Here is a 259,355-nt window from a genome sequence, read left to right on the forward strand (position 1 = left end):
CCACCAGAAGCCTGGCCTTGGCCTCCACCCTCAGACTCCCCCTCCTCCCTCGACCTCCTCCTTCCAGCCTCCCTTCTGGGGTCTCTGCCCACTCCCAGCCTGCTTTCTGTTATGCCGGGGAGGGGGACAGGCATTTATGGAGCACCTGCTGGATGTACCTGAAATGCCTCCGTGCCCTCCTGACACCCTCTTGTCTCCCCTGTCCCTTCCTCTGTGCCCTCTGCTTGTTCTTCCTGGGCTTCTGGCTCCCTTCCTTGGAAAAGATGGGCATTTATTAAGTTCCTAGTGTTTGCCAGGCAATTTCCATACACTGTCTCTGCACCTTATACTTTTTGCTCTCCTGTCCCTTCCACCCTGTTTCCTTTCCCTTCTTCCTGATCTGCCTGGTCTCTCCTCCAAGGAAATGGGCATTTATTGAGCACCTACTGTGTACCAGGGAATTTACAAACCCTGTCTCCTCTCTTATTATATACACCCTTTTCTCCCCCAATTCTTTTCTTCCTTCTCTATTCATTTCCTCTCCTTTCTGACTCTGCTCCCTCCTAGGGGAGGGAATGAACATATATTGAGGACCTACTGTGTGCCAGGCAGTTTACACACCATCTCACCCTTCCTCACACCGTCTTCCTCCCCTGTCTCTCCTCTGTCCTCTCCTTGTCTTTCTGGGCTCTCTGCTCTCTGCCAAGGCAAGGAACACACATTTATTGAGTACCTATGGTATACCAAGCAATTGCTTGTGCTTTCTCTACTCTCCTCTCACCCTCTCATCTCCGCTGACCTGTGGTCTCTGCTGTCCTCTGCTTCTTTCTGCTCTCTGTCAGGAGAGGAACTGGGCATTTATAGAGCACCTATTGTGTGCCTGGTAATTTCCTTCCACTCCCCCTCCCCCTCGATTCTCCCTGTTCCTTCATCTCTGACTTCTTATGTTCTGCTCTGTCTCCCCTTTCTTGGGGGAAGAAAACAAGCAATTATGGAGCACCTACTGTATGCCAGGCAATTAACACCCCACCTCATCTTCTCTTGCCTCTTTCTCCCTGCCCCGCTCATTCTGCCAGCTTCTCCCTTCCTGTGTTCTCTGCGCCTTCCTCGGGGAAGGGAACAAGCATTAACTGAGCACCTCTATGTGCCCCATGATTTGCCGGAACTGCCTCCTCTGACATCGCCTCCTCCCTTCTGCTCCATCCTATTGCCTCCTCGGCCAGCCTTCCTCTCACCAGTGTCTTCCGCTTCCTCTTGTTTGCCTTCTCTTCCAAGGAAGACAGTGGGCATTCACTGAGCACCTCCTGTGTGTCTCACCCACACACTCGCATGGTCTTTTCCTCATTTCCTCTCTTCTCCCTGGTTCCTGCTCTCCTCCAGCTTCTCCCCTTCCTCTCTGCCCTGCCAGCTCTCTCCTGGGGGAGGAACTAGGCATGTACTGAGCGCCTGCTGTGTGCTACTCCTCCTATCAGCTGTCTGTCCCGGCTTGCCTCATAGGCCCTGCGCTCCCTTCTCTCTCCCTCTCTGCTTGCTTTCCTCCTCCTGGCTGCCTCCTCTGCTCGCTGCCAGGAAGGGGGACGGGCATTTATTAAGTGCCTATTGTATGCCCACTGCTTTACCGACACTGTCTCCTTCCATCACAGCTTCTCCTGTTCATCCTCTCTGCTGGAGTTTCCCCTCCCCGCTCCTTTTCTGCCTGCCTTCTTTCTCCCGGGAAGAGAACCAACACTTAAGAGCACCAGCCATATGCCTAGCTATTTCCACCCCTGGCCCTCCCTCCTTTGGCTGTCTTTCCTCCCGTTTTTCCTCTGTGGTGGTTTCTTCACTTCCTCTCTGACTTGGCTCCTCTCTCCTGAAGAAGGGAATGAATGGGCATTGATTGAGCACCAGCTGTGTGCCAGGCTCTTCATAAGCCCAGCGTCCCCTCCTCACACTCTCTCCTTCCCCCTCTCCCTTCCTCTCTACCGCCTCTTCTCTCCCTTCCTGCTCTCCGCGTTCTCCACCAGGAAAGGGTAGGGGCACTAATTAAGCACCAGCTGCGTGCTGGGCAATTCACACATGCTGCTGCCTCTCCTTAGACCCTGTGTTCTCCCCTGCCCCCTCCTCTCCTTCTTCTCTCTCTTCTCTGCAGCGGAAGCTCTCAATTTTTCCAGACGGAAGGGATGTAGGCAGCGATCTCAGCCGCCACGGCTGTAGAAGGGGCCCATCATCTTCCCCGCATGGTGCTGGGCACCGCGAGCTGATGACCCACTGGGGCTCCATTTGGATTTCCTCACTGGGGAAAAAAAATGCCGATCACAATAGCCACTCCCTAGGGCGGGGGAGGGAGGGGTGACTGAAGGAGACCAGGAGGGAAAGTAGGATAGACTGTGCTAGAACAGTGCCCACGGGAGGAGGGGGCGCCGATTCTGCTTCTGGCCGTTGAGTCCTGAGTTGTCGCCCTCGTGGCCCCCTCCCCCACCTCCCTGCGCGCTCTGCTCCGCCCCCGCCCCCGAGAAGCAGCTGAGGAAACTGAGGCTCAGGCGGGGAAGAGACTCGCCCGCCACTCGGCCCCGTGTCTCCCCCCCTCTGTGAGCCTCGCCCCCTCTCTCCCCCATTCTCGGGATCGCTCCCTGATTCCCAGTCTCTCTCTCTCACTAGCTCTTTCTCCCCGCCCTCCCGTTTTCTGGATCTCGTTCTCTCTGCATCTCTCGCTCCATCCTTTTTCTCTTTCTCTCCTGCTCCTCTGTCTCACACACACTTCCTCTGCCTCTGCCCCATCGGTTTCTCTCGACGCACACACGGTCCTCCCCGAAAGGACTTCCCTCACACTGTGTTGTCGTTTCCTTCGCTCACACCTTCTTGCTCAGGTCCTTTTCATTCTTTCTTCGTGCTGCTGCTCCTCTTCCTCCTCCTCCCCCTTCTGACCTGTCTCTACCTTCTGTCCGTTTGTCCGTCTCTCCACACCCACCCGCCCCCAGGTCTCCTTCCCCTCACCCTTGTCTTTCACCCCGATCCTCAGTTTCTTCCTCTTTAATTCGCACACACACACGCTCCCCCCCCCCTCCATTTCTCTTCCTTAAACCGCGCTCCTCTCCTTCCTTCACACCTTCCTCCGCCCCAGCCCCGGCTTGACTCCCCTGCGCTGTCACTCCCAGCCTTTCTGGAAGCCCTTCTGCTTTTCCCGCTGCCTTTGCCCCGCCCCCCGCTCCTGGCTCCCACCCCCGATGGGGATGGGGCGCGGAGTCCCCAGTCCTGGGCTTCCCGCTCTGGGCTCTCGGCTTCGCCCTCCGCTCCCCCTTCCTCGGCTGCTGCTGTGTCTCCCCTCGCTCCCCTTGTCCCCGTCACCTCGTTTCCATTCCTCACGTTCACCTCTCACGCCAGCCTCTCCTGCAACTCCGGCTCCTCCCATCTCCCCCCACAGGGGCTCCTATTTCCTTCCCTTCCTAGCTTCACTCTCTCTGTTTTCCTGGTATCTTCTCTCCATTGGCTTTTTACTCCAGACTCTCTCCTCCGCCGTCTACTCCCCCCTCCCCGCCTCCCTTCCCTGGCGTGAGGGGCCAACCGCCCCCTCAGCCCTCACCGCATCCCTCGTCTCCGTCTCTCACGTTCTCTTTCTCCCACACCTGTTCCCATATACCTGGGGTTTGCAGCGTCTCCCTCTCCCCGCTCCTGTCCCCCATCCCGTCCTTGCTCGACTCCCACAACTGGGGAGGCCCCTGCGGTAACCAACGGGGGCGGGGACAGCTGCGTCCCCGCGCCGGTGGTATTTTTATCCTGTCTCGGAACAGACGGTCCTGTGATTAATGTTTCACAGTTTACGGAATTCATTTCATGTCCTGCCAGGTCCTGGGCCCATCAGCTGCACGTTTTCGCCGTCTGCAGCTCATCATTAACTGGGACACGGGGACACTGTCCCGTGACTTGGCGCGTTATCACTCGAGAGGGGGCAAACCTTCCCTTCCCTCCTCTGTCTCCCTGTTTCTCTCTCTCTCCCCCTTCTCCTTTCTGAGCCCCGTTCCTTCTCTCCCCTCTTTATTCACCTGGCTCTTTCCTGTCACACCTTCGGCTTTGTTCTGTTTTCCCTGCTGTCACTCTTTTCTCTCCCTCAGTCACCAAATGCCCTCGCGGTGGTCACCCGGGTGTCGAGGAGGGAGACTGTGCCCTGTGGGCCGGGCTGGGATCTGAGGGGCCGCCGCCCACCCCTCCCGGCGTCTCCGGGCCTCGTGCTGCGGCCTAGTCTTGCCTGACTTTCCACTTTCCTCATTTCCTCCGTGTTCCCCGGTCCCTTCTGTCCACCACGTGCCTCCCCGCTGGCCTCCCTCCATCCTCTCCTCAGCCTGGACCTCCCCCTCCCTCCGCCCCTCCCCGTGGCCTCCAAGGGTGCGTGTGTGTGACACTGGCGGGACCCCTCTTTCCCCTGCTTTGGTGTCTGCGCCTCTCTCTCCCTTTCCCTCCTCCTCTCTCCCCGCTCCCTCCATCCTTTTCTCTCTCCTTTCCTCCTCTCCCACTCTCTCTGCCTCTCTCTCCGTGCCGCCTCTCACACCTGTTCTCTTACACACATGTATACACACACTCACTCATTCTCTTCTCATCTTCTTTTTACCGTCTCCCCTCCATCCTTTTCTCTCTCCCTCGGTCTCCCCTCCCCTCCTCTCCCGGCTCCTCGTCTCTTCCTCTTTCCTCCCTGGCTCCCTGGGAATCTCCCCAGGGCTCACACCCGTTCTCTCTCCGCTTGCTTCTCTCCCGTCTCCTCCCCTCCCTCTCGGGTCTGTCTCCTGAGCGGTTCTCTCCCCACTTCGCCCCATCTCTTCTCTCCTCCAGCCTCCCTGTCTCCCTCTTTTCTTTCTCCCCCTCCTGCATCTCTGCCCATGGCTTTCTCTCCTGTCTCCCTTCTACTTTCTGTCTTGTTTCCTCCTCTGCCTCTCACCGTTTTTCTACTTGCTCCCTTTCTCCTCCCCACTCCAGTTCGCCCCTTTTTTCTCTCGTCTTTCAAAACCACTTGCCTCTTCCTCTCCTCCTTCCCCTCCTCGGGTCTCAATGCCGCCTCCTCCCTCTTCCTTCCGTTTCCTCTTCCGTCTTCTCATTCTCCTGCTCCTCCCTTCTGTGCCCCTGGCCGCCCCGTCTCTCCTCTCCCCTCCCTCTGTTCCTTTCCTCTCCCCTCCCTCTGTTCCTTTCCTCTCCCCTCTTTCCTTCTTCCTCCTCCTTTCTCTCCGACCCTCTCCCTTCTCGTCCCCGCCCCGTCCCTCCCCACACCTGTCTTTTCCTTGTTTCTCCTCTCTCTGCCCCCTTCTCTCGGGGCCTCCCTCTGTCTCTGTTCCTCCCATTTCTCTGCCTATTCTCCCCTCTGAGTGGCCCCCTCTCTCCTCCTTCTATTTGCCCTGCCCTTCCTCTCCCCTCCTCACGTCCGTCCCTTCTCTCTCCTCTCCTCGCTGAATCTTTCCTTCTCCTCATCCCTCCTCTTTCTCGCTCTCCAGTTTCTCTTTTTCTAGCCCCACGCACCTTCTTTCAGTCTCTCTCCTTTCCTTCCTCTCCCCTCCCAATCTGTCGTCTCATCTCCTCTTTCTCTCTGTGCCTCGGGAGGCCCCTGCCCTGCCCAGCACCCCCTCCCCCGTGCGTCGCCCTGAGGGCTCCAGGGGCTCGTCTCTCCCTTTCCCTCTCCTGCCCTTGGGGCTCTGAGGTTTCCAGGTTCTGCGCGCAGATGGCAGAGTCGACCCCGGGAGCCCAGGGCCGGGCTGTCAAGCCACAGTCCCCGAGGTGGAAGGACCTTTGTGACACCCATTTTCTCTCTTTTTCTGTCTGCCCTGGACTCTGGACATCTGCCTGGAGGGATCAAGTCTGCCCCAGGTGCAGGAAGGACGAAGCGAAGAACAGGCTCAGAGGCGGGGAGCAAGCTGCCTAAAGACTCACAGCGCGTAAGTGGCGGGGCCAGGACAGGCTGGGCCGCCCTACAGTTGGCTGGGAATCTGCTCCTTCCTGACTCTGCTGAGCCCTGGACTCCGGCCTGAGCTTGGTGAGAAGGGGGCTGCCGCCTTTCTGCTCTGTTCCCCTTCCCAACCCTCCACCAACTTCTCTTCCTCAGGCAGCGTGAAGCACAGCAGCGGTGGGGAGGACCTCACACGACCCCACTTCACAGATGAGAAAATAGGCACCTGGTGTTCCTGAGGACCAGCATCTGCTAAGACAGAGACTTCATGGGAACCCCAACCTTCCCAAAGGATCGACAGTGCCCCCTCTAGGGCCCTTCTCTCCGCTGAGACGGACCACACGGGTCAGCATGATGCCTGACCTCCCGCAGTACCGCCTGAGAGGCATTCTCAGACTGGGTGTCATCTTCCATCGCCACCTACTGGCAAAGGACAAAACTGCAACCCAGCTCTAATAAACACTGGGAATGACCCCGACAAAAAAGGACAGTGCCAGGGGGTGGCAGAGGGGCTGGGGGAGAGGAGAGGGAGAATTTGCAAAATTCTGTAAAAATTAAAAACTTTACTCCTAACCAATACATAAACATCATACTCAGCAAGCTTCTTGGTATGCCAACTTAAATCTCCAGACTTCATGGGTGTTTTCAAGTCATGCTATGGGCAGGTTCTCTCCTGCACTGCCATGGAAATGCACATGTCGCTGCTTTGGGAAATGAAGGAGAGTGGGATCTGGTTTACACAATTTGCTGAGGAGCCTATTTCTAGGAATTAGGCCAAACTGAGTTTGTTTCGTCTGCAATGACCTTGCTGAATGGAAGCTGGGTGCAAGCAAAGGTGAATGGCTGACAGCCAGAGAGACCCCAGCCACTGGCCCCTGACCCTCACCTGGAGTCTCTCTGATGGGCTAAATAAAGAAACCTCTAGAATTGTTTCCAGAAGCTACCTGCTACAATGCACAATTTGGGGGTGGCAAAGATTCTTTAAAAATACTAAAATTAGCCTTATATATTTTAAAAGACTGCTTGTCAAACAACTCTGTTTTAAATACGCCCAAATGACAATATGAAAGCCCAGGCTGGGAGAGGCGAAGTTTCCTCAGTGCCAGGGAACAGGTGACATTTTGTGGGGCAGAGAAGGGCATCCAAGAGGTGAGGCAGGAAATTGGGGAGGGGGGCATTCCTTTCACTGAGCATTTACCTTGCAGGTGCTCCCCTGTCTTAGACCAGAGGTCAGGAGGCTAGGGTCAGGGAGCAGGAGGGGGAGAGTGAGGGCTGAACTCAGTGGGGACAGAGAGGAAGGAATGTGGCAGGAAGAGGAGGGATGGGGCTGTGGAGGGGTGGAGAGGGGGAGAACGGTGCCTGCAGCCTGGCCCGGTGGCATCTAACTGAATCATTAATTGAGGCTGGGGGTGGTAATTCATGAGGCCGAGGAGGAGGAAGAGATCAGAAACCAATGGGCCTCAAAGGCCAGGCTGAGGGGCTGGGACTTTGCCCTGACGGCACTGGGGAGCCATGGGAGGGCTGGGAGCAGCGGAGTGGGGGCAGCGCTGGTGTCAGAAAGCCCTCCATGAGGGGGATGGAGTGGAGGGGGCACACGGGAGGCCAGGGAGGAAGTACAGGTGGGAGAGGACGAGGCCAAGGCTGGCGCCACGGGGGCAGAGATGAAAGGACAAGGCCGGGAGGAACAGTGGGTAGGGCAGACCAGCACTCTGGTCTGTGAGGCCGGGTAGCTGGAGGCACCACTCACGGGATAAGGATTCCTGGGTGGCACCAACTTCCCCGGTGGTCCCTGAGGCACATCCTGGGGAAGGAGCCTTAGGTCAGGAGAACCTGGAGGGGAGTCTGGGCTGGAGACGGGCTTGGGAGCCACCAGGGAGGAGGGGCTGTTCAGAACCTCCAGTGTGGATGGGGGGCAGTGAGACCCTCCCCCAGGAGGTCCCCAGCCGGGGGTGTGTCCTGCAGACACAGACACACGTGTGAGGAATAATGCAGGTACACAGGGATTCCTGCAGCATTGCTTGAAACCCAAAGGTAAGACTCCACGCTCCCAATGCAGGGGGCCTGGGTTCGATTCCTGGTCAGGGAACTAGATCCCACATGCTGCAACTAAGAGCTCGAATGCCACAACTACGCATCCCGCATGTGCAACTAAGACTCGGCACGGCCAAATAAATAATAAATAAAAATAATGTAATCAGATTGACAAAGACCTCAAACCTCGAGCCACTAAAAAATAACAAAATGGGGACTTCCCTGGTGGTGCAATGGTTAAGAATCCGCCTGCCAATGCAGGGGACATGGGTTTGACCCCTGGTCTGGGAAAATCCCACATGCCGCAAAACAACTAAGCCCATGCGCCACAACTTCTAAGCATGCGCTCTAGAGCGCACGAGCCACAACTACTGAGCCTGCGTGCTGCAACTAATGAAGCCTGCACAACTAGAGCCCATGCTCCACAACAAGAGAGGCCACCGCAATGAGAAGCCCACTCAGCACAATGAAGAGTAGCCCCTGCTGGCCGTAACTAGAGAAAGCCTGTGTGCAGCAACAAAGACCCAATGCAGCCAAAAATAAGATAAATAAAATAAATTAATTAAAAAAAAATACCAAGGCAATGTGAATCAGCGGGAGGCTTTGGGGCTCTCAGGCCGCTTGCCACTGTGCAGAGGGGCGTGGCTGGCGCCCCAGGGAGTGGGCTCTGAGCTCCCATGGGGCTGCAGGGAAGAGGTGCAGCAGGATCAGAGTCCAAGGGCATCAGAGGACAGAGGTGGCACGTGGAGGTCTCAGCAATATCAGATGAATCACGAGAGGAATTCAAAAACACAAATACTGCCACGGAGCAAAGGACAAGAAGAGTTCTCAGAAAATGCCAATAGTGCTGCCACGCTCCACGGTCACGTGTGCATTTAGGTCACGTGTGCATTTAGGTCACGTGTGCATTTCGTTGGAAAGTCAGTTGGAGGAGGGCGGGCTGAATGAGCTCAACGTCCCTTTCTGGTGGCACACGAAGGACGAGGCCACTCTCTGGGCAAGGACAGAACTGCAGAAGATACGGCGCAGGAGGAAAGTGGCAAGCACGGGACAGTGTACAACCTCGAACGTGTTACTTTTGCTACAAAGAGGGGGAAAGAACACACGTTCCTGTTTGTTGGTGCCCGCACAGACACTCCGGGAGGGAAAACAAATGGACTAAAATGATCAAGTGATCAGGGAGACAAGACTCCACTGCACACCTTCCTCGGCTGTTTTCCCTGTTCACAAAACATCTCTAATCTGCCTTGGTAGTCTACTTCAGGTCATGAGTCTGCGGGAAGTCATGCAAACTCACATCAGAGGCAGATCAACGACAGACCCGCGATGTCGCACTATTTATAACCACATAAAGCAGGAGGCAAGCTGAACGTTGAACGTTTGGGGGACCGTTTAATAATCTGCTACCCAGACACCGTGGAGCCTGACGCAGCCGTTACCATGACAATGGCAGCCATTTTTTGGTGTTTCTGAATAACACACACAGTGACCAGGGGAATTCAGCAGCGCTGGTACATCCTGACTGCCTCTCAGCCAAGTCAACAGTTGCACTGGCTGCTGCAAGTTGTAACTTTCCAAAATGTTTACCTATTTCAATATGTTGCTTTGTCAATGTTTTTAAATAGACGAAAGGAGAAGGAGATATAGATAGCAAGGACCCAGCAAAGTCCCAGGGAAGATACCCAGGCCAGGAAAGGGATTCTATTTACATCATCTGGCCCCTGACTCCACTAAATGTTTGTTTTGACTTTCAACATCACTTCTTCAAGCCCAGAAGCCTATGGAGGGCCTGGCATCCTGATGGCAGGAATTCTCAACTCCCACTCAGAGCCGTGGGCAGATATAGACCAAAACAGGGGACAGGGCTGCACGGAGGGATGGAAAAGGGGGCGCCCGTGGCCAGCCCCCCCCTGCTCTGTGCCAGCTCTGGGCTGCGAAGAGCCCAGGGTGCCCTCAAGGGCAGACAGACAGGAGGCTGGTGTCCCAATCCAGTGTCAGACAAGTTAGGGGTATCATCTAACCTGGCCAGGCAGAGCGAGAAGACCACAACAAAGGCACAGAGGCTGGAGAGAACTAGGCATGTTCCCAAACTGCAGGGCCTCAGGGGGTGGAGTGGGGGGAACCAGAAGTGAGGTCAGAGCTGGACCAGGAGCTTGGGCTCTACCCTGTGGCAAAGGGAAGCCTCTGGGGCTACAGCGGGGCCACAGGGGAGGGCGGGGTGCAGCAGGGCCCAGAACCCACCGCCCTTCCGCCACCAGTAACGCCAAGGCCCAGAGGGAAGGGACTCCTGGGGAGGGGGCGCTCTCCTACCCTCATGCGATGGGGAGACAGGAGGGGCCGGCAAATCCTTCCTGTGATGACCAAGGACACGAGCACGCTGGGCAGGAAGGGCGTCCGCTGAGCGAAAGAGGACGGGGCACTCACGGGCCCTGGGCCCCTCACCGGCCACCACCTCCGCCGCCACCGCCGCCCCCGCCCTGGCCCCCGGCGTCCGGTGCTCCCGACATCATGAGGAACAGGACCACGGGAATGATGTACATCCACTGTGAGCCAGACAGGATGGCAGAAGGACAGACGGACAAACAGGGAGACAGAGAGAAGAGAGGGGAGAATGAGCAGTGTCCGGGCCAGGGTGGGGAGGCGGGGGCCGGCGTGAGGGGAGGCAGTGAGGGAAGGGGGCCCAGGTCCCCTACTCCACTACGGGTTGGGGAAGGGCTGGCGGGGTGCAGGGGCGGGGGAGGCGGGAGGGGGCTCAGTCCTCACTCAGGCCTCGTGCGGTGACGGTGCGAGCCCGGGGGCAGCAGGACGCAGGGCTGTGAGCAACACGGCCCCCCCCAGGATGAGGTGCCACTGAGGAGGGAGGGGGGCGCAGGTCAGGGCCAGTGGCGGCTGTGGCATCCCGCGGCCATGAGGGAGGGCAGAGCCGGGAGTGGGCAAGCTCTCGGCCTCTCTGGGCCTCAGTTTCCCCGCAGCCCGGCTCTCCTGACATCTCCTGACATCAGGGGCTCCCGGCACACTAACCAAGGCCCCATGGACACGGCGCCCAGCACAGTCAGGCTCAGCAGCCTCCGACCTGAGGCCCCAAGGGCCCAGCCACACTGGCTTCCACTGCCCCCTGCCCCTGCCTGGGGGGGGGACCACCTCCTGCAGCCCCAGCGCCGCCAGCGCCCCCAGAGCCGCCAGCGCCCCCGGCGCCAAGGGCCCCCGGAGCCGCCAGCGCCTCCGGCGCCAAGGGCCCTGGGCCTCAAGAGCTGCCCCAGCAGCAGCACAGGCTCACCCTCAGCTGCCGGCTCCCGGCCTCCCGGGCACCACCCGGCACAGCCCCTCCACCCACCCCCCTGGCCCGGCTGGCGGAGCCCACCCGCTCCCTCCTTTCCAAACCTCCCGTTCCTTCGAGGGCTCTGCCGGGTGCCCCCCACGCCCCAGCCTCCCAGCCTGGGTCAGGCCTCATCCTCTCCCCGAGACCTTGGTCCCAGCCTCCTCCGAGCTCGGACCCCGCCCCTCCCGTGACCACACCCTCCTCACCGCACTCCCTCCCGACAGGCAAGGCCGACACTGCCCCCAGCCCAGGCACCCGAGGGGCTGTCCCCAGTCCCCCTCACTGCCCAGCTCCGGGCCGGCCATTTGCGGAGACCGGATGCCCCGTGAGCACCACCACAGGCTGACAGTGGCAGGGGCAGGGGCAGGGGCTCCGGCCAGGGGCCAGGAGGACGTGCACAGAGACGCCGGGGGAGCCAAGCAGGCCCGACATACAGGAGGCCCAGAGGAGGGCCGTGGGCGAGGGGAGCAGGGCAGAGGGGGGCTCAGCATGGGAGGGGGCGAGCCGGGGGGGAAGCGGCCGGGGGCGGGCAGAACCCTACTCACATATTTCGCGAAAAAGGACTTCTGCTCCTGGGGGTTCTTGGCTTTCTGGGCCTGCTCCATCTCCAAGCGCTCGATGAAGGCTGCCGTCTCGGGCCTGGGGGGTGGGGGTAGAAGGAGGAGAGGGGATGAGGGCCCGGGAGACCCCGCGGCAGCCTGGGAGGGGCGGGGCCGGAGTGAGAGGCAGCGGAAGGCCGGCCAGCCGGGGACAGGGCTGGCTCTGCCCGCCGCCCCGCAGCCGCTCCTCACCCTGGCGCCGGGACCGGCGGCTGCAGCTGCACTGAGGTGTTGAACAGCTCCAGGTCCACGTCCTCCACCTCGTGGCCCCGGCAGCCTCCAGGGTACGTCACCACCGACACCCCCACCACGTTGCCGGCCACGTCCACGTGGAGGGTCAGCTGGTCCGAGAGGTGCGACTCTACCAGGGAGCACTGGGGGAGGAGGGGGGCGGTGAGAGGAGGGAGGCCAGCAGGGGCTGCTGCCCAGGCCTCGCAGCAGGCCAGCCCCCCCACCAAGCCTCCTTCCCCACCCCACAGGGCCCCCGAAGCATCTTTCAAAGCCCTCCATGGCCCCCTGCCCACCTCCGGCAGAAGCAACGGCCTCCCCAGGGCCCACCAACTGGATTGTCCCCCTCCAGCCCGGGAGACCCTTGAGGGCAAGGCCAGGTCCTTAAATGCTGGGGCATTTAAGAACCCAGGCTAGAGCGGGTGGGCAAAGCAAGGATGGGGGCTGACCTCATCACCGACTCACCGCGGGGACAAAGGAGGAGACGTAGCCACCGGCTTCTGGGCCGTCAGGGGCCCCAGGCCGCCGTGGAATCCGGACACGGTACAGGCCATTCAGTGCGGCCACATCCTGCAGGGCGGAGAGGAGAGGGTGGCGGTGAGAGGCACAGTGCCCAGCCCCCACCTGGTCTGGACACCCACTGGGCCCACAGCCAGGAGGGCCCTTCCCCAGTCTCGCCCAGCCAGCATCCCCCACTCCCTGGCCCGGCCAAGCCCAAGACTCCTCCCACTGGGTGCCCCACCCGGGGGGAGACCACCACGAGGAGAGCAGAGGCCAGCCCAGCGACAGAGTAGGTCCCGAGGACACTTCCCGCAGGTCTGGGTCCAGCCCCACACCCGGACTCCCCGGTTATATGAGCAGCTAGTTCTCTCTGTGGGCAACTGTGACAGGAATCACGCGGGCACCACGCAGGAAGGCTGGCCAGGGCGGGCCTCAGCCTGATCTCTCCCACAGCGCTGGCACCCACAGGCCCACAGCCGCCCAGAATAAAGCCTGCGTCCCCAGCTTCCCTTGCAGCTCCAACTGGCCAAAGGGACGGAGTGGAAGTGGATTGTGGCAGCTTTCTCGAGCTTTCCCCCAGAGCCGGCTGTTCCCTCTGGCCCTCCTTCTTCCCTTCCTCTACCTTGCTGCCTGGAACCTCCCCCCCCGCACCCCCCCAGCTCCACACCATCCCTAGGGAGGACCCAGGCGGACCTGAGGGGAACCCAGCCCTTGAGGAGGCCACAAAGCAGAGCGACAGGAGAGGTAACGTTCTCCTGCTTAACCATGGCTACCGTGGGAATCCCTTTCTCCTCACAAGCAAATCTTGCACTAAGTGTGAAGCATCGTGGCTGAATCTAGAAGAGCGAGAGGAGCTGACCGTACGAAAACTGTGGGGAAGAGGGAGTGCTGCGCAGAGGAAACAGCTCGGGCAGAGGCCCCGAAGTACGCGTGCTGTGCTCTGAGGCACGTGCCCCCAGCCCCAGCAGAGCCGGGGGTCCCGTCCTCACCCGGAGCTGGCCCCGCTCCTCCTCGCTGAGCTGCCGCTGCGACAAAGACAAAGTGCCATCTTGCTGGTTCCAGAGCAGCGAGCCCCGCTTCCGGAAGTGGGCACTGTCATCTGTGTGGGAGCCTGGACGTCAGCCTTCGCAGTGACCAGGTCGCTTCCCCATCCCAAGCCCCCATTTTCCCACTTAAAAACTGGGGACAGCCCCACGTGTCTCTGAAGCCCTGCCTCTGCCTTGCCAGGTGACCCAGAGTCGCTCACGTGACTTAAGTGGGCCTCAGTTTCCCCAGCTGCGGAATACAGGGGCTGCAGAGCTCAGGAGCTCCCAACCACCAGGCTTTCTTGGGCAGATGCCAGGGTCTGACTGGGGAGGTCTGCAGAGGGTCCGAGCTTCAGTGTTTAAAACAGGTGCCCCCAGAGCTTGGGGCCTCAGACTCGATTATGAACCCCTGGGCCACACTGACATCTATGCTCTGGGAGTCTGGAGGCCTGAAATGCGGCAGTTTAAGCTGGGCTTTAGAAAAGGTCCCACCTCTGCCATTCGCTTGTCTGGTATCTCTCTGCACCTCAGTTTCCTCTTCTGGAAAATGGGGTTATCCCTAACACCTCCTATTCTGCTTGACTATGCTGAGGATATCTGAGTTAATACAGATGTTTGAGATAATACATCTAACCACTAGGGCAGGGCATGGGGTAATTGGTCAGTCTGCTCTGAGGTTATTACTGCCATACTGACCTTTCTGAAACTGGCATTTGTCTTACAGGTATGGGAGTATTCAAAGACAGAGCTTCTGTTCTCCGCCGCCTCCCACCTCCCCAGTGTAATGCAAACACACTCCCAAGTGCAAAGCTATAAGTGAATGGATGGCATGTCCCACGCTGAGTGGCACCCGAGTTCCTGACACAGGGCACTGGGTAAGTGTCCAGGTCAGGACGTTGCTGGACTCACCGATCTCAAATGAGTGCTCCAGCAGCAGCCCCACGGCGCCGCAGCTCTCGCCCTCTCGACCTTCTGCCCCCACCTGCAGGTCGGATAGAGATAGAGAGGGCCCCAGGTAATGACCATCAGAGCCCTCAGTCCGGCAGGATCCGCGGACCCCAGGACAGACAGACCTACAGGCTGCGTCAGGAGCCTTATTTTCATACCCATATCCAAACACTGACGCTTGCCCACTATTCCACCGTGAACCGCCCATTTCATGAAAATTCATGATCTGCACGGGCTAGAGAAAACCCGAGCCTGCAAACCAGCGGAACCTCGTTTCCAAGGCAACTATCTCCAGGTCACTTTCGCACCTAGCATCATAACTATTCATGAGTTAAAGGGCATCCTTCCCAAGCTAATATCCAAGTGACCTCGTTTTCACCTTCACAGCCCCAATAGCCACGATGCCGCCCGAGTTCCATCCCTCTCAAGCACATTCCAGATTCCATGCCTTCCTTTTCTCCAACTCTCCACATCTCTCCTAACTCTGCATCCTCCTCTCTACGCCCTCAAGCCTGCGCTACCTCGTTCCAGATTTTAATCCGCGAGCTCAAGATCCCGCCCTCCTCATGCATATTCGGGAGGCGGAACTCCTCCGAGAGCCCCCCCCCCCCGACGCCTCTTTAATTTTAGCCACCCCGACGTCTGATGTGCCAGGATTCCACCCGGGCCACACCTCCTCAAACATATTCATGACTGCGGATCCCTAGCGTCCTAACGTTAAGGAAGTTCTTGCCCCAAACTTCTCTTTCGGTGCAGCCTCGTTTTCACCGCACCCAACGCCCAGGTGCCAAAGTCCCATCCCAAAATGGGATTAGGGATCCCCTTAGGCCCATCCATAAGAAAAACTAAGGCCCAGGGCTTCCCTGGTGGCGCAGTGGTTGAGAATCTGCCTGCCAATGCAGGGGACACGGGTTCGAGCCCTGGTCTGGGAAGATCCCACATGCCGCGGAGCAACTAGGCCCGTGAGCCACAACTGCTGAGCCTGCGCGTCTGGAGCCTGTGCTCCGCAACAAGAGAGGCCGCGATAGTGAGAGGCCCGCGCACCGCGATGAAGAGTGGCCCCCGCTTGCCGCAACTAGAGAAGGCCCTCGCACAGAAACGAAGACCCAACACAGCCAAAAATAAATAATAAATAAAAATAAATAAATTTTTTAAAAAAACAAAAAAAAAACCCACTAAGGCCCAGAGAGGGGATGGCAAAATCCCATAAGGAGCACCGCCTCCTTATGCATATTCACGAGCTAGAGCCTTCCTAACTATCCTCTCGCTTTCTCCCAGTTGTGCGGCCTCATGCGTGCGCAGAACTGCAGCCTCGCTTTCCACGGTTCTTTTACCTCGTCTTCCCTCTCGGTCCTGCGCAACTTCGTTCCCACCTTAACCGACCTAAAGGCCCGAGACCCACGATTTCCGTCAACCCCGCCCTATGTGCACAGTGAATAAGCACTCACCCCCCGCACAGCGGCCCCGGGCCGGCAACCACTACCCCGCGCCCGGCTGGGGGCTGCTGCCGCCATCAGCAAGAGCAGGAGCAGCCGAGTCGCCCCAGCGCCGGGCGCGACCATTTCGGCCCCGTCCCACCAGCCAAGGGGCTGGAGTGAGCCGGGCGCCGCGGAGCACGCCGGGAGGAACGGCCCACATCCTGTCGCCCGTGCGCCTGCGCCGGCTCTTTGCGTCTGCGCACTAGCGCCCGCCCGCTACCAGGGCCTGACGTCACGGGGCGGGCGCCGCTCCATCCGGGCCTCCGGGCACCGCCCCTTGGATGACGCCACAATCGCGGACGTCTCCTCCGTGACGCAGTTAAACCCGGTCCGTCGCGTTGTGACGTCACAGAGCCCCGGGGCCCCGCCCCCCCATTTTCTCTGTGGGCGCCTCCCTCCGCTCCCCACAAGGGGCGGGACGTTGCGATGAAACGGGGGCACAAGCATAATTCGGCCCTTGGTGGAGCAGGTGAGGCGGGACCAGGTGGGATGGCAGGTGAGAGGCGGAGCCGGGCCTGGAGGGGTTGGACCAGGTGAGGGAACCAGGTGAGGGATGGAGCCTGCGATACGGAGACCGGTAGCCGGGAACCCTCTACCCTCAGCGCGGGGCTGACCCGGGGACCTTGGCCCAGCCTCCTGGAACTGACCTGCGAACTTTGCCGCCCATGTAGAACGCCCCCTGGTTCCAGCCTGTCCCACGCGCCAGCCGGGACGGCTCCAACGCCATCTCCTGAGCGGCGAGTTCGACCAGCTGCGGGATTTACCCATCTTTGAGAGCAACTTCGTGCAGGTGTGGAGCCCCAGGGCCCTCCGAGCCCAAGCCTGAGCCCCGGCCTCCTGACTTGGGGAACCTCTGTTCGCCCTATCTGATCACTCCCCCTAATGCCCATCTCCTGAAATTCCTGCTTCCCTATGAACCCTGGCCTTTGATTCCCTCGGTCCATTTACCCTGACTTCATACCCATATGACTCTTGACCTTTGACCCCAGGATCTCTGATCCCCATCTTGCTGGTTAACTAACTTGGTTCCTGATCCTTAACCCTACCAAAATTCCTGATTCCTCCCCAATCCCGCCCCCCATCTATCTGGCTTCTAACCTCTGACCCCCGGCCCCAGGTGACCCGGTTGGGAGAAGTTGCCAACAAGGTCACCATGGGGGTGGCAGCCTCCAGTCCTGCTCTGGAACTCCCAGACCTGTTGCTTCTGGCGGGCCCTGCCAAGGAGAACGGACGCCTGCAGCTCTTCGGGTGACTGCCCCCACCCCAGCCTAGACCTCCTTCCTCCCCAGCTCTGGGCATCCTAGGCCCCCTGCAGCACCTCCTTTCACCCACACGACCTCCAGGGCCAGGAGCCATGAATGGCTGCTAGCCTCTGGGCTACTGTCCACCCAAGAGAACAAGGACGGGGCCATCCACAGGGGCCAGGAATCAGGGATAGACAGACGTGAGGGGGACTGTCCTCAGCTACACCCTGGCAGGGATCAGGAGAATGACCATTTATGCAGCACTTACTGCATGCCAGGCGTCCCCTTGACCATGCACATCATCTCTTCCCTGACCTCCTACTGTCATATGGTGGGGCCCCTTAGGCCCCTCCATAAGAAAAACTGAGGCCCAGAGAGGGGAGCTACTTGCCCTGGGTCCCACAGTGGGTCAGGGGTGGCCTGGGATCAGAACCTTGGGCTCCTCAGGATTGCTGACCTCACGATTCTGGAGCTCCTGGGCCACACTCCACACTGCCCCTTCAGGTCTTTGGTTTTTTCATTGAAAAAGTAATGCAAATACACTCCAAGGTACAAAACACACATAGCACAAAATACACCTTTCTTCCATCCTAGGCTCCTGTCTCCAACTCCAGCTGCAAATACCAAGACATTTACAGGCATAGAGTATATTTCCAGAAACATTCTGCTGGTGGCTTTCAGTTTTTTGGCTACATCTCACAGTTAATGAAAGAAAGGGGGATGGGGGAAGGGAGGTAAGGAAGGAAGGATGGAGTCACATTGTCACATACACACACACGCACGCACGCACACAATCCTTTGTCTGCAATTTTGGATGTAACTCATTTGGTGGTAGAATCTGATTCTGACCTGAACAAACTTGATGCCACTTACAGCCTTTATTTATCCCCCCAAATAAGTTTAAAACATCTCACAAAGCAGTATTCTGATGCCGGAACCTTGTACTGGGACATTCTCTACCATCTTGCTTTTCTTTTCAATGCTAATTGTATCCCACCGTATGAGTCACAACCTGCAGTTGGAAGGATGCTAAGGATGGTGCTGAGAGGGGGGCTTTGACCCTCATCATCTCCTTCAGCACTCTCCCCTCCCAGCCCCAGAGAAAACATACCATCGAAGTAAAATCATTGAACTTGCTCTGCCAACTCAGCCTCAAGACACATCCCCCGGCCCCTCACTTCTAACCAGCTTCCAGCCCTGAGTGATTCTGTGCCAGTGCACACAGATCCAATTTTGGACACACACAATTCAACAAACTCCGTCCCCTTGGACACCTAGCTTGCATCCGGCGTCTTGCTGTGATGATGTAATAGGGAATGTCCTTGAACGAATGGCTGCCTTCAGACGGCCTGGTTTCAAATCCTGGCTTCACCTCTTCTTCACTGTCTTTGGCCAAGTTTCCTACCCGTCTGGGCCTCAGTTTCCTCATCGGCAACATGAGGATAAGAGGAGAGCCCACCTTCCAGGGCTGTCAGGGGATAAACTAAGTAAATGTCTGTAAAACTCTTGGAACAGCACCTGGCACAGAGTATGCGCTCTGGAAATGTCAGCTGTTATTCTTCCATTTGGGGAACATACTAATAGATCGAGTTGCCTACTGAGGGAGTCTGATGTGTCCTGTGCCTTGGGGTGACAACCAGTGTGGCAGGCAAGGGACATCCATGTGCTCAGCTGCGAGGGTGTCTGTAAGACCAGTTTCTAGAGGTAGTCTTGCAGGGCCTGAGGGAGGTGGTATGTGGCTACCCAGTGTTGTTAAGAACATGGGTAAGACTTGGGTTCAAATCCCTGCTGTGTGATCTGTGCCAAGTTACGCATCCTGTCTGGATTGTTTCCTCCACTGCCTTGTTGGACCTTGAATCAGGCTGGGGGCCTGAGCATTCACTCAGCACTGACCATGGGTCAGCTCTGGGTACTACGGAAGGAGCACTGAATAAAATTGGACCAAAAATCTCTGCCCTCAAGCTCACCTTCTACTAGGAAAGCAGACAGATGTCAATTTGTCCAGTGGGTGAGGTCTGTGGAGACAGATGGGGCATGGGGGTGGGCATGGGGAGGTCTGCAAGGGCGAATGTGGTTGTATATAGGCTGGAGGTTGTAAACAGATCTTCTCTAAGAGAGGAAGGGGCCAAGCTATGGGGATGGCTGGGGGATGACAGAGGGAACGGCCTGTGCAAAGGTCCTGCGGTAGGACCAATATGGGACAGTGAGACCAGTATGGCTGGAGCCGAGTAAGCGAGGAGAGTGGGTGGGAGGGGAGGGCAGAGAGGGAACAAAGGGGGCAGATCAGATCCCGCAGGGCCTTGTAGTCAAGGCGAGGACTCTGCTTTTACTCTGAGCCACGGGAGGGATTTGAGCTAACGCGGGTGTTGATTGGCGCCCTCTGGCGGCCGCATGGGAACAGACTGGGCTGAAGGCGGGAAATTACGGTGGCTGGACGGCGGGGGTCGGGGGCGGCTGGTGGAGGGACTTAGAAATCATCGGACTGTGACTGCATTTTAACGGTGGAGCCATCAGGATTTGGTAGGATTGGCTAAGAATGTGAAAAAGTCGACCCCCACGGTTTCTGACTGAGCAAGTGGGAGGATGTAGTTAAGATGGGGAAGACGGAGAGGAGCAGCTTCGGGGCTGGGGGAAGGTCAGGAATTTGGCTGTTGGACATTTTATGTGTCCGATGTCGATCCAACATACAAATGGAAATTTCAAGTAAGCAGCAATATGAGTTTCGCGTTTAGGAGGGAGGACCAGCGGGAGACACGGATGGGCTCTGTGTATGGAAGAAAATTGGGGATGGATAAAATGCAAGAGGCAGAGAAAGTGGAAAAGTATCCTTCCGGGCGGGGAGAGGGGCGCTGGGGTGGGCGCTGCGGAGCCGGGGAGGATCAGACGCTGAGGCTGCCCTTCCCGCCCGCCAGGCTGTTCCCCTTGCAGTTCGTCCAGCTCTTCGTCCACGACGAAAGCCGCTGGCAACTCAAGGTCAAGTTCCACACCGGCCGCGCCTTCTACCTGCAGCTACGGGCCCCGCCGGAGACCCGCGACCGCGAGTTCGGCCAGTGGGTGCGGCTGCTCTACCGCCTGCGCTTCCATTCGGCCCAGGGAGCCGTACCTTTCACGCAGGAGTACTCGGCGCTGGAGGACGACGAGGAGGAAGACGAGGACGAGGATCTGACCGAGCAGGAGGAAGTGAGCGGAGGAGGTGAGCGGAGGAGGGCGGGGCTGCAAGGAGGGGGGAGAGGGACATGGGCGGGGCTGGGGGCGGGACCCCTGGGTCTGAGGGAGGAAGGGGGCTGGGGGCCTGTGCTCCTGGGTCTGAGAGAGGAGGGGCTGGGGACCTGGACCCCAGGGTCTGAGGGAAGAGGGGTCGGGGACCTGGACCCCTGGGTCTGAGGGAGGAGAGGCCGGGGCCCTGGACCCCTGGGTCTGAGGGGGGAGGGGCCGGGGGCCTGGACCCCTGGGTCTGAGGGAGGAGGGGTCGGGGACCTGGACCCCTGGACCTGAGGGAGGAGGGGCCGGGGGCCTGGACTCCTGGGTCTGAGGGAGGAGGGCCTGGGACCTGGATGCCTGTGTCTGAGAGTAGAGGTGACCAGGAGCCCAGACTCCTAAGTCCTGACAGGGTGTGGCATCTGTACCCAGAGGGCAGGTGGCTCTCAAAAGCAGGGCAAGGTCTGCAGGACCTTGGCGCCCCAGCAAAGGTGGTGATGGTTTCCTAACTGGGCATCCCCCCACCCCAGCCTCGCTCCCCTTGACCTAGCATGGTGGGATCTGGGGAGGGAGTGCCCAGGCCCTGAAGGAGTGGGGTCAGCCAGACAAGATGCCAGTTCCGTGTAAGGCCTGGGGAGGGGAAATGTCCCAGTCCTTGAAGGTGGGGACACTGGAACCTATGGGGCCTCTTCCTCTTGAGACACCCTGCTCCCCAGGCCTTCCCAGGAAGTACAAAGTGCCCACTCACCCACCCCCAAACGGCAGATACATCCGCAGTCAAGGCCTCTGAGACAAACTCTCTCTTGTACCCAGCTTCAAGCCATGGAAGCCAGACTGGACCCACAGACCTCTGAACTCTGGGGACTCTGATTCCTCCAACATTCTTTTGAGGTCACTAAAAGACCAGAGATCAAAGTGTACCCTACCTCGGGGCCGGACAGATGAATTATTAAAGTTAATAAAGATTGGCCACTTAAGAACCAACAACCCGGTCACGAGCAGTTTCCCCATCGTCACCGATTCAACATGGCAGAAATAGCTCTTCCAGTGAGACTGCCCCAGCGCAGTCTTCTGTTCATGGTGTCTGGCTCCTCGGGCCACCACCGAGGCCCAGCGCCCACCATTCCATCATGGCTACCTCACTAGAGTAGCCCTCCCCAGTCTGGCCTTTGGTTCTTCTTTGCCCGCTGCATCTGGCCCCTGCAGCCAGCCCACCTCCTCCCCACTCACAGTAGCTCGTCTAACAGGGCTGCCTCCACAGAGTGTCAGGTCCACCCGTGATTTTGTAGTTGCCACGGCAACGTGGTAGCCTCGCTAAAGTAGCTGTTCCCAGATGGTGGCCTCAATGTGGTCTGTTTCATCAGGGCTGCCTCATCGTGGTTGCCATTCCAACCTAGCTGTCCCCATCACCCAGCCCCAGGTGACTAAGCCCTACAGGAGGAGGAAGGCGTGGCTACAGACTCAAGAAGGACAGACATATGGGAGTCCAAGACAAGACTATGATCTTCTCATTGATAACTCGGGAAAGGGAAACATGTTGGGGGAGGTCCGGGTTAGGAGTCAGCAGCCAATTATCTTGGCAGGTGGAAGAGAGAGCTTCACTGCGGCACTGTCGGGGGAAAACAGAAAAGGGTGGTAAAAATGCTTGTCCCACAACCACCCGCCCCTGCCCCCGGCCCTCCGCCCGCTGGATTCGCTTGACCAGCGTGGGGAGCAGGTTTTCCCTTCATCACCTAGCTCGGCACCTGGTCAACCCAACTCCATAGAGCCCTGATTCCTGTAGTTTTGAACCCAAAACTGGGACGTTCTGATTACGGAGCAGCTGCTGGAGACCAGCCGTCACTGGAATCCTGAAGTAGGGATATTTCTGAGCGGATTCAATGGTTGATGAGGGGGGCGGCAGAACCCTAGGAATCATCAGTAGGTCGGCCTGGCAGGTCAGGGCTTCAGAATGAGAGGGAGTGCTCCCTCTGGACGCTTTGCTAAGGGTCTGCAGCCCCTTCTGTCTACTGGGCCGTCATCAGAGCCAGGGAGGGACTCTGGAAGCCCCTATGAACGTCAGTCGCCTCTGAGGGACTTGGTTAGCGGCCTCCCCACGAGTCTTGGCTGGTGGATGCTTGTTGGACTGAAGCCCAAGGCGGCGGATGCAAGGAAGAGCATTCTGGGTAGAGGGAAAAGCATGTGCAAAGTCCCAGGAGCAGGAGAAGGCACAACCAGTTTGTCCAACCGCCAAGTGCTCGGTGTGGCTGGAAAATGGGGGCGCTTGAGGCTGGAGAGGGGCTGGGGGTGGCAAAGGCAGGACCATGACCCCAGGAGGAAGGGTTCCGGGGCTGCCGGGGAGCCCTGGGAGGGCTGTGAGCAGGTCAACTGTGGATATGGGCCAGGCACCCTCTAGGGCCAGGAGGTGGAACCAGAGAGAGAGACTGGAGGCCCTGAGGCCCGAGAGGAGGCTGGGGCAGAATTCAGGAAGGAGGACAGATGAGGCTGGGGCAGAATTCAGGAAGGAGGACAGATGAGGCTGGGGCTGTGGGGCAGAGAGGTGGGGACAGGAGGGGGACAGGGACAGGCTTTGGAGGGGGCTCATTTTTCGGGGCTCCCACAACCCCCGTCCTCTGCCGCTACCCATGTTGGTTTCAGTGCTGTGCCACACACCTCCCCAGGCACACTGGAAGCCTTAGCGATCATTTGCTAAGTTCTTCTCGCCCTCATCCACCTCTTATTTGTCCTTCAGCTCCTTTGGAAAACCTCAGACTCCTGCCCAGGCCGGGTCAGGCTCTCCCCTTCCCCCACCCCTACAATACCCTGTGCTGCCTTCCCTCCCCCACGTGTCGCCCTGAAACGTCCTGCTGGGGTCTGAATCGGCTTCCCAATCATACTCGCAGAGGGCGCGGGTCTGCCTAGGCTCCGGTCTCAGCCTGCTCAGCCCCGGCCTCCCGTTAGCTTGGTAAAGGGAGTGGGTGAGGGTCGGGCAGGCGCAGCACTGGGGCCCGCCCCGTGCTCACTTCGGACTTCCAGCTTGCACTCGGCCAGGGCCTCCCCCAGCTCGTTGACGGCCCGACACGTGTAAGTCCCCGAGTCGAAGGAGGACGGGCGGCGGATGTTCAGCGTCAGGACCCCCAGGTAGTTGTTCATCAGGTACTTGGGATCTCCGCTGATTTCCACATTGTTCTTCATCCAGACCACCTTGGGCTGTTGAGGAGAGTGGGAGAGGAAGCCATGTGACAGAGGGTCCCCTGGGAGATGGCAGAATGGGCCTTGGGAGGCAGATTTGGGTTCTCCTTTTGGTTGTGCCACCTCCTAATTTTGACTGGCTGACCTTGGATGAGTCGCTTCTCCTCTCTGACCCTCAGTCTCCTCTTCGGTAAGAGGAAGAGCCCGCTTCTTGTGGCGGCCCATAGGGCCCTGCACGATTTGGCCCCATTACTCCTCTGCCCTCACTTCCCACTCCCTCCTTCCATCTGCTGCACCCACACGGACTGCCTTACTGTCCCTCAGACACAGGCAGGCTCCCACCTCAGGACCTCGGCACTGGCTCCTGCCTCTTCCAAACTGCTCTTCCCTCCTCTTTTCACCTAACTAGTGCGTGCCTATCTTTCCGGTCTCAGTTCCCCTGTCACTTCCCGGGTCCTAGACTGGAACAGGAATGCCCACGTTACACTCTCACAACTGCCTGCATTTCCCTAGCACACTCACCACCCTTTATAATTTTATAGTCATTTGTGTGACTTCGGATGAATGGCGGTCTCCCCCAACAGACGGGAACTCCTTGTTCAAATCACCAGCCCATAGAAAGCCTCTGAAAACGTGTGTTGAATGAATGAATGCATGATGTAAATAAATGAAGCGAATGAATGAACTGAATAAATGAATGGATTGGTAGGGAAATAAATGAGCGGAATGAATGAATGGATGGAGTTAGTGAATAAAGCAGTAGACAGCGGTGATGGTGGAAGTGAAGGAAAGAATCCACGGGATGCCTACAGGAGCTGACGCTAAAAATTGGCAAAATGTGTCAAAAGGGCCAGGCAGTCAATATTTTAGGCTTTTTGGGCTCTGTGGTCTCTGCGTCATGGACCACACGCAAACCATTAACGTGAAAGCAAAATAACAAAAAAGAAAAAGAAAAAAACGTTTTAAAAATTATTTATCCCCTTGTGGTCCAGTGGTTAGGACTCGGCAGTTTCACTGCCAGGGCCCGGGTTCAATCCCTGGTCGGAGAACTAAGATCCCACAAGCCACGTGGCACAGCCAAAAAAAAAAAATCTTAGAGAAACCGGTGGCAGGCGGATTTGGCCCGAGGGCTGCAGTTCGCCAGCCGCTGGTCTACGTGGGTCCTTGGAGTTCAAGGTTGCAAGTGTCCACATTCCCAGACAGCAGTCTGGAAACCAGATAGGGCAGGAAGATGCCAAGGAGCCCTGCAGGTTTAGACCCCCTCCGCCCCAAAGGTTTCTGTTTTTGAGGGAAGTCAGAGTGTAGTGAGCTGAGACTTGGGCTCTGGTTAGAGCAGAGAGACAGGAAGTGGGTTAAAAGTGAGCAAATCCCACGAGCAGAGAGAGAACTCAGGGAGGAAGAGCCCGTGTGGCGGGCAGGCAATGGGGCTTCACCTTGGTGAAGATTTCCCTACAGGGTTACACATTACACACACTGCGCGCGCGCACACACACACGCGCACACACACACACACGGCACCTTCGGGTAGCCTCTGACGGCGCAGTTGAGAGCTGTAGCGTAACCAGCCACGACTACCCGGTCAGGTAGAGGCGTCAGGAACTTGGGAGGCGTTCGGAAGTCATGCTCCTTGTACTTAGGCATTTTGAAGGTGGCACCTGGGGGAGGGGTGACACACCTGTAAGGGGACAGATCCTGACTGTCCCCGGACCACCTCTCCTCCAGCACCAGGTGCCATCAACTTTGAGTCCAGGGAGGGAGACTGTATATAAAATAGATAACCAACAAGGACCTACTGTATAGCACAGGGAACTCTACTCAATATTCTGTAATAACCTATATGGGAAAAGAATCTGAAAAAGAATGGATATATGTATATGTATAACTAAATTACTTTGCTGTACACCTGAAACTAACACAACATTGTAAATCAACTATACTCCAATAAAAAAAAGTTAAAAAAACCGAGAGAGAGGGGGCACTGGGGCTGGCCCCCTCGGAGCGGTGGCAGTGGCCATACCTGTCTTGAGGATCCAGGCCGTGTTCTTGGAGACGCCAGGCAAGTCACTGAGCCCACAGATGTTCTCGCTGTAAACTCGGAAATAGTATTCGTTGCCCATGATGAGGTCTGACACGGTGCAGGAGGTTTGCCGGTTGTGTTCGTAGACGTTGAACCACTCCTACGGCATGGGGGATGGGGAGGGGCCGGGAGAGTCAGGGACACGGACCCAAGCAGGCGCCTCGCTCATAAAACCCACCGTTCCCCAGCAGCTCTGTTCACAATGGCCGGAAGGTGGGAACAACCCAGGTGCCCATCAGTGGATGAATGGACAAGCAAAACGTGGTCCATTCAAACCAGGGACTGGTAGGGGAATTCCCTGGCGGTCCAGTGGTTAGGACTCCACGCTTCCACTGCAGGGGGCACAGGTTCGATCCCTGGTAGGGGAAATAAGATCCTGCAAGCCGCACTGCGCAGCCAAAAACAAAAATCAAACAAAAAACCAGGGCCTAGCACTCAGCCGTGAAAAGGGCTGAAGCACGGATACCTGCTACAATGTGGATGAACCTGGAAAACATGGTGCTGAGTGAAAGGAGCCAGACACAAAAGGCCACATAGTGTGTGACTGTATCCGTAAGAAATGTCCAGGAGGGCCAATCCACAGGGCCAGGAAGCAGATGGGGGGTCGCCAGGGACGGGGTGGGAGGGAAAGGGCAGTGGCTGCTTCATGGACGAGGGGTTTCCTTTTGAGGTGATGAAAATGTCTTGGAACTAAATAGGGTGTTGCACAACACTGGGAAGGTGTGAAATGCCACTTGAAAATGGTTAATGCTAAATTTGGCTAGATGAATTTTACCTCAATAAAAAAGAAAGAAAAAGAAAACCTAGGGCTTCCCTGGTGGCGCAGTGGTTGAGAATCTGCCTGCCAATGCAGGGGACACGGGTTCAAGCCCTGGTCTGGGAAGATCCCACATGCCGCGTAGCAACTAAGCCCGTCAGCCACAACTACTGAGCCTGCGCTCCGCAACAAGAGAGGCCGCGATAGTGAGAGGCCCGCGCACCGCGATGAAGAGTGGCCCCCGCTTGCCGCAATTAGAGAAAGCCCTCGCACAGAAATGAAGACCCAACACACCCAAAAATAAATAAATAAATAAATAAAAATTAAAAATAAAATAAAACCTATTAAAGAGCTCCCTGGTGGCCTAGGGATTAGGATTCCAGGCTTTCACTACTGGGCCCGGGTTCAATCCCTGGTCGGGGAAATGAGATCCCTCAAGCCGCCTGGCACCGCCAAAAAAAAAGAAAAAAAATCTATTATGCACCAAATCTCAGTCAAAAGGCTTTCCTCCCTGTCCCGGCCCATTCTCCCACATTTCCCGGTGCCTCAGTTTCCCCAGCTGGGAAATGGGAACAACACACCTGCTCTGACAATCTGGCCAGCTTTTCTCCCCGCAAGCCCACTCCAGCCCGGGCCCCGCTGGTCTCTCACCATGGTTTTCTTGTCGGCTTTCTGGATGAAATACCCGGTGACCTCACTGTTGCCGTCATCCTTGGGGGGTTTCCACTCCACCAGTGCGTTGCTGCCCCACACCTCCTTCACCATCACCTTCTCCGGTGGCCCTGCCTTTTCTGGAAGATGGGGGGCGTGTTGTAAGTCACCCCAAGCATCCCTCAACGTCCAGTGCCTCACCTCCTCTCCCCTGTCCATCCCCACACCCTCTGATCTCTCTTAGGCTTTTTCCCACTCCACTTTCCTCCCCTTCTGCCCCACGGCCACCTCACACCCTCCCCGGCTCCAGTCTCTCCACTTTCCCCTGTCCTGGGTCCTCCTCATCTCCTCCCATCTCCTCCCCTCCCCCCTCATCGCCGCCTCCTCCATCCCCTCCCGGCCTGCGGGCCGCGCACCCACGACCCGGATGTGGATGGTGGCCGTGTCCTTCATGTTCTCGATCTGCACGCTGAGCTCGTACTCCCCGGAGTCTGAGCGGGCAGCCTGGCGCACGAAGAACACTGTGTCCAAGTCGCTGGTGCGCACGTGCACGCGGGAGGTGTCTATGGGCGCCCCGCCCTTCGTCCACACCACATGCGGCCTCGGCTTTCCCTGTGCGGGGAGGCGGGGAGGGCGGCGAGGTTAGCCCGGGTCTCGCCCGCAGAAGCTGACCCCTCACCCCTGCCCCACCCCCCGACCCCAGCTCGACGCACCTGGAAGGGAATGACGAGGTTAATTTGCTCCCCCACTTTGCGGATGTAAGTCTGGCGGAGGTGGCGGGGCAGCCGGATCTTGGGTTGCTCTGAGGGCACAAACCCAGGGAGGGGCTCAGCGCCGGGCCGAGGAACTCGTCGGAGGGACAGACAGACCAGGGGCGATGAGGTTGTCGCGGGAGGCCCTAATGATGACACCAACTTGGTCTTTAGGAGAGCAGAGTCGGGGGTCAGGAGTCCTCACCCACAATCTCCTGGATGGTGACCGGCTGGGCCAGGGTGGCCGGCTGGCTGCGCCCGGCGATGTTGACCCCAACGACGCGGAAGGTGATTCTGGCTCCCGTGGGGAGGTTCTTGACAGTGAAGCCACAGCGCTCCACCAGCTCCGTGTTAGCAGGGATCCACTCGTCAGCTACGAGAGAGGAGCGAGGCTGGGGACCTTCCTTCAAGACCTTCCTAGGTGCCCCTCCGTTTGTGTCCTTTCAGCGCCTAGGGCCCCACCGCAATGAATAGCTGCAACGGACATTTCTTGAGCATTTCTTATGACCAGGTTGGTGCTAATTAATGTTGGCTCATTAACTCCTGCCTCCATTCTGTTATCCCCATTTTAGAGACGAGGAAACTGAGGCTCAGAGAGGGTAAGGGATTGGGGGTGGTAGTTACAGACAGCTCCTCGGATTTCCTGCTTGAAAATGAGTGCTTTTCCATCGTGGTTTTATTGCCATGGGTTGGTGAACCAATGTGAGTCAGACCAACAATCAACAGGGTGAACTCTAACAAAAGTATAATAGGTTCTGAAAGACAGATTGGGGAGGGGTGGGCAAGGGTAGGAACTGGGTAAAGAGCGCTGGGAAGAGAAAAGGAAGAAATTGACCAGAGCCCACCCGTCCATCATTTACATGCATCCCCAAATTCTGTCATCACTGTATCCCGTCAAAATGGAAACTGTTTTCGCCATTTTTAGATGAGGAAACTGAGGCTTAGAGGCTTGCCCAAGGTCACACAGTTACAAAGTGAAGGGACAGGATTGGAACCCACACCTGTCTGACTTAAAGCCTGGGATACAGTGTCAAAATGATCTTGTCTGTCTCCCCAGTGAGAGGACCATGTCGGAGATATCCCCAGAGCCGGGGCACTGGGCCTGGCATGGAGTCAGTGCTCAATATGTGTTTGTTCCGTGGAGGACTGAGAGTGGGATGTGTGGAAATATGGATAGGTGGATGGACAGACAGATGGAGAAACAATGCATAATTAGACGGTTGGATGGTCATATAGGCAAACGGATGGATGGAAAGAAGGGAGGGAGGGAAGAAACGCAGTGGTGAAGCGATAGATACATAGATGAAAACAATGTTACTGGATGGATGGATAGTTAAATGATCCAAAGAATTTTCAGATGGATAGAGAGATGGTTGGATGGATGACTGGGTGGGCAACTGGAAAAAAAGAAGGAAAGAAGGGAGGGAGGGAGAAATAAGAGGTGAAAAAGAAGGAAGGAAAAGAAGGAAGGAAGGAAGGAAGGAAGGAGGAAGGAAGGAAGGAAGGAAGGAAGGAAGGAAGGAAGGAAGGAAGGAAGGAAGGAAGGAAGGAAGGAAGGATACATGGATGGAAGGATGGATGGATGGATGGATGAAAGATTGGTTGGATGGTTAGATGAATGGATAACTAGACAGAACAGAGGAGGAGCAAAGTCGGTAGTAGATAAATACTTGGATGGATGGAGAAAAAGGTATCACTGTATGGAGGATGGGTGTAGGGGAGGGAGGAAGGGAGCGGGGAGGGAGAGAGGGAGGGAGAGAGGACAAGCTGGTCACTGGGGGCCTGGCTTGACCCATCCCATCCCAGGGATTCAGGCAAGCGCAGACAGAAGGGCAGTTCGCTATGGCAGAGATCTGTCCCTGCACTGCCCTATTTGCAGTCCTCTGGACCAGACACCCACTGGGACTCTGTGTGTGCCACTGCCCCCCAGCAGGCCAGACGGGGTAACTCACAGCCCTCCACGCAGTACTCCACCAGGTACCCATCGATGCCACCTGCCCCAATCCTATCTGGGGGCCGCCACTTGAGGGTGGTGGTGGTGTCTGTCACGTTCTCCACTGTCAGGTGCTGGGGTTCACTTGTGGGCGCTGTAAGAATCCACGGAAAGGGGAGGTGGGGTAAATGAGGGCTCAGGGGTCAGAGCTGGAGTCACTGGTCAGGAAAGGGATCAATATGGTGGGCCAAAGGTCAGGGAGCAAGGATGTGGTATCACGGGTCATTAAAACAAGATTTCAAGGAATCGTGAGGTCTCCAAGGGCAGGGATAGGTGTCTGTGTGGTAGGTCAGAGGTCAATGACATATTCGGGGGACAGCATGGAGTCTAGGATCATAGAGGTCGGTGGCTGTTGTACGGGGTCAGGAAGAGGTCAGGAGGATGCGTGGGGCTGGGGGGTCAATGTCTTGAGTTGTTGGATGAGAGGGGACAGAAGTCAGCGGAGTCAAGGGAGTAAAGGCCAGGGTGTAGGGTTAGAGATCAGTGAAGGGCAGGCCATGGGTCAGAGGTGGACGGGGACTCGGTGAGGGTGCAGAGAGGAATCACCAATAGGCAAGAAGGGCTTGGTGTTGACGCTGGGCTGGGAGACCCCAATGGCGTTGACAGCAAAGACCCGCATCTCGTAGAGGATGCCCTCGATCATATTGGTGGACTCATAGGTGGTCTCCGGGAAGACCTCGAAGTTCAGCTTCATCCAGTGCTGAGAGCCCTTCTTCTTCCGCTCCAGGAGGTACCCTGGAGGCCCCCGCAAGTGGAGAGAAGTGGGAAGTCATGGGGAGGCCTGGGGTCCCAGGTCAGTTGGGGCAGTCAAAGGCACATCAAAAGGTCACATGACTCAGAGAGGTCTGAGGCCATGAATCTTGAGTTGATCTCAGGGTCACAGAGCAGTCAGAGGTCACCCGTCATGGGGTCAGGGATCAAGAAGGGCCACAGGTCATGAATCAGGGCATAAGGAGTCACAGAAAATCCTAGGCTGTTAGCCAAAGTGAGGATTCCCAGGTTGCTGGGGAGTGAAGAATGCTAGGGAAGGCAAAAGGGACTGTGAGATATTGAAGACGGAAAACCGAGTTTCTGAGGGTGGTCATTGAGGATGCTAAGGGCTCTTGGAGGTCAAGGAGAAGTCAGGGGACAGAGGAGGTCAGAGGTCATGAGCACCGTGGCACACGGGCACTCACCGGTGACCGGCTGTCCCCCGTCATACTTGGGTGGCTCCCAGACTAGGGTGGCCCAGTCTTCTCCAACCGATGTGACATGCACAGCCTCCGGGGGGTCTGGGACATCTGGGGAAGGGGAGGCAGGGTGGTCAGAGGGCACCTCATGGCCTCGGGGAACCACCCGCTGGCTCAGCCCCCTTGCTCCCCTCTGCTCACCCACAACCTGCAAGAAGATGGAGGCCATGTCCTCGCCGACGGGGTTGGTGACCTTGATGGTGTAGTGGCCCTGGTCAGCTCGTTCCGCGCTCTCAATCACGAAGCTGCTGGTGTCTGCCCGCTTCTCGATGCGGACCCTGCCCTCGGTGCCTGAGAACACCTGAGCACAGCCCACCAGATGGCCTTTTTCTACCCCTCTCAAAAGCCAGACCGGCCTCCACCCCTCCCCTGCCCGACAGTCTCCAATGGCTCCCCGTGACCACACGACGCACAGGCTGTGGACCCAGCACAAGAGGACCTGCTGGGTCTGCCCGCAGCCTCATCACCCCCTGCCACTGCCCTCCTTGCCTTCCAGACACCACCCTTCATTAAAAACACCAGCCTGTCTCATCCCCAAGATTTTGCAAAGCTGATCCCCAGGGCATGCAATGCCCTGACCCACTTCTCTATCTGCTATACCGTTACCCATCCTTTAGAACCCACCCAGAAGTCGCCTCCTCTGGAAAGCACTCCTGGATGCCCTCAGCTGAAAGTGACAGCCCACTTTGTCTGCTATGACAGAATCCTCATAGCTTCTGGTACCTCCCTTTCTCTCAGCCCTGATCACCCTGAACTGTGACTGTTTGGGCACGTGTCTGCCTCTCTCCAAAAGAGAAGGCTCCAGGAAGGCAGGGGCTGCATCTGATTCATGGCTGTATCCTCAATGCCTATGCAAGAGCCTGACATACAGGAAACATCAGGGGGTGTTTGCTGAGTGAAGGAATGAATGAAGATTGAGTCAAGTCTATCCGTTTTACAGAAGAGGAAACTGAAGCCCAGAGGAGAGAAGAAAAACTGAACTGTTCCAGGGCCTGGACCATACAAGATGAAAATATTTGTTGGATGGATGGATGGATAAGTGGATTGATTCATGGATAAATGGACAAATGGATTAATTACTGGATGAATTCATTAATCAATCAATGAACTGATGAATGGAAAGATGGTTAGATGGATGAATTGATGGATGGCTGGATTGATTGACTGATTGATTGATTAATGGGTTAATGGATGGATGGATGAATGGACGGAGGGCTCATCATGTGCTAGGCCAGAACCATGTGATGAACAAATATAATCTCCAACACTCAAAACAACCCTCTGAAGAAGGAATCAGATTCCTTATTTTACAGACAATGAAACTGAAGCTCAGAGAGGGAAACCAGCTTGCCTGAAGTCACCCAGCAGAGCTGAGAGGGCGAAGTCAGGGCACAGGGGAAGCTCCACATACCTCGTCCTCCTTCATCCAGGTGGCGACAGGAGGGGGCTCCCCTGTGATGGACACGTCCAGCCTCAGCTTGTTTCCAGCCACGACCACAACTGAATTTTCTGAGGTCTTCCCCGAGAAGTCTAGGTGGATCTTTGGTGGCTCTGGTGGCAGAGGAGAGATTCTGGGGAACTTGGGAGTGGGCAGCTGGGCCCTCCCAATCCCCTCCAGAGGATCTCCTGAGAAGCTGGGTTCCAACAGCCACAGAGAACCAGCGGTCCAGGTCCCCTGCCCCTTCGCCCTCAGACCCAGGAGTCCAGGCCCCCAGCCCCCTCCTCCCTCAGACCCAGGATCCAGGCCCCCAGCCCCTCCTCCCTCAGACCCAGGAGTCCAGGCCCCCAGCCCCTCCTCCCTCAGACCCAGGAGTCCAGGCCCCCAGCCCCCTCTTCCCTCAGAACCAGGAGTCCAGGCCCCCAGCCTAAGGACCACAGCAGCCTCTGGTCCTTACCTTGCTTGGGGACGTACTCCACCGTGATTTCTGGAGGACAAAGAAGACTGATGGTTAGGTCTATGGGGCCCCTTATCCCACCCTCACACCCCATCACCCTGGGACCTGGGGGGTTGGGAGGTGGATTCAGGCCCATGACTGTCCCTCCTCCCACAAGCACCTGCTGTCACCCCCAGCGTACAGTTAGGGAAACTTAATCCTGAAGGGGGTTGGGGTCTGGGAGGGTGGATGCTGTGGCACCCAGGGGGAGAACAAGGAGGTGTCCTCACCCAGGAATTTGAGTTTGGCCGAGAGGGACAGGGCAGAGCCGTCGGGCACAAATGTGTAGTCTCCCTCATCCTCAGGGTGGACATCGTCAATCACCAGTCTGTGGAACCTAAGGGGAGTGGGGGGGTGCAGGGCAAAGGTCAGGCCGGGTCGCCCTGGGGACCACCACGGAGAAACACGCTCCTCAATGCGGTCCCCGTGCTCAATGCAATGCTAGTGCCTGGGCTCACATCTCGCTCTGCCCCTTACTAGCTGTGTGGCCTTGGGCAAGTCACTTAACCTCTCTGTGCCTCCGTTTCTTCACCTATAAAATAGAGGTAATGTTCACAATCTACAAGGGGGTTGTTGCAAGGCATTTAGAAGACTCCCTGGCACCTGGTAAGTGCCCTGTAAAGCATTAAGATTAGTTCTCGGCATTATTGACACCATCAGCAGGCAGGGGCCTTACACAGAACCCAGAAAAAGTCTACGTCTGCCAAGAGCTATTATCAGGAAATCCACGGGGGCACGATGTTCTGCTGGCATCACAGTGGTTCTCGGCATTCTGCAGATTACCAGGTGTTTATCTCAGGTGTCCATGTACTACGCTTGGAATTCCAGCCCCGTTTCCCTAGCTAGGTGGCCTCCCCGCCAAAGTTGACTCTTTGCAAATATAGTCACAAGTTTCCCGTCCTGTAGCCGTGACCCTTGCAAAGAGACCTTGCCGCCTGTGACCTCCTTTGCCCCATAGGATATAGTGGAAGTGACACTGGGACAGCACTCAGCCCAGCCCTCAGAGGCCCTCTTTGCTTCTGCTCTCTCTCGGGACACCTGTGTCGGCCACATGAATATGCCAGGACCGGCCTCCTGGGGAATGAGGCGTCCCACGGACCAGAGTGGAGGCAGCCCAGGTGACCCAGATGAGGGCCTGAGGGAGCCCAGGAAGATGGCCATCTGAGATCAGCCAGCCTCCAACCAACCCTGAGACTCACAGTGAAATAAACCCTTGTGTTTTATTGTTGTTGTTTGTTTTGTTTTTTCCCAGTCCTGCATGGTTTGTGGGATCTTAGTTCCCCGACCAGGGATTGAACCCAGGCCATGGCAGTGAGAACAGAGTCCTAACCACTGGACCGCCAGGGAATTCCCTAAACCCTTGTTCTTTTAAACCACAGAGTCTGCAGACCACGTCCGCAGTCCACTCCGTACCTCCCGACGTGGGTTATGGTGATCCTCTTGCTGGGCCGCACCTCGACCCCATTCTTGTACCACTTGCCCGTGACCTTCTCATCGGACACCTCACACTTGAACACGGCCTGTTCTGAGGCCTTCACCGTCACATCTGCGATGTCCTGCAGGACCTCCAGCTGTTTCTCTGGATGGGGAGGGAAGGAGAGGGGGCCATCAAACTGCAGTCAGTCCACAAAGATTGGCGAACACCCATTATGGGCCAAGCAGTGTCCCAGGTTCTGGGATTCTGGCCGTGAAACAACCCAGAAACAATCTGCGGGCCTCGTGAGCTCACGTTCTAGTGGGGAGACAGGCAGTGAATGGGAAACACATAAACCAATAACTAGAGGGAGTGATGAGGCCTGAGGGATGGCAGGGAGGCCGCAGAAGGCTCCCAGGTAGAGGGCACAGCATGTGCAAAGGCCCTGCAGAGGAAAGCAGGCTTGTTGGTTTGGGAAACAGCCAGCAGGCTGGTGCGGAGTGAGCAAGGCAGATGTGGGAGATGGCACAGGCAGGACACATCCCATGGGCCACGGAGAGCACTTTGCATTGACTCTGAGTGAGGTGGAAACCGCTGGAGGGTGTTGGGAACATGGCTGGGGTCTGACTTACACTTCTTTTTATTTTAGTTTTTTAAATAAAAAAATGCACTTGTATGGCTTAAAAATAAAATGATAAGAGGATGTAGATATAGAGCGGGAAATCTCTCACCCAACCACTTCCAATCGCACCAGTCTCGATCCCTTCTCCAAAGACACTATAGCCAGTTCATAGCCAGAAAAGCAAAGGCGTACATACAGTTCATTCCCTTCTTTCTTTCTCTTTCTTCCTTCCTTCCTCCCTCTTCTTTCCTTCCTTCCTTCCTTCCTTTCTTTCTTTCCTTCTTTCCTTCCGTCCTCCCTCCCTCCTTCCCTTGCTTCCTCTCTTTCCCCTCCATACAAATAGTGGCATATTTGCTTCTTCACCTAACAATATATCTTGGAAACCCTTCCAAATCACTAACTAAAAATTGTCCTTTTTTATGGCTACAGAGGGAACTACCATCATTTATCTGGCCTATCAATGACTCGGGCTTTTTTTTTTTTTTTTTTTTTTTTTTACTTTTTATACTGAAAATATTACAGACTCACAGGAGTTTGTAAAAATAGTACATAGAAAAAAAAAGGGGGGGAAATAGCATGTAGAGTCCCATGTACCCTTCACCCAGCTCCCCCAATGGTGACATCTCTCGTAACTGTAGTCCACTATCCAAACCAGGAAACCGACATGGGTCCAGTCCTGTGAACTAGACCACAGAATGTGTTCAGTTTTCACCATCTGACATTTTGCAAGGATCACTCTGGCTGGAGTCAGGGTTGAGGCACAAGTGTAGAAATAGAGAGAGCAGTGAAGAGACTATTGCATCAGTTCAGGGTATGAGGGGGATGGAGACCTGGGCCAGGTGAGGGCAATGGAGGTGGAGAGAAGTGGTGAGATTCAGGATATCCTTTGAAGGTGGAGCCACCGGGATTTGCTGGTGAATCAAATGTAGGGTATGAGGCAAAGAAGGAGTCAGGGACAGCTCCAAGATTTGGGGCTTGGGCAACTTCGAGCGGCGTGTTGAAGCATGTGCAGTGCAGCTCCCTGCCCCACCGGGAGGCCCCCTACCTTCCACGATGAGCTCCGCCTCACACTGGCCGCCGTTGGTCATGACCTGGTAGTGACCACTATCCTCCAGGGTCACATCCGAGTAGATGAGGATGTGACGCTTCCCATCCTTCTTTAAGCGGTACATGGCCTTGAAGGAATCCTCCCGCGTCAGTTCCACGCCATCTTTCATCCTGGGTGGAGGGGACAGGAAGGGGAGAAGTGAGGGGCCCGCTTAGGCCGGAGTCTGGATGTCAGAGGTGAGTGAGGGGCCAGACAGACGGTCCTGAGCAGGAACCAGGGGTCAGAAGGGAGATCACGAAAAGGAGGAGAGACAAAGGTTGACAGAGGCGTCTAGAATGGATGGATCACAGGTGGGGATTGGGGAGAGAAAGAGGAAGAAGAGGTCACAGGCCACAGGTCTCAGTTGGAGGTCAGGAGACACAAAAAAGGGTCATGGGGAGAGGTCAGAACATGGAGGACGTTCGGGGTCACAGAGAGATGTCAAATATTGTGGCCTCAGTAAATGGTGCTTCCCTGCTTGGGCCAGTCTTCCCACTTCACTTCTACCTCCTCGTCATTCAAACCTCAACTCAATCATCACCTCCTCCAGGAAGCTTTCCCTGACCTCCTGAGTCCTTTTCTCCTATTAAAAAGTGGTTATAGCATCAGTTATTGCTCCTCTGCAATATCAATACTTGTCAAAATAGAACTTTGATATTTATTTGTGTGATGACTTTATTAATGCCTGTTTCCGTTTTCAACACACACACACACACACACACACACACACACACACACACTCCGCCCCAGCAGTTTGCCAGATCATAAACTCCACAAGGGCAGGTGCCATGTTAATATATATTCTCTCCATTTTCTCTCTAATACATAGAAGAGTGCCACCACACTACAGGTGCTCAATAAACACTTGTTGGATGGGGGAATAGATGTAAGAATGGACGAATGGATGGGTAGATGGGTGAGTGGGTGGACGAGTGGGTGGATGGATGGATGAATCAATGGGATGGGTGGGGAGATGATGGATGGATGGATGGGGGGCTGGGGAGATGGATGGTTGGATACATGAATGAATGGTCAAAGGATGGATAATTGGTTGAATGGGTGAATAAATAACTTAAAGAATCAGAAATAGCAGGGATCAGGAAAAAGACCTGGAAGAGGATGGGATGGGGAGAGGTCAGAAGTTTCAGAAAGAGGTCATGGGTGAAGATCAGGATTTATAGAGAAAGACTGAGGTCTCCTGGAAACTACCAGTTAAAGGTCTGAAATCTTCAAGAGAGGTCCTGGGGCTTCCCTGGTGGCTCAGTGGTTAAGAGTCCGCCTGCCAATGCAGGTGACACGGGCTCGAGTCCTGGTCCTGGAAGATCCCATATGCCGCGGAGCAACTAAGCCCATGCACCACAACTACTGAGCCTGTGCCCCACAACTACTGAAGCCCGCGGGCCTAGAGCCCGTGCTCCGTGACAAGAGAAGCCAGGGCAGTGAGAAACCCACGCACTGCAAGGAAGAGTAGCCCCTCCTCGCCACAACTAGAGAAAGCCCGCGCACAGCAACGAAGACCCAATGCAGCCAAAAATAAATTAGTAAAATTAAATTAAAAAAAAAAAAAAGTGAGAGGTCCTAAAGATCAAGGCTGAGGTAAAGACGCTGTGGGCATCTGTATGGAGATCAGGGGTCAAAAGTCACTTACCACATGACTTGGGCACCCTCTTCTGACACCTCCACTGCCATTTCTACCCGGTCGCCCACAAACACCTGCTGGTCCTCGAGGGGTGTGATAATCAAGACTGGGGGTTCTGTGGGGTGCGGGGCGACAGGAGGTCAGTAGTTTCAGGATCCCCTCCAGAGCCCCACTCCCCAAGCTCACGCCCAAATCCCGGCCTCACCTCTGACGAAGACCTCAGTGAAACACTTCTCATCTTTGACGACGACCTCATAAGCAGCATCGTCCGCCAGTGTACACTTGTTGATGGTGAGAATTCGCTTCTTACCAACATTCTCAAACACGTGCCTGATGCAAAAGTCTCAGCTCAAGCCAGGGCATGGAGGAGATTCTGCCTCCACCCATCTATCCTCAGGACAAGCCACTCCCTCTCAGAGACAAATTGTGTGGGAGGAGATCGATGGTCCAATTTCTAGTATTTAAGTAACCACAGCGGAAATACTAACCGTCCGCCCATATCCGTCTTCTTCCATTTAGCAGTGACACACAGCTACCCACCTAGAGAACTACATTTCCCAGCCTCCTTTGCGGCTGGGCGGGCCGCACCACTGAGCTTGGACCAACGGAACGTCAATGGATGTGATGGCATAACTGCTAGGTCATCTCTAATTTTGCGGTGCTTGTTCTAGACTTCTCTCCTTCCAGCTTCCTGTCTGATAGACACAGATGTGCCCATGACCCGCTTCAATCATGCAGATGAGGACAACACCACAAGAAATGGTGTAGCCAAAAAATATGGAACCTGCGTCTAGCTCAATCCGCCAGAAATATCTTTCTCTATAAATTAATATGTTCTAGGGACTCTTTGTTACAGCAACTTAACCTGTATCTTAATTAACATAATTTTTATCTTATCCAAAATGCTCGTGATGAGAAATTTAGAAAACACAGCCAAGGGGAAAATAATAAAAATAGAACCCATCCATAATTGTATCACCAAGAGATAACAGCTACAAATATTTTGGCCTCTCTCTTTCCAATCCTTTTATATCTAATCTATATGTAGATTAACATTTTGTGAAGCAGAGATAAGCACTATGCTTCTGCACATAACACTAATCTTGAACAGCTTCCCATGTTAGTATAAATTTTAGAATATCTTTTTTAGTGACTGCACAGCACCTTAACATGGAATTGTATGTTTTGGTTATTTGACTTTTTGCTACAGCAGCAAATGCTCCAGTGAACGTCCTTGCAGCTAAATATGCATAACCATGATCATGCCCTTACAATAAATACCTAGACTTGCACAATCTAAAGGTTTTGGGGGGACTTCCCTGGTGGTCCAGCGGGTAAGACTCCGCTGTCCCAACGCAGGGGGCCTGGGTTCGATCCCTGGTCGGGGAACTAGATCCCGCATGCCGCAACTAAGACCTGGCACAGCCAAAATGAAATATTTTAAAAATAAATAAAGGCTTTTGAATACACTGCCCTTTTAGAGATTTGCCGATTTACATTCCCACCAATAACATGTGGACCTATTTCCCTATGTCTTCTCCAGCTCCAGGTTTTATCCTTTTTGGCGGGGGGGGGCTGCACCCTGGCATGAGGCATTTATCATTTTGTAAAGTTTTTGCCCATCTGGAGAGCAGAAAGACCGTTGGTGGGTTTTTTTGTTTGTTTGTTAATATTTATTTTATTTATTTATTTGGCTGCGCCGGGTCTTAGCTGTGGCATGCGGGATTTTTAGTTGCAGCATGTGGGATCTTTAGTTGTGGCATTCGGGATCTTAGTTCCCTGACCGGGGATCGAACCCGGGCCTCCTGCATTGGGAGCGCAGAGTCTTAACCACTGGGCCACCAGGGAAGTCCCAAGACCGTTGTTTTGAATTGTGTTATTATTATTGGTGGTGGTGGTTGTGTTTGCAAGGTTGAATATGTACTTAGTGAATTAGCTATTGGGTTTCTTCTAACTGAATTCCTGTTCTTCATCGCCTTTGTCTATTTTTCTACCGAGGTATTTGCACTTTTCATATGGATGAGGGAGCGCCCTTCCTGGGTTAAGAGTGGCCAGCCTTATTTCTGGACTCCCTCTCTGGGACTTGGATACCCCCCCAACCCGGGGACTGCCCCTCTCACATACTTGTTACTTGGTTTGATTTCCTGGCCGTTCTTGAACCACTTGAGGGGAAGGTCTGGGTTGCTAATCTCTACCACCAACTTGATCTTGTTGCCTCTGTCCACTTGGTAGGCTGGATCCAGCTTCTTCGTGAAGGCTGGAGATTGAGGGATGCAAGAGGGATGGAGCTGAGAGGTTCTCACTGCCTTGAGCTGTCAAGTCTCCCTCCCCAGACCACCAAGGTCAGAGAGCTTCCTATGAACTTGGAGGCCCCTGAGAACTGGCATCTCTATTACTCCTCAGATTAGGACCTCCAAAAGATAAGTCCAGGGTTCAAACATCAGATACCTACGATGCTGGAGTCCCTATGGGCAGGGCCCATCTCCCCTCAGACCAGCACTGACCTGAACCCTTCTTGACCTCGACCTTGGCCTTCTTGAGCCGCTTCAGCATGCCCCGGAGGTCAGTGATGCCATACTGGAAGGCAATCCTCTCATACTCGCTCTTCTTTGCCCCTTTCAGGAGCTCCCAAATCTCAGGCGGGATGCCTAGATCATCGTCATCTTTCTTCTTTTTCTTCTCCTCCTCAACCACCTGCCTGAAGGTGGGGAGAACAGGCCGGGGCCACCAGAGAGTGAGGCGGTGAGGGTCTCCCTCTGCCTTCTCCACCCACTTGCTGTGTCACTTTCTCTCTCTGGGTCTGTTAATCCTTATCCTGTCCCACCTGAACCATTGCCCCAGCCTCCTCCCTGGCCTCCTGACCTCATCTCATCCCTTCCGCTCCAGTTGGTTCCCCACTTGGACCCAGAGGGCTATTTCTGCCCCCACATCAGATGCCATCCCTTCCCTGCTCAAAACTCCTCCATAGCTCCCCATTGCCCTCAGGAGGAAACCCCAGCAACTCAGCCTCGAAATCACAACCTCACCCTCTGTCCCATCAAACTCCCACCACTATCCAAACCACGCTACTTGCCTTTTCCTGAGCACTCTGGGCTCGCTCCTGCATCCCAGCCTTTGCACAACGTCTTTCCCTGCCTGGACGACCTATCTCCACCTGCTCTTCAATCCTACAGATGCTAGTACCGAAGTTCCCTCCTCCACGAGGCACCCCCTGTCCTGCCAGCAACATCAGTTGCCCTCACTCTGAGCTCTCACAAGGCCCTCGTGGGACCTTCTCTCTGACCACACTAAACCGTCTTGGTCTGTGTCTGTGTCGGCTGGACCAGACCCATCTTCCCAAGGCAATAAGTGACTCAATGTCAGGGAACCAGTCAAACTTCTCCCTGTCCCCTGATCAGGGCCTGGTAGGCGGGAGGCCTCAGAAGATGTTTGATGAGTGAGAGAGAGTGAATCTCTGGAAAGAAGGAAGGAAGGGAAGGGAACAAAAGAACGATAGATGAGTGGGTGAATTTGGGGGACATATGAATATCTGGATTGATGTACAGAGCATTAGGTGGGGAACTGGTAAATGGGTGGAGGGGTCCATGGATGGCTAAGCTGATGGATGAATGGGTCAATGGATGGGTGGGTTGGTAGGGGATGGGTGGCGTTAAGATAGGTGGATGGGTTGATGGAGGATGGCTGGGTAAGTGGGTGGATTGATGAGTTGGTGGCAGATGGTTGGGTGAGCACAGTTGGGTGAATATATTGATGGAAGATGCCTGGGAAGATGGTTGGCTGGGTAAAGACAAACAGATGAATGTATTAGTAAATGGAGTTGTTGGGGATTTGGTTATGGGGATAGTTGAGTGAGTAGAAGGATGGATCCGTGGACCAGCAGATAATGAATAACTGAGTGACTGGACAAGCATCATGTAGAATAATATAAATTTGCCAATATTCAATCATTTTTTACCTACAGAATAGCAATTTCATATAGATGAGTCTAACAGAGAGCTATCTGGGAGGATGGGTGTGCCATTGAAGAGGTGAACAGTTGACAGAGGAATGCCTGGCTAGATGGGGAGGTGGATGAGTAGATGGGTGGGATGTTGGACTCAGTTGAAAGAGAGATACAGGTGCAGATGGATACACAGGTGGGAAGGTGGATGCATGGTAGACAGATGGCTGGTGGAAAGGTGGATAGATGGGTGCTTCAATAGATGGGGAAGTGGATGATGCAGTAGGTGGGTGAAGGATGAATGAATGGGTGAATGAATGGGTGGCTGAGTGTAATGGCCGATGCATGGATGGACAAGTGGGAAGAGGGGGGTAGATGAATGGATATGTGGGCAGATGGATGGGCGGTGGGCAGGTAGGTAGATGGGTAGATCCGTAGATGGATAAATAGGTAGCTGGTTGCCTGAATAGATGAGTGGGCAGACTGATGAGTGGGTGGGTTGATTAGTAGATGGATAAATAGTAGCTGGGTAGATCCGTAGATGGATAAATAGGTAGCTGGTTGCCTGAATAGATGAGTGGGCAGACTGATGAGTGGGTGGGTTGATTAGTAGATGGATAAATAGTAGCTGGTTGGATGGATGGATGAGTGGACAGCCAAGTGGATGGATGGATGGATGGTTGGTTGGGGGAACAGGCGGATGAGTGGGTGAATTGGAGCCTGAGTGGACAGGAAAGTGGATTTGAGGGTGATGGGTTAAAGGGTGGGTAGGTAGGAGAATTGATGGGCAGACTGTTGGTTGGGTGGGGCTGTGGGTAGGGGTGTGGGTGAATGGGCGGATGGGTGAATGGACAGGTGGCTGGATGGGCAAGGAATGGGTAGATGGAGGGGAGGTAGAGTCCCAGGATGGCAGTGGGGAAGCAACGGGGGGCAGGGGGGCCTCACCCACCATCCTTCTCCTCCTTGAGCCCCCACCTCCCCTTTCTGTGCCAGGCGGGGGGGGGGTACTCACCTCTTCTTCAACAGGCTGCTGAAATCCAGCTCACCTTTGCCTTCCGGTGTCCTTTCACCCCTGTGGCCATTGAGAGGGAGTGTGAACCCCAAGGAGGTCCCGACCCTCAGACTCACCCTGGGTCCCCACTCCTTGCCCTCCCTGATCCTCCCCTTCTCCCACAGCTGCCCCTCCCAAGGGACACCCTCCCACGGTCCTTGGCACCAGGACATACTCCTGCCCCTCCCCAGGGTCCAGGGTCACTTACGAACGCTTGAAGCTTTCTAGAGTCTGCCCAGCGGCGTCCTGATGGGGCGCTGGGGAGAGGCAATGGGGGAAGGGAAGGTGAGCTCGGAGACAAGGCCTGATCTAAGACCAAGGGCGCCCACCCCGGGCCTGCACAACCTCCCCCAGACCCCTTTTCCTCCATCTCTTGGGCCAGCACACCCTCTCACTTGGGCCTGGACACCCTCTGCTTGTGGACGCATTTCCCTGGCTGCCATGCACCACCCTCTCTCAGCGGCCTGTATCCCCCTCACACCTGGACCGGCTGGCCCTTCTGCCCGGGGCTGGGCAACCTCATTCCCTGTGCCCTCCATGTTTAAGTCCCCACACATCCTGGTCTGCAGATGCCCCAAAACCTGTACACCCTCAGAGTTCCATACACATGCTCCCAAATCTGTGTAACCTCCCATCCATCCTGTATACCCTCACCCTAAACCTGTCCACCCTTAGACCCCCCTGAAATAAACAGGAGACAATACAATGGAAATTATACTTTAAAAAACAAAAAACAAAAAAAAACCTGGGACACCCTCACTTCCCGAGCCCTTACTGACACTTTCTCAAGCTTGTACACTGTGACCCTGGAATCTACATAACTCACCTCCCAAGCTCCACGTGAACACCCCCAAACCCTGAACCTTTTCACCCCCAAATCTACACCTCCTCACCCTCTAAGCCGGTAGACTGTCTCCCCAATTTTGAAGAACCTGAGCCCTGCCTCTCTGCTCCATCTTCCGAAAACCTGTGCCCGCCTTATCCCCACATCAGTACACTCTCCCAACACCTGGCTGACAGATCCATCCCCCCAACCAGACCCAAGACCCCTGGCCCCCACCCCCGCCAGCGTACCCTCCACATCAATTTTGAAGGTACAGCTGTCGCAGATGTCCTTGGCTTTGACCTCGAGGCGGTAATCCCCGCGGTCACCCAGTACCACCTTCCCGATGTGCAGCTCCAAGGCGTATACCTGGGGGCCAGGCCAGGGGTATGGGTGCACATGACCGACCCCCAGTGCCACCCCACCTCCCCCAGAGCCCACCTCACAACTCTCTCTGAGTGCCCCCAGGAAGGGCCAGCTGTCTCTTCCCATGCCTGGACAATCTTGACCTCTGGGGGCCTGCGTCCCTGACCCTGAGAGCTCTCTGGGCACGCACACGCCGTGCCCAAGTGCACCCTGCCCTGGCCCAAACATTCTTCCCTCCTGCCCGGCACAACCTCTACCAAGGAGCTCCACACGACCTCCAGCCCTGGCCCACAAGCCCTCGAGTCCCCACAGGGTCCTCACATTGCTGGCAGGGTCGTGGGACTCCTTGAAGGAGAATCGGGCCCCACTCTTGCTGACCAGCTCCAGCCACTTCCCCTTGAACCACTTGATGGTTGGTTTGTCCGGCAGCTCTTTCCCGTTCAACTTGGCCAAGATCACGGCATCCTTTCCTGGGTAGGGGTGGAGGGGTGGGAGGGAATGGCCAGGCAGGAGTCATAAGACTCCACAGAGAGGACTGGGAAGCCGGGAGACCCCAGCCCCGCCTCCCTCAGACCCAGGAGCCCGGCCCCCCACCCGATCCTCCCCGAGGCACCCCTCACCAGCCTCCACCGACACAGAGTCTGGTTTCTTCAGGAAAATGCCGGTGGGCTCCTCAGTGGTGGGAGACTGGTCCTCAGGTGGGGCTTCTGCTCAGGAGACAGGATTAGGGGGTCTAAGGCCGGCCAGGGAGGGGGCGGCAGGCCACTTTGGGGGCGGGGTTGAGAGCGAATGAGGGACCCTCTGCTCAGCAGTCAAAGACCTTGGGGGCACAGTGGCTTCTCCTGACCTGGGAGAGATCACGCGTCATCCAGGTAGCTGCGTGACCAGGTTCCCCGCCCCTTTGGGCCTCAGTTTCCCCATCTGTGAACCGGATGGTCTGAAATGGGGCTTTGGGGTAGGAGAGGGTAGACTGGGGCGTTCAGAGCTGGGCAGGACTTGGTGATGAACCAGCCAGTTGCTGGGGGCTTGAAGGCCAGGCTGAGGGGCTAGGCTCTGTCCCGGAGGCACTGGGGAGCCAGGGAGGGCGGTCAGCACTGGAGCTGTGGGGACGGTGGACTAAAGGAGAGAGAGCGGGAAGGTGCAGAGGGGCCGGGGTGGGGGGGGCTGGGGGATAAGGTGCCAGGTTCTGCCCGACCCTCTGGAACACCATCTCACCTTTGGGGGGCTCTGCAAGAGCCTCTTGAGGTGGCGCTTCCTTGGGAGCCGGTTTGGTGGCATCTTTGTCTGCGGGGGCACCTTTGGCCGCTGTGAGGCAGGAGATGTTCACAGTTGAGCACCACGTGCTCAGCGTTCTCCTCTTCCAGAACCCAGGAATGCATGTCCCTGGGCCCCTCCTCCTTCAGAATCTGGAGTCCAGCAGTCCAGGTGTAAATTTATCTCTAATCCCAGAGTTTGTGAGATCCGGTTTCTCCTTGCCCCAGGCAGGCCATGCCCCATCTACCCAGGCCACCAGCCTCTGACCTTTTAGGACTTGGTGGTATAATTAGCTCTTCCCCTGGGCTGGAAACTGGATACTCGTGCTGACCACAGCATCTTTCGCCCGCCCTGCCTGCTGGCGCCTGGCCCGCTGGGGCCCCAGCTGCAGCGAGGGGCTGGACCACCATCCCTCAGCCTGGCTGGTCTGGTGCCAGTGGACTGGACCCCCCGGGAGGAGGGGTCCTCCCTGGGGGCTTGTGCCTCCTCTGTTCACTGCCTCATAGAGAGAAAGCCCCATCCCCATATAAAGAAATGCCTCCAGTCCCATTCAAAGAAGGGCCCCAAAACTACACATAAAGAAAGGCTCTCCAGCCTCTATATGGAGAAGGTCCCCTAATTCCTACACGGGGAAGCCCCAATTCCCATTGAAATGAGGTCCCCTCAACCTTGTACAGAGAAGTCTCTCCTCACCACACAGAGAGGAACCTCTAATATCTAGGCACACAAGGACCTCACTCCCCTGCCGCGAAAGGCCCCAATCCTCACTCAGAGAAGAGACCCCAGTCTCTTCCCAGAAGACCCCATCCCCAAATGTAGAGGACCCCAAACGCCCTGCAAAGACTCTGCAGTCTACAACCACAGGACTCCCATCCTCAACGAGAAAAAAGGGACACAAATCCATAATCAGAGAATCTCCATCTGCACCCAGAGATAACCCCCCAACTCCCTACAGAGAAAGGAACCCCTACCACCCCACAGGGAAGGGGAACCCCCCTCCCACCTAACACAAGTATGGGACCCTCCCATCCCACACAAGGAAGGGAGCTCCTCCCCACACAGAGAAGTCACCCCATTCTCCCAACCCCACAGAGGGAGAAGCCCCCAAACCCCATTCAGAAAACAGAATCGCATCTCCACATAGGGAGGAAGTCCCCAAATCCACCTGGTTTTTCCTCAGGCATGTCGGCGGATCTGCTCCCTCTCCTCTGACCGCAGCTGCGTCCCGATGGGCCTCAGGGAGGACAGGTGGGCCCCCGGGGGAGCCCTTTAAGGAGTCCAGAGACTCCCAGGAGGCCCTGGGAGGCATCAAACGCGCCTCCCCACCCTCCCCTGCAGCCCCACATTCCGCCCGTGTGTTCTAAAGGGCGAGAAATAACAGCTGGACAAGGAGAGATGGCTGAATGCCAGGTCCCCAGGGAGGAGGGGCTGGGGTTCCGACACCTGGGTCCGAGGCAGGACGTGCCGGAGGCGGGGGACTCCTGGGTCTGAGGGAAGGGGGCCTGGGGGCCTGGACTCCTGGGTCCAGGTGCAGAAGGGACGTGGAGTCCAAATTTTTGGGTCCCAGAGAAAGAAGGATGAGGGCCTGGACTCTTGGGTCCTAGGCGGAGGGACAGTAAAGGACTGGGGTCTGAAGTGGGTGAGGGCTCTGAGCCAGAACTCCCGGCATGGGGGTTGAGGATGGTGGGGAAGACAGGGTCTAGAAAGCCATTCTTAGTATCTGCAAGTCAGGAGTTTTCGGGAAACCAGAGCCGGGAGGGAGGGTCCGGTTTCCCAGGGTAGGCAGGATGGCCGCGGGGGAGGCGGGGGGGAGGTCTCTGTGCCCGCAGGGAGGGCACTGAGGGTCGGGGACTCCGGAGTCCCACCCCCGGGCGTGGGCATACATGATGGCTTGGGGCCCCGGCCGCCTGGGACCCCGGATTGGCCGCGGCCCCTCCTGGGACCGCGCCCTGCGGGCTCCCCGCGATGGTTCCCGGAGCGGGCGCGGCGGGCACCGGAGGCGGGGGAGGGGGCGGGTGCGCCAGCTGGGGCGGGTGGGGAGACCGGGAAGGCCCTGGAGGGCTGCCCAGACATTGGCGCCCTTCCCGGCAGGGGTGCCTGTGGCTTTCCGAATGGGGGTAGTGGTGGCCGGACGCCGGGTGGGGGGAGGTGAAGGAGATGAGGGGATTGCGGGAGGAGAGGGTCTCCAGGACTCCAGGTGTTTCGGAGAGGAGGGCGAGGTGGGTGTGGCTCGGGGTTAAGGCGCAGGATGGGCGGGGAAGTAACTCCGGGTGGAGGACCCGGTGTCATTGACGACAAGTCCCTCACCGTTTTCTTCCTGCCCATCGCCACCATCACCCCCCCCCCCCACCATTCTTTTCCAAAACCCCCTAAGAGCCGGAAAATTCCCCGCCTCCACGGAGAGCGGAGCCAACCCGAAGGCAGTCTCCTTGTGACGTCATGGGTTGCCAGGCAGACTGCTGCGCGGCGCCTGCGGGCCCAGCCGGCTGGTGGAGCGCCTGGAGAGCCGAGAGCCTCGCTCGCTACCCGCGGGCTGTATCCAGCGAGAGTGGGACAGAGAGCCGGAGGAGGGCAGAAATTCAGAAAGGGGGGAACAAGACCCAGACGGAAAGGGAATCAGGAAGAGGGTGGGGAAGAACTCCAATCGTCAAGAAGAGACGGAGACAAAAACTGAATCGAACCACCAGTGCCTGCATCTCAAGCCCTGACCGCGGCCTTCAAGACTCGGCCTGGTCTGGCTCTAACTGCCTCTTGCATCTCCTCTCTTATCTCCCCCCTCGCCGTCCCAGTGTCTCTGAGGGCCAGCAGGCCCGTATTGATGGACAGCTTTGCGGTCCCTGACAAGGGGTCCTAGACGGTCTGTCTACCTTGATTTATTTTATTTTATTCCACACTTGGGGTGATGATGATAGTTTTCGTGAAAGGTACCTCATTTGCAAGAGGAGGCCCTCCCAAAAGACATTTCGTCCCTGGCACCGCCCCAGGGAGGGGGGTGTGCTGTCCTCCTGAGGGCAGGTCGCAGCCTGGGCTCTGCTACCAGCCGCTGTGTGCCCGCCTCAAGGACCTCTTCCCTCTCTGGGTCCTTGATGCTCCTTCCTCGTCTTCCTTCTGGCCACCAGTGGGCGGATGGGCGGATTTCAGGAGATGTATCAAAGGCTTGACAGGGCTGCAAGGGACTTCCGAGATCTTCCTCCTCCTCCTCTCCCCTTTCACAGAAGGGCCAAACTGGCCCAGAAGCAGCAAGTCTTTCACCCTAGATCCCCCAGCCACCCAGGCTCAAGGACTTGGGACTCTGGCTTCTTAGCCCACAACCTCTGACACCCCCTGAGGGTTCCAATCAGAGCTCCCACAGTTCATCCAAGCTTCTGCTCAGGCTGGATTCACACGAGAATGGTTGGCGCGAACGGACAACTGAGAGAAGCCACCGGGGTATGACAGCCAGGGGCGATGAGGACTTGAGCAGATTGGAAAACAGATTCCCCATTAGAAGCGGCCACCACCCTGCTCCAGCCTCTCCACACCGAAAAGCTGGCCCACTGTTGCTGGACTGTGCAAAGTCTCTGGTTAGAACTGACATGGGGAGGGCTGCCACGGTCATCCAGAAATCAGTTGAGTGGCCAGAATTGATCCCCAGCATGGCCCTAGGGAGGGCATTACAGGAGGGGGAGGGTCCCCAGGAGAACTCGGAGCTGTTGGTGGGGTCCCCAAAAGGGCATACCAGATGAGGATCCCAGAGGGGCCTCAGATGTGATTGGAGGATTCCAGACAAACAAGGGCATCGCAGAGGTGGCCCAGATACAACAAGGTTCACTGAGGTCCGCCCTCCAGACCTGACAAGGGTGTTTTCAGACATGACAAAAGGATCCCAGAGGCACCGTAGATGTGATCGGAGAATTCCAGACATAAACAAGTGATAGCAGGGTGGTTCCAGAGAATTAGGGGGTCTCAAAAATGACAAAGGGATCTGGGGGGACAGACAGAATGAAAGTCACAGATGGGCACAGAGACATGTATGCAAAGGGTTCCCAGAGGGACCCAGACATAACTAGATCTCAGATGGGACAGGAGGGACTCAGACATGAGAAGGGGATCCCAGAAAGACCCTGGACAGGGCTTAGGGGTGCTGGCAGAGTCCCCCTCTTGGTGTGATGATCTGTAGGCTCACCCTCCCCTAGATGAGATTGAGAGATCGCAGACACACAAGGGATCTCAGACATCACAAGGGGATCCCAGAAAAGCTCTTGGGATTCTGGAAGCACTGCTCTGCCCCGCCCCTCCACACAGACACATAAGTATAGTCGTCTCTGGGTCCTTCGACCCAAGACATGAAGATCTTGGGGCCCGTGGACATGACAAGGGAATCCCAAAGAGGCCCCAGACATGACTGGGGGGATCCCAGAAGGACCCTGGGCAGGGCTTAGGGATTGTGGCAGCGCCCCGCCCCCACAGCCAGGGTGGGGGATCCGTGGGTCCTATGACCTAGGGTGTGGGGACGCCCACGTGACACAGGCGTGGAGCCCCTGAGAGCCCCCGAGAGGCCGCCCCGGGCTCAGGCCCGGCGGGCGGCGGGCAGCAGCGCACTATCAAACTGGTAGGTGAGCTTGCGCTTGACCTTGCGGATCTCGCCGGTCTTGGCGTAGTTGCGCAGGGCGCGCGCCAGCTTCTGGTAGGTCATGCGTTTGCGGTTGCCCTTCTGCTGGCCCCAGCGGCGCGCCAGGAGCTCCTTATGCTTCGAGGAGAACTGGAAGACCCCGGCGCCCGGCTCCACCCACCACACGCACTCGCGCATGTCTCCGCGCGTCAGCAGCCCCAGCAGGAACTGGTACAGGCGCAGCTTCTTGCGGGCCCCTGCGGCGGGTGCGGGGCGTGTTAGCTGGAGCTTCCTCCGGGCCGCGCCCCACCCCCTCCCCGCTTCACCCCGCCCCGGAACCGCGAAGCCTCTGTCTCCCCATCAAGAGAATTGGGGTGACGAAGGTGGCTGCTAGGTACACCTGCCTGTCTCTGTCTGTGCCACACCCCCATCCGGGGCAAGTTGCTCCCCTTTCCTGAAGGTGTCACCCCAGAACCCCCATCTCTCATCCCTGCTTTATTTTTCAGGATGTGTGTCTGTCCTGTGTCTGCTTGGTGGCCAGCACATATCTGTTGAGTGCATGGATGAATCTGTGAAATGGGTTGGCAATGCTCCTCAAAGGCTTATGACAGAGCTGACTTGTGGTGAAGAGATCTGGAGTGGGTTTGAATGTGGCCATTTCTTCAGCTCCGGGTCTCTCAGCGTGTCAGTTCCATGGGGACTGGGATCCTGGGAGAGGCCAAGGGGTCTGACTCCCGGGCTCCTATAAGCAGCAAGGGCCCCACAGAGTTGGGGGGTTCACAGCAGGCATTGGATACAAGAACCCCACCTCTGCCATTTTCCAGCTGTGTGACGTTGGGGTGGTGACTTAACCTCTCTGAGCTGGTGTTTCCTCAGCTATAAATGTGTGTGTGTTTTTACAGATCTTTCTGAAGTGCGTAGTACCAGGTGCTGCGCTAGGCACTGAACAATTATGAGCTCATTTAATCTTCATCATAACCACACGAGATAGGGATGATAATAACAATGCCCATTTTACAGATGGGAAACTGAGGCCCAGACAGGGAAAGTAACTAATAATTCCAACTTCCAGGGGTTGTGAGTAATGGAGGTCGGGCACAGGGACAGAAGCAGGGGTTGAATAATAGATGGGAGTTGATATTGTGATGATTTCTTTTGCTATTGTGTCCATAATGATGGTGAAGATTTATTGAGTGCCAAACTCTGTGCCAAACACTGCTATCTCATTGACACGTATGATCCCCCCTAATCCTCCCAACCACCAGCAATAGACACTATTACTGTCATCCCCACTGTACAGAGAGGAGACCAAGGCACAGAGAGGTAGAGACAGTTGCCCAAGGCAACACAGCCAGCAGATGGCAGATGTGGGAACTGCCCTTAGCGCTGGAGTATATATAGTAGTCGCTTGGGAAGACACGGTTCCTTTAACCTCCCACCCCCATCTCCAGCTGGAGTCCCTCCCACCCCACTTGCACCCACATACCTGCCTCAGATCCCCTCCCCTCGGGGCCAGCCATGAGGGCCTCATCCGACTCGCTGTCCGAGACCTCCAGGGCGGGACTGTCCAGCAGGAGGTCCTCTTCCTCTGACAGCACGGGGCTGGGGTATGGGGCGTACGCCAGGGGGCCCAGGGTCTGTGGAAGGTCAGGGTTACCTGTAGTCCCAGGGGGAGGCCCCCCTTCTCTCACTCCCTCTGCTTTCGTCCCTTGGCTTCTTCCTGGCCCCTGGCCGTGGCCCTCCCTGCTCTGCTTACAGCCTGCACTCTGGCCTCGGTTCAGGTCTCCATGGCGTGGCCAGGGGATGCCCAGGCCACCTCCATGACAGCCTGCTCCACACAGATAATGGCCTTTGGTGCTGCCCCTGACCCACGTTTGTGCCTCTGTTGGCTCGATGGTGCAATGGAGTAATAATGCTGCTTAACCTTACAGGGTCGTCACAGGGATGAAGGGGTTCCTGTGTGCACAGGTTTTGATGCAGTGCCTGGCACCTAGGAAACCTCAATCAAATGATGGGGATTTTCATGGTCACCCTGCCCCCTCACCTGGCTTGTGAAGTCCTCCATGGGGTATGCTGGGAAACCAGGCCCCGGGGCCTCCAGGCTGGGGGCCGGGTCCAGGTTCCCCACAGGGCTGTAGGTTGAGGGTCCGTAACAGAGCTGGACACCCTGGGTGTGGCCGAAGGTGGCCACAGCCGGGTCAAAGGTTTCATAGGAGGCGGCTGGGACAGCTGGACTGAGGCCGTAGCTCCATAGATCTGGGGGGAAGGGCGCTGAATCAGAAGCTGAGAGGTCTGGCCTCGGCCCCCTCCCCCTTGAAGCCCCTGCACTGGCACAGAGGGGCCATTGTGGGCTGTGCAAATCTCTGACCCCAGGATTTGCATGGGCAAGCGGGTGAGTGGGAGAGGAAAGGGGAGGAGGTCTGGAGGCCTGGGCTAACCTTGTCCTGCTGTGCCAGGTGACAGCCTCCCCTGGGCCTCAGCTCTCCCATCTGTAAAATGGGCCCAAGGGACAGGTGGGGAGGGTGCTGGGCCAGGGTCACTCACCAGGAGCCCCGTCTGAGTCAGGGTAGCTGGAGTGCTTGCAGCTGTCCAGGTCATAGAAGACCCCATCTGGGTACTGGCAGGGGTTGGGAAAGAAAAGGGGTCAACCCAGGCTGCAGGGACACCCCACCCCTCCCTGGACCAGCGGGGAGACTATGACAGGCTGGGAGAGGGAGAGAAAGAGAGACACAGAGACTAGGCACCAGAGACAGGGGCAAAGAGAGGGACATTCAGAGATACAGAGTTGGGAGATAGATACAACACAGCAGAAACACACAAAGGCCCAGACCCAGACGCGCGCGCACACACACACACACACACACACACACACACACACACACACAGAATGAGAGACACAGGCAGGGACACATAGAAAGAGACCAGGGTCTCGCAAAGGGACACAGCAGCCAGCTCCCACTAAGACTGTGGGCTCTCAGGAAGCCCAGCACCTCACCGATACACGGTTGTGACATTGTAGCAGCTGGGGAAGGTGTAGATGAATTCCCCCAGTCTTGCCTGCCTGGGGGAGGGGGAGGGGGAGGGGGCTGAAGGGTGAGAGGCACAGAAGTGTTTTTAACAGAGGCAAAGATGCTCTCCATGCTTTTTTTATCCACCTCCATATCACTCCGATTCATCCCAAGAGTCATGTTGCTTTAGCAATTAAAGTCTAAAACTAGATATAGGCCATCCTGATAAACCAGTGATCTCACTGCAAGGTATTTACCCATGAGCACTGAAAACGTATGTCTACGAAACAGCCTTGTTCAAGAATAATCAGCACAGCTTTAGTAACAGCCCCCAAACGGGAAACAGCCCAAGTGCCCAGAGACAGGAGAATGGACACACAAACTGTGGTGCGTTCCTAGGACGGAGTACTATACAGCAAGGAAAAAGGACCAACGTCTGACACACACTTGATGTCGCGTGAGGAAACCAGACCCAAAAGGGGTCACCCTGTGTGATTCACTTTATATAAAGCTCAAAACCAAGCAAAACTAATCCGTGGTGGAAAATATCAGAGGGGTGTATTGATTGGGAAGGGACGTGAGGGAATCTTCCGGAGTGATGGTAATGTTCTATATCGCAGTCTGGTTCGTGGTTACACAGGTGTGTGCCTAAGTTAAAACCTCATTGAGCTGTACACAAGATTTGTCTCTTTCTTGACTTGTCAGGCAAACCTCAATTTTTTTTTTTTAAAGCAAAACTCTTCAAGTTGGAGGAGGGTGGGATGTGCTGGCGAAGGGGCACCCACAGGGGTTTCTTTCCAGCACGTGAGTGGGGTTTTATTTCTTGGACTGAGCTGTGGGTTTGTGGGGGTGGGGTATAGTATTCTGCGTGTCTGAAATAGTCCAGACTCAATTTTTTAAAATACGAAGTAAAGCAGAGAAGAAGGAATAAGTAGATTTACTAAATGTGGGATGGACGGAGGAAGGGACACAAAGTCAAAGACACAAAGACCCACCCCTCCCCATTCGAGGAAGTGGACCAGAGTCTGAGAGAAAGAAAGAGATGTTAGAAAAACATCTGTGATGGGGTGGGTGGGAAGGGGGACCTTGGAGATACCGAGGAAAAGTCAGAAAGCCAAAGGGACAGGAAGGAGTGGAGGGGGAAACTGAGGCAGGGAGGTCTCGATGGGCCACGTGGGTCCCCCCACCCCTCCCTGACCCCCAGGGCCCCAACTCACCAGACAGCTGAAGTGTGGCCCGTCAAGCCTGGAGGGGGAGAGACACAGGGGCATGTCAGGGGAGTCTTCAGCCTCCTGAGTCTCGAAGTGGTTGGGCAGATGGGGGATAGGCGGCTGCAGCTGTGACCACCACAGCTCGTTCACTGCTGCGTGTCTCTGTGTGAGACCAGCCCCACCACACTCACCCCCACCAGGACAGGAAGTGGGGGGCGGGGGCCAGGCAAATGTTTCCCCCTCCCCCGGCATTTGCATAGACAGAGGCTGGGCGGGGGCAGGGAAAGTGAGGGAGAGAAAGTCCCCGGAGAGATGTGGGCGCCCGAGGGCGGGTGGGGGTGGGGAGGGGGCCTTGGTGAGCGAGTCGGTTAAATGGGTCCATCTTGGACCGGAGGAGAGAGATGGACAGATGGACGTCGGGGTGGAGATGGAAAAACACAGAAGAGGCTCAGCAGAGGGGAGAGGAGAGGAGGGAAGGGAGAAAGGTGTGGAGAGACAATTCACATGGCATGGGATGTAGGAAGTATTTATTAAGCCCCACAGATAGATGGGGTGGGGGACAGATGGGGAGACAGAAGGAGAGATGAGACAAACTGGAGAGACGGAGAAAGACACAGAGACAGAGAGGGAGCAAGAGGCAGAGAACAGAGACCCAGAAATAGAAAAGATGTGCTAAGCAGCAGAGTGAACAGACCCAGTGAGTGAGTCGGGGATGCAGTGAGACTCCGAAGGAGACGGGGACAGACACAGAGATGGAGGGCCACTTGGGAGAGGACAGCAGGGCAGAGAGAAGCAAGCATCCCAAGGAAAAGAGATCTTTGGGGTCCAGGGGAGACAGGGATGGGACGCAGGAAGGAATCGAGGTGGCAGAGGAAAGAGATCCAGGAGGGGCAAGAGACAGTGTGGACCACCCTCCCCTCCCACCCACCTGCCCCCCGGGTGGGGCAGAGACCACCACCCCTGGGGCAGGCCCGGCAGAGGGGTCAAAGGTGAGGTGCAGGGCAGGGGTCCTGAGTACCAGTTTCGGGTGGCCCCCACTTACTGTGCAGCCTCTAGGGTGAGCATGGTGGTGCTGGGCTGGGCTTGCTGCTGCCTGCAGACACCACCCCTATTTATACCTTGGCCCAGCCCCCTGGGGGGGGCAGGGGTGCCGGCCGCTGTGAGCTCAGCCCTCCTCGAAAATCCCCTCAGGGAGGGAGTCAGGGGAGGGGGCTGGATTGCACAACCCCTTGGTCACGTGGCAGGGAGGGTGGGCCCAGGGTCTGTCTGGATTTGGGGATCCCCAGGGTTGGGATGGGGGGATTGACCCTAAGGAGTGGAGATGGGAGAGGAGCCAGATTTGGGGGGACCCTGAAAAAGTAAAGGAGGGGTCAAGGGGTCCTGTGGGCAGGGGGAGGCTCTGGACCCAGCACCAGAGGGGAGCGGGTGGCTGGGCGCTGGGGGCATGCAGAGACCACCGGCGGACGAGAGCACTGGGGTGTGTCAGAGGTGGGGGGGTGTCAGAGGTGGGGGGGGGCCCGGGCTCTCAGAGTAGACGTGGGTTGGGCTGGGGTCCCTGAGAAAAACCCAGGCCCGAAGCCGGTGGGGACCCCAAGGTGGAAACATTGTGGGTGTGTGACATGGGAGGGGGGTCCCCCTGGTCGTTCCGGGGAGAGGGAGCCTCCAAGCCAGGGGCTGCCCCAGGCCTGGAGGAAACAGGTCAGCACCTGGAGGGCGGGGCAGCCGGGCCAGAGGAGCTTGTGCCCATAGATGCTCTGCTCACTGGGGCCTCGAGGGAGGGCTCGTGGGGGTGGGGGCGAGACCCGGCCCAGGGATCTTGCAGGGAGGGTGAAGGAGTCCGGTGAGGGCCTCCTGGGGGTCAGCGGATCCCACTGAGTGGAGCTAACCCATCTGGGCCAGAGCTTACGACAGTGGACCACGACCCCCCAGGGACCACAAAGCACCAGGTAACAAAAGGCCTGAACTTTATTAATTCTCCGCCCATCCCACGCCACAAGGCCCTTGTGGGAAGTCGGCCGAGGTCAGAGGTCACCAGGCCTCGGGGCCGGGGGGCCCGAAGCGCCTCAGAAGCTGCTCCTGGTCCTCCAGGTCCTTCCGCACCTTCTTGCGCATGTAGAAGATGGGGCAGTCCCGGCTGCGGGTGAGGACGGGGGTCAGGGCCACTGCCGCTGCCCGGGGCACACCAGAGTCCCGTTGCCCAGCCCAGTGGTGGGGCAGGGGCCGTTCCCAGGACTTTGGCCCCTGTATGCTGCCCACCCAACCCCCCTCCCACGATGGGCTGTTTGCTCAGCGGGCATGGGGGGAGCCGATAACAGCGGGTGCTCGCTCAGGCGCTGGGCCACCAGCCGTATATCACCTGGCGCCTGGCGTGGGAACCCGCCCCGCCCACCCGTTCCCTGGGGAAAGGCTGGCCCCGCCTTGGCAGAGGGGGCCAGGACCGTGTGTGTGCGCGTGTGTGTGTGTGTGTGTGTGTGTGTGTGTCTCCATTTCCCGGGCAGATACTGGGTGCCCAGCGCTCCCCACTCAGCGGCCCCCAACCCCACCCCAAGAAGGCTGGGATGGGCACTGGCCCGTTTTGCAGGCCAGGACACCAAGGGTCGGCGATGCGGGGGGCGCCAAAGCCTGAGAGCCCGGAGCCAGGGCTTTGGTCCATAGGCCTCGGCAGCTCAGAGGAACCTGGGCAGTCCAGCGCTGGGGCCCAACAGGCGTGCCCACCTGGTGCAGATGACGTCCTCGTGCAAGCTGCCCTGACAGCGCTGGCACTGGGTCCAGAGGCGCGAGAAGCGCTCCTCCAGGGCGTTCAGGTGGGACACCTGGGGATGGAAGGGCTGAGTGGGCGGCCCTGTGCACCCCCAGCTGCCCCTCCCCGCCTCCCCTGACCCCTCACCTCCTTCTGATACAGCTCCGACCCCCGGGCTTCGCAGAACTTGCACACGGCTCCTGGGGTGGGGGAGGGGGCAGGTCAGCCTGGGCCGCCCCACCCCTGCCCCTTCCCCGCCCGCTGCCCATCCCGGCTTCTGAAAGTCCCCATCGATGAGAGAACAAGGGAGCAAGTGTGTGGAGAAAACTCCCTGGGGAACTCCCGGGGCGGGGGGCCCAGGACCCTCGTGGGGCTGCCTGCAGACAGGAGCCTCCCACCCAGGGGCCGGAGCCTATCCAGGTAGCCATGCCAGCTCGTGGGGTCGGTGCCGGGGACCTTGGGTGATGGCAGAGGTGGGAGGGCCGGGGGAACGGGGTCGGGGTCGGGGACGGTGCTCACCCTGGTGGCTGAGGACAGTGCGGCAGCCGATGCAGCAGTTTTGGCGTTTGGCGAAGGCCAGGAGGCCGCCCACCTTGCCCGTGAGCACTGTCTTGCAGCGCGTGTGGTCCCCGCCTGCGTGTGAAGGCAGGCGGTGGGCCAGGTGCCCTCCCCCGACCCCCACCCCGGTACCCCCGCCTGCCCCCCGGCCGTACGCAGCAGCACGGCCTCGGCTCGGCCCTCGCCCAGGATGGGCTCGAAGATGCGCAGGAGAGGCTTGGCGAGCTGCTGCTCCAGGTAGTACTGCGTGTCGATGGGCAAGCTGTGCTCCAGCACGAAGAGGGGGTCCTGCGGGCAGAGCAGCCGGTGTGGTCTCACCACACACACAGGGGCCCGGGAAGGGATGAGGGGCTGCGGTCCCTGCCAGGCAGGGGGGCAGGGGCTGTGGTCAACAGCGGGCAGCCAGGGTGAAGGGCACTGTGAACTGCCGTGGGTCTTCCAGTCATGAGTGGGGGCAATGGTGGTGGGCAGTCACTGGGCCCAGACTGGGATGGGGTCAGAGGTCATGGGGGTCCCTGGCCACGGGCCCTGTGATCCATGCTAGGGTCCACAGGTAGGAGCCCTCAGGTCACCAGGGAAGGGTCAGAGTTCACGGTGGGGACAGGAGATGTGAAGGTGGATGTGAGCTGGAGCTGAAGATTGGAAGCCAAGATAAGAGGCAGTGGGACAGGAACTGGGGACTGACGAAAGGGTGGTGGGGGTCAGAGGTCACTGGACATCCAGGTAGGATGGGGGAGGAGGGTATGAATCCAAGAGAATTATAAGTTGGAGAGCCAGGATCAAGGAGCCAGTAAGAGACACAGAAACAGAGGTGGCGAGACAGACACTCTCGCTCTGTGCAGTGAGGCTAGGCCCCCTTCTGCAGGATGGAGCCAGGAGGAGTCAGAATAAGGGGGGGTGGGGTGGGGGCCTCTCCAGAGGGTACCGGGAGGCCCGGGAGCAAAGCATCACGGAGCCAACTCCCCGGGGTGTGTTGCGGGGCGGTTCTCAAGGCCCCGTGGGGCCTGCGGAGAGAAACACCCTCCCCGCCAGGCCTGGAAAGCAGAAGTGAGAGCAGAGGAGAGCTGGGCGGGAGCGGGCAGCCCAGGTGGGCCTGACCTCGGACTTCATGTAGGCGGCCACGCCCTTGGCGGCACTGATGATCACGTAGGGGACACGGTCGCCCAGGCTGGGCGCGCTCCCGGGGTCCCGCTTCCTCATCCTGCGGGGAGACCGAGGCGGCGGGCCGGGTGAGGGCAGGTGGGATGGTGGGGGCAGGCTGGGGGGTAGGAAGTGGTGGGCCCAGCTGGCGGGAGAGGGGCTATTTCTGGCCGGTCCCGCCCCCTCCCGCGCTGGGCGGACCTCTCGGCCAGCTCCACATGGGCCTGCTTGCCCGCGTAGTCTGCGGCTGCGCGGGTCAGCTCCTTGGTGATGACCAGCTGGGAGATGTCGATGCGGTTACACAGCAGGTCGGAGATGACGTCCTGCGCATGCGCCACGGCGCCCTCGGGGTCTCTGCAGGGGGGCGGACGGACGGACGGGCGTCACCGGTGGCTGCGGCCGCCCGGCTAGCACCTCCACTGCCCTGAGGCTGGGGGACCGGGATGCGCTCCAGGGACGGGGAGGGGCCCTGCCCGGCCGCAGGCTGCCAAGTGGCAGAGGCAGGGCCGGAACCCGCAGCTGTCCGACCCCACACTCTTTCCACAGCTCCGCCACCGACGAAGGGCTGGGCCTGACACCTGTGTCCCCAAGGGAGGAGGGGCTGGGGGCCGGGCTCCAGGTCCGGGTGAGGGTTCCACACACCGGTCGATAAGCAGGCGGCGCAGAGAGGCGGTGACGAGGTTGGCCACTAGGGGGCAGTTGTCCCTGCGCACGGCCTCCAGGCCCTTGCAGTCCATGCGGTCATGGGCGTCGGACCGGGAGGAGAAGAGCAGGCCCGCATACCGCTTCTTGCTGATGAGCAGGTACGGGAAGTAGACCTGGGGGGAACCCGCGGCTGAGACCCCCTGAGGCTGTGGGGGCCAGTGCCCCATCCTGAGGCTTCCCCAGAAACAGACAGGGCCAGACAGGGATGGTCCCTGGGACCCAGGATTGAGACACGGGAAGATGGACCCCAAGACCCCAGCACCTCAGCTCAGGGGGACACCCTCAGCATTCCAGGGACCCCAAGTTGGAAATGGGCTGGGATAAAGCTAGACCCTAAAACCCGAGATCCAGACACTGGGGTGAAGTCTGGAGAGCCCCAAACGGGGGCCTGAAACAGACCTGAGGCAGACGGGGGAGACCAGGCAGCACCCCCGCAAAGAGAGGAGACTAAGGGCAGGGAGTGAGCCCTGGGGCAGGGACCTCCCCAAATGGACAGGCTCCAAATCTGAGAGGTGTACCCCAAGGCCTGACCCCAGCTTTGAACGCGGGGGATGAATCCGGCGTGAGGGCTCCCAGACCCAAGCCTGTCGCACGCTGGGAGGCAGGGAGCACCGGGCAGCGGTGCCTCGATCCAGGAGTTGCCCCGTCAGGGCCGCTGCTGCACAGGACAGCCCCTGAAAACACCTGAAAACCAGAGACGCTCCGAGACCGACGGGGTCTTTAGGAAACAGACACCGTTCTGCGTAGCAAAGCCCAAGGCTTTTGGGTTTCCAAAACCAAGGTCCCCAAACTCAGGAGGATCCAGGCAACATAATACCTCAAAACTGGGGCTTACGAAAAAAATTTTTAAGTAAATAAATTTTAAAAAAATAAGGGACTTCGCTGGCAGTCCTGTGGTTAAGACTCCACGCTTCCACAGCAGGGGGTGCGGGTTTGATCCCTGGTTGGGGAACTAAGATCCTGCATGCCACACAGCACGGCCAAAAAAATTTTTTTAAATAAATAAATGAAACTGGGGCTGATGAACTCAAAGAATAGGATACCCAGGGCACCCAGATCAGCGCACCTCGAAATGGAGACATAAGCAACAATGGGCGTTCCTGGATGCTGACGCAGTAGGAGAACCCTACCCAAACGCACTCAAACTTTGCAGGCACCCTGAGAATCAGAGACCCCCCGAAAACTGGCAAGACCCACGTCTGCCCACTCCAAGCGCTGGGGGGCCCCCACTTACTTTCTCAAACTCTAGCCGGATGGGCGAGGGGAAGTGGCCAGACACCCAGTCCGCAGCCTCCCGTCCCAGGGCCATGGCCTCAGCCACAGAGGAGACGCCAAATCGGCACATTACAGAGTCAGTGTCACCATACACCACCTGGGGAGGGGCACGTGTGACCCAGAGGGTTGAGGAGATGCTGGCGGCCCCTGCACTTCCCACACCAGCCCCAGGCCTGTCTCAGGCCAGCAGTGGGCAGGCAGGAAGCCCCTGACCTTGGCATTGGCACTGTAGCTGTTCTCCACCGTGTACTTGGACTCCACGAGCTGCTTCGTTTTCTCAATCATCTGGCGCCCGAACCCAGTGACGCTCTGTCAGAGAGAGAATCAGGCAGAGTGAGGGCCCAGGGGCCGTCCCCAGGGAACACGGGCTTAGGGTCCCACCTCTGCTGCTTTCTGCAGGTGTGAGTATGGGTGAGCCACTGCCCCTCTGGGCCTCAGTTTCCAAATCTGCAAAATGCGGCTACTGAGCTGCTCCTTAATGGTCTGTTGGAAGTAGGTCCCTGGCCCAGAGCTCTGGGCACAGAGGAGGAACTGACCGCAGCAAATAGTGGTGGAAAGGCTGGAGCCAGAAGAGGCCATCAGCTCAGTGTTTCTCTCCACAGAGGTGCTGAGAGTCTGCAGACACTGCAGGCAGCTCTCCGTGGTGCAAGGCTACCGACATTCCTGGTCCCATCCCCCTATCCTTGGGCAATCAGAAATGTCCCCCCAAAGGTAGGGTGCTATGCCAGGGCCATGGAAAGACCATTCCTTTCCAAATAAGGAAACTGAAGCTGGGGGAGGAGAAGGGACGCACTAAGGAGAAACAGGCGTGACTCTTCTGTTTTTGTTTGGATCCACCCAGAAAACCTTTGTCTTTACCTAGAGCATTGAGGCCACTTATGTTTAGTGTAATTACTGATTATATCTGAGCTTAAATCTACCATCCAACTAACTGTCTTCTATTTGTCCCACCTGTTCTATGTTCCTTTTTCTTTCTAACTTCTTTCTGGAAGGACTCAGTATTTTTTTTTTTTTATTATTCCACTCTGCTGCCCCCATAAGCTTGAGAGACAGAAATAGGGAAAGAGGCTAAGAAACAGAGACATAACAGAGACTGAGGGAAGGGGCTGAGAGGGAAATGACAGAGAGACAAGGCCAGGAAGCAGCAGCCGCTACGAGGAAGCCCCAGGGGAAGCAAAGCCACACCCTCCTGCCTGGCCTCCCCTGGGGGCTGGAACCTGACAGCCAAACATCCACTTCTTTCCACCAAGGAGGATGGGAGATGCCCCCAGAGATTATGAAGGGCCAGTCAGAGCAGTAAGGGTGGCCTACTGTAAGAGATTAACCTCGCCCAAAGAGAGGCCTGGCTCTTGGCTGGCTCCTAGGAGGGAACCTCTAAGCCAGGGGTCCCCAACCCCCGGGCCATGAACCAGTACCGTCCGTGGCCTGTTAGAAACCAGGCCGCACAGCAGGAGGCAGGCGAGCAAGTAAAGCCTCATCTGTATTTACAGCTGCTCCCCCGTTGCTCCCATTACTGCCTGAGCTCCGCCTCCTGTCAGGTCAGCAGTGGCATTAGATTCACACAGGAGCACGAACCCTACTGTGAACTGTGCGTGTGAGGGACCTAGCTTGAGCGCTCCTTGTGAGAATCTAATGCCTGATGATCTGAGGTGGAGCTGAGGCGGTGAAGCTAGCGCTGGGGAGTGGCTGCAAATACAGATTATCATTAACAGAGAGGTTTGACTGCACAGAGACCATGATAAATCAGTTGCCTGCAGACTCATATCAAAACCCTATCAGTGAGTGGCAAGTGAAAACAAGCTCAGGGCTCCCACTGATTCTGCATTACGGTGAGTTGCATAATTATTTCATTATATATTCCAATGTAATAATAATAGAAATAAAGTGAACAATAAATGTAATACACTTGAATCATCCCCAAACCATCCCCCCCCAACCCCAGGTCCATGGAAAAATTGTCTTCCACGAAACCGGTCCCTGGTGCCAAAAAGGTTGGGCACCACTGCTCTAAGCCCTTGGCGTGTCCTGCCTGACAAGTGTCTTTGTTCATCTGGGACCTTGGGTCACATCAGGTGATCTGTGCTAACATGATTTACGGTGGGGCCCTGGGCCACATGGTATCCAGCTTGACGTCTGGAGGGACTGGAGACTGAGTATCTAAGGTCAGTCACGTGGCGCTCCATGCACCTGACCCCCAATAAAAACCCAGGACACCAAGGCTCAGGGGAGCTTCCCCAATGGGCAGTACCGTGTGTATGGTCACACATCAGTGCCGGGAGGAATAACTGCTGTCTGCAGGACTACCCTGGGGAAGGCAACTGGAAGCTTCCACCTGGTCTCCCCTGGACTCTGCCCCACGTGCCTTGCCCTTGGCTGGTTTTAATCCCTAGCCTTTCACTGTAATAAATCATAACCATGAGTATAACAGCTTTTCTGAGTTCTCGGAATCCTTTTAGTGAACCACTGGATCTGAGGATGGGCTCGGGGGCCCCTGAACTGTAAGTGGGTGTGTGTGTGCACAGGCCCCTCCCAGCATAAGGCCCACCCACTGCCAGTGCTTCCAAGTGTTCCACCCACAGCCATGTGAGGACTGACACAATGTTCATGAAGGGAGCTCCCTGTGGCTGGAGGTAACCAAGTCTGGAATGTGCAGGGACCCCAACCCCAGGGGAAGGGGCTAGACAGAAGACCTCTCTAAGAATCTCTCAGGCCATGAGCTGAGGCACTGATCCCAGCGTGGCAGAGCCTCAGACTCGGGCGCTCTGTGGTCGTGCCGTGGGTCTGTTTTTCTGTCTGAACAGCAGAGTACACAGGCCTAGGGTGCTGCTGTGGCGGGGAGGGAGGTAGCGGGCTTTCATGCCCACATTCCCTCAGAGCAGAGCACTGCCCTAGCCCCGGCCAAGCATCCTCACTGGGACGGGACGGGGGACCCTCGTGCCTGTTCCAACCGTGACCGAGAACACACCGCGCATCAACTGCCAGAGCCTGACTGTGCTGTTGGGTGACCCCCCAGCCCCGCCCCAGCCCCCCGATAGAGACACGGCCCTGTTCTCCTGTCAGGAGGAGGGAGGGAACTTGCTCTCTGCTCCCCCACCCTCATGCGGACCAGGGGAGGAGGTGGGCTGGGGTGGAGACTGCCAGGGACATAGGGGCTGTCAGGTGACTGTGTGACAGGTAGAAAGAATGAGCTAAACTGCTTCCCTCCCTCAGTCCCTCGGCCTCTGCCTCCCCCGCCCCACCCCACCCCAGCCCTCCCGGAATTTATTTGTCCACAGAGTGCCAACTGCTTTCCCAAACACATTTACTGCTGTCACCATCTGTGTCCCCGTGAGGCTGGGCACCAGGGGAGGAACTCTCATCCACTGTGTCACCTGCTGGACCCACAGAGCACAAGGCCCAACCTACAGTGAACGGTCAGCAAGTATTTGCTGAACCAACAAATTAACCAATCGCACAAGCATCCACTCTCCAAAAGGTCGGCGGGTTGGGGCGATCTGGGCCCTGACCTCTACTATACTGAGCCCTGGTTCTCCCCAAGGGGTGGTTGTCTGTCCCCTACCTGCCGCGGTGCACTCACCTGTGAGATTTCCAGGCACGGCAGCTTGCCCACCTGGGCACCAGTGAAGCCGTACACAGAGTTGGCGCTCACTTTCAGCGCCAGCTGCCGCCCGTCCAAGACCTGCCGCCGTAGGGGGTCTGTCTCCTTGGCCAGCTCGGCCTTGGCCCTGGGAGGAGAAGGAGGAGGGGGAAGCAAAGACCATTCAGGTGGCATCTCAGGCCTCAGGGGCAGATAAGAGGCCCGGGCCTGGGCATTGGTCAGGGTGCCTTTCTAGAAAGGGGTGCCACACACATTTGTGCAGGTTGCACACTGCACAGAGGTGCCCAGCAGAGGGGCTGGAGGGAGCTGCCTGCAGGGGGTGGCTTGTTCTAACTCCGGCACAGCTGCAGCTAAGGGCACCCATGACGGACAGGGATTGCCAGGCCGCCTCAGCAAGGCTGAGCTCTGAGCCGGGGCGGGCGGGGCGGGGGTGGGCGGCCAGGCTCAAGGGCCCACCTCTTCCGGGCGCTGAGCAGGTTCTCCAGGATCTGGGGCAGCAGCCCCTTCCGCACCGTCGTCTTCACAAACTCGTCCCCCGTGGGCGTCTTGATAAACTGATCCTCGGTCAGGCTGGGCCGAAGACGGTGGGGGTGATGCCTGGCCTCCCCAGCTCCTCCTCCTCCATCCCGTCTCAGGGTCCCCCCACCCCTTGCCAGTCCCCTCCCCTCCCCACTAGCTCTGGATCCCCAGCCCCAGCCCGCCTGAGGCCGGCCCCTGGGCGGTCTCGGGGTACACGTGGCGAGGGGGGCCGCCATACCCCAGTTTCTGGGCAGCCCCGGGCCGCAGGAGCGTGGTGTAGCACAGGTTGTGGGCCATCATGATGGACGGGTACAGCGAGGAGAAGTCCAGGGTGGTGATCGGAACATCATAGTACCTGGGGGGCAGGGAGGAGTCAGGGCGGGGAGACCCCCTGTCCCCACCAACCCCGCCACCGGGCCTTACCCTTTCAGGGGCTCGATGACCGTGGCCCCCGTGTAGTCCTCGCCGCCCTCCGTCTTCACCACGGGCATCAGCAGCCCCTGCCGCATGGCCTGGGAGGGGAGAAGGTGGGAACTGTGGGTGGGCGTGGGCAGGGCCCCTCAGCGGGGAGCGTGGTGGCCGGGGCCTGCCCTGGGCTCTGCCCGCTGACCTGCCGCAGCAGCTGGGACACGACCTTGACCTGCTGGCCGCGGCTGAGCAGGTAGCTGAGGGGCACGCCGGTGACGCGCGCCATCTCCATGGCGTTCACCAGCACCATGAGGCGCTCCAGCAGCCGCAGGGGCAGGAAGGCGTCCTTGAGACAGTACACGGCCAGGCGGCGGCGTGTCTGGTCGTTCCCGTTCTGGGGACGGGGGCGGGGATTAGGGGCCAGGGAGGCGACAGCGTGGGAGGGAGGAGGAAAGGAGGGCACAATCTGAGGACCCAGTGCGGCCCAGAGGTCGGGGCAGGGAAGCGGAACAAAGGTCGCCATGCCAGAGGTCGCGGGAGTGGGTAGGGACAGGGGTCCCATCTGCGGGGCGAGATCAGAGGTCGAAGGTAGGAGCTAAAGGGGAAGGTCAGGAGAACAGGCGGGGGGCGGATGTCCCAGGCCGGGAAGGCAAATGGGCGCCGAGGGCCGGGGTCGGGAGGGTGGGGGGAGAGGAGGGGCAGCGGGCAGCGGGGCGGGCAGCGGTGCGGGCGGGTGGCGGGCACCTGCAGGTCGGTGATGATGCTGTGCTGCACGTCCTCCTTCTGCTCGCCCAGGAAGTGGAAGCTCACGGCGTTGAGCGTGTAGGACCGCAGCTTGTACTCGCGCAGCAGCACCTGCAGTGAGCGGCAGCGGGTGGGCGGCGGCCCGGGGAAGCGGCCCCGTGAGGGCGGCCCCCGCCCGGCCCGGCCGTACCTGCAGCATGTCCATCTGCACGCGGCCCACCATGCTGACCACCTTGCTGTCCCGCCGGCCGGTCTGCCTGGACTGGAAGGACGAATCCCGGATGCCGGAGCGGAGGCCGGACACGCGGCCCAGGAAGGGGAAGGTCTGCACCTGGGGGCACAGCACGTGGGAGGGCGGGGGCTGTGGCGGCGGGATCCGCAGGGCCGAGACCCACGACACCCCCTGCGGTGCCACCCTCTCTTCCTGCTGGGAGCCCCGCGGGCAGGGGCAGCTCTGGGGCAGAAGGACCCTCTGCGGCTGGGCAGGCACGGATGGGAGGCTGGGACAGGGAGAATCAGGGGCCCGAGGGCTGCTGGCGTGAAGGACAGTGCCCAGGGGCTGGGGCGCAGCACCTCTGGCTGCAGGAGCTGGAGGAGGAGCAGACTTGGGGACGGTGCTGAGCTTGACGGGGAAGCAGCGGGTGCTCGGGGTGGGAGGCCTGGGGGACGGCCAGGCGGGAACGCGAGCAGGGCACGGTGTGGAGCGCCAGGTCTGCACTGGCGACGGTGAGTGAGCAGGGGCCAGGCGTGGAGGAGAGGCCTGAGCTGGGCTGGGAGCAACGAGGCTGGGGGTGGAGGGCAAGGGAAGGGAGCGGAGGCCGGAGTATAGACGCCAGGCTGACAGGGGTGGGCTTCTCCCTGGAGCTGCTGGGGGCCTTAAAGTGTGCTTGTTTGCTTTTTCCATTATGAAACTGGCCAAACATAGAGAAAAGGAAGAAAATAATACAATATACTCCGTTAGGAGTTGAATTGGGTCCCCCCAAAAGATGTGGAAGTCCTAACTCCTGTACCTCAAAATGTGACCTCATTTGGAAATTGGGTCTTTGCAGGTGAGCAAGTTGAGGTCATTAGGGTGGCCCTAATCCAATATGACTGTGTCCTTAGAAAAAGGGGACATTGGAGCACAGAGACATGCACAGACGGGAGAGACAGGGAGAGTGCCATGTATACTCCAGCAATGTCTGAGGCAACCGGAAGCTAGGAGAGAGGCCTCAGAAGGAACCAACCCTGGGACACCTTGACTGGCCTTCCAGCCTCCAGTTCCAGCCTCCAGACTGAGAGACGACACACAACCGCGGGGCTTTGTTACGGCAGCCCCTGCAAGCTCATACGCCCCGCTCCGGCCCACACCAGATTCAAGCATCAAGGTTTTGCCACCTACTTCAAGGACACCCCCTTTTTTCCTTATTTTTTGTTGACATATTTTAAAGCCCGAAGAATAAGGCACTGTACCCCTGCCCGCTTCAGTCTGCCCCTCCAAATACACGAGCCTTTTCTTACTTAACCACGAATGCTTCCTCGCCTCTGCAAAAGCCACAGAAACCTTCTGGGCTTTGAACGGGGCAGGGACGGGGCCAGAGCCGGGGTTTCGGGGAGGCCTGTGGAGCTGCTGGGCAGCTGCCCACACCCTGAGCCCTCAGTGGGGTGTCTGAGGGCAGCCCCATGCCCCCACCCGCCTGCCACACCTTGAGGATCTGGGCCCGGGAGATGAGGTACGGAAGGTCGAAGTTCTGGATGTTGTAGCCAGTGATCACGTCGGGGTCCATGATGCGGACGAAGGTGGACCAGGCCTGAGGCAGGAGCACACCGGGTCACCCAGGCTGTCATCCTGGTCAACCCCCTGCCATGGAGCCTCCCCACTCCTGGAATGTTCTGGAAGCCCCCAAGAGCAGCCCAAGAGCCCTCCCACCCGTGGAAGAAAGACTGGGAAGGTGCTTCTGAAAATAACGAATCCAGAGGGGAAACGGCTCAGAAAACGGCCTCGCGCCTGGGAGGTGCAGTGTGGGGGGCTGAGGAAAATGGGGGTTGGGGGGCATGGAACAAGAGCCACCTGGAGCAGGTCCTCCTCCCGCTCGTAGCTCTGCACCTTGGCGCCCAGGATGGGGGCGCAGGGCCGTAGGGTGAGCGCCAGGCGCAGGAAGGGCTCTGGCTCGCCCCAGCGCAGGCCTAGCGAGCAGATCTGGATCACGGGGTCCCGCTCAGGCTCCGGAAAGATGCCTGCAAGGGGAGGGAGGAGGGGGAGGCGGGGGCCTGACCCCTGATGCTCCCTCGTGGCACAACGGGTGGGTGCACCTCTAAATCTCACCTGGCCCACCCACTCCTTTCTGTCCCCACCGCCTGCAGACCCTGCACAATCCACCCTGGCTCCCCCACTGCCTGCAGCTCCCGGCCCTCTTCCCCATCCCTCACAGACAGGGCCGGTCCTGCCCCAGCGCCTCTGCACGTGCCACTCTCTCTGCAGGGAATGCTCTCCCCGCCCCACTCCCCGGCCCCTCCCTCTTCACAAAGCTTAGTCCCTCGCCCGCCCGAGGCCTCCCCTGCCCACCTGTCTGAAGCAGCCCTGTCTGTCTCCATCACCTTCCTCCTTTGTGTTGCGAGTCTTTTAATAACCTGTCTGCTTGTGGGTCTACTCCCTTCTCCCTGAGTGAGCTTAAGAAGTGCAGGGACTCCCGGGGCGAGACTGGCATATCACTAACATCCGGAAGGAGGGAGGGAGGACCCCCAGGCCGCGGGGACACACCTTTGCGGCCAGCGCACTCGATATCAAAGCTGAGTACCCGCAGAGGTGCGATTCGCTGCCACTGCCCTTCTGGCGGGTGACTGACCACATCCGACCACAGCACGTCCGCCTCCAGCTGACACAGTGTGGCCTGTGGGGACGAGGTGGGTGAGCGTCTGCAGGGTCCCGGCTCTGCGCCCCCCACCCCACCCCGGGGACCCACGCACCTTCCCCTCCGGCCTCAGGACGTATTTCCCAGCCGGGAGCTCCAGCCAGTTGCAGCCGACGATGTCCGTGTCCACCATGAAGCTGCAGGGGGATGAGGGTCAGTGGGCAGAGGCTGGCTGGGGGGGTGAGGGGAAGGAGGCGAAGGCTGGAGAAGCGAGGCGGGGGCCATACCGGATCTCAAAGTCAACGTTGGCCTCATAGGGCGCGAAGCTGGGGGTGCCCAGGCCGGCCACGCGGATGCCCTGCTCCAGGACGCGGCGGGCGGGAGCCACGAGGCGGGGCAGCGCCAGGGTAATGCGCAGAAACGGGGAGGGGCCGTGCCCGTGGTACCCAAACATGCCTGCAGACAGAGCGGGTTGGCACCGGCCTGGAGGGACCCCCACCCACCTGGTCCCTGGGGCAGCACTCACTCTGCCGGGAGCACAGCTCCGTGGCCAGCACGGCCAGCCCCGTGAGCTCCTTGCCCCCGCGCTGGTCCCGGCTGATGGCCGCGTTCAGCTCCCGCTGCAGGTCGCTCAGGTGCTCAGGCCCAAACCCTGGGTGTGGGAGGGCAGGTCAGAAGTGCAGGGGGCCTCCAGGCGGTAGGGGCGAGGAGGGGTCTTCTGGGTCGGGGCCACTCACCGGGGGGTGCCGGGGTGTAGAAGTAGGGCGCAAAGCCGTGGATGTGGCAGCAGACAGAGACGCCCTCGTCGGTGACCCCGAAGGCGCGGATCACCGGCACAGAGTCCTGGGATGGCGGGGGCACCCCAGGCAGGGGCCGTGCCGGGCCTGGGGGCGTCACAGGGTAAGGCAGGGGCTGCTCTCTCGGACACCTCAAAGGTGTGCCTGCCTCCCTCCTGGTTTACGTGTCCACCCTTGTCCTCCTTACAGTCCTTTTCCCACTGCACAGCTAGAGGGGGCACCCAACCCATGACGCGAGGCCCAGCACCGCCACCCTCCTCGATGCGCCTCGGTAACCCTCGCCACCATCTCACGTTCCGCTTCCTTTTTTTTTCTCCTGGCCGCTCCACGCGGCTTGTGGGATCTTAGCTCCCCGACCAGGAACCGAACCTGAGCCCTCGGCAGCGAAAGCACAGAGTCCTAACCACTGGACCGCCAGGGAATTCCCTCCACTTCCTTTCTTATTCTGCCTCTCCTTCTAGAACGTGAGCCTCTGAGCACAGAGACCTGGTCTGCCTGGAACAGGGCCTGCCTCAGTGCAGACACTCATTTGTTCCCGACTAACTGGGTGGACGAATGGATACCACGCCACACGCCTCTCCCCTCTGCGAGGAGCCAGCTCCTTCAGGCCTCATTTAGAAGATGCCCCCCTCCTCCAGGATGCCCCCACCCCAGCCCTGTCCCTCCCTCTCGCAGCCCTGGTCACCTGGGCGGGGACTATCTGTGTCCATCTCCTCCCACAGAGCCAGAGGGGCTGACCTGACCCAGCCTCCACCCGGGAGCCCAGGGCCCCTCCTCCCACCCGCCAGGCCTCTGTCCCCCAAACTCACCCACGTAATGATCGATTTCCAACTGCTGGAAGATGAGGGGCTCCGTCTGGGGGTCCAGGCTGGGTGGGGAGGGCCGAAGCCACCGGGCATCTACGGCTGTCGGGGAGAGCTGCCCTGGACGGGGGAGAGGGAAGCAGGGCTCCATGGAGCTGTGGTCCTGCTTCGGAAATCAGTACTCACTGCCTTCCCAGCCCTGCCAGTGAGCCCTCAGGTGGCATCAGATTCGTGAAAAGAAAGTCAGGTGGAGGTCGTGGTCTGGATCAGGCTGGAAACTCGAGAGAGACTGAGGAGTCAAGGGTCAAAGGTAGACTGGAAGTGACAGGAAACAGAGGTGGCCTACTGACATGGGGTCAAAGGTCAGCCCCTTGTGGAGCTCAAAGTGAGCCAGGGGCTGGCAGTTAGAGGTTACAGGTCAGCTCCACGGTTCAGAGGCATGACAGGTGTGGGGTGCAAGGGGCTCCTGCTCTAGGTCTCACCGTCTGCAGCCCCCTCCAGGGCCGACTGCAGCTCCTCCTCCTCCTGTTCCTGCAGCCTGTGCTCTGCCTCCATCTCCTCCATCAGCGCCAGATCCTCCTCGAACTGCGATGGCCGATATGCCTCATCCTCATCCCAGAGGCTCCCACGGGCCCGCTTTGGGGGCACCCCAGGCCCTGGGCCTGGTCGCCGCTTACCATCCATCCTGTGGGGCAAGTTGGAGCGGGGTGAGGGTGTCCATCCTCTCCATGGCCTCCCATGCACCCACCATGACCGTGAGCTTTTTAAAATCTCCAGAGTGGGGAATTCCCTGGGTCCAATGGTTAGGACTCCGTGCTTTCACTGCTGAGGGTGCAGGTTCGATCCCTGGTTGGGGAACTAAGATTCCACAAGCCGTGTGGCACAGCCAGAAAATAACTAAATATAAATCAATCAATCAATCTCCAGAGTGCCTGAAGAGTAACATGACTCTCCATCCCCCACAAACACTCTCCCCACCCCAACCCCCCCCCACAGGCTCAGGGGGTGATGGCACCTTCCAGATGCTCAACAATCATCAGCAATGCCAGTTCAGTTTAGCCCTTTCCTCACATGGTCAAGCCCCCACATAATTTTTGTCCTCGTTTGCTTGCCCCTTGCCAACCCCTTGGCACCAGCCCTGTGCACCCTCCACCCTCTCTCATCACAGACTTGGTCCTCAGATCATCCCTTTCCTTCCCATAAGCCCCTGTCCTCAATGCCCTCGCCTGCCCCTCTCCCCATTGGCCCAGGCCTTCCTTCTACAAATGGCTGGGAAGCGCCTCCTTCAGGCCTGTAATTTGAAATTATTAAAAATGAAAATTTTTAAATTAATTATTTATTTAGAAAAATAAGTTTTAAAAAAGTACACTTCTCCCAGCATCAGGCCAGGACGGAGGGAATTATGAGAACTAAGAGCAGACCCAGACCTGGCTGGGAGAGAGTGGGGGAGGGGACAGGTCAGCTGCCCTAGGTTCAAGTGAACACCTCTGGATCTTATAACTATCCCCCCACATCCAGTCTCCCCTTAGTCCTTTTTGCAACAGACCCCTTGCCTTGGAGCTGCCACAGCCAGCCCAGCCTGAGACTACAGTTCCCAAGGTGCATTGCAAAGGGTTGTCACATGATCGTGTTCTTTCTCATGGAATGGGGGTGAATGTGAGGTGTATAGCTTCTGGGACAGCCTGAAAAGAAAGCCTGCCTTCCAGCCTTTTCCCCCTTCCCCATGGCTGGAGCGTGGATGTGGCGGCAGTGAGCCAACCTTGACCACGGGGACAAGGACAACACTGAAGGGAATGCAGAGCTCCAAGATGGAAGGAACCTGGGCCCTTGACAACCTTCTGGAGCAGAGCTGCCTACCTTTGGATGGTTATGGGGAGACATAAACTTGTATCTTGCCTGGGCTACTGTGCCTTGGTGTTTCTTTGTTATAGCAGCTTAGCCTAGACCTTAACAAACACAGCACGGAAAAATTCTGAGCTGACTGGGGATATGTTTTGGCAAATGTTGGTGGTATACAATGGTACACTTCTCAGCATTAAAAAGGAGGTGGCCGCTGATATACTCACAGGATGACCGAATTTCAAATAGATAGTTAGTGGGAAGCAGCCACACAGCACAGGGAGATCAGCTCGGTGCTTTGTGACCACTGAGAGGGGTGGGATAGGGAGGGTGGGAGGGAGATGCAACAGGGAAGGGAAGAGATATGGGGATATATGCATATGTATAGCTGATTCACTTTGTTATTAGCAGAAAGTAACACACCACTGTAAAGCAATTATACTCCAATAAAGATGTTACCAAAAAAAATGCATAAAAGAAGCCAGACACATGAGTACATGCTGGGGAAATGGGGAGTAACTTTTGGGGTGATGAAAATGTTCTGAAACTAGACAGACAGAGGTGATGGCTGCAGAAAATTGTAAATGCACTAAATGCCACTGACTACACACTTTAAAATGGTTAATTTCACCTCAATTTAAGAAAACAGAGTATATATTGTATGAAGCCATTTACACAAAGTTATAGAATAGACTAAGCTCATCTATGGTACTAGAAACCAGGCTGCTTCTGCGGTGGGAGAGATTGACTGGGAAGGGGCATGAGGTTGTTTTGTGGTGTGATGGAAATGTGCCGTACATCCAACTGTACACTTCAGACCTGTGCATTTCACCATATGTAAACTGCACCTCAAGTAAAAGCAATAAAAGTGGGGAGGCTGCAATTACACATCTAGGGGTTTATGCTACAGATACACTATCACATAATGAAAACCTGCATTTACAAGGTTATTTCCGGCAGCATTGTTTGCAGTCACAAAAGACTGGAAACCACCTAAATGTCCTCCCCTGGGGGACTGTTTAAATAAGTTACATGAATTCCGTTCCATGGAATATTATGCAGCTCTATAAAGGAATGAGGAAGCTTTCTATGTACTGAGACAGAGGACTCTCAAAGACCCATTGTTAGGTAGAGAAAGCAAAGTGCAGAATGTTGTACATAAGAGAACTTTTGTATATATATATATATATATATATTAAAAAAAGGTGTCTAAGAAAATGAAGAAAATGTTTATCCTGATTCTCATCATTAGGAAACAATCAAACCAAAGACAAGACTGGCCTGCAAGATGGAATCTTCAAAAAATGTCAAAGTCACGAAGAGGGGAAAAAGGGCCAGGAAACTGTTTTAGATTAAAGGAGAGACTACGTAGTCATGACAACTAAATGCAAGGTCAGATCTTGGATTAAAAAAACAAAAATAGCTCTGAAGGGTATCACTGGAACAACTGGGCAAACTGAATAAGGACTGCCTATGAGATAACAGTATCGCCTCATGGTAAATGGCCTGATTATAGTTATCCTGTAGTATCATGATGACTACAACTTGCAAGTAGTTCAGCCAAAAAAAAAAAAAAGAGGCAGCACATTCACAACTGGCAAATCCAGGCAAAGGTTCATGGGTGTTAATTGTTCTTGTCTTGGGACTTCTCTGCAGGCTTGGAATTTTTCAAAATTAAAAGTTGGAGGGAAACACATAAAATAAAAATAACATTTTCACAAGGTGGGTGGGAGAATATATCTAAAGATGTTGGCTTTTCATGCATAGTTCTGGCAGGATGGGTAATAAACTGGCAACACTGGTTCCCTGGGGGGCTGGGGTGAGAAGACAGTTTGACCAAGAGCTAATTCATATACCATATGATTCACGCATTTCAAGTGTATAGTTTAACGGTTTTTAGTATATTCAGACTTGTGCAACCATGACCACCGTCCATTTTAGAACACCTTCAACGCCCCAAAAAGAGACCCTCTGGAGTCAGCCCATCCCCCTCCTCCCCCTCCCCAAAAGCACCACTGACCCACTTTGTCGAGATGGATTTGCCTGTTCTGGGCATTTCCTAGAAACGGAATCTCGTGTCTGGCTTCTTTCACTGTGAATGATGTTGTCAAGGTCCACCCACATAGCACGATCAGTGCTTCGTTCCTTTTAATGCCTGAATATTTCCCCACCACGTCGCTATCTCACATTGTGTTCATCCACGAGGGTTGTTTGCACCTTTGGGCTCTTGTGAACAGTGCTGCTATGACCGTGCAAACGCGGGTTTTGTATAAGGAGAAAGAATCTGAACCAGCTCTCCTTTTGTGCCCTCTGAAGTAACTGTGAGAGATGCAGAGTCAGGACCTTGGGGAGAAACCCGGGTGAAGCAGAGGAAGCGGAGCGGTTTCCAGGAGCCTGGAGGAGTGGCCAGACCTGGCCTGGCAGAGGGAGGTAGAAGGGGGCCGAATGGCAGCCCTGGGTCACTGGGCTGTGGCCAGGGACTACGATGGGAGGGCAGCTGTCACCGGAGCAAAATCTAGGGTCCTGGACTAGTTCCCTATCCCAGGCGCTGCCCCTAGTGCAGTCAGGCGAGGCAGCATTAGAAGGAAGAAGGCCCCTGGGTGTCCCCCCTCAGGGGCCCCGGCGCAGAGCAGGAGCTTGGCAAATGCTGTGAGCTTCTCCCTTTCTCGACGCTTCAGTAGCAAATACTGAACAGCGAGCGAATCCAGCAATAACACACAACGACGAGTGTCTGCTTCGGGCCAGACACCAGTTTCTCTGTGACACTCACTCCCTCGAGGCTGTCATCCCATCCCACCCAACCTCACGGCTTTAAATGCCACCTCTACGCTTTTGTGTCTCTGGCCCAGATTTCAGCCCGGGCTCCAGACTGACAGATCCAACTGCCCACTGTGAGCATGTGCCTTCAGGCACCCCAGACTCCAAAGCCGGGCTCCTGATCTCCCCACAACCCTGCTCCTTGCACCACACCATCTCCGCCGATTCAGTAAGCGGCAGCTCCCATCACGCCAACAGCCTTGGAGTCACCCCAACTTCTCTTCCCCCCAGACCACACGCTCACTCCATCTGCAAATCCCATCAGCTCTGCCTTCCAACGGACAGGAGTCCCACCGCTTCTCGGCCTCCCAGTCTGGTCCCTCTGGCTCCCTGAAATGGTTGGCCTCTTTATTTTGTGCATTGCTGTTTGTCTGGCTCCCCCTGCTGGAAAGTGAGCTCCTAGTGGGCAGGGATGCAGTTTCCTTCACTGAAGTATCACGGGTGTCAATAACAGCGTTTGGCCCATAGAGGGCGCTCAAGAAATATCTGTTGGGACTTCCCCGGCGGTCCAGCGGTTAAGACTCTGCACTTCCAAGGCAGGGGGCGCGGGTTCCATCCCTGGTCAGGGAACTAAGATCCCACATTCCCTACCACAAGGCCAAAAAAAAAAAAAAAAAAAGGTGCTTCCTGCCATCAGCATCCTCAGACCTCCCCTATCCCCCAAACTACTGCAACAGCTCTGATTCCTGACCTCTCCCAGCCGAACCAGCTTATAAAGCCTCCTCCCCCACACCTGGGGAATTTGTCTTCAGGGCTCCCATTCCCCTGTGAAAGAATTAAAAAAATTAAAATAAAACGACTATGATAAAAAAAAAAAAGAAATATCTGTTCAATGAATGAATAGCCTCTTCCGCCACCCCACCTCCATCTCCGTCCTTGCACCCTGCCCCCTCAGTGTTCTCCACTCAGGAGCCAAAGGGATCCCATACTAGTGTGTCAGATCATCCATTCCCTGCTCTGCTCGGACGCTGCGCCTGGCTCTCATCTCATGCACAGTTAAAAGCAAAGCCCTCATCTTGGCCCACAAGACCCTGCACAACTGCACCCCGCCCTTCACGGACACCACCTCCGCCCTCTTTCCCTTGCTCACCCCAGCCACTTGCCTCCTCTCTGTTCCTTCAACACTCCAGGCTTGGTCCTATCCCAGGACCTCTGCACAAGCTGTTCCCGCTGCTCTGCAAATGCTCTTTCCCAGATCTTACCACGGCTCCCTCCTCCCCTCCTTCGGGTCTTTGCTCGGATGTCCCCTACTCAGTGAGGCCTGTTTAAAAATACAGCCCCCTGCCCCATCCCGATACTCTCTAACCCCTTCCCCTGCTTTACTTTTCTTGCTGGCCTTTGTCGCTGTCTGGTGCACTGTACCAGGTCTCAAGAGTTCTCAAAGCGTGGTGCCCTGGACCTGCAGCATGAGCTTCTGGTGGGAACCTGTCTGAACGCTGACTGTCAGGCCCCATTCCAGGCCTACTGAACCAGGGCCTCTGGGGGCGGGGCCCAGCAACCTGTATATCGAGCCCTCCAGGGACTCTGACGCTGCTCAAGTCTGAGCACCACTGCTTATTCATTTTGTTTACTGTCTGTTCCCCACTAGGAGAATGGAAACGCTGTGAGAGCAGGGATTGCATCTTTGTCTCCTGCTATATCTCATGTCCCCAGGAGAGTGCCTGGGACTGAGTACGTGCCCAATAAATATTTTCCGAATGCAGAAGGAAGGAAGGAAGGAAGGAACTCACTCACAGAATTTTCACCAAAACTTCTGAGGGTGGTGCTGCTATTAACCCTCCAACACAATGACTGGAACTGAGGCCCAGAGAGGTGAAGCCACCTGCCCAAGGCGGCACAGCTAGCTCAGAGGGGCAGAGCCAGGGTTCAAACCCAGGCAGGCTGGCTCCAGAGCCCCACCGGAAACCAGCGCTCCAGACTGCGGCCTCCAGGTGTGCCAGGAGAGGTATGGGGGTGAACTGCCCTCTGCCCAGCTGGGGAGACAGAATGAGGACCGGTTCATCAGCTTGCTCACCCCCGCATCCTGGCTCACGCACACCTGCTGAGGGATTGATCAAATAATGACAGATGGACCTACTCACTCTTGCCCCCCAGAAAACGACACACTTTTCATCTTTGGTCTTGTCCCGCCTCTGAGCCTCTCTGATTCCCGCTGCCCTTGTCACAGGCTGGGGACCATGTGGGCTTGTGTCTGACTCCCTCACCAGACAGAGAACCTTCGAGAGTAGGGCAGGGCTGATGCTTCCCTGGGTCCCCAGCATTATCCAGCATGGAACGTGGTCTTGGGAAGTATCTGCTGGACGAAATCCTCCTTTTTCTTGGCCACCTAACTCTCTGCATCCTTCGAGACTCGGCTCCGGTTCAGCTCCTCCACGCTCATCAGCTGCCCCTTGGGGTTCTCACAGTGCCTTGGAGCACTTCCGTTACGAGCCGCGATGGCTTTGGGCTGGGAGGCCCTCAAAAACAGGGGTCAGGGGCTCACTCCAGTCTGGGTCCCTAGCAGCACCCAGCACGGTGCCTGGAATGCAGGTCACTTCAAGTTGTGTCAGTTTAGACTCCTCTCCAGTGTCACCGACTCCACAAGTCTGCACTGAGCCCTGGCCTTCTTCTCTTGGCTCCCAAAGACTAGCACTACCTCTTTATAGCTCAGAGCGCTCTGGCTTGAGGTTTCCTGTCCTTCCCCAAGCCAAACTGAATTATCACTGGCTCCCCAGTGCCTAACAAAGGCCCTGCCACACGAGCAGCTGGCTGAAGGAATGAAGAGAGGGAACAGCATTGCAGGAGGAGGGAAGGGCACGGCAAAGGCCCTGAATGGGACAGGAACCTAAGGGGCCTGGGTGGGGAAGTGCAGGAAGCAGGGGGAGAAAAGGCAACAAGAGGTTCCTGGCGTGGGTGTGGCCATGAACCTGAGACACTGACATCACCCTGCCCACTCACTCCACCTAAGCTCTGCCCTCAGGGTGGCACCCCCAAACGTGTTCCCCCTCAGCCTTCTCTCTCCAGCCTGCTGTTCAAACCGCAAACCGCAGTAATCTTGGGCTCCCCTTTCCTACCCTATCCCATCGTGCGGGCTCAGACCCCAAACACAACCTACGCCTGATGGATTCTCACCACCTGCACTGCAGATGGAGCCACCTACGGTCCCCTCCTGCCTCCTAACTGGCCTCCCTCCTTCCACTCTTGCTCCTGCCACAATCCTATCTTCAGTCAGCCGCCAGGGACTTTTTTTTAAAACGCAGGTAAGAGTCACGTTGCTGGGATGTTTAAAACCTCCCCCGGCTCCCTATCGAACCTAGAATAAAAGCTAACCGCACACCGAGATTTACAAGGCCCTGCAGGATCTGGTTCTCTATCCCGTCTCCAGCCTCACCTGTTCCCTCCAGCTACAAGCACTCCAAGTTCCTTCCTCCTTCGAGGCTTTTGCCCTGGATGATCCCCCTGCCCGGATCGTTCTTTACGTGGCCGACTTCTCTCTCAAATGTCACTTCCCCAGAGAGACGATTCCTGATCACCCTCGTTAAAGAAGCAGGCTACTCTGTTTTACTTCACTTGGGATAACGTATCACAGGCTTGAAAGCATTGCTTTATCGTTTATACTTATTACTTGTCTACTGTCTGTCTCCCCCTGAGACAGGGACCTTTTCTGACCTGTTCCGGTTGTAGCGCCTGCTTCTAGAACAGTGCCTGGCACAGAATACTCAATATTTAGTGAATAAAAAATGACGCTATGCCCCCACGTGCACCATTCAGTCCCCAATGCATCCGGAACCGGTCGCCCCAAGGATCCTCCAGGGTGAGTCCACGGAGCCCAGCGCAAGCGCCCCCCGCATGCCGAAGGGGCGCCCCACCCTCTTCATCTTCCCGCGCGTCCCCGTGCACGCGCCCACAACAGGCCCCTGCCCCTCTTCCGCGCGCCCCCAAGCCAAGGGGATTCCTCTCGCCGTCACGCCCCACGCGACCCCTCACAACCCTCTCTCAGACCCATGTGCCCGGCTCCTCAAGCCCCCTTCCCTGCCAGGCCGAACCGCCTGCAATTTCCCTTCTCCCATAACTCACCCGCTTCAAACGGCGTTTCCCGCCACAGCCCACGCCGCCGTGACCCCTGACTCCGGCGCGCGCAGGCCCAGAGTAGAGGCACGCCGAGCCGGGCCACGCCCCTACCGCCCGAATAGGGGAAAGCCACGCCCTATTTCCCCCGCCTCTGGAGCACAGGCCACGCCCCCTCTTTCGGACGCAGGCTGTAGTCTAGTCCCCTTGCTGACGAACCCTCGCCGAACCACGCCCCTTATGACGTATGCGGCTCAAAGCCACGCCCCGTCCTTGCTGAAGCGTCGCTACCCAGTGTTATCTGAGCGCGCGCAGCGGTCGTGGGCACTGGCTGTCACCACGACTCCGCCAGTTCTAAGGTGCTAGGCGCGCCTCCTCTGCTTCCCCACCTGCCTCCTGGCCGAGGCCTTGCTCGGTAGGACCACCTGGGCACTGTTCATTCTTGAGCTCGCGCAGCCTGACCTTTTCCCTCTCCGTGGAGGCTGGCCGGTTCGCGCTCAGATCCTGGCCTGGTCGGTCCTCCTGTCTCACAGCCACAGTTTCCCCATCTGTAAACTGGACTCAGCGCAGGGCGGGCACACCTGTAAGGCGAGGGGCACACTGCTTGGGTTGGGACCGTCTCTTGTAACTACTCTCACTTCCGCTGTTCCCTCTCCCCCTTTAAAAAAAACATAATGTTTTTCAGTACCCAACCCATCCCTCCAAGCAACACCCTCTTCACCCTCGACCAGGACTGTCCATCCAGCTCACCTCGGTGTCCCCTCAAGGCACGGCGCAAGAGAAGGAGACATTAGGAGAACTCCACTGCCCTTCCTTACTTTGAACTCATCTGGGCCTTTTGTGAGGCCTTGCCGGACTTGCTCTTCCAGCTCCCACATTGCCCCGTGCTGACCCCATTAAAGCCCCTATTCCCTTACCTTCTAGCAGCCCTTGCTCAGCCCCCCATTACCCTGACCAGCCCTGACTGGTAGACAACTCCAAGGAGGGACTTGATCTTTTTATTTATTTATTGTTTTATTTTATTTTTTAAATTTAATTTTATTTTTGGCCGTGCTGCCCAGCTTGCGAGATCTTAGTTACCCGACCAGAAATCGAACACGGCCCCCGGAAATGAAAGCGCAGAGTCCTAACCACTGGACCGCCAGGGAATTCCCTAATATATATTTTAGAGGTTACTTTCCATTTACAGTTATTACAAAATATTGGCTATATTCCCCGTGTTGTACAACACATCCTTGAGCCTATCTTACACCCAATAGTTTTCACCTCCCACTCTCCCACCCCTGTTGCCCCTCCCCCCTACCGGTAACCACTAGCTTGTTCTCTTTATCTGTGAGTCTGCTTCTTTTTGTTACATTCACTAGTTTGTTGTATCCAGATTCCACATACAAGTAATATACAGTATTTGCCTTTCTCTCATTTCACTTAGCATAATGCCCTCCAAGTCCACCCAGGTTGCTGCAAATAGCAAACTTTCATTCTTTTATGGCTGAGTAGTATCCCATTGTGTATATATACGCCACATCTTCTTTATCCATTCATCTGATGGACACTTAGGTTGCTTCCATATCTTGGTAATTTAAATCATACTGCTGTGAACACTGAGGTGCATGTATCTTTTCGAAGTAGTGTTTTTGTTCTTTTTGGATATATACCCAGGAGTGGGATTGCTGCATCCTGTGATAACAGTTCTAGTTTTAGTTTTGCTTTTGGTTTTGTTTTTGTTTGGCCGAGCCGCGTGGCTTGTGGGATCTTAGTTCCTCGACCAGGGATTGAACCCGGGCCCTCAGAGTCCTAACCACTGGACCACCAGGGAATTCCCCTAGTTTCAGTTTTTTGAGAAACCTCCATACTGTTTTCCACGGTGGCTGCAAGGAGAGACTTTATCTTGTTCACTGATGTTTCCAGTGCCTAATATTGTATTTGGCACATAGTAAATACTCCACACATTTTTTAAATTAATTTATTTTATTTTTAGCTGCGTTGGGTGTTCATTGCTGTATGCGGGCTTCTTCCAGTTGCAGCCAGCAGTGGCTACTCTTCATTGCAGTGCGTGGGCTTCTCACTGTGGTGGCTTCTCTTGTTGCGGAGCACAGGCTCTAGGCACATGGGCTTCAGTAGTTGTGGCTCGCAGGCTCAGTAGTTATGGCGTGCGGGCTCTACAGCGCAGGCTCAGTAGTTGTGGTGCACGGGCTTAATTGTTCTGTGGCATGTGGGATCTTCCCAGACCAGGGTTCGAACCCGTGTCCCCTGCACTGGCAGGCGGATTCTTAACCACTGCGCCACCAGGGAAGTCCCAAAATGCTTCACACATTTTTGCTGAATGAATGACATCTGTGACCCCAGGATGGCCAGCACAGTGCCTGGCCCACAAGAGACTTCAGCCAATACTTGATTGAATGAAAGCCCCTTCTCCTCATCCACTTAAACCCTCCTTGTCCTTCAGGAGCGGGCTCCAACCACCGGGAGGTGACCGGGAGGTTGTCAGGGGCCTCTCCTGGGCACCCACAGCGCCTAGTCACATCACCCTGAACCCTTCCCAGCTCAACACCAGGTCCATGGGGGCTGGTGTCCACGAAGACCCGGGCAGCCCCTCCCCACCTCAGACTCACTCTGGCTCAGGGCAGGTTTCTATTCATACTTTATTTTCCTGTTTTTGTTTTTTTTAGTTTTTATTAAATAAAAGGAGCAGAGGGAGGGGGGCCTGTGTCTCTCGGGCTCTGGGGGAGCCACAGGCCCTCCCCTGCCTCCCAAGGTGCTCTGCGTGGTAGGCTTGAGGTGTAAGCTGGGCGGGGAGGGCAGCTGGGCGTGCTGGGAGAGGTCGGGATCTGTGACCCACCTACCCCTCCCAGGAAGACTCAGTGGGCGGGGAGAGAGGCTCCCGGGCCCCGACTGGGGCTCATCCTGAGGGCTGAGGGCTGGCGGGGCCAGGGCCTGAGCTCCAAGCCATAGGGCGGGACCCCAGGCCCAGCCCGGCCCCTCCCCACCCCAGTGTTCATTCACTGGAGGGTGCAGGGCGGTGGGGCGGGGTGGCCGGGCCCCTCATTCGTGGACGTCCCAGATCTCGGAGAGCAAAGGCGGCAGCTTCTTGTCCTGGAGCCGCAGGGCGAAGACCTGCTCCGAGTGCACGGAGCTGAGCGTGCGCAGGCTCACGAGCTTCATCAGCATGCGGGGGAAACGCAGCTGGTCCTGCGGGCGGCACGGGAGGGAGTGGGCGCGGGCCAGCCCCCTCAGACCACCGGGAGGGCCCCTCCGTGGGTCGAGCCAGGAGAGACAGCGTGGCGCCCCGTGCATGGGCCAGGCCTGGCTCCTTGTGGAGGGGACAGGGGCTTGAGGACACACTCTCGCTGAGAGGACGCTGAGCAGAGCTCAGAGTGCTGTTGGGTGGTGCCGGGGGCGGCGACAGAGCCGGGCTGGGACTAGGCAGCCGGCCCCTGGCCCCAGGCTGACCCCACACGGTCTGGACTTCCTGCCCCTCCCCAAACCGGAGGGGCTGGGCTCTGGCACCTGTGGCCTCTTGATGCGGGTGTAGGACAGCAGCGCGTCCACGTAGGGCTGCTGCAGCGCCTCGACTCGGCTCGGCTCCTGCACGTTGGGCCGGTCGGCCGAGAAGATGTTGATGGCGATGAGGAGGGCGTACTCAGCATCGTCCAGGCCCAGGCGCCTCATGGCCCGCGAGAACTCGAAGATGGGGTTGATGAATTCCACCTGCAGGCCTGCGGAGGCGGGAGGCCCGGCCCGATGAACCGCCCCGACCCTGAAACCGGCCCCCATGCCTGGCCGCTGGCGCTGCCCACCTTCAGCAGGAGGAGGGAGACAGCAGCAGGTAGAGAGTGCTGGTCACCCTGTAACCCCACTGCCGGTCAGGGTGCCTGGCACGTGGTAGGTGTGCCATACCTCTCGCCCGAATGAAGGAACGAGTAATGGGCGTGAACACTTAACTCAGAGTTTTCTGCCACCCCACCACCCCCTTCACTTCCTTCCTGCCTTCCCCGGTTCCTCTCCTTGGGAAAACGAAAGAAGTTTAATCCTCGGTCACATTATGTCACCCCCTGCGGTGGCTTCGCCTGCTCTCGGAGTGAAGGCCAAACTCATTCCCAGGCGTGACTCATTCATTCATCAAACTGGATTGAGCACCTACTACATGCCAGGCCCCAGGGTAGAGATGTTTACAAGACAAAGCCCCCTGCTCCCATGGAACTTACCTTTGGGGCTTGAGGGGACAGATAGTAGACGAATATGTAAGCAAACTATCCACCCTGTGAGATGATTCTGAGTTCTATGGATCAAGGTAACACAGGGAAGGGTAATCGGGGCCCACGAAAATCGTGTCAACATCTTAGACAAGATGGTCACCGTAGGGTGACATTGCATGAAGGCCTCCCTCACTGCAGAGTGTCTGACCCCAAGGAGGGGAGGGAGCAAGTGACCAGGATGTGTGAGTGTTCCAGGTAGGGCACCACCCGTCTGTTTTGCCTGGAACTAGACTTCCTGGGCCCTGAGACTTTTAGTATTAAAGCTGGGAAGGTTGGGAAGGTCCCAGGCAAACTGGGACGAGTTGGTCACCCTAGTTCTGGACAGAGGGACCAGCAAGTACAAAAGCCCTGAGGCGGGAGCACATTTGGTGGGTTCCAGTAAGAGGGAGGCCAGTGTGGCTGGAGGAGAGTGAGTGAGAGGAGAGGGTGGGAGATGAGGGCTGAGAGGGAGGGGGCCACACCCTGCAGGGCCTGTGGGCCAGGTGAGGACTTCGGCTTTTCTCCCAGTGAGATGGGAGCCATGGACAATTCTGAGCACAGGAGGGACATGAGCTAACTTGGTTGTTAACTGGATTCTTCTGATGACTGTGTGAACAAACACACTGGGTTGGGGTGGAGGTAGAAGCCCAGTGAGGGGCCCCTGCAATGTTCCAGGGAAAACCCACTGAGGTCCAGACGGCGGTAATGGCAAAGGATGCGGGGGATGTGATGTGGACCAACCCCCTCTCCAGCCCCATCGCCGTGCTCCAAGCCTCCTTGTGGTTCCTTAAAACCGCCCGGCTCTTCCCCACCTCAGGACCTTTGCACATGCTGAGCTCCCCGCCAGAAACACTCCCCCACAACCCAGTGCTCCCCTGCCAAGCTTATACTCAAAGGGTTACTGGGACTGTCCTGGGTGTTGGAAGGGCCAGGTGTTAAAAGGAAGATGAGGTTAGGAGCAGATGTCCAGGAGTATAGAGAGGTGCCCCAGGGAGAGATAATGGGAGAGAACAAGACTCACTGAGAAAGCCCAGAGGCCGAGGGAGCGAGGCCTTTGCACGTGCATTCCCTGGTGGCTAATGCTACTCCTCACCTCCCTTTTCCTAGGTGATCTTTCTCACTCCTCTAGCCTCAGTTCAACTACGCTTCCTCCAGAAGGCCATCGCCTAGGTTACATCCCCAAGGAAGTGCTCTTGGAGGGCAGGGACCAGGGCTGCCCTGTACGGTTGGGGAGGTTGCACATTTCCTGATGGACTGAGATCCAGCCTCCCTCATGTGAGACGAGGCTTGAGGAGGAGAGAGTGTCTTTTCTTAATTCTTACCAAGATGCCCTATGTGACAGCAGAGACCCCTCTGTTTCATCCTGCGCTATGTCCCACTGTGCAGAGTTGGTGCTCAATAAACGTGCTCTTGTCTCACTGCAAGGTGGGCTCAACCCTCACCCCACTTGGGAGATAAAGAAACAGCGGCTCAGACAGGGATGAGAGGGCCCCGCGTCTCCCAGCCAGCAGGGACCCAGCAGAGGCGCCACTTGTGCCCCCACCGCCCAGCCTGCACTTGGCCTTACCTGCGCGGTGGAAGTCATCCTTGCTGTAGGTGAAGTCCTTCAGGAACGTGATGCACTCGGTCTCGTGGTTGTAGCGTCTGGCTGTCTCCAGCAGCATGATCTGAAAGCGGTGGGGAGAGGGATGGGCAGGGGTTTGAGGAGCCCTGTGACCCTTTAGCCATCGTCCTTCCTCTCCTGGCCTGAATGGGGGGCCTGATCTTGCCGGGATCATCCCTCACCTCCCCCCACCCCCGCCCCGCCGTTCTCACGGCCACACAGACTGCGGTCAGCGTGTTGGACACTCCGAGCTCTCTCCCTCCTCCAGGTTCGGCACCCCCAGCCTCCTCCACTCAGGACACTCTCCCCAGGTGGTTAGGAGGCATGGGGCAGAGCTCTTTGTTTTGTTTACTACCACGCACCCAGCACTTGGAATAGGGCGCAGCATACACTAGGCACTCAATGCTTATTCATTACCATTGCTTGGTTCAAATGTCAACTCCCTAAATAAGCCTTTTCAGCACATTCCCTAAAGTGTATCCCTCCAGCCCAATCCTCAATTATTCTCAGCCTTAGGCCTGTTTCCTTTCTCTCCTTGCCTCGTGGGAGGCTCTGATGACTTGTTTAATATTTTGATCTTCTCCTGTAGAATACCATCCCCACCAAGGCAAGGACCGGAGTCTGGCTTGTCACTATGCTCCCAGCATCTGTCCTGGGGCTTATCTCTGGGGTTCCTTGAGGGCAGGATGGAAGGGCCTCCCTGAGGCTGGGCGGGCCGGCCATTACCTCAATGGTAGACGCCTTCAGGAGGGCGATCTGGTCCTCGCGACCCAGCTGCAGGAAGCCAGGCACCTGCTTGGCGAAGTCCACGATCTCCTGGACTGAGATGATGGCCAGCTCCGTGAAGTGGGCGAAACGCTGCTGGCGAGCATCACGGGACTGAGGGTCTGCGCCCAAGGGCCAGGGCTGGGGACGTGGGGGGCCAGGTTACTCTCAGGACTTCTCCCATAAGCCCAAGGCTATGGGGGCCCCTTGAGGCAAAGCCTACACCCTCAGAGGCCCCCGTCTCAAAGCCCCTGCCCTCTGGAGCCTCATTCTCTCCCCGTGCCCTAGACTGCGGCCCTGTCAGCTTGAGCCTCCTGGGCCCGTCGCCCCTAAAGGCTGCGGAAGGGGCCGTACCGTGACTTTAGGCTGGTCAGAGAAGGAGCGTTTATTGCACTGCAGCTGGGCAGCCACCAACTGCTGGATCATTAGTTCCTGAGCGGCTGTTAACTGGACACCCTCGCCTTCCCCGGAGCCCTGGCCACCCCCGTCAGACCCTCCAGGGGAGGCCCCAGGCCCAGAGGCTGAGCTGCTGCCGACTCCCAGCCCTGTGGGTGACGACTGCTGCTGCTGCTTCCAAATCTTCTTCTTCCGAATCTGTTCTTTGGAGAGGACGCCTGTTGGGGAGACACAGGCCTCAGTAGAGGCCCCAGGCCTGGGCAGGGGCCAGGCTGGCACTGCTCCCTCCCCGGCACTCACACTGCTCCCGCATCCCAGCCTCCTTGCATTTTCGCAGCCGGCATTGCTGGCACTTGCGCCGCATGAAGGCATCCATCTGGCAGGTTCCACCGCCCCGGCAGGCGTAGCGCCCGGCCCCACCTCGGATCACACTTCGCCTGAAGAAGCCCTTGCAGCCTTCGCAGCTGAGCACGTTGTAGTGGAAGCCAGAGGCCGTGTCCCCGCACACCTGGCACAGCTCATCGCCCAGCATCTTTGGAGCCGGGCCCTTCTTTCGCTTGCGCTCCGGCTCCTCTGCTGTGTCTAGGATGACTGGTGTTGGTGGACAGAAGCCATGAGAGACAGAGCCACAGAGATAAACGGCAGCCAGAGGGACAGGTCCATGAGAGATCGGAGGCAAAGAGTCAGAGTGTGGAGAGTGATCCAGGGAGATGGCAATTCACAGGGAAAGATGTGTATGTCAGTGAATCCCAAAGAATGGGTCAAAATAAGAGATGTCAAGGACTAACAGAAGAAAAAAATCAACAAGAAACTGGGGCTGCCCATCCCCATTTCTGATCTTTCTCCCTTTCTAGATCCCTCCCTAAGCCTCCATACCAACTCCCAGCCCATGTCCCTGGACCCCGTCTCACCCACGACGGAAGCTGAGTTGGCCCCATCAGTGCCTGGGACATCAGGATCAGCCCCTGGGCACGGCTCAGAGCCATCCTCCTTTCCATCAGGTGAAGAAGAGGGGGTGCTAGGGCCATTTCCTGGGAGAGGGAGGCACAGTGAGTTTCTCCTGACAATAATCTGCAGGCGGGGGGATGGCTGGGTTGGGAAAGGGGTCACTCACCAGGCAAGGGGGTGTCCAGGGAACTCGTGGTGGGGGTGGACATGGTGGGGTCACGGAGCAGCCTGCAGAATACAGGGGGACTGAGAGCCTTGCGGGGCCAGGGAGGGTCAGGTTAGGCCAGCCACAGGTTTTCATGGGGCTACCTCTCTTTCCTCCATCTCTCAGACTCTTCCCCTACTGCATACACACTCTAATCCCAGTCTCTGCCAGTCTACATACCCTCCCATCCAGTTCCAATAGGGCCTGCCCCCTTCTGCTCCAGGACAGCCTTCAGGTGGGTCTCAAGCCCCTCCCTCCTCTAGACTCTGCCCCTCCTTTAGGCTCCCTCCACTCCAGATCCCGCCCACCGGCTTCTTCCAGATACTGTCCCTTCTGCTTCAAGTGCTCCGCCCTCACTTCCTCGCCCAACCTCTGCCGAGGAAGCACCCCTACCTCTCATTCTGACCCCATCTCCTCCTCTTATGCTCCGCCCACATATCGTTTCTTTCTAGGTCCTTCCCCATCCCTTCCAGGTCCCGCCCCACCTCCTCCCATCATACTCCGCCCCCACACCTCTCTCCAGGTCCCGCCCCTCTCCGAACACCAGTGAGGGGCGGGGCTCATGGCTGCGCGCGAGGGTCTCGTGGGCGGCCTCTCGTGGGGGTCCCCTACTCCCGTTGCCCTGGAAACAGCCGGGGGCGGCGCGAGCTATGGAGGGGAGACGGTGGAAGGAGAGAAAAGGGCTGAGCCAAGCAGCGCGGGGAACATCGGGAAGCCCCAGGCCCAGGGGTCCTCCCGCGTCTCCCCACACTCGAGTGCACCTGCTTGCGTACCCTTGGTCCGCTTCTCTTCCTCCTCCTCTGTAGCCACTGGCACGCCGCCGCGACTCGGGTCCCCTCAAAACTAACTTCGCCACTTCTTCCGGCAACCCCACCGTGCGTCACTTCCGGGAGTGGGCGGGGAGTCAGGGTGACGGAATTCCGGTCGCTCTAGGGCTAGCCTAACCAGCTGCCCCGCACGGAAGTCGTATACCCGCCGGAAGCTTACCTTTCCGTATAGCTCCACTGAGGGCTGGCGGAAGAGTTCCGCACCCATTCAATCAATCGTTGGGCAAGAGGGCGACATGGCAAGTCCCAAACCTTCCCGCCCCGGCCTGCGTGGCTTTAAACTCTGCCCTGTGCTTCTCTGGGCTTGCGGGTCAAAGATTTACTCTGCATCATCTCCACGACTACAGATCCTTTTCGCACACGGCTGATTAAAAGCATGTTTGTCCTTTTTTGGTTGTTATAAGTTTTCTGATTTTGGAGCTGCGCTGCTTATTGGTTTTAAATAAGTTAAATTACAAACCTAGACCTAGAAAAAACCTGGAAAAAATATATTTTAAAAATAATTTGGTGATAGGAAGAATTATTTTAAAAAGTAACCTTCCTCTACGAAAAAGATAAAAATAATAGCTTTTAAAGAAAACTCGGGAATCCCTGGAGGTCCAGTGGTTAGGACGGACCCGCGTTCAATCCCTGACAACCCCATATCCTCGTGCCGCTCTCACCTTCTGAGATGGCCCACACTCTGTCTGTGGAGCGTGCTTCTCTCTAAATAAATCCACTTCTTACTATCACTTTGTCTCTCACTGAATTCTTTCTGCGATGAGACATTAAGAACCTGAGCTTCATTAAGTCCTGAGACCAGGTGTGTGATCTCCATTAAAAGACCTTGGGTTCAAGTCCCAATCTAGGTTTTGGCTGGGTTTGAGTCCTGGCCTGTGGGTTCAAGTGCCAATCTGAGTAACACAGTTTCAGAAGTATAATAGTATCTCATGATACTATACCCAGATAATAGTATCTCATGCATATTTCCTGAGTTTTTCAGATGCTAAGAACCACCACCAAACGTAAGAAATTAACTACTTGATGATCATAGCCCCCAGATCTACTGGCACCTAAGGATTGATAGTGTTAACTGCCCTGTTACCTCAACATCAATCAAGCAGAGAGCTATGCACGAGCTGATCACATACCCTGATGTCGCCCCTCCCTCAACTTGCCTTTAAAAATGAGGGGGGAGGGATAGATTGGGAGTTTGGGATTGACATGTACACACTACTATTTAAAATAGATAACCAACAAGGACCTACTGTATAGCACAGGGAACTCTGCTCAATATTCTGTAATCACCTAAATGGGAAAAGAATTTGAAAAAGAATAGATATATGTATATGTATAACTGAATCACTTTGCTGTACACCTGAAAATAACACAACGTTGTTAATCAACTATACTCCAATATAAGATTTTAAAACTCTTTAAATACTCTGCTGAAACCCTTTGGGGAGTTCAGGGTTGGAACATGAGCCACCTGTTCTTGCATTACCCTGCAATAAACATTTCTCTGCTCCAAACTCCCATGTTTTGGTTTGTTTGGCCTCACTGTGGTCTGTGGGTTCGGGGGTAACAGCTAATCTGTAATAAAATGATATTTACATCAACAAAGGTTGGTGACAGAAAAGATATGGCAGCCAAATCTTACTTCAAAATATAGAATTACCGTGAATTTGAAAGCTACAGTGCAGTCTGACACAGGAACACTATATCATCAACTCAGATGCCTCTGGCAGTGTTGTAGTGGGTGATGCGATTTTTCCAAAATTATGACCAAGTCTTTTTTTGTTTGTTTAGTTGTTTTTTATTTTTATTTTTATTTTTCATTTTGGCAGCACAGCTTGTGGGATCTCAGTTTCCCAACCAGGGATTGAACCCTGGGTCACAGCAGTGAAAGAGCTGAATCCTAACCACTAGACCACCAGGGAAATCCCCTGACCAACTCTTAATAAACTTATCAATAAGACAAGGTAGGAATACTTTTGGCTTGTTCTAAAACAGGCAAAGAAGGCCAGAATGGCTGGAGCTGTGTGGGGTGGGATGAAGATACAAGATAAGATCATAGAGGGAACACAGATCCAATCATGAGGACCTGTGGGCTAAATGTGTTCAACACTGGCTGAGAATTCACAAAAAACGGTCCCTTGCCCAGGGTGACACAAATGGACTACATTTCCCACCTGCCCTTGCAGCTAGGTGTGATCACGTGACTCTGTTCTGGCCAGTGGAACTCCAGCAAAAGTAGTAAGTGCAGTGACCGAAAGCCAGGCCTGGAGGCTGACTCCAAGGTGTCTGGAGCTTCAACCCACGCCCGCCCCCCGACCCCCCACCCCCGAGTACAGCCTGCACCGCAGTTTTTCCCCTCTGTAAAATGTGGAGAATAATCCCTCTTTTACAATGTTGCTGGATGATTAAGTAAAATGGTAGGTTGAAAAGTCTAGTAGGGACTTCCCTGGCGGTCCAGTGGTTAAGACTCCAGCGCATCCACTGCAGGGGGCGTAGGTCCCATCCCTGGTCGGAGAACTAAGATTCCGCATGCCACGCGGCGCAGCCAAAAAAGTTAAAATTAAAATTTAAAAAAAAAAGTTTTAACCAATATTCTTATTTTTTGTAATGAGCCTAACTTGCTGGTTAGATTAAAATGCTATTTTCTTTTCTCTTTTAACTTTAAAAAAAATATTTATTTATTTACTTATTTTGGCTGCGCAGGGTCTTTGAGGCAGCACGCAGGGATAGTTGCAGCATGTGGGATCTATTTCCCGACCAGGGATGGAACCCGGGCTCCCTGAATTGGGAGTGAGGAGTCTTACCCATTGGACCACCAGGGAAGTCCCCTAAATGCTATTTTCTAATGCTGCATAAGTGCAGTACGTACGCAATTGAGCCCAAATAAAATTACCGTTTACGTTTTCATCAAAGGGTGAACAAGCTCATGAAGACAGTTGAAATGTAATTTATGATTATGTAAATTAAGCTACCTTCAGGACGCTAATATGTAGATAAAGGAGACTTTCATTATTGTGAAGCAATATGTCATTAACCTTGAAAATTATATACAATTGTCACAAACATTCCTTAAAAAGTAAAAAAAAAAAAAAAAAAAAAGGACAATCTCCAAAAAGAAAAAAAGAAAGAAAGAAAAGAAGAATCTAGTAACTCTTTATCCAGTCGAATCTTGAGGCTTGATTGTTCTGAGTCTGGAGAAAGGTGTCAGGCCTGAGACTTACCTCGAGGGCTCCTACTCTGGTGTTGGAGGTCGACCCTGTTACAAACCACTATTTGATAGAATAGGGGTGATCTAGGTCTCGTTTGCTGACTGTGTTCCGAAGACATCTCCCAGCTACCTTAGGTAGGGGGCAGTCAGAGAGGAATAACTTACCTGATTTCTTTGTGTCGCATTTCAGGCAATGGGAAACACAGGGACAAAAGCAGGCAGGCTTGAAAGAGACCCATGTGTTCCAGGATTTCAGCTCAAGAAACCAGGGAGGGAAGTAAAGTTTAAAAACTAAATTTTTTTCAGAAAAAAATGCTGCCTTGGGGAAGGTGCTTAATAAATACTTGTTGGATCTCAGTAAATTAAGTTGAATTAAGAGACTGGTTCACAACTACAAGAAAGGTGATCAAATATTATTGTCAATGTAAAAACGATGAGTGTAGAGTCAACCATTTTTGTAGCGTGTATACTAATTTTTAAAAACATTTTCGGGAAATTTATGTGGAAAAACAAATGAAACTGTATTATCAGAATTCATGTAAAATAGACTGATCAGAAAATATTTTTCAAAAAGAAAATATTTTCCCCTGTACTGAATAGAGAATAATCAGAAGGCTTTACGTTTCTAGCTGTTAGGAGTATAATTCCTAGAGTTTGACTAAATCATAAACTAGAACTCTTTAAAGAAAAGAAAGAAAAGACACTGATTGGGGGAGGTGGGGGTGGGGAAAGAGCGGATCTTGGCTGAGAAAATAGGCCCATACCACCACCGTGTGAGCATTTACGGATTTGCAGGCAAGACCTTTCAGAAACCACTTAATCTTAGAGAGTAAGAATTGGGGCCGGGAACTTCCCTGGTGGTCCAGTGGGTAAGACTCCTTGCTTCCACTGCAGGGGGCACGGGTTCGATCCCTGGTCGGGGAACTAAGATCCAGCATGCCGCGCAGCACGGCCAAAAAAAAAAAAAAAAAAAGAATTGGGGCCGGAAGATGCAAAATCCGGGTTGGGGGGGGACTCTGAGGGGGGACTCTGAGGTGTCAAGACTGAGTATTCCGGGCTTCCCTGGTGGCGCAGTGGTTAAGAATCCGCCTGCCAATGCAGGGGTCCACGGGTTCGAGTCCTGGTCCGGGAAGATCCCACATGCCGCGGAGCAACTAAGCCCGTGCGCCACAACTACTGAGCCTGCACTCTAGAGCCCGTGAGCCACAACTACTGAAGCCCGCGCGCCTAGAGCCCGTGCTCCGCAACAAGAGAAGCCACCGCAGTGAGAAGCCCGCGCACCACAACGAAGAGTAGCCCCCGCTCTCCGCAACTAGAGAAAGCCCGCGTGCAGCAACGAAGACCCAACACAGCCATAAATAAATAAATAAATAAAGTTTAAAAGAAAAGAAAAGGAAAAAAGACTGAGTATTCCAACAGCTGAGACAGAGGAGGGGGAGATGTGGGGAGAGTTACTGTAGAGAAACTGGCCCTCCATCTGCTGTGTCAGGGAAATCCCTCAGTGCAACCAGTGCTCAAAGTGGGTTGTTAAAAATATTTATTGACCCTTTGCAAGATGCCAGGCGCTGTCCTAGGTGCTGAGGACAGAGTGGCAAGTGAAACAGACCAAGATACCTGCCTTTGTGGGGATCAGATTCTAATGGGGACACAAATGTTAAACATAATAAGTAAATTAACAGTATAGAAAGTATTACTGGGACTTCCCTGGTGGCGCAGTGGTTGAGAGTCCGCCTGCCAATGCAGGGGACACAGGTTTGAGCCCTGGTCCGAGAAGACCCCACATGCCGTGGAGCAACTAAGCCCGTGCGCCACAACTACTGAGCCTGCACTCTAGAGCCCGCGAACCACAACTACTAAGCCCGCGGGCCACAACTACTGAAGACCGCGCGCCTAGAGCCCGAGCTCCGCAACAAGAGAAGCCACCGCACTGAGAAGCCTGCGCACCGCAACGATAAGTAGCCCCTGCTCACAGCAACTAGAGAAAGCCCGCTCGCAGCAATGAAGACCCAACGCAGCCAAAAATAAATAAATAAATTAATTAATTAAAAAGTATCACTGATTCTAAGAAGCACGTGGTTTACTACTGATGACATTAATTATGTCGTGTTAATTTCAGTAAAATGAAATGTTAGAAGATGTCAAGTGCTATGGAGAAAAAATAGATCAGGGTAAAGGAGATTGGAAATTCCGGGGGAGGATGGTTGACATATTCAATAGGGTAGACAGGGTAGACTTCACTAAGAAGGTGGCATTTAAGCAAAGATTTGAAGGAGGAGAGGGAGTGAGTAATGTTTTCTGGAGGGAAAACACTTGGACAGAACAGCCTGTGCAAAGGCCCTGAGGCAGGAGTATATGTCTGGGATGTTTGAGGAACAGCCAGGAGTGAAGGAGGGGGAGTGAGAAGAGATGATGTCAGGGAGGGGACGCGGCCTAATCATATAGGGCCTTTCAATTCCGTAATGCCGTTGGTACCTCTGATCCTTTGATCCTACCCTTTTTTTCCTGTTTCCTTCATCTCTCATGTCCTCCCTTCCTTAGGCTGCATAGATTCTATGGTCAACCACCATAATCGTGCCCTTGCACAAATAACATTAACGCCCTTACTCTTTCTCCCTCAGTCATACTTGCCTGGCAAAACCCCAACTCTGGTTAAAATGAACTCGCTGCCTCTGTGTGCCTGCTCTCACCCAGCTGAGCTTGTGGGTGGACACACTTCAGATGTGTGACTGCAAACACTCAGAACCAAACTGCAAGGCTGCCACAGTTTTCTTCTCCAGTCCCTAAGAAATCATTTTCTCATCTTCTTTCTCTAAACCTCTAGCAGCCCTCGCCCTTTTCGTTCTCACTTCTTCTTTTGCTGAAAAAAATAGAAGCAATCAGAAAGAAACTTCCCCATGCTTGCCTTAGGGACACTACTAGCTCACCTTCAGAGGTACACTGCTGCCCCTCCCATGACCATGTTTGGACAATCTGTAAGAAGCCAACCCCTCCACTTAGGCACTGAATCCCTTCTCCTCTCCCTGTTCAAAACTTTCCCTCTTGCAATGTTTCCTTCTCTCTCTTGCATCATTATTTGTGCAACGCTTAAGCCTTTGTTCCTTTAGGATTCCTCTTCACTGAATGCCCGCACTTCTCCGTGGCGCTGCTGAGGATGCTTCCTGAAACTTGGGGGTCCTAGGCCCTCCCTCTTTGTAACTCCACCCTGAAGATCACTTTCCTCCAGCATCTACCTAAGGGACTTTCCTGCTACAACATCCTAAAGGACACCCAAGTTCAAGAGGCGGGGCCCCAACCATTTTGAAAGCGGATCTTCTGGCTTTACTGAAGCCTTCAGATGATGGCAGCCTCAGCTGACATCTGTCTGCAACCCTATGAGCCAGAACTGCATGGTCAAACTACTTTCGATTTTTTAACACAGAAAGCCCCCCCCCAAATAATAATAAATGATTATTTCTGTCTTAAACCACTCAGTTTGGGGGTGATTTTTACACAGCATTAACTAACTAGTACACTCTCCCAAGTTTGCTTTTCTCTAGGGCTACCCAGTCCTTGTAAATGGAAATAACATTAACACAGTTGTAATAATGTAAATGAATTGTTTTTCTGGCAGATTCTTGGGCTCCGTCTCAGGCCTTTGGAATCAGAATCTCTGAGGGTGGTACCCAGAAATCTAGGGCACTTTTAAACTGGGTTTTCAGGTGCTCCTCAATATTTGAGAAACTTAATTATGGAAAAGGGGGCAGACAGAGAGACACTGCAAATTATTTCTATGCTTTTTCAATGGTGGTAGGGCTATGGACTTTTTGTGTGTGTGTTTCAGTATTTTCCAAATAAAACAATAGGAATCGGGGTCCTGACACTTTGGCAGTCCCACTTAATATGGGGCAGAAGACGTCTAGTCTGACCCTCTCTTCCTTCCTTCCCCCAGACCTTTCACAAACGCCCCACCCATACATTTGTTTGCCCCAGAAAACTCTTGTGGTTAATGAGTCACAGAAAAAATGAAGTGAAAGCTATAAGTAAAAGCGACAATAGCTAAAGAATGGGTAAGGGAGGGGCGCAGGAGACTCTCCACCACCACCGAAGTCCGGAGTGAGGCACGCCAATACTTCCGGCGACCCTACCAAAATATTTGGCACATTCCTCCCAAAATACCACCCATCACTCCCACATCACCCACCAAGAAACTTCGTGTCTTAGTCACCTCTCAAACCTGGAAGTGGGCAGTGAACAGGGCGCAGTCTCCGGGGAAAGAAAACGGAGCCGCAGGACGCCTGGGTCCACACGGGCCCCCAGAGATGTCTCCGCCACCGCTGCTGCTGCTGCTACTACCGTTGCTGACCATGCAGCCCACTGGGGCCACGTTGATCCGGTAATGGGGACCCCCACCACCCCAAAACCTGGGACGGACTCTCTCCCTCTTACCCTTCAAGTCTGGGGCTCCCCAGTTCAGCGACCCCCAAACCTGACACCCCAGGATCCATGATTCCTATCTTTTTGGGTTCCCAGATCTCCAAATTAGGCTCTCACCCCTGAGGGGTGCACCCTGTTATCTCCTAAGACCCAAGCCCTTTGAGTCTAAGGTCCTGCACCCTGAGACCCTTGGTTGGGGACCGTCCCAATCTTCTCAGTACACATTTTTGGGAGAACTCTGCTGATCCCACCCTGAGCTTTGATGATCTGATACTGAGATCTCCAGACCTGTGACACCCGTCTTCCAACAGATCTTGGAGACCCAGATCTGTGACATTTAAATTGAGACTCCCCCAGATTCACATCTTCCAAATTGTTGAGGTCTCAAGAAGTCCAGTTTTGGGTACTCCTATGACCTCCCCCCCACCTCTGGTGCCTCCCCCAATCTCTCCCTTCCTCTCCTCTCTTCTCTCCACTCCCTGGAACTCTTGATGGGGGGAGGGGGGGTCTACTTTTCCAGGAAACACTTTTTCCCCACTTCACATTCTTAAGCCTCTTAAAGACTAAGTCATGGGCGGTGGCCGCAAAGATGTGGGGGGCAGGGCCCCAAGGAGAAACTACAGGCAGGTACAAAAAGATTACTGCACATGATGTTTGCTAACCTACTTTTTGAACCTAAGAGGTCATAGCCACTTCCCAGGTCAATGGAAAGAGCAATGATTCTCTGAGTTGACTCAGGACCACCAACATCGGCTTGAGCAGGCCCCAGGAACTTGTTAGAAATGCAGGTCCTCAGGCTCCATCCTAGACCTACTCAATCAGAAACGAGCAGTTCTAGGGACTTCCCAGGTGGTCCAGTGTTTAAGACTCTGAACTCCCAATGCAGGGGGCATGGGTTTGATCCCTGGTCGGGTAACTCAGATCCTGCATGATGCATGGTGTGGCCAAAAAAGAAAAGAAAAAGAAAAAAAGAAACGAGCAGTTCTAAATTTTAACTAGCCCTCTAGGTCAGGGATTGGCAAAACACTCGGCTCAAGAGCCAAATCCAGCCTGTCACCTGTTTTTGCAAATACAGTTTAATGGAATTCAGCCATGTTCATTTTTTACATGTCGCCTATGGCTGCGTTTGTGCTATATTGACAGAATGAGTAGTTGCAGCAGAGATGGATGGCCTGCAAAACCTTTACAAAAAAACTTTTCCCATCACCCCTGCTCTAGGTGATTCTGCTTCAAAACAACTTTGCAAAACCACTGGCGTAGAGAGCTACTTTCCCCTTTTTAGTGGTTGAATGGATTCCATTCTAGGCATCTTTTATAGCAGAGCTGAGATGTTCCCAGCGTTGGCCATTGCGTGCACAACAGTTTTCAGAATTAGGTACATGCTCATAAACACATCTTTGTGCACTTGTCTAATGATCTCCTATAGATGAAATTCCCAGAATTAAAACTAATTGGCTTAAAAGCTGCACTCCCAATTTTGACTCATGATGTTACCAAACTATACTCCAGAAAGTTTGTATCAATCTACACCTCCTAACCTCCTAGCCAACAGTGAGTATTGGTAATTCTGTGCCAATCTGCAGGGGGAAAAGAAAAAAAAGAAAGAAAGAAAATGAAAAGGTCTCTCACTCTTGTTATTCCCATTTCTTTGATAACTATTGGGGTTGAACATTTTTCCATGTGTTTAGAAGTTGTACTTCTTTTGAAAATTACCTGCTTATTTCTTTTGACCATTTTCCTACTTAATGTCAAGAACTGTAAAGTTAATTTGCCACAGTTTCACGGCTGCTGGTGGAAGACACAAGATTCCCAGGTGTGAGGCAAAGGACAATTTAGTACTCCCGGCAATAGTCGTAGCCAGTTTTGCGCCCGATTTCTGAGCCTCGGTTCCCACAGGGTGAAAGGAACGGAGTCAGGTGATATGTGCACAAGCGGTGAGGTGCATTACAGCAGGGGAACCCCAGGCTTGAATCTTTTATAATGGATCATACGCCGGCCTGCCCTTTGCTCCAGAGAGAGACACTCTCTCTCTTCCAAGCCTGTTCACTAAACAAAATCCTTGAAAAGACACTCTGGACATAGTCAGTCTGTGTCTCTGCAGAAATATAAGACTCATGAATAAGTGCTTCCCAGCACAGGGTTGCTTATCTTATTCTTATTTATTTGTAGAAGCTCTTTGCATTTTAGAGATACTAACTCTTGGACATACAACTTGTAATTATTTCCACTAGACTTTTTTCTCTTTTAACTTTGTATGTTGGGGGAAGGGTGTACAGAAGTTTAAAATTTTAGAGACAGCCTTATCAATATTTCTCCCATGATTTCTGATCTTCCCATCTTTTCTGAGAAAAGCCCTCCTTTTGCTAGAGTTATTAAACACTTTACTTCCAGTGCTCTTATAATTTTACACTGCACATTAAGTGTGATGTACATTTGATATATCTGGAACATATTTTACTGTAAAAAGTAAAATTGGGATTTGGTGCTTACATTTTTCCCCCAGCGCTGGAAGTATGTAAGGGCTTTTGCAAAGGCTAGTTTTATGTTGGGGTTTTTGGCATTTTTAAAAGTTTGTTTTATTGAAGTATAGTTGATTTACAATGTTGTGTTAATTTCCGCTGTACAGCAAAGTGATTCAGATATATATGCTATATACATATTCGTTTCCATTATGGTTTATCACAGGATATTGAATACAGTTCCCTGTGCTATGCAGTAGGGCCTTGTTGTTTATCCATTCTATTGATATATACATAATAGTCTGCATCTGCTAATCCAAAACTCCCCATCCATCCCTCCGCCACCGCAGCCCCCCAACCCCGGCATATGTTAGGGTTTTTGGAAAACTTTGTGTATGTCCATTCCAGAATGGCTTACTTTACATAATTTGGAAGGTCTTTTATTGAAACGTTTTGGGGAAAGTCTGTTTGGAATGGTGCACTCTTGTAGAGTCTTTGGGGAAATCTGTCAATGTGGTTTGGTAGGTGTTTGGTAGGGTTTCTGGTAATGACTATTACTATAGGGCCATGGAGATGCTTACATTGTCGTTATATCCTATTTGGGGAAGTCTGTTATAGAGGATGTCCAGAAAAGGTAGCTCCTTAGCTGTTGGTATCTCCTTCCCTCACAGGACCCCACTTTGCAGAGTCTACACTGGACTCAGGGCCCTGAACCCACTGAGGGGATGGGATAAGCCAGCAGAGCCCCCCAGGTTGGGGGCTCCATCCCCTGGGGACAAGGACTTCTTTGTGCCTCTCTCCAACTACATGAACGTGAGTCACAGCCCCACACAGCCCCCCGCTGTCCCCAACCTTCCTGCCCTTGGTCAAGCTCTTCATCCAGGACCTCTCCTGTTTTGCCATCAGGTCCAGTATTATGGGGAAATTGGGCTGGGAACGCCCCCACAAAACTTCTCTGTCGTCTTTGACACTGGTTCCTCCAATCTCTGGGTCCCGTCCGTGAGATGCCACTTCTTCAGTCTGCCCTGCTGTGAGCTGTCACGGGGGAGAATAAGGCTGAATGGGGGTAAAGGGAGAAGGGGGGCTGGGCCCGGTCTTCCCAAGGGTTTTTGGGGACCTGTTCTCTTCCAACGCATCCTCACAGGTGAGTTGGCCGGAGAGGCAGGAGGCACTGGGGAGACCTCTCTCCCCCAGTGACAGCTCCCTCACCTTCTGACCTAGGGGTCCACCACCGCTTCAACTCCAAAGCCTCCAGCTCCTTCCGGCCCAATGGGACCAAGTTTGCCATTCAATACGGAACTGGCCGCCTAGACGGCATCCTGAGTGAGGACAAGCTGACTGTGCGTGACCTTGGCCCCGGGAAGGCTTGAGCCTGGGAGAAGCCCATCTCTAAGATTATCTGGTTTAGGGAGGGGCTTGAAGAGGCGGGGCCTCCTGGGTAAACGGATGGGGCTTTTGATTTTCGAGGCAGGGCTTCCTGGGGAAGAGGGCGGGGCTTCCCAGGCAGGGGCGGGCCTTCTCAAGTTGCGAGGCAAGGCTTCCTAGGCAGTTGGAGTTGTTTACAGATGTCCCCAGACCTGGGATTCATGCCTTGGTTTGGGAGACTTCAGAGACATGTAGGTAATGTCCTCCCGGAAGTAACTTACTCCATTTGAATCTACCCCAGATTGGGGGAATCACAGGTGCATCGGTGATTTTTGGGGAGGCTCTGTGGGAGCCCAGCCTGGTCTTCACATTTGCCCACTTCGATGGGGTATTGGGCCTCGGTTTTCCCGTTCTGGCTGTGGGAGGAGTTCGGCCCCCGCTGGATAGACTGGTGGACCAGGGGCTTCTGGATAAGCCTGTCTTCTCCTTCTACCTCAACAGGTAATGGCGGAGGGTCTACCTTCCTCTGAGTCCTAGCCCCAAGAAGGAAGTTCTGCCCTCCTTCAGGAAGTCCCTTGCCCAATAAAGGAAGTCCCATTCTCCATTCAGGAAGTCACCGCCCCAATATAAGAAACACATGAACCCTATTCATAAGTTCCACTCACTAAGCAACACCTTAAGACCTACTAAAGAAACACCATCATTTAAAACGTTCCATGTTTCAATCTCAAACCAGGAAATTCCATGCCCTACCCAATCAAATACTGAATTTAAGAACCCCATCTTCACCATAAAGAAATCCCAATTCCATTTGAGAACACACGTCAGAAGTCAGGAATTGCCCATTTTAATCTAAGAAGTTACACCTACCTTCTAGGAAGCTTTAAACTTATGCTCAGAAAGCCCAAGCTGTCATCCAGGTAGTATCCAGGCAGGAAGTTCTATGTCCCTTCAGTTATCCGGACGTCCAACCCAGGAAGTCCCACCCACCTCTTTTTCCTTTTTTTTTTTTTTTGCTGCAACTTGTGCCCCCTGCAGTGGAAGGGCGGAGTCCTAACCACTGGACAGCCAGGGAATCCCCCCACCCACCTCTTAGTAGATCTTGACCTTCCACACTTCCAGGAAGTGCCCGCCCCCACCCCCCCTTCCTATCACTCTCAGCCAACTGAGGAAGTCTAATTCCCCGGAAGTTCTAGACATGCAATTCAGAAAGTCTCATCATCCGCTCGGGGAGACTGACTCCTCACAATCACACCTTCCAGAGCCAATTCAGAAACCTCAATGCTCCACTCCCTGCAAAAGTTCTACCTTCTACAGTCAAATCAAGAAGTCCTATGCCCACTTCAGGAAGCTCCCAAGACCCTAAAATCCTAACCTCCACCAAGAAAAGCCCCATTTCTCTTCACTTCTTGCCTTGCTTCCAGTCCCAACATCAAGGCCCTGCCTGCATCCCACTATCCCACCTAGAACCCAGACACCACCCCATTGGCAGAAGTCCCTCCCTTGGCCACTCCTGGGGCTGGCAGGAGAAATGCCCATGACACATACAGCTGTCTGCCTCTGCAGGGACCCTGAGGCAGCTGATGGCGGAGAGCTGGTCCTGGGTGGCTCGGACCCAGCACACTACATCCCACCCCTCACCTTTGTGCCAGTCACGATCCCTGCCTACTGGCAGATCCACATGGAGCGGTGAGGAACCTGGCCTCCTAGGTCTGGGAGGAGTGGGCTAGAGCCTCAAATCCAGTGTCCTGGGGTGAAGGGAGCCGAGGACCCAGACTCCTAGGTCTGATGGAGGAGGGATTGTGGGCCGGGACTCCTGGCTCTGCAGGAGGAGGGGGCTGGGGGCCTGGCCTCCTAGGATGCTGGCTCTAATGACTGCCTCCTTCTGCCTCACAGTGTGGAGGTTGGCACAGGGCTGACTCTTTGTGCCCGGGGCTGTGCTGCCATTCTGGACACAGGCACGTCCCTCATCACGGGACCCACTGAGGAGATCCGGGCCCTGCAGGCAGCCACTGGGGGAGTGCCCCTGCTAATGGGGGAGGTAAGGACCTGGTGTCTGGTGGGTGTGGGCTGGGGAGGCTAATAGGGATTTAATCGTGGACATTGGGCAGGATGCTCCAGCCTGCGGGTGGGAATCGCATGGCTAAGAGGTATGCACGGGCTGAAAGCGCTGGACCTTGTGAGTGAGAGGCCGGGGGTTAGTGAGAGGAAGCAAGGACACCTCCCAAGTGTCTACTCTAAGTGACTCCGGGAACAGGACCGGATGAGAGTGAGTAAACTTATAATTAGTATAAGACTAATTACATACACCTATAGGCCCAGTATGGCCCGTGGGCCACCAGTTTTTGATTTTCAATTAGAGGAAAAGAGGTTTTGATCAAATGGGAGCCTAGGGGAAGTGGCAACAACTATATAGGAGTAAGGGAAAAGCCAATAAGGCTACAGAAGACAGCAGAGCCTGACCACACAAGGCCCTGAATACCTAGCTGCCCAAAATGGACATTTCCCTGTTGCACTGGGGAGCCACGGAAAGAATTTGAGCAGAGAAGGAATCCCTCGTCTCTACTTGCTCCTCTTTGCCCTCAGTACCTCATCCAGTGCTCGAAAATCCCAACGCTCCCCCCAGTCTCCTTCCTCCTTGGCGGGGTCTGGTTTAACCTCACGGCCCAGGACTACGTCATCCAGGTAGGTGGCAGTCACAATGACGTCAGAGTGACGCGTTGAGAGGGTGGGGCTGGGAGTGAGACATCACTAGGGCCAAGCAGGGACCACATAAACATTTCTAGTGCCCACGGTAGTGGGCGGGGCGAAGCTCTGGCTCCTAGGAAGACGGAACACCGGTGGGCGTGACACGACCCCTGTGATCCGTCTTGTCGCCTTGTAGATTGCTCGGGGTGGCGTCCGTCTCTGCTTGTCAGGCTTCCAGGCTCTGGACATGCCTCCGCCCGCAGGGCCCCTCTGGATCCTCGGCGATGTCTTCTTGCGCAGCTACGTGGCCGTCTTCGACCGTGGCGACAGGAAAAGCGGGGCGCGAGTGGGGCTTGCGCGCGCTCGAGCTCGTGGAGCAGGACAGTGAAGGGGTGGGCTTGCGCAGCCGCAGTTCTCCGGTTGAGGCCCTGGTTACGCGCATGCGCACCCCCCGATACTCAGTAAAAATCCACTATTTCTATTAAACTTACCTGGGTCTCTTCCTTTTTTTTTTTTAAGCGCGTGATTTTTTTCAGAAAAAAGTTAGTGTCCGGCTCTCTGGAGTTGAGAAAGAAAGGAAGGAGAAAGGTATTACTCCTCTCCAAGGTGCACACTGGTGCGAGGGTCCTATACTACGAAGCCCATGAAGCCCCTCGCCTACACTGCCTCTCCCCAAAGGTACTCCACGCCGCGGAGCATCACGGACGTTGTAGTCTAGGCGGTGTTAACGTCCTGACGGGGGCGGGCGCAGCCACAACACGCGTGGGAGGCGACAGGTCGCGACGGCAGCGACAGGTGGCAGTGGGGGGTGGCTGAAATCGTAAAGGGTTTTCCAACCCTTGTTCTAAGGGGAGGGGATACCATTCCCGCACACTTAATCTGTTCTTCTTCTCTACCCTTGGGATTCCGGGACCCCTGGGTACGCCACAAAGGCGGGGCTTGAAGCCCCCGGGTTGGGGGGAGCTGAGCTGCCCCTCCTCCGGCGATGATGTCACTACCCTCCTCCGCAGCCTCTCGCTGCCCAGAGCTGCGGGGTTGGGTCACCCCTCCCCCCATCGCCAGTCCCGGATTCCCCCATCCCCGCCCCGCCTCGACTTGGGGTGAGTACGGGGGAGGGGGAGAAGGCACAGGGTCCGGGGGCGGTAAGACAGCCCAAATCCCAGTTTTGGAGGCGGGGGACTCGGGAGAGGAGGACTTAAAGGTTACAGCGGAGAGGTAATTGGAGGGTCTCGGGAGACCAAGGATCGTAGGCAGAGAGTCCCCACATTTTCAGCTTTAGTGCCTGGAAGATCGTCTTTCCTGGATTTAGAACTGATAGGAATGGGGGCGGAGGAACAAGGAAGGGGTCTTGGAAGTCAGGAAGGGGAAGACCCTTCCCCAATTCCAGGGCTTTGGGGAATGGGGGAGGGAGAGTTAGGAGGGGGCGCCAAGGATGACTGAGGTGAGAGTCTGGGGCTTTCAGGAATTTTGTGCCTTGAAGGCCTGAGAAGGGATAGACTGGGAAGGAGGAGGAAAGGGGAAAGGGTCTGAAGACGTGAACAGACATTGACCTCCCCTCCCCTGGTGTCCGTCGCCAAAAATCGAGTCCACGTCCCTCTGGTCTGTTTGCTGAGCTGGGTGTCCCATAACCCAAGCCCTCATTATGCCTCCAGAAGCCTCCCCTATGGGTGGAGAATTCAGGCTCACAAATCCCCGCATACCCTGGTGGGGCCTGGAGAGGGCCATGTGGGAGTGACGGCATCCAAATTTCCCAGGGCTTGATGGAGTCCAGATCATCCTTGACCGAGCCTCTTCCCCCCATCCCACGATCTCTAATCCCGAGTCTCATTCCCTATTCTCCCCTATTCCAGCCTCCTCGCTCCTTCCTCCCCCCCATCCCTGCCTTCCCCCCTTCCCTCTGCCCCAGCCCGCACCTTCTCCCACATCTTCTGACCTCCGCAAAAACGCTGGTTTGGTAACTTGATCCCGTGCCTGGCTGCTATCAAAGGCAGAGGAGAAAAGTAGAGTTGGGTGGGGTGGGGGGAGGGTATAAGGGAGGATGGCTGACTTAGTTCCTTACCCTAGCCCTTACTCCCAGCTCCTAGTGCCTACCCAACCCCGGCCCCAGCATCCACCCCCACGCCCCACCTGCCTAGAAGCCTCACTCAACCCAAGCCCATTCCCTCACCTCAGGATTCACTGCTTCTGCCTGGGGATACACCAGAATCCGGGGCAGAGAAGAGTAGGAAGCCCCGATGTCTTTTCTCTACCCTCCTGGGTCCCACGGGGGCTTGAGGACTGCCTGAGAACAGTGGATCAGGGGGAAGTGGGGGAACCCAGGTCTAGGGGTGGGGGGAGTTGAGGTAAACTACCTCCCTGGTCCGCAGGACGGGCCCCACTTCTGCAACTCTCTGCAGTGACGCAGCCTCGAGTCCTGGCCAGGTTGAGGATTAGAGACGGTGATGCGGTGGGAGCCTGAGAGAAAGGGACAGAAATCCAGAGGGAGGGACCGAGACTGAAGGACAGCAGGACAGAGCCCCAAAGAAGTGGGGACAGAGACCCAGAAAAAGGGGGACAGGGATTCAGAAAGGGGTGAAAGAGGCACGGGGTGGGGGTGGGGGATAGAGGCCCAGGGAAGGGAAAGAAAGAAAAAGGACAGAAAGAGAAAAGGCAGTGATAGAGGGGGAAAAGAGACGGAGGAGGGGAAAAAGACACGGGGAAGGAGGTAGTCAAAGAAGAAGAGCTAGGGGGACAGAGACCCAGATGGATGGGCAGAGACCAGAGAGAGGAGGGAGCCGACCCTGGGGTGTGGGGGGGGTGAGTGGAGGACAGAGACACAAAGAGGAGGGGCAGAGACTGGAGAGAACGGAGACCCAGAGAGAGGCAAATCCGAGAAAAAGGTACAGAGGTCAAGATAAAGAGACTGGGGGTGGGGAGATCGAGACACAGTCGGGGGAGAGGAGACTGAGGCTTAGAGAGAACAGGGGCAAGACTCAGAAGGAGGGGGACAGATTCAGAGAACAATGGGACAGAGAACCAGAGGGAGCGCAGAGAGTAAGGAGGGGCCAGAGCCTCAAAGGAGTGAGGGCAGAGACGGGGGGGACAAATATTCAGAAAAGGGGAGAAAAAGAGACACTAAGAGGCACAGAAGCGGGAGGGGGGGTGGAGAGGGAGGCGATACCAACCAGCCGCCGTACCTGCAGAGGGAGGCAGCGGGCCGGGAACAGTGCAGACCTGGGACGCCCGCAGCCCCTGACCCGCCCACTTCCCTCCCACAGGCACAGCCTCCTGCCGCCGCAGCCCCAGCCGCAGCCGCTAGCCCCGCCCCAGCCCCCGCGCCTGCGCTCTACCACCGGGGGTCCAGTCCAGCCCAGGGGGCGGGGCCTGACCGGCTCCGGGGCGGTCCGCCTAGTTCTGGCCACGTCCACCATTGGCCCCGCCCCAACTTTCTGTCCTCCCACCAGGACTCTCTGAAACCTAATCCCGCCCAATTTCCTATTGGCCCCGCCTATTGCCTCAGCCTAGACTGTTTCCCGGCCTTTTGGTTTCTCCCCTCCGCCTCTTAAGGCTCTCTCCTTACCAGTTCTCATCCATCCCTTGGTTCTGCTGGCTGCAGTCCGCCGTTATCTAGACCTCGTCCACTTTCCCTCACCTCGTTCCACCTTCTAAGGCCCTGCTGACCCTTAGAACTGTCTCCCAGGTTCTCTGGCCCCCAAGACTTCCCGTTCTAGGTCCCACCGCTCCGTCCAACCCGGTAGCTTTGTACTCTGCAGATCTCACCTTTTCCTTAGCCATTCTCTACACTCTTAGCCCTGCCCCGCCCCCACCTAGCCTGGTTGCTTTCAAATCCCTTAAAGCCCCGCTCCTCCCTTAGTCTTGCCTTTCCACAGCCCATTCAAGACGGTTTTTACCATTCGTGGATCCCACCCACCTCCCGCAGTCTCTCCGCATCCTTCCTGACATTCTCCCGGCCCAGCGCCGGCTAATCGGGCCGAGTTTGCAGCTCCGACCCTGCCCCTTCTTTACCTCGCCTTCTCCCTTAGTCCTAGCCAGAAGCTCTCAGGTTTCCAGGCCTCGCCCCTTTCCGCCCCTTCTCACTGGGTCTCAGTCCCTGTTCCCCTTGCCGTGTCCCCTTTCAGTCCAGTCTAGTGCCACTCTCCATTACCAGTTCCCGCCCCTCATTCAGTCCCGCCCCCTCACTCTCCCAGCCCAATTAGGACTGTTTCTAATTTCTGTGGCGCTGCCTCTTAAGATCCTCTCTGCCCCGTCCAATCAATGTTAGGAGCTCAACCCGGCAGTCTCCATCTGCCCCACTTCACCGGGTATTGCTTGCCGGCTCTTTAGGTCCGTCTCTATGCAATCCAGACGGCCGCCCCGATTGTGGCCCTGCCCCTGACTCCGCCAGTCACGGACAGTCAGACCCCTTTAAATAGCTCGGACTTGTCCCATTCCTCTGCCCGACCCGCTCCTGTTTTTAGTTCAATCAGATCTCTTATATTTAGCCCCGCCTCCTCTGTTCTCCCAGTGCTGCTAAACCAGGCAACTTTAGCCTCCCATCCCGCCTTAACACCTCGCTCGGCCCCGCCCCTTATCTCAGAAAGACCCAATCGGTGTGTTCCATCTGCGGCCCCGCCCCGACCAGCTAGGCGGAGTTGGAGTCCGGGCCCTTCTCGCAGCTTTAGCCCCGCCCCCACCTCTTCCCAGGCCAATCAGTTCGGCTTCTCCCTCCCTGCGGCCCCGCCCCCTCCCTCCATCACCTCCTCTCACCCAATCACATCTCTCTCCCCTGCGGCCCCGCCCCCTGAGACCCCGCCCCTCCCTCTCCGCCCCCCAGCCAATGCTGAGCTCAGTCTGCGTCTCATCCTTCCGCGGGCGCCAGGGGTCCAGCAAACAGCAGCCGGTGCCGCCGCCGCCGCAGCCGTCCGAGTCCCCGCTGCCGCTGCCCCCGCCGCCACCGCCACCGCCACCGCCGCTGCTGCAGCAGCAGCAGCAGCCTGCGCAGCCCGGCCCCGCCGCGTCCCCGGCGGGCCCCCCGGCACCCCGCGGGCCCGGGGGCCGGCGCGCCGAGCCATGCCCCGGGCTGCCGGCGGCGGCCATGGGGCGGCACGGCGGCGGCGGTGGCGACAGTGGCAAGATCGTGATCAACGTGGGCGGCGTGCGCCATGAGACGTACCGCTCGACGCTGCGCACCCTGCCGGGGACGCGGCTGGCCGGCTTGACGGAGCCCGAGGCGGCGGCGCGCTTCGACTACGACCCGGGCGCCGACGAGTTCTTCTTTGACCGGCATCCGGGTGTCTTCGCCTACGTGCTCAACTACTACCGCACTGGCAAGCTGCACTGCCCGGCTGACGTGTGCGGGCCGCTCTTCGAGGAGGAGCTCGGCTTTTGGGGCATCGACGAGACCGACGTGGAGGCCTGCTGCTGGATGACCTACCGGCAGCACCGGGACGCCGAGGAAGCGCTCGACTCCTTCGAGGCACCCGACCCCTCGGGCGCCGCCAACGCTGCCAACGCCGCGGGCGCCCATGACGCGGGCCTGGACGACGAGGCGGGCGCGGGCGGCGGCGGCCTGGACGGCGCGGGCGGCGAGCTCAAGCGCCTCTGCTTCCAGGACGCTGGCGGCGGCGCCGGGGGCCCGCCAGGGGGCGCGGGCGGCGCGGGCGGCACGTGGTGGCGCCGCTGGCAGCCCCGCGTGTGGGCGCTCTTCGAGGACCCCTACTCGTCGCGGGCCGCCAGGGTGAGCGTGCTCTCGGAGCCCCCATCCCCCTCCCCTCTCCTGGAGCTCCCAGACCCTCAGAAACGCCCCATCCTCGCCCTTAATCCCTAGCCCTTCCCAGCCCTTCCTGGTCTCTCGGCCTCCCAGCCTCTCAGTCTCCCGTACTCTGAACACACCCCCCTCTCCCGGCCATCCCCAGATCCTCAGAAGATCTCTCTGCAGCCTTCAGAATACTCCAGACCTCTCTAAACCCCACCCTGCTTATCTAGGCCATCGTAGGCCCTTAGAAACTTCCTTTCCGACCATGAATCTCTTAAACACACCCCCTGAACAACCCCACATCTGCCTTTCCTGGACCCCTCCTGAGACCCTCAGAAGACATTTCCTCAACCCTGAGTCTTCCTAGCCCCTTTTAACCTCTTCTCACCTCTCTTGGCCACCCCTCAGACCCTCAAAAGACCCTTGTCCAGCCCTCAGTTTCTTGGACCTCCTTAGGTCCTCAGAAGACATCTCTTCCTAACCCTCAAAGTGTCCCAGGCCCTGTGAACACTGTCTCCACCCCCAGCAGACCCTCTGAAGCCTGCTCTCTAGCTTCCAGCCTTCAGTCCTGCAGGCTCTCCCAACACCTCTGATTCTCCTTCTGACTGTCTCCACATCCCCTCCCTCTCTCCAAGTTTGAGTCTCCTGGTTATCTTTGAACCCCCCCTGCTTATTCTGCCCTTAAAGTCTCAGAATAGTTCCCACCCCAATCTCAGAGTCCCCTGGTCTCCTCTGAACCTCCAAACCACTTGCTCTGGCTAGGATACTTCCCCCTCACTGCAACAGAGTCTTGGGGCATCTTCTCTCCTGGGACCCTGCTGCCCCCTCTGTGTTCACATCCCTTCCTACATCTTCCACACCAACTCCCCTCCCGAGGATTTCCCTATACAGCTCCAGACTTCCCCCAAGGCTTTCACACTCCTCCTCAATGTCTCCAGAAGAGTCCTGAGCCCCCATGATATGCCCTTCCTCTCCAGAACTTCCCATATGCCCTCCAGAATAGCTTCTCTCTCATCCACAGATTCTCCCAGCTTCTTCCTTCATCGTTTAAACTGCATAGCCCACTCTCTATCTCTGGGACACCCTCTCCCCACCCTCAGCTTCCCAGCCTCTTTCCTAGTGGGTAAATGACTTTCCTTCCTGCTCCAGAACTTTACCTAATCTCAATCCTTGGGACCCTCCTCAAGTTATCAGCCCCAAAGCTTCCTCCTCAAAATAGCTCCCAGGTCTCTCTGACCTACCTTGGTATCTTTCCACCTGACCCCCCTCCCCAAGCCCTGCTCACTTCCCCTTTCCTAACGCCCCCCCCCCCACTACCCATTCCAAAGCACAGGACTGGGCCTCTCAGACCCCCCTCCGCCTCCCGCTAAGTGAACCAAAGAGCCCACACTCCAGCCTTCTCCTCTCTCCAGTCTTATCTCTCTCAAAATTCCATATTTCCCCCAAGGCTCTCTTCGTCTCCCCCCCCAAAAAACTTTCCTCAAACATCTGTAACTTCCCAGGCTAAGTAGCTACCCTTCCCCCTGGTTCTCATTTGAACCTCTTCCTCCTCTTAACTTCCTCCCTGTGTTGGAGGAGAGGACAGTTCAAGATGGGGGGTGGGGAATTAGAGAGAGGAGGGAAAGAGGAGAGACTCCAGGCCCCGTTCTAGCCTCCTGGGGACCCAAACACCCGGAGGAGGCGGTCCGGCACCCTCCCCCCACCGTGCCGCGTCCTGGGCCGGGAAGGACGCGGAGGACCCGCAGTGCCGCATTTGCACCGGGGGAGGGAGCGAGGGGGAGGGGGGCCGGAGGCACCGCATAAAGTTTGGTCCCCGGGAAGCGCTGAGTTGGCAAGATTTGGGGTTGGGTGGGGGGAGGTGGGGGAGAGGAGGTGCAGAAAGGACGTGGCCCTATATGCCCCCTCAGGCCTCTGAGCGGCACCCTCTCCCATGGCCTGGGGAGCCCTTCCCTCTTGTGACCCCATTGAAGGGTTCTGAGGTGAAACTAGGGGTCTGGGACAGCTACGGGGGACAGTCATTTACTTTACAGATGTGTTTTGAGTGTCCACGTAGTGCCAAGCATCTTCTAGCCGCCAAATGAGAGTTTGAGAGTTGAGAGTTGAGGCCAATGCAAAGTGGAGGGTCCGGCTCTACCTCCCCCTCACTCCTCTCCCCATAATCTCCCCTTTCCTTCTTACAGGGACTCCATGCCCTCCTACCCCTTCTGCTTTTGAAGCATTTCTGGACAAGGGGGTCCTGACGCTGTCCAGCTTCTAAGCTCCGCACTGCGACGGGTGCCCACCTTTCTTTCTGTGTCCCGGGAGGGAAGGAGTTAATCAAGCTCCTGGCCTGTGGCCTCCCGCTGTGAAGCGGCACTGCGGCTGCGCACTGCCTGCTCGGCCACGGCCTGGAATGGGTTAAGACAGCGCTCAGGCCTTGCGGCTGCGCACTGCAGTGGGGGGAGCTGTCCGTGGTGCTGCCCCCCGCGCGCCCCGCCCCCTGGCCCGTCCGGCCCGCCCCCACTGCGGTGCCGCAACCTGCGCCCTGCGTCCGGCTCGGAGGGGGGCGGGGGAGCACCAGGCATGCGCTCTGCGGAGGCCTCTGGCCTCTTAAACCACTGCGGAGAAACGAAGAGGGGGGCGGGGCAGAGGGCCAGAGTTGAGCCCCTAGCCCACCCCAAGATCTAGGGTCATCTCTGAGGCGGACTCTGGCCCGCCTCTCGGCTCTGCACTTCAGATTAAAGTCAAGGTCTCCCAAGCCCGGACCTTGCCCCCCATCCCGTGGAGGAAAGAGAGTGCAGAGAGGGACAGTGCTGGCCCGGGAGCCAACGCTGGCTCTCCTCTCTTTGCACCCCAGGCCCTCTCTCCTCTACCCATCTGATTAAAGGCTCCTCTGCCTCAAAGCCCATCCCCTTCCTTCTCTAAGGACTAACCCCACTCCTTCGACCTCCCTTCTACATATCTGATAAAGCCAACTACAATTTCTAGGGGCCTTCTCCAAGATCTTGACCCTGTCTCTTCTCAAGGCCTTCATCAAAACCCACACCACTGGGCTCAGGACACTGGTCCTTCCCCATCTTGAAATGAACCAGGCACCCCCGCCCCCATATCTCTGAACCTCTCACAAGCCCCTTCACCTCTCCTTGGACCTAGCCCTGCCCTCTCCCCTTCCCCTATGTTCAAGCCCCTGACATTCCCTTCCTTTCCAGAGCCTTAAACCCCACCCCTATCATCTTCCCTTTTTGCAGTCTTGACCCTTCACTTCCTTCTTCCTTCAGGGACCTAACACCCCTCCTCCCCTCTGTGGGTCCAACTCTGCGCTGTTCTCTCTGGGTGAGGGCCTCACCCAGCCTTCTCCCTTTTCTGAGACCCAGTCATTAGCATCAAGGTCCTTAAACACCGGCACCTATCTGAGGCCTCAACCTTGGCTCCCTTTAACTGATGCCCCAACACCCTAATAACAGCTCAAGCCTTACTAAGTTCCAAACACTAGACCAAGCACTGGTTTTGGAGTCAGGCCCTTTGTATACTTATCTAATGTAATCCTTACAACAATCCTGTAAAAAATTTGAGGTTCAGAAAGCTTAATCTCCTTGCCCAATTAGGCAGGGAAAAAGCTGGATTCAAACCCAGGCTTTCTTACTCTTAACCACCTCCTGGTTCTGCCTCCGACCCACCTTCTCCCCTTCGCCTTCCCTCAGCTCCAAGCTAAGCCCCAAAGCCTCTGAGACACAGGATGTATGATCTTAGCCTCCCTACCCACATCCCCCAGCAGAATGCTTGGACCCTGCCAGGGACCCCCTGAGATATGACACAGGGAACAGGAAGGGGGGGGGGATGGTCTAGGAGACAGAGCAAGGAGCCAGAAATCACTGTTTCCAGGAAAGAAGTGGCCCATCTGCTGCTGCTGCTGGGGCCAGCTCTTCTCCCGAGCTGGGGGAGAGCTGCCTCTGATCCTTTTGCAAGATTTAGAGAGAACAGGATGCAAGAAGTGATGGAGGCATTGGGGTTGGGACACCTGGGTTTCCCTGGAGTTTGTGTCTGGGAAAGGGGCCACTGGGAGGGTCTCAGGGAGATGGCTAATTGACCAGATGCCTGGGTCACCTTTTGCCCTCTCTCTCCTGTCTTGCCCCGCAGTATGTGGCCTTCGCCTCCCTCTTCTTCATCCTCATCTCCATCACCACCTTCTGCCTGGAGACCCACGAGGGTTTCATCCACATCAGCAACAAGACAGTGACGCAGGCCTCCCCGATCCCTGGGGCTCCGCCGGAGAACATCACCAATGTGGAGGTGGAGACGGAGCCCTTCCTGACCTACGTGGAGGGTGTGTGCGTCGTCTGGTTCACCTTTGAGTTTCTCATGCGCATCACCTTCTGCCCAGACAAGGTGGAATTTCTCAAGAGCAGCCTCAACATCATCGACTGTGTGGCCATCCTGCCCTTCTATCTGGAGGTGGGGCTCTCGGGCCTCAGTTCCAAGGCCGCCAAAGATGTGCTGGGCTTCCTGCGGGTGGTCCGCTTTGTCCGGATCCTGCGCATCTTCAAGCTCACGCGGCACTTCGTGGGGCTGCGCGTGCTGGGCCACACTCTCCGCGCCAGCACCAATGAGTTCCTGCTGCTTATCATCTTCCTGGCGCTCGGTGTGCTCATCTTCGCCACTATGATCTACTATGCTGAGCGCATTGGCGCTGACCCCGATGACATCCTGGGCTCCAACCACACCTACTTCAAGAACATCCCCATCGGCTTCTGGTGGGCCGTGGTCACCATGACAACCCTGGGCTACGGAGACATGTACCCCAAGACGTGGTCAGGGATGCTGGTGGGGGCGCTGTGTGCCCTGGCTGGGGTGCTCACCATCGCCATGCCCGTGCCCGTCATTGTCAACAACTTTGGCATGTACTATTCGCTGGCCATGGCCAAACAGAAGCTGCCCAAGAAGAAGAATAAACATATCCCCCGGCCCCCGCAGCCCGGCTCGCCCAACTATTGCAAGCCCGACCCACCGCCACCGCCCCCGCCCCATCCTCACCACAGCAGCGGCAGCATCAGCCCTCCACCACCCATCACCCCGCCCTCCATGGGGGTGACTGTGGCAGGGGCCTACCCACCAGGGCCCCACACGCACCCCGGGCTGCTCAGGGGGGGAGCGGGTGGGCTCGGGATCATGGGGCTGCCTCCTCTGCCTGCCCCAGGGGAGCCTTGCCCGTTGGCTCAGGAGGAAGTGATTGAGATCAACCGGGCAGGTGAGGAGGGGGCGCGAGGGGTGGAGGTGGGGGGCGCAGGCAGAGGTGGGGAGGTTGTGAGGGGGGCAGGAGGTAGTTGCTGAGACTCCAGAGAGATGGGGTGGTCAGCAACAGAGACGGAAGAGAGGAAAGTGAATAGCAATTGCCGAGGCCAGAGAAGAGGCACGGAAATAGACAGTGATGGAGAAACAGAGATTTTGTGTGAAAGAGAGTTTTGGGGAGAGACAGACTTACAGCCAGGGTATTCAGTGGAACCAGGGGGGCGGGGGGCAGAGTGATCAGCCATATGGTGAGAGGGACTCAGAGAAGGAGAGATGGGGGGCGGTTCAGAGCACAGGGAGAGAGTCTCACATGGGAATCAAGGGCCAGAGACAGAGGCCAGGGGGCTGTTGCAGTGTCTGATGAAGGAGGTGAGGGGAGAGGAAAGTTGACTGAGCCTGTGCTCATCTCTCCCCCCAGGGGAGTCTGTGTCTCAGAGGCAGTGACGGGGGCATCAGTCCCGGGGAAGGGAGAGGCTGGGGGGCCCCACCCCCATGCCTTAAGTAGGTCAAGAAAGGGAGCTGGGCCGCCCGGCCCCCATCTTGCTCCCTCAGCCGCTGACCCAGTTTCACACCAATTAAAAATAGCTAAAGTCAGAGCCTGGGGGACCCCCACCTCCCCCCTCCCTCATCTGTCACCTTCCCAACGCCTCCCACTGTGCCCTTGCCAGCGTCCAACACCCCTCCCTAAACTACCACCTCCCAGCCCCCTGCATCCCTCCCAGCCATCCCTCCAAACCTATCCCAAACCATGCACCCTACCCCAGCTGTGCCCTATTCGGTCCACTTCAACCAACCGTCCCACCCTCCACTCTGTCTCAGCCTCCTTCCCAGCACCCAGTTCACTTCCCAACTACTTCCCCCGTCCCTGTCCCTCCAAACACCCGACACCCTACCTCAGTCCTGCCCTTCTCAGCACCCAACACCCCGCCTGACCCCCACTTCCTAGCCTTCAATGCCCTTCCCTACCCTGTTGTCCTTCCCGACACTCAACACCCTCCCCACCCATGACCCGCTCCCCCAACCCACCAGCCACACCCCCTAACAACCTGCACCTCCATCACCTCTCCTTGCTGACCTTGCCCTCTCCGTGAGTTCCCACACCTCACTCTCTCCTTTGTGTCTCTGTCTGACCCTCGGGACACAGATCCCCGCCCCAACGGGGACCCTGCAGCAGCTGCGCTTGCCCACGAGGACTGCCCGGCTATTGACCAGCCCGCCATGTCACCAGAAGACAAGAGCCCCATCACCCCCGGGAGCCGGGGCCGCTACAGCCGGGACCGAGCCTGCTTCCTTCTCACTGACTATGCCCCTTCCCCTGATGGCTCCATCCGGAAAGGTGAGGTGCCCTCCACTGGCCCCCTGGGACCCTCCCTCTCCTCCCCTCCCCCAGGGGAGGGGAGAGAGGGAGATGAGGGAGGAGGTGCTGGACTTCCCTTCCCCCATCTCTTGGCCCCAAATTCCCTCCCTCTTAGACGCCCTCCCCCAAATTTCCTCACCACTGACCCTTCACCTGTCTTTATTCCATCTCCATGTCCCCCCCCCGACCCTCTGGCCTCTTCCCCCACCCCCAGCCACTGGTGCTCCCCCACTGCCCCCCCAAGACTGGCGTAAGCCAGGCCCCCCAAGCTTCTTGCCCGACCTCAACGCCAACGCTGCAGCCTGGATATCCCCCTAGTGGACGAACCCCCTCCCCCCAGGGTAAGTAGCCCCCACCCTCTGAACCCCCTCCCTCCCGACTAACCCATCTGAGAACATGCAGCCCCCATTGACCGAGACTCCTGTCCCCTAACTCCGAACAGCTCCATCCGATTAACCCCCAGCCCTGACACTGGCCCCGCACTCACCTGCCCAGGACCTGTGGTGCCCCTCACTAACCCCTAGAACTAAGCCCCACCCTCCCCACCATGTGCCTGACCTCCCTCCCCGCCCTTACGACTGACCCCCATTCTCAGCCCCATCCACATCTCTCTCCCTGCCTCCCCCCTTGGTTTTGCTTTTGTTTATTTAATCAAGAAAATGGGGTACACACCCAGGACATTCTTCTGGGTGCAGGTTGGGGTGAGAAAGACTCAGCCACTCATCCAGTCACTTGTGGATTGGCCAGCACTTACAAAGCACACACAGGCTCCCGGCGCAGTGCTAGGCCCAGGGGATTCAACAGTGAGCAATCCAACCACACCCCTGCCCTCCACGAGCTCTCAGTTTGGGGCAGAGGCAGACACAGACCTAGAACTGAGGCCAAAAAGCAGAGCTGGGCTGAGGAGCCTCGTCCCGGGATCTGGGGAGGGGCGGGTCTGCTCTGGGACTTTGTGAGGATGCACCGGAGTGGGGAGACTGAAGGTCAGGAGGCTGGGGAGGAGGCTGGGATGAGGGTCCAGGGGGAGAGGACAAAGCCTGAGCCGGGGTCAGGGCTATGCGGGTGGAGAAGAAGGAAAGAGACAGAGAGAGTCGGGGGGCCAGGGGTCAAGAGGGCAGGGTCAGGACTGGCCAGTTGGGGAGGTGAGGGAGATAGAGTGAGGAGACAGTAGATGAATTATTCAGCAAACATAACGAAGCACTTTCCACGTGCCAGGAATCTAACATATATTCTGTAATCCTCACAACAACCCCAGCTAACCCCTAACTTCATTCATTCATTCATTCATTCATGCATGCAGCAACTAATGATTGAGGGTAGAATTCCAGGCACTGGAGATTTAGCAGGGCACAAAGCAAGAATCTGCCATCACAGAGTTGCTACTCTAGAGCCTGGGTCAACATACTACAGCCACGGGCCAAATGTGTCCACCAGCTGTTTTGTAAATAAAGATTTATTGGAACACAGCCACTGTCTACAACCGCAGACTGGAATAGTTTCGACCGAGATGGTATGGCCCACAGAGCCCCGAAAATATTGACCATCTGGCCCTTTACAGCGAATGTCTGCCACTCCATGACTGGAGGAAGCAGAGAACAAACAAAAGGATAATTACTCTGGCCAGGTCAGATAAGGGGTCTGTGAGGGTCTTTCTGAGAAGGTGACATGAAACTTGAAAGCTGAAAAAGCTCCAGCCAGGCAGAAGAAACAGCAAGTGAAAAGGCCCTGAGGTGCTGCCTGAGGTGCTGAGGTGGGATGAGCTTGGTCTGTTAAAGGAACAGGGAGGAGGGAAGTGTGGCTGGAGCTGAGTGGCCTAGGGGAGAGGGGAGGAGTCTGGGGGGGAAGGTATTTTTGGCCATGATGAGAGGCTGGATTTGATCTTAAAAATGATGGGAGGCCACCTGAAAGCATTTGAGCCATCGCTTATTCATTCAACACATGCCTGTGGAATCTCCCTACGCAATACAGAGATACATCCTAAAGAATCCCTACCTGCAGCCTAAGGAGATGCCACAGCAGGACTTAGGGAGCCTCCAAGGACAGCCGCATCTAAACGCCCTTGTTTTCCAGAAGTTCAGGGAGGTCCATGGCCAACCCCCAGCCACAGAGCAGATGGGGGACAAGAACCCAGGCTTCTGGGCTCCTAGTCCAGAGGGGGCTGTCTGGCTCTTCTTGTTCCATCCCCGGACTTCTCCTTGTTGCAACCCGCCCCCCACCTCCATCATTCTCCACTTTCATCTCATTACCAACCCCCTGCCTCCCTGCTCCCATCTCACCCCTCCCCCTGCTTGCACCCAGTCCTGTTACCCACCTCCCTTTGTTCCCCACCCCCAGGTCTGGATGGGCCCCTATGGAATTGAGGGGCAGGGGGAGGGGGGAGGATTCGGGAATGTGGGTGAGGGAGGACTGGGGGGGCAGTTGGGGAGAGTTCTCTGCTTCTCTTGCCTCGGATGCCAAAATCCATTCATTGAACTCAAATTATGGCTGGAGCTGATGGGGCTGACTGAACTCCCTCCCCCAAGGTCCTGGATCCCTCCCCCTTCCACGCGCCTCCCTTCCTCTCTATAACCTTCCCCTCCAGGACCCACCCTCCACTATTCCCCCCCAACCAAGATCCTTCCTCCTGACCTGACCCTCACCCACCCCATGACCCCTCCGTTCTCCGTCTCCCCTCACCAACCACCTGATTCCCGCACCTGACCTGCGCTCCCCCGTCCTCCCCAGCCCTCCCCCTCCTTTCTTCCTTCATCCTCCCCTTCCCCCTCAGCCACCTCGGAAGCTCCTTCCATATTTGATGTCTCTGGCCGCCCCCATTTCACTGCTCCCCTCCCCCGGAAAACACCAGAGAGGAGGAAGAGATCTCGGCTTTTCTCCGTCCCCCCAACAGTGAGGCTGTGTTGGGGGGTTCCCCCTGGCCACCCTCCCCCCCCCCGTGACTCTGTGTATTTCTGTCCCCAGCTCTTGTCACCGCCTGAGACCTCGCGAGACCCTCGGTCCCCCTCTGCCCCTTTCCCCCAGGTTAGCAATTGGGAATGGCTGGGAGGGGGTGTCCCCAAGATACTGGGCTTCCAACCTCCCCCAGGCCCTCTCTCCGACAGTCAGGATGCCCTCGTCAAGACAGACCCCTTGGTACTGCCTAGCAAAGCCCTAGAAGAGCCCAGACACTGGCAGAACTCTTCACACATTCCTAAGTTTTCAAGAAACCCCACATGTGCCCCTAAGCCTTAGATCCCTTTGACTATCAAGACATTGTCAGGACCCTCCCATCAGAAGGTTCTCGTTTAAAGGCTTCTTGACCCTTTAAAGATACCCCATTACAGCCTTCAGCTGAGTCTTGCCCTCATCAGACTGCTCTTGGACGTGTCCTCCCGCACCAGCCCCGCCCCGCCCGGGGAGGGGGCGCTGCCAGCTTGCACCCCATTCAGCCCCTCACAGCGTCCCCACCCGCCTGTCCTCGTTCCTCTACATCTAGGTTAGCCCCCTACCCCCTGCGGCCCCACGCATTCCCTCCCAAGGCCTCTCCACCGGCTGCTCCCCCACTGGCATTCCACCCACGCTCCCTCCCCACGCCCGTGCTGCCCACCATCTGCCTCGCTGCCCCCCACCTTTTGCCTCAGATGAGGGGGCCAACAGGGGGGAGGGGCGTTGAGGGGGGCCGCGGCGGGGGTCGGGTGGGGGAGGCTCGGTGGCTGCCACCTGCCTCCTAACCCTGAGTCTCTCCCCCTCCCCATGTCTGAACCTTTCTCCTCGATGCCGATTGACTGTCCAATTTGTTCACTTCTCTCTCTCTCCGTCTCCTTGGTCCGCCTCTGTCCATCTCTCCGTCTCTTGCCATCTGTCACTCTGTGTCTTGGTGTCTGTCTCTCTGTCTCTTATCCTGTCTCCCTCACCGTCTCTGTCGCCTGCCTTCTCTCTCTGACTCGCCCTCTCCATCTCTTCCTGTTTCTTGCCTCTTCCTGTCTGTCTGCTCTCTTTCTCCATCTCATTTCCCTTCTGTTTCCCTCCTGCTTCTCTCTGTCTTGGGGTCCCTCTGTCTGTTGGACCCTCCCCCTGCACCCCTATCTCCTTGCTTCCTCCCCGTGTTTCTGCCCTTCGCCCCCCCCCCCCACCACCACCAGGTTACGAGAAATCCCGCAGCCTGAGCAGCATCGCGGGCCTGAGCGGGGTGTCCCTGCGCCTCGCCCCCCTTGCCACTCCCCCTGGCTCTCCCAGGGCCGCCCGCCGCGCTCCCCCAACCCTGCCCTCCATCCTCTAGCGCTCCCCTCCCCCCCGTGGGGGGACTCGGGGGTGACAGGGAAGGTCAAAGGAGCTGGGGGTGGGGGGTGGGGGAAAGGGTTAAAAAAAAAAAATCAAACAGTCATTAATAATATGCAACCGAGACGATGCCAGCAGACACCCCCGGGCCCCTCACCTCCACCTGAGCCCCCAGGATGGAGGTGGGGAGGAGCCAAAGGCCATTCCCCCAACTCTTCGCCCCTCCTGAAAAAAAGCCTTCTCAGGTCTCCATGAGCCATAGGAACCCCCCCACCCCCCACAATCGACTCGTGTAAATACGTCCAAATTATACCAATTACATTTTGGGGCGCCTCCCCTCTACTCTGCATGCCTCCCCCAAACTGGATCCCCGCCCTCTCCAACTCCACCTCAGCAATAAGCCGCCAGGGGCTGCATGCCGCGTGCGAGGGAAGGGGCATTCTGGGAAGCGGGTGGGGACCTCCATGGGGGTTGGGCTGGCCTTTAAGCTACCGGAGGGTCTCCTAGCCTCCTACCCTTCAGCCCAGGAGGGCAACCCACCACCAAAAAAAAAAAAAAAAATTAGCAGCAACGTGGGGGAAGGAGGAACAGTCACCCAAGCCAAAAACCGGAGCTGAGCTCAGACGGTAGAAGCGGAGGCACGGGGGGAGGGGGGGGGGCTGAGGACAGCTGCTCCCTCAGCCTTCAGGAGCGTCCCTCTGGTGAATTTCACTCTTTCATCCTCCTCCCCCACCCCCCACCCCACGCCCAGGGATGGATCTGCTCGCCTCTATTGCTGCGTGGACTCAGACCTCCCATCCCGGTATTCCTGGGATGCTCTGGCCGTAGCACACAAGCTACCCCAACACCCCCTCCAGATTCCCATCACATGAGGCCTGCCCCCAGAATTCCTGAGACTGAGTCTGGCATCCCGCATCCTCCAAATCCCCACACGCTCCTGGGACTTAACCTCTGCACACAGATGCTGTCCGCACCGCCCCACCCACCCACCCCGGCCCAAGCCCCACCACCCACTCATTCTCTGAGCTGCATCCCAGCACCTCAAACCTCCAAGACTTGATCCAGCCTTTCAGCTCACTTTCAGCCTTTGGGATGCTCCAAATCCTTCCCACACTCTGGACATTTCCTGGACACCCCTAAATCTGACATCAGACATCCTCCTCAGGTTCCCCTGACGCTAGAATTGTCAAGATAGGCTCAACCTGTCTGCAATTCCAGGGAACCCGACCTTCCCGGGGCAGCCCCCTTCTCATGCCTAACCCTGCCCCTCCAAGAGCCCCTTTCTTTAAATGGTGCCCCAAAGGCACCTTCTTCATAGACGCCAATGTTTCCCAGAGGGTCATATTTGTACCCCTGGCGATGTGCTAAGGTTTTAGGCAGTACAAGGACAAACACTTATTTTTAAAGTTTTGTCTTTCCTGGCATTTCGCACATAAGCCGGTTAAGTCCAGATATTGCTGCTTGGCCAGGACACCGTTTATTTAGGTTAGAGGTGTTTACATTTAAAATGTAGAGGCTGTTCCCTAGTGGAGGGACGCTGGAATATCAGAAGCTTGGGAAACCACATATCCCCCTGGGCTGGGATCCCAGCTCGCCCTTCCCCGGCGTTTTTCAACCCCCCATGTTCGCGGGTGCAAAATCATTTCTCATACCCCATCCTGGCTCAAGAAGGATGCGCTACCTACCCCAAGCCCAGGGACCACACCGGTCCCAGAATCCTTAAGGGACTCCCCCTTTTGTAGCTGGGGGCCCATGGAATTAGCAACCTCCCTCCCTCAGCTCCCACAGCCTCAGGAACCCCCCACCCCCCGCCCGAGGATTGGTGGTGGTGGGGTCACTGAGCACGACTCTTGATGCAACGATTCCTATGCAAGGGGCATTTTTGAGTCCCCCCATCCTTCCCTTGGACCCTAAACCCTGGCGAACCAGGGGTGAGGGGTGGGGCGGGTTCTGGCGGGAGCGGGGTGGGGCGGGGCAAAGGGCTAAGGGCTTTAAACACCAGGGTATGGGGTTGGAGAGTGATTATATTGCCAAAGGGTTTAACTTCTTAAAGCAAAACAAAACCCCAGATACCCCTGACCCTCACGGAAGCCGAACGGTGCAGGGAAACGGGGTGAGGATTTTTCTAAAGGGTACGGACCTCTTCCCAACGTCTCCCCCCTGCTCGCCAATCTGCCACACGTACCCAGCTTTTTAGTTCAGCTTTTAAAAATAGTCACAATCATTATAAACCTCTACACACGTTATTCTCATTCCCCATCCCCCAACTCAACAGTGTGGGATTCGGGGAGGGAGAGAGAGAGAGCTAAAGGGACAACTTCCTAGTCCCGACTCCCCTTTTCCCCCCGGCCGCCAGGGTGCCTGCAACTACACGCATGCGCTGCATGACGCGCTCCCCACACGCATGTCGCGCCCCTCCTGCGCTCCGGGAACGCACGGACACGGGGCGGGGGCGGGGTGATTGGGGAAGGAATGAACGGCGGGGGGTCTTTCTGAATACAGCGGCTCCTCCCCAACACACACACACACACAGCAATAAGTTTCTCTCACTCAAAAGTGGGCGGGGCGGGCCTGGCCTGTTGTTGGGGTGGGGGGGAGTGGCAAGGGGGCGCTCTCAGGGATGGGGGAGGGTGCCCGGAGTCAGTCTGGGGAGGGGAGGTCTGCAAATCGTCCAACTCTGGTGCTAATGGCGGGTCTTCTCAGCCCACCCCCAGGGCAGGGAGGGAGGGGTCGGCACGGCCCCTCCCCCAAGCCTCCCCCACGCCCACCCTGGGTGCATGAACCGCCCGTTGCAGAAGCTGCCGCATGTCACCCCCCCCAAATAAAAAGTGTCATGCCCCCTTCCCACCCACTCTCTCACTCGCCACCAAAATAAAAGTTTCCTTTTCATTTAAAAGTTTCATCCTCTTTGTCTCCAGAGAAGATCTCCTGATGGGGCTCGGGGCTCTGGGGGCAGACAGAAGGTTGGGACAGAAGAGCAGGGGTCGTACTAAGATGGCAAGGGCCTGCACTTTGAGGGTCCAGACATCCCCCTCATCGCCGGCTCTCACCTTGTGATTTTGGCGGGGGCAAGTACCTGCTTCAGTTTCCCTGATGGTAAAAATGGGGATCCGCACCCCTAACTGGAAAGTCTGTGAGGGCACCTGGGTCATGTGAGCTCCTGGGTCATGTGCCGGTGACTAGTCCCCAGAAAAGGAGTGTGGGCTCAGGTGTTACCCACTCTGAAGCCAGACTGGGTTCAATTTCTTAGTAGCTGTGTGTCCTTGGGCAAGTCTCTCAACTCCTCTGGGCTTGTTTCCACCACTCTAAAAGGGCGAGCGGGGGTGATCTATTAATTCAGCAAACATACTAAGGCCAACTATGTGCCAGGCACTGTTCTAGACACTGGAAGGCAATGAAATCCCTGCCTCTAAGGGTTGTGCTGAGGGTTGAGACTAATGTCCCAGGTTTAGCTCAGCTAAACAAATAGTACTCAGCAAACAGCTCAACAGTCACTACTATCATTGCTTTGCAAAGACTTGAGGGTCAACTAGAGTGCAGCACCCCTTCTGCCACTCGCTGACGGAGAGGCTTGGAGCAAGGGACCCTGGAGCCCTGAGCCTCAGTTTCCCATCCGTATAATGCAGAGGATACTTTGGAGGAAGGTTGGGTGAGGGGAAAATGAGTTCTTTCACATTAAATGCTGGGTACACGTGAGGTCCCCCAACACTGGCCAGTTGGATTAGAACCATCAGGCTGCCCCCCTCCACCCGCTGCCCCTTGCCATGCTGTCCCCCCACCCCTGCAGGAACACATACAGCCCCCGAGGGGTCCAGTCGGGGTTGGAGTTTATTTCTGCCAGAATCTGGAGTCTGGGAGGGTATGGGGGGGCCTCCTCCAACTCCCATGGGAAACTCCAACTGAACTGTGACCACACAAGAGCAACCAGAAGGGAGCATGGGGGGAGGGGGAATGAGTGAGGTCCCCTTATCTTGCCCCTCTGCAAGGGTCAAAGGCTGGTGGTGGCCTGGGGCTCAGGGTGCTGTTGCTCAGAAGTTCCGGGGTCAGTGGCTAAGTGGAGAAAGACACGGAGAGAGAGGGAAAGAGGGAGCGGGAGGGGGAAGGGGGAGACTTAAGGGGGAGGGGGAGGAGAGAGAAGGAGGGGGAAGGGGCGTGGGGAGCCCTGGCTGAGGAGGGCAGGGGAGCCATGCTCCCTTCCTAATATAGATCATTCATAACTGAAGGAAGGATTTGGAGCTGGATGGGACCCCAGCTTGCCAACTACACCCGAATTTCTCCCAAGCGAGAGCACCCCAGTCCTTTCCTCCCTGCTTGCCCGCTCCTCTGTGTTTAGGGGTTCACGGGAAGTCTCAGGGGACCCCCCGCCCCCCCGTGGGGTTGATGAGTGCTGTCATGCCAGAGGGTGGCACCATTTCCAAAGTGCAAGAAGCCAGAGGGTTGTTCGTGGGACAGGCACCAAGGGGGCCAGGGAGGGAGGGCCCGGTGGCTGCGGGCAGGGTAGGGTCACTGCGGTGGGGCTGCAGGGGACCCTTCGGGCTCCGCGGGCAGTGGCCCAGACCCTGGCTCCGCCTCCTCCGCCGCCGCCTCCTCGTCGGACACCACGCCCTCCTCCAGTCGGAAGACCTGGCGCACTGAGCGGGTGGTGAAGGTGAGGGGGCCGCGTCTGCGGGGAGGAGAGACCAGGGGGCAGAGAGAAAAGTGAGCGATAGGGAGGTATGGAGAGACAGAATAAAATGGGGAGGGCGGCACAGAGAGATGAGGGGACAGCGAGATACTGGGGTTTATGGAGCGAGGCTGCGCACGTGCGGGGTGGCCTTACCGAAGCCGGTTCCTCAGAGTGTTCAGCTCCCGGTTCATGGACTCGGAGGCCTCTGTGACGTCCTCCAGCTCGTGTTGCAGCCTCCGGCGGACCGCCTGGGCCCGGGACGCCTCCTCCTCGGCCTCCTCCAGCTGCCGCTTCAGCTGCTTCACTCGAAGGTTCCCCTTCTCCAGCTTGGCGTGAGCAGGGGGGCCGGGTCATTTCTCTGGGTGCTACCCTCACCCAGCGCTCCCCACAGCTCATCCCTCCTACACCCTGACTCTGTCCTGTGCCCTGCCATCTATTCATGCTTTGTTCTTCTCTCCTAGATCCTCTCACCAGCCTCCACCTCAGATTCAAATGTGAGGCCATCCCCCACTCGGCCTCAGAGGGATCTTTCTATGCTCAGGGCCGACCCTGCCCCTTCCCTGCTCAAAGTCCTCCGTGATTCCCCAGTACCCCTGGGACAAGGTCTCAGCCCCTCAGCCTGGCATTCCAGGCCCTGCAGGGTCTTCTTCCCATAAACACACTGATCAGACCATCTTCACTGAGACCTCCCCAGACCCTGCCATCTCTCTCTCCATGGAGGGGACATACATAACCTGCCTCCTGCCAACTCCTCTGACCTCATTTCTTATCATTCAACACCCCCCACCCACCAACCCCATTCTTCTCTCAAGCAATACTGGTCTGCTTTTTTGCTTGGAACTCACCAAGCTCATTTCCATACCCCAGGGTCTTTGCATCTGCTGTTCCCTCTTCCTGGCTCTTTCTCACCCTTCAGTATCAATTCAAATGTCACTTCCTTAGAGGTCTTGCTGACACCCCCCAATCTAGGGGGGATTCCCCAGTCCTCTGTGTCCCCCTCTCTCTTCATTCTCTTTTTTCTTCATAGCCCCTGTCACAATCTGTAATTATCTTTGCTTGTTTATAGGTCTATGGTATCTTTCTTTTCCTACGTTGAAAATGTGAGCTCTTTGAGAGCAGAGTCCTCTGAGTCATTCACAGCCACATCTCCAGTGCCTTGCACAGTGCCTGGCACATAGAGGGTGCTCCAGTTGTTTTGTGAGATGAATGGTGAATAAAACACAGCTGAGCTTTTAAGGGCACAGCAACTAGACTCAGTCACATTTGAGCCTGGGGTGGAAGCTGGCAAGAGGATCTGATCCAGGCTCTCTCTATGGACTGTGTGACTCTGGGGCAAATCATATCCCCTTTTAAAGTTTCCATTTTCTCGCCTGTGAAATGGAGCTGATGAGAGAACGTAAGCATGTATTTTTTAAAAAGCAGGTAGCATAGTACTTGGGACACAGTAACTGCTCAATAAATAATTAAGAAAACAGACTCTGCAGCCAGAGTGCTGGAGTGTGAACTCTGGCTCTATCTCTTACTAAATAAATAATTGTGAGCAAGTTAATTCACCGTTCTGTCTCAGTTTTCTCACCAAAATTAGAGGGAAAATAATAGTTTAACCTACCTCATAGAGTTCGGATAAGAATTAAGTGTACTACAGGTTATGTCTTTAGCATAGTGCCTGGCTCGTAGAAAGCACTCAGTAAACAGCAGGTGTTGTTATTTTAGCTGTGGCCTAGCCTCTGGGTAGGGTTTAACTTCTTCCCTCTCCCTGGCTGTCTAAGGTCCCCACCAGGGCCTTTCCTAGATTCCAGAATTTACGGATCACAAAGTCACTGATTCCAGCTCTCTACTGATGCACCAAGCCCCAGGATGGTGTCTGCACTCAGTTCCAGTCCAGCACCCACACGTTCTCTTGTGATGGGAACTCACTGCCTCCAGAGATGGCATGTGCTACTTCTCTGTCAGTGGTCCCCCCGCCACTCCCAGTGCACCTCAATAACATCAGCTGCTCACCTGGTCCCGGAGCTGGTCAGCCACCCTCCGCTCCTCCTCCACCTGGAGCACCACCTCTTTAAGCCTCTTCTCAGCCCTGCGTACCAGCTTGCCAGAGAGGATGCGCTCCCTATGGAGAGGTATGAACAGGAGAATCAGGAGAGCTGCTCACCTGGGGCTCAGTCCCCCAAGCCTCGTCCAGTGGCTACCTGTTCTCAGAGTGGCCTCTGCCCTCTTTTCCACCCACAACTGGCTCCCACAGTCTACTCAGGCCAGACACTGGTACCCAGGCTCCCACCAGGGAACCTAGTCCTTAGCTTCTAGTAAGATGCCTGAAGGTCCTAAAAGTGTCTCCATGTCTATACCAGTTTTCCATATCCCACTCAGTCTCTCATATTCAACTGTATTCCCCCACCACCCCGCCCCCAGTCTTCCTCCTCTCAGGGGACTGACCCACTGACCACCAGTCCCTAAGTCAGACCACCAGGCATTGTCCTCACCCCTTCTCTCTCCTTTGCCCCACCCCCAGCCTGTTAGTAACCAAACCCTGTCCCATTGCCCCCTGGACTCTGTCTTGTCCCCTCCTCAGCCTCACAGCCCTAGCCCCCAGTTCAGGACTCATCATCTCCCACCTGACCTTCCCTCTACGTAGCCTGGAATTCTCTCTCAATTTCTTTCTCTAGCTTTCTGTGTTTGTGGAACAGTCTGGAAGCCCAAAGCTCCATCTCCAACCATCTCTGTTGTCTTCTCCCCTTCTCACTCACACACTTTCCCTGGACAAGCTCAGCTGTGCCCCAGGTTTCTACAACCATCAACAGCCTGGTGTCTGCTAAATCTGTCTCCTGAGCTCCAGCCTGGTTCAGCCCCCTGCCTCAGCTATCCACCAGACCCTGCACACCCTGCATTGGGCTCAATGCCTTCTCCCAAACCTACTCCTCCTCCTAATCCCCCATGATCCGCCTAGATACGCAGGTCAGACACCTGGGGCCATCCTTACCTCGTCTCTCCCCTCCAATCCTTTCCCTCCCGTCTCCTTAATTTCCCCATCCCCACGGTCCCTGCTCATCCACACCTGGGTGAAGTCCATGTGATGGGGCCCCTTGCAATGGGCAGTGCTTGGCAGCCATGACTGGACATTCCCTTAAATCTGAGCCAGCCACATGACTTGCTTTTTTTTTTTTTTTTTTTTGGCCGTGCCATGTGCGGCATGCAGGATCTTAGTTCCCACAACAGGGATCAAACCCATGCCCCCTGCAGTGGAAGTGCGGAGGAGCCCTAACCACTGGACCACCGGGGGATTCCCTACATGACTTGCTTTAGTAACAGGATGTGGCAGAAGTGACATTGTACCAGTTCCAAATCTAGACCCCAAGAAGCCCTCACTCTTGGAAACTTCACTTTGTCATGTGAACAATCCTGGGCCAGCCTGGAGCAGAGACAAGTTAGCCTAGTTGTCCCAGGCCAGGCTGGAGACATACGAGAGCCCAGCCAAGATCAGCAAATCCATCTAGCTGACTTTCAGCTGAGCAAAGATGCACGAGTGAGGCCCACCAAGCTCAGATCAGCAGAACTTACCAGCCATCCCAAAGACTCATGAGCAATAATAAAAAATTGTTGTTTTAAGCCACTTAAATTTTAAGGTGGTTTGTTATGCAGCTAGAGCTAACTGCTACATTAGTGTTTAAATTATATAGTGGGAATGCAGTTACTTGTAGCACAAAACATCCTAAATGATATAGGAAATCATCAACCATTAATATTATGATGCCTTTTGGATGTTTCTAAACCATGTGCTTGTAACACAGCTCCCCTTCATCTCATTGACCAGAATGTGAGGGTTGCCCTCCAGCTGTGCCCTCCTCTCCCACCTACCTGCTCTCCTGCTCCAGCTGCTCCTCAGCCTGGGCCAGCTTAGACTCAAGGGCAGCGATGATCATCTTCTGGCGGGCCCGGGCCCCAGCGTCTTCCTCACCCAGGCGTCCCCGGAGCTCCTGGACCTGCCGCTCCAACTGCTGCCGCCCGCTCTCTGCCTTGGCTGAGAAACTGCGCTCAGCTGACAACTCTGTGGTCAGTGTTTCCACCTGCAGCAGTGGGAAAGGCAGGACTGTCATGGTGGAGTCTCAGAGGGAAGGTGGGAGGTAAATGCAGGCACCTCCCACAACTAAGTGAGTTGATGATTGTTAAATAAATAGCACAGAACCTGGTATATACTAAATACTCAACAAATGGTAGCGTGTATTTTTCTCCAATTGGCTTATCAGCCAACAGCAATGCCAGCCCTGGGTTTTAATCTTTTAGATAGGTTTTTGCTATTTTAATAAGCCCACAAGACTATCTAAACTTGTTTAAACGCTATAACTTCTACCTTTGACTGTGAATGAGTCTATTCCAAGGGTTATCACACTTTTGTTCGCACTAGGCTCATCTGGGGAGCTTGTTAAAAAATTGTGGACTGCAGGGTCCCCCCGCTCCAGAGATTCTGATTCAGCAGGTCTGGAATGGGGTCCATGAATCTGCATTTTCAACAAGCATCTCAGGTGGTTTTGAAACGAATGATATGCAGGACCGTTTTGAGAAATGCCAGCTCAATGAACAGGAGCTACTACATTGCGAATGTGTAAACATACCTCTAATAATAGTGCCTGTTTATTTATTCAGCTCATACTCTCAGTGAGGTCCTATGCCGGGGACACAGAAATTAGTCAGATCCAGTCTGATTCATACTTTACTTCATTTCACCCTCAAAGGAAGACATCGACGTGGTGATTAGCATATGCTTTTTTTTTTTAAAAAACCTTTTTTGGAAAATAAAACCGTGATATAGAAAAAGTAAAAAACAGATCAAATATATGGCTTACTGGGTTAATAAAAGGCAGACACCATTGTCGCCCCTGCCCAGGTCAAGAAACAGAACTTTACGCACCCATCCTAATAACAACCTCTTCCTTTTCCTCCAAATAGTATGTCATCCTGACTTTGGGGGTGATCACTTCCTTGCTCTTATTATTACTCAAAGATGCATCCCTAGATCCTATAGTTGAATCCTGCCCATTAAAAGAAAAAAAAAACAAAAAAAACTTGTATGGACTTCCGTAGTGGTCCAGTGCTTTAAGACTTCACCTTCCAATGCAGGGTGTGTGGGTTCGATCCCTGGTCAGGGAGCTTAGATCCCACATGCCTCACAGCCAAAAAACCAAAACATAAAATATAAAACAGAAGCAATATTGTAACAAATTCAATAAAGACTTTTAAAATGGTCCACATCAAAAAAATCTTTAAGGGACCTCCCTGGTGGTCCAGTGGTAAAGAATCCGCCTTCCAATGCAGGGGACACGGGTTCGATCCCTGGTTGGGAGATCCCACACGCCGCAGGGCAATTAAGCCCATGCACCACAACTACTGAGCTCAAGCGCCTCAACTAGAGAGCCCACGTGCCACAAACTACAGAGCCCATGCACCCTGGAGCCTGCGCACCACAACTAGAGAAGAGAAAACCCACATGCCACAACTAGAGAGAAGCCCGCGCGCTGCAACGAAAGATCCCACATGCCTCAACTAAGACCTGACGCAGCCAAATAAAAATAAATAAAAGTTTAAAAAATAAAAAAATCTTAAAAAAAATTTGTATATGACTTTTAAGTCTCTTTTAATCTACAGTTCCCTACTCCATCCCTTTTATTTCCTTACAATTTATCTGTTGAAGAACCTGGGCTGTCTGGCCTACAGAGTTTCTCTGCATCTGTGTTTTCCTGATTACACATTCACGGTCTAATTCAGCATGCTTCTCTGTTCGGTTTCCTTCAAATAGGCAGTTCGGTCCAGGGAATTAATTCTTTTTCTCTATGAGTTTTCAAGGTAATGAAATGGTTCCATATCATTTTATGAAGGTGACTCTATCGTGTTGAACAGCCGTCCACCAAGAACTCATGCCATCTGAAACCTCAGAACGTGACCTTATTTGGAAAGACAGTCTTTGGAGGTGTAATTTGTTAAATGAAGATGAGGTCATACTGGATTGGGGTAGGCCCAAAATCCAATACGACTGGTGTCTTTACAAGAGAAGGAGGCACAGACACATAAAGAAGACACAGGGAAGGCCGTGTGAAGATAGAGGCAGAGATTGGGCTCATGCATCTACAAGCCAAGGATTGCTGGCAACCACCAGCAGCTGGGAGAGAGGCCTGGAACAGATGCTCCCTCAGAAGGAATCAATCTGATGACACCTTGATTTTGGACTTCTAGCCTCCAGAACTGTGAGAGAATAAATTACTGTTGCTTTAAGCCACCCAGTTTGTGGCAATTTGTTACAGCAGCCTCAGTAAATCAATACAGTGACTAATTAGTATTTTTAAAAATATCGTTGTGAACTCGTGTATTTAAACAGATTTGATGGATTTAAAGCAGTGCGATTCTGACCCTTGTTGAAGCTCAAGTTGCTCCCTTTGGGGCCAGTGGGAGCCTTTCCAGGTTGACTTCTAAGTGTTTTTGAGATAACAAGGGTGTGTTATGGACTGAATGTTTGTGTCCCCTCCAAATTCATACGTTGAAGCCCTAATCCCCATGTGATGGTACCTGGAGATGAGGCCTTTGGGAGGTAATTAGGATTAGCTGAGAAATGTGAGGGTGGGGCCTCTATGATGGCATTAGTGCCCTTGTAAGGAGATACCAGAGAGCTTGCTCTCTCTCTACCCCCACATGCACAAAAAGTCGAGGCCAGTGAGTGCATGACGAGATGACAGCCACATATAAGCCAAGAGAAGAGGCCTCAGAATGAAACCTATCTTACTGGCACCATGATCTTGGACTTCACAGTCTCTAGAACTGTGAGAAATAAATTTCTCTTATTGAAGCTGCCCAGTTTATGGTATTTTGTTATGGCAGCCTGAGCAGACTAAGGCATGGTATGACAAGATGGTCCAGGCTACTCTGATTCGTTTCCTGATTCAGATCTGGAACGAGCCATTTCTTTTTTTTTAAAAAAAGCCCCATTTTCTTTTAGTGGGGGAAATGGTATTTCTAGACCACGATTTATATACTAGGGATGTTCATTGCTATTGGGTTGGTTATTGTTTAGAGGCCTTTTCGGTGGACAGAGATAGGATGGATCTATATAAATTACCCCAAAAGTTCACATGAATACATCCAAGTCAAATTTGGGACTAGAGGGTTTTTGTGGGGTTTTTTTTGTTTTGTTTTGGCTGTGCCACACAGCTGTGGAATCTTAATTCCCCAACCAGGGACTGAACTCAGGCCACAGCAGTGAAAGCCCGGAATCCTAACTACTAGGCCACCAGGGAACTCCCTATTTGTTTGTTTTTAACTTAGCCTGTTCTCCATGACATCTATATCTTGGTTCTCACATGCTGATGATCCTCAGATTATGAACACAGGTAGAGATGATAGAATTAGAATTATCCATCCTTAATCATTTACTTTATCCCACACTATACACATAATATTACTATTACCAATATAATTACTGAATATAGTAATAAAAATTTTTTTTGCATATTTGCCCATTCTCTCCATTTAAAAAATAGTTGTGATATAAATAACTGAACATTTAGCCAATTATCCTTCTTACTCCTTTTTAGCCTTCACTTAGTTGTAGAACTATGGGCAGACTGTATGCTCGTTACTCTCTTGAGCTGATGTCTCTCTAGTGACCCTGATCATCTGCACCTGGATTTCCAGGGCAGTGGTTCTGACTCCTCATACCTCAGAACCACTTGAAGGGCTTGTTAAAACACAGATTCCTGGCTTTCCCCACCTCCAGCATTCCTCATTCATTTGTTCCTCATTCACTTGGTTGGGGCCCCAGAACTTGCATTTCCAACAAGTTTCCAGGTGAGGCTGATACTGCTGGTCTCGGGGCCACACTTTGAGGACTGCTGCTCTCCTAGATTCTTCAGGAAGGGCTCCTGGGAATAACAGTCCCTGAGTTCTTGCACGCTGACAACTTGTTTATATCCTTTATACATGAAAGTAAGTTTTATATCTTATAGATAACCAACAAGGACCTACTGTATTGCACATGGAACTATACTCAATATCCTGTAATGGAATATAATCTTAAAAAGAATATATATACATATATATAACTGAATCACTTTGCTGTACACCTGAAACTAACACAACATTGTAAATCAACTATACTAAAAAAACAAACAAACATATATCTGCACATAAAAAAAAAAAGAAAGAAAAGAAACTAAGTCTTGCTTGATACAAAATCCTTGGCTCAAATTTTCTTTGAGTATCATAACTGTATCCCTCCATTTTCTCCCAGCATAAAGTCTCGCTGTGAAAAATCTGATGACAATCTAATTTTCTTTTTCTTATATATCACTTGTTCATTTTTTCCTGGATGGCTAAAGAATTTTTTCCCCCTCTTATAAGTCCAAGAGTTTTTATTAGAATCTGTCATGGTATGAGTTAGTATGGGTCAATATCTTCAGGTACACAGTGGCTACAAACTTTTCTGTTTCAGGAGTTTTCTTGCATTATGTTTTTTGGTTATTTGCTCTGACCCCTTGCTTTGATTTTCTTCTTTGGGGGCTCCTATTATCCATATGTTGGATCTTCTCTGCCTGTCTTCAATATTTGCCATTTTCTTATGAATTCCTTTTTGTGTCTTTTAAAAGTTTTATTTTGGGGACTTTGCTGCTGGCGCAGTGGTTAAGAATCCGCCTGCCAATGCAGGCGACACAGGTTTGATCCCTGGTCCAGGAAGATCCCACATGCCACAGAGCAACTAAGCCCGTGTGCCACAACGACTGAGCCCGCGTGCCACAGCTACTGAAGCCTGCGCACCTAGAGCCTGTGCTCCACAACAAGACAAGCCACTGCAATGAGAAGATGAGAAGTCCGCACACCACGACAAAGAGTAGCCCCCACTCGATGCAACTAGAGAAAGCCTGTGCGCAGCAGCGAAGACCCAATGCAGCCAAAAATAAATAAATAGGAAATAGGTTTAAAAAAAAAGTTTTATTTTGATTTTTTTTTAAAAGGTTCTCCTTTTCACCAACAGCCAAAGATGTGGGCTGGGCTAAGTCACATCATTCTTTATATGACTGTAGTATCCTACGGGCTCTCCACTAGGCATGTACTGGCTTATTTATTTCATTTATAATGAGCACTCAGTACTGTTTTAGGCACTGGGGATAGAGCAGTGAAAACTAAGACAGAGGCCCTATGCTCAAGGTGCTTACACTCTGTTGGGAAGATGGACCACAGACAAATAAGTAAATATATAATAGAATGCCAGGCAGTGGTAAGTGATATGAAGAGATTAAAGCAGAGAGAATGGAGAGAAATTATGGGAGGGAGGGTGGCTGTTTCACACAGGGTGGTCAGGGAAGGCTGTTTTGAGGGAGTGAGACGTGTGATGGTTTGGGAGAAGGGCTTTCCAAGAGGAGGAAACAGCAAGTGCAAAGGCCCTGAGGTAGGAATAAACTAGGCATAGTCAAGGAATAGTGAGGAGGCTGGTGTGGCTGAAGCAAAGTGAACTAGGGGAAAAAGGGTTAGAGATAACTAAGGTCTGAATTAGCCAGGGACCAGAGTGTGGGGCCTTGTTGGTGACTGAGATTTTACTCTGAGTGAGATGGGCGTGCATCATCATGGTGTTTGACTGCTTCTCCTACTGGTCTAGGGGCTCCCCAAGGGCTGAGCTGGGTTCTTAACTCTTCTCTGAGTCCCCAGCATGAGAGGTCTCAAAATGTATCTTTTAAAATGAATGAAATAATATAGATGTAGGTCTCTCTCTGGAAATCTCATCCCTCTATTGTCTGCTTGGCAAACTCTTAACTTCCTACAAGACCTCTTAAGGCATCACCTCTATCAGGAAGTCTTCCTTGACAGCCCCCAGCCTCCAGGCTGGATACTGATCCAGTCTCCTCTACATTCTCACAGTGTCTTGTGCTTCCTCCATTTTCATTTGCATTTCTGTATTGGGATAGGCTGTTTCCTCCATCAGACTAGGATGTCCTTAAGGGCAGAGACTGGGAATGATCCATCTCTAGGTCCCTAGCACCACCCAGAATAGGATATGGACCTCCAGAAGCCTCATAAAATATTTATAAATAAATATACAAATGAAATATGCTTTTGTCTGTCTGCCTAGCTCCTATGTATGCTTTAAAACCCCAGCCAAGTGCCCCTTCTTGCAAATGCCTCTCTCTTGCAGAGAGTTCTCTCCCTCTTGCTACTGGGCCCTGGATACTTACATTATCACACATGTCACTCTATAATGTCACGGTGTAACTCCCTGTCTGTTTCCCCAGGGAACTCTGCAGGATAGAGACCCCACATAATTTATCCCTGAATCCAGCCTTTGAGAAGCTTCAGAAATACAAGTGAATGAATGCATCAATGTCTCCCTCCACCTTGAGAACTCCTATTCAACCTTCAAAACCCAACTCAAATATTCCCTTTTCCTATGTCTGTTGAATAAGAGAACTGAAGGTGTTATGGCCCCAGGTCAGCAAGGACCCAGGCTGGCAGCGGGTGACCCAGCTGTGCTCACCTGCAGAAGCAGCTTGCGGTAGCGGTCATTGAGCAGCTCTGCATTGCTCTGCTCCTCCTCCAGCTCCTCTTCCATTTGCCCCAGGCGCCCCTCCAGCTGACGCTTCTCATCCAGAATGGCAGCCCTAGGGAGAACGGGCACAGGGGGCGGTGAGAGGGCAGGATGGCCAGAGGAGGGCGCCCTGCCCCACATTACCAGGGACCACTCACTTGCTAAGGCTGCCATTGGCCACCTCATCTGCCATTTCATCCCGCTCCTGCTGGGCCTGCCGCCGGGCACGGTCTGAGGCGGCCAGTTCCTGTGATGAGTGAGAGAGGGGGTGGTCAGCTGTGGTGAGGGGAGGCTGTCTGGGCACTGGTCTCCCTGCCCCTCACACCTCAATTCTCTTGGCCTTTTTTTCACTGCACTTGAACATGCTGCCCCTGGATAACCTTGGAATGAACTTCAGTCCATAGGCAGATGTCTCCTAAATCCGTCTCCGGAGCCCCTGGTCCGTGTCCACCTCTTGCTGTCCCTCAAGGCCCCTCATCCTCATGGCCTCCTCACTGAGCCCACTATCTCCTTTCAAGCCAGGTCCTCCTCCAGTCTCCCCCGGTCATTGGGCCAGACCCCCTCGACTCCTCTGCCCCATTACCACCCATAGCCCTGTCTGTCCTGCCCTTTTACTCTGCCCTGGTCCCTCCTCTGCGTCCCACAGCTCTGGCTCAGGCTTCACCCTCCCTCCCCAGCCTCCCAGCCTCCATTCTCCCCCTAGTCCATGCCCCACACCGCCCCAGAGAGGACCTTGCGGCTGCGCTCAGGACCCTCTCTGGGCTCCCAAGCTTCCCCCAGGCCCCGCCCACCCTGCCTTCCCCCGCGGCCCCGCCCATCCTGGCATCACCTCCTGCAGCCGCAGCACTTCCGCCTCCAGCCCCTTGAGGCGCTTCTCACTCTCCCGGTTCTGGGCAAAGATCTCCTCCCGGGAGCTGCGCGACTCCTCCACCTCCCGCCACAGCTCCTTCATCTGGGCCTGGGAGGAAGTGAGCGAGTGAGCGGACCCAGCCTGATCGTGACTCACGGGGACGCCCCCTACCCTCGCATCAGCCCGGTGGGGGGTCCCCGTGAGCAAGCAGAGCACTGCGGACCTGGGCTTCTGCACCCCGCCCCCAGCCGCTGGCTGTGTGACCTTGGGCCAGCCCCTTCCCATCTCTGGGCCTCACCTCTTTAAAAAAGAAGCACATATAAATTAAAGTAAGCCTAAAATGGGGATAATATTTGGGCTCTGCAGTAATAATAGGGATGGGAAACACCGGTCACCTACCTTGGGCCAGGCTCTATTCTACAGACACACTGACTCCTTCAATCCTCACAACTCCAGTTGGTGGGGACTATTTTCCTCCCCAGTTTACAGATGGAAAAACTGAAGCACAGCGAGGTTCAGCAACGTGCTCAGGATGGTAAGTGGCAGAGCCAGGACCTGAACCCAGGCTGTCTGGCCCTGGAGTTCACCCTTTTAGCCACTTGGATACCTGGCCACGTTATTGATGTTTGGTTGATTGGCCGCGCCAGGTAGCATGCGGAATCTTAGTTCGCAGACCAGGGATCGAACCCGCGCCCCCTGCCGTGGAAGCGCGGAGTCGAAACCACTGGACGGCGAGGAAAGTCCCAAGCTACCTGGGACACATTATTAAGAGTGCGTACGGATGACGGTAAAAGGGTTTTTCTCCTCAACGGTGCTTAAAATAAAGAAAAATAAAACACAAACGAAATGTCCATCGCCGTTAAAAAAAAAATCCCCGCTCTATATCTTTACAGTGGTGTAGCGAGTGATTGTTGACACCGTGAGGACAGCGGGCAGGCTTGGTGGTAGAAGGACAATTACCATCACTGTTACTAATATTATTATTATCTGCTTGATAATAATAGGTTTTCAGTGTAGGGGTTTTTGCTCAGTGATGACATGGTTTATAATTTTTACTTTTGGGGAGGAATCTTCATACACCAGCGCTGCCCAACAGAAATACACTGCAAGGACAAACGTTCTTTAACATTTTCTAGTAACTACATTAAAAAGGTAAAAGGAAATAGGTAAAACTAGTCTGAACACTATATTTTATGTAGCCTAATATATCCAAAATATTATTATTTCCATTTATAATCAGTGTAAAAATTATTGAGATATTTTACTTTATGAAGTCTTCTGAATCTAGCATGTAACTTGGATTTTGGACCCACCCACCTTTTTTTTTTTGGCCTTGCCAGGTAGCTTGTGGGATCTTAGTTCCCCAACCAGGGATGGAACCTGGGCCCTCAGCAGTGAGAGCAGAGTCCTAACCGCTGGACCGCCAGGAATTTCCCTTTTTTTTTTTTTTCCCCTGCCACATTTTAGATGCCCAGTAGCCACATGGGGCTGGTACCCTCTGTATTGGACAGGCCAGGTTTATACTTAAAAAAAAAAAATAGAGACTTCCATGGTGGTGCAGTGATAAGAATCTGCCTGCCAATGCAGGGGACACGGGTTTGAGCCCTGGTCCGGGAAGATCCCGCATGCTGAGGAACAACTAAGCCCATGAGCCACAACTACTGAGCCTGTGCTCTAGAGCCCGCGCGCCACAACTACTGAGCCTGCGTGCCTAGAACCCATGCTCCCCAACGAGAGAAGCCAACGCAATGAGAAGCCCCCGTACTGCAACGAAGAGCAGCCCCCGCTTGCGGCAACTAGAGAAAGCCCGGGCGCAGCAACTAAGACCCAATGCAGCCAAATAAATAAATAAATTTGTATTAAAACAATAGACTTTACTTTTTAGAGCAGTTTTAGGTTCCCAGCAGTTTTGGGCAGAAGGTACAGAGATTTCCCACACAGCCCCTACCCTCACACATGCACAGTCTCCCCCATTATTAACATCCCCCACCAGAGTGGGACCTACCTTGATGGTAGGTATCAATGATGAACCTACCTTGACACGTCACCATCCAAAAAAAATTCTTTTTAAACAACCATGTATAAGTTTCATAATGGGGCTGCGGGGGGGAACCCTAAGGTATTTCCACTTCAAAAATGAAATACAATGAGGAAATTGCACTTAAACATTACGCATTTTAAATAAAGGAAATAAAGAACAGAAAAAGAACCCAATGAGCCTTTGGGGCATGGATGTTTATAAAGCTGTTGCCTACGCTGGGTGCAGCTCCAGGGATCGAGGGGGCGGGGCCCCACCTGGTTTTGGAGCCGGCGGGAGGTGGGGCCCTCCCGGGTCCGAAGCTTAAGCTCCACCCCTTACCTGCATCTTGCGAAGCTGCTTCACCGCCTCCTCCTTGCCCTGTCCGGTGGCCACGGTCTGGGCCTTCAGCTCCTCCAGCTCGGCCTCCAGTTTCTTGCGGGCGGCCACGGCCAGAGCACGCTGCTTGCGTTCCTCGTCGCGTTCCACCTCTGCATCCCTCAGCTGGGAGGGGGGAGGCCGGGAGGGGCGGGCTCAGGGGACGGGAGGCCCAGGTTCCCTCTACATGCTAGTGACATAGAGTCTACCCTCCAGCCCCGGCCCAGCCTCCAGCCCCATTCCTCCTGCCCCTTGCCTCTCTCCACCACCGAACTCCATCATCCTCTCCGACCCCACAGCCCCAGCTCAGGCCTCATCCTCCCCCCTTGCCCCAGCTTCCTCTCTGCTCCCATCTTTCCCCGCCAGCCCATTCCCGATGGCTCCAGAAGGGTCCTTCTACAATCAGAGCTGACGCTGCCCCTCCCCTGCTCATGGCCCTCCTGTGGCTCCCCAGTGCCCCCAGGACAAAGTTTTGGATGAGCCCATGACTGGATCAGTGGAGCCAGGCGAGATCAAAAAAATACCCAGAGACACCCCGGCCCCCCAGCCTTGGATCACGTCTTCATCTCTCTCTCGGGGCCTCCCAGCTCCAGTCTCCCCCCCTCCAGTCCGCTGCCCACATGGCCCCAGAGGGGTCTTTCTGACACTCAGAGCTGACCCGCCCCTCCCAGGCTCAGCACACATCCCCTAGTGGAGAGCCTTGCCCACTGCAGACCATAGGAAATTCCTCCACTGAATGAATACTGAATGAATGAATGAATGAATGGTGCAGAGAGAGAGAGAGAGAGATGGAATGAATGAGGAAGCAGGTGAAGGAGTAAATGAATTCGGGAGGAAGGTCGTGGATGAAGTGGGGTGCAGATGAGCTGGTCAATGAATGAGTAAATGAGTGCCTGGGTAGGTTGTGGGTGTGGAGGGGTAGATAGCGGAGTGACTGGGGGGAGAGGAGGTTGATTGGAAGGGGGTACTGGGTGCATGGAGGGGAAGTCAGATGCAGAGTTGGTTATGTAGAAGTGCCGGTTGGTGGGGAGGCTGTGTATGGGCGGCTGGGTGGCTCAGTAGATGGGGTGGTAGCTGGGTGGAGGGTTTTGGCGGATGGAGGGTGTCTGAATGGGTCAACAGGATGTGCGTGTGGGTTCATGGGTCATGATGGGTGAGTGGGTTGGGGAACAGGAGGCGGGCTGGCTAGCAGGAGGGACTTGGGTAGAAACACCGAGTAGCAGGTGGGTGGGTGAGACTTCCGGCCTCTCTTGCTGCCTGTAAGCACCAGGGCATCCCCCGCTGGACGGGCATTCCCCGCCGGACGGGCACCCTGCCTGTACCTGCTTGGCCAGCTGCCGCCGCCTCTCCTCACCAGCTTCGTCTCGGCCCTGCAGGTCCCGCTCGTGCTGCGCCTTGAGGGCCTGCACGGTCACTTCCAGGCGCAGCTTGGCATCCTCAGCCGCCGTCAGCTCATCCTCCAGCTCCGTCACTTGTGTTCGCAGGTCGTTGGCTGCCTGTTCAGCCACCCGGCAGGCTCGCTCCAGCTCGTGCACCTGGAGGGGAGGGAGAGTGAGCGCTGGGGCACCTGGGTCACCTGGGTCACCGAGGAGTGGGGAGGCCAGGACCCGAGATCTATCCTAGGCTAGAGGGGAGGGAAGCTTTGACAGACGAGGGGGAGGCAGCAAGTTGACGTGCCCATCCTGGTTCATTCATTCATTCACACGTTCACCATTTCCTGAGCACCTACTTACTATGTGTCTCATTCTGGATCATCCTAGAACATATTTTATTAATAACCTATGCACCATAATTCTATTATCTGAAGCTCCTGAGAGTCCAATTCCAGTGTTTGTTAGGTCGGCTGACTCTCACTCATGGTGGATTATTTCCTCGTAGGTTTTGTGATCTTTTTCTTTTTGGCTGGGACCTGCGCAGCTTGCATGATCTTAGTTCCCCGACCGAGTATTGAACCGGGGCCCTGACAGTGAAAGCTCATAGTCCTAACCACTGGACCCCCAGGGAATTCCTGGTTCTGTGATTGGTTTGTGAGCTCACTTCGTTGTGGCTTCATCTTCAGGAATACCGTGTGGAGATGGGTTGAAGGCACGTAGCTCCAGAGTTAGCAGTGTTGGTTTCTGCCAGACTCCCCAGGATATTACCAACCCACTAGCGACTACTATTTTTTTCTCAGCATGGGGCTTTCCAGACCTTTCAGGGAGGTGTAAATGAAAACCCCAAATATCCCGTGAAAGCAGACCTGGGCTTATGAATTCTCAGACACCCCCCCACGGCCTCTCCTTAATTGTTACCTCCTCAGAGAGGCATCCCCTGACCTGTCAGGGCCTCCCTGTTACCCATGCTCCTGGCACTGTGTCGCTCTCTGACTCAGCCCTAGTCACAGTGGTCCTTTACCATGTGCTTATGTGTCTTTTTGGGCAACACCCACCTCCCACGTTGGCCTGTGAGCTCCACAGGGCAGGGACTATATCTGCTTATCACCCCTGCCTAATGACCCTCATGAAAATGCTGGTCAGTGACAGTATCTACTTTCAGTGCTTAGAAGGGTCCAACTGGTCCCCCTTTTATTTGGCACCTGCCAATCAACTTGGTTGACTTGAAGGACTCAAACTTCTCCCATCAACATCCTACTTCCCACAAAGGCCTTTGGAGTCACTATATATAACTTAACACTTTTCCCAAAGGACAGACCTTAGCAGTTTGAGCATGCGTTGGATTATCCTTGGGGCTGCAGGCCAAGGGTGTGTCATGGGGATGGGGGTTCTTTCCAGGCCTGGCTAAAAGCTCCATTGGATTAATGCCAGAGCATGCGGAGAAAATAAAGCCCTCAGCCATCGCACCCCTGGCAATAAGGAAGGATGCTGGGGTTGTGTCTGCCCAGGGACCCAACTAAACACGCATTCCATCAGTGCCTCCCGTCACTAGCCAGGTGGCTTGTGGCCCTGGGCCTGTTCTGGTTGATGCTCCACAAGTATATTTATCGGGCAAATGAAAGAAGGATGGTGTGGAGGGTGTCTCAGACCTTTCAGAAGGCTGGGAGGCTGGGATACTGGCTGGGTGAGCGGGGACTGGGAACTGGCCTGGGAGACCCCCTCACAGGCCCTGGAGGGATGTATGAGCTGGGGGAAGACAGAGACCTGGTAGGGGAGCCTGTGTGTGCTCAGTGGAGTTGGGGGGTGGCAAGGCGGGGTGTCTTCACAGTGTGTGTGTGTGTGTGTGTGTGTGTGTGTGTGTGTGTGTGTGTGTGTGTGTGTGTGGTATGTATGTATGCGATGTGTATGTGTATAATGTGCGTGTGGTGTGTGCAGTATGTATGTATGTGGTGTGTGTATGTATGTGTGTGTATGTGTGTGGTATATGTGTGGTGTGTGTGTGGTATGTGTGTATGCGACGTGTATGTGTATAATGTGCATGTGGTGTGTGCAGTATGTATGTATGTGGTGTGTGTATGCATGTGTGTGTATGTGCATATGTGTGTATGTGTGTGTGTGGTATATGTGTGGTGTGTGTGTGGTATGTATATATGCGATGTGCATATGTATAATGAGCGTGTGGTGTGTGTATGTATATGTGTGTATGTGCATATGTGTGTGTGTGGTATATGTGTGGTGTGTGTGTGGTATGTATGTATGTGATGTGCATATCTATAATGTGCGTGTGGTGTGTGCAGTATGTATGTATGTGGTGTATGTATATGTGCATATGTGTGTATATGTGTGTGTTGTATGTGTGTGTGGTATATGTGTGGTGTGTGTGTGGTATGTATGTATGCGATATGTATATGTATAATGCGCGTGTGGTGTGTGCAGTATGTATGTGGTGTATGTATATGTGTGTGTGCATGTGTGTGTGGTATATGTGTGTGTGTGTGTGGTATGTATGTATGCGATGTGCATATCTATAATGCGCGTGTGGTGTGTGCAGTATGTATGTATGTGGTGTGTGTATGTATATGTGCGTATGTGCATATATGTGTGTGTTGTGTGTTTGCGCGCGTGCACATCCGCATGTTTGTGGAGTGGTTCTCAGGCTGTATGTTGTGGCAAATTTTCTTCACTTTCTTTTTTCTTTCTTTCTCTCTGAGTCACATACACACAAGACGAGTGGTTCTCATGCCCTGTGTGTACACATGAGCAAGTGTGCTTAATGGAAGATTCGCCTCACATTTCACGAACACACAGGTGAATATGTATGTTTCGTAAGCAGCTCTCATGTTCAGCGTGTGAACATATATGTTTGCTGGAAGATTCTCCTCATGTTCTGTGCGCGTGAACATGCACGTTGATGACTGGCTCTCCTTACTTTCTGTGTGTGTTGTGTGCACGCGCCTGCTTGGTAGAAGATTCTCCTCACGTTCTGCGTGTGTGCAAGAACACGTACGTCTGGTACATGAACATGGGACTTGGATGCTGGTTCCCTTCGCCCTCTGTGTGGGAGAGCACACACATGTGCGTGTGTCCCCCAGCGTGACGGGTGTGTGCTGCTGCCACGCGCGTGTCCCCGGACGGGGGGCTGCTCACACTCTTGCCGACGTCATCCTTGCTGCTGAGCAGCGCCTCCAGCTCGGCCCGCAGCGCCCGGTTCTGCCGCTCCAGCTCCTCCCGCGCCTCCTGCTCCTCCTCCAGCGCCCGCGTCAGTGACAGCGCCCGGGCCTCGCGCTCCCGGCCCTCCGCCTCGACCCGCTCGCGTTCCTCCACCGCCCGAAGGACGGCTGCCTTCTCCTCCGCCAGGAGCTTCCGGGGTGAGGGAGATGGGGTGGGGGAGACAGGTTAGCTGAAAGGAATGTGCAAGGGGATGGGGAAGAGAGAGCAGCCAAGGGCAGAGACAGACAGACAGAAAGACAGAGGCAGAGACACAAGAGGGACGTAGAGGGATTAAAGTCGCAGCCGTGTCCCAAACCAGCTCAACTCTTCAATGGATCACACTGTTGGTGGGAATGTAAATTGGTGCAGCCACTATGGAGAACAGTATGGAGGGTCCTTAAAAAACTAAAAACAGAGTCACCATATGATCCTGCAATCCCACTCCTGGGCACATATCCAGAGAAAACTACTATATGAAAAGATACATGCACCCCTATGTTCACAGCAGCACTGTTCACAACAGCCAAGACATGGAAGCAACCTAAATGTCCATCGACAGATGAATGGATAAAGAAGATGTGGTACATATATACAATGGAATACTACTCAGCCATAAAAAGGAACGAAATAATGCCATTTGCAGCAACATGGATGGACCTAGAGATTATCGCACTAAGTGAAATAAGTCAGACAAAGACAAATATCATATGATATCGTTTATATGTGGAATCTAAAAAAATGATACAAATGAACTTATTTACAAAACAGAAACAGATCCACAGACATAGAAAACAAACTTACAGTTACTAAAGGGGAAAAGGGGGGAGGGATAAATTTGGAATTCGGGATTAACAGATACATGCTATTATGTATAAAATAGTTAACCAGCAAGGACCTACTGTACAGCACAGGGAACTATACTCAATATCTTGTAATAACCTAAATGGAAAATTATGTGAAAAAGAATGTGTATATGTGTATATATATACATATACACACACACACATATACATATATATATATATATACACACACACACACACACATATCTGAATCACTTTGCTGTACACCTGAAACTAACACAACATTGTAAATCAACTATACCTCAATTTTTAAAAATTAAATGAAAGGAAATTTTGAGTAGAAAAAAAAAAACCTCTTAAATGGATCAACTGATCAGCCCCTCATTCTAGATAAACAACTGAGGAAATGGTGTTCCTTTCTTCCTCTTGGGGTAATGGTAGGAACAAAATACATAAATTTTTAAAATGTACTTCAACCTTCACTGTTTTTTAAGACACAGCAATTGACAAACAATGAAACTTACAAGACATGCAAAAAAGGAAGAGAATGGGACTCACAGTCAAGAGAAAAATCAGTCCATGGAAACAGACCCACAGATGACCTAGATACTGGGATTATCACACAAGCACTTTGACTGTGTTAAGTAAGTTTCAGGACAAGATGGATACAATGGGTGAAGAGGCAGGGTTATTGCAGGAGGGATTTGAAACTGTAAAACAGAACCAAAGAAAAATGCCAGAACTTCAAAATACAATATCTGAAATAAAAAAGTCACTGGATGAAATTGAGAGCAGAATGGAGACACATCAGAAGAATCAGTATACTTGAAAACAGGTCAATAGAGATGATCTAAACAGAGCAAAGAAAAAATATTGCAAAAAAAAACTTAGCAGAGCTTTAATAACCTGTGAGACTGTATCAAGCAATCAAACATACATGTATTTGGAGTCCCAGAGGAAAGGTTCAAAAAAAAAGGAGAGGAAGAAGTAAAATTGTCTTTAATCACAGAAAACATAATTCTAGAAAATCCAATGGAATCTATAAAACACCTACTAGCACCAAAATGTGAGTTTAGCTAGATCGTAGGATACAAGATCAATATACAAAGTTGATTACACTTCCATATTCTAGCAATCAGAAATTAAATAAAAATATTCAAAATAGCATCAAAAATGAAATACGTGGAAATAAATCTGACAAAGATGTGAAAGATGGGCACTGAAAACTATAAAACATTTCTGAGATTAAATTAAAGAAGATCTAAATAAATGGACATATATACCATGTTCCTGGGCCAGAAAACTCAGTATCATGAAGATGTCAATTTTTCCCAAACTGTTCTATAGATTCAAAACAATCTCAAACCAAGGAGATTTTTTTTGCTGTAGAAATTGACAAATTGATTGTAAAATATTGAATACACGTGGGAATGCAAAGGACCAAGAAGAGGTAAAATAACTTTGAAAAAGAAGAAAAAATTGGAGAACTAATGCTATCTGATTTTCAATATCTATGCAAAGCAAGTCAGTGGAGAGTCTTTTCAACAAATAGTGTTTGAACAACTGGATATCCACATACATATAAAATTAACTTAGAGCTATGATAGCACCGTACATAAAAATTAACTCAAAATGGATCATAGAAAATTAAAAGAAAAATGGACCATAGACCTAAAGGTAAAACCTAAAACTAGACAACTTTTAGAAAAAATCTCATAGAAGGAAACCACTGTGACCTTAAGTTAGACAAAGATTTCTCAGACACAACACCAAAAGCATAATCCATAGAATAAAAACTTCAAACACTGGACCTCATCAAAACAAAAACTTCTGCTCTTTGAAAGTCTGTACTAAGAGAATGAAAAGACAAGCCACAGACTGGATGAAAATATTTGCCAAGCAATATATCTAATAAAGAACTCATTCAGAATATATAAAGAACTTTTGAAATTCAATGATAAGAAGAGAAACAGGGGCTTCCCTGGTGGCGCAGTGGTTGAGAATCTGCCTGCCAATGCAGGGAACACGGGTTCGAGCCCTGGTCTGGGAGGATCCCACATGCCGCGGAGCAACTAGACCCGTGAGCCACAAGTACTGAGCCTGCGCGTTTGGAGCCTGTGCTCCACAACAAGAGAGGCCGCGATAATGAGAGGCCCGCGCACCGCGATGAAGAGTGGCCCCCACTTGCCGCAACTAGAGAAAGCCCTCGCGTGAAACGAAGACCCAACACAGCCAAAAATAAATAAATTTAAAAAAAAAAAAAAAAAAGAAGAGAAACAATCCTTTTTAAAAAAAAAAAAAAAGGCAAAAGATTTGAACAGGGACTTCACCAAAGAAGATGTATGGATGGTAAATAAGCACATAAAAAGATGCTCAACATCATTGTTTATTAGGGAAATGTGAATTAAAACCACTATATCTATTGGAAAGGTTAAAGTTTTATTCATGACAGTCAAAAACTAGAAAGAGCAACTCAAATGTTCTTTTCAAAATGTGGTCTATAAAGGAATAATAATCAGCAGTTAAAAAAAAAAGGAATGAATTATTAATGCATGCAAAAACATGGATGAGGGACTTCCCTGGTGACACAGTGGTTAAGAATCCGCCCGCCAATGAGGGGACATGGATTCGAGCCCTGGTCCGGGAAGATCCCACATGCCGCGGAGCAATTAAGCCCGTGCACCACAACTACTGAGCCTGCGCTCCACAGCCTGCGAGCCACAACTACTGAGCCCACGCGCCTAGAGCCCGTGCTCCGCAACAAGAGAAGCCACTGCACTGCAACAAAGAGTAGCCCCTGCTCGCCGCAACTAGAGAAAGCCCACGCGCAGCAATGAACAAACACAGCCAAAAATAATAAATAAATAAAATAAATAAATTTATTTAAAAAATGGATGAATCTCAGAGTAATTTTTCCAAGTGAAAGAAGCCAGTCAAAAATGAGATTTATATAAAAATAATTTATATAAAACTCTAGGAGATACAAAAAAAATAATTATTTAAAAAATTTTTGATGATCTATGGAATGGTATTAAGCAGTCAAACACACATGTATTTGGAGTCTGAGAAGAAGAGGAAAGAGAGAGAGAATGGGGCAGAAAAATATTTGAAGAAATAATGGCTGAAGATTTCCACATCTGATCAAAAATACCACCCCAAAGCTGTAGGAAGCTTGGCAAGGATAAATACAAAAACCCACAGCTGGATATCATAGTCAAACTGCTAAAAACCAAAGAGAAAGAGAAAAAATTTAAACCAGCTAGAAAACCACATCACACTACCTGCAAGGAAACAATGCTTTGAATGACCACTAACTTTTCATCTGAAACAATGGAGGCCACAGATCATGGAATGATCTCTTTGAAGTGTGGAAAGAATAAAACCGTTTACCTGGAATTCAACAGTCAGTGAAAATACCCTTCAAAAATGAAGGCAAAATAAGGACTCTCACATTTTGCAGATGAAGAAATTGAGGCACAGAGAGGTCGGGCAATTTGCCCAAGCCACACAGCCAGAAAGGGCCTCAGCTGAGATTTGAACCTCGGGGTTGCCTGATCTTAATGCTCTGGGGTTCTGAGAATTTTATTCCATCCTCAGATTGCCAGCCGCTTAATATTATGCCCATCTCCTAGATGGGCAAACTGAGGCTGAAATGGGAGAAGCAGCTTGCCTGAGGTCCACAGGGAGTCAGCAGGAGAAGCAAGATGTGTTATTTCATTTCATCTTCCTAGTACCTTCTGGTGTACCTTCAGGACTCTTTTGGGAGCAAAAGTGGGTACCACCAATAATTATTTTGGGGCAAGACATAAGCCAGGATGGATGGGTGTCCTATTTTACAGAGGCTCAGAGGGAAGAGGCATCTGGCCCTAAGGTCCTCCCAAGTTCACAGCTGAGCTGTGGCATCACATGTTACTGATTGCTCACAATGACCATGGGCAGCGTGATCAGTGTCCCGCTTTCCCAGGTGGGTAACCCGAGGTGCCTCACCTGGTCGAACTTGCGTTGCTTCTTCTCCAGCGCGCTGACGAGCTGCCGCTGCTGCTCCAGGTCCACCGTGGCATCGTCCAGCTCTTGCTGCAGCCGCCGGCGGCCCCGCTCCAGCCGCTCCACCACTTCTGTCTTTTCTGCCAGGCGCTGGGTCAGGGCCTCAACCTCTCGGGCGGCCCGGCGCCGTGCCTCCTCCCCTGCCTCCAGTGCCCCTGCCTCCTCTTCCTGGCGCCGCCGCCACTCTGAGAGCTGGGGTGGGGGAGGAGAGAGAGGGAGGGTGTCACTCATGGCTGCGATCCAGGTGTGAGTTGGTGGGGCCCCATTTCCCAGATGAGGAGACTGAGGCCTGAAGGGGGAAATAATTCACTCCATTGGGCACTTCTGCCTCATGAGTAGGGATGAGGTTATGAGTTCTATGAGCCCCAGCTCCTCCAGGAGATTAAAATGGCTCCCACCAAGGCCCAGAAGATGAATCAGACCTGGGCTCTGTCCTGGGGAATCCCCAGTCTGGTGGGGGAGACAGAACATCACAGCCAGGGTGATGGAGGCTAAGGTAGAAGAAGTATGAGACCCATGGGAGTCCACAGGAGGGGTTCAAAAATCTATTTAGAACATTCAAGAGAGAATTCCTGGAGGAGGGGGCATTTGTGATGGATCTTGAAGTATGCATAGGAGCTTTCCAGTTAAAGAAGGATATTTGCAAGCATACATTCATCACTCATTCATTCAACAGGCATTTCTCAAGGCCTCCTATACGTCAGGCTCTATGTTGGCCTATGCTGGGGATCCAGATCTAACTCTGATGGGGTCCCACTTTCAAGGTGCTCCCAGTCTGCTGGGGGGACTCATGGGCAAAGACAGTTCCAGCCAGGGTGATTGGAGTGGGGAAAAAGGAGAAAGAAGGGTTGTGGGAGCTCAGAGCCGAGTGGTCAGGGTTTTCCCAGAACAGGAGAGGCTGATGCCAAGTCCTGAAAAATGAAAAGCGTGTTCCCAAGTGAAGTGAGGAAAGAGATGAGAGATGAATACAGCTAAACATGAAGGAAGGACCAGAGAGTGCAGGGCCTCTGACACCCAGCTGAGAGGCATGGGTTTTGTCCGGGGGGAGCTGGGGAGCCATGGGAGGTCTGTGAGCTAGGGAAGGGCAGGGTCAACTCAGGGTGTAGAAAGACCATGTGAAGTATGAGCTGGAAGGGGAGAGACTAGGGGCAGGGAGGTTTGAAGGGAGGCTGAGAGGAGGATCCAGGTGTCTGGGGCTGTGGGGACAGAGAGTAGGGAATGAAACAGAGAGTTGGGGATAGGAGCGATGGGGGTCTGCACCTACAGGCTCTGGGGCTGAGGGAGAGACAGAGGCGAGTATGGCTTGCCGGGGCCTGGCCTATGACGTGCTGGGCAATGGGGCCACCCCGGAGCGGGGGAGCCCAGGAGGAACAGGTTGGGAGACTGGGCGTCCCTTTGAGATCTCCCTGCAGGGCTGTTCACCTGGGCTTGTGCAGCTTGCAGCTCGCGGCCCGCCCGCTCCCTGGCGGCCGCCTCCTCATCCAGCTGCTCCCGCAGCCCTGCCGCCTCCGCCTCCAGGGCTCGTGCCCGGGACCCCAGGGTCAGCTTCGCCCTGGTCTCCTCCTGCAGCAGCTCCTGAAGATGGATGGGAGAATGGATGTTAAGTGTGGGCAGGAGGGTGGGGAGGCCTGGGGGGAACCGGGTGGCGAGAGGTGGGCTGGGATCACCTGGGCATCGTGGAGCTGGGCCTCCGTGCTGGTCAGCTCCTTGCTCAGCCTGATGGCTCTGGACTCGGCCTCGCTCAGTGCTCCAGACACAATCTCGAGTTCAGCCTGCAGGGAAGGGACATCTTCTAATGGTGGCTTCCAGCCAGCCAACCCCTCTGCTCCTCTGCCTCAAATCCCTACCACCCGTTGCTGGTGAGGATGTAAAAAGGTGCAGCTGCCATGGACACCAGTCTAGCAGCTCCTTAAAATGGTTAAGTGCAGAGTTTCCATACAGCCCAGCAATTCCACTCCTAGGTGTGTACCCAGGAGAAATGAAAAGAAGTCTAGGCAAAAACTTGTACAGGGGTGTTCACGACAGCATTATTCACAATTGCTGGAAGGCAGAAACAACCCAAATGTCCATCCACGGATGACTGGATAAACAAAATGTGGTCTATCCAGACAACGGAATATTATTTGGCCATAAAAAGGAATGAAGTACTGATACATGCTACAACAGGGATGAACCTTGAAAACATCATGCTAAGTGAAAGAAGCCAGACACAAAAGGACAAATAGTGTATGATTCCATTTCTATGAAATGTCCAGAATAGGAAGTCTAGAGAGACAAAAGGGGATTAGTGGTTGCCGGGGCAGGGGGTGGGACTGGGGGATGATGGCTGGACAGTACAGGATTTCTTTCTGGGCTGATGAAAGCATCCTAAAATTAGGTTATGGTGATGATTGTACAACTCTATGAATATACTAAAAACCATTGAATTGTACATTTTATTTTATTATTTTTAAAAAATATTCATTTATTTATTTTGGCTGTGCTGGGTCTTAGTTGTGGCATGTGGGCTCTTAGTTGTGGCATGTGGGATCTAGTCCCCTGACCAGGGATCAAACCCAGGCCCCCTGCATTGGGAGCACGGAGTCTTACCCACTGGACCACCAGGGAAGTCTCGAATTGTATATTTTAAATGGGTGAATTATACGGTATGTGAGTTATATTACAATAAAGCTGTTCCCCCGGCATGCAAATCACCACCACAATGATCCTGGGTGCAGCTCCTGGTCTCAACGTTCCTTCGCTGTAGGAATCGGGCAGCAGTTTACCACTTTCTCCCCCCTGGACTGTTGCCTCCATAGGGTAGGACCTCATCTGCTTTGTTCCCTGCTGTGTCCTCAGGGCTCACAACAGGGCCTGGCACACAGTAGGTGCTCAGGAAATGTTTGTTGGGTGAGTGCCTCCAGCACATGTGTGTTACCCTGAACCTTCTTCTCTCCCTTTTTGAGGTTCACTTAACAAACAAGGTTGGGTTCAAATTCTGGCTGGTAAGAAAATTTATCTGAAAACTTGGAAATAAGAAAAGGCAGTGGTCAGGCGTCCTTTAGAAAGGACAGGACTGGGACTTCCCTGGTGGCGCAGTGGTTAAGAATCCACCTGCCAACGCAGGGGCCACGGGTTCGAGCCCTGGTCCGGGAAGATCCCACATGCCGCAGAGCAACTAAGCCCGTGTGCCACAACTACTGAGCCTGTGCTCTAGAGCCCGCGAGCCACAACTACTGAGCCCGTGTGCCACAACTACTGAAGCCTGCGTGCCTAGAGCCCATGCTCCGCAACAAGAGAAGCCACCGCAATGAGAAGCCCGCGCACCACAATGAAGAGTAGCCCCCGCTCGCCGCAACTAGAGAAAGCCTGCGTGCAGCAACGAAGACCCAACACAGCCAAAAATAAATAAATAAATAAATAAATCACTTTGTTGTACACTTGAAACTAACACATTGTAAATCAACTACACTTCTATAAAGCTTAAATTTGATTGCCCTTTGGGACATTAACCAGTTTCGTCTCTGACTGCGCTATTTCGTTCTGGCATTCTTTTTTGCTGACTACACACACACCAGTTTGTTGTTATTTCTCTCCTTGAACATCTTTACATTCTGCTGGATCCCTCATTAATGCTTTTTTTTTTAATATTTATGTTTTTATTGAAGTATAATTGATTTACAGTGTTGTGTTAGTTTCAGGTGTACAGCTAAGTGATTCAGTTATACATACATTATACACATATTCTTTCTCAGATTCTTTTCCCATATAGGTTATTACAAAATATTGAGTATAGTTCCCTGTGTTATACAGTAGGTTCTTGTAGTTCATCTATTTTATATATATATTAGTGTGTATATGTTACTCCCAAATTCCTAATTTACCCCTCCCCTGCAACTTTCCCCTTTGGTAACCATAAGTTTGTTTTCTATGTCTGTGAGTCTGTTTCTGTTTTGTAAATAAGTTCATTTGTATCATTTTTTCAGATTCCACATATAAACGATCTCATATGATATTTGTCTTTGTCTGACTTACTTCACTTAGTATGATAATCTCTAGGTCCATCCATGTTGCTGGAAATGGCATTATTTCATTCTTTTTTATGGTTCATTAATGCTTTAAATAAATCTTTGACATGGGCTTACTATGTCTTTGTATGACAGTCATGCTTTGAACTTGTGAAAATGAAATTTTGAGCTGACCTTGGTACCTCCTGGCTGTGTGACCTGGGCAAGTGATTCCTATCTTTTTTAAAAAATATATATATATTTATTTATTTATTTATTTGGCTGCGCCAGGTCTTAGTTGTGGCATGCAGGATCTTCGTTGTGGCATGAGGGATCTTTCAGTTGAGGAATGCATGCGGGATCTAGTTCCCTGACCAGGGATCAAACCCAGGCCCCCTGCACTGGGAGCATGGAGTCTTAACCACTGGACCACCAGGGAAGTGCCTGATTCCTATCTTTTTGGTCCTCAGTTTTTCTCATCTGTGAAATGGGGATGATAACAGGACCTACCTCCCAAGGCTGCTTTGAAGAGTCAATGAAATAATGAACGTAAAGTGACTAGCTCAGTGCCTGGCATATACCTGTGCTCAATATATAGGTACATCTGACAATTTTTTTTTTTTTCATCTGACAATTTTTGAGGGCCTACTGAGAGCCCAGGAACTATTCTAAAAGCTTTCCAAGTTTAGGCTCGCTGGATTCACACACCAACCCTATGAGGTAGATGCTATTATTAGTCCAAGTTTACATAAAGGGAAGCCGAGGCACAGAGAGGTTAGGCAATTTGCCTAAGATCACACAGCTACAAGTGGTGGAACTGAGATTTCAGCCCAGGCAGAATGGCTCTAGAGCTGCCCTGTCCAAAATGGTAGCCACTAGCCTTAGGTGGCTATTTAACTTTAAAGTAATTAAAATTAAATAAAATGAAAATCCAGCTCCTCAGTTGTACTCCTCACATGCCAGGTGGATAGTGCAATTACAGAACATTTCCATCACTGAAGAAAGTTCTACTGACCAGTGCAACCTAGAACTCCTGCTATCAGCCACCAGACTCTACTCTTGGTGTCACTTTTATTTCTGTAATATGTAAAGTGCTTAGGACAATGAGCACTACGTAGCATAATTCCATGGGGGCAGACCCTAGCTGTCCCCCCAAATCCCTTCTCCCCTGGTCCCACTGTGACAGGCTGTTAGGTAGGCCCATGGCTGCCAGCTAGAAACTATATTTCCCAGTCTCCTTTGCAGCTAGGTGTGGTCATGTGATTACGTTATGGCCAATGGAATGCAAGCCAAGTGATACATGCAAATTCCATCCCATCCTCTTTTCCCCTTCCTAAGCTGGAGCACACAGGTGCCCACAATCCAGATTTAACTCTGAAGACGAGGTCAACGCCCTCTGGGATAATGGAGTGACCTCATGGAGCATAAGCGTCCCGCCAGCCTCGACTGCTTACTCTGAGCCTATTTCCTGAGAGGGAAGACACATGTCTTTTATTCAAGCTGATGAATTCTGGAGTCTCTTTGTTATATCGACTTAACTTTCACCTTAACTATACACTCTTTTTTTTTTTAACATTTTAATTAATTAATTAATTAATTAATTTATGGCTGTGTTGGGTCTCCGTTTCTGTGCGAGGGCTTTCTCTAGCTGCGGCAAGCGGGGGCCACTCTTCATCGCGGTGCGCGGGCCTCTCATTATCGCGGCCTCTCTTGTTGTGGAGCGCAGGCTCCAGACGCGCAGGCTCAGTAATTGTGGCTCACGGGCCTAGTCGCTCCGCGGCATGTGGGATCTTCCCAGACCAGGGCTCGAACCCGTGTCCCCTGCATTGGCAGGCAGATTCTCAACCACTGCGCCACCAGGGAAGCCCCTATACACTCTTTTAATCTTGAAATTAAAAATGGTAACAGTGTTTTCCCCCCCTTGGGGTTGGGGAATTAAAAGTCATTCTTACCCTCTTTCTGCTTGTTTGTATTCTCAGTAATAAACAGGTATTGGTTGTTTAGTTAAAAAACATAATAAAATTAAAATTAAAAAAACCCACATTTCTTCTAACAGTCACAGTATGATATTGTCCTCACACAGGTCCAAGTATTCATGCTGGGTTTTTCTAATCAGACCATGGATTATTTAAGACCAGAAGATAAGAGGGTGGAGGGTGGGAGCTGTGGCAGGGTTGAGAGCTACAGGATCAGTCATGTCTGGGTTCACGCTTTGGCTCTGAGGGACCTAAGACAATCAACTTCACCTCCCTGGGCCTCAGTTTCCTTGTGTGTAAAATGGGAACAATATTAGCACTTCCCTCAAAGGAGCATTAGGAGGAGGCTTTGGCAAAATACACAGGATGTTTGGTGCATAATAATCACTCACCAAATACTAGCTATTAATGTGTGCTTATGTTGGAAAAGTTGGAAAGGACAGTAGGGTTGATGTGGACCAAACTGAAGTCCAGAGAGGGCAGGCATCTCACCCAAAGCCACACAGCAGAGACCACCCCCGACCTAGCCGCCGCACTCACCTGGGCTCGCTGCAGCTTCTCAGTCGCCTCTGCTCGTGCCCGCTCCCCATCGCCAGCCCGGCCCTGCACCTCCTGCAACTGTGACTCCAGGCGACGCCTCCGTTGCTCACCCTCCTGACGCGTGGTCTGCAGGTTGCTTAGCTCCGTCCGTAGCTCAGACACTTCGGCCTCCAGAGCCAACCGGGTCTTCTCCCATGCACCTTTGCTCTGGTGGGGGAGAGAGACAGCAATGATTTATGATTCCCTTTCTCTACAAGACCAGGCACGTGAATACCCCAAGCCCTTTGTACTGTCTATTCCCTCTGGAACTCCTCATTGTTCCTTAAACACCCAGGCACATTCCTGCCTCAGGGCCTTTGCACTGGCTGTTCCCTCTGCCTGGAACATGTTTCCCTGTGATGCCAGGATGGCTCACCCATCATCTCCCTCAGTGTTTTACTCAGATGTCATCTTTTCACCGAATCTCTCCAAGGCCTCTCTATTTCAAATCACAACACGCCCCCTGGCCATTAGCACTCTGAAACCCCTTTCCTGTTCATCATCTTCCCATAGCACTTATGACCCCGCTATATATTATGAATGTGTTTAGATTGTTTACTCTCTGCCTTGCCTGCTAAAACGTGAGCTCCACAATGGAAGTGGGTATTGGTTGCTTGGCTCACAGCTGGGGCCCCCAGTACCACCCCGGGAATATACTACATATTCAATTAACATTTGCTGAATGCAAGATGGATCAGGGACATGAATACGTGAGGAGAAAAGTGGGCTGGCCTAGAACCAGCCAGAGGTACCTCCTCCAACCCAGCATCCTGCTTCCCCTCCCCATGGCTCCCCAGACACCCCTCCCCCATCTCAACCCACCCTCCGGGCTTGCTCCAGCTGCTCTGCCATCTCTCCCAGCGCCTGGCCATGGCGCTGCCGCAGCTCCTGCACCGCCACCTCATGAACGCGCGTCTCCTCCTCCAGAGTCTTCTTCAACTCTGTCACCTCCTGTTCTCTCTTGGACCTTGTATTGGGGAAGGGGAAGGGAACAGAATTTCAGAATAGAGGAAGGCTGGGACTTTGAAGGAGCCCCTGACTGCTGGTTGTGCCTCCTTTTATTCTTTCCCTCCAAGGATGGGGACCCTCACTCTACATTCCCCAAGGGATCTGGGCAGTGATGCTGCAGAAGAAGGGTGGCTTTAAGGGTGAGCTCCTACGCATCTTTCGAAACCCTATTCAAAAGGCCCCTTCTCAAAGAAGTCTTTTTGGGCTCCCTCCCATAGAGTGATACAAGGGCCTTGCCTGATCATCCACGATGCCCTGTCGTACTCCATTAAAGCTCACTTTGTTCTGGACTGTGTCTGTCTTTGCTCGAATCTGCCTACCCCTGGACTGGGAGTTCTCGAGGGCAATGCCTGAGTCTTGAGTCTTGACTCATCTCTGTCCCCAGCTTGGCCCACGCTGGGCCCAGAGCCAGTGTCCGATAAACAACTGTTGAACGACTAAACAACTGTGCAGATGGAGAGCTTGGACCCACATCCTTTTCCCTGCCCAGCCCCCGGCCCCCCACGTGCCCGGCCTGTGCCAGCTGCAGGCTGCCCAGCCTCACCGGAGCTCCTGCTGCGCGTTGGTGGAGTCCAGCGTGTCCTCCAGTTCGCTCCGCAGCGCCTCCAGCTCCTCGCCCAGGTCCCGGCGCTGCTTCTCTGCCTTGGCCCTGGCTGCGCGCTCAGCCTCCAGGTCCTCCTGGGCCTCGGCCAGCCCCGCTTGTGCTTCCCGCAGGGATTTGAGCAGCTGGGCCCGGGCCCCGCCCTCCTGCTCTGTCCTGGGGGTGGACGAGGACCAGGGGGTTGGTATAGGGGCAGGCAGGGGGTGGGGATGATTTCTAGGGGTTGGAGGGGCCAGACACGGCCAGTCCCAGGTTAAAAGCCCAGCTCTGCCCTTGGGCACGTGTCTCCAGTACTCAGAGCCTCAGCTTTCTTAGCTGTAAAATGGGGATGACACCACCAGTAATCACAGGGACACTTATTAAGTTCCTGCCACTTGAGAGCACTTTACTTTATCATCTTGTGTAACGTTCACGCCAAACGAGGAAACTGGGGCCCAGAGCGGGAAAGTACTTGCCCTGGTCACATGGTCGGTGGGTGGCTGACCCCAGAGTCCCTCCTCATAACCCCTATGGGATCGACCTCTTGCAAAGAGAAGCTGAATGGAGCGGCAGCGTGGACTCTGGGTTAAATGGCTCAGGGAGGTGGTCCAGTGGTTAGGACTCTGCACTTCCACTGCAGGGGGCGTGGGTTCGATCCCTGGTCTGGGAACTAAGATTTCACAAGCCGTGTGGCGGCGGGCAAAAAAAAAAAAAAGGAAGGAAAAGAAAAGAAAAAACAAACAAAAATCCCTGTAAGAATGGCTCAGGGAGATGCATTGACCATGGTCTGTATCCCCTGCTCGGCCACCTGCCCTGGCAAGTGACAGCTTCTCTGAACTGCAGGCTCCTGGTCTGTGAGAGAGCGTGACTGCCCCCCTTCACAGGGCTGCCACGAGGATGGCAATGTAGCGCCAAAGACCACGTGTTATATGATTCCACTGCCGTGAAAGAGCAAGAATTGGCAAATCCTATGTGGACAGAAAGCAAATTGGTGGTTGCCAGGGGTTGAGGGGAGGGGGGAAATTGGAAGTGATCGCTTAATAGGATCTTTGTTTTTGAGGTGATGAAAATGTTCTGAATAGAGGTAGTGGTTGCACAACATCGCAAACGTACCAAATGCCACTGAACTGTATGCTTTAAAATGGTTAATTTTTTTTTCTTTTTGGCTGTGCCACGCATCTTGCAGGATCTCAGTTCCCCAACCAGGAACTGAACCCGGGCCACGGCAGTGAAAGCACGGAGTCCTAACCGCTAGACCACCAGGGAACTCCCTAAAATGGTTAATTTTGTTACGTGAATTTCACCTCAATACAAAAGAAAACGGAAAAAAATAACAACGGCAATAACAGAAGATAAGAACAGACACATGCAGCAGCTAATGAGGGCTTAGGGCGTGCCAAGCATGTTCTCAGCCCTTTCTCATTTAATCCCTACACTAATCCTAGGAGAGTTTCTATAATCATGCCCTTTTTCTAGATAGAGAAACTGAGGCTCGAGAGGTGATGTCACCCAGGTGAGGTCACATGGCCAAAAAGGGGAGGAGCCAGGATTTGAACCCAGAAGTCAGGCTGGAGGGTGCGTGTTCTTAACCCCCCTCCACCAACCCCGTGTCCCATCGATTCTCAGATGCACAATTTCCCCACATTGTAACCTCTCTGAAATCAAGCTGCACCCATACACAAGGGCACCTCAGGTCGCATGGAGTGCAGTGGGTGAAAAGCATTTGAAACACTGCGCATCATATCTGGCACACAGTAAGTGCTGAATAATTGTGAATGACTGTAATTATGATGATTATGATTCCTAAGATGGCCAGACCACCTATCCAATCACAGCGGATTCTGGGCTGTTTGGTTTTTAGAGGCTGGGGTTGTGGGAGAAGAAGAAATAGCATTTCCTTGCCTCTGTGCAAGAAACTGTGTAAGTTACTAGACACGTAGGGCCCGGTTTCAGTTTTCCCTTAACCAGGTGGGCTTGGAACTCTTGTGTCCATCTTACAGAAGGGGACACTGAGGCTCAGAGTGGGTGTGCACGGCTGGTGAGCGGCTCGGCCGAGCTCTGTACCTGCGGGAGGGTCTCGCCGGGCGCCCCCAACGCTGGCAGGCGGCGCCCCCGTGCTGTGCACCCCACCCGGCCCACCCCGCACCTGGCCAAGGCGACCTGCAGCTCCTCCTCCTTGCGGCCCAGCTGGGCCCGCAGCTCCTCCGCCCGCTGCTGCTGTTCTACCATCTGCTCCTGCAGCTCTGAGCCCTCCACGTCCAGCCGCCGCTTCAGCTTCTCCAGCTCCTGGCGGCTCTTCTCCTCCTTCCGGAGGCGATCTGGAGGCGGGAGGTGGGGGGGTGGGGCATGCACAAGGGAGCCAGACCCACACCCCCAGGGAGACCCACGGCCCCGCAGTCAGGCTGAGCTCAGCATCTCTTTCCACCCCTCCCCCTCTTTCCCAGCTTCCCCATCCCTGGGATTGCCCACTGGTCCCCAGACCCCCACATGCCTTCTCCCCTCCGCCCCCCAGTGACAGCCCCTGCTCCTGCTAGCTGGCTCTCTCTGCCCTGTCCTTTCCTCCCTGCCTCCCCGGCCTCCTCCTGTGCTCTCTCCCTTCTGTTTCTGCTTCTGAGTCCACGGCAAGGGACAGAGATAAAAAAGTGTCTGAAACAGCTAGTGGGACCGTCAGATTGAGAGAGTGACCCAAGACACTTAGGAGAGAGTAAGAGAATTGGATGGAGAGAGACAGAAACAACTTAAGAGCTGGGAGGACACCTAACCTGTCCCGAGTCTTCTTTCCTGCCCCCATTTAACAGATATGACCACTGAGGCCCCACAGCACACGAGGTTCACCCGAGGTACCCCCTGACCCCGCTGGAGTGTGCACTGGCCCCCACTGAGGGGCAGGCGCTCACCCTCCATGTCTGCAATCGTGGCCTCGTATTTGAGTCGAAGCTTATTGAGGCTCTTGACTTTCTCCTCCTCCTCAGCCGCCTGGGATGAGAACTCGGCCAGACGCTCCTCCAGCAGCTTCCGCTCCTGAGGGTGGTGGGAGGTGGCGGTGGGGTGTCAGGGGCCCGACCCTCATCTTTGATATCATTCTCATCTGCGTTTCTGCTCATCTCCATCCGTCCCTGACCTTTCCTGCTCCCAACCCCCTTCCCTCCTTTTGCATCCTTTAGGGTCTAGGGACCCGCCCACCCCCACCGGGTTCACACCTGTTAACTATGGAGACTCCCACTATTTGAAGGACACTTCCATTCATTAACCCATTGGCCCACAGATGGATACTGAGGTTGATTCAAATCAACTGCTGTTATAAACAACACTGCAGTGAACATCTTTGCACATGTGCTGCACTTATGGGTGAGTTCTGGAGCCTTGTGACTACTCCAGGTCCGATTCATAGACCAGCAGCGTCAGCACCAAATGGGAGCTTGCTAGGAACGGAATCTCAGGTTCCACCCCAGATGCGCTGAATCAGAATCTGCATTTTAACAAGTTCTCCATATAATTCCTGGACACACTGGAGTTTGAGAAGCAATGGCCTGGAGCAGCTCTTTTCTTTTTTCTTTCTGTTTATTATTTTTATTTACTATTTTATTTTTTAATTTATTTTTGAGCAGCACTTTTCCAACTGTGAGTGGTTTTGGAAATCAAGGCAGTGGGTCGGCACTACCTCAAAAAGGAACAAATAGAACAGAGTAGAAGAGAAGAGCCACAGCATCCAAGGAATGCTGCAGAAAACTGTGCATCCTTGAGCTCTCAACTCAGGCACCACTGCCTCCAGGAAGCCTGCCCTGGCTACCCCTAGCACAAGTCAGGCCACCCCACTTCCATGGTTTTCTGTTCTTTTCTGACAGTTTATAATTAGTTCATGATGTGTGCTTATGTTGATTTCCTGGGGTGACTCATCTAGCTTCCCTCTCCCCCCATGCCCCTGTGAGGACAGAAGTGGTTTTCTAGTTAGTTAAATGCCATATCCCCTGTGCCTAGCCCAGTCCTGGCTGTGCCAGGTTAAAGATGGCAGACTCTTCACCATGTCCCCAGACAGAGGCAGAGTCTAATTCCCCAACCCTTGAATCTAGACTGAGTCTACTTTAAGCTCAGTGGTCTGCAGACCACAGCCTGCAGGCCAAATATGGCCCACTGCTTGTGTTTATATATAAAGTTTTATTGGGACACAGCCACGCCCATTTGATCACGGACCATCTGTGGCTGCTTTCATGCTACAATGGCAGAATTGAGTGGTTGTCACAGAAACGGCGTGGCCTGCCAAGGCCCGAATATTTACTATCTAGCCTTCTAGAGAAAATGTTTGCCAACACCTGATCTATAGAATTCAAGGGAAGTGATGCCGTGTCAGTTCCAGCCTTAAGCCTTTCAGAGACCTGCCCACTTCCACTTCTTTTTCTGGGAGCCCTGAGCTGCCAGGTGAGAAACCCAGGCTCTCCCGTGGGCAGAGAGGTCATGCAAAAGAGCACCCGGACACCAGCCCTCCAGTGCCCGCCACTACGTCACCACGACTGCCTAAGGGGACCACAGCCCAGCCCACCCACACAACGATGGGATGTAATGAAATGGGGGTTGTTTTTAGCGATGCGGCTTTGGGGTGTCTGATGATCCAGAGATAAGATAATGACACATGATAGCTGCTCAATAAATACCAGCTTGAGTGAAGCTGCGACAGAGACGCAAGGAGATGGAAAGGGTTCAAAGGAGACACAGCCAAGACCGAGAGTTCGAAGACCCCTAGAGGTGGGGCAAGCTGGGGCGGATGCAGAGAAGGACCCATGCTCACCAGTGAGCCCACTCTCCCTGCCCTTGGGGCTCACAGCCCACCCACCTTGCTCAGCTTGCCGTTCTGATCTTCCAAGAGTAACAGATCCTCCCCCAACTTTTTCAGCTTTGCCTCCGTCGTCACTTTCTCCAGCTGCAGCTTCTGCCGGGCCCCTTCCTCAGCCTCGAGGTGGGTCTCCAGCTCCTGCAGTGGGGAGAAGGCAGGGTTGAGGACCCAGCGGCTGGGGGCTGGCGTGTGATGGGAAGGATGGGTGGAAGGGATGGTTCACGGATCTCCGGGGCTCGTGGCTCAGACAGGTCCACAATCTGGGTGGGGCTGGGAAGGATCCAACGCTTACTTTTCATTCATTGGGTTAATAAACACTGATTGAGTGCCTGGTGGGGGCCAGGCACTGTTTGAGGTATTAGGATAGATAAAAATCTTTGTCTATCACATTGAAATCACATTCTTGTGTGTGTGTGTGAAGATTATAAACATCATAAATAAACATATCACAGAGATGGGCACTGTCCACTACGGCAGTCACCAGGCACGTGTGGCAGGCGATTTGTGCTGTGAGACTGGAAATTAAGATTCAATATTTTGCAATGACATGGACGGACCTCAAGGGCATTATGCTAAGTGAAATAAGTCAGACAGAGAAAGACAAATACCAGACAATCTCACTTATGAGTGGAATCTAAGAAACAAAACTAAAGCAAGAAAAAAACACAAGCTCAGGGCTTCCCTGGTGGCGCAGTGGTTGGGAATCCGCCTGCCAATGCAGGGGACACGGGTTCGATCCCTGGTCCGGGAAGATCCCACATGCCGTGGAGCAGCTAAGCCCATGTGCCACAACTACTGAGTCCAAGTGCTGCAACTACTGAAGCCTGTGTGCCTACAGCCCATGCTCCACAGCGGGGGAAGCCACCTCAATGAGAAGCCTGCGCACCGCAAGGAAGAGTAGCCCCCGCTCACCACAACTAGAGAAAGCCCACATGCAGCAACGAAGACCCAACACAGCCATAAATAAATAAATAATTAAATAATTTAAAAAAACAAAAAAACAAAAAAACGCAAGCTCAGGGAATTCCTGGTGGTCCAATGGTTAGGACTTGGCGCTCTCACTGCCGAGGGCCTGGGTTCAATCCCTGATTGGGAAACTAAGATCCCGCAAGCTGAGTGGCACAACAAAACAAAACAAAACAAAACCCACAGGCTCACAGATGCAGAGAAAAGATTGGTGGTTGCCAGAGGTGTGCGGGTAGGGAGGTGGGAGAAATGGGTGAAGGGGCTCAAACTTCCAGTTATGAAATAAGTCATGGGGATGTAATGTACAGCATGGCAGCTATAGTTAATAATACTGTATTGTGTATTTGAAAATTGCTAAGGGAGTAGATCTTAAAAATTCTCATCACAAGAAAAATTTTTTTCTAACTACTTAAGGTGCTGGATGTAAATTAGACTTATTGTGGTGATCACTTTGCAATGTATATAGATATCGAATCATTACGTGTACCCCTGAAACTAATATAATGTTATATGTCAATTACACCTCAATTTAAAAAAATTCACTATTACTTGTGGCCTTGATGGCTGGTAAAATTGGGAGTCCCTATAATGGCCTAATCACAAGTCCTTCTACCTGCCCTGCTACCAAAGATAAGGTTCCCTAACCAATAACCCTCTGTATCCTGGGGACCAGACAGGGTACCTGCTTATCCCTATCTAGTAGGCTTCAGTTACCTGCTAGTCCTCGGAATTATTTAAACAAACCAATCGGGAATTCCCTGGTGGTCCAGCGGTTATGACTCTGTGCTTCCACTGCAGGGGGCATGGGTTTGATCCCTGGTCGGGGAACTAAGATCCTGCATGCTGTGTGGCACGGCCAAAAAATAAATAAATAAATAAAATAAACAAACCAATCACATCTTCCTGCAGGAACCAGGGGTCACCTCATCCTCTTGTTACTACTAAGTTTGCCTCTCACAGCTGCAGCTTGTTCATGCCATTCCTGAATGCAACCCCACTGTGACTCTCTGTGCCATGGTGTCTGCCTCCCTCAGGCTGTGAATACTTGTGACTAATAATGTGCTTTCTATCCCACCTGTACAGGATCAGGTGTGGTGTGTTAGGCCATCTCCATAACCACAGGGCAGGATCCCTGTCCCCCTCACCAATGGGGTCAAGAGGAGGTGATTAAAACACTACTGAGTTCTTAAAATGTGACCAGTCTGAGGAGCTGAATTTTCAATTTAATTCGATTTCTTTTAAATTTAAAACCAGTCACTCAATCAATTATTGGGGAACTTTTAAGTATGTTTGGATCAACTTGGGGATGTTAATCTACTTTTTTTCACTGAATAAGTTATGAAATACAAATGCAGATGAAGTCCTGCCAATGAAAACTTAGCATCTGAATTGAAATGTGCCTTAAGTGTAAAATACACAATGGATTTTGAAGGGGAACCATGGCAGGGCAGCCTGCCTTGGAATGCAGCAGCACAGAGGCAAATGGAGCCAGGAGATGGAGAGAGGCAGAGTACTGAAGCTACTGCTTGAGCACCCGGATCCAGCCATGCCTGAAGCTTACACATTGTAGAGTCTCCCATTAATTTGAAAGCAAAAAAAAAGTATTCTTTTTGCTTAAGACACTTTGAGCTGAGTTTTGTTTTGTTTCATTTTTTCAAATTCATGGCCAAAAGAGGCAGGGTTTGCTGAAGCAAAGGTGTGTGGGGTAAACAGAAGGGGTGGGGGGAGGTGGCCTCGGGCGCAGGGGGGTCAGACCTGTATATGTTGCTGCAGCCTCCTCTTCTCGGTTTGCAGCTGGCGGCTGCACTCCTCCTCCTCGCCCACACGGGCCTCTAGCTCCGACACCACCAGTTCGAGCTCCTGCTTTCGGGCTGCCAGCCGCCCCCGGGTCTCCTCAGTCTCAGCACACAATTCTGCCTCTGCTCGCAGTTGCTCTGCCAGGCGGGCACGCTCCTCTTCCAGCTGGGGGTGGGGTGGGAGGTCAGCGTCCGTTAGGTGGTGCTCCCAGGATGGCCCTCACTGGAGCACCAGGTCCCTCCTGCCCCCTGAGTTACTTTGCCCTTTGAGGCCTGGGGGGCAGGAGGGAGGGATGGAAGACAGTCCCCCATCCTGCTCCTCAGGGTGACCCCTAGTCACCAAGTCAGACCCCTGGGTGCCTCCCTCTCCCTCACCTCCCTACAGCCCATCAGTCCCCAGCTCCATCCCTCCTGGCCCCTCCTCTCTCCCCATAACCCTAACAGGCTTGAGCCTCATCCTCTCCCAATGGACTCTCTTCCCGCTCTCCCAGCCTCCAGTCTCCCCATCTCCAGTCCCTCCTCCAAATAGCCCCAGGGAGGACTTTCTATCAGCTCACAGTGCATTTAATACTCCTACGCTTAGAAATTTAACCAAAGGAAATAATTCTGAAAAAACAAACAGAAAAATGCTCAAGAAGGGGTTTGCTTCAGCGTTATTTTAAGATTCCAGAAATACTGGTAACAGTGAAAAGTCTACCGCCCGTGTACGATAACCCTGCCCCTGCCCTGCCCCGACGCTGGACCAGCCTCCTGAGCATCTTGGCTCTGCAGCAACCAGCCCCACCCCCACTCAATACCCTGGCTACATCCCCAGGGCCCCGCTCCCAGCATCTCGCCGCTCAACCACACCAGTTTCCGCCCCCATTCAGCCCCAGGAAACCTCGGTTCTCCGCCCGCCCGCAACCTACCCCTGCCCCGACCCAGCTCAGCTGGAAACCCCGCCCACTATCGGCTCCTCCCATCGCCACGCCCTCACCCGGGGACCACGCCCCTTACCTGCGCCACCCGGCCCTGGAGCTCGCCCACCTCGCGGGCACTCTGCTGCTGCAGCTCCTGCACTTTCTGTAGTTCCTGCGCCCGTGCCTGCAGCACCTCATCCTGCCGCGTTACCTGCAGCAGTGGCTTCACCTAGGGGGACAGGAGGGATGGTGGGTGGCTGGCTCCCACCGTGGGAGGCCGCTGGGCTCAGGAGCTAAGAACTCACGCTCTGAGCAGGGCCGCATTCCTGGGTTCGCATGCCAGCTCCTCCACTACTTGGCCTTGTGACCTCATCAGTCGGAATGAGTGAATGACTTCCCATTTGCCAACAGCCTAGAACAGTCCGGGGTACATTACAAGCAGCGCTAAATGTGTCCCTTTTTTGCTACAGGGTCCCTTTGCCTACAGGAGACACTGTGCCTCAAAGTTCTTAGTCCAAGGTCCATAGTGAGAGATGCACTTTACACTGTGTGATTCCAGGCTGGAGTGACAGGCCAGCCCCCCACACACATGAATAACCGAAATGAAAGTTTCACCAAACCACACTCCCCTTTGCTAAGCGGGATATACTCTGCTCATGTCTGTTCTATTGCTTTTTCTTTGGTTCTCCTCAACTCCGATTCTTCTCAACTTCTCTACTGTATTTGATTCTTTTTCTATTTTATTATCTTCCTTTCTGAGCTAATTCATAGCATTTATCACAGCTATAACTTTCTGTTTATTTGTGGGATTCATTCACTGATGCCTGTGTGGACAAAGAATGTTGCCGGACATCGCCTGACATATCAGTAAACAGAGGATGTTGAGGCCATCAAGCCGTGAGCCACTGCAGCTGCCCCCAACGGTGCACCCTGAGGGGATTCAGGATGGAGGAAAACAGGATACTGGCCCCAGGTCATTAAGGTGCATATCAAAGGAATAATTTCATTCAGCCCAGACTCTTGCATCTTCCCATTCAGAGAAAAGCGCTAAATTCATTAACTCAAGATGGCTGGTTTTTCTTTAATTAGCAGTAATCTTGATGTTTGACTACCTGGTTTTGTTTGTTTGTTTGTTTGTTTCAAAACTCCTATGTATCCCGGCTCCTCCCTTACTCCTTTGGAACAATCCCTCAGAGCTATCTGAGGGCCGTATCCAGGGCTAAAGTCCTCAGTAAAGGCCCAAACAAAACATAATTCTCAACTTGTAGGTTGTGTATTTTTTTTCAGTCGACACCTGGCAAACCACACCTCCTGTCCCCAGACCTAGGATAGGCAAACTTTTTCTTAAAGGGCCAGCTAGGAAATATTTGAGGCTTTGCAGGCTATCCTGTCTCTGTTTTAACTACTCCACTCAGCTGCTGTAACTCAAAAACAGCCACAGACAATACAGTAACCAAACCAATGGGCATTTACAAAAACAGGTGTCTGGCCCATGGGCCATAGCTTACCAACCCCTGCCCTAAACTGTGGGCTCCTCGGGGCAGGGCACTGTATTTTTTTTTAAATTGAAGTATAGTTGATTTACAATGTTGTGTTAGTTTAAGGTGCACAGCATAGTGATTCAGTTATATATAACTATATATGTTCTTATATATTCTAATATATATATATATATTCTTTTTTAGATTCTTTTCCATTACAGGTTATTACAAGACATTGGGTATAGTTCCCTGTGCTATACAGTAGGTCCTTGTTGGTGGGGCATTGTCTGTTTTTATTTACCATTTTATTATTGTACCCTCAAAATTTACTGGCACATAGTAGGTGCTCAGTTAACATGGGCTGAGGGCATGTAGGCTGACAGTTCAGGCGTCATATTCAGAATTACACTGAACAGCTGTGTTTTTGCCTCCAAATCTCCATCCTCCTTCCTGCTCTCCAATTTCCCATTGGGAGAACACCCTGCCTCAAAGCTCACACACTTGGCTCTGCCCCTCTGCATTGGGCAGGCATGTGATGCCAGCCTGGCTCATCTGATGTGTACTGACTGGTTCTGGGATGGTCCTATGACTCCAGCCAGGCCAGTGAGAGTGAAACCTGGGATTCTGGCTGGAGCTCTGCGATAAGAAAAGACCACACTGGCCTAGCTGGTGGCCGCCATGTGGGAAAAGTCTGCAGGGATCATCATGGAGGAAAGTCACATGGGAGGCACAGAATGTCAGATAACTAACATTGTTTGGGCCCTTGTGCAATAAAGGGTTAACTCAGCAGGTCTGGGTTGTTCAAACACTGCACATTTCAAGGAAAGGACTGGCCCTTGGCTGGTTCCTGGGAGATCATCTCTAAACCTTTGGATTATCCTGCCTGATAAGAGTCCTTTGTTTACCTTGACCTCTGGAGGGGCTGGAGTAACTAAGGTCAACCATGTGGACAGTCAAGGGGGTCAATCACATGCCTATGAAAACCCTAGACACTAAGGCTTGGGTAAGCTTCTTGGTTGGCAATATTCCATATGTGCTGTCACACAGCATTTCTACAAGAATTAAGCCCTATCTGTACAATTCTACTGGGAGTGGACAATTGGAAGCTCGTGTCTGGTCTCTCCTGGACTCTGCCCTGTGCGCCTTTTACCTTTTCTGATTTTAATGTCCATCCGTTCACTGTAATAAACCGTAACCATGAGCATAACAGCTTTTCTAAGTTCTGTGAGTCCTTCCACTGAATCACTGAATCCTAGGGGGTGTTAGGGACCTCAACTCAACCCTAGATCCAGCTGCACCTAAAGCTGTCCCATATCTTTTATCCACGTTGGTTTGAGTCAGATTTTTTGTCACTTGTTACCTCAAGAATCCTGATGAACAAAAGGTGGGCTGATTAGTCCCATTTTACAGATGCACAAAACTGAGGCCCAAACCAAGAAAGTCACTTGCCCAAGCAGACCTGGCCCCAAGGACCTGTCTCCTTGCCACTTGGGCCACCTCTCCAGGTGCCCTCACCTTGATGAAGAGCCGCCACCACTGCCAGTGTCTCAGCTTGAGGTAAGCTGCACAGTTCCGCTGCATCACCCTCAGAGCACTCTGCTGCTGCTGGCGCTTCTGGAAGGCCCTGGGTGGGGAGATGGGTGGGTGGGACAATGGAGACTCAGCCCCTCCAGGCCCTGTCAACCATTATTAAATGCCTACTGTGTGCAAGCACTGCTCTATTATCAGTAAATCTTGTTGGGTTCCATCTATCAGTCTCTCTGCCCTTGACTCTCTCTGCCCTGTTCCCTCCTCTCTGTTCCCACAGCCCCAGCCCCAGTTCAGCCCCAGCCTCATCTTCCACCCACTGGACCCTCACCCCAGCCTCCTCCCCAGCTTCCCAGCCTCAGAGAGGGCTTTCTATGTCCACAGCTGGCCCACCCCTCCCCTGCTCCTCAGTGCCCCTGGATATGGCCCCTGCCCCTCTGCCTGGTGTTTGGGGAGTCCTTTATTCTCTGATCCTTCCTCTGGGCCAGTTCCAAGGGAGAAGGAGACTCTCCTGAAAACTCCCTGCATTCCTGAAATGTACCAGGCTCTCACATCACTGGGCCTTGGCACAAGCTGTCACTCCTGCCTGGAACACCTTTCCCATCCACCTTCATCTACCTGGTCTGAAGGGCCTCTCGCTGTACCTGTATGACCCCCATCAAAGCACATCTCGCCCTGGACTGTGACACTTTGTGCCCATGTATGTCTCCCCCTCCAGATTGGAGTCCCTTGAGGGACTGGCCACTAAGGTGATCACACGGACCTGGCTTGCCTGGGGCTTTCTCTGTTTTAGCACAGAAGATCACGCATCCTGGGAAACCTCCAGTCCCAGGCAAACCGGGATGGTTGGTCACCCTATGGCTGAGTCTAGCTCTTCTCTGTGTCCCCAGCATTGCTCAGGAGCCTCAGGGACTGTAGAACCAAGAAGCCTGGGCATCTAGTGGCTCCATCCTTTTGTTTCTCAGCCCTTCTACCATCCTGGAGGCCCTGCCATCTGGAGCCAACTGATCAACTCCTCCCTGACCCAGCCTCTGGGGCCATCTGGTCAACCTTTTCCTGACCCAGCCCCCTGGGGCCATCTGGTCAACCTCTCCCTGAACCAGCCCCCTGGGGCCATCTGGTCAACCCCTCCCTGAACCAGCCTTGGCCAATGTGACCCCAAGAGATAGTGTGGAGCCGCACTTGCGAGCCAGGTATCCCCGGGCAGCTGCCTGGAAGGACACAATAATGTCTGTGACCTTCAGGTCCCGCTCTTCTTCTAGCTGGGCCAGAACCCCCGCCCGGAAGAAGATCTTGCTTTGTCCCACGCGGTAGAGGTTGGGGTCCAATTCCAGGGCCTGGATCTGTGGGAGCGGGGGAGGGGTCATGAGGAGGAGGGGTGATGAAAGGGGAGGCTCCAGCTCAACCTCCTCCACCACCTGAGACTGTGCACACACGTTCACACTCGTGCACACACCCTCAGCCTCCACCCCACACTCACCATCTTCTCACAGGCCTGCTTCCCATCCATAAAGCCCTTGGGGATGGCATTGGGTGTCAGGATCTCGTACCTGAAGTGGGTGGGGAGGGGTGGGGTGGGGGTGAAAAGTAACAGCAAACTGTCACCACGGCCAGGCACTGGGTTCAGAGTGACAAATAGCAATAACAACAATAACAATAGGAACAGTAAGAAAAACAAATATTTAAGTACTACCGAGGGCCACACACCAGGCTGAGCATTAATACCACCACCAATGGCAACGACATCAATATGTCCTAGGTGTGTCCACTCCTAGGACTCACCACGTACTGATTACGAGTGTTTAATTACACCAACACCATAGGTCATTGAGACGTAAAAGAAAGGTGTGTCTCGGAAGTGTGAGAATAACAACAAATAGGGGCTGATGTTCTTGAACTTATTACGTGTCAGGTCCTGAGCTAAGTGCTTTACAGCTGCTTCTTTCACATTTCTCAGTGCAACTCCAAATTTTAAAAGTACATTTCATAAGCACACATGTGTCTGTCCTCAGAGCCTTTCCCCTACTGTGCCCTCTCCCTGGATCCTGACATTTCATTAAAAATAATGCATATTAGATATACAACATATATACACACATATATATATACACACATATATCATATACATAATATTATATATTAATGTAATATATTAATATGCCATATTTTTTGACTGGTGATTGAGAAACGTGTGTGAGTGTGTGTGTGTGTATCAGAGTTTCTCAGTCACCAGGGATCTTGTTAAAATGCAGATACTAATTCAGTAAGTCTGGGGTGGGGCCTGAAAATGTGCATACCTAACAAGCTGTCAGGTGATACTGATGCTGCTGGTCTGGGGACACTTGGAGTATGAAACTGCAAACCTGCGCTGTCCAATGCAGCAGCTACTGGCCACATGCAACTACTGAGCCCCCGAAACATGGCTGGGGCAATTGGGCAACTGGATTTTTAACTGCATTTCATTTTAACTAAGTGACATTTAAATTTAAAAACTGAAGCAGGGGGGACTTCCCTTCCCTGGTGGGCCAGTGGTTAATACTCTGAGCTCGCAATGCAGGGGGCCCAGATTCGATCCCTGGTCAGGGAACTAGATCCTGCATGCTGCAACTAAGATCCCACACGCCACAACTAAAAGATCCCGCATGCCACAACTAAGACCCAGCACAGCCAAATAAATCAATAAATATTAAAAAAAATAAAAACTGAAGCAGTGTAAAATATTTTTCTGTTCAACACAATTTCTTTCTTTTCTTTTTTTTTGGCCGCTCGTCGTGGGGATGTTAGTTCCCCAACCAGGGACTGAACACGTGCCCTCGGCAGTAAAAGCAGGGAGTCCTAACCACTGGACCGCCAGAGAATTCCCACAATTTCATTGTTTTGATAGGACTACATTTCACTTTGACCACTGGAAATTTAGTGTCGGAATTGAGATGTGCTACAGGTGTAAGACATACACCGAATTTCGAAGACTCGGTAGGAATAAAAGAATGCACAATGTCTCACTACTAATTTTTTATATTGATTACATGTTAAAATGATCTAATATCTTGGGTGTACTGGGTTAAATAAACTCTTGTTATCATTAATTTCACCTGTTTCTTTTTACTTTTAAAAATATGGCTACTAGAAAATTTTAAATTGTATATGGGGCTCACATTCTCTTTCTATTGCACGGTGCTGCTATATACAGCTTGCATGAAGCATAATTTTTGTTATAATATTCACCATATTACTGGCTTCTTATATGTTGATATTTTTTTCTTCTCTCCTATTCGACTGCGTTTTTTAAAAAATAAACTTATTTATTTATTTATTTATTTTTGGCTGCATTGGGTCTTTGTTGCTGCGCGCGGGCTTCTACTCTTTGTTGCGGTGCGCAGGCTTCTCATTGCGGTGGCTTTTGTTGTGGAGCATGAGCTCTAGGTGCACGGGCTTCAGTAGTTGTGGCACGCGGGCTCAGTAGTTGTGGCTCACAGGCTCTAGAGCGCAGGCTCAGTAGTTGTGGTGCACGGGCTTAGTTGCTCCGCGGCATGTGGAAATTTCCCAGACCGGGGCTGGAACCTGTGTCCCCTACTTTGGCAGGTGGATTCTTAACCACTGCACCACCAGGGCAGTCCTCGACTGCATTTCTATAAGAAATGCCGATTGCGATATCCAGATCGCAACATAGTACTCTATGCCCTTTCTCTCGGGGAGCCCACTGAATGGGGCATTGCTCTCCCACATCACAGAGGAGAAAGCTGAGACTCAGTAACCAAAGGAACTTGCCTGGAGGCCCCGCCCCTCCACTCGTGCTGAGGCCCCACCCCTGACCCCTCCCAGAAGTTTCAGTCGGGGTGCTTTGGATGCAGGCGTGGTGGCTTCCACACCCGAGCCCTACCCCACCCCATGCCGCTCACCTCTGCCGGAATTCCTGGAAGAGGATGCGGTTGGGAAAGCCCTGGCGACAGATGCGGATGCCCTCCAGGACGCCATTACAGCGCAACTGGTCCAGCACCAGCCGCGGCTCCAGCTTCCCAGCCTGCAAAGAGCAGTCACAGACATGCGAGGTCAGTGGCTGCCACACGGAGGCGCCACTCATTGGATGGCAGCCGTCAGGGGAACTCAGGTGGATGGCAGTTTGGGCAGGTCAAAAATGGTTGGCAATTTCATCTGGTTCAACCTATAATTTACTGAGCACCTACTACGTGCCAGGCAGAAATGCCTGCCCCAGGGAGCTCACTATCCACTGGGAGAGGTCGACAATAGATGAGGTCAGGACATCACTAACAAACGTCAGAAGTAAATGAGTACTAAGTGCTAAGGGGCAAAGAGCAGAGGGGAGGGAGGATGGGGAGTGCTGAATTTGCATAGGATAGTCTGGGAAGGTGACGTGTGAACAAAGCATGTACATCATTATTTTTGGTAGTTAACTTTCATTGCCTTTTCTTTCTTTTCCCTGCTTTTCTCCCCCCCCAAAGTAATACACAAATGGTAAAAATCTAAACACTACAAAAAAATTCAAATATACATTCTGAAAAACAACTCTTGCCTTGCCCAGGGCCCCAGAGTGGTCAACACAATACCCAGTTTTTTATGGATCCTTCTAGATCAGTTGTTCTCAACCCAGACTACACACTGGAGTCCCCTCACATGCTTAAAAAAGCAAAAACAAACAACAAACAAAACCAAAACCAAAAAAAAAAAAAAAAAAAAGCCCTGGCCCTGGGCTAGGGCAGAATATAAATATCTGGTGGGGAGGAGGGTTAAAAAACGAGAACCACCATTCTGTATCTTTTTCAAGGGCTATCTAAGCATATATGTATTTATTCATCCATCAAATGTTTATTGAATATTCACTGTATGCCACACAATGTGTTCTAGGCACTGGGGACTCAGCAGTAAAAAAGGAGATAAAAGCCCCTGCCCTCAGAATGTTTATGTCCCAGCAAAAAGGGAGGTTCTGTTTATTTATTATTATATATGTTCCCTATTCCTTGGTAATAACGCTTCCATTCTGTGGGAAGGAGGGCACTATTCCTCCCCCTATGCTCTCAGTCCATGAGTGGCTAGGACTGACCTCATCCTGGCTCCAGACATGGTCATGTGACTCAGGCCAGGCCAATCAGGCTGGTTCAAGGGTGGGCACAAGAGCCATCCTAGGCCAGTGAAAGCCAGCCCTGGGACTTCTGCTACATCCATGCTGCCAGAAGCTCTCTCTTTCCTTTAGGGTTGCTGAACTGAAAGAATGAAAGCCTGGAGCCACTGGTGGCTGCCGTGCCACCCTGAGAATGGAGACAGAGATTCATCAGAGAGGAGGCAACACATAGAAAAGCAGGGCCAAGCAAAGGAAAAAGATTCCTGACGTCACCGTTTGAGCACCTGGATCCAACTGTGCCTGAACCTAATCGTGGAATCGTCAATTATGTGAATCTATACATTCTCACGTTTTTTTTTTTTCTGGCCGTGCCCTGTGGCTTGTGGTATCTTAGTTCCTCAACCAGGGATGGAACCCGGGCCCTCGGCAGTGAAAGCGTGGAGTCCTAACCACTGGACCGCCAGGGAATTCCTGATACATTCTCACTTTTGCTTAAGCCATCTTAGTGGCTCTCTCAAAAGAGCCCCAAGGAAATGGCTGAAAATAGCTGGAAATTGGAAATAATATATAGGATGGTCTCACAGTAACATTTTGGTTTTTTCCCTCCCTCCCTCCCTCCTTTCCTTCCTTCTTTCCTTCTATCCTTCCTTTCCTCCTTCCTTCCTCCATTCCACCCTTCAACAAGACATTTGGCAGGCTTGAGTGGGGAGGTGCCTAGCAAGGTCAGGAGACTGATTACATAAAAGGGGACTGAGAAAACTAGTAAATGTGTGCTATATTACAGGATCTCACTGTTGCTAAAAAGAGATGTTGGACTGGAACTTGACATACTGGTGGGAGCTCATGGTTTTCAACATATACAGATAGTTATCGAAATAAACATAGATGTAAGTGTGTGTACACATATATGTGTGTACATGTATACACATATGTGTATGCATGCATATACATTAGTGTGTACGTACATAGCTCTATTTACTGAGCGGTCCTGGGAGTGACACCTTGATACCACTGAGCACACCTAGCACCCAGATCTTAGACTGTAAGCACCATTCTCCACTTAAAAGGACCAAGGCTCCTTGGAGAAGTGGCTGAGCCCATGTATGCCATATTTCATCAAATAAAAGCCACTATCGATTGTAAAACACACTGTTATCTTATATACCACCAAGAAAGAAAAACTCTTGTCAATTAAACTCTGACAGGCCTTTGATTGTGAGCCACACCCCAACTTCAGAGATGCTAAGATGTCACAATAAATGTGTCTTAGATTTGATAAAATATGGTATTTACAGCTATGAGAAAGGAGACACACAGACACACACAGATCCACCTACTCAATAACCACAGCTCCTACTTTCTGAGGACAGTATAAGCCCCAGGCACCTAGTTTCACCTTCTACTATGCTGACCCTTCTCTACAGGGCCTATTCTCTGATTTTCCCAACAAGAAAACTTATTGGTGGCCTGGGAGGCCAGGCATGGTCTCCCCACACTTACATGACACTCCCGGCTCCAAGGGTCTTTTTTCCATCCCTTGTACCGTTCATGCTCCAACCAACCACTGGGCTTTTGCACAAGCTGTTCTCTGCTTAGAATACCACTTATCCTTCCGAGCTCAGACCTCACCTTCTCCAGGGAGCCCTCCCTGACTTCACTGTATGCCCACTACCTGGCACTTAGTAGGTGCTCAGTAAAACTTAAGTCCCATGAATGAATGAATTTTCCTAAAAGGGCATTGAGCCTGGGAGGGAAAACAACTTGCTTGAGGTCACACAGCCAGTCAGAAGTGAGCCTGGGGCCAGACATGGTTCCAGCCACATCCAGCGACTGGGACTTTACCCACTGCCAGAGCTGCCTTCCCTCCCCGGGCTGGGTCACTCACCCTCTTCTCGTGGTTGGGGATGATACAGCGGACGAAGCTGGGGTTGGTGTTGCTGAGTGTGGCCATGAGGCGGCTCAGGGACTCCTTGTAGAGCTGTCCCACCGTCCGGAACATGCCCCGGCGTGGGCGGCCACCAGGCGGGCCATCCCCAAGGCTGTTCACCTGCTCCAGCCCCACGATGCCCTCCACTGTGGGAGGAGGAAACAGATGTAGAGAGAGAATAAAGTCAAAGGTCAGTTTTAGGGGGCTGGGTTGGCCAAAGGTCAAGGATCTTATTATTTATAGGACCTGGCACTTTACATATGAAACACCTCTCACAGCCTAGTAAGGTAGGTATTATCAGCCCATTGGACTGACCAGCAAACTGAGGCTCAGTAAGATGGAAGACTGTGCCCAAGGCCACACAGCTTAGGATCTGAAGACCCAGGATCTGAACCCGGGCAGTATGAATCTTCTCGAACCCTGGTCTCTGACCCTTCTTTTCCATTTTCCTTATCAGCAAATGATGATGATGAAGATAGCAAATGCTTCCTTAGCACTTATTCTCTGCCAGGCACTGCTCAAAGCACTTGACATACATCGGCTTATTTATAAGCCTATAAAAATCATTCCCATTTTACAGATGAGGAAACTGAGGCACAGAGAGGGAAAAGGGCAATAACCACAGCTGCATTTTCAGGAACTTGAAACAGTGTCACATTAAAAATGTAATGAAGTCTGGCTTTATTACGATATTTGAAATAAGGCAATATTTAAAATAAGGCAAAAAATTAAAAATACATAAATAAAAAGAAATGAAAAAACATACAGTAAAATAAGGCAAACTGCCTCCATAGTCACCATTTTCCCAGAAAGGCCTGATTTCATGATAATTTTTTTTCCCTATTGTAATTTGATGCTGTCACTTCAACTAGTGAGAAATACGCACTCCTTTGTCTCAAATTCTATGTACTGAATCATTCCCAGTTTCTCAAGGACCTGCAGCTGGGGCAGAATCTGATGGCCTGCAATCCCCAATCATGAGGGTTATCAGGGTCAACTAGATAACTCGCTCTGAGGGCAGTGCCTGGCACACAGTGGGGGCTCAGATATGGCATTTCTCCTCCCCAGGTTCAAGTCTCCCTCCTACCGCCATGCTCCTAGTTATTATCAAAAGGATAATTATCATTTATTAAGTTCTTATAGCACAGGTAAGAGCAGAGGCTCTGGGTTCAAATCCCAGCTCTGTCCCTTACTGGCTGTGTGACCACAGGCAGGTGACTTAACCTGTCTGTGCTTCCATGTCCTCATCTGTATAACAGGGGTAAGAGTACTAACAGCTGCCTGATTAGGTTGTTCGGAGGATTCCATGTGTTAATAATGGTAAAAGGGCTTTGCACAGTGCACAGCACATAGTACGGGTTCAATTAATGCCAGCTGATACTATCACAATTGTTTGTACTTTTACATGCGGTTTAGTTAGAAGAAGGCCTTGTGCTGTTACAAAGAGTCTGGAAACTGCTAAGGGAGCCAAAAAGGGGTGCGGACGGGAAAGAAGAGGGAAAGATCTCTGTATGGCAAGGAAAGGGGACAGACGTTCAAAACCAGGTTACCGGTCCAAAGGGCCCACCCTCCTTGTCTGGCAAATCTCACCCGTTGATGCACAGCAACACCCACCCCCTGACGGAGAAATGGCAGAGCCGTGCCTCCCTGAAGATCCTGGGGGCGACGGTGGGAAGGAGCCAAGGAAAGAGAACTGCTGCAAGCCCCCGTGTTCTGGGTGGGGGTGAGGACAGATGGGGGGAGAGGCAGGGAGATGGGATGGGAGATGCAAAGGGAGCAGCATGAGAAGAGGCAAGAAGAAAAAAGAAGAAAGGGTTATTAGTCAACAGCACAGAGCAAAGCAGGAGGAGAAACCTGATCCTGGCCATGAACTTTTAAAGCCAGGAAGACTGTCCTGTTCAGCTTTATGTTGACTAGTGAGGGCATCAGTGTTGGTTGAAAGGGCGAATGTCCTCTGAGAATTTAATACCCGGGGGGAAAAAACCTCTCTCCCTAGAGGGTGAGTCTGTATCTGTTTTATTAGGTATCCCCTTTTGCCCTGACCACCAGGAAGCTCAAGGACTAACTCAAGGCTCCCACCCAGCTTGTTGTGTTTGCCTCTCTGAAGAGAGCTTGTCTCATTTGCCTTTTCCCCTGGGCTGCCAGGATGCTGGGTACCCAACTCTGGGCTGTCAGGATGCCCGAAAGCAAAGCCAACTCTGGGCTCAGGGCAGCTGTAGTAGAGATTGATGCAGAATTGGCCCCAATCCCCCACCCCTCTCTGTGACTTGCAGCTCCTTGAATCTGGGCTGGCCTTGTGACTTGCTTTGTTCAGGAGAATTGTGGAGGAGATAATACTGTGCGGGGTTCCAGTCTAGGACTCAAGAGGCTTTGCCACTTCTACTTTCTCTCTTGGAACACTTTGAGAGCCAAGCATATACAGGGTGGAGCATGTGAAGGATTAGGGGGAACATCATGTGCCCATGAACGTGGCACAAATTTTAAAGAAGTTGATGGGGAAGATTTTCAGTCTGAAGGAGATGATTCTCAGCAGAATCTGGTTCTGTTACTGAACATCAAACAATGCTTTTCAATCCCTCTTGTATAAACTATATGAGATACTAACATCAAATTTCTCTGTCTAAAATCAGCTCACTATATCAAGGTGTGCTATGCCCTTTCGCTCTGTGAGTTTGTTTTGGGAATGACTCATCTTGCTTATTTTGTTCTCTTGTCTAGTTGCATGGGCTGGCGCTTCTACTACTATGCTTTTCACTTCAATAAAAGATTAAGGCAAACTGACAGATTCCGGAAACCCGGAATCAGGAAACCAAGATGCTGGTTCTGTCAGTTTTATAAAATCATCTCTCAAACCTCCTCTAAGGATGGAGGGCAAGAATGGACAGGGCTTGCTGGTCTGAAAGTGTCAGTCTGAAAAGACTGATGGCCAAACTCACATGGGCCTTGTTGGAGCAGGAAAACTCCAAAACTATACCTCAGTTTTTGCTTTTTTTCTTCCCTGAATCCCTGAAGGGAACTTAGGGAGAGATCAACGAAAGCAAAGCCCAAAAGTTGACTAACCTGTAAATACTGCCCTTCTGAGTTCTCTTGTTGTTATTAATTCTTTTTCAGTTGAATCTCCTGATTTTTTTTTTTTTTTAGGGATCATATGCCATCTACAATTAATAACTTCGTTGCTTCCTTTTGAATATTCATATACTTATTTCTTTTTCTGGTCTGATTGCATAAACTATTATCGCCAAAACAGTGTTTCACAGCAGTGTTGACAGTGGGCATCCTTGTCTTGTTTCTGATTAAGGAGGGGTGTTTTATCATTGAGTGTGATGCTGGTTTGAGATATCAATCAATCAATCACTAACTGGAATCACTACTGTAAGGCTGTCTGGCTTACTGGCACCAGTTCTGCCTCTGAGCAGACAACTCAGGTTCAGAACTCAGACTCTGGAACAAAAGTGTTCACACTGTGAGCTGGGAGAAGGGATGCACAGAGCTCCAGGGACAGGGCCTGGGGAAGCGGGTCCTCACCGTCTTTCCAGATCTCTGCCGTTAGCCGGTCTGCGCTCTGGTGAAGCAAGGCTGCGACACTGTCATTCAGAGGGTCCATGTTTTTCATCAGCCACTCACTGGCCTTGTAGTCAACCTGAATGAAATTGGGCAGAGGAGGGCGGTGGGATGGGGGGTTCACCAGCACTGCTGATTTCCCAAGGAGCCTCCCAGAAGCTCTGAGATTCCCAGCTCTGGGGCTCACCACTCAGGAGAGAGCGCTGGTGGACACCTTGTGTCCATATCCTGAACTGCACCCACCCGCAAGCATGGTCCCTCTCCCTTTCTGTACTTCCCTTAAGAGGACTCTGCCCACCTCTACAACCTCATCCACCAACGCTTCTTTCCTTATTCATTTAGCCACGCTGGTCCTCAAACGTGCAAGCTCGTTTCCACCTCAGGTTTGTGACCCCTGCCGTTCCCGCCACCTGTGATTCCCTCTCCGTGGATTTTCACGCGGCCAGCTCCCTTCCACGGAGTCACAGTCTTGACCACCACGATTCCCTGCACGCGTTTCCCCCCCACCACCAGGCGGTGGCTCCCAGAGGCCAGGGCCTGAGTCTGACTCACAGCCAGCAGAGGACCGGGCACACAGGAAATCTTAGCAAATGTTCGGAAAACAACTGAGTTCTAGAACAGAACACATGGGTCTCCTACCCCCCAGCCTTTGTGTATGCTGTTCCCTCCACCCGTTCTTTTCTGGCTACAGGTTACTCATCATTTATTTTATTATTATTTTTTAAAATATTATTTATTCATTTGGCTGCACCAGGTCTTGGTCGTGGCATGCAGGTTCTAGTTCCCTGAGTGGGGATCGAACCCGGGCCCCCTGCATTGGGAGCATGGAGTCTTACCCACTGGACCACCAGGGAAGTCCCTACTCATCATTTAGACCAGGGATTGGCAAACAATGGCCCACAGGCCAAATCCACTTCCTTTTATAAATAAAGTTCTAGGGACCTCCCTGGTGGTCCAGTGGTTAAGAATCCGCCTTCCAATGCAGGGGACGCAGGCTCAATCCCTGGTTGGGGAACTAGGATCCCACGTGTCGCGGGCCAAGTAAGCCCGCCCGCCACAACAAAGAGGCCGCACAGGGTGTGGCAACTGAGACCCAACGCAGCCAAAAAGAAATAAATAGGACTCCCCTGGTGGCGCAGTGGTTAAGACTTAGCCTGCCAATGCAGGGGACACGGATTTGAGCCCTGGTCCAGGAAGATCCCACATGCCGCGGAGCAACTAAGTCAGTGTGCCACAACTACTGAGCCTGCGCTCTAGAGCCTGCGAGCCACAACTACTGAGCCCGCACGCCATGACGCCTGTGTGCTTAGAGCCCGTGCTCTGCAACAAGAGAAGCCATTGCAATGAGAAGCCCGCGCACCACAACGAAAAGCAGACCCCGCTTGCCGCAACTAGAGAAAGCCCGTGCTCAGCCACAAAGACCCAATGCAGCCAAAAATAAATAAATAAATTTAAATAAATAAATAAATATTTTTAAAAATAATAAAATAAATAAAGTTTCATTGGAATACGGCCTTCATTTATGTGTGAACTTGTGGATTCTTTCGTGCTCTCATGGCAGAATTGAGTAGTTGTGCCAGAGACTGGCCCACAGAACTGAAACTATTCACAGAAAATGTTTGCTGACCCTTGATTTAGAGTTCAGATCAAGCATCACTCTCCTCTGTGAGACCTTCCCTGGGATTCCTCCTCTGGACTTTGACACTATCCATAGCTGGCCCCATTAAAGCACTTATCGGCCTTATATCCCGATGGTCTGTTTTCATCTCCCTCGCAGATAAGGAACTTTGTGAGGACAGAATCATATCTGATGTGGGTCCCCAGCTTTGCTCAGCACAGGGCTGAGCTCACAAAAGGCATATGTTGGCCAAATGAGTGAATAAAATGCACCTAATTCTCCAGTTCACCAGTTCTCTGGTGAACTCCTATCCATCTCTCAAAACCCACTGCAAATATCCCCTCCTTGAGGAAGCCTTTGCTGACTTCATCAGACAGAGTCCTCGCTCCTCCATGGGCTTTCCTACCCCTGGCCTGGCTGTGACTTGTCCCAGTGGACACCAGGTGGCCCCTGCTTTCCCTCTGCACCCTCCCTTCATCCTCACTCCCACCCACAGCCCCCAAGGCTGGCCCCTGCTCCCTACCTTGCCCGCATAATGCAGGACGCTGAAGTCGGCCTGATCCCGCAGAGTCCTTGGCCGCTGGAATTTGGGGTGACCACCCTGCTCTTGGGCCACCTTCTCCACAAAGGACTTGTCTGTGGCCTTCGGGAACCAGCACTCCTCATCCAGCAGAGCCAGGAGCCCAGGGGGGTTGGCCTGACCATTAACAGAGGAGGGCAGAAAAGTTAAGTCAGATCCCCAAATACTGGACACTTAGGTTGCTGCTAATTTTTAGTTCTTGTGCCACTTGGGACCTACAAGCAAACACGAGAACAACCGTTATAGCGATCGATTAGCCCTTTGATTCGAGCCACGCCCTGTGGCAGGCATGTTCTGGGTTCTAATCATCCAGCAGCCACACAGATCTATGCCGTTTTCCCCATTTAACGGAAGGAGAGGCCTGAGGCCGGGTGGGGTGAGGAGCTGGACCAAGGTCACGCGGAGCGTGGAGCAGCCGCGGGCTCACCGGCCGCTCGATGAGGTCGATGCAGGGCTGCAGGTCGAGGCCGAAGTCGACGAAGGTCCAGGGGATGCCCTCGCGCTGGTACTCCTCCTGCTCCAGGACGAACATGGTGTGGTTGAAGAGCTGCTGCAGCTTCTCGTTGGTGTAGTTGATGCAGAGTTGCTCGAAGGAGTTCAGCTGTGGGGAGGAGAGACACATGAAAGAGGGGTACAGGGATCCGGAGGGGGCGGGAACCTGGGGGGGACAGGGACCCATAGAGAGGGGGGCAGAGACCCAGGGAGGGGGGGACAGGGACCCAGAGAGAGGGGGGACAGGGCCAGCGTGATGCAGCCCTCCCAGCCCCCAGCCAGGCACAAAGCGCAGACCTGGAAGATCTCAAAGCCGGCGATGTCCAGGATGCCCAGGAAGGAGGCGCCTTGGCGGGGGCTACGGTCCAGGGCTCGGTTGAGTCGCAGGACCAGCCAGCGGAAGAGGCGCTCGTAGGTGGCCTTGGCCAGGGCCTCCAGCGCAAAGTCAGCCTGCAGGTCAGGGCACACAGTGAGGGCCCAGCCTGCACATCAGTGCCCTCCGACCCCACCCTGCCGGCAAGGAGACATGGGTGTGGACGGAGCCCCATCATGGTTCATCAAGAGCAGTGACATTAAAAACAGTAGATCATTAGTGATGCCCTACTGTGCGTCGGGCACTGTGTGAAGTGGTTGGGGGCACATTAGTTCATAAATATTCCACCCAACCCTTGAACCAATTTCCACGGCAGGACAGGTAAGAGGGTGGAATCTGGAGACCAACACCTAGATTGGAATCCTAGCTCTGCTACTTAGAGGCTGTGTGACCTCAGGCATGTGAATAAACCTCTCTGTGCCTCAGTGTCTTCATCTGTAAAATGGATCCTATCAACAGTACCTTGACTGAGAGCAGAACCCAGGCCAGTGTGATCCCCAATCTCATATCCCTCACTGTGCCTTCTCTGTCCTAGCACCTCGAGAGCCCAGCCTGGGGTCAGGGAGAGGCCTCTGCCCCAAAACTGGAATTCTGAAAACATCTAGTCTGTGTTCACCTCTCCCCACCCCCACTGCCACCACCCTTCTCTGTGCTGCTATCATCGCTTGCCTGGACTATGGCAGCGGCCTCCTTGTGTCTCATGGCTTCCACTGGGGCCCCCTGGACCCAATTCTCCACACAGTAGACAAGGGAATCTTTATAAAGACAAACTGAACCAAGTTATTCCCTGGCTTAAATCCTCACTGGCCTCCTGCTGCACTCTGCATAAAACTCACCTCCTTATTGTGGCTCCTAAGACCTCGTGTGATCTGTCCCCTTCCAACCTCTCTGACCGCAGCTTCTACCACCCTCTCCCCCACTGTCTAGCCTCACTGATCTCCTTAATGTTCCCAACTCGCCAAGCTTGTTCCAGCCCCAGGGCCTTTACGCATGCTATTCCCTTTGTCTTGAACCATCCAAGTCTCAACTCAAATGTCGCCTCTGCCGAGAAGACTTTCCCAAGCACCCCAATCCCCTCCTTTGAAGAAAGCACCCGTTTCTTCTCTTATTATCTGATTCCCTACTACAGCCTGAGCTCCCTGAAGGCGTGGTCTTTGTTTCCATGACTGCCTTTATTCTAGCACCTAGACCAGAGTCGGTAACTGAACAGAGACACTCAGCAAAAGTTTGTCGAGTGAGCGAGAAAACACGGGCATAAGCTGCTTAAAAACCCAGGGCCCTCCGTGCGCCCGCCTGCCGCCAGCCTCGCCCGCCTGCCGCCAGCCTCGCCCGCCTGCCGCCAGCCTTGCCCACCTGTTCCTTGGTCTGTGCTTTCTGCACGTAATCCCGGCCAACTTTGATGCGGGGGGTGAGCAGGGCGCGGGAGAAATCTGTCACCCCCAGGCCCAGGAGGCGGCAGAGCTTCTGCGCAGCTGAGGGCGAGAGGCACCAAGATGCGGTCAGCACTGGGAGGTGGGGACGGTGCAGACTGGGGGACGGGAGAGAGGGTGTCACCCCCCCCCCACTGCTGGTGGAACACCAGCCTTTCCCCGCTAGAGGCGTTACGGGTCCTAAAGGTGTGTGCATTCTCCGGCCCAATAATTCTCCTCCTGGAACCCTAAGTTGGCAAAAATAATTCTGGATGTGGGCAAAGGCTGGACTAGGAGGATGTTCATCACAGCATTGTTTACAATGGAGAAAAAACCAGGAGGCAACCCGAATGTCCAACAGCTAGGGGTTGGTTAGAGAGTCAGGGTGCATCCATTTGAACAAATGTTCTGCAGTCACTAAATACTATTATTATAAATAATAATTATTTATAACATTATTATTACTAATTAATAATATAAGCATTATACATAATTATTATTTAATACATAAATAATTAGTATTATAAATTATTACACGGTACACTTAAGGTGTGTACATTTCATGATTTGTATATTTCCCTTCAAGTCCGTGAAAGAACTGTAAACAAATATTGGACGCTAGTAAATGATACACAGGCTGAAGGGTCTATACCAATATCTGCGATTTTGAAATGCGCCAGAAAAGGAGATGGATGAACAGAGGATGGAAAGATACTCGATAAAGCGAGTGTAGTAAAATGTCAGGGGTAGAATCTTGGTGGTGGATCTGGGTGTTCGGTATAAAGTTCTGTGAACTTTTCTGTATGTTGGAAAATGTCTCAATAAAATGCTGGGGGAAAACTCTTGGAATAAGAGTTCAGTGAGGTGGCCAAACCTAAAAGAACTCTTTAAAAATTCATTGCTCTTCCCTATTTTTGTAGGAAAAAAAAAAAATTGCCAAAATGTGAATAGCTGTTTTAGCAGAACATGGAGGAAGGGCTGTGCGGGCAGGTGTATTTCTTCTTTCGCCTCTGAATTAAAATGATCATTAAAAAGTGTTTTTGAGCCTCTATCACTTGCGTCACAGGAAGATAGTTACTACAAATACTCAGCTCCAGCAAAAGAGAAAAACACTGTAGAGGAGACACATTAAAAGGTCAACAGTGGTTATTTCTGAGAGGTGATGAGGGTTTAAATCAATCTCTCTCTCTCTCTCTCTCCCCCTCCCTCTGATGCAATTGCAATTTCTAATTCTTCTACAGTGATTTTGCATTATATGGGAATATTTAAAAACTGAAAAAACAGCACGGAGTACTATGCTGCCAGTAACAGGGTGACTTAACGGGGTTCTAAGCCCTTGGTGTGTACTTTGCCAGCTGGTGGAGCCTGGGGGCTGCTTCTCCGATTAATGTTTGCAAATGCAGAAAATGAAATACACGGGATTCCAAAGGAGATTAATTATACTGACATACAGTTCTCCTCACAGAACCCAGGTGAAGAAACCCCAGTAGAGTTCTAGTTAATAACCTTGAAAAGTTACCCCCATTGCATTAAGGGGGGGAAAAAAGCAGGTTTCGAAACAGTTTATAAGGTCTGACCCCAATTTTGTAAATCAAATGAATGAGTGAATATGTATGGCACGCCTGCTGGGTGTGTGAACCTGGCCCCCAGATGTCACAGGGATAGCTCAGATCAGTGACATCGTGAGAGATGCCCCTTCCTTCATATGTTCTGTGTTGTACAGCTTTTGAAAATAGCCCGTAGGGTTTCATAATCAGGACAGAAAGCTCTTCCCATCTCGAGGGGAAGGCGGTGTGAAGCACGATTCCATTTCTGTGATAATTATTTCCACATTGATACAGACGTAGAACAACAAAGCCCAGAGAAAAATGCCCCCAAAAATGTTAGCAGTAATTATGGGTAATTTCCCTGCCTTTATACTCCCCTGTCTTGCCATATTTTCTTTCCCATTCAGATTGTATTATTTTATAATAATAAAGAAGCAGAGCTATTTCCATTTTGATAAAAAAAGGAATATCAACTATACTTCTGCTGAAAGGCAAAAAAAAAAAAAGTATATATATGCAGAGCACAGAGGCCAGGAGGAGATATGCCCAGTGCTAATGGTGGTTTTCTGGGAGGGGCTGGGATGATGGAGGGTCCTGCTGTCCGCGCCCCCTTCCACCTTGGCACACCGGTGGTGTGCAAATTTTCAGCGAAGCTCACACTTTTTATAATCAAGAAAAGAGTGGACGGTGTTATCTTGGTAAAGATTCAGCAAAGGGCAGGAAATCAGGGTGGTCCTGGGTGGGAGGCGGGTCTGGCTGGGGAGGGAGGATGTTCTGTACGTGGGTGGGTAGCAGGCCATGTGGTGGTACCTGTGTTGTCAGGCATGGAGGCTTGATCGGTGTTCCGTTCTCTCTTCAGGACAATGTTGCCAAACTGGAGAACGGCCGAGATCATCCGCAGCATGGCTAAGGGGCAGCAGAAACACAGATCAGCGAGGCTCAGGGTCCTGACACGTGGTCTGAACTAGCCCCTTAGAAATCTAGCTTAAACAAGGACCTACTGTATAGCACAGGGAACTATACTCAATATCTTGTAATAACCTATAATGGAAAAGAATCAGAAAAAGAATAGATATATGTATATATATGTATAACTAAATCACTTTGCTGTACACCTGAAACTAACACAACACTGTACATTAACTATACTTCAATTAAAAAAATAAAATAATAAAAAAAGAAATCTAGCTCAAAAACCTTATGTCCAATTACACCACCACCTGACACCAAGCAGGTCTTAAATACATGAACGGATAAATGAATTCTGTATTTTATTCTATTTTTTTATTTTTTGGCCACGCCACGTGGCATGAGAGATCTCAGTTCCCTGACCAGGGATTGAACCCGCGCCCCCTGCAGTGGAAGAGCGGAGTCATAACCACTGGACCGCCAGGGAAGTCCCTGAATTCTGTATTTTATATTCAAAGTTTGCTTTATTGCCATTCGGTGTCTGCTCATGTCCATTTTATAGAGCAATGCATAGAAGATTCAAAAGAACTTAGAGAGATGAATGAGGAAGATCTTTAGCAATATGGAAAGATTTCTAAAATATCGAGTAAAAAATTCGAGGTGCAGAATGGTGTATATGGCAACCACTATCTATGCAAAAAAAAAAAAAAAAGGCAGAAAATGTCAAGGTCAGTCAATTTTCCTTATTCTTGGTAATTATGTTCTATAAGGTCACCTGAAACACTGAATTATCGAATGTGAACAAATGCTCCTGTGGGGGAATACAGGTTTGGTTCCTGGGAGCCTCTGGTCACATTTTCATCAACTGATCAATGCATCACCTTGGTTTATGTGTGTTTCTGTTTAAAGACACCTTATCTGATGGGAATGTAAACTGGTGCATCACTATGTAAAACAGTATGGAGGTTCCTCAAAAAACTAAAAATAGAATTGCAGCAATCCCACTCCTGGGCATATACCCAGACAAAACTCTAATTTGAAAAAATACAAGCACCCCTATGTTCACAGAAGCACTATTTACAATAGCCAAGACATGGAAGCAACCTAAATGTCCATTGACAGACGACTGGATAAAGAAAATGTGGTACATATATACAATGGAATACTACTCAGCCATAAAAAAGAATGAAATAATGCCATTTGCAGCAACATGGATGGACCTAGAGATTATCATACTAAGCGAAGTAGGTCAGAAAGAGAAAGACAAATATCATATGATATCACTTATATGTGGAATCTAAAATACGACACAAATGAGCTTATCTATGAAACTGAAACAGACTCACAGACACGGAGAACAGACTTGTGGTTGCCAAGGGGTAGGGGGGTAGGGGAGGGAAGGATTGGGAGTTTGGGATTAGCAGATGCAAACTAGTGTATATAGGATGGATAAACAACAAGGTCCTACTGTATGGCACAGGGAACACTCTTCAATATCCTGTGATAAACCATAATGGAAAGGAATATGAAAAAGAATACACACACACACACACACACACACACACACATATATATATATATAGAACCGAGTCACTTTGGTACACAGCAGAAATTAACACAACATTGTAAATCAACTACAATAAAATTTTTTTAAAAGACATCTTATCTGATATATAGCATTGATTCACATTGAACTCACAGCCAGCATTCGCTATAACTGGAGTCTGAAGGAAGCTCTTCTCACACACGTATTTTCTCTGTAAAGCACATCACAGCCTTCCTGCTCTTAGGGACACCAGACAGCATTAAGCACTACATTTAGGGGGACATTTCAGACAGTGAAATCACCAACCAAAAAGCACCCCAAAAGTGAAAAGCGTGGCACTCAACAGACTGTAGAAAGGACAGTGGTTTACAGTGTGGGCTGGAACAAGAAGGCAGAATGTCACCCCGTGAGACTTCAGTTGGGTGCACCCTGGGCAACTCAAAACTTTCACTCCTCTATGAATGACCGCAATGACCACAAAAGCACCAGGATTGTTGGTTTGGGGGTTACGAATAAATGTCGTGTGTAGGTGAATTCTCCAACTGGGACACCGTAAAAGAAGATCGATTGTATTAATATTTGCACGTCTACGCAAAGCGTCTAGAAATCTCGCCATGAGTGGGCAATGCTGCCCCCTAGAGGACGTCTCGGGAACGTGCAGGGGTTGGTTAGCATAGGGATGGGGGCCACCCTGGCAACGTTTCTGGATGCCACAGAGACCGGGCAGGTGGGGACCAGAGGAGATGCCCTTCTGTATCACAAAGAGTTGCTCACATTCCGTCTGATCGCGAAACGCCCCAGAGGACATTCACGTCTGTGAAATCATGGTTTGGAATGCTCTGAGACTAATCCCAGCTGCTTTATGTATACACACAGAAGTGTTTTGTGTTTGGTTTTAATACACAGTGCATTTTCCAGGAGGGTAGTCACTGAGGAATCCGAGGGAAGGCTGGTCTTGGTTTTGTTCAGAACTTTATCAAGATTTGGTCATCCTGTCAAAGCCTCCTTGTCTCCACCCGCAAAGCTGCCCTCTGCTTGGAATGGACCATATTACACGCCTACATCAGGCTGGGCTTGTGTCTGCTGCTTTCGTGGTGATGCTTCAGACCAGCGCCAACACCCAGCTACCTCATCCACGTTGCTCCTTGAATAGTCTTCACGATTTACGGATTGAAAAGGACACTGATCTATTTTCACTTACTCCGTACCAGGTCCTGTTCCAAACACTCACAAATGACCTCATGTCACCTTCGGAACAACTCACTGAGCCAAATCCTGCAATAGCATCTTGCGATGGGAAACAGTAAAACCCCCATTCGACAGACAGGGAAACCGAGGCACATTCGGGTCATCAACTTACCCAAGATCATCCAGCTCATAAGCGGCATGGCTGAGACACACCCGGCGGTCTGACCCTGGGGTCTGTATTCTTAACAGCTGTGCAACCCTTTTGGTCCCTCTTTTAGCATAAAATTTGGATGTTTGTACGAACGTAGAGCACACACACAGAAAAGCACACAAATCACCTCCATCCAGCTCAGTGAGATTTTACAAAATGAACACACCAGTGGAGCCAGCCCCTCAGAAGCCCCCTTCTGGCCACTCACTGAACTCGTACAGATTTCACACTCACAGGATTGCAAGGAAGAAGCCAGGTTCAAAAGTGCACGGACCGTATGGGTCTGTTTGTTCCAAATTCAAGAGCGGGCGAAACAACTCCATGTTGTTAGATGCCAACATAATGGTGATGGGGGTTGCGGTGAGGGGAAGGGGCTTGAAGGGGCTTCGAGGTGCTGGTGATATGGGGTGTCACTTGCAGAAATTCCCCTAAGCTGGGTGCTTTGGCACCGCGCTCATTTTCTGGTGTCTATGCTACGTAAGCTTCTGCACAAAGTTTACTTAGGAAAAGGGAGGGGCGGAAGGTGGAGGGGGGAACCCTTCTGGGAGACCCATGCCAAAAATGCGTAACCCGAATCTAATCACGAGGAAACACATGCACGTTGACAAAACAACTGGTCTGTAATCTCCCCAAGTGTCAAGGTCACGAACGATAAAGACTCAGGACTGGTTCCAGATGGATGGAGAGTAAAGTGTGACGACTAGATGCAACGTGTGTGATCCTGGACTGGGGAAGTGTGTGTGTGTGTGTGTGTGTGTGTGTGTGTGTGTGTGTGTGTGTGTGTGTGTGTGTTTGTTTAACTTAAAAAAAATTTTTTTTTTTGCTATAAAGGACATTATTGGGAAAGTTGGCATAAGGTCTGTGGATTAGATAATAGTACTAATAGTGCCAATGTTAATTTCCTAATGATGATACTGTACTGTGTTTGTGTCAGAGAATGTTCTCAGGAAATAAGCACAGACAGATTTGGGGGGTGGGCGGTAAGATGAGTAATGCCCCCTCTCCACAAAATGTCCACGGCCTGAATCCTGTGAATGTTACCTCGCAGGGAAAAATAGACTTTACCGATGTGATGAAATTAAGGATCTTAAAATGGGAGATTAATCTTGCATTATCCAGGTGGGTCCGAAACGTAATCACAAGGGTCCTTAAAAGAGGGAGGCAGAGGGGGAAGGCCACATGAGCAGAGGTTAGAGTGATGCATTTGGGGTTTTTTTTTTCAATTTTTTTGGCCGCGCCACGTAGCTTTTGGGACCTTAGTTCCCCAACCAGGGATCGAACCCAAGCCCTGGCAGTGAAAGCGCAGAGTCCTAACCACTGGACCGCCAGGGGAGTCCCTAGAGTGATGCATTTTGAAGACAGAGAAAAGGGCCACGAGCTAAGGCGTAAGGGTGGCCTCTGGAAGCTGAAAAAGGCAAGAAAACGAATTCTTCCCGGAGCCTCCAGAAGTGACCAGCTCTGCTGACACCTTGACTTTAACCAGTAAGACTGATTTTTGACTTCTGACCTCCAGAACTGTGAGGGAATAAATGTGTGTTGTTATAAGCCACTACGTTTGTGGTCATTTGTGACAGTGGTCATCGGAAATACGAAGGGTGAAGGGATCCCTGGGCTACACCCCTACTCTCGAACAGCTCAGAACAAGTAATTAGAAAGATAGACAAGGATAAAGCAGATGTGGCAAGATGGTAACGCTTGAGGAATCTGGGAGAAGGTATGCAGCGATTTTGTGTACTCTACAACTTTTCTGTAAATCTGAAATTATTCAAAATAAGGAGGTTAGGGATTCCCCTGGTGGTCCAGCGGTTGAGACTCACGCTCCCAATGCAGGGGGCCCAGGTTCGATCCCTGGTCAGGGAACTAGATCCCACATGCTGCAACTAAGAGTCTGCATGCCGCAACTAAAGATTCCCCATGCCACAACGAAAAGATCCTGCATGCCGCAACTAAAAAGATCTCACATACTGCAACGAAGATCCTGCGTGCTGCAACTAAGACCCAGCACAGCCAAATAAATAAATTTTTTTTTAAAAAAAAGAGTTTAGGGCTTCCCTGGTGGCGCAGCGGTTGAGAATCTGCCTGCCAATGCAGGGGACACGGGTTCAAGCCCTGGTTTGGGAAGATCCCACATGCCGTGGAGCAACTGGGCCCGTGAGCCACAACTACTGAGCCTGCGCGTCTGGAGCCTGTGCTCCGCAACAAGAGAGGCCGCGATAGTGAGAGGCCCGCGCACCGCGATGAAGAGTGGCCCCCACTCGCCGCAACTAGAGAAAGCCCTCACACAGAAACGAAGACCCAACACAGCCAAAAATAAGTTAAAAAAAAAAAAAAAGTTAAAAAAATCCCTGAAAACAGAAGGGGGGTGGGTGTTGGTCACTGGCCTGACAGCTTCAAGAAGCCTTACTCTGAAGGACACACAAGAAACAGCTAACAGAGGTGGCCTCCTGGGAGCCCGGGACACTGGAATGATCATAGACTTTTAGTTCCTTTCGAATTTCATACCCTTTGAAATGTAGTCAAAAAAAAGATCACTGCTGAGAAAAGACTCAGTTTCTGGAATTAGACAGTGAAATTGCAGTGATGATTCACACCACCTTGTGAATATATTACAAATACTGAACTGTATACTTGACAGTGGCGAATTTTACGGACCATGAATTCTAGCCCCCCAGAGAAAAAAGGTTTTGGTATAGTTTTCGGGGCACGCAACAAATCTGAATTTTTCCTCTCCATCTCCAGGATCGTAACTCCTTGTGGAAAGTATCTGTTCCTTATTCACCTTCTAACCGTATCCTCTGCATACAGTAAGCACTCCATGACTGTGTTCATGAATGAACTTCAGCTTGCCACCTTGGGGGGAAGAATTCCTTCCACAGTCCCCACTACTTCTGGGATTCAATCTTATCCCTTATCAAGGTCTTCGGCACCCTGTTCCCAATCCTCCCACAAGCTCCAGCCCCTCAGTTACTCCAACCAGCCAGGCCAACCTCTTTCATCTCCGCCAACACGTGACACTCTCTCTTGCCCCCAGGCTTTCGCCCTGGGAGTTCCCTCCCCATAGAGGCGGTCCAGGACCACCTACACCTGCTTAATTCCTGCCTGACCATCAGGGCTCAGCCAAGCGCCACCTCCTCCAGGGGCTGCCCCGCCCCTTCCGAGACCCCACCCCCCACCCCCTTGACCCACAGTCACTGCTCCATGCACCTTCCAGCCATCACTCTAACAGGGGATCAACTTTAATCCACTTGTGTGATTTGATGCTCCCTGGGTCTCAGCGCTCCAGGGGGCAGGGGCTTGTTCTGTCTTGGTCACGGTTCATTTCTCCCAGCGTCTGCAGGGGTCTGGCCCGCAGACTCCATCGTGTGTTGAATGAATCGATATACGAATGAACAAATGGCCAAGAGTTAACTAGTGGGGACTGCATTACTGAGGCGTGACCTGGGGCAAGCCAGTGACCTCCTGGGCCCGGGTTTCCCCTGCTGGGCAGTGGGAGGGGCTGGGCGGGGGGTCAGGGGGGTCGGGGTGGGGGGACAGCCGAGAGTCCCGGAAACGCTGCGAGGTTTTGCGGCAGGGCAGCGAGGCACCTCCCAAAAGATAAATAAATGAGCACATCTCCTGATAGACTCACAAGCGCATCATCACCCCTAACAAACTGATTATTCATCCTTAACATCAGCTCAGACCTGACCCAGACTCGAGTCCCCCCCCCCCCCCCGTGGCCTTTAAAATGGCCTTTTACGGTTGGCTTCGGAACCTGCGCGGGTTCCAAGCACCCGGTGAACCTGACACCTGAAGGGCTGGCAGTCAGCTCTGGCTGGTGATTTCAACCCAGCCAGCGGTAAGCAAGCCCCGACCTGCATGGGCGGAGGCGTGGGGCTGGCGAGGCTACGACGGCCTCACGTGGGCAGGAGCTCACCTCCCTGTGTGCTAGGCTGCCTGTTCCACCTCCCTGGTGGCATTTACGGCGCCAACGTGGATGGGAAGTGAGGAGGGGGGTGGAGGTCCTGCTTCCACTGGCCCTGAACGCTCTCTGCCCTGGGCTTCCCGTGGGTGACCCAGAGGCGCCCACCTGCCTCTCTGGAAACGGATCACGGGCTGGCTTTGGAGTCAGACCCGGGTTCCACCACCACCTCATCAAAGGCAGTGAGTCCTATAGGGCAGACACCCCACCTCCCTGGACCTCTGTGTCCTTTTTTCTTTTTGGCCGCGCCATGGGGCTTGTGGGAGCCTAGTTTCCCGACCAGGGATCGAACCCAGGGCCATCCCTAACCTACGAGTCCTAACCACTGGACCGCCAGGGAACTCCCCATCTCTGTCTCCTCTTTCTTCCAAAGGAGAGGCTAGAAAAAAAGGTGACCGGCTGGCTCCACTCCTTGGAAGTGAGACACAAAATCACACTGTTATGAGACCCCATCCACCTGCCACACCAGCAAAAGCAAAAAAGCTGACAACAGTGGTTGCTGGCAACCACGTCGGGGAACAGGTGCTCCAGAGACAGGGTGGGAGAAACTGGAAACTAGCGCCACCTTCTGGACGGCGGCGAGGTCGATTCAGTACAAGTTAAAAAAACAGAGTGGGGTTGGGGGAAGGGAAAGGGGCTGGGGGTTAGAGCTGAAAGCCAAGAAGTCATGAGCCCCTAACTGCTGGATCTGCTGCCAGGTTCCTGGGGGAGGGGTGGGGGGTTCACGACCCTCTGCTCTCTACTTGCATACCTGTTTGAAAGGTTCCATAAGAAAAAGGTAAAAAGCAAAATTATTCAGCAGTAAAAAGGAAGGAAGCACGGATACGTACGACCACATGGATGAAACTTCAAACCATCATGCCGAGGGAAGGAAGCCAGCCACAAAGGATGATATATTGTATGATTCCACTTATATGAAAGGTCCCACACAGGAAGCAGATCTGTGGTTGCCAGGGGCTGCCATTGGAAAACCGGCAGACGACCGCAAAGGGGCGCAAGTTATCTTCTTGGGTCACTGAAAATGTTCTAAAATTGATTGTGGGGACGGCTGCACAGCTCTGAAGGTACTAAAAGCCACTGGCTTGTATTTGGCCACGCCACACGGCCTGCGGGATCTTAGTTCCCCGACCAGGGATCGAACCTGGGCCCTTGGCAGTGAAAGTGCGGAGTCCTAACCACTGGACCGCCAGGGAATTCCCTGATATATACTTTAAATAGGTAAATGTTTTGGTACGTGAATGATACCTCAATAAAGCTGTTAAATTTCCATTAAAGCTGGATAAAACCAAAAATTGCACCTCTCCTTGGACTCAGCATTTTGTGGCTTAAGAGCTGATCCTGCGGTTCTGTTCACCCATGGGCACAAAGACCTACTTATAAGGATATTCTTGGCACTTTTGGGGGGATGGGGGTTCGTCCCAATAGCAACAGAATGCAGTCACCCGAAGGGTGTGTCTGCAAGGGACAGACAGGCTGCAAGAATCACAGCTCATCTAAACAGTGAAACCTTCTGCAACCACAAAAAACCCTGAAATTCACCTATACCTACAAAACCAGAATAACTGCCAAAACATGCTGTTTGGTGGGAAAAGTAGGGGACAAAGCCCACGCTAGCACGGGGGTGATGAGCTATTTTACCCCAGTGCCATGCAGGACCCAGGCCAGGGTGTGGGGCCTGATATGCCAGGTGTTTTCATGGTTATTTGGTGCCTCTGAGCCGGTCCTGGGAGGAAGGTCAGGGAGGTGGGGCCCATCTGGATCAACCACTGCGCAGGAACTTTTAAATCAGGAGAGAAATACGGTAACATTTTTTTTGGAGGGGGTGGGTGGCATGCAGGATCTCAGTTCCCCCACCAGGGATCGAACCCGTGCCCGCTGCAGTGGAAGTGCGGAGTCTTAACCACTGGACCGCCAGGGAAGTCCCAGAAATATGGTAACATTTTGATCAACATTACAGCTGAACATCAGCCCTGGGGCTGGAGAATAATGTGTGTCTTTTCTTACATGTCTGAAATATTTCTGGCAGGAGATGCAGGAAGCTTAACAGTGGAAAACTAGGGCTCAGAGGGGCCCGGGGCGACTCGGTTTTCACACGATGACCTTTGATCATATTCAGATTATGTCACTACACACCGACGGTGGTGCAAAATTTTTGTTTCGGGACTGGAAAAATCGGAGCTGCTACCCGCGCCCACCACACGGCAGGAGGGTTACTTGAGGTGACCTGTGTCAGGAGGGCAGGCGGTACCTGAGAGGCTCAGGCCCCCACTGTGGCCTCCATCTGAATTTGTTTGTCAGCTGCCCAGGGAGGAGCAGGGCAGTTACGCAACCCGTGGTTGGGAAATCTAGCAGGGAGGCCTGGGACCCTGTGTCAATATGCCTGAGGACGCTGGCCTGTTCGCTGCCTGGGTGGACAGCCAACCTGGCACTGACTGGGTCTCCAGCCCTCCCCATTGGCCCTGGAGCCCACAGTGGCTCCCGACGCCTTCCACAGCCCCGGAGACCAGAGGAGAATGAGACCCAGGCCCGGCCCCGCTCAGAACTGGAAATCAGGGTCTCCACGGGACTGGTGAGAGGAATCACAATTCATCCAGACAATGAAATGCCAGGTAGCCGGAAAAAAGACTGAGATTTCCCCCTCTATGTGCACGTAATGGGTTGAATCGTGTCCCTCTATTCCCTTCAAAAATATACTAAAATCCTAATGCCTGGGACCTCTCAGAATGTGACCTGATTTGGGTATTGGGTCGTTGCAGCTGTAATTATTTAAGCTAAGATGAGATCATACGGGACTGGGGTGGCCCCTAATCCAAAATGATGGGTGTCCTATAAAAGGGAGGATTTGCATACAGATGCTTGGGTGGGGAGGCGGGCGCACCCCATTAGGCTGAAGGCGGAGATCAGGTGACGCTTCTAACAAGGAAACCACCAGAAGTTAGGGGAGGGGAAGGGAACAGATTCTCCCAGGACCAACCAACCCCACCAACACCTTGACCTCAGACTTCTGGCCTCCAGACCTGGGAGATGATCAATTTCACTTGTTTAAGGCACTCGGTTTATGGTGCTTTGTGATGGCAGCCCTGGCAAACGAATACAGTACTGCAACGGAACTATTGTCAAAATGTACTGTTTGGTGAGAAAGGTGGGGGGCAAAGCAGAAGAACACGGGTAATGAGCTGAGTATTTCACCCCAGTGCCCCCCGAGCCCAGACCAACCAAGGAAGACCCGGGCCAGGGGCAGGGTCCTCCCTGCACCCTCACTTCAGCCTCTTCCTGCCCTACAGTCCATCCTCCACATGGCCCAGAGCTGCTCCTCCACGGCTCCCAGCCCTCCCATGGCTCCCCAGTGCCCTCAGGACAAATCCCAGCCCCTCAGGCTGGCATTTGAGGCCTCACCTGCCCCTGTGGCTCCATCTCCCCACTCCCCTGGGTCACCCACTAATTGAATCCATTCGAGAAGTTTCAATTCCTCAAACATGCCACGCCTTTCCTGCTTCAGGGCTTTTGCACACGCTGTTTCCCCCTGCCTAGACTGTTCTTCCCCCGATAGCACCAATGCTCACACCTTCGGCTCTCCAGGCCTTTGCGCAAACATCACCAACACAGTGTGTCCTTCCCGATCCCCTATTTAAAGCTTCCTCCTTCCTCCGTTCCCTGTTTTAGTTTTCAAACCGAGCAATGCATGGCCAGGTGTCCACCCCCATCCTTCATGGGGGGCTCTGGGCTCACGGCTCACTCACAGGTGATTTCCTCGTGGGTGAATCCCAGGACCCGCAGGGACTCCAGTGTCTCCTGGAAGAGCTCGCGCTCCTGGCCCGGAGAGGACGATGGCCCGTTGGTCAGGAAGCGGTAGTGGGAGAACGGCTCCAGGAGGAGGTCGGCTGTAGGAGTAACGGGCGGAGGCCAAGGTCAAGAATGAGCTGTAGAGTCAGACTCAAGTCCCGGCTTCCTCAATAGCCACCCCGGGAAGAGCATCACTTCCCCACTAGGAACCTCGGTCTCCTCCTCTGTCAAATGAGTGGGGATCCATTCTTCAAGGGTTTGGTAGGAAGGGCCGGGCGTGAAGTGGGTATTTAGCACATATTAGACCTTTCCTCTTCCCTCCTTCCATAATGATTCTCTAGTCGCAGAGTTGCCCAGAGAAGGCAGGAGCTGCGCATTGGCAGAAGCAACAGGGCTGCGGGTGCCCGAGTTAGCAGAAGCCATGGGACAGGAGGGGCCGGTGGCAGAGGGTTCGGAAGCCACCGCGAGCAGGAGGCTGGGTGCGGAGGGGCCAGGAGGCGGCCCAAGCTACGGGGTGGAAGAAGCCAGAATGACAGGGGAGCCACAGGGCAGCGGGGCCACCGTAGAGGAGACGGCCTTGGGGCGTTTCCACAGCCAGAAGGCTGGAGGAGCGCAGAGCAGGAGACAGGAGGCAGCAGGAGCCTACAAGCCACGCAAACCACCATCATCGGGAACCACGAGAAGGCAAAGCTGGACTTGTTACAGCACCCGCTGGAGTAAGCAGAGCCCCGGAGTTTCAGGAGAGAAGTGTGTGGGCAGGAGACACGTGGCCACGTAGCCGGCGTGAGCAAGACCCGGGAGACAGCGGGAACCAGAGGGCAGCAGAGTCTGGGGGTGGCAGGAGTCGAGAGGCGGCAGAAACCAGGGGCGGTGGGATCCGGGAGGCGAGAGAATCCACCACCCAGCAGGAGCCTGACACAAAGCAGGTGCCTGACAAAGGTTAGTGCCTCCCATGTCCTCCGCCCCGGGGGGTCCACACGCGGCTACCACCCAGACCCCGGGGAGGGGTGGGGAGCCATCGGACACTAACCCTTGAGCTGCTCCCCGGCGCCTCCCAGCAGCTGGTAGAAGATGTGGAAGCTGCATTCGTCCTTGGCCTGGCGGATGGCCCTGGACTTCTCCAGCAGGTCTGGGTGGGGGGGCGAGTCAAGGTGCCACATGGAGGGGACCCCCCGGCTATCCCGTGGAACAGTGGAGTCACTCATAGCCCCGGCCGGCGACCTGGTCGCTAACTGGACCAGTGGCTTTGGACTTGTGTCACTTAAGCCTCGAGCCTTAGTTTCCTCATCTGTGCAAGGGGCCCGATACTAACACCCGTCCATGAGTCTATGAGGTGCTGTCGGGGTAAATGAGTTATTATGTGTCAAACACTGCAGCTGTGCCTGGTTTTTCACTACCAAGGATAAGAATACCTCCTGCTGTCATGACCCTCCCAGCCTCAGTTTCCCCGTATGACTACTGGGGCTCTCAGCTTCTCCCTTCTGCGAAAGCCACATGGCACGTTTACACACTGAAAATTGGCGAGACGCCTTAAAGGAAAATAAAACACCTGATAATTGGTGTAGCCGTCTGTGTCCTACACTCATGGACCACCGAGCACATATTTTGCACAACTGTCATAATGCAGGACCTGCCTTGGGGAGCCTCGCCCAAGATGGACTGCAAACCATTGACCCAAAACCCTGGGGCGCTAACCTGCTTGGGTGAGACGGGGAGGACACACAGGAGGGGGTCCCACAGGGCAAGGTGGGGTGAAGGGAGCATGCGTGACCTGTGCGACCCTGGGTAATGACAGCCCCGAGCCTCGTTTTCCTCTTCTGTGAAATGGGATGATAACAGCGTCTGCCTCACAGGGCTACAGAGACGAGGAACTGAGTTAACATATGGAGAGTTCTCAAGACACTGCCAGGCATGCAGTAAACCCTCAAGAAATGTTGGACGTGCTGACGCTGGTGTGAGGGGTCAGGCCAAGCCCGGGATCCATCTGTTTGACCCCGGGGGTGGCACCTGCCCCGCGAGGACCAATGACCACAGGCTGGTCATCGGCCCCGAGACAGAGACAGCCAGGCAGGAGAGCCGTGCCTGGTGGGGGCAGCCCCAACTGGATGTGGGGTGTGGATGGGAGAAAGTTAGCGCTTGGAAGCAGGCAGAGAAGACTCCCGGGGTCCGTGGAGGCCTGGGATGGCAGGATGGATGGGGCAGGGAGAGCCGTGAGCTCTAAGAAGTTGTGTGAGTAGGAACCGTGATGCAGAGGGGTGATGGGCCGCAGGAACGGTGGGGATCAGGAGCTGGTGGCAGCAGGGGACATGAGGCCTCGAGCCCAAGGAAGAAGATACCAGGTGGCAGCAGAGCCCATGGGGCCCAGCTGCTTGACAGCGAGATCCGGGTTTCCTTACTCCCTAAGCCCTCTTAGGAAAAACCCTTCACTGACACACTGCTTCTCAACCCTCCCCCAGATTACCGGGGGGAACAGTGAGCTTAGATACCCCGGGGATGGGGATATGATTTGTTATGAATATCATCCACATTGCAATGAATAATTATTAACAATATTAACATTATAAGGACAGTGCTAATTTAATCATTCATTTCTAATAATGATAGCTCATTTTTTTTTTTTTGACCGTGCCACACGGCTTGTGGGATCTTAGTTCCCCAACCAGGCAGGGATTGAACCCGGGCCCTCGGCAGTGAAAGCGCTGAGTCCTAACCACTGGACTGCCAGGGAATTCCCAGATAGCTCATGCTTGAGTGCTTACGAGGTGGCAGGGGCCATGCTAAGAACCTGCCTCACTTCAGACCCTTCCAGGGTAGGTTCTATGATCCGTCCCCTTCTACAGAGGGGGAAACTGAAGCCCAGAGAGGTCAAATCACGTGCGCAAGAGCCTCAGAGTGGCAGAGCTGGGATTCGAACGCGGGTGGGTGTGATTTCTTCGCTCGTTCTCTTAAGCTCTGCACTCCTGGAGCTTCTGGGTTTTGTCTCGTAAGTTCCTACCGAGCATGTGTGGGAAAGGTTTGACACAGCTGGCCCGAGTTAGCCGGCTTGCAAGGCCCGCCTCTGGCTGGTGTCTGGGAATCCGGATTTCAGGAGGGTTCCCAGCCTTCCTTGGCTGACAGGAGGGGCCCCCTGCACCTAAACTGTTTGTGCAAAACAACATGGTTTCTTCTGAACACCTGCTTTCCTTCGGGGACTCTGGAATTTGGGTACGTGCCAGGGAGAGAGTGCCTAGGTGATCAGCCCCCAGTAAAAACCCTGGGCGCGGAGTCTCTGATGAGCATGCCTGGTAGAAAACATTTCACACGTGTTGGCATACCTGGGAATTAAGCACGTCCCGTGTGACTCCACGGGGCAAGGCCTCTGGAAGCTGGCGCTGCCCGCCCCCCCCACTCAGCCCCACACGCCTTCCCCTTTTGCTGCCTGTGCTCGCGACCTTTCTCTATGGTTAAGTCATAGCCGACCCTCCGCCCCATAGCGAGGCTGGGCTGGCCTTCTCCTAAAAGCTCCCGGAGGCCCTGCCCTCCTCCCTTCATGTGGAGATGCTGTCTCTCTGCCCCTTCCTGAGGTTCTAGGATCCTTCCCCTTCTGCAGAGGGGGAAACTGAGGCACAGTTTCTGAGCTGCAGGGAGCCAGCGTTCCCGGCGAGTGTGGACGCCTGTTTTCCGTAAGCGGTGAGATCCCAAGAGCCACCCTCCTTGGCTGCCACCCCTCGTCCCCCCCACCAGGCACCCCTCCGGGCGGTGAGGATACAAGTCTCGATGTTGGCGCCCACGATGTACCCGGCAACGTCGAAGTTGATGCGGATGAACTTGCCCTGCGAGGGGAGCGGGCGGAGGGACTTAGCCAAGGATCCCGCAGGCCTAGAGAGCACCGCCAACCCACACTCACCCCTCCCAGGGCCGGGGCTGCCTCTTGCTTTCTCCCTCCACTGAACCCCACTCCAATCATGAGGTTCCAGTTCGGGGGGGCAGTTCCCAGGGGAATTCAAGGTCCAGGCCCCTTTGACTTCTTTCCTCGGGACCCAGGTCCCCAGCTCCTTCATCTCTCAGACCTAGAAGTCACGGCCCACAGGCCCCTCCTCCTTCAACAGACCCACACATCCTGCCTCCCCTCCACCATCCTCCGAAACTCCCAGCTCCTGTTTCACCGACTCAGGCCCAGGCACCGCCCTCCCCCAGCACTCACGAATCGGGAGGAGTTGTCATTCTTTACTGTCTTGGCGTTGCCAAAGGCCTCCAGGATGGGGTTAGCCTGAAGAAGCTGCCGCTCCAGCTCACCCTGCAGGGGCGCGGGGGATGGCGCGTCAGTGGGGGCAGGGGGGTTGGCCCAGCTGTAAGGGGGGTGGGTCTGTGTCACAGCTGGCTGAGTGCCTGTGTGTGAGGGGCCTTTGTGTGTCCGGGTGTGTGCCCGCTTTCCCGCATCTGGGTCTTGCCCTTCAGTCTACTGTGAAGGGAACGAGGAAACATCTGAGGAAACATCTCCAGGATACATTGTTAGTGGAAACAAAACAAAACAAAAAGCAAGTTGCAGGAAAATACCTACAGTGTGATCCCATTAATAAAAAATAAATTGAGGGAAAAGTACACCACAAAACGAGACTCCTATTTCTATAAGGATAGACACATGTCTGTAAACATTTAGAGAAAGGTCTGCAAGGATACACACCAAACTGTCAACAGCATAAGACGCTCCAAGGGAGGAGGACTGAGAGAAGGAAAAAGGAATTTCACTTTATCTGATTTTTGTCATTGTTGCTGTTGGTACAGTGAATATGTACTCATGTATCACTTGCAGAATTAAAGAAAAATCTTATACCATCTAAGTAAAGTGCTTCAAACTGTTTGGAAGTTTGGTAGTTTCCTCCCCCAGTCAGGCTGATCCATGGGTGGGGATTTTTTATTTATTTATTTTTTTAAGACAGGAACATTTTTTTAAAATTGAAGTATAGTTGATTTATAATATTGTGTTAGTTTCAGGTATACAGCAAAATGATATGGTTATACATATATATGTATATACCTATATTCTTCTTTTTCCAATTCTTATCCATTATAGTTCATTATGAGATATTAAATATAGTTCCCTGTTCTATACAGTAAATCTTTGTTGTTTATCTATTTTATATACGGTAATGTGCATCTTTTCATCCCCTACTCCCAATTTATCCCTCCCCCCACCCCCATGGGTAGGGATCTTATTCTGAACTTCCCTACAGCCACCTCGGTGTCAGAGCCAGGAACATAGTAGGTGCTCAGTCAACAGCAATCCCCTTCCCCTCTTTCCTATCCAGGCTCTCAAAGACACCAACTATTTCTTTAAATGCCCTGTGAGCCCTCAGACACTAGCCTGAGCTGGGTGTACACATTAAGCCTACCATAACTGTCAGTGTGGGTCTGTGGGTTGTGTGAACTTGTGGTATCTGTGGGCTCTGTCTACATATATTTAGCAGATCAACAATAAATGGTAGTTGTGGCCTCTGGGTTGTTTCACATTGGGATCTGTGGCCAGTCTGCACAGACACAGTAGGGCTAACAGAAACGGCTGTGTGGTTGGGGTCTGCACATGTGCGGTAGGACCACACTAAATGGCAGCATGGGCCCTAGGTGTGTGCACGCAGTAGGGCTGCCATAAGCAACAGTGGGGTGGGGGGGGGCCTGTGTGCACACAGTAGGGTTGTGTGACATGACAGTGTGGGGCTGGGCGTGCACACAGCAGGACTGCCATAAGTGGCAATGTGGCTTCCTGGCAGGGGTGACCATCAGTGCCTGAGGGGGCCCTGTCTGCCAGGAAGACTGTGGTCTGGGGTGACCCAGGTGGTATTAGGGGTGACAGGACTCGAGGTGATTCCCCACTACTCACATAAGACACGGTGCTGGTGGAGGCCTGAGGAAGTCACAGGACACGAGACACGGACCGGGACATGGACCAGGACACAGCACATGGAACGTGGACAGACACACAGGTGAACTGGTGGTCTCAGGTGGTGGGTGGGGTGAGGCGGAGAGACGAGGGGCTGGGGAAACTGGCCATGTGGAGCGGGGTGGCGTCGGGGGGGTACCCGCAGCACCCGGGGTTTGAATCCAGGCTAGCCCTTCCTGGGTGTGTGGCCTCGGAAAACCAACTCACCACAGCTGTGACTTTGGTTTCCTGTCTTTAACGCAGGAAGACCACACCCACCTCACTGGAGTGTTACAGTAATAGAAGCAAAGGGACTAGTACTATATAAATGCCCACTTATAGAGTAAACCTGGGCATTGCCGGAACCTAAACAGGCCTGACACACAGTGGATGCTCTGGAATGTAAGCACCTACTGTGCGCCAGGCGCTGTTCCGAGGGCCAATGAGGCCAAGGACTGGCCTTCACATTTTTGTGTCTCTGCTCCCAGCACTATATCAGGCACACAGTAGGGACGCAGGGGGCATGGGCAGCCAGGAGAAGGCCCACAACTGTGTCCCTCCATGAGGGAGGCAGGGAGTTAGTTATGGGGGGAAGCAGAACCTGAGATGGAGGGGGCCTTGCTGGTGGCAGGGTCCAGAGGATGTCCCAAGGCAGGTCACTTACCGGGACACCCGGCTCCTTCCTGCCCTTTGGCGATGATGCCACGTGGGCGAGGTACTGGATGACTTTCTTGGTGTTTTCTGTCTTCCCAGCCCCAGACTCCCCGCTAAGGGGGGGCACAAAGGGAAACAAAAAGAGTCAGCAATGTTCCAAGGTAAGCCCCGCCCATTCCAAGCAGAGCCACGCCCAGCCGGGACCCCGCTTCCTCCAGGAAGTCCTTCAGGATTACTCACGTGCAGAGAATGGACTGATCCTCACGATCTGTAGGGGACAGAGGGGGATGTGTCACCTGGGAGGATTTCTCCAGTGAGACACTGGCTACCCTCTTTCCAAAATCCTTCCCAAGGGCTAAGGAAAAGCTTGGATTTTGACGTGTGACCCTCCTAGATTCTAATACCTAACCCTAACTCAACCTCTCATTTGCTGTGTGACCCTGGGAAAGCAGCTACCCCTCTCTGAGCCTGTGTCCTCACCTGTAAAATGGAGACAACAAACTCCAACTGAACAGAATGTGATTCATTCAACAAACTTCAATTTGAGCCCCTACCATGTGCTGCCTTGTGCTGAGTGTGTTAAATTCAGAGACATGAGAGTGAGATCCTGGACCCCAGGCTCAGCCTCTAATAGAAAACAGGCCACAGAATGGTAGTTATGGTGACTGGTGGCCCATTGGTGGCTCATCTGCCCAACTTGAGGGCAGAGAGCACAGCTCAGTCCTCACCATCTCCTCCTGCGCTCACCCTGGGCCCGACACAACCCTTCAACAAATGCACACTGACCACCTACTAAGTGTCAGACACTGAGGGCAGTGGGAATTTGCAAGGTCCCTGCCCTCATGGAGCATCCGCTTGAGTGGGGGATAAAAGCACATAAACTAGGGGAGTTCCCTGGTGGCCTAGTGATTAGGACTCTTGGCTTTCACTGCCGTGGCCTGGGTTCAGTCCCTGGTCTGGGAACTGAAATCCCCGCAAGCCATGCAGCACAGCAAAACAAAGAAACAAACAAAACAACAACAAAACCCCATAAACTAAAAATGAAGATTTGACAGTTGGCAATGTCTGGAGACATTTTTGGTTGTCACAACCTGGGAGGGTTGTCCTACAAGCTTTAGTGGTAGAGCCCAGGGATGTTGTTTAACATCCTATGATGCACAGGACAACCCCCCACTCCAAAGACTCATCCAGCCCCAAAGGTCAACAGAGCCAGGATTGAGAAGCCCTGGTCTAAAGTCATAAGAAGTGACTGAGGGGAGGGGTCGAGGGCCAGAAGGCGTCTCAGAAAAGGTGCTATTTCAGCTCAGCCCTAAAGGACGAGGAAGCAGGGAAAGAGCATTCCAGGCAGAGGGCACGACCAGTGCAAAGGCCCTGTGGTGGGACCAAGTTGGAGATGTTTGAGAGACAGCAAGGAGGCCAGTGAGGCTGGGGGAGGGGGCAGAGCTGGAGATGATGCAGATGGGTTTGGAGACCACGATTAAAGGGTCTGGATGGTTTTTAAGGAGGGCAGGAGGTCTCTGGGTGGTTTTAAGCCAGAGACAGGGCTGCATTCAATAGGGCCTCAGAGTTAGCGGCCTGGTTTGGGAGCCCTATGGACATGGGTTCAAGGCCCAGCCACCTCCCTGCCTTGCTGTGTGACCTTGCGTCAGTCTCTGAAGTCTTCTGTGCCTTACTTTCCCCATCTGAAAAATGGGGCAGAGTGGTTAGGACTTGGTGCTTTCACTGCAGGGGCCTGGGTTTGATCCCTGGTCAGGGAACTAAGATCCCACAAGCTGCACCGCGTAGCCAGAAAAAAAAAACAGCCCCTACCTCACAGGGCCATAGTCAGAACTCAGAGAGAATCTTCAAAAACAATTTTTTTTTAATATACCAGCTAGTATATAATACAGTTTTGTGGCCTGTTTTGTATCCAGGGCTGAACCTGGGATCCAGAATCTTGCTCTCATGTCTTTGAATTTCACATGCTCAGCACAAGGAGGCACACGGTAGGGGCTCAAATTGAAGTTTCTTGAATGAATTACATTCTGTTCAGTTGGAGTTTATTGTCTCCATTTTACAGGTTGAGGAAACTGAAGCTTAAGGGGAATTCGTTGGTGGTCCAGTGGTTAGGACTCGGCACTTTCACTGCTGGGGCCCACGTTCAATCTCTGGTCGGGGAACTAAGATCCTGCAAGCCTCATGGTGTGGCCAAAAAAAAGAAAAAAAAAGAAACTGAGGCTCAGAGAGGGACAGCCACTTTCCCAGGGTTACACAGCAAGCAAGAGGCTGAGTCGGGGTCAGGTATTAGAATCCAGGAGGGTCACATGTCAAAACTCACAGTGCCCAGCCCAGGATGAGGACATGATACACAGTGTGACCTACACGCAAGCAGCAGCTGGGGGCCTTGGGTTCGAATCCTACCTCAGCCACTGACCCACCAGTGGGACGGTGGGCAGTGAGTGTGCTGCTCTATGCCTCAGTTTCCCCACCTGGCAACCAGGGATAACGAGCACACCTCCTTCATAGGGTGGCTGTGACGTTAAATGTGTTCATCCCTGAAAAGTGCTTGACCCAGAGTAGGCACTCACTCTTATTTTCTTGAACATTTATTCCTAAGTTATATTAACTAGTATAAAAAATATGTAACAGATTATATAACCAAATAAAATGTTACCTCTGACTAAATACAAATTTATAATGTGACTATAAAAACATTATATATAAATGTTTGAGTGCATAGTGCAGGTATTTGCAGGTATTTTATATATATATATGTATGTATGTATACATAATAAATATCTAATGAGTGTAATATGAATACTACCTGGGAACTATGGAATTTTGGCAGAACTGATCGACATTGTCATGGGGTGAATGGCAGCCCCTCTGACAAACATCCTTGTGCAGTGCTCAGCCTGCCCAGCTGTACACAGCGACCCCATGCTGCCCATCGTCTAAGGGGCAGCCATTCACCCATGACCATGTAGATCACGTCAACAATATAAATGATGAATGAATGAACACTCTTAAGAATCACTGTTTCAAGAGGAATTTTTGCAAGAGCTGGCAACAGTGAGGTCCCAAATGAGACTTGTTGAGGGAAGGAGTGAACAGAGAGACAGATAAAAAGGGGCCTGTCTGGTAGGACCCAGAGCCTTGCCCACTCGGCCCTCCATTTGTGTTACCTCCTGCCCCACAAAGAAGCCTCACAGTGTCTGAAATCCTTGACCTGTCATCTGATCCTGACCCCCAGCCCAGTCCCCACTGAAGAGGCACCTCCAGCAGCCCAAGCCCCACACTCACCCTGGAGCATGCTTCGGTAGGCCCCCTCAGTCACTGCGTACACGTGGGGCGGCACTTCGTGGCGCTTTTTGCCCCGGTACATCTCCACAATCGCCTCCGTATAGATGGGAAGCTGCTTGTACGGGTTGATGACCACACAGAAAAGGCCGGAGTAGGTCTGCAGCGGGCAAGAAGGAGAGAGGGCCTCAGCTAGCTGCCTGCCTGTGGCCCAGAGGGCAGCATGGGGCTGCCGTGTACAGCTGGGCAGGTTGTGCACTGCACAAGGACATCTGGCAAAGGGGCTGCCATTCACACCACGACAATGTAGATTTGAACATATTTTACAAAGAGTTTCAGGCTGATGGTTGAAAAGAAGCTTTCCAAATTGCACGAAGGTGCTGTACGGATGAGGATTCACACACAGAGAGAGAAGGTAGGCTCTGTAGCCCTGTCACTGCTTGGACTCGCACATGCGTGAAAGGACCATGTGCAAGTTCATCTGCAGCATCATTTTTAAAACAGCGGAAGACTGGAGACAATCTGGATGCACGGTCATACAATGAATTCCTATGATGCTTTCGGTGTACTGTATACAGGTAGAGAACTATCTCCAAAACATTACCACGGAAAGGAGACAAGGTAAGAACTGTTTGCATTGAAAGGGGTGCAAGAAGAATATTTTTATGAATTTGCCTGAATACACATAGAACATTTCTGGAAAGGTGCTCCCAGTATCTGCAGCAGCTGAAACACGACAAGAGCATGTCTGCAGTTTCTGTTCATAACAGACTCACAGGACCTGCTTCCACGACCGTCTTGGTGGTTCCTTCTTATTGGAGGAAATGCTAAACAGGTTCTCAAGGTGAGTGAAAATAAAGATGTAATTTTTTTTTTTTGCATCCAAGTTCATGGACACCTTGAATTTGTCCACACAGCTGTTGGGCCTGAGTGCAGGACCCTGTAAAGGTTTAAGAACTGTTCCAGCTCGGACAGAGCCTCGGGTAGATAAGACGCACTTAGGATGGATAGAGGCAGTTAGACAGCTAGAGAGCTAGCTGATCACCTAGCTAAACCAACCCAGAGAGCTAACTAGCTAAGTTAGCTGGACTAAGCTAGCTAATCCAGCAGAGAGTTAGCTGCTTAGGGGCTTAGCTAGTTAACTGTGAAACTAGTTAGCTACTTAGCCAGCTAGTTAGCTACTTGGCTAGTTAAATGGCTAGGCGGTTACTTGTTGGTTGGTAGCAGAACTGCTTTAAGCTCCCAGATGGCTAGAGCTTCTCAAGCAGAGCAAGGGTGTGGCCACCACAGGTTGCCTGGCTCCCAGGTGCCAAGCTTTTAAGGATGGGAGGGTGGGTGGCCAGTCTAGAGCAGAACAACCGGTTTGCTGGGTGTCTGCCCTCCCTGCCAGCAGCTCCCAGGAGCTCTCGAGGGCAGGGCGGCCGGACCACATTCCCAGGGAGGGTATCTCATGGCTGCTGGCACCCAGGCCCCCACTCCTGGCTGACAGAGGAGCCTCCCCGACCCGTGCCACTCCCCATCTCAGCCCCCTCCTGCCAACCATACCAGATGGAACCTGAGCTGGCTGCCAAGGCCAGGGGACAAAGGGCAGAGGCTGGTGTGCCTAGAGAGGGTCGGGGACACCTGAGTGGCAGGGGCACAGCTGCGGAAAACCTGGCTGGAAGGGTCTGGTGTGGCTGCCCCAGCCCTCGGGGCTCTGAAGGCAGACCCACCGGGTGCAACTCCCTGCCTCCCCCTCTCCTCAGCCCCGTGACTCTCCCCACAGTCTCGGTTTGCAGACCCACCGGGTGCAACTCCCCGCCTCCCCCTCTCCTCAGCCCTGTGACTCTCCCCACAGTCTCAGTTTTCTCCCTGAGAAACCCTCCCCATCTCATTACAGAGGCTGTGGGGATTAAGGACGATAATTAATAAAAACTAGCCAGCCCAAGGCGGGGCCCCATAAAAGGCACTCCAGTCATGGGTCCCAAGACGCTCACGTTCCCATCCCACCTGAAAGCTAAGAGTTCACTCAGACTCGGATGCCACGTCATCCTGGGTTTCGAGCCCTGTGTGACTTAGCACGAGGGGCTTGCCCTCTCTGAGCCTCAGTTGCCAGTCCTGGTAAAATGGAGCTGTAATCCCCCCACAGTCTAGAAGGATTCTGAGAATGGCACGCCACCATGCATCTTCCAGTGCCTCACGGAGCAGAGAACATGGCCAGTGCCCGGCAGATGGGTTCCCTTCCTGCCTCGAGCATCCCAGTGAAGGGACCGAGACTTTGAGTCACTCAAGGCCAAATAGCCTATTAGCGACAGAAACTGGGTTTCTAAAACCCCGGACGCCCCCCACTCCTTGCACTGGGAAGCGCTATCTTTCCCATCACCAGTTGGCCAGTTAGTATTTATTAAGCAGGGCCCGAGGACGAACAAGGTGGAGCTTGAATCGAACCTTCTAGCTGCGTGGCCTGAGCAAGCACCTTAACTTTTCTGGGTCCCATTTTCTCATCACACAGGGACGGGAACAGCGCTTCCACAGAAAGCTGCTGGGAGCCATCCGCAAGTTCCCGTTGCAAGTACAGGGCTCAGCGTGGGCCCTGGAGCCCTGTGCATGCTTACTTACTTACTTACTTATTTACTTATTTACTTATTTATTTACTTATTTATTTATTGGCCGCGCGGCATGTGAGGATCTTAGTTCTCCGACCAGGGATCAAACCTGCGCTGCCACTTTAGTCTTAACCACTGGACCTCCAGGGAGCTCCCTGTGTGTGCTTAATATGTTAGCTGTTAGCTACTCCTGGGCTAATGGCTTCTCCTCTCCAAGCCATGGACAAAGGAGGTGATAACCCCTACCTCACAGCCTTATGTGGAGAGGGGGTCAACAGATCATATTGGAAAGAAGTTTAGAACAGCTCCTGACGGAGAAAGCAGGCCCTCACTAATTGCTAATGATTATTGTTAAGGCCCTATTTGCTTCCTGTCTGGGCTTCTGGAATCTTCCATCTCGCTTTCATCTGTCAGGTCCCAATTCTCTGGCTCTCGGGCCATAGCCTTAGCTCAGGCCTTACCATTTTTTCCCCTGAACTTTCTCAATAATCTTCCTAATGCAGTGGATAGGATGTAGGGTATGGAGTCAGATGGCCTGGGTTCAAATCCCAGTTAAGCTGGTTTGTAGCTGGTGGGGCTTTGTCCAAATCCTGGCCCCTCTCTGAGGCTCAGTGTCCCCACCTGCAGAATGGGGATGATAGGAGATACCTTACAAAGTTGCCGTGAGGGTTCAGAGTGTTTATTCACAGGAAAAGGGTGGCTCAGTGTTTTGGGTGCCCCACTGATCCCTTGTCTTTGGTGAGGTCCAGGGGAGTGGCCTGGACAGAGGTCTCTTTCCCAGGACTCACAAAGGCTAGTGAGGAATCATAAGGGCCCAGTACAGCCTGGAGAAGCTGCCAACTCCATCCAGGGCCAGACAGCCCTCAGTTCAAATCCCACCCCTGCCACCAAAAGCTGGGGGCCCCTGAGCCAGCCACTGGCCCTCTCACAACCTCAGTCTCCTCCCCAAACAGGAATCAGATTTCATAAAAAATATTCTAATCTTGTGCTTGTGACCCCTAATGGGGTGGATACTGGGGCCAGTTTATTTATCTTTATTTTTTGATACATCTCATCATTTATTGAAATATTCTTTTATTACTCTCATTAAAGTATTGTGGTTTTTAAAAAAATATAAAACCAGCACTTTTCCTTTTAGGGTTTTAGCAAGGTATTTTGTAGTTCTTCTTGTGGGGTCAGTTAAAATGAGTAAGGTAGTGAGACCCCAGCCCTCTAAGCTGGTGTTCGGAGCATGACTCTGGGGCCAGCTGCCTGGGTTCAAATCCTTCATGTCCATGTGACCTGGGACCCAAGTCACTTAACATTCCTGAAACATCAGGTGATAAGAACAAGCTCCGCCCCAGAAGTGAGCTGATAACCCACAGGCAGCACTTACAACAGTACTTGGCACATCACAAGTGCTGGATAAACATTTGCTAGCCACCCATGATCATTATTTCTCATTATTATTCTCCACATTCCTTGTCACTCTCTCTAATCCTGTTTGCTCTGAATTACGCTTTGGCTGTCCCTTAGAACCACCCTAGAAGCTTATTAAAAAGACCAGTGTCACACCCTCAGAGAGCCTGATTTAAATGGGGTGAGGCGGGGCTTGAGCGTTGGTATTTTTTAAAAATTCCTAACATGATTCTAATGTGAAGCAGAGTTAAGAACTGCCGCCCTACTCCACCTGTTTGCTTTTAACGTGAGACAGTGAATGCTTAACAGAGACTAGACCATAGTCGACATAACTATCATCAATCCCGTCTTAATCCCAAGAGGCATCAGAGCAAAGTGGTGGGGCCTGGAGCCAGACTACCCACGTCTGCCAAGTCCAACTGGGTGACCTTGGTCAAGGAACTTGACCTTTCTGTGCCTCAGTTTCTCTATCTGTAAAATGGGGACAAAATGCTTTTTAATTGTGCAAATGTATTGAAACAATATATTTTAGAGTGCCTAGTACATGCTTAATAAATGTTAGTTTTTATTGTTATTAAATCTCTCTGGGCCTCAGTTTCCTTTTAGGTATAAAACACTCTACTATTTGTAAGATGAAAGGAAACAAATGCACAGAGCCAGGCAGGCAGTTTTCCATACTCAGTGGCTCCCATTAATTATCACTACAGATCCATATCCCTTTCTCAAAACCTTTGGATGTGTTATATTTGAGGAGTCAGAATTTTTTTAACTTAAGGAAATAATAAGGAGCATCTACCCTATAATATTACAGGACGCCCCCAGTGGGGTCTGAGGCACTCTTGATATGCAATAGTTTATCATTTGGCAAGTAAGCATAGGCAGAGTCATACGACATGGGATAAAGATTATAAATAGCCTCAGGTTGGTTCAAGTTGTGGTGCTGACACCCAGACCCGCACCCCGCGCAATGCCCTCCTGGGGAAGGAGGCCACTCACATAGATGAGGCCGGAGTAGTATCGCTCGCGGAGGTTGTGCAGCACGGAGGCCTCGTTGAGGCAGGTCAGCTCAGCCATGTCCTCGGCCTTGCTGAACTTGGGTGGGTTCATGCGCTGGATCTGGTCCCGCGGCAGCCGCAGCCGCCGCCCGCTCTCCGCCAGCTCCACCTCGGCTTCTTCCTCGCCCTCGTCCCGCAGGGCCGCCGCCTCGAAGCCGTGCAACTCCGAAGGCACCCACACCAGGCGCCGTGCTGTCCACTCCACCTGCGGGGACATGGCCGAGCCCCCGGGCACGCTCCCCACGCCCGGCCCACGGGGCGCGAACAGGAACGGCTGGGCCGCCTCGGGCACTGGGCCCGGCCTGGGGGGCATCTTCCGCCCGGGCACCGACACGGTCACTGCTGCCATGGTCTGCAGGGAGAGAGCAGAGGGTGAGGGTCGGGGAGGCGGGGCTCCATCCCCACCCCAGATCCCCCAGGCAGTCGCCACTGCCTTTCTCCACCAGACCTCAATTTACACGTCTGCAAAATGGATCCACAGATCTTTCTTTACTCATTCCACCCATTCACCTCTCTATCCATTCATTCATTAAATAATTCTGTTTGTGTGTGTGTGTGTGTGTGGCCCCACTACGTGGCTTGTTGGATCTTAATTCCCTGACCAAGGATTGAACCCTGGCCACAGCAGTGAAAGCTCCGAGTCGTAACCACTGGACCCCCAGGGAATCCCTGATTTAATAATTCTTTAATAACAACCTAAATGTCCATCAACAGATGAATGGATAAAGATGTGGTACATATATACAATGGAATGCTCCTCAGCCATTAAAAAAAGAATGAAATAATGCCACTGGCAGCAACATGGATGGACCTAGAGATTATCATACTAAGTGAAGTAAAGTCAGACAAAGACAAATATCATATGATGTCACTTATATGTAGAATCTAAAATACGACACAAACGAACTTATCTACAAAACTGAATCAGACTCACAGACACAGAGAACAGATTTGTGGTGGCCAAGGGGTGGGAGATGAGGGAGGGAAGGACTGGGAGTTTGGGATTAGCAGATGCCAACTATTATATATAGAATGGATAAACCACAAGGTCCTACTGTATAGCACAGGGACCCATATTCAATATCCTGTGATAAACCATAATGGAAAAGAATATGAAAAAGAATATATATATATGTATAACTGAATCACTTTGCTGTACAGCAGAAATTAACACCACATTGTAAACCAACTATACTTCAATGAAATAAATTTTTAAGAATTAATTCTTTAATAAGCCAAGCTGTAAGCCAGGCACTATTCAAGGCATTAGCCATATAGCCAAAAGCAAGGCAGAAAAAGATCCCCGCCTCCCTAAGTGTTTACATTCTAGCCCTGCTCTGGCTACTTCGGGAGCCATGGCCCTGTGTGGCTACTGGAAAGTTGAAATGGAGAATCCAAACGGAGGTGGGTTCTGAGCATAAGACACACACCCAGTTTCAAAGCCAGTACAACAAAAAGCTCATTCGTGTTTTTTACATTTGACGACATATTGCACTGATAATATTTTGGATATATTGGGTTAAATAAAATATATCATTAACATTCATGTCACTTGTTCCTTTTTACTTTTTTATTTTTAATGTGGCCAGAAATTTTTAAATTACACATTTGGCTTGCATTGTATTTGTATGAGTTCGCACTGCTCTAATCCCAGGAGATGGATTCAAAGATAAATAAGTAAATTATATAGTATGTTAAATGATGATACATGCCAAGGAGAAAAATGAAGCAGGGAACAGGAGACGTTAGGGTTGAGGGGAGCTGAAGTTTTAATTGGGGTGGCCAGGGAAAGTCTCTTTGATGTGGCATCAGAATAAAGATCTGAGGGAGATGAAGGAAGCAGGCCATGGGAACGTCAGGAGGAAAAGCATTCCAGGCTGGGAAAATAGCTCCGTGCAAAGGCCCTGGGGCAGGTGTGTGCCTGTATGTCTGTGGCATTGTGAGAGGCCAGTGTGGCTGGTGCCAGGTGATCCAGGCGGAGAGGGTGGTAGGTAAGGTAAGATTAGGGACCAAAGGGGTCAGATTGTGCTGTGATGAGGACCTTGACCTCATAGATGTGAGCCCTAGGAGGGTGTCAATCTGATTTCTGTAACTTAGGTTCCCTGACCACCTCTGGTGTACCCCAGAACAGACCTGAATCTCATCCCTCGGTTAGTGGCTTCCTTCCCTGTGACCTGACTTCCTTCTCTTTATAATGGGGAGACTGGCCCCATTCATTCACTTCTGCATTCACTCAACATTCCCTGAGGCTGTTCAAGTACCAGGCTCTGCCCAGAGTGAGTCTGGGGACCCAGAGATAAGTCAGACAGGGTCCTGCTTTGAGGAGCTCCTGGTCTGGGGGTGATCTAGTCTCGGACAGTTCTAGTCTCAGACAGTCAGAACCCAAGATGAGCTGTGAGCTGATAGGGGAGGCACTGGGGGAGCCAGCCTGTGCTAGACCCTTCCCCGCCCTTAAAGGGGCTGCAGACCAATAGTGAACTGACCACGGCAATTCTACAGCAGTCTAAGCACAGGTCAGGAAAAAAGTCGGCCTCTATTCCCTCCCACTGCCTCAAACGGCCACATCACTGCCTGGCCACCGCCACCCCTGTCACAGGAACCCCCCAATGTTCTGTCTCCTCCACCTCGGTGCTTCTGCCTCTGCCCTCCAGGCCCCCCCACCTCCGACATATCCCTGGAGAAGTCCCTCCAAACACCCAGCTCCTCTTGGGGCATCCTTAAATCTGGTCCCATCAGGCTCTTGTCTTCGCCTCACCCGGAAACTCAGCTCCAGGCCACATGTCCCTCTTTCCCCCAGACCCTCTCCTCACCACCAGCAGTCCCAGGCCCCCAGCCCACCCCGTGACGTTTGGTCCTGATGCTCTCATTTGGTCCTGATGCTCTCGGGCCTCAAACCCAAGGCCCCTGCACTCAAACAGCAGGCTTCTCCCACCGCTGGATACCATTTCTCCACTTCCCAGGCCCCAAGTTGCCCAGGCTCACCCCAGGCCTACCGTGCGGCCCTGTTCTATTCACAGCCAAGTCCCATCCCTGGGACTTTACCCCCACCCTCACCCCACCCACTTCCTCTCCAGCCTGCGGCCTTTGACCAGGAAGGGTTTGGGAGTTTTTTACAATCACCCAGCACTATGCTTCCCCTCCCTAGAGCCAGGAATCTGGGCCCCCAGTCCCTCCTCCCTTGGACCCAGGAGTCCAGGCCCCCAGCCCCCTCCTCTTCCAGACTCAGGAGTCTGGGCCCCCGGCAGGCTACTCATCCAGGATCCAGGAATCGGAACCCTCAGCCCCCTCCTCCCTTGGACCCATGAGTCCGAGCCCCCTCACCTTACTGCAGGCGGGCTAGAGCTGAGGACGCCAGGGACATTCAGATTCTGAGGGCTGATAACAGCTCTGATGAAGTGGGCCTGCCCCTTTGGCAGCCCCACCCTCCTTAGCCTGCTGGAACACCTTTGCCAGGGCTCATTTCTGTCACCAGGGCAGGTGAAAGCACCTGCCCTGGGAGGGGCAGAAACTGCTGGGCTGGAAAGGAAAAGGAGCCAGGGATCCGCCCCTGGGGTAGGGGTTGGGGCCCTTGGCATCTGGCCCTCTGACCTTAATCTAGTGCTTGGATTCAGGGGTCCTCTCTGCCCCCAGACTCAGAAATCTGGGCCCCCAGACCCAGGAGTCCAGGTCCCCAGCCCCCTCCTCCTTCAAGACCCACAAATTCAGGCTCCCAGACACACAGTCCTGGCCCCAGTGCCTTCCTCCCTCCAGACCTAGGAGCCCAGACTCCCAGAGCCGTCCTTAATCAGACCTGGGATTCCTGGCCCCCCAGCGCCTCTCCTCAGATCCCGGAATCCCAGCGCCCAACCCCCATCTCCCCGAGACCCAAGTGCCCGTGTAGCTGTCCCCTCAACCGCGGATCCTAGGGGCTACCTGGGGGGCGCCGGCTTGGTACAGGAAGCGGGAAGATGGGGAGGGGGCACGGGAATCCCCCGTCCTCTTCCGAGCTCTCAGGTGCGGCTACCTCCGCGGTCCAGCGCGGGGCGGGGCCACGTCACGTCACCGGGAGGGAGCCTGGCTCTGATGTCACCCAGCACCTGCCCGGCTTGGGAAGGGGGCGGGTCCTGGAGCTGCAAGGCTCTAGACAGGGGGATGGCGGGAGGCGGGGATAAGCCTGTTGCCAGGTGGGCGGCAGCGGCGGCAGCAGCAGTGCCAGGGGCCCCTCCTTCTTCTGGCGAGCAAAGGTCAAGGACCCGCGGCAGAGAGGGCTGAGGACTCCGGGGGTTCACATCCCGCTCAAGCTTTCTGGGCATCGGCTTTCCTCTCCGCGAATTGAGGCCAATGAAATGAATAAGCCGATGTGGGAGAAAGTGCCCAGCCCAGCGCTTAAACAAGTTATGCCTCACGACATCATTTAATCTCGCTGAACTTCAGTTTCCCCGACCCTGGAAATGGGACCACACAATCCACAGAGAGCACTAGGCGTACCAAAGAAGACGACAAAATGTTTTTCTAGGCTCTGGAGCTTCAGTCCTCTCAGGAGTGAACTGAGGACTAAATAGTGGTAAGCGCACCTACCATGTGCCGGGTGTTTGTTTTCCTGCTTTTAGAACAGCTGTCCAAATTCATAGAATGATCTCAGAATCTCCACTTCTCTGATGGGGAAACTGAGGCATGGAGAGGTGAACGAAGTAAACTGCTCAAAGTCATACAGTCAGTAAAAGGGAGAAATGGGATTCAAGCCCAGACCATTTTCTGTCATTCTAAAGAGGGGATTTGAGAGCAACGTGCAGTAGGTCCTCAAAGATGTCAATTTCCTCCTCCCAACTGGTAATTCTCTCAACCTGCTTCCCCATCTATTAGAGACTACAGCCTTCCTTGGGGGACTACTGTGGGGTTAAAAAGGTTAAGGAACTCAGCACACAGTTGGTCTCTGAAGTGTTGTTCTCAACCCTGTCCCCCTGCAGTCACCGCCTCTGTCCAGCCTGTTTTACCCTCCCTGTAAAATGGGTACAATATAACCCATCTCGAGTTAATATAATTAAAGGTAATTATTTAGTTATAAAAATAAAATTGCCCAAGTACACCGTGGGGGCTCAAAGATGTCTTTCCCTGCCCCTCTGTTCCGCCAGTCATGATGATCCCTGTCTCTGGTCCGCAATTTTTACACGTGAAAATAGAGACACTGTCATCTGGGAGCAGGGGATTGAAGGCAATGACTCAGGTATTAAAGCGTCCAAGGTCCCAAAGCGAGCCTCAGTTTCCCCATCTGCGGAGTAGGCCTGGGGCTCCAGCGAGGACCCCGACCCGGCCTCGCACATAGTAGGAGCTCGAGTTGGGGGAGTGTAGGCGCCCCGCCCCACCCCCCTCCCTTCGACCCCCGCTTGCCGTCCGGCTGCGCGCCCGAGGTGAGTGTCCGCGTCACCGCCCCTCCCCCGCAGCCCGCGCCGGCCTCCGGAGCCCCGACAGGAGCCCCGAAGCTCCAGTCTCCCCCGGGCCCAGTCCCACTTCGCCGCCTCAGGCGGGCATCGGGCCTCGGGCACTCACCGGCTTCCAGGGCCGTCCAGAGGCTTCGGCCTGGGGAGAAAGAGAGGAGGGCCAGCCATGAAAGCCCCGCCCACACAAGCGCAGCAGGGGCCAATCGGCGCCCGCTGCGACAAGCTATGGACCCGCCCACGAGGGACGCGCCCGCCAATCAAGAGGAGCGGCTGGCGGGCGGGGCCAATCAGAAGTTGCCGGAGTGTGCCAGCCGTGGGAAAAGAACGGCGCCGGAGCGTGGAGCTAGGCGGCGCGGTCATAGGCGGGACCCGAAGTCTGACAGGCAAGGGGTGAGACCAATGGCGAGACTCGGGGGGCGGCCAGGGGCGGGAAGCCCAAGGGAGCCGGGTGAATGGGCCGCTTTGTGCGCGAGGCATGAATGAGGGCCTTTGTAAGGGTCGGCTTGGGGGGGCGGCCGGAGGCCGGAATGCCTGGGTCCCCCGGGAGCCGGCGGGCATGAGGGAAGGGAGAGAGAATTCACTTTTGTCGAACGCCGGCCGCGTACCACCAGGCACTCTCCCAGGCTCTCACCCACCCAGAGGTGTGGGCATTACTGTCAGTAATAATAATGATCATTTGTTGAGTGCCCGATGTATGCCAGGAGCTGTGCTAAGCGCTTTACCTGCATGATCTCATTTAATCCTTACAACTACCGCTCCCCTTGGAATTGGTGCTGTTAAGATCTTCATCTTCCAGGTGAGATAAACCGAAGCTTAGAAAGAAGGTGTTTAATTGCGGAAAGTCATGGAGCTGGCAAGTGGCAGAGCAAGGACTCAGATCCCGCCAAATCTGACGCTAGAACTTGCGCTCTTAACCACCAGACTACACCCAGACGTTAGTTAACGCTTCCCAAATTACAGATGGAAAAACTGAAGCTCAGGAGAGGTAGGCACCTTCCCAAGGTCACAGAGTGAAGGCTCCACTGAACCTCGAGGTGGTGCCCACGTCCGAAGCTAGCATGTTGCTGGAGAGCCCTGCACCACTAGCTGTGTCCCCATTTTACAGGTGTACATTCAGGCTCCAGGAGGAGTGAGCAGCGGGGCTGGCAGTGGGGGTGGCTGCTTGGGACTCAAGTCCCAGCCAGCCTGCCAGCCTGGCTCTGCTGCTCAACAGCTGTGTGGGCTTGAGCCCGCTTTGCTGGCCTTTTGTGAGTGTCCATTTATTTCTGCATCTGTAAAATGGGGAGGATGGTCTCTCTGCCTCTACCTTCACCTCCCTCTCCCCCTCCCCCCACAGCCTATTGCCCATGGGATCCTGTCAAACTTTATTCAGGCTGTGCCCCTCCTCTGCTCCACACCTTTCATGGCTCCTTCTCAGAGTAAAAGCAAAAGTCCTCACTATGGCCCACAAAGCCCTGCATGATGTGGTCCCCAGGGGCCCTGTGTGATACTGTTTCCCCTTCATTCAGCTCCAGTGATACAGGCCTTCTGGCTATTCCTCAATTCCTCCAACACTCCCCAGGCATGGTGCTGCCTCAGAGCCTTTGCACTGGCTGTTCCTTTCACCAGGAATCTTTCTTCCCCCAGGTTTTGCATGGCTGCCTCCCTCTCATGTCTTCAGGTCAGATCCAATGTCACCTCCTTCAGGAGGTGTTTCCTAACCATTCTGTAGAAAACATTTCCCCTCATCACTGTCTCTCCCTTTGACTTTGCTTTTTTTTTTTTCCTCATAGCACTAGTAGAGGTTTGTTTGTTTGGTGGTTTTTTTTCTACTTGTTTACCTGTTTATCTTCTGTCTCCCCACTAGAACGTAAGCCCCACAAGGGTGAGGATCTTTGTTTTGCTCCATGCTGGCTCCTCTGGGCCTGGCACACAGTAGGCGCTCAATAAGTGTTTGTTGAATCAATAGTAGCAAGTCCTTGTATTGTGTGAATTAAATGAGTTAATACATGCAAAGAACTTAGAGCAGTCCTGGCCTTGGGGAAAGACTAAATAAACAAATTATGATTATGATTACTGTTGTTATTTATTGCTCTACAAATGGCCTTCTGATAGCATGCAGGAGAGAAACAAGAGAGAGAAAGTCCAGAACAAGGGAAAGATGCCAGAGAAAGGGAAAAATAGACAGGTAAGAGATGGGAAATGAAGAGACAGAAGGAGAGAGCTGGAGTTGGGCTGAGAGCAGACACAAGTGAGAGCATCCAACTCCCAACGCATTTGCTCAGCAATGGCAAAGGCGAGTCCTTGTAGGCAAGAAGCTTTGAGATTGCCATGGCCACTGCCCATTTCTTTGCAGACAGGGAAACTGAGTTCCAAGGAGGGGAGGACCTTTCCTAGGACATCCTCAGTGATAACACAGCTCACGGGTATGAAGCCTGACTGTGTGCTGGGAACATGACCGTCATCATGTCAGTGCCTCCTCATGCCAGTCCTATGAGTTGGCACTGTCATTAGCTCACTTCACAGTCCCACAATGTGCCCAGGGTCTTCCACCTACTCCTGATGGCAGATCTGGGCTCAGACTGCAGTAGATCAGGCTCCTGAGTCTGTGCTGTTAACCAAGACAGAGAGGAGAGCACCTGTTACTCTGGCCAGAGTGTCTACCATGGAAGCTTCCTGCCGTGAGGCTAACAGGAGCTGCTGTTTATTGAGTGCCGCCTGTGTGCTTGACATTGTGCCCTTTGTATGTATTTAACTCATTGGATTCTCTCAACAATCCTATGACATTGATACTTCTATTATCTGCATTTGACTGATAGAAAACTGAGGCTCAAATAGATGAAAATCTCACGTGCCCTAGGGAAGAGTATGGCCTGGGACACAACAGAAGTTCAAACAGGAAGGAAACCTCTGTCATGCACATTCTAACCATTTTCTGTCTTGTAACTGGTGATGTCATCACCACCCTCTGGGATTAAATCTACCTGGCAACTAGTGATGTCATCATTCCAACCGAGGGTCTAAACTGGAGATGTTATTCATTCTGCTCAATCTATAGGGTAACTGATGACATCACCAAAGGATAATATTGAGCTTCCTTTTGCTGAGGGTGTTCTATGAGCTGGATGCCTGTACTAAGCACATTAATAGTTGCTGATATTTACTGAGTGCCTACTGTGTGCCAGGCACAGTTCTATGCTCTTTATATGTATTAAATCCCATAATCCTCCCAATAACTCTAGGTGGTAGGTACTAGTGTCATACTCATTTTATAGGTGAGGACACTGAGGGAAAACTGCCCAAGACTGCACAGCTAGAAAGCATGAGAGCCTGGATTTGAACCCAAGCAGTCTGGCCCCAGAGCTTGGGTTGTGGATCCCTATGTGAAACCACCAGAATGTAGCTGAGACCCAGGAAACCAGGTCAGAAGGAGACACTCTGCTGCCTCAGAGCCCTCCATCTGGCCTCCATCCAAGTCTGCCAGAGAGGGTCCTCAGGATAAAACTTCAAACTCATTCCCTTGACAGTCAAGGCATCCCCACCATGCATCCATCTCTTCACCCCAGGCACTGGGTTTGTCTCCACTAAATTGTGAGTCCTTGGCTATGAGGGACCAGGTCTGATTCCTCTCTGGGTCCCAAGGGTGCAGGATAAACTGCAGTAGAGAGGGAACTCGGAAAATGGGGATGGATAGAATACTGGGATAAATGTGTATAAGAAGAAAAGGAAATAGGAGTGTGGGAGCTTTCTCAGTTCCCAGCGGGATTCCTGCCAGCTGGAACAGCCCCATTATTCGTAACTCATAACTACCTTGTTATGCAGAATGTTAGTAATGGGCAGCACAAGTGTGGGAAAAAACCCAGCAGGGAGCTAAGTTCATGTACAGAAACGAAACGTTGGAGCTGAGACGGGAGGAGACAGGAGAGTCAGGGAGGGGGCTTCTCTATGGAAGAGGGTTAGGGGGATTTTTTAAGTGAGAAAAAAATGGGGGAGCAGTTTCCATGCCTGGCAGGGGTTAAGGAGCCCCAAGTCTTAATAGAGAAAAAGAAAGGGACAAAGAGTGTGCCAAGTTTCTCTGTGGGTCCTGACTGTATTCCTGCCTGGGCAATTCCTCTGTGGCAAAGATGTGATTGGTTCCAGTATTTTATTTTTGGTCCCTGGGCTGTTGTTTTCCTGCATGTGACTGGAACTGGCTTTGAGACAAGAGTAATCTGGCAGCCTTGTGTGGGTCACAGATGAGTGACAGGCTCAGTTATGTGACAACAAATATTTACTGAGTGCCTACTATGTGCCAGGGCTTGTTCCTGACCAGGGGTCTGCACACTTTTTCTGTAAAAGCCAAACAGTAAATATTTTCAGCTTTGAGAGCCAGATGGTCTCTGCTATAACTACTCTACTCGGCAGCAGAGAAGGAAAGCAGCCATAGATAATATGTAAATGAATGGGTGTGGGTTTGTTTCAATAAAACTTTATTTACACAAACAGGAAGTGGGAGGATTTAGCCTGTGGGCTGTAGTTTGCAGACCCCTGTTCCGGAAGCCGAGGAGATGGAGTGAACAAAGATGTAGTCTCATCCCTCAGAGAACTCAGATATTAATCTACTCCTATATGGCAGGCAGAAGAAAGCTGTTCACATCTAAGTTAGATCTTGTCCCTCCTCTGCTCAGGGTCTACCCCTGGGTCCAGTCTCAAAGTTAAAGCTAAGTCCTCACCAGGTCCCACAGGCCCTATACCAACAGGCCCTCTTTGTCCCCTCTCTACCCACAGCTCCCACCCTCTCCCCCTTGATTACTTTGCTCCAGCCATGCTGGCCTCCTCAATGCTTCTCAAACACACAGGGCTCAGCCCTGCGTCAGGACCTTTGCACATGCCATTCTCTCTCTACTGGAATGCACTTCCCTTAGAAAACCACTTGGCTCCCTCATCTCCTTCCAGTCTTTACTCAAATACCACCTCCTCCATGAGGACTTCTATGAGCAACCTCTCCTTTGGACCCCTGATACCCCTCACCTGTTCTGCATTTTCTTTGACCACAGCACTCAGCATTCTCCAACCTGCCAGTAATTTACTTATTACACTTATTGTTTATTGTCTGAAGCCCCCGACTAGAATGTCAGCTCTGTGTGGGTGGGGATTTTTGTCTGTCTTGTCCCCTGCTGTGTTCCCAGTGCCTACAACAGAGCCTGGCACTCAGGAGATCCTCAACAAATACTTTCTGGGTGGTAGACACAGACACCAAACAAGTGAACACATAATTACAGAGCACAGTGACAAGTCAGGGTAAGTGCTACAAAGAAATAGCAATGGAAAGTAAGAGAGGGAAGGGGTTGGGGATGTTCTTTCAGAAAGGGGGTCAGGGAAGGCTCCCTGAGGAGGTGACGTTTGGATTGGAAAGATCATATGACCATGGACACTGATGAATAAACACATGAATGGATGGTTGTGTAACTGGTGGAATAAATGAATGAATGAGGGCATAGATGTTTGTTTGAATGGATGGATTAATAAATGAATGCATGGAGGTATACACAATGAATAAATAAGTGGGCAGATGGATGGAAGAATCAATTAATGCATAAATGGTGGAACAGCTGGACAAATGGACGGAAGGACTGACGTCCGTGGATGGACGTCATGGATGGATGGATGGATGAATGGATGGATGGATGGATAGATGGATGGACGGATGGATGGATGGATGGATGGATGGATGCCTCCGTACCTTTGCACATGCTGTGCCTTCCACTCATTACTCCTTCTCTCCATCTCTTCACCCCAGGAAACTCCAGGTCAACTTCTCAAGGCCCCCTCTGTGCTGAGTGTGTAGAGGGCTTCCTGGTCTCACTGCATCCTATGCCCCACAAGAGTTTGCTCACTCTCCTGTTGATGCTCTGATCACACTGGATGGGAATAATGTCTGCAGGTACCTTTATAGACCAGCATCCTCCAACTCATTTCCCTAGCCAGATGTACCCCTGGTAATATTTTGGTGTGTGTTCACAAAAAGTTTACTATGTAATTTTATGAGTTTCCTGACCCACCGAAACTATGAAATGATAAATATGTGTTATTTTAAGTCACTAACTTTTTTGTTATGCAGCAATATAAAACTGTCTTGGGTATTAGGCTCAGAGAGGTGAAGCAACTTGCCCCAGATCAAGGGGCAATTCCTGCTCTGTCACCCAGCGCCTGGGGTCCTTCCAGTATAGCCTCTTCCCCAGGTGAGGGCACTCACCTGTCTATCTCCCCCGCTGAGCTGGGAACTCCTCAAGGACAGGGACCAGGGTCGGTTCCCCTCTGGTTCCTCAGAGCCCGACATAGCGGCCGGTGTCCCTCGGGCCTCCAGAACTATCTGCCCACCTGAACGAAATGCAGGTTGAGAGGGCAGATAAGGCAGGTGTATCATTAACGAATATATAGCAGGCTGTATATGATAATAGCCTGGTGACAGGGTGGAAACCATATATGCCAAGAGTCCCCATCTGGTTTCAACTTGCCTCCTGCCTCCTCGTCTCCCCCTCCTCTGCATTCCAGCCTCCTGGGGGCACACCGGTCCCAGGACCCACCTCTGAGCCCCAGCCTGAGCCCATGCAAGGACCTCTCCTTGGAATGTCCTTCTTTTCCCTTCTTCCATTCCCACTGTGACAGGTGATTCAGGCAATGCCCACACCTCACCCACGTGAGCTCACCTTTCCACACCAGACAAGCCTTCCTTTGTCGTGGATCCCTTCAGCATCTGATAAAACCTACGGACTCTTTCTCAGAATAGTTAAGTTGGGTTTATGGAGGTATAATTTATAGACAAATGTACAGTCCTATCATAGATATATGTATAATTTTCCTAGGAAAATTCATTCTTTCTAGTGTATAGTCTGTGAAGTTTTGACAAATGCTGACAGTGGTGTAACCACCGCCACGATCAAAATACAGGGCAGATCCATCACCCCTGAAATTCCCTTGCCCCTTTTGTAGTTTCTGTTGCCTAGTTCTACAGGCAACGCTACATTTGATCATATGTCCTAAAAATTTCTCTGTGTCAGTCCATTCATGTCTTTCTCATTCAAAAAAAAAAAAAAAAAAAAGGCAGCACAGAATTCCATAACACAAATGCATCACGGCTTATTTTACACAATCCCCAGTTGATGGGGTTGATGGACATTTACATTGATAGACCTCCTTAGATTGTTTCCAGCGTTTTGCTATTATAAATAAGGAAATGGGGGAATGGTGAATGTTCTCATATATGTCTCCTTATGAATACAGAGCAATTGTTTCTCCCTAGTGGATACTAGTACTAGTACTGGTAGATCATAGGGCACGTGCATTGTTCCCTAATTTTTTATTATGAAACATTTCAAGCATATAGAAACATTGAAAACAAGTATGCAAGGAACACACAGTTAGATCCCACAGTTGTACCATTTTACTGTATGTGCTTTATTACAAATGTATCCCTTTTTCCTTCGCTCTATCTCAGTGGTTCTGAACCAGGAACAAATTTGCCCCTGGGGGGACATTTGGCATTGTCTGGAAGCCTTTTTTTATTGTCACAACCTGTGTGTGGGGGGGAGAATCTTATTAGCATCCTGCAGCCCACAGGACGGTCCCCCACAACAAAGCATCCTCTGGCCCCAAATGTTAATGACGCTGAAGTTGAGAAACATGGCAGTCTGCCCATTCGCTAAAATAATTTGCAGACATCAGTCCAGTTCATCCTACACACTTCATCACACACATTATCAGCTAGAGTTTGTTATTTCTTCAATGGTTCTTTCTTTGAGGTAAAATGTATATACAGCAAAATGCACAAGTCCTAAGGATACCGTTCAATACGTTTTGACAAATATATACCCAACTATGAAAATATAGAGAACGTTTTCATGCCCCAGAAAGTTACCTCATGCTCCTTCCCTGTCAATCCCTGACTCCACCCCGCCCCTCACCCGACCCCAGGCAACTACTGTTCTGATTTTTATCACCATCGATTAAGTTTTATCTGTTCTAGACCTTTTCATAAACAGAAACCTACAGTTGGTAATGTTTTGTGTCTGGTTTCCTTCACTCTGCAAAGTGCTTTTGATATTCATCCATGTTGTTGTATGAATCCGTAGTCTCTTCCTTTTTATCACTGTGTGGTGTCCCATTGCATGGACGTACCCATTTGTTGATCCCCTCTCCTGCTGTTGGACACATATTTCCAATTTGGGGTTATTATGAATAAAGCTACTATCAATACAGCTGCATAGCACTGGGAGATCAGCTCAGTGCTTTGTGACCACCTAGAGGGGTGGGATAGGGAGGGTGGGAGGGAGACGCAAGAGGGAGGAGATATGGGGATATAGGTATATGTATAGCTGATTCACTTTGTTATAAAGCAGAAACTAACACACCATTGTAAAGCAATTATACTCCAATAAAGATGTTAAAAAAAAAGATACCCATGAAAAAAAATAAAATTATTATAGAATTTACCCCCCCCAAAAAATATTCTTTTACCAGTCTTTTCTGTGGGTACATGTTTTTATTTCTCTAGAGTGGAATTTCTTAGTCACAGAGTGGATGTGGGTTTAATGTCTAAGAAAATGCCACACCTTTTCCGGAGGTGGCTGTATTAGCTTCCTATTGCTGCTATAACAAATTGCCACAATCTTAGTAGCTTAAAACAGCAGAAATTATATAGTTCTGGAGGTCAGATGTCTGAAATGGGTCTTACAGGTCTAAAATCAAGGTGTCAGCGGAAATGTGTCTCTTCTGGAGGCTCTAATCCATCCCTTAGACTGAGTTTTAGGATCATGCCACCCAGTATGGTGGCCCACTAGTCACATGAGTCTAAGTTTAAATGAGTTAAAATTAAATAAGATTGAAAATTCAGTTCCTTAGTGTCGCTAGCCATATTGCAAATGCTCAATAGCCACACAAGGCTTGTGGCTACCACGTCTGCAGCACAGATCTGGAACTTTAATTTCCAACCCTTCTCAAGGCTGCCTTTATTCCTTAGCTCCTGGCCTCATCACTCCAACCTCTGCTTCCATCTTCCTCTCTGACCCTGACCCTCCTGCCTCCCTCTTACTAAGTCCCTTGTGATGACATTCAGGACCCACCTGGATAATCCAGGATAATCTCCCCAACTCAAGATCCCGAATTTAACCATATCTGCCAAGTTCCTTTTGCCACGTAAGGTAATGTTCACAGGTTCTGGGGATTAGGATGTGGACATCTTTGGGGGATATTACTCTGCCTGCCGTTTACATTTCCGCCATCAGTGAATGAGCATTCTGGTTGCTCCACCTCCTTATCAACATTTAACACTGTCAGTTATTTTAATATCAACCATCATGGCAGATGGGTTGTGTCTCATTACGGTTTCAATTTACACTTCCCTGATGACAAATGATGTTGACCGTTTTTCCATGAGCTTATTGGCCATTTGTATTTTTTCCTTCATGAAGTGTCTGTTCAGATCTTTTGCCCATATTTGAATTGGGTTTTTTTGTCTTTTTCTTTCTGAGTTCCAAGAGGGACGTGTGCCTTTTTTATTTGACTGATTCAATTCACCCTCCTGTCATCCACTTAGAAAGTTCCCAATTTGTCCCTCTTTTTTATTCTTCTATCTCTCTTATCTCCCCTCCACTGCCGCCTCAGAAGTCCTTGAGGCTTTCTGTGTCTTTGAGGAAAGCAGGGTACATTTTTACACTTCCTGGGGAGTAGGTTTAGTTTTAGGACCACTTTGCCCAACATGGTCGCCACTAGTCACATAAGTCTGTTTAAGTTTAAACGAATTAAAATTAAGTAAGATTGAAAATTCAGTTCCTCAGTCCTGCTAGCCATATTTCAATTGCTCAATAGCCACATGAGGCTGGTTGCTACCATGTTGGCAGCACAGACATGCAACATTTCCCTTTCGTGGAAAGTTCTAGAAGTATCTACAGGGAAACAACCTGTCTCTTGCGGAAGTGACTGCCTTTCTTAAGATTACACAAATGTGTTATTATGCCAGACAACTGCCTTCCCACTGGGGGTGAAGAGAAGAAGAAATAAAAAAGTGGCAAGAATGAGAAAAAAATCCAACCATAATAATCATTGTCTGGCACTTTATAAGCACTCATTACATTAAAAAAAATACACACTTAATTACCATCTAATGAGTATTTACTGAGTGCCAGGTGCTTTCTTTTTTTTTTTTTTTAAGATATATTTTTTATTTTTTTAATTTTTATTTATTTATTTATGGCTGTGTTGGGTCTTCATTTCTGTGCGAGGGCTTTTTCTCTAGTTGTGGCAAGCGGGGGCCACTCTTCATCGCGGTGCGCGGGCCTCTCACTATCGCGGCCTCTCTTGCTGCAGAGCACAAACTCCAGACGCGCAGGCTCAGTAGTTGTGGCTCACGGGCCCAGCCGCTCCGCGGCATGTGGGATCTTCCCAGACCAGGGCTCGAACCCGTGTCCCCCGCATTGGCAGGCGGACTCCCAACCACTGCGCCGCCAGGTGCTTTCTTGACTAAGTTCTCTGACTTATGTTTATTCCCAGAGACATAAAGGAGGGGCAAGAGAGAAAGACACTCCAGCCAAGCCCTTTCTTTTCCAAATAGCAGAGGGATTAACTCTTTAAATTCCATACCTCTTGGGGCCAGACATCCTGGAAGGAAGTCTCTCATAAATGTTCTGTGCACTTACCCTAAAACAAGACTCATTATCTTTCCTGCCAAACCTGCTCTAATACCTGTATTTTCTCTCTTGGTAAATGGCTTCTCCATACATCCAGTTGTCTAGGTTAGATAACAGAGGCACCATCATCACTGCCTCTCTCCTCTTTGCACCTCCCCCACAGCTGGGCCCTCTTGCCCCCATCTCTTACCAAGCCTTTCTCTCCATCCCCATGGCTACAGCCTCAGTTCAGGCTCTTACCCCATCCTCCTCCCAGGCCTCCAGGTTTCCCCTCTGGCCTGTCCCCCATGTGGTCCCAGGTCTTTCTACACCCAGAACTCATCCTCTGCTCAGTCCTCCCAGGGCTCCCCAGTGCTTCTAGGACAACATCCCAGCCCTTCAATTTTCATCTCTGCATGAGCACTGCCCCCTTTACCCAGAATTCCCTCCCCCTCTCTCCCTGGTGAACTCCTATTCATCCTTCAACATCTAACTCAAATATCCCCTCTTCCAGGAGAAGAGACATGTGTCTGGAACTGAGAAGGAGGTTAAGTGTCCTAGAGATGCAAGGTTAAGATGTCTGGGTTAGGTGTCCTAGAGATGCAGCACCCTTTAATACTGCATGCCACAGCCCCATAAAACTAACCTGTGCTTTCTTCTCTGTGTAAGCCCAGTGGTTTCCTGCCTCCTTACATTAGCCCAGTCTGCTCCCTCACCTTGAATGCCCAACCTCTCTCTTCCACATATCTGAATTTTACACATCTGTAGTAGTTTGCTAGGGCTGCCTAGAACCAAGTTCTACAAACTGGGTGGCTTAAACAACAGATGTATTGTCCCACAGTTCTGGAATGTAGGAATTCAAAATCAAGGTGTAGGTTGGGTTGGTTCCTTGTGAGTGCTGTAAGAATCTGTCCCAGGCCTCTCTCCTAGCTTCTTGTAGTCTCATGCATTCCTTGCCTTGTAGATGATGTTCACCATGTCTTTACATCATCTGCCCTCTGTATGTGTCTGTCTGTGTCCAAGTTTCCCCTTTTTTATAAAGACATCAGTCATATTGGATTAGTGTCCACTCTAATGATCACAACTTAACTTGAGCATCTGCAAAGATCCTATTTCCAAATAAGATCACATTTACAGGTCCCTGGAGTCAGGACTCCAACATCTTTGGTGGGGCGGGGACATAATTCAACCTGTCAAGACTCAACTGAAATCCAGATTCCTCCTTAAAGTGTTCCCTCATTGGCTAACCCTCACTACTCTATCTCCTAAATCTCCAGAACCTTGTCCTCCAGACTCATTTCATGCAGACTTGTCTAGTTATTTTTGTCTGTATTTTGTAATTGTCCTCTTAGGATGGGAACTCACCAAGGGCAGCATCAATGCCTTAGACACCCTCTCTGTCCACGCAGTGCATTGATACACAGAAAGTGCTCGCTCTACGTTTTCAAAATTAATGAATTAATTGATTCAACAAATATTTATTGAGCACCTACTAATGACAATCTCTGTGCTAGTCCATGGTGATGCAGGAGTGGACAAGACAAACAAAACTCCTTACCTTCATGGATTTTACATCCCAGTGGGGAGAGAATAAACAAGGTAAATAAGTCAGATGGTGATGCACACTGTATTTGTTTTCTGGTGTGGCCATTAAAAAAAGGACCACAATGGGCTTCCCTGGTGGCGCAGTGGTTGAGAATCTGCCTGCCAAGGCAGGGGACACGGGTTCGAGCCCTGGTCTGGGAAGATCCCACATGCCGCGGAGCAACTAGGCCCGTGAGCCACAACTACTGAGCCTGCGCGTCTGGAGCCTGTGCTCCGCGACAGGAGGGGCCGCGGCGGTGAGAGGCCCGCGCACCGCGATGAAGAGTGGCCCCCGCTTGCCACAGCTGGAGAAAGCCCTCGCACAGAAACGAAGACCCAACACAGCCAAAAATAAATAAATTAATTAATTAAATTAAAAAAAAAAAAAAGGACCACAGGGACTTCCCTGGCGGTCCAGTGGTTAAGACTCTGCGCTTCCACTGCAGGGGGCATGAGTTTGATCCCTGGTTGGGGAACTAAGATCCCACATGCCATGTGTGCAGCCAATGAATAAATAAATATTAAAAAATAAATAAAAGTACCACAAACTGGATGGCTTAGAACAATAGAAATTTACTGTCTCAGGACTTCACTGGTAGTCCAGTGAGTAAGACTTTGCAGGGGGCCCAGGTTTGATCCCTGGTCAGGGAACTAGATCCTGCATGCATGCCGCAACTAAGAGTTCACATGCCACAACCAAGACCTGATGCAGCTAAAATAAATTAAATAAATAAATAAATATTTTTTTTTAAAAAGAAGAAATTTACTGTCTCATGGTTCTGGAGGCCAGAAGCCTGAGATCAAATTGGCAGCAGGGCCATGTTCCCTCTGAAACCTGCATGAAAGAATTCTTCCTTGTCTCTTCCTAGCCTCTGATGGCTGTCAGCAATCTTTGGCACTCCTTGGCTTGCAGTTGCACCCTTCCAATCTCTAATTTTGTCATCACATGGCATTATCCCTGTGCATCTCTGTCTATACATGGTGTTCTCTTTATAAGGACACCGATCACATTGGATTAGGGGTCCACCCTGCTCCAGTATGAGCTCATTTTAACTAATTACATCTGCAATGACCCTATTTCCAAATAAGGTCGCATTCTGACCTACTGGAAGCTAGGACTACAACATACCCTTTTGAGGGGCACACAATTCAACCCCTCACACTAAGGCAAAACACAAACAGAGAAGGGGGACAGGAAGTGGCGGGGTGAGGGGCTGCTCCCTTAGATAGAGTGGTCTGGGAAGGTCTCTCTGTCACTCGAGTCACATAGTCATGAAGGAGAGGAGTTGACTGTGTTCTCCTATGAGTAACAAATACAAATTTCACCGCCTGGTGCTTATGACATTTCCCTTGGTATCTTGGAGGTGTTTAATTTGTTTTTTTTCCTGCTCATTTCCTGGTCTGAAACTGGTGAGATTAAGAGGGAGTAGACTCATGGGGGTGTGGTTCTCGTAAGAATCTGAGAATTTTTACACCGTGTGGAATTCACTCTGTCAGCGTTTCTGAGAAGCACCGACAGCTGTGAGCCTGCGAAGCCGTCAGATCTCTATTCCACTGAGAGGTCAGGGGGCCTCTAGTGAGTCCCAGCTGCTGTATCCCAGCCATCGCCCCTGCCAGCTTTATTTACAATAATACGCACACAAAAGGGGGGCTCACCCCATAGGTGTACAGCTCAATGAATTATCACAAAGCGAGCATGTCCAGGAAGCCAGATTAAAAAATCAGGATAGCCTTCCTTGTGCTCCTTCCCCCAAGGGTCACCTTTGTCCTCACTTCTATTACCATAGATTAGTTCCTCCTGTTCTTTTTCTCTTTTCCTCTCTCTCTCTCTCTCTTTTTTTCTTTCAGTTCTTCCTGTTGTTGAATTTCATATAAATGGAATTGGACAGTCTGTACCCCTTTCATTTAACATAATGTATCAAGGTTCTATGTTGTGGATTGTTTATTCTCACTGCTGTATGGTGGGTGTTGGCAAACTACAGCCTGGGGGCCAGAGCCAGCTTGTTGACTGTTTGTATAAATAAAGTTTTATTGGAACACAATCACTCCCATTCATCTACTGTTGTCAATAGCTGCTTGCATACCACAATGGCTATGCCAGAGCCCATATGGCCCAGAAAGCTGAAAATATTTACTATTTGGTCCTCAACAGAAAAAGTTTGTCAGCCCCTGCTGGATGACATTCCATTGTACGAATACAACACTGTCTATTTATTCATCCAACTGTGAATGGGTATTTGTGTAATTTCCAGTCGGGAGTATTACAATAAGGCTGCTAAGAACATTCTAGAACAAGAGTTGTCAAACTTTTTCTGATCTTTTTCTAATTATATCAGTGATTCTCCACGGGGAGCAATTGTGTCACTCAGGAGACACTTGACAATGTCTGAAGACCATTTTGTTTGTTGCTAAGGTCTGAATGTTTGTGTACCTCCAAAATTCATATGTTGAAATCCTAATCCCCAAGGGATGGTATCAGGAGGTGGGACTTTGGGGCGGTGATTAAGTCATGAAGATGGAGCCTTCACAATCGGGATTAGTGCCCCTCTAAAAGGGACCCCAAGAACCCCCTTACCCTTACAACCATGTTTGGATATAATGAGAAGTCTGTGACCCTCACCCAACCGTGTTGATACTCTGATCTTCAACTTTAAGCCTCCAGAACTGTGATAAATAAATATCTGTTGTTTATAAGCTACCTGTCTATGGTATTTTGTTACAGCAGCCCAAACAGACTAAGACAATTGTCATGACTGGTAAGGAGCGCTGCTGGGTAGAGCCCAGGGATGCTGCTACATCCTACAATGCACGGGGCTCCCCCACAACAAAGAATCATTGGCCCCAAATGTCAGTAGTGCAGAGGTAGAGAAACCCCACCCCAGAACCTTACTCTGGAAGTGCGATCCATGGACCGGCCGCATAGCAAACCTGAGAAGCTTGTTAGAAATGTAGACTCTCCAGCCCCATCTCAGACCTTGTAAATCAGAATCTGCCTTTGAACAACCTCCCCCCAGAGGAGTTATATGTTCATTAAAGTTTGAGACCCAGCCTACATAAAGAAGTAGCCAGGGCTTGCATGGTTAACAATGTACGGATAACAATCAACATGAAAGCAACAGCTATAAACCCAGCCTGATACAGGGATATGTATGAAGTCAAAAACCAGGAGATACTTTGCTGTCAGACGTGGGATTTTTTCCAAAATGGCAGTCAACTCTTCGGATGTTCCCAGTACAATGGAGCAAAATCTCTCAATTTACATGCCAGCCACACCCCTGGAACAGTTGGTATAACTCAAACTGAGCAAGAAGTATTTTGTGTTTATGGGCAAAACAGAGTTAAGTTCCAGGGTCAGATCATTATAAACAGGTTTTCCATCTACCCAAATTCTCTTCCCCTTGGCTGCCAGGACCCAGGAAGCTGATGTTCCCTGACCGAAGCCACACCGCCAGGATTCTAACCCTCCATTCCTATCTTCAAAAGACAAGCACATGTCCTGGTTACTCCATTCCTGCATTTACTCATTCTTTCATGCATTCATTCATCATTCATCCAATAAATATATATACTGGGTATCTATTGTGTGCCAGGTGCTGGGGATACAGCACTGAACAAAACAGAAGTGCCTGTGATCCCAGGTGACCTCAGCCTGCAGCGGCTTGAAGCAGGATTTCGGTTCCCCAGCCAGAGATTGAAGTCAAGCCATGGCAGTGAGAATGCTGAATCCTAGCCGCTAGACCACCAGGGACCAGTGGCCAGTGCCAAGGCCCTGGCCCATCAGCTTTGTAGAAATGAATTCCCACAAAGAGACGGAAAGTAGTGAAACAAGTGAATTGTTTATTAGGAGGAAGAAGGGTACGTGTGAATAGACTCACATGGGTGGGCTCAGAGAGGGAGTCGCGCCCTCATGGTAGTTTGAATCACTTATATGGGGCAATTCTTTTAGGTTTCCTTGGTCAATCATCTTGCTTTGCCTGGCTCTGAGTCCGTATTTGGTATATCTCAGGGTCCTCCCCTGCGTGCGCGCACATCTCTTAGCCAAGATGGATTCTAGCAAAGAGGCCTATGGGTAGGTTGACATCACCTACTAAGGGAAGGCGCTCCCTCCCTTTTTGACCTCCGAGGAGCCTTTCTATGCATGTGTAGTTGGGAAGGTCTCCTTGACCTTGAGAATGAGAAATATGTGGTCTCCTTATCTCTTATCTGCGCAGGGCTCAGCTCCTCTCACCTGCTATTATCTACATCTTGGAGTATCTGTCCGCAGGGGACAAACTCCAGCTGCTTAGCCTGCAGCCCTGCCTCACCTGCATGGTGCGCCTTTCCTTATCTCGCCCCTGCCTTTGCCTAGAGCTGCAGCTTCTAGAAGATACAGAATGCAAGCCCCACATATGATTTCAAATTTTCTAGCAGCCACACTAAAAAATAAGTAAAAGGAAACAAGTGCCATTCATTTCAACAATATATTTTATTTAACCAGATAGATCCAAAGCATTCCCATTACAACATGTGATCAGTGTAACCAATTATAATGAGATTATTTGACACTTTTTTTCACGCTAAGTCTTCGAAATCTGGCGTGTTCCTTCACTCACAATCCACCTCAACTGGGACCAGCTGCGTTTCAAGTGCTCAAGAGTGACAGGTAGCAGGACTTCCCTGGTGGCGCAGTGGTTAAGAATCCGCCCACCAATGCAGGGGACACGGGTTCGAGCCCTGGTCTGGGAAGATCCCGCATGCCGCAGAGCAACTAAGCCCCAGTGCCACAACTATGAGCCTGCGCTCTAGAGCCAGCGAGCCACAACTACTGAAGCCCTCGAGCCACAACTACTGAAGCCCGCGCGCCTAGAGCCCGTGCTCCGCAACAAGAGAAGCCACCGCGATGAGAAGCCCGCGCACCGCAGTGAAGAGCAGCCCCCGCTCGCCGCAACTAGAGAAAGCCCACGTGCAGCAACGAAGACCCAACACAGCCAAAAGTAAATAAATAAAAAATAATAAATTAAAAAAAAAAAGAGTGGGAGGTAGCAACTGGCTGCCACATTGGACAATGCAGCTTAAAAGTGGAGTCCTCTTAGGTCTGGACGAAGCTTCCACTCTCTTGGCTGGGTTTCCTTCTCTCCGCCAAGGTTATTATCATTCTTTCTCTCCAAATCCGTCTCCTTCTCTCCCCTCACACCATCCCCAACCCATACTTCCTTTGCCAAAGGGCTTACATTTATCCCTTCCTCTCTGAGTCCATGGCTGTCAGTATGCATTCTTGTTATTTTTGTCATTCATACATTTGCTCATTCATTCATTCATCCAACAAATATTTATTGAGCACCTACTGTGTACCAGGTGCTGGTCTAGATGCTGGGAGTACAACAGGCAGGAAGTTCTTGTCCTCATAGAGCTTCCTCCTTATGTAAAATCCCCTCCGTGCCGAGGGCTTCCATGGAAAAATGCATGATGCTCTGAGAATATATAACAGAGGGATCTGACCTTGTTGGGACCATCCAGAGTGCTTCCCTGAGGAGGTGTCCTCATTGAGCTTTGACTTGAAGAGTGAGTAGGAGTTATTAGGCAGAATGGGAGGGAAAGGTGGTCCAGGCAGAAGGAACAGCACAGGCAACGGTCCTGTAACAGGAAGATACAAGGTTCACGCAGAAGACAGAAAGGTCAGTGCAGCTGGAGAGAAGCAAGCAGGATGGGCTGTGTGGTGAGGCTGGAGATGTGGGCACGGCTCAGTGGTGAGGAGTGTGGACTAAATCCTGAGCTCACAGGGAGCCTCCGGACACTTTAAGCAGAGAGGACAGGATGGGATTTTGTATCAGAAGGGTCCCTACAACAAAGAATGGAGAATAGACTGGCGGGGGCGGGGTAGGGAGAGCAGGTAGGGAGCCGTTGATCACTCTGGAGTGACCGAGATGACTTCATTCATTCGTTCACAACAAGACCTCTCCTCTAAACCCCAGACTCACTTACCCACCTATCCCCCTGACATATCCCCATGGGTGTCAAACAGACATTTCATCCTTGTCCCGAACCGAACTCCTAACCTCTCCCCCTCTGTCTTTGTTCCCTGTTGCTGCTGTAACCGATTCTCACACATTTCATGGCTTCAAACAACACAAATTAATTTTCTTCCAGTTCCGGAGGCCAGAAGTCTGTCATCGGTCTCACTGGGCTAAAATCAAGGTGTCGACAGGGCTTGCTGGCTGGTTCCTCTGGAGGCTCTGAGGGGAGAATCTGTCTCCTGGCCTTTTCCCAGCTTCTAGAGGCTGCCTGCATACCTTGGCTCATGGCCCATTGCAACCTCTGTTTCCATGGTTACATCTCATACTACTTACTGCCTTTGGTCCTCCTGTGTCCCTCTTATAAGAACGCTTGTGATGATACTGGGCCCATTCAGGTCATCCAGAATCATCTTCCCGCCTCAAGATCCTTCATATAATCACCGCTGCAAAGTCCCTTTTATCATGTAAAGTCACATACTCACAGATTCTGGGGATTAGGCCCTGGCCATCTATGGGGGGGCGTGTCATTATTCATCCTACCCCACCATCCTTAGACCTGCTGCTCTCTCTGCTCCCTGTCTCAGGGGAAGGAAGGGCCATCCTTCCAGGCTAAAACCTTTGGAGTCATCCTGGATTCCTCACTTTCTCTCACATCTCATAACCAACTTTTCAATAGATTCTGTAGCCTGTACCTTCAAATATATGTTCCAGTTCCCACCACTCCCCATTACCCATCTGCCACCACCCTGGTCCAGCCCACCATCACCTCCTGATTTATCTATTGCCTCCTTGCTGGGCTCTCCGATTCCATCCACAGTCTATTCCCCACCTGGCAGCCAGAAGAATCCTGTTAAAACCTCAGACAGGGGCTTCCCTGGTGGCGCAGTGGTTGAGAATCTGCCTGCTAATGCAGGGGACACGAGTTCGAGCCCTGGTCTGGGAAGATCCCACATGCCACGGAGCAGCTGGGCCCGTGAGCCACAACTGCTGAGCCTGCGCGTCTGGAGCCTGTGCCCCGCAACGGGTGGGGCCGCGATAGTGAAAGGCCCACGCACCGCGATGAGGAGTGGCCCCCGCTTGCCGCAACTAGAGAAAGCCCTCGCACGAACCGAAGACCCAACACAGCCATAAATAAATAAATAAATAAATAAAGTAGCTATAAAAAAACAATCGAATTCATGCTCTGCAATTCAGTTTAAAAAAAAAAAAACCTCAGACAGATCTCATCCCTTCTCTGCTCAAAAGTCTCCCAATATGGACTGAATGTCTGTGTCCCTCCAAAACACATCTGTTGAAGCCCAAAGCCCCCAGTGTGACAGTATTAGGAGGTGGGGTCTTTGGAGATAATTAGGTTTAACTGAGTTCATGAGGCTGGAGCCCCCAGGATGGGATTAGTGTTGTGCCCCTATAAGAAGAGCAAGAGAAACCAGAGCTCGTGTTCTCTCTGCCGTAGGACAGAGGGAGAAGCCACCGTCTGCAAGCCGGGGCGACAGCTTTTACTGGGGAAAGTGTCTGCTGACACCTTGATCTTGGACTTCCCAGCCTCCAGACTGTGAGAAATAAATTCCTGTTGTTGGAGCCACCCAGTCTATAGTATTTTTTATGGCGGCCTGAGCAGACTAAGATACCACCCGGCTCCTACCTCACTCAGAGTAAAAGCAAACTTCTCACCATAAGGCTTGTACAACCCACCCCATCTCCCCTCTGACCCTGTCTCGGATCTTCCACTCTTTCCATCACGCACTCAGTTGCTATCACACTGGTTTCTTTACTGTTCATTGGAAATGCCAGGCACGTTCGCACCCCAGGGCCTTTGCACTTGCTGTTCCCGCTGCCCAGAAAGCTTTCCCCTGGGATATCCCCATGACTCACTCCCTCATCTCCATCCAGACTTCATCTTCATCAATGAGGCCTCCCCTGGCAGAACTATGGAAATTATCAACACCCCCCCACACACTCTCATTTTCTTTTCCTGCTTTATTTACTTCTCTGTGGTGCATAAGACCATCTAATAGGTTACATGTTTTAAGTGTTTATTTTATTTATGGTCTGTCTCCCCCTTTAGAACATAAGCTCCAGGGGTTTGTGTCTGTGTTGGTCACTGTTATAGCCTCAGTGTCTAGAAGAGTGCCTGGCATGCTCTGTCTCTATGAATGAATGAATAAATGAATGAATGGATGAATTCAACAAATATATCTGCTGTGCCCCTAGGACAGGGGTGGAGGCTGGTTCTGGAGACCCACAGAGCTCAGATAAGGCTCCTGCCCTGGGAGTTCAAGGTCTGGGCGTGGGGAGAGCTGGACCCCTAAAGGGAAAGAGAAACCAATATCACAATATTGTCTGATAAAGACTGTGAGGGAAATGAGTTTGGAGGCTGGAGGGGCATACAAAGCCTGTAAAAATAAACAGTTGCCTCTTCTTCAATGCTAATACGCGGGTCAACTATGACCCACGGGCCAGCTGTCTGTTATATTAAATAAAGTTTTATTGGAACACAGCCTCGTCCATTCTTTGACGCATCGTGCTTTTGTACGATAACAGAGTTGAGTCATTGCAAGAGAGACCATATAGTCTGCAAAGCAAAAAATATTTACTAACTGACCCTTTACAGAAAAAGTTTGCCAACCTCTGCCCTAACGTTAAAAGTTCACATTTTCTGAATATTTATATTTATATATATGGTTCCCCCCCTCATGTTTTGTTATGTAATCTTCACCTCAACCTTTGAGATTATGAATATCCCATTTTATAGACGAGGAAATGGAGGTTCAGAGAGGTGAGGTGATTTTCCCAAGCTCACACAGCGAGCGAGGGAGGGGCAGAGCACAGAATACGCTTGATTTTGCACCTTGTGTTTTTCCCTTAGTAACATATTTGAAGAGAATTCTGTCCGTATTTGTGGGAAGCTATCAAATTTGTTTATTTTACAGCCTCCTCCTGGAATCTATCTGAAGTCCCCTCCTGATGAACATTTAGGTTATTTCCCCTCTAATCTGCTAGGATTAGCAGTGCTGAGGTGAATATCCATGTGCTTGGTTCTTCAAGTTCATGTGTGACTGTTATCTGAAGGCTGAACTCCTAGACTGAAGTAGCTGGTCAAAGGACATATGCCAGGCTGTGACTCGGGCATGGAGTTGAGTCCACTGGGCAGGTGGGGAAGGAGAGAATGGGGAGGGCATTCTGGGCAGAGGGACCTGCCTGGACAAAGTCTGGAGGTGTGAGTCAGACTATCCCCAAGTGCCCGCATCTCGTGGGCATAGGTGATATAGAGGTGCAAGAGAGGGTGATGCCAGGCGTCTCCAAAGAAGGGCTGGGCGCTGTCCTGGGGCCACTGGGGAGTTATGAGAGGGCTGTGAGCAAAGGAGGGGCAGGATCAGCTTTGGGGTCCTGGAGGGAATGGGCTGGTTGAGGAGATTGGAGGCAGGGAGGCCAGGGAGGAGGCTAGGGGAGTGGACAGAGTCTGAGTCTTCCCCAATCAGAATTTCTGAATAGATCAATGGAATACCTCTCCTGCTGCTTTCAGCTTATGTTTATGGGGATGATACTTGCACCTCGTGGATGGAACCCAGAGATGCAGCTGAACATCCTACAGTGCACGGACGGCCCCCACAAGATGAATCATACAGCCCCAAATGTCGGTAGTACCTCAGAAATGCTGATATTTATTGATAAACATAACAGTTAATACCATAGAAGTCTCATAGCTCAGGGTTAGGGGTCAGGCCAGGTGACCTGCATTCAAATTCTGGCCCCACCACTTAGTCACTGTTTGATTTTGGGCAAGTATAGCCTGTAAACCTCAGTCTCCTCATCTGTAAACTGGGGGCAATACCTTACCTCCTTTATAGGGATACTGTGAGGGGCAAATGAGTCATTATGTCTTAAATCTTAGCCCAGGGCTTGGCGCAGAGTTGCCAATGTTGGCTGTGATCTTGATTGAGCACCACCTGTATATCAGATGCCCTTGGGACACGTGGTAACTCCCTCCAGCTTCACATCAGCCCTGCAAGTGCCATGGTACAGATGAGAAACTGAGACACAGAGAGGCAAAGACTCTTGCCCAAGGTCACACAGCAAGTGTGTGGCTCCCCGAACAGAGGTTAAAGGATGGCAGGAAGGAAAGAAAAGAAAAAGTAAGCCAAGAAAAAGGAGAGACACAGGAAGATGGAGATCCAGAGATGGAGGACAGAGACCAGACAAAGGGAAAGACAAAAAGAGAGAAAAACAGAGTGAGGGACAAAGCTTGAAGAACAGGAAGGACCTGGGGAGGGTGTGGGGCACTCTGGCCCCAGGAGCAGCCTCGGAGCCAAAGTCTGAACAGAAATGTCATAGCCCCCCGCCCAGCGTGGGTGACAAGAGTTGAGAGGAAGCTGGCCAGTGGGTGTGACAGTATTTGGAGCCTGGAGCTTGTGGGTGTAACAGTGCCCCACCCCGTGGGTGTGAAACTCACTGAACCAGGGCAGAAGTGCCCCCAAAGATGCCCCAGGTGATGGGCCCCAGCTCTGCCTCGGGGCAACACCAAGGCCCAGGCCAGGGTGTGTGTGTGTGTGTGTGTGTGTGTGTGTGAGAGAGAGAGAGAGAGACAGTGTGTGCACTATTAATTCAGCAAATAGCACTGCACATTAATTTTAATTTTAATTTTTAAATTGAAGTTCAGTTGATTTATAATGTGTTAATTTCTACTGTACAGCAAAGTAATTCAGTTTTACATATACATGTATACATTCTTTTTCATATTCTTTTCCACTATGGTTTATCACAGGATGTTGAATAGTGGTCCCTGTGCTATACAGTAGGACCTTGTTGTTTATCCCTTGTGCATATAATGGCTTGCATCTGCTAATCCCAAACTCCCAATCCTTCCCTCCCCCACCCCCTCCTCCTTGCCAACCACAAGTCTGTTCTCTATGTCTGTGAGTCTGTTTCTGTTTCATAGATAAGTTCATTTGTGTAATATTTTAGATTCCACATATAAGTGATATCATACGATATTGGTCTTTCTCTGTCTGACATACTTCACTTAGTGTGATAATCTCTAGGTCCATCCATGTTGCTGCAAACGGCATCATTTCATTCTTTTTTATGGCTCAGTTATATCCATATATATATGCCACATCTTCTTTATCCATTCATCTGTTGATGGACATTTAGGTTGTTTCCATGTCTTGGCTACTGTGAACAGTGCTGCTGTGAACATAGGGGTGCATGTATTTTTTTAATTGTACTTTTGTCGGGATAGATGCCCAGGAGTGGGATTGCTGGATCATACGGCAACTCTACTTTTAGTGTTTTGATGCACATTATGTATTTATGAAGTTTTTTTATTGTGATCTATAACACACATCCAGAAAAGGACATCACACATAACGTCAAAGCAATCCACGTTTGCTGATGGATGACTGGATACACAAAATGTGGTCTATCCAACCAACGTAATATTAATCAGCCTTAAAAAGGAAGAAGGGACTTCCCCGGCGGTCCAGTGGTTAAGACTCCACGCTTCCACTGCAGGAGACATGGGTTTGATCCCTGGTAGGGGAACTAAGATACCACATGCTGCTGGGCACAGCCACAAAAGAAAAAAGAAAAACAAGGAAGGAAATTCTGACACATGCTACAATGTGGATGAACCTTGAGGACATTAGTGAAATAAGCCAGTCCCAGAAATGCAAGTATTCATGATTCCACTTATCTTAGATACTTAGAGTAGATAAATTCATAGAGACGGAAAGTAGAATATTGGATACCAGCGGCTGAGGGGAGGGGGAAAGCGGAGTTAGTGTTTAATGGGTACTGAGTTTCAGTTTTGCAAGATGAAAAAAGTTCTGGAGACAGATGGTGGTGATGACTGCACAACAATGTGAACGTACTAGATGCCGCCACATTGTACACTTAAAAATGGTGGAAATGGTAACCGTTTGTGTTGCATGTATTTGACCACAATTTTTCAAAAGGTAAGTCAGATCACATCATTTACTTACCCTTACCCTCAGAATAAAATATATAAATGAGTTTTTAACCATTTTCTAATTGAAGCATAGTTAATTTACAATGTTGTGTTAGTTTCAGGTGTACAGCAAAGTGATTCAGTTATACATAAATATATATATTCTTTTTCAGATTCTTTTCCATTATGGGTTATTACAAGATACTGAATATAGTTCCCTGTGATACACAGCAGGTCCTTGTTGTTTACTTATTAAAATAAAATATATAAATGATTTTGAAGATCATAATTTGCAGCTTCATTGATGACTATAAAATGAATCCCTGTAGTTGCTACCCAGTCAAGAAACATAGTCCCACCAGCCCCTCCGTCACAGCCCCACCCTCCTCACTTCTCCATCACTTGCCCGATTTTCTCATCAGTTTATCATCCAAACAATCTGCCCGACCCTGTCATTTGCTTTGGCCTGTTTTGAGCTTTCTGTCAGTGGAATCGTAGATCACGTCTTCTTTAGCGTGTGACTTCTTGGGCTTAACGTCATGCGTAAGACATGCATTGGAGCCAGTGTGCGTGTCTGGAGATCATGCATCCCACTGCTGTGGGAAAATCAGCAGATCAATGTGCCAGTGGGTTTGTTTGTTTGTTTTAATGATTCAAGGATTAAGTCATACAACCAAAACAGACCACTCCTGCTGTTCATTGCATTAGCAAAAGCTCAATGTAAAAACACCCCACATTTCTGCAACTGTCAATTTAAAAAATTGTGTTCTAACCGTTGAAAGGTCCAACCGTGTATTCTTGCTACTGGATAAGTGGTACGGAGCTCTGTTAGCAGCAGAAGGGGGTTGACATCACAGATCCAAATGAACATCATTAGGCAGAGTGAAGACAGGAAGCGTGTGTCCACGTGGGTCTTGTGAAGAGGAGGGTCAGTCCCAGTACAGAGCTGGTGATCTGGCAAGACAGTGATTTTTTTTTTTTTTTTTTTTTTTACATCTTTCGTTAGATTTATTCCTGGGATTTTTTTTTTTTTTTTAACATCCTTATTGGAGTATAATTGCTTTACAATGGTGTGTTAGTTTCTGCTTTATAACAAAGTGAATCAGTTATACATATAAAACAGTGATGTTAACAAGGTTCATGGTTTAAGAATACGGTATCTAAAATATTTTATAAAGACAATGTCAATGAAAAAATAATAATAAAATTAAAAATTTTCAATTAAAAAAATTAAAAAAAAAAATTTTTTTTTAACCGTAAAGCTGCAACACCTGATTTTTACACCTAGTTATTAGAAAACAAAGGGAAGTACTTATTAGTTTTAAATGAAAAAAAAAAACATGAAAACAGCAATGCACTTTAATCTATCAATACAAAAAACCACAGTGGGTTTATCTAGTGAGTCTCCTGTTGACGGACATTTGGGTGGTTTCCGGCTTGGGATTCTCACAAAGAGTGGGGACTGCGGGCATTCGTGTCCCCTGGCGGCCGCGTGCACCCATTTCTCACCGGTACACACAGAGGAGGGGACACGTGGACGGCCAGCTCTTGTAGATCCTGCCAAACAGTTTTCCAAAGAGCTTGTCCCAATTTCTCCTCCCACGGCAGCGCTAGGAAACAGGCCACTGTTTCTGCAGCCACGCGATGTGGACTGGGGAGGGGGCTGGGCACGGACAGTGGATGGTGGGAAACAGCCCCCCTCCCCCATCCCCACCCCAGGCGCTGGCACCGCCTCTTCTAATTCCACCTCCTCCTCCACTGGGCTCAAAGCCAAATCCCTCCAACCGTTTCCCTGGCATTCTTTTCTGCCTGCCTCACGCCAACGCCAAACACGGCCGTTAGTGTTGCCCAGCGGGGCTCATGGTCAGGACCCCATCCTGGTTGCCCGGTCCGACTCCTGCTTCTGTCTTTACCTGCGCGACCCAGCGCAAGTGGCTTGACCCTGCTAAGCCTCAGTTTCCACATCTGTCAAATGGTGATTTTTTTTTAAAAAAGAGGCATGCCCATTAAATGTGCTAAGTCATGCCTTCATTTGGGCAATACACTATTTTATGTCAATTACTTTACAAGGTTCATGGAGCACAGTAAAACCTCTGAAAATATCTGAGCAGCGGGCACCATTTTCACAATCACAATGTGTGCATAAAGCATAAAGTCTTTTCTTTATAATACAGAGTTGTGTTCTAGAGCCTGGACCCTGGAACCGGACTGCCCAGATTCAGAGCCCAGCCCTCCCACTAACTAGCTGTGCCTCCTTAGAATAGTTACTTAACCTCTCTGATCCAGTTTCCTATTTATCAATGGGAGTCAAAACAGTACCTGTCTCACTGAGTCGTGAGATTAAATGAGTTGATACACGTAAAGCACTTAGGACTGTGCCTAACACTTAGTAAGGGCTCAATAAATGTAAGGTATTGTTCTATGACCTCGTGTGGTTGTCATGAGAATGACTTGAATTAACATATATGAGTAGCTAGGAAGATGTGTGGTACTTAACGCATGCTCAAGGGGAGATCAGATTTTGGTGGCAACCAGCAGTCTCTGCCCCATTCCCTTTGTGCCCCTGAGCCTATAGGACATTCATGGAGCCTTCTGATGGCCAAATGCACACACCACCATTCCGCCATACGGCTGCCAGCGGGCGTTTTAGAACATATCCACAAATTCTTTGACCCTCGTCCCTTCAAAAGGTGGAGACTGATTCCCCTTCCTTTGAATGTGAGCCAGACTCAATGGCTTGCTTCTAACAGAATATACTAGAAGTAATGGTGTGTGACTTCAGAGGCTAGGTCACAAAAGACATGACTACTTCCTCCTGGCTTTCTCTTGGAATGTTCACTCTGGGGGCAGCCAGATACTATACTGTGGACCTTTGAGAAGCCTGTGGGGAGGCCCACATAGCAAGGACACGAGGCTTTCTGACAAGAGCCAGGGCCAACTTGCCAGTGAGCCATCTTCGAAGCAGATTCTCCAGCCTCAGTCTTGCCTTCTGATGGATGACTGCAACCCAAGCTGACGTCATGAGACACTGAGCCAGAACAGTCCAGCTAAGCCACTTCCTAATTCCTGACCCACAGAAACTGTGAGATAACAAATGCTTATTGTTGTTTTTAGGCAGTGTTTTTTTTTTGGGGGGGGGGCAGTACTTTGTTACAGCAGTAGATGACTATTACACTACCCCACCCTGATGGCATGAGGGAACTTCTCTGACAGGTTTGTCTTCTTCCTGAGCAAGCCCCAGACTTTCAGGATGAGTTTTCTCAGCAATCAGGTCCGTAAGTTTAAAGAGGGTTTTGGGCTGGTCATTCAAGCTGCTCACAAATATTCCAACTCTCAATCCTTCTGGGCCCATAAAAGATCATTCTTCCTCACTCTTGTGAAGTGTGATGTGGCCTTGTGACTCAATTTGGCCAACAAGCAGGTGTCATTTGTGGGTGGAAGCATTTAAGAACAACTGTGGGTTCTCCTCTTTTTTCCCCGCCCCAGAGTTCTGACCAGCCAACTGTAATGACACAGCAAAAAAATAAGTTTGTTGTTTTAAGCCACTGAGATATTTGTGCTATTTGTTACAGCAGCACAACCCAGCCCACACTGAATAATACAGCACGCATCTTTCGTGCCGTCTCACCTCTGCCAGACTCAGAAGGCCCCACATTCACATCCAAATTTTTTATTTTCTCTCTTTCTCGCATCTCTCTCCCCTCCAGCTCAGAGGGCCTCCCTTTTCCCTTACATTTCTAACAACCTCAGCTGCAGAAGATTAAGTAAATAATCTTCAGTTCTTAAAACGTATAAAAAATAGCCAGCAGTTAATAGCACTTGCTATGTACTATGTAAACTCTTTATACATTTTATGTTATTTCATTCTTGTCAGGACGACCCCGTAACGTAATGTCAGGACTTCTGTTATCCCATTTTATGGATGAGGCAGCTGAGGCACAGAGAAATTACCTAATTTCACTGAGGGCCCCCAGTAATTAAGAGGCAGAGCTTAATTTTAATTAATTAATTAAAGTGGGCAGTCTGACCCCAGAGGTACACTTAACCACCTGGTTTACACAAAAGCCAGTGTTAGTTTTATTTATTTCTTATTCATTTACTCCATTTTGCCCTCACCACCTGCTTCCTTTTCCTTCCTTTCACTATTTTATCATGTTTATTGTGGTTCTTTCGTTTGTAGGTGCTCTTACACATTGTGTATTTTTGTTTGGGACATATGAATTTTACATTTATATCAACAGTACTGGTTTGTTTCTTACTATTTTCACTCAGATGCATTCTTGCTGTGTGCACAGCCTGGTCTGTTGCTTCCCACACACAGACTCCTCCGTCCTGGGCCCCCACCCTCCCCCGCACCTCCTCCTCCCCAGCGATGGACACCAGCTTGCCTTTCACCCTCTCCCCGCCGCCCCCACTATAAACAGGACTGGGATGAACATCTTTGCCCCTGATGGGCGAGTGTGAGAACCTCTTCAGCCTCTTCACCAAAGACAGTGGAATTGCCAGGTTGTGAAATCTGCAGGTAATCAAGTTAACGAAGTTTTACCAAATGGCCCTTTAGCGTGGCTACATCATCAGAGAAACAAAACCGGTTCTGCTTCCAGATTCTTCCTGCCTCCCACCTGGACCTGAGGCTTTGGGGCTTAGAAGCGGAGGAATTTGCAGCCTTTGTTTCCCCACATTTATTTTCGGTCCCATTCTGACAACTCCTTACCTTAGGGCAAATAGCCCCTTGACTCACTGCCTGCCTGCGGCATGGTAATGGGGGAAGGGGAAAGGACGGGCAAGTTCATATCTCGGTTCGTATCTCAAAGTATGGTCTGCAGCGCATTAGCTATTATTATAAGTGGCTAATTCTGGGAAAGGTAGGCGAGGGCAGCAGGAAGCCAAGAGTGAGATTTCTCAGGTGGGAAAAAGAGAATTTCACTGGGGTGTGAGCACCCCCTTGTGGTCTAATCTCCCCATTACAACTTGAGTGATTCTCCCCATTAACCCCAGTTACTTTAATCACACCTAATTCAATTCAAATGATACCTATTAGGCACCATCTATGTGCTAGACCAGCGATGTCCAATTTAAATATAATTCCAGTCCCACATGTGATTTCAAACTTTCTGCTAGCCAAATTAAAAAGGTAAAAAGAAACAGGTGACACTAATTATAATATTTTTCTTTAACTAAATAGGCCCAAAAACTATCACTTCAACGTGAAACCAATATAAAAATTATTGAGATTTTTTTACCTTTTATTGTACTAAGCCTTCAAAATGTTCTCAGGACAGCCCAGGTCAATGCGGACACTAATTTTTTCACTAAAAACATTTGATCTCTATTTAGATTTCATAACATTTACAGTAGAAGAGGTAGATTCCCATACTTAAGTTGTTCCAAACACGTTTAAAGGGTTCCCAATAACTGAATTGAGGCTCCATTTTTTAAAATCTAAGTTTAAATCTATTACAAATTCCCTCTTAGGGGTTGGGGACATACTGGTGAACAATATACATGTGGTTCCTCGCCTCAAGGGGTTTATTGGATGATATAGGAGAAAGACAAAAAAAGAATCATAAATTGTAATTAAAGCTACGGCAGAAACTAACAGGATAATTAGAGTTAATGGCAAACCATGACTCCTCAGCTGAAAATGGCTTTTACATCTCTAAAGGGTTGAAAAAAGTCAAAAGAAGACTATTTTTTGACACGTGAAAACTATATGCAATTCGAATTTCAGTGTCTATAAATAAAGTTTTATTGGAACACAGCTGCATCTATTCGTTTCCATATTGTCGGTGGCTGCTTTCCTGTTACAGTAGCAAGAGAACTATGGACCACAAAGCCGAAAATATTTACAACCTGGCTCCTTACAGAAAGTGTTTGCTGATCCCTAAAATAGAGAATAAAGAGGCAGGCATGCTTTACAGGGAGGGCATAATCTGGGAGGACGTCTCAGAGGAGGTGATATTGAAGCAGAGAAGAGTCAGGAGGCATTTACGAAAGTCTGAATATGGCTGAACCGATCAAGCCAGTGTTAAATATCCTGAGTGTGAATTTAACTACTCTAGGTACTCTCAATACTTCTTATGAGTGGAATCATACAGTATTTACCTTTTGTGACTGGCTTTATTTCACTTAGCATAATGACCTCAAGGTTCATCCATGTTGTCGCATATGTCAGAATTTCCTTCCTTTTTAAGACTGAATAATATCCCATTGCATGTATATACCACACTTTGTTTACCGATTTGTTAATTGATAGGTTGCTTCCACATTTCAGCTTTTGTGAATAATGCTGCTATGAACATGGGTGTACAAAGATCTCTTCCAGTCCCTGCTTTCAGTTCTTTTGGATGTATATCCAGAAGTGGAATTGCTTCATCATATAGTAATTCTATTTTTAATTATTTGAGGAATGTCCATATTGTTTTCCATAACGGCAGTACCATTTTACATTTCCACCAACAGTGCACAAGGGTTCCAATTTCTCCACATCTTTGCCAACACATTATTTTCTGTTTTTTAGATAGTAGCCATCTTCATGGGTGTGAGGTGGTAGCTCATTGTGGTTTTGACTTGCATTCCCCTAATGCTCAGTGATGTTGAACATCTTTTCGCGTACTTATTAGCCATTCTTATACCTTCTTTGGAGAAATATCTATTCAAGTCCTTTGCCCAATTTTAATCGAAATTAACAATCTCTATATAGTATATACATAGAGAGAGAGAGATACAGTGGATGCGTTAATAAGGCATATTCAAGTGTTTATTGTACTGTTCCTGCAACTTTTCTCTAGGTTTGAAGATTTTTCCAAAAAAAAAAAAAAAATCCAGGGAAAAAACAGTGCGTTTTCCTCTTCTGTGGATTCACTGAATTCGATAAATATTTATTGAGCACCTAGGACATGTCAGGCATTGGACAAGGGCAGGGAACACAAACCCTGACCTCTGGGCACTAGCATACCGGGAACTCATGATATATCACATGGTTTATTTACTTCCCAGCACTTAATGCGGTTTGTCATGATCTTATTTACTAATCTGTTTACTAGGTTTTACATTTCTCTCCCGTGCCCATCCTTCCACTCCTGCTAGAAGGAACCCCATGAGCAGGAACTGTGTCCATCTTATTATTCAGTCTATCTCCAGTGCTCTGCTGGAGATAGTGGTTGCGCCATTGAGAGTTCTTGAACTGTAAACTCCACGTGAGCAGAGACTGTGTCTGTTTGCCTCAGTGCTCCATCAGGCGCCTAGGACAGGGCCCGGTACACAGTAGGTGTTCAGTAAATATTTGTTGAATTAAAGAATGTAAGTTCTGAAAAGAGCAGGGATCTCCTGTTTTTCTCAGCTCTAACCCTAGCTTCTGGAGCAGACCTGGCACATAGTAGGTGCTCAATACACATAAGTTTAAAGAATGAATGTAAGATCCAAGAAGGCAGGGCAGACCTCTGGTTTTTGAAATTCTCTCCTTAGCTCCCAGCTCCACGCCTGGCACAAAGTAGGTGCTCGGCAAACACGCGCCTGCGCACTCACGCACTCACGCACTCACGGAGTGTTTCTCCCGCGGCCTCCTTGACTCCGCCCCTGCCTGGGGGCGGGGCCGAGCGGGTTCTCTGTGAAGTCACAAAGGCCGTGCTATGCTTCTGGCCTTGGCTCTTCTGCTGCTCTTGGACCTGAGCGCCCGCCGAGGCTGGGGCTGCCTGCAGTGTGACCACTCGGTGCGGGAGGCCCTGAGCCAGCTGCGCGTTGCCCTCATCCCCGACCGCTTCCATCAGGAGCAGCTGCAGGCCCGCGCTCAGGCCCTGCTGCTGGGCATGGAGGGGCCTTTCTTCCGGGACTACGCGCTGAACGCCTTTGTGGGGAGAGTGGGTGAGTGCTGGGGAGGGGAGGGTGCCTAGCACGGTGGAGAAAGGGACCAGTGGGGCAGCCCAAGGCTGGGCCGGGAGACCGACGCTCTGGGGACCACGCCCCCAAGAGGGGGAGGGCGGGGCCACTCTCGGAGGGAGATGGAGGGGATCACGTGGCTCTCGCAGCGACCCACTGGAATTTCCTCCCCTCTCGCCCCCAGGGATAGAGCACCTGGACCTTGTGGCATCCTTTATCAAGAATCAAACAAACAACTTAATGGTTAATTCTCTTAGAGGTAGGAGCTAAGAGGGAAAGCCTTTTTCCAGCCCCCTTTCCCTTCCTCCCTTTCCACCGGTTCACCACGCCTTCTCTTGATGTAAAAATAAAAGCAAACACACTGTACAGCCTTTACTGTGTGTCTGACAGAGTTCTAGAAAAGTCTAGGACAGGTCATCGAGGTGGGCGGTATTGTGATCTGCCCTTTACAGAGGGGGAGGCTGAGGCTCAGAGAGGTTAGGCGACATGCCCAAAGTCACACAGCTAGGAGTAACAGAGCTGAGGATTTGAACCTGGGACATCCAGCTGAGACCATTATGTTCCTAACCGTCACCCCACGAGGTGTCTCCTGGTTTTGTATTCAGCGGCTCCTGGGACGCCACTCTCACCCCACTTTGAGGGATGGAGCAGGGAGAAGGGCACCACGGAAGAGCCCACCATTTTTTTTTTTTAAAGATATGAAATGTTTGTGTGTGTGTGGTTAGTATAAAGCGAGCCCTGAAAGAGGAATGGGGGTGGGGAGGTGGGTAGATTGCCAGAATACTGGTGTCGGTTGTCCTAGGATAAGGGAACAGAAGGTGATGTATGCTTTTCTTGCCTATGCTTGTCAAATTGCTGTGGATTTCAATTTCCTTTTCTTTTTCCCTGCCTCTCCTTTTTAATAACGAATATGCAGTAGTCATAGAATCAGGAGGAAATAACAATCATTTTAATTACATTAAAAAATTAAATTTTATCTCAATTTTTAGTATTGCCCTGCCCTACCATTTAGTGAATATGAAATTTTAAAAAACAATGCATACTAAGGAGTGCAGGGCTTTTGGGGGGGCAGGGAGAGGTAATGAATATTATAAAATTGTGGCAATGGTTACATAACTCTGGGAATAATCTAAAAGCCATTAAATTGTGTACTTTAAATGGGTGAATTGTATAGTATGTGAGTTATGTCTCAGTACATCTGTCCAAAAAAAAAATCCAAATGTGTATAGTCCCCTTTGACCAGGCCCCTTCCTGGGAACTTTAAACACTGGAAGTTCTGTTCTCAGCTGGCGGACAGGGAGGGAGGTTGGGTTCTCATTCTAGACCTTTGAAAGAGGTGTAGAAATCACAGTGGAGGTCCTGAGGGTAGACTGCCCTGGAATCAAAGCCTGGCTAACCTTCAGCAAGCTATTTAACATCTTTGTGCCTCGGTTTCCTCATCTGTAAAATGGGAATAATAGCACTCACCCCATAGTCACTGAGAACCATAAAGAGGTTTGTGAATGTGCATTTAGCACACAGTAAGTGCTCAATAAATGTTAGTTATTAAGATGATTATGCTGCATCTTGCGTCTCTGTCTAGAGCAAGGATTGGCAAAATATAGCCTGGGGGCCAAATCTGCAAATAAAGTTTTATTGGAACACAGCCACACCCATTCATGTATGTACTGTCTATGTTGCTTTTGCTCTCCAAGGCAGAGCTGAGTAGGAACAATGACCACATGGCCCTCGAAGCTGAAAATATTGACTGTCTGGACCTTCACAGGAAAAGCTTAGAGCAGGAGGTCTCAACTCAGGCTGCAGGTTGGAATCCCCTGGGGAACTTTTAAGACAATCCAGGAGCCCAGGCAACAGCCCATGCCAATTAAATCAGAATATCAGGGGGCGGGCCCTGAACATCCGTAATTTTTAAACTCTCACCTTTTAAAAAAAAGTGATTTTTATATTTTGAAAAAATTCAAATGGATAGAAAAGTGGCAAGAGTAGTACAATAAACACCTATACACCATTCTTAACATTTCACTATATGGTAACCTATTGCCACATTTGCTGTGTGTGTGTGTGTGTGTGTGTGTGTGTGTGTGTGTGTGTGTACCATTTGAGACTTAGTGACATTTCAACCCTAAATTCTTCATCAGGCAATCTCCTAAAAACAAGGAAAGACATTCTCTTACACAGTGAGTGTACCTAGGAATTTAACATCGATTCCATACTATCCTCTAATATTCAAACCTCATTAAAATGTTCCCAACTGTCTCAATTATGTCCTTCATGGCTAGTTTTCTTTCAATCCTGGATCTGTTCTGGGAGCACGCATTGCATTCAGTTGTCTTTTATGATGAGACATTTTTGAAGAGTCCAGGCCGATGATTTTACCAACTATTATGATATTATTGGGGTTGGTTACATAGGCAAGGAGCACTCAAGTGGCTGATCTCAGTTATTCTGTCTCCAGCCCCACCAGAGGTCAAGCTGCTACCATGTTGGCCCAAGGCCACCACCATGAATCACATTGTTAGCACAGACTACGTGGTGTGACCCAAGGCTTCCAAGTAAAGAAAGACACACTTAACAGGCAGGATATTCCAAGGACTTAGAGGTTACCTCCCAGGAGCCAGGCAAGAACCAAACCTTTTTTTTTTTTTTTTTTTTGGAATGTGCACGGTTTGGAAAACTCAGACCTGCTGAGTTAACCCTTTACAATATAACATGTCAAATGGGAACAAATACTACGGAGGAAAAAAAATAAAGCAGGGACCAGGGGATGGAGAGTGCTGGGAATAGGGGCAGGGCTTGCAGGTTAAAATAGGACAGCCAAGAAGGATGTCACTGAGAGGTCAGCACGTGAGAAAAGATGCGGAGGAGAGGGGGAAGCAGCTGTGAGAGGGTAGACGTCTAGGCTAGAAGGCTGTAGGCAGAAAGAACAGCAAGTGCAATGCCTGAGATGGGAGTATGGTTGGCATATTAACAGAACCTCGAAGAGGCCAGGGAGGCTGGAGTGGAGAGAGAGGGAGAGATGTAGAAGCTGAGGTCCTAGAGGTAAGGGGGAGGGGATGGGTAGGTTGGTACCCATCCACTGGGATTTATAATGGTAAGGACTTTTGGCTTCTCCTCTGGGTCACATGGGAGGGTTCTGAGCAGAAGTGTGAAGCTAGTGAGATGCCTGAAGTTTTATTGGGATCCCTCTGGCTGTGGAGAACAGATCTAGCAGGGCAGCAGGGAAGGCTGGGGGACCAATGAGAAGGTTTTGACAATGGCCCAGGCAAGAGATGATGATGACCGGCACCAGGGAGTGGAGGGGGTAAGAAATGTTGGATTCCTGGATCTCTCTTGACTATTCACGGACAGGATTTACTCACATGCATGTGGACAAGTTGCATGTGAGATGTAAGGAAAGAAGAATCAAAGCACCAAGGATTTTGGCTTGAGGAACTAGAAACATGGCACCTCCATCTATGAAGATGGAGAAGACTTCTTCACTTTCTATGAAGATGGAGAAGACTTCACTTTCTATGAAGATGGAGAAGACTTCACTTTCTATGAAGATGGAGAAGACTTCACTTTCATAGGAAGTGAGTTTGGAGGAGGATATCAAGGTTCAGTCTTGGACTCACTGAGTTTCAGATGCTTATTAGACATCCAAGTGGAGATCCTGAGTGGATAGTTGGATATATGCATCTGGACTTCAGTGAGTGGTCTAGGTTAGTGATGCCAATGCAAGAGGCACCAGTGTGTATAGAATAGTGCTGTCCAGTGGAAATATGTGAGGCACAAATAGTCACATATGTAATTTAAAATTTTCTGGCAGTCACATTTTTAAAAAGGTAAACAGAAGCAGATGAAATTAATTTTAATAGATTTTATTTAACCCAATACCTAAAATATTACCATTTCAACAAGCGGTCAAAATAAAAATTATTGAGACATTGTACAGTTATTTTTTCATACCACGTCTTTGAAATCCAGCATACATTTTATACTAACAGCTGATCTCAATTCAGACTAGTCCATTTCCAGTGTTCAATTGCCATGTGTGCCTAGTGGCTGCCATATTGGACAGTGCCTTTCTAGATAATGTACAAAGCCATGAGGCTGGGTGAAATCATGGAGTGAGTGTAGACAGAATAGAAGAAAAGAGGAGAGCAGATTAGGGAAAAGGAGAGGAGAGGTGACCGAGTGTACCCTTCTACCACTTACCAGGTAAGGAAACTGAGGCCAAAGGCTGGTGGTTTAGCCTGGGTCCCTGCAGTGGATCAGAAGGTAGATGTAGGAGCTCCCTGCCATAGACTGACCTAGTAGACCCCGAGGAATAGCCAGTCTTGCTTAGAAAAGGACTTTCCTCATCACTTCTCTTTTTTTATTTTTTTTATTTTTTGGCTGCACCGCAACCAGGGATTGAACCCACGCCCTCGGCAATGAAAGCGTGGAGTCCTAACCACTGGACCACCAGGGAATTGCCCCTCATCCCTTCTCTTTGAAGCTGCTGGTGGGGTGGGCTTGTTGGGTGCCTCCCACCCCAGGAGGATCCCTTTTTCTCCTCAGATGGGCCTCTGCTGGATGAACTGGTGACTCTTAGGGAGAGGGTGATCAAGGAACTCAAGAAAGTTTTAAGATCATATGAATTAAAAGGTGCGTCATCTCTCTCCACCAAGCCCCCTTCTCCCCTTTCCCATTATCACTTGATCCCCTTCTCCCACCCTTTCTTCCAAACTCCTCTCTCACCTCCCCTATGACTCAGCCTTCTCTGCCTCTCCCCAAAATTCCCTTCTCTCCTTTTCCAGACTCTTTCCTCCCTCTCCCTGTCCCTTCCCATTAAATTCTCAAATTGCTGGCCCAACTTAACTCACCTCCACTCTTTTCTCTTGCAGCCTGCGATCCCAAAATTTGCCGTGAGTCCTGGGTTTACTGTCTGTTCTTCCTTTTGCTACCCTCCTACCCCTTTTTACCTTGTCTCCCCCAAATCAAGCCCTGTTGTTACACCTACTCCATCTGGTGGTTCCCCCACCCCAAAGCTATGGCACCGAGGGATATCTGATTTTTGAGGGCTTATGAAAGTGATTTCAACCTGCAAAAAAAGATTTTGGAGGGATGTTAGTCAAGCTAGGATAGGCTATGTTGCAGTGACAAATAACCCCCCACATCTCAGTTGTTTAACAAACGAAAGGTTTATTTCTCTCTTGCCAAAATTCCACTGGGAGTTGAACAGATCTTCCAAGTGGTGATTCCAGGACCCAGGCTGCACCTGTGCGGTGGCTGCTAAGCTAACTTCAGAAGGGAAAGTGAATAGGGAATCCTACAGGGCCTTTTGTAGCTGGCCTGGGAGTGACATACATCGTTCTGTCCACCTTCTATTGGCCAGAACTTGGTCACATGGGTACAACCAACTACAAAGGAGCCTGGGAAATGTAGTCTTCCTGTGTGGCGGGAAGCCGGGGAGACAGATGAGGGAGCAGGCAGCCAGTCTATGCCACAGGGGGCAGCAAAATAGGAATAGAGAAGTGCAAACATTCTGTTGGTAGACATTAAGTTTAAAATTAATTTAATGTAATCACATGTCTACCAACAAAATGTTGGGTCAACTGCACAACTGAATTCCACTTTTCAGTGATTATATACAAATTATTTTTAATGTGAGTCATCAGTGCATTTTGCTCAGCTAGCTCTGCTGCACATGGGACCTCCAAATTCAGGAGGGCCAAGGGACTCCCTCTCCTCTTTCCCCTTCTGCCTTCCTCCCCCTTGCCAGTCCTCTGATATATGCCCTCATCCCACTTCTCGCTTTCCTCTTGTCCAGGCTTGCTAAAAGAAGAAGTCTTGGATTGTTTACATTGCCAGAGGATCAGTCCCAAATGCATCAAAGAAAAGTACTGTTTTGGTAAGCTCCTGGCATGGGGGAAGGCATGGGACAGGTGCATGAGAGGTGAAGACAGCCATATCCCAGTGGATATGACTTTTGAGGTCTCCCACATGCAGCCTTAAACCCTGCCCTTTCCATTTGATTACACAGTGACCCAGAAGTTGCTTCCACATTCTGAAATTCACTTTCCCCCTACTAACTGGAAGACCCCTCTGTAACTTTACAATGCTTCTAAGGCCAGAATGGCAGGTGCTAGGAAAACATTTTATGTTTAGCCAGTGCCATACCAGGGGAGTCTGGAAGGATGTGCTGAATTCACTCATTCATTTGGAGGTTTTAAAAAACATACATCCTTATTGCACAGAGAATAATACAGTGAACCCCTATATATCCATCAAGATTGAATAGTCATGCTGAACATTTTCACATACTGTTCCCTCTCTCTGTCACACTGTTCCTCTCACTCCCTTACTTCAGTAAAGTCTTCAAGTCCCCCTCCTCAGAGAGAACTCCTTGATCATACTTTCTAAAGTATCACTTTCTTTTTTTTTTATTTTTTATAAATTTATTTATTTATTTTTGGCTGCGTTGAGTCTTTGTTGCTGTGTGCGGGCTTTCTCTAGTTATGGCGAGCGGGGGCTACTCTTCATTGTGGTGCGTGGGCTTCTCATTGTGGTGGCTTCTCTTGTTGTGGAGCACGGGCTCTAGGTGCGCGGGCTTCAGTAGTTGTGGCACAGGGGCTTTAGTAGTTGTGGCTCATGGGCTCTAGAGCACAGGCTCAGCAGTTGTGGCGCATGGGCTTAGTTGCTCCGCAGCATGTGGGATCTTCACAGACCAGAGCTCAAACCTGTGTCCTCTGCATTGGCAGGCGGATTCTTAACCACTGCTGCCACCAGGGAAGCCCTCTAAAGTATCACTTTCTATCAAATTATGTTGACAATGAACATACCTCCACATTTGCTTCACATTGTTTATTGCCGTCATATTTTAAAAGAAATCAGGCATCACGAGATTTCACCCATAGTGTGTACCTCTAAAAGGAACACTTCCTACATAACCACAATGCCCTTCCCAATGAACCTAACAATTCTTTTTTTTTTTATAGTATTCCTTTTAAATTTATTTATTTATTTATTTTTGACTGTGTTGGGTCTTCGTTTCTGTGCGAGGGCTTTCTCTAGTTGTGGCAAGCGGGGGCCAATCTTCATCGCGGTGCGCGGGCCTCTCACTATCGCGGCCTCTCTTGTTGCGGAGCACAGGCTCCAGACGCGCAGGCTCAGCAGCTGTGGCTCACGGGCTTAGTTGCTCCGCGGCATGTGGGATCCTCCCAGACCAGGGCTCGAACCCGTGTCCTCTGCATTGGCAGGCAGACTCTCAACCACTGCGCCACCAGGGAAGCCCTAACAATTCTTTAGTATCAAATAATTCCAAGTCCCTTTTCCAACTTCCCTAATTTCCCCCAGAATATCTTCACTGCTGATTTCATTCAAACCAGTATTCAATGAGAAGACTTCTCATATCATTTAAGTGTTAGGTTTTTTTTCACTTTTTTTTTAAATCTAGAGGAATTTCTCTTACCAGTCGTTTTCCCCTATGACATTGACTAGTTGAAAAGGAAGGATTCATCTATTTGCTCTCTGAGGATGGTGTTTAACTACAACAAATATTTTGAGCACCTTATAATGCCCCAAACTGAGGATCAGCAGAATGGGAGACAAATGTCTCATAGAGCCCACATTTTAATAGCGTGAAGGGTTAGCCTAGGTTTTCTCAACCTTGGCACTATTGACATTGGGGCTGGATAATTCTTTGTTCTGAGGCTGTCCTATGTGTTATAGGAATTTTAGCAGCCCCCCTGGCCTCTACCCGCTCAGCGCCAGTTAGTACCCTCCAACCAAAGTTATGGCAATCATTTCCAGCCTCCAGACGTTTCCAAATATCCCCTGGGAGGTAAAATTGTCCCCCACTGAGAACCACTGTTAGATGATAATTACATGAACAAATAAATGGACTAATTCCAGACAGCGATAGTGCTCTAATGAAAACAGAACAGAACAATTTGATAAAAAGTGCCTGGGGGAGGGGCGGTGCTACCCTAGAGAGTGCGGGTGGGGGGACCTCTCTGAAGAAGTGATGTTTGAGATCTAAAGGAAGTGAAGGCGTGAGGAACAGTGTGAACGACAAAGGGAACAACAGGTGCGAAGATCCAACATGGTTGAGTAATAAGAGGGAAGCTAGTGTGGCCAGAGGCGAGTGAGGAGGGTAGTAGGGTGGCCACATGGTGACCAGATCGTGCAGGGCCTGGTGGACAATGGTGAGGACTTGGGCTTTGATTCTAAATGAAACGAGAGCCACTGGAAGGCTCTGAGCGGAAGAGGGACGTGAGCAGACTTGGGTGTTATCGACGCCCCTGGTGGCCAGATGGGGAACTGTAGGAGAAGCAGGGAGCCCCTTCCCTTGAAAGGAGTGGTGATGAGCGCTGGACCAGGTCCGCAACCCAGGAGGTGGATCAGATGCTGGTTTTGAAGGTCGAGCCAAGAGGCTTGGCTGACAGAATGAAAGAGGGGAGGGAGCAAATCGAAGTTGCAGAATGGGACTCCCCAGGCCACCTTCAGGGTCACCAGCTAAGATGCAGCCTGAGATCGTCAGCATTTTGCATCCCCCTCTCACGTTTGTGGGTAGTTACCAAGTCCTCCCCTCCATCCCCGCCGCCCCCGCTCCCACCCCATCCAATGAGATACATTTGGCGCTGGGCTCTTCGCTGTCACTGTGCTGTGCTATGTAGACTGCTCCTTCAGGGCAGGGAGGTTTGCCAGCGGAGTTCCCAGCGGTATCCCAAGCACCTAGAACGGTGCCTGGGACACAGAATTTGAGGAACCGATGAAGGAAAAGTCAGACCCAGGAGAGGGCAGGGGCCAAGTAGAGAGAAGGGAGAGAGAGGCCCGACCCTGGCCGGGCTGCCGAGTGAGCAGGTGGGTGTGGGTACAAGCCCGGGGAAGGGTGATGACTTGGAAGTCGCGCTGGCTCCCACCCCCACTGTCCACTACCCAGTCGACGGGCAGCCCCGCATGGACCTGCAGTACCAGGACAGCGGATCCCCGCGGAATCAGGCCCTGTTCGGCAGCATCATTTCCGTGTGTCTGGCTGTCTTGGCCTTTGGTGTCATCGTGGCTTCGTGAGTCATCCCTGCCCCCTCCTGAGGTCCCCAAATGCCCCCCTGGGCCCCTGAAAAGTAGCATTGCCCTGGGTCCGTCACTGTGTCATTTGCGAGTCTCCTCCCCAGTCACTTTATGCCTCTCTCTCTGTTTCCCTCTGTCTCTCTTTCTTTCTCCTTTTTTCTTGGTCTCTCCTTCCCTCTTGCCATCTCTTCTCTCTCTCTCTCTCTCTCATGTCTCTCCGTCCATCTGTCGCTCTCATCTCCTCTTCCCCCCGCCCCCTGGGCCACATTATGTCTTTCCTGGGTCCTCATCACTTTGGCCTTCATGGGTCTCTTCCTCCACTGAAAAAACACTAACAATTATATTTCATGTATGAAGACAGATATAATCCAATCTGGGCTCGTTATTATATATCCATCATCCTCATCATTGTTATGTTAATTTATTTTCTCCTGATTTTCAAAGTGTTTATTTATTTACTTATTTTAATTGAAGTATAGTTGATTTACAACGTTGTGTTAGTTTCAGGTGTACAGTACAGTGATTCAGATACACATATATATATATATATACTTTTTCAGATTCTTTTCACTTATACGTTATTACAAAATATTGAGTATAGTCAAAGTATTTAAAATGAAAACATCTCCAGGGCCCCAAGCACTGAGCCCATGATGCTCCCACGAGGGGAGAAATCACCCCCACCCTCCTTTCTCCATCTTGAGCGCTCCCCCTGCCCCTGTCTGCTTGTCTCTGGTTCAGCCCCCTCTCAGCCCCTCTCCTCTTCTCTCTGCCTCCTCTCTCTGCCCCTCACCCTCCTTTCCCAAATGCCTTGTTTTCTTCATATTCAACTGGGGATAATCCCAGTACCTCCCACTTAAGGGTGGTGGTGAGAAGTAAATCAGACCTTAGCCTAAGGAATCTCCCCTTCTCTCCCCCTCTCAGCCTCTCCCACTGGACTTTCTCCTCCTTTCCTCTGTCCCGGTCCCAATTCTGCCATCTCCCTCTTCCCCTTCCCTGCCCGCCATGTTGAATCTGTGTGTCTCAGTCTCTGTGTCTGTCTCTGAATGTCTCTCCCCATCTCTGGGTCTCTGTTTCTGACTCCCGTCCCTCCCACTCCACAGACTCTGTCCCTATCTGTCAACCCCTCTCTGCTTCTTTAAATCTCTCCCTCTGTGACTCCCCTCTTTCCCCTCCCACCTTCCCACCGTTCCCTCTCCATCTTCTGGTCTTCATTTCTGTCTCTGTCTGTCTTCCCCTCTCCCATCTCTGGATTTCCCTTCCCCATCTTGATTTCTGTTTCTCTCTCCCTCAGCCTCTGTCTCCCGTCTTGATCTCTCTAGAGCAGAACTCTCTCCCTGTTCTCTCCCCACTGTCTCCCTGTGTATTAGTTTCCTCTTGCTGCTGTAGCAAATGACCACAAACTGGGCAGCTCAAGGCAACAGAAATTTATTCTCTCAGAGTTCTGGAGGCCAGAAGTCCAACATCCACGGGTTGGCAGGGTGAGTTCCTTTTGGAGGTTCTGAGAGAGAGTTCATTCCATACCTGTCTCCTACCTTCTGGTGCCGGCTGGCATCCGTGGTATCCCTTGGCTAGTGGCCTCCCTCCAGTCTCTGCCTCTGTCTTCAATGGCTTTGTCCTCAGTATCTGTGTCCCAAACCTCCCTCCCCTTTCTCTTGTAAGGACACCAGTCTTTGAATGTAAGGGCCAGCCTAAAACCAGAATAATCTCATTTTTACCTTAACATAATTATATCTGCAAAGACCCTATTTGCAAGTAAGGTCACATTCACAGGTACTGGGGTTTAGGACTTGGATATATCTTTGGAGTGGGGGGACACAGTTCAACCCAGTACACCTGCTTCTCTCTTTTCCTCATTTCTCTTTCTGTCTTTCTCATCTCTTTGAGTCTCTCTCCCCGTGTCTGTGTCTCTCAGAGTCTCCTGTCTTTTTCCATTCTTTCTGTTTCCACATTTCATACCCTCAGTCCCAGTCCCAACTTTTCTCTCTTCCCTCCTTATGTTCTGATTGGCTGAGAACCCTGGAGATCTGCCCAGAGACCCATGATGTCACTGGCTGAGCCAAATAAAGCCAATGATTGGAGGGAAGGTTTTGGGTGGTCAGTTGACCTGGAGGGGTCTGAAGTTCTTTTTCTAACCTGCAGGCTTTTTCTCTCTGACCAGGGCTATTACATATAGGCGAAACCGAAAACTCCTGCTTCAGTAGGGCTCTGGTTTTGAGGTTTGTAAGGGGAAAGGAAAAGAAGTTTAATAAAGTCTGTGACAGATTCCTCAGTGTCTGCATCAGTTTCTGGAGGACCCTGCCCCAATTGGTGTCCCGCTCTGGACACCTGACTGGGTGCTCCTCAAGGGGTGGGGCCACGTCTCACTCATCTGTAGATTCCAAATACCCTAATTAAAAAGTAGAAGTCGCTGACGAGCCAGGAGGTGGGAGGCGGGGGCCGCGCGGCGGCTGCTGCTGCAGTGGGGCAGGTGGCAGTGACTGGCGGCGACCGAGGCGGCAGTGAGCGATTTAACCCAGAGACTGACTTCACTATAGAAACACCCACAGTTGTATCAATGACTGGGGAAAGATAGTGGGAACAGGCAAAGGAAAAACATCTCTGACATACTAAGGACAATGAGTATGCTAAAACCAAGCGGGCTTAAGGCGCCTACCAAGATCCTTAAGCCTGGAAGCACAGCCTTGAAGACACCTTCTCCTGGTAATGCTTTATGTTTCTCCTTAACAGCAAGTTTTTAATCCTATATGAAGACTTCTATCTGAAGAATTTAAAAAGACAATCTTATAAAACTTCATATTCTTGAAAATACTTGAGCAAGTTTCAATTAAAAGACATAGAATTTTAGAGGGGCGGAGTCAAGATGGCATACTAGGAGGACACAGAATTCGCGTCTCCTCACAACTAGGGCACCTACCAGGCACTGGTTGGGGACCACAGACACCTAAGGGGACGGGAGGAGCCCCCAGCGACTGGTTGTTTCAATTATAGTTTTATTTTTCCTAATATATTTTTTATCTTTCTAATTTTATTTTATTTTTTATTCTTTGATATTGTACTGCTCCTTTTTTTCTTTCTTTCTTTTTTCTTTTCTTTTTTTTTTTAACTGTGCCACGAAGCTTGCAGGATTGCAAGTTCTTGGATCCCAGGCCAGAGGTTGGGCCGAGCTCCTGTGGTGGGAGCTCTGAGTCCAAACCACTGGACTAACAGAGAACCTCAAACCCCAGGGAATATTAATCGGAGTGAGGCCTCCCAGAGATCCTCATCTCAGCACCAAGACCCGGCTCTATCCAACTGCCTGCAAACTCCAGTGCTGTACATCTCAGGCCAAACAACAAGCAAGACAGGAATACAGCAACATCCATCAAAAAAAAAAAAAATGAAATGACAAAAAAATATGTTACAGACAAAGGAGCAAGGTAAAAACCTACAAGACCAAATAAATGAAGATGAAATAGGCAACCTACCTGAAAAAGAATTCAGAGTAATGATAGCAAAGATGATCCAAAATCTCAGAAACAGAATGGAGAAAATACAAGAAATATTCAATAAGGATCTAGAAGAACTAAAGAGCAAACAAACAATGATGAACAACACAATTACTGAAATTAAAAATACTCTAGAAGGAATCAATAGCAGAATAACTGAGGCAGAAGAACGGATAAGTGAGCTGGAAGATAAAATGGTGGAAATAACTGCCAGGGAGCAGAATAAAGAAAAAAGAAAAGAATTGAGGACAGAC

At 52.3% G+C, this 259,355-nt stretch overlaps 10 protein-coding genes and 1 long non-coding RNA gene across 37 annotated transcripts; 4 read left to right on the forward strand and 7 right to left on the reverse strand.

Annotated features, from left to right (window-relative positions):
- Nucleotides 1-9,287: 9,287 nt before the first annotated feature.
- EMC10 (ER membrane protein complex subunit 10) lies at nucleotides 9,288-16,163 on the reverse strand. 4 transcript variants are annotated; one of them, XM_082437964.1, is made up of 8 exons: nucleotides 15,984-16,163; nucleotides 14,497-14,569; nucleotides 13,552-13,673; nucleotides 12,527-12,631; nucleotides 12,026-12,207; nucleotides 11,780-11,873; nucleotides 10,679-10,765; nucleotides 9,288-10,458 (listed from the first exon to the last, which is right to left on the reverse strand). In XM_082437964.1, the coding sequence occupies exons 1-7, from the start codon at nucleotides 16,095-16,097 to the stop codon at nucleotides 10,679-10,681; spliced, it is 777 nt and encodes a 258-aa protein (XP_082294090.1). In that variant the 5' UTR covers nucleotides 16,098-16,163; the 3' UTR covers nucleotides 9,288-10,458. The 4 variants fall into 4 exon arrangements, with proteins under 4 accessions (XP_082294090.1, XP_082294091.1, XP_082294088.1 ...); XM_082437965.1 differs by having other exon boundaries at nucleotides 13,552-13,661; nucleotides 15,984-16,160; XM_082437962.1 differs by lacking the exon at nucleotides 10,679-10,765 and having other exon boundaries at nucleotides 15,984-16,162.
- Nucleotides 16,164-16,237: 74 nt separating this feature from the next.
- On the forward strand, nucleotides 16,238-21,816 carry GARIN5A (golgi associated RAB2 interactor 5A). Of its 4 annotated transcripts, XM_082437969.1 has the most exons (5): nucleotides 16,249-16,509; nucleotides 16,685-16,803; nucleotides 17,131-17,261; nucleotides 20,170-20,450; nucleotides 21,269-21,442. In XM_082437969.1, the coding sequence occupies exons 1-5, from the start codon at nucleotides 16,440-16,442 to the stop codon at nucleotides 21,307-21,309; spliced, it is 642 nt and encodes a 213-aa protein (XP_082294095.1). In that variant the 5' UTR covers nucleotides 16,249-16,439; the 3' UTR covers nucleotides 21,310-21,442. The 4 variants fall into 4 exon arrangements, with proteins under 4 accessions (XP_082294092.1, XP_082294093.1, XP_082294094.1 ...); XM_082437966.1 differs by lacking the exon at nucleotides 21,269-21,442 and having other exon boundaries at nucleotides 16,238-16,509; nucleotides 20,170-21,263; XM_082437967.1 differs by lacking the exon at nucleotides 21,269-21,442 and having other exon boundaries at nucleotides 16,238-16,482; nucleotides 20,170-21,263.
- A 124-nt stretch (nucleotides 21,817-21,940) lies between these two features.
- On the reverse strand, nucleotides 21,941-46,540 carry MYBPC2 (myosin binding protein C2). Its single transcript, XM_082437932.1, has 28 exons — nucleotides 46,381-46,540; nucleotides 45,177-45,266; nucleotides 44,582-44,668; nucleotides 44,283-44,431; nucleotides 43,847-43,964; nucleotides 42,981-43,029; nucleotides 42,734-42,793; nucleotides 40,286-40,479; nucleotides 39,906-40,038; nucleotides 37,987-38,111; nucleotides 37,791-37,896; nucleotides 36,101-36,273; nucleotides 34,433-34,598; nucleotides 33,250-33,356; nucleotides 32,981-33,010; nucleotides 32,497-32,636; nucleotides 31,227-31,386; nucleotides 31,032-31,136; nucleotides 30,403-30,591; nucleotides 29,816-29,950; nucleotides 28,069-28,236; nucleotides 27,825-27,913; nucleotides 27,528-27,723; nucleotides 27,112-27,251; nucleotides 25,644-25,803; nucleotides 25,145-25,281; nucleotides 23,458-23,644; nucleotides 21,941-22,064 (listed from the first exon to the last, which is right to left on the reverse strand). The coding sequence occupies exons 1-28, from the start codon at nucleotides 46,397-46,399 to the stop codon at nucleotides 22,054-22,056; spliced, it is 3,423 nt and encodes a 1,140-aa protein (XP_082294058.1). The 5' UTR covers nucleotides 46,400-46,540; the 3' UTR covers nucleotides 21,941-22,053.
- Nucleotides 46,541-47,414: 874 nt separating this feature from the next.
- SPIB (Spi-B transcription factor) lies at nucleotides 47,415-55,833 on the reverse strand. Of its 3 annotated transcripts, XM_082438363.1 has the most exons (6): nucleotides 55,068-55,833; nucleotides 54,032-54,059; nucleotides 52,351-52,423; nucleotides 51,851-52,062; nucleotides 51,293-51,443; nucleotides 47,415-50,063 (listed from the first exon to the last, which is right to left on the reverse strand). In XM_082438363.1, the coding sequence occupies exons 1-6, from the start codon at nucleotides 55,088-55,090 to the stop codon at nucleotides 49,765-49,767; spliced, it is 786 nt and encodes a 261-aa protein (XP_082294489.1). In that variant the 5' UTR covers nucleotides 55,091-55,833; the 3' UTR covers nucleotides 47,415-49,764. The 3 variants fall into 3 exon arrangements, with proteins under 3 accessions (XP_082294489.1, XP_082294488.1, XP_082294490.1); XM_082438362.1 differs by lacking the exon at nucleotides 55,068-55,833 and having other exon boundaries at nucleotides 54,032-54,980; XM_082438364.1 differs by lacking the exons at nucleotides 51,851-52,062; nucleotides 55,068-55,833 and having other exon boundaries at nucleotides 52,351-54,129.
- Nucleotides 55,834-55,972: 139 nt separating this feature from the next.
- POLD1 (DNA polymerase delta 1, catalytic subunit) lies at nucleotides 55,973-78,956 on the reverse strand. Its single transcript, XM_082438357.1, has 27 exons — nucleotides 78,856-78,956; nucleotides 70,626-70,828; nucleotides 70,150-70,263; nucleotides 69,281-69,427; nucleotides 69,070-69,195; nucleotides 68,831-68,999; nucleotides 68,659-68,740; nucleotides 68,453-68,582; nucleotides 67,763-67,929; nucleotides 67,398-67,502; nucleotides 65,903-66,043; nucleotides 65,713-65,823; nucleotides 65,171-65,362; nucleotides 64,984-65,072; nucleotides 64,799-64,915; nucleotides 64,498-64,611; nucleotides 64,021-64,168; nucleotides 60,657-60,752; nucleotides 60,403-60,540; nucleotides 59,106-59,281; nucleotides 58,665-58,817; nucleotides 58,422-58,524; nucleotides 57,479-57,611; nucleotides 57,285-57,398; nucleotides 56,913-56,965; nucleotides 56,741-56,838; nucleotides 55,973-56,159 (listed from the first exon to the last, which is right to left on the reverse strand). The coding sequence occupies exons 2-27, from the start codon at nucleotides 70,825-70,827 to the stop codon at nucleotides 56,054-56,056; spliced, it is 3,324 nt and encodes a 1,107-aa protein (XP_082294483.1). The 5' UTR covers nucleotide 70,828; nucleotides 78,856-78,956; the 3' UTR covers nucleotides 55,973-56,053.
- A 2,515-nt stretch (nucleotides 78,957-81,471) lies between these two features.
- NR1H2 (nuclear receptor subfamily 1 group H member 2) lies at nucleotides 81,472-87,646 on the reverse strand. 4 transcript variants are annotated; one of them, XM_082438359.1, is made up of 9 exons: nucleotides 87,512-87,646; nucleotides 86,960-87,021; nucleotides 86,757-86,876; nucleotides 86,146-86,427; nucleotides 85,804-86,063; nucleotides 85,411-85,590; nucleotides 84,649-84,748; nucleotides 82,354-82,643; nucleotides 81,472-82,035 (listed from the first exon to the last, which is right to left on the reverse strand). In XM_082438359.1, the coding sequence occupies exons 2-9, from the start codon at nucleotides 87,000-87,002 to the stop codon at nucleotides 81,889-81,891; spliced, it is 1,422 nt and encodes a 473-aa protein (XP_082294485.1). In that variant the 5' UTR covers nucleotides 87,003-87,021; nucleotides 87,512-87,646; the 3' UTR covers nucleotides 81,472-81,888. The 4 variants fall into 4 exon arrangements, with proteins under 4 accessions (XP_082294485.1, XP_082294486.1, XP_082294484.1 ...); XM_082438360.1 differs by having other exon boundaries at nucleotides 82,354-82,562; nucleotides 86,146-86,436; XM_082438358.1 differs by having other exon boundaries at nucleotides 86,146-86,436.
- An 815-nt stretch (nucleotides 87,647-88,461) lies between these two features.
- Nucleotides 88,462-102,349, forward strand: NAPSA (napsin A aspartic peptidase). Of its 2 annotated transcripts, XM_082435953.1 has the most exons (9): nucleotides 88,462-95,402; nucleotides 98,574-98,715; nucleotides 98,809-98,932; nucleotides 99,124-99,242; nucleotides 99,569-99,768; nucleotides 100,834-100,956; nucleotides 101,164-101,308; nucleotides 101,854-101,952; nucleotides 102,152-102,349. In XM_082435953.1, exons 1-9 carry the CDS (start codon nucleotides 95,329-95,331, stop codon nucleotides 102,341-102,343), a joined length of 1,218 nt encoding a protein of 405 aa, XP_082292079.1. In that variant the 5' UTR covers nucleotides 88,462-95,328; the 3' UTR covers nucleotides 102,344-102,349. The 2 variants fall into 2 exon arrangements, with proteins under 2 accessions (XP_082292079.1, XP_082292078.1); XM_082435952.1 differs by having other exon boundaries at nucleotides 98,574-98,932.
- A 97-nt stretch (nucleotides 102,350-102,446) lies between these two features.
- On the reverse strand, nucleotides 102,447-105,235 carry LOC309648014. 4 transcript variants are annotated; one of them, XR_014256429.1, is made up of 4 exons: nucleotides 105,132-105,235; nucleotides 104,307-104,409; nucleotides 103,869-103,933; nucleotides 102,447-102,513 (listed from the first exon to the last, which is right to left on the reverse strand). It is a non-coding gene; the product is annotated as an uncharacterized lncRNA (long non-coding RNA). The 4 variants fall into 4 exon arrangements; XR_014256430.1 differs by having other exon boundaries at nucleotides 103,869-104,409; XR_014256431.1 differs by having other exon boundaries at nucleotides 104,307-105,213.
- Nucleotides 105,236-106,771: 1,536 nt separating this feature from the next.
- Nucleotides 106,772-120,204, forward strand: KCNC3 (potassium voltage-gated channel subfamily C member 3; the record flags this gene model as incomplete). Of its 6 annotated transcripts, XR_014256421.1 has the most annotated exons (6): nucleotides 106,772-107,671; nucleotides 111,806-112,913; nucleotides 114,099-114,290; nucleotides 114,526-114,652; nucleotides 117,270-117,329; nucleotides 118,430-118,445. XR_014256421.1 is itself a non-coding variant. In XM_082435903.1 (5 exons), 4 exons carry the CDS (start codon nucleotides 106,772-106,774, stop codon nucleotides 114,627-114,629), a joined length of 2,304 nt encoding a protein of 767 aa, XP_082292029.1. In that variant the 3' UTR covers nucleotides 114,630-114,652; nucleotides 118,430-118,517. The 6 variants fall into 6 exon arrangements, 5 of the variants coding, with proteins under 5 accessions (XP_082292029.1, XP_082292031.1, XP_082292028.1 ...); XM_082435903.1 differs by lacking the exon at nucleotides 117,270-117,329 and having other exon boundaries at nucleotides 118,430-118,517; XM_082435905.1 differs by lacking the exon at nucleotides 114,526-114,652 and having other exon boundaries at nucleotides 118,430-118,502.
- A 2,171-nt stretch (nucleotides 120,205-122,375) lies between these two features.
- On the reverse strand, nucleotides 122,376-214,746 carry MYH14 (myosin heavy chain 14). 4 transcript variants are annotated; one of them, XM_082435869.1, is made up of 42 exons: nucleotides 214,663-214,746; nucleotides 209,078-209,488; nucleotides 204,102-204,258; nucleotides 201,060-201,087; nucleotides 200,830-200,932; nucleotides 200,127-200,150; nucleotides 198,453-198,545; nucleotides 198,018-198,081; nucleotides 195,300-195,398; nucleotides 194,227-194,367; nucleotides 183,482-183,577; nucleotides 181,069-181,187; nucleotides 179,640-179,792; nucleotides 179,278-179,451; nucleotides 178,794-178,967; nucleotides 176,617-176,731; nucleotides 173,050-173,237; nucleotides 169,987-170,108; nucleotides 167,568-167,637; nucleotides 167,270-167,430; nucleotides 166,076-166,184; nucleotides 163,177-163,308; nucleotides 162,140-162,346; nucleotides 159,419-159,556; nucleotides 157,488-157,611; nucleotides 156,737-156,908; nucleotides 154,555-154,767; nucleotides 153,825-153,969; nucleotides 152,964-153,170; nucleotides 148,129-148,233; nucleotides 147,884-148,036; nucleotides 146,405-146,653; nucleotides 141,552-141,764; nucleotides 138,354-138,566; nucleotides 136,996-137,157; nucleotides 134,616-134,744; nucleotides 133,945-134,033; nucleotides 133,736-133,859; nucleotides 127,084-127,292; nucleotides 125,233-125,341; nucleotides 123,385-123,557; nucleotides 122,376-123,228 (listed from the first exon to the last, which is right to left on the reverse strand). In XM_082435869.1, exons 2-42 carry the CDS (start codon nucleotides 209,483-209,485, stop codon nucleotides 123,069-123,071), a joined length of 6,024 nt encoding a protein of 2,007 aa, XP_082291995.1. In that variant the 5' UTR covers nucleotides 209,486-209,488; nucleotides 214,663-214,746; the 3' UTR covers nucleotides 122,376-123,068. The 4 variants fall into 4 exon arrangements, with proteins under 4 accessions (XP_082291995.1, XP_082291996.1, XP_082291997.1 ...); XM_082435870.1 differs by lacking the exon at nucleotides 214,663-214,746 and adding an exon at nucleotides 213,049-213,185; XM_082435871.1 differs by lacking the exon at nucleotides 214,663-214,746 and adding an exon at nucleotides 212,458-212,481.
- Nucleotides 214,747-243,412: 28,666 nt separating this feature from the next.
- On the forward strand, nucleotides 243,413-257,881 carry IZUMO2 (IZUMO family member 2). 4 transcript variants are annotated; one of them, XM_082436018.1, is made up of 7 exons: nucleotides 243,414-246,562; nucleotides 246,762-246,836; nucleotides 251,120-251,206; nucleotides 251,446-251,466; nucleotides 252,372-252,452; nucleotides 255,486-255,609; nucleotides 257,775-257,881. In XM_082436018.1, the coding sequence occupies exons 1-7, from the start codon at nucleotides 246,331-246,333 to the stop codon at nucleotides 257,815-257,817; spliced, it is 663 nt and encodes a 220-aa protein (XP_082292144.1). In that variant the 5' UTR covers nucleotides 243,414-246,330; the 3' UTR covers nucleotides 257,818-257,881. The 4 variants fall into 4 exon arrangements, with proteins under 4 accessions (XP_082292146.1, XP_082292144.1, XP_082292145.1 ...); XM_082436020.1 differs by lacking the exon at nucleotides 246,762-246,836 and having other exon boundaries at nucleotides 243,413-246,562; XM_082436019.1 differs by lacking the exon at nucleotides 251,446-251,466 and having other exon boundaries at nucleotides 243,421-246,562.
- Nucleotides 257,882-259,355: the final 1,474 nt, after the last annotated feature.

The sequence above is a fragment of the Balaenoptera physalus genome (genome assembly GCF_965194825.1).
Source record: "Balaenoptera physalus genome assembly, chromosome: 19".
Classification (NCBI taxonomy): Eukaryota; Metazoa; Chordata; class Mammalia; order Artiodactyla; family Balaenopteridae; genus Balaenoptera; species Balaenoptera physalus.

What these genes read in the sequence shown, in the direction of transcription:
- NAPSA (XM_082435952.1), top strand. Translation starts at nt 95,329, where the DNA reads ATGTCTCCGCCACCGCTGCTGCTGCTGCTACTACCGTTGCTGACCATG. An exon ending in TGAGTGAGGACAAGCTGACT is followed by an intron (nt 99,243 to 99,568) that starts GTGCGTGACCTT and finishes AATCTACCCCAG; the next exon opens with ATTGGGGGAATCACAGGTGC. An exon ending in TGGCAGATCCACATGGAGCG is followed by an intron (nt 100,957 to 101,163) that starts GTGAGGAACCTG and finishes TCTGCCTCACAG; the next exon opens with TGTGGAGGTTGGCACAGGGC.
- NR1H2 (XM_082438358.1), bottom strand. Translation starts at nt 87,002, where the DNA reads ATGTCCACCCCCACCACGAGTTCCCTGGACACCCCCTTGCCTG. An exon ending in GGCTGGGATGCGGGAGCAGT is followed by an intron (nt 86,064 to 86,145) that starts GTGAGTGCCGGG and finishes TCTCCCCAACAG; the next exon opens with GCGTCCTCTCCAAAGAACAG. An exon ending in TGAAGGCGTCTACCATTGAG is followed by an intron (nt 84,749 to 85,410) that starts GTAATGGCCGGC and finishes CACCGCTTTCAG; the next exon opens with ATCATGCTGCTGGAGACAGC.
- MYH14 (XM_082435869.1), bottom strand. Translation starts at nt 209,485, where the DNA reads ATGGCAGCAGTGACCGTGTCGGTGCCCGGGCGGAAGATGCCCCCCAGG. An exon ending in GCCAATGGCAGCCTTAGCAA is followed by an intron (nt 133,860 to 133,944) that starts GTGAGTGGTCCC and finishes CGTTCTCCCTAG; the next exon opens with GGCTGCCATTCTGGATGAGA. An exon ending in ACCGCAAGCTGCTTCTGCAG is followed by an intron (nt 127,293 to 133,735) that starts GTGAGCACAGCT and finishes CCACTGCTGCAG; the next exon opens with GTGGAAACACTGACCACAGA.
- MYBPC2 (XM_082437932.1), bottom strand. An exon ending in GAAATCAAACCAAGTAACAA is followed by an intron (nt 38,112 to 39,905) that starts GTATGTGAGAGG and finishes CTTTTGCATCAG; the next exon opens with GCACGTGTTTGAGAATGTTG. An exon ending in CCGTCAGAGGCTACCCGAAG is followed by an intron (nt 23,645 to 25,144) that starts GTGCCGTGTGTG and finishes TCTCCTCAACAG; the next exon opens with CCCAAGGTGGTCTGGATGAA.
- GARIN5A (XM_082437966.1), top strand. Translation starts at nt 16,440, where the DNA reads ATGAAACGGGGGCACAAGCATAATTCGGCCCTTGGTGGAGCAGGTGAG. An exon ending in GGGACCAGGTGGGATGGCAG is followed by an intron (nt 16,510 to 16,684) that starts GTGAGAGGCGGA and finishes CCGCCCATGTAG; the next exon opens with AACGCCCCCTGGTTCCAGCC. An exon ending in GGACGCCTGCAGCTCTTCGG is followed by an intron (nt 17,262 to 20,169) that starts GTGACTGCCCCC and finishes CCCGCCCGCCAG; the next exon opens with GCTGTTCCCCTTGCAGTTCG.
- POLD1 (XM_082438357.1), bottom strand. Translation starts at nt 70,827, where the DNA reads ATGGATGGTAAGCGGCGACCAGGCCCAGGGCCTGGGGTGCCCCCAAAG. An exon ending in CGTGCCTGGAAATCTCACAG is followed by an intron (nt 60,753 to 64,020) that starts GTGAGTGCACCG and finishes TCTCTCTGACAG; the next exon opens with AGCGTCACTGGGTTCGGGCG. An exon ending in CATGTGGAGCTGGCCGAGAG is followed by an intron (nt 58,525 to 58,664) that starts GTCCGCCCAGCG and finishes GTCTCCCCGCAG; the next exon opens with GATGAGGAAGCGGGACCCCG.
- EMC10 (XM_082437962.1), bottom strand. Translation starts at nt 16,097, where the DNA reads ATGGTCGCGCCCGGCGCTGGGGCGACTCGGCTGCTCCTGCTCTTGCTG. An exon ending in GGAGCACTCATTTGAGATCG is followed by an intron (nt 13,674 to 14,496) that starts GTGAGTCCAGCA and finishes GCTGACGTCCAG; the next exon opens with GCTCCCACACAGATGACAGT. An exon ending in AGGAGCGGGGCCAGCTCCGG is followed by an intron (nt 12,632 to 13,551) that starts GTGAGGACGGGA and finishes TCCGCCCTGCAG; the next exon opens with GATGTGGCCGCACTGAATGG.
- IZUMO2 (XM_082436018.1), top strand. Translation starts at nt 246,331, where the DNA reads ATGCTTCTGGCCTTGGCTCTTCTGCTGCTCTTGGACCTGAGCGCCCGC. An exon ending in AAGATCATATGAATTAAAAG is followed by an intron (nt 251,207 to 251,445) that starts GTGCGTCATCTC and finishes TTTCTCTTGCAG; the next exon opens with CCTGCGATCCCAAAATTTGC. An exon ending in CTGCGATCCCAAAATTTGCC is followed by an intron (nt 251,467 to 252,371) that starts GTGAGTCCTGGG and finishes CCTCTTGTCCAG; the next exon opens with GCTTGCTAAAAGAAGAAGTC.
- SPIB (XM_082438362.1), bottom strand. Translation starts at nt 54,283, where the DNA reads ATGCAAATGCCGGGGGAGGGGGAAACATTTGCCTGGCCCCCGCCCCCC. An exon ending in TGACTCAGACGGGGCTCCTG is followed by an intron (nt 52,063 to 52,350) that starts GTGAGTGACCCT and finishes CCTTCCCCCCAG; the next exon opens with ATCTATGGAGCTACGGCCTC. An exon ending in TGGAGGACTTCACAAGCCAG is followed by an intron (nt 51,444 to 51,850) that starts GTGAGGGGGCAG and finishes GACCTTCCACAG; the next exon opens with ACCCTGGGCCCCCTGGCGTA.